Consider the following 288,358-nt stretch of genomic DNA (forward strand, 5'->3'; position numbering starts at 1 on the left):
ATAGATATTTCTCCAAAGAAGATATACAATCAACAAGTATATGAATAGACAGATGCTCAACATCATTAGTCATTAGAGAAATTCAAATCAAAACCACAATGAAATAGTATTACATATCCACTAGGATGGCTATATATAATTTTTAAAAATGCAAAATAACAAGTGTGGGAGAGACTGTAAAGAAACTGGAACCCTCATACCTGGCTGAGTGGGAATGTAAAATGTGGCAGCTGCTGTGGAAAACAGTTTGGTGTTTCCTTAGAAAGTTAAACACAGAATCACCGGCAATTCTACTCCTATGTATATACCCAAAATAATTGAAGACAGGTACTCATAAAAATAATTGTACACGAACGTCCAAAGAAGCACTATTCACAATAGTGAAAAAGTGAAAACAACCCAAACGTCTATCAACAAAAGAATAACAAGCCAGTTGTGGTATATACATGCTATGGAATGTTATTCAGCCATAAAAAAGGAATGAAGTACTGATACATGCTACAACGTGGAGGAACCTCAAAAACATGCTAAGTGAAAGAAAACAGGCATAAAAGGTCACATGTTATTCAATTCCATTTATATGAAATGTCCAGAAAAGGTAAATCCATAGAGACAGAAAGCAGGTTGGTGGTTACTAGGGGTAGGGTGGGAGGTTGGGAAGTAACTGTTTAATGTACTAAATGCTACTAAACTGTCCACTTTATTTTATTTTTTTATATTTTGGCCATGCCCCAAGGCCTGCAGGATCTTAGTTCCCTGACTAGGGATCGAACCCAGGCCCACAGCAGTGAAAGTGCTGCATCCTAACCACTGGACCACCAGGGAATTCCCACTGTCCACTTAAAAATGGTTAATTTTGGGAATTCCTTGGCAGTCCAGTGGTTAGAACGCCACGCTCTCACTGCTGAGGGCCTGGGTTCAAACCCTGGTTGGGGCACTAAGATCCCACAAGCCGCATGTCGCAGCCAAAAATTAAAAATAAACTTTAAAAAACTAAAATAAAATGGTTAATTTTATGTTATGTGGATTTCACTTAATTAAAAAAAAAACCTAAATCCAGCAAAAACTATACAACCAACAAACCAGTTAAGAATAAAAAAGCCTCTCTCTCCAGTCTTGATAACAGACTGACTGTTCTACAGCCAGTAACAAGTAAATTAGAACCAATTCAAAATCTATGTAATCAACAATAACTTGATTCAGTAACCTTGCCTCTGCAAGCCAATCATTCAGCGACAGTCTCACACTTTTGAAGGTCAACCAGTCAACAATAAACTTATCACTAAATCTTCTGCAAGCCAGCTGGCCAACAGGTCTTGCCAGAATAACCATGACTGTAAGAGTGATGTCAACCCACTCCACCTCTGTAACCAACACAACACCAGAACAATACCCGAGTCAAAAACCTTACGTAAAATTAGCAAATTGGATTTACTCAAAATGACAGGCCAAACCAGCATAACTCTCCCTTTCTTAAGTAATACAGGCTTTGTTTCAGATATCAAGTGGTAATCTTGATCTCTTCCTTGGACAATTCTCACATCAAGATTATTTATAATACCTCACTTGACAGTATCCCAATGGACCCCTGGACCAGCAGGAAAGATAAGCGGCCTCTTGAGTCCCAAACTCCAATAGTCCTCACATCTGTTGCCAGGTGAGTTTCTCAAAAACAATCTGAACTTTGACTAGGGCTCATTGAGCTCTACTTGCTGAATTTATTTTATCTAAGAGTTCTAAACAAATAGATCTTCATATAAGGTTACTTAGTTCTGTCTTTATGATAATCAGACCCACTGCTTGGTTTGCTTTCACTTTCTTGTTCATCTATTTATACAAATTCTTGTCTTATGTTTTCATATTTTGTCCCTTACTGTCTTGCGCCTGTTGAACATATAAGGAAGTGCTTCATAGGGAACAGATGGAGGCATAAGCTAAGCCTCCAAATCAACACAAGTTGGCCCTGAAGACTAATGATTCATTAGACTGATGAAAACTGGCTGTTAAAATGATGGGTTAAACTTTGCTTTGGGTCCCCTATGAGATCCTCTTAAGAGTTCTCCCCAAGATCTGGCAATTTGTGAAAGAAGTTCACTTTGTTTAGTCCATATTTCAGGATCAGTTGTTGGGGTCACTGATCACTTTGGCTTCTTCCTATCCTCTGCTTCGTTGAAGAACCTCATCTATCGTTAACAAACACACTCGACTAACGTAGTGCCTTTTTCTTGTTTGTCACTGATTTGTCTGTGTCAAAGGCACAACCTCCTGCTGGCACAATTTTCAATATAATCCTAACTCTTGTGCTTAACTTGATAAAGGCAAATTTTTTGCTAAAAATGTCTTAGAATTACAATAGCCATTACAGGGAACTTCTGATATATCAAAATTAATACATTTCAAAGGAGCTCTAGAAAAATTAGGGGGAAAAAAGCCTAAAGCATTCAACAGTCAACTTTTGACTGGTATGCTGTGGCCTCAAAATGAAACAATGACTCTTAGAAAGCCTCAGTGACAGAAATACCAGTTCGTTCCCATTCAAACCTACTAAACCCACCCTGCTTGCACCTTTCTCTCTACCCAGCTGTAGCTTTACCATCCACTAAAACCCCTTCTATCCTCCTGCACCTTCTTTTACCTCCAAAACAAGTAATCGTTTCCTCAAAGTTTTTCTTAACACAGATCATTTACATTATATATATTCCTTCAAAACTATTAGACCAGAATGCAGATCTAAACAAACTGATATTTGAACCTTGATCTGGAGTCAAGTTGAGAGCTTTCATCAAGAATTTTCTTAACCTTAGGAAGACAAATTTATGCAGAATTCAGAATTTAGTTTGATATTTATTGTCCTGGACTACCAGGTTTGTAACAACCGGTTCACTTAATTGTCAGCCCCTCAGATGAGGGCAAAAAGCTTAAAAGCAGCAAAAACAATGACAACAAAAAACCACAGAAAATTAGGAGATGGTTTAAATAACTCAGCTCTTCATAATTCAAGAAATGACCTTGAAAGGGTAAGCAAACAGGAAATGCACTACCAAGGCCATTTCAGATGCCTTTCCCTTAGGGAAAGTCTTAACAACTCAACAGCAACAACAAAAATTCAAAACTATGAACAAACAAAAAAGATGAATAAGTAGCAGTCTCCAAAAACAAACCCAGAAAAAATTTCAAACAATATTCTGGAGTATCCTCAAGAGCTAATGTAAAGGCAGACAGGCTTGTCCTTTTTTTTTCTTTTTTTTCATTTTCAAAAAAAAAAAAAAAAGACAAGCCTATTTGTTCATAGTTTTGAATTTTTGTTATTTCGTTACTACCTCTCTAGTAATGTTACTCCAGGAAACACTAGCACTTAACAATTTCCCGAACTTCTTCTAGACCCCTAGGGAGGAAGATCTATAAATACAGACGGACAACAATATACTGATATTGGTAACTTACCTACTACTAACTTTACCTACTAATAATTCTATTACCATAGTACATCAGACCCCTCAGAGTACGAAAACCACTCAAATAATGGAAATGTCCAACAATCTATAACTATTATTTCAGGACCATTATCAGAATATAGTACTTTCCTCATGGTACAACCATTGAATAAACGGAACTGTCAGTTAAAATTTACTGCAGAATTATTTTTTAAAATTCTGGAAAACGCTACATGTGACCAAAGTATAGCTGATTTTGACATATGACTACACTATATTGTGATTCAAAAATTAACCAAAGGATAAGCTATGATCCCAGAATTTTACAGGCAAAAGACTCTCAAGACATAGGTAAAAGTGTGTGTAGCTGAGTTTGAGTCCAGAGTGATTCTTCCTAGATTATCAAGAACCTTTATTTTTGTATGTACATGTAAGGTTAGGCCTGCACTGTCCAATACAATAGCCACTAGCCACATGTGGCTAATGATCACTTGAAATGTGGCAACTGTGACTAAGGAACTAAATTTCTAATTTTTATTTTTTATTAATTAAAATTTCAAAATAGATCCAGTTATTGGAAAACTGTTAAGTGTGTTTGGAAAAAACTTGGGTATATGAATTTACTTTTTTAACAGTAAATTTCCTGACATCTAAATACAGATAACGTATTCCTGATGAAAATTTCCTATCTAAATTGAAATGCTAAAAATTTAAAATACACTGGATTTCAAAAACTTAATATGAAAAAAGAATGTAAAATATCTAAATTTTTTAATTGATTATATGTTGAAATAGTATTTTGGATACCAAGTTAAACAAATTGTGTTATTAAAATTTCACCTATTCTTACATTTTTGGCTACTAGCAAAACTTAAGATACCATATGTGGCTCACACTATATTTCTACTGAATGGTGCCTGATTAGTCCATGCTCTAAGGTAACTGTTGTCAACTGGGGACAATTTTATCACCTAGGTGACACTTAGCAATGTTCGGACATTTTTGGTTCTCATAACTGGGATACTGCACTGGCATCTAGTAAGCAGAGGCCAGGGATGCTGCTAAACTTCCTACAATGCACAGGACAGGCCCCAAAACAAAGAATTTTGCAGCTCAAAATGCCAACAGTAGTGAGGCTGAGAAACTCTGCTCTAATGGTTTTTCAACAGCATCACACACATCAACAATTCGTTGCCTCTTACAGCCTATCCTTTGATCCAACAGCTTATTTTCTCTTGCATTGAGAAACTGCAGCCTAGACTAATTAGTTGAAGTACCTTCAGAATTTGTACTTAGTTCACCTTTAAATCTGACTGTATCAACAACAGCTAACATCACAATGCTGAAAGACTGAAAGCTTACCCCCTAAGATCAGGAACAAAAAAAAGATATCTGGGCTTCCCTGGTGGCGCAGTGGTTGAGAATCTGCCTGCCAATGCAGAGGATACGGGTTCGAGCCCTGGTCTGGGAAGATCCCACATGCCGCGGAGCAACTGGGCCCGTGAGCCACAATTACTGAGCCTGCGCGTCTGGAGCCTGTGCTCTGCAACAAGAGAGGCCACGATAATGAGAGGCCCGCGCACTGCGATGAAGAATGGCCTCCACTTGCTGCAACTAGAGAAAGCCCTCACACAGAAACGAAGACCCAACACAGCCATAAAAATAAATAAATAAATAAACCCAAAGTTTAAAAAAAAAAAAAAGATATCTGCTCTCACCACTTCTATTCAACACTGGAGTTCCTAGCCAGATGCCTCATAAAAGGCATCCAGAATGGAAAAGAAATAAAACTGTCTCTATGGCCAACGACAAGATCTTATATATAGAAAATTCTAAGGAATACACACACACTATTAGAACTAGTAAACAAATTCAGAAAAGTTGCAGGGTAAAAGATCAATATGCAAAAGTAAATCTGATGATACTATATAATGTATATTTTCACTTTCTCCTTCTCATTTTATCAACTGTACACCAGAACTGTATGCCCTCTCAAATCCAGAAACTCTCTTAACTTTAGCTGATAAAAGAGATTCCCATGATTATGATTCTGCAGTTCAAGAAGTCCATGCCCAGAACAGACATTTTGAATACTCTACAACTAAGTTCCTACAGATGTCGATTGTTAATGGGTCTTATCTTAAAGAATGAATGTTATCTGGCTATACAATAGTATCCAGGACTTAACCAGATAGGCTCAAGTGGTCCAACTTATGGTCTTCTATAGGGTACATCACATTACTAAAAATAAAAGAGTAAATTGATATACTGTAGCCAGTATTTTTGAAATAGCACATCAATTTGGAATGCCATGGAAACTGAAGTTTCTTAACCTCCTCAGGCACCCCTATAAAATCTGGACAACAAATATACAAATTATTTGATGCCTTGGTGCTACACAAAGAAGTTGCTGTCCTTAAAAAGAAAACCACAGGTTAAAAAAAAAAAAAAAAAAAGACTTTAATTGGAAATAGCTGACCCGCACGCCAAACACTCTGCTTAGCCCAAAGTCCTTTTGCAAGGAACTTTTACAAAACAGAAAGAAAAATTCATGGAGAGGTTCAAGGATTCCACCATAAATACACAAAATTTTTGCCTCTAATTTTGAAAACCAAACAGAATAACTGGACTGTAAAACCTAAAGTATAAAATCTGGCAAAGCCCAAAGAGCCTTCTGGTCCCACCAGATAAAACCTAGGATGGACACCTGCCAAATTCTTCCATAAGACAACTCATTATAGTAAGGACAAATTGGCCATGATAGTAAACAAGCAGAGGGAAAGGGAGTTCTTGGATGCAGAGGATATGACTATCCAAGAAAAGTCTTAAAGGAGAGCAAGAGTAGAAGACTACTCGCCTACTCTTCAAGATTAATTATAAAGATGTTTTTTAAAGAAAAAAAAATGTGTGTAGAATTAACACAGATAAATAGACCAATGCAATAGAATACAGAGGCCAGAAACCAATATACATACAAGATTCAGTAATATAAGAGAGGAGGCACTACAGAGTCAATGGGCAATGGGTGGACTATTTAATAAATAATATTATGAAAACTGGCTATCAATATGGGGCAGGACTTCTACCTTACAACAGTCACAAAATTTAGTTTCAGGTGAATTCGGTATATTTTGAAATTCATAACTTTTAGAACAAAATATATATAAAAGAATTTTTTTTTAAGCCTCAGGGAAGGAACCAATTTTTTAAACCTAACACAGAAAAGGCTCAAACATAAAGGAAAAGAATGATCAATTTAACCGAAAAATTCTGTATAATTAAAGACAGCTACAGACCATGTTACAGTCAAGCCACCTACTCGAAGTATCCCTGTAAGAGATACAGCATTAGGATCAAAATAATAATATATAAAATCCATGAGAAAAATAGGCACATAGATAATATATTCACAAAATAATGACCAATAAATATATGGAATAAAGCTAAGATTCATGGTAGCCAGGGAAATACAAATTAAAACAAACAGCTACTATCTCACAGCTCTAACTGGAAAACTTCATAAGTGGTGAGACTAAGCGTTTTAGTGATGACTTAGGAAAACCAGAATTCTCTTACACTACCACTGGGAGTGCAAACTTGCACATCACTTTGGACAGCAACTTGACAACATCTAAAGTCACAGAGCATACATCTAAAATCAGAGTATCTACCACCTGAAATACCATGTGGGTGCATATGTCCAGAATATCTAGCACATTTCATTTGCATGAGAAAATATTATCAAGAATGTACACTTGCAGCACGGTTCAAAATGGCAAAAAATAACAATTGACATGACCATTAGTGAGGGAAATGGTAAGCAAACTGATATAATGATACTAAACAGCAGTTATGTTGAATGAGAAAGCAAATTACAAAAGAGCACTTGTGATAGGCTATCATAAACTTTTAAAAAGCTGCTATATATTATTTATGGATGCAAACACATGGTAAAATATAAAATCTTAAGTAGAAAGGAGTCACACCAACTTCAGAATAGTGGGTTAGCTCTATGGAGGGAAGGAGGAGATGGCCTCAGGGAAGAGTACAAAAGAGTAACATTTTATTTCTTTAAAAATCAGAAGCATATATGGCAAAATAGTTTATGAAGAGTACAAGGGCATTTATATTATTATTATTATGTATATTTGAAATATTTTGCAATTAAAAAGAATTTTAATGGGCACATATGGTATAACAATCAAATAATAACATGAAGTATTCACACCACAAAAACTTGTCAAGTAATAACATTAATTATTTTAAGCCACAGAACTTATGTACATACATTACAGCATGTGATAAATATGAGTTAAAAATAAATTCTAAAATTTGCAATTTACATTAGGGTTTTAAATTAATAATTTTCCTAATGGGCTTTGAATCTCATGCAATTTTAAAATGTCCTTATGCTAGAATTTTAAGGGATGCTCTCGAGTTATCAAAGCTATATAAATAAACTTTAATTAATGTGATATTCTGAATTTCAGTTTTATTTTGGAAAGCTTTTTCTTTAGCATATAAACAATAACAAGCTTTACATTTATATTTACAAGTCTCTAAGAAATGTGCTAAGAGTCCTAAGTATGAAGAGTAGGTATCCCACTTAATTATAGTGTTTCACCAAGAACCTGATGCCCTAAACAATAATGTGGAAAAACAATGCTCCAGTATTCCCTTTTCTTTTCTACTTGGGGTTTGGGTCAGAAATCAAGATGTACCAATACTGGAAAAGTTATAAACAAAGTCTTATTATAAAACAATTTTTAAAGGAAAAGTGTGTAATTTTCACAGAGGAGTAACACAATCCTTTGGTTCTACTATGTCAGAGAGAGACACAGAAAAGAGAGAATATTTTAAGAAAGGGGTTAAGAAGAGGTAGTAGCATTTTGCTATCTGTACTTCACTTACTGACTCCTTGAGCCTCAAGACTATAAGATAATAAATACTACAGAGAAAAATTTAGGAGACAGACAAAACTGGGCCGGACACTGCATCTACAAATACAACTCGAGATCTTTAACTCACACGTAATAAATACTTCACTCTCCACTACAATACTCTGACCACATTCATACTATTTCAATAATAACCATTTTACCCAGTTGATGGTAAGCAGTAATTTTATTTAACATGAGTTGCTTTTTGCCAATTAAACATTTGCAACAGAGATGATCAGCTGATCCTTCAAGTAACCTTGCTATTAAAGATGCTAATATTTCCCATGTGATGGAAGACTGCAATAAAATTATTCCAAGTTCCAAACTTCCACAGTTTTATATTTTGGGCACGATTTTTAAGGGCAATAGTGCTGTGGCAAAAGGCAGGTTTGCACCTACCCCATTTCAGCCTGTTAAACTGAATTTTACTTAGTATTAAAATTCTTAACTTGTACTTCTGAAGGCTAGAAAAAATTACCTCCCTGCAACTCTCTAATTTACTGTAACTTTGACCAGTAAGAATAGCAAAATTTGCTTACAAAATTGAAAGCCTCCTACTACATTTTTATATTTTTTGTTTTTTCCACCACTTAAAGTTTCAGAAATAACTCATTTATTTCTTCGCTCTTGATAGAGGAATAACTACCACTCTGCTTCACGAATAAAATAATCTAACTCCTGTTTCTCTCAAATTCTCACCCTCTGGAGACTCATTCCAACTGAGTAATAAATTCACTGACAAGTCTGCAATTCAAATTTCACTAGTACAAGGAAATTCTTCTTCTACAGTAAAAGGTCAGTGTTGTGAATTTAATTTTCTGAATTTCATAACCCTTTATAAATGGAGGCACCTTAAAGTTCAGTTTATACTCTTTTATATAGGATTTCAGAGCATGCTTTAAATAGCTTAAGATAAGCTATATTAACAGCTTAATGTCATTTTATCATTAAAATAATCTACAAATATCAGAATACTAACTTTGTTGTCGTAACTAATAAATAAGTCTTAAAATATCTGTAAATGTAAATCAACCCTCTCAATTCATTTACCTCACTCAGACTGTTCTAGAACATAGATCAACAAACTGAATGGGTTTATCAGTATAATACAGTTGTACAGCGCTTTCACAAATTCCAGTTCTGTAATTTAGGGTTTTTCCTTATTTATTTTTAAATGTACAAAGAGATTAAACTATTAATATAAATATTTTCTCTCCAGTATGTAATATTCTTATGTAAAAGAAAAGGTTTCCGAACATTTACAAAGCAATCTAAAGGTAAGTAAACCTGATTTTAGGATCATTACATTAACCAAAATAATTTTCCAGAAAAGGTCCTATTTGAAAGAATGCTCACTGGCCTTCTCACATCAACACTTCAAGATGAATCCAAATCCACTGCCTTTGCTTGATTTACTTCAGGGATCAATTCCAATGGGGAAAAGAAAAAAATCTCAGAAAAAGGTCTCACGACAGAGCGGACAAGTGGATTTGTTGCTAGACGTAAACCATTTGTACTGAAAAAGAAAAGTGTATTTAAATGTTAAAAACTTTTAAAATTGCCATTTTACATACACATCTCAAGTTACCTTAAAATAATAAAGTAAGACAAGGGAGAATACTGAAATGTTTGCTCCCCTCCGCTCATCTCCAAAATCAACACAACTCAGTATTCCTTCCAAAGGCCACACTGTGACGCTTTCCACCTAGGCTCATGCACGCAACCACGAAGATGTGTAAGGAAGACCTCCTGTGAAGGAACTGAACATAGGGTGGCTTTCTTTCCAATATGCTGTTTAAAAAGAGCAAAATCTCTCATGCCAGATGGCTCTCAGTTCCAATTTCTTCAGTCTCCTTTACGGTGTAGATCTTACAAGACCATCTATTTTTTGAGTGCCGAGAGCTATTTTAGAAACATCCACTTATTAAATGGCTTTGATGCCACCACTCTCAGTAAATTACTAATTATCTTTCACAAATTTTGAAAAAACATTTGTAATATGTCTCCCATTAACCACAATTAAGAGTTTAACAACCACTGTTTTCCAAGGTTAGATATCATACATATAGAATATATATAAGATATAAATAAGTTAATTTCTCTTTAGCTTACCAAGCAGGCTGAATGGAACTTTTTCTTGCATGTTCTACAGGCTTTTTTGGGAAGAGAATAGTTGAAACCGTGAATGACTGAGAAACAAATCATACAATCTTCAACACCCTCAAAACGTTTGTCTACATTATTTTTCCATAATGCTAAGCCTTCCATAATACTGCCATTCTGTTAAAAAGAAAAATAGATAAGTAAAGTCAATATACACTGAAGACCACCAGTATTATTTTTATTCAATTTCACAAATTTTAAAGTTGTATTATAATTTGGAGAGAAGAGAATCTGCTTGGCTATATTCACGATTCTAAGTTTTAAGAATACTGGTTTTTAAAATGACCTCCCAGGTTTTAGGAACCAGATATAATTTTTCTACATTAAAGGCAGACTTGAAAGAAAGGCTCCTGCCCCAATTTTCAAGTTTTATAGTCTTAGCTTATTGATGAAACTTTTTAAATAATTAAATCATTTGGATCAGCTCTCCTAACTTTTAACTAAAAATGATGAAATTAACTATCTCACCTACTCAAATGCTGATTTGTTCCAGCTCTACAATATTGGTGAATATACTTGTTTTAAAATAATTTTTCTTTACTGTAGAATGTCTGAGATACATCACAATGTGCAAACAAAACTAGAGACTTACAATTTGTTTAAAAGGCAAAGGTCTTTGAAAGTACTGGGATTTCTCTAACCACAAAAGGAAAGTTGAAATGTTAAAGTAAAGTAGCTCAGAAGACATTCATCTGTCCCATGTCTCACAAAAAGATTCCCTCTCAAACTTTAATACCATGTATTGTTCTGTATCATCTACAATGTCAATGAAGTAGAGTCAATTCTTCTCAAACACCAGAAAAAAAAGCTGTAAAGCCTGAAAAATTAAAACAGCTTGGCAGGGGACTTCCCTGGTGGTGCAGTGGTTAAGAATCCGCCTGCCAATGCAGGGGACATGGGTTCGATCCCTGGTCTGGGAAGATCCCGCATGCCGCGGAGCAGCTAAGCCCATGTGCCACAACTACTGAGCCCGTGCACCACAAATACTGAGCCCATGTGCTACAAACTAGGGAAGCCTGCACACTCTAGGGCTCACGTGCTGCAACTACTGAAGCCCGTGCGCCTAGAGCCCGTGCTCCGCAACAAGAAGCCCATGCACCACAACAAAGAATAGCGCCCGCTCACCGCAACTAGAGAAAGCTCGTATGCAGCAAGGAAGACCCAAAGCAGCAAAAAAAAAAAAATCAAACCACGAGCTTGGCAGGTTCAAATCATTTAGGCATGTATCTGTTTATCCAACAAAATACAGTATCTATTTCTACTTAAGCAGAAGAGATATTTTGTTTTATTGCCCTTTCAAATAGTAAATCAGCAATCTTTCTCTAGTTTAGAAAGCCAAATGTGTACACAGACACTTACTTGATGGGTGAGGTAAGTGCTTAGCTGCAGCATCCAGTTTCGCCACTGCTGAACGGCTACTCCAACTCTTTTCCCACTTTCTACTGTTATTGAACCCAATGGATAATTTGAAGGCAGCTGTATTATAAGTTCAATAACTATATCTTCAATAGTATAAGTGGCCATGACTTCTCGAGTAGCAGCTCGAGCTTTAACCTGCAACACATGGAAGGTAATTTTTTTTGCCAAATTTCTTTTCTTCCCTTTCATTCAAAAACCATCTTGACAGGTTGACTGCTAGCAGCCAGTCCTCATTCAAACAAAACACGGGTAAACATGTTCACTTATCTGACATGAGATATTTAATAAATAGGTTCAAATACCTGAAATGTTTTATAGTGATGTTACGACATTCAAAGATGTTTCAAAAAGAAATGCACTACTCATTAAAAAGTATGTTTTAGTATATTAGGCTTGTCACATCATAGTTTTTGCATAGACCAATAACAGAATGGGTTATTATTAATTATTCCTTCTTTTCCAAAGCTAACGTATCAAATATCACTTCTATTTAGATGTTTTTCAAGTCTTTCTCTACCACAGAATTCTCCTGAGCTTTAGAGCCAACCAGCAACTGCCAGAATATTTATACCTGATCTTGATTTTCTTACTAGCATTGCAAACTCAACATAAAACACAAATTATCATCCTTTAAAGATTTATTCCTCTGGCTTTCCTATTTCCACACTAAAAACCGTAGCATCATCTTAAAATTCTCCTTCTACCACATTCCAGATATTAACTGGTTGCAAGTTTGGATAAATCACCACAAAATTTCTCACATCCCTCCCCCTTTAAGGACTATTCTCACCGATACTGCCTTCCCTGGGCCCTCCTCATAATGTCCACACATTACAAGTCTCCCTAACTATTCACTTGAACCCAAGCTCCATGCCAATAGTCCATGTTATAAGATTTCAGTCAGAGAAATTTCACAGATTATAACTCTGACAGTGTCACTGCCCCCAAAGAAAAATTTCAGAGAATTCCCTGGTGGTCCAGTGGTTAGGACTCCACACTTTCACTGTTGAGGGCACGGGTTCAATCCCTGGTTAGGGAACTAAGGTCCCGTAAGCCACGCGACACAGCCAAAAAAAAAAAAAAAGGAAACAAAACAAAAGAAAAATTTCAGTGGCTACATAGGCCCAAATATTTTAGACTGTTACTTGAGGCCTTTCCCAATATGGCCCCAATTCATCATAGAAGCAGTTTGTTCTCTATTTACCTTCATGAATCCTACTCCATATGAATACTGGGCTATTCATCATTTCTTAGGCCATCACAGAAATTACATTCCCATCTTCAAGCTTTTTGCTTTTACTATACTGTTTTCTCTATATTAAATGCTATTCCCCATAAAAAAATCCTGCCTACCTCAAAGTAAAATTCCTCCATAAAGTCTCACCTAATCCCCTCAGCCAGATGAACTTTTCCCACTCTGTTCGCAGAGCACTGTTCCTCTTAATGTGCCACTTTCCAGTTTCCAATGCAAAAAAACATTATCAGTATCACTCTTTTCCCTTTATTAGATTGTATGTTATTACAGGACAGGAATCTGACCCTTCTAAACTGTTCATTTTGCAGGTGACTGGCACACAGTGCCTGGCATCTGTAAGTATCCCAATATATATTTTGAATTAACTAATGAATGTTCAAAAACTATTTGGTGGGGGTAAATGAAATTATAACATCACTTTAACCTATGCATTAATTTGAGATTTGATATCCAATAATCTGAAAATAAAGTGGACAATTTCTGTAAATTCTGAACCAAGAGTTACAATTGTGACGATACTCACTACAACCGACAGACATAACCAATACTGAAACAACTTTTCTAGAAAAAATCCAAGACAATACTAACCGTCATGCCATTAAATAGCTGTGTACTTGTTTGCACAGAAGATATTTCTTGAAAAGAAAGAACACTGCTAACATACTTGCTTGTAAATCTATCTACAATACTGAAAACACGCTTCTCACTACTATTCCACCACAGCCTAACCATGGCGGGCAAGTCTTTTAATGTCATGTGATAGACTGAACAAGCCAAGTGTGGAATATGGTATGGAAGAGTTGAGGTATCTGAGGAAAAAACAAATTCTTAGTTAGTAACATATATTTCTTACATAGAATAACAGACTAATATTAGTATTTTCTTAGAAAATCATTTTCAATTCCTTAACACTAGTGCTAGAGCTCATAAAACAAACATACCAAAGAAACCAGAACTCTAGAGTATTAGCTTTTTCTCACACATTCAAAATGAACAATTAGAATTGTAAAAAGAATGAAAATCCTGAATGACACTGAAAAATCTGCCTAGAAATAGCCCTCTTTATTTCACATGAAAGATCACAAATACAGTGAAACACACACACTTCAAAGAGGAGGAAGAATTAAAGATTCTTTTTTCTTATAAATTATGAAAAAGAGTCTGGCCTCCTTTACTTTCCCCAGAGCTCACTGATGTGTTATGCAAAAGTTCTAGAATCCCACCTCAGTACTCACAAGACAAAGTCCCATCCTCAGATCTCCAAGGCATTTAAAAAATTCCTATTCTCAGGAAATCACTTATAACACTGCGGCACAGCTAGATGCATGCATGTCTATCCCTTCAGCTAAAATGTGAGCTCCTGGAGTGAAAAATAAATTTTACTTATCTTTGTTTCCCCAGCTGAAGACTATTTATTTACAGGCCTACAAAACATTATTGTGTAACAAATACTCGTTTACTGAGTAAAAGATAATAGTCTCAACAAAGTAAGCTTCAAAAATTAATTAAATTCTTAACAACCTTATCCACAAAATCTAATTATATGTCCTATTTAGAGAAATATGGAAAATCTGGCACTTCAACATTCTCATAGCCAGGACGCATGTCTGGGGTTATTCTCCATGCCCTCAGGGTAACCTGATCTGAACCTATTCTCTAAGAAAGAACACAAACACACATCATACTGACCTCTAATACCCAACTGGAGCTCTTCTGTAAAGAATGTTTTAGGGTCCTTATTGGAGAGCTCAACAGCTGTCTCTGCAAAGGTCGGATTTTCTGGCATAAGCCTGAACAGGTGATAGAGCAATTTATTCAAGCTTTTTGTTTTTCGAAGGTACATTGAATACAGAGCTCGAAGCTGGTGGAGAGTAAACAATTTTTGTTAGGAAACCCAATTAAACCAATACAATCAGTAGATATGAACAAACTAAAGTGTAACAGACTGTACAAGAACACAATACAAAAATGAATTCATGTGAACACTGAGAATGACATGGAAGAGTGCTATAAAATACATGCCACAGTCTTACTTTCCAGTTGTGTCATTTGAAGGCACTGCTCCCCCTTCTCATAAACCAGCAGAAGTTTTCACTATCCCCTCATCAGACATATGCCTCTAACATCTTTCTCAAACTGTCTCCCTGTTGATAAGTTCACCCCCACTTGGAGTCTCTGAGCTGAGAAAAACCTATTCGCCATTCCCCACAGACGATTTGCTCACTCTCCTCCCAAATCTTCCACACGTTCCTTCCGCACCATAATCTCTAATCTTTCAAAATTCTGCTTAAAACTAATCCCATTTTTATGGCTGACCTCATGCTATATCAAACATTTCAGCATCCCTTTATGACAGCACAAACTAGTATTTCAAAATGTCTTGGGGTCTTCTCATTAGTTGTTTTATACATCAGGAAATTTCACAAAAAATATGGATTTTTTTTCTGGTTTCTTTTTTAAAAACAGGAAAATTTGGCACCACTGGGTGTACTATAGGTATCTATGTGAGACATGTGCTTTAGACTTGTTCCTCAATAATGTAGTTTTCATTTGTTCACATTTACCTTGTAGCTCTTTGCTATTTGTACCTGTTTTAAAATTATTTCTTACACTATGTTTCTTCATAGTACAAATATACCATTTTCTGAACACTATGAACGGTCAAATACAAAGATCAAGCCATAGTATTTGGAATTGATTCTTAAAAAATTGATCAAAGAACCTTTACAATGAAGAAATCTGGAGAACACTACCTTTACCAAGTAACCAAACTTAACATCACCAATAAAAGGACACATGACATTCTGTGCTCCTGAGGTGAGGCACTGAGAATACATCACCACTGTGCAGTAAATACTCTTGCTGAAAAGCAACCAGAATCTAATTTTGAGGAAACTACCAGACAAATCCAAATTGGAAGACAGTCTACAAAATAACTGATCCGGTGAATGACACCAAAGAAAAGTAGAGGAATTATAAGCTAAAGAAATATGACAGACAAATGCAAACATGACCCTTGACTGAAACCTCAATATAGAAGGAAATAAAACTATAAAGGACATCTGACAACTGGGAAAATTTAAATACAAATTAGATAATATTACTGCATCGAAATTAAATTTGAGTGTAATATTTATATTACATTTATGTTGAAACATGTCCTTGTTCTTAGGAGACATATGTTTAAATACATTTGGTAAAGCATCATGATGTCTGCTGTCCACCTTCTCTGTAAATCCGAATATTTTTCAAAATAAAAAGTTGGAAGCAAAGTAGAATTTTTAAAAAAACTTAATACATATGTCAGTGGGCTTTTATAAACACATGTCTATTACCCAGCAATCCCACTCTTAGGTATACAACGCAAGAGAAATGAGAAATATTTGTACACACAAAAAATTTATGCACAAATGTTCACAGCAGCTTTATTCACAATAGGCAAAAAGCGGAAACAACCTAAATGCCCACTGGATGACTGGATAAACAAAATGTGGTATAGTCATACAACGCAATATTATTTAGGCATAAAAAGTAATGCCATACTCATACATGCTATACTATGAATGAATTTTGAAAACATTATGCCATATGAAATAAGCCAGACACAAAAGGCCACATATGTGAAAGGTCCACAGTAGGCAAATCCATAGAGACAGAAAATAGATTAGTGGTTGCCAGTGGCTGGGGGGTTTGAAAGGAAATGGGAAGTGACTGCAGATAGGTAAGGGTTTTTTTGGGGGGGGTGTGTGGAAAGATGTTGAAAATATTCTAAATTTAGATAGGTGCACAATTCTGTGAATATACTAGAAACACCAAGCTGTACACTTTAAATAAATTTGATGATATGTGAAATATATCTCAGCAAAACTATAAAAAACACACATACAGGTGCGTGCACACACACACACCTTTGCTTCTAATGCAATCTGATTCACTAGTTTTTTTAAGAAGAAAGTTAAAAACAACTCAGATTAAGGACCAAAGTTTTTAAAAATTTTTCAGTTTGTTTTAAGGATTCCTCTAATTAGTGTTATTTACTGGGTTATGCTGGTTTATCTGTTGACAGCTCAGTTCAATTTCTAGGCTCAGTAAATGTTGCTGTAATGCTTTGTGCCCCCTTCCCCTCCTCCACTCTGGCCTAATGGGAAAGATGAGGCGTGGCAAGATTCTTAATTTCTGAATATAAGATAACGAGAACGAAATTCTTACACATAAAAACTTCAATTTGCTGCAATTTTTTAGAGACCAATAATATTTTAAGAAACAAATTTAAAAGCTTAACAAGGAGCTCTTGAAATACATCATACAGCAAATTAAAATTAGCTCAAATCACAAACATAAGTGGTAGGACTGAAAAGAAAATAATTTGAACATCTAGATCAGTGTTGCCTCTGTGATTTTTGATTTTCCCCTTAAACAAATGCAAAAGTGCTTATGTTTATATATTTATACCAAGGTATGGGTTATTGGTAACGTAAATTATAACTTAAGGATTCTAAAAAATCACATTGGAAATGAATGCCAAGATGTTTAGTCACACTTTAAATATGTAATAATTAAGTCTTTTTGTATTAACCTGTCAAAGAAGCCACCTACTTTATTAAACTGATTCAATCAATGTGTTAATCTTTTTAAAAGTGGGAATCTGTCTAAAAGAATTTTTAAAAATGGAGTAGATTTCTCCAGCTTCCTTCTTAAACATGAGACAACAGAGACATCTAGTGCCTGCTAAAATAATTTGGTCAAAATAATTACAATAGGATATTTTCTTTATTTAGCGATAATGGTTTGAATTATATAAGGTAGTATTTCACAGATCTTTCTCTAAACACTGATTTTCAAGTAAGGTAAATTTCCAATGATGTAGTAATTGACATCTCCACAAGAGTCAGAAATTGACCAAAGGAAAAAGAATAGCAATATCCGATTCTTTTGAAACTCTTACTGTGGTAGCACAAAATTAAATTATAGAAATCTGGTTTCCTGCAATAAAAGGACTTGGTGGCTACATTCAGTTAGAAAAAAAAATTGATCCAAGCACATTCCAGAGATTAATTACTTTTGCAAAAAAACTGAGTGTGTATGTGCGTGTGTCTGTGTAAAAACCTGCGGGAGGATGAGGAAGCAGAGACAGAAATAAATTTAGCAAAATGTCTGAAATTAGCCAGATAAGATTAGATTAAAATGTGAGGCATTTCCCCTTTTTTTCCAAAAGTAGGGGAAGGAAAGGGTTTAGGACAGTAACAGAGAAATACATATAGGACAGAACTGTCAAAAGTCGTCTCATTTTATTTACCTGAGATGAAGCAGCTTTGAAGAAAGTAAGTATTAATTTCCAAGTGAGGAGGTATCCCAGAACATAGCAGAAGTCTTCACTCAGTGGCTTAATAGTAACTATCTGTCCAACAGGAATACACCCCAAAACATTTTCTAGTAAGTCTTCTTGAGTGCTAAGAAGAGACATCAGTGCTGCTGGTGGTGACCTAAGAATCAATGATTAAACACCACAATTTTCTTCATAACTCGTCCCTTAACAAATTGACAGCACGTATAAATGTCAAGCATTTAAAAAAAATCTTTATTTTCCAAAAACCATTTTAAAAGTCTCCCTTTATAGATTCAATTTTGACCCCTAATTCACAGAGGCAGTTACAGAATTTGAAAGACATAAAGTATTATATAAATATATACCTACATTTCCATATTTATAAATATAAAAAATATAAAAATATAAATATACTTTTTATATTTATAAATATATAAAATATGCTATAAAATATGAACTCTAGAGGTTAGCACTTAAAGGAAAGACCCTTTTACAAAACATATATTTCAACCTTCTGTTTTATAGATGAAAAAAAAAATCAGATACCCAGAGAAGCTAAATTATTAGTCTGAAGTCCCTTGGCTAGTCAGGGGAATGATTAGGGCTAATAAATCCTATCGGGTCCTTTATCATCCTATAAAGGGTAAAAAGACTCTGTTTCTTCGATGAAGTAAATTTTAACATTCACATTAATTCATGACAATGTGAAGTAATTTTCTTCTTTACCGAAGTACTGCACTCATTAACACTTACAGATGAGCTTATAAGATTCTCAAAAAGTGAAATACTTGCGTGTATCTCCTGTCAAACTCCCTTCTCTCTGACATTCTAGCTTGGTTCTCTCCTTTCACCTCTGTGATCTTTCTTCCCTTGTGGTTTCCTACTACCAGTCCATAAACAAGTCTTCTTTAAGCTTCTGCCCTTAAGTTTTTACCTTCAACACCACCATCTCCTGTACCAACCCTTTTCCATTCCATACCAACCGTCACTAGATTTTACAAACAACAGCTCTCCACTTTCTACACTAACCTCCATGCACTGCTATGACTTCTGGCATGGCCTCCCCCTCCGCTTGCTTCCTCGTACAGTTTAGGCTTTATACTATTGCCAGAATCAGCTGGTGGTATCCCATCTTCTACCAAACAATGCCCCGATTCCTAGAAAATGTCATTTTGAAGGTCCTTCATTACCCTTCCAGCTTCATCTTCCACTCTACCCTCCTTGCCTACTCCACACATATTCATTTATACTTTTATTCAACAAATGAGCACTATTCATGACTGTTTTATGCCAAAAAACCTGGGTCTGTGAATATAGTCAGGAACAAGAGACAAAAATGTCTGCCTTCACAGAGCTTATATTCCAGTGGAAGAAGATCTAGACAATTAAAAGATACGTTAAATGGCAACTATTCAATATTCCCCAAGCATTTCCTGAACACTCATGCCTCAATGCCTTTGCACATGGTGTTCGCACAACTTTTCCCTGCCCTACTAAAATGCTCCCTAATCTGAAAGGTCCAGCATAAATGTCTCTTCTTCACGAGAATGTCTTCTCTTCCTGGCACAGCAGCTGTGTCCCTCTAACATCATCCTTTTTCTTAGCACTTGTCATACACTGTCTTCTATTATAGGGTAAAGTCATCTATATTAGATTATAAACTCTTTAAGAAAAATACTGTTTACCTAACACTGTATTCTCCCCTCAACGTTTAATTAATACTTTGCACAAAGGGGTGCACAATAGATTTCTGAATTGATATACTCTTTCCACAGCTCCCATGTGGCCAAAGACAGTTTTACTAAACGGTAGCAAACTGAAAATGATTTACGAACAATTAAGAAGAGAGAGTAACTATCTCTTTGGGTGAACTCCAAATTTCATTTGTATCTTACAGATAAACTTACAAGACCTGAAGGAACATATACTCTAAATTTAGAGCTTTTGTATTGCCTCCGTCTTCTAAAGTCATTATGATGGATTATGAGCATTTAATAAAGCAAACTACAGATGGTCCCCAACTTATGACGGTTTGACTTACAATTTTTCAACTTTGCAATAGTGTGAAAGCAATAAGCATTCAATAGAAACCACACTAAGAATTCTGGTCATTTCCCAGGCTGGCGATGTGGAGTACACTACTCTCTTATGATGCTGGGCAGTGGTGGTGAACTGCAGCTCCCAGTCAGCCACGTGATCACGCGGGTTAACAACCAATACTCTCACAACCATTCTTACCCAGACAACCATTCCACTTTTCACTTTCTGTATTCAATAAATTACATGAGATATTCAACACTTTATAAGATGGCTCTGTGTTAGATGATTTTTTTTTTTTTTTTTGGCTGCCTTGGGTCTTCGTTGCTGCGTGTGGGCTCTCTCTAGTTGCGGTGAGCGGGGGCCACTCTTCGTTGTGGTGCGCGGGCTTCTCACCACGGTGGCTTCTCTTGTGGAGGACAGGCTCTAGGCGCGCGGGCTTCAGCAGTTGTGGCGCACGGGCTCTAGAGCGCAGGCTCAGTAGTTGTGGTGCACGGGCTCAGTTGCTCCGCGGAATGTGGGATCTTCCCAGACCAGGGCTCGAACCTGTGTCCCCTGCATTGGCAGGCGGGTTCTTAACCACTACGCCACCAGGGAAGTTCCCGTGTTAGATGATTGTGCCCAACTGTGGGCTCATGTAAGTGTTCTGAGGCTGAGTAGGTGAGGTTAAGCTGATGTTCAGTAGGTTAGGAGTATCAAATGCATTTTTAAAATTAATTAATCAATTTATTTTTGGCTGTGTTGGGTCTTCATTGCTGCGCGTGGGCTTCCTCTAGTTGCGGCAAGTGGGGGCTACTCTTTGCTGCGGTATGTGGGCTTCTCATTGTGGTGGTTTCTCTTGTTGGGGAGCACAGGCTCCAGGCACGTGGGCTCAGTAGTTGTGGCTCACGGGCTCTAGAGCATAGCCTCAGTAATTGTGGCGCACGGGCTTAGTTGCTCCGTGGCACGTGGGATCTTCCTGGACCAGGGCTTGAACCCGTGTCCCCTGCATTGGCAGGCAGATCCTTAACCACTGTGCCACCAGGGAAGCCCTCAAATGCATTTTTGACTCAACACAATTTTCAACTTACAATGAGTTTATTGGGATGTAATCCCGTAAATCAAAGAAGCTCTGTATTAAAAAAAACTTACAAGGCTGGTTCTTCTTCTTCATCTCCATATGACTTTAGATTATCCTGATCATATTGTGGGAATTCAGGCATCAATCTGGAAGTTAGGATATTTAAATATATTAAACGGTTCATTGTTAAATCATGCTTAAAAGCAGAAAGACCAATACTTATTTTGTAATGAGTATATTTTTTTTACTGAGTTTTTTCTGAAATAACCCATTATGGCCAGGACTATCTAAATGTAAACTGTGCGTGGAGAACAGTGACCTAAAAGATCAAAAACTTGGCATCCCTGTTATTGAAATGCATAGTCAAGCTTACTTTGTTGTTGTTCTTACTGTGACTTTTTTTAATGACTAAAAGTTAAAGCTAAATATATATTCCATTTTTTTAGAACACCACGACATTGATTCAATTGAAAGAATTCTTACTTGTATAGCATATGATAAACAGCAATTTGCACAGGTCGAGCTCTGTAAAGGAGTAATGGGGCTAATGTATTTAACAAAGTCTGGAGATATTCTGGCAAGTTTGTTTTTTGGCCAGCAACCAATCTTGCAGGGAGTTTTTGACTCAATAGCTGATCCTTTGGGATATAAGTTAATGTTTCACACATGGGCTTCAGCATTGCATTCTGAAATGATGTTTCAGATGTATCTTTGCTTTCTCCTGATGACAAAAAGGAAAGAAATATTCATACCCCAAAACAAAGTGAGTAATACAGCTTGACCCATTCACAGACAACCAAATGTTACTTAAGAAAATGAAATAAAAACTTGACAAACATTAAAGCAGTCCTAACTAGAAACATGAACTGAATATATATTTCAGATAATCTCAACTATTTAATGACTTCTATTATCTCATCCTTAAAAAAAAAAGACATGTGAGTTAAAAAAATCTATTCTTGTTATCTGAATTAGTATTATTTTAATTTTCAATGGTCTTCAGATGTCTTGCCATTTTTCAATTCTTGTCTGTAAAGCAGAAGCATATATGATGCTTCTGAGATGCCAAGCTTTCTCTCTGGCTCTTTTACTATTTTGCACTGTGTGACTTAAACATCCAGAGTTTTTTTTTTTTTTTAACTTTTCAACAAGTCATTTTCAATGAATCTCACTATTATTCCCTTTTTCACTTGCCTGTAACAGTTACCAAAAGAGGTAAAAGCAAACTGTGGATGCCTGGAGAAAAAAATTCTTTCCATTCACTGATTAGATTTACAGGAAGACCGCCAGTGGTATCCAGAGTTGTGGAATCAAAAAAAGCACTGAGTTCACAGGTCAAATCACAGCTGACACAGGCAAACAGTTGTACAAGTGGAACAGAATACAATGTCTGATTCTCATTCGTTGTCTGAAGAAACAAAAATTAAATAAGTAAGCAGACTTCTAGAATACTACAAAGCAAGGCAATAAAGAAAAGTCCCTTTCATTTCTCTAAATTTAAAAAGAAGCAGTTGAAATGCATAGTCTCAGAAGACATTTATATATTTTACATCAAAATAACTTCGTTTCAAAATTAAATACTAGGAATTATCAATAGAATCAATCCATTTATTCTGAAATGTTCTATTTTATTTCTAAAACTATGAAAGAAAATATTATCAATTACCATTTACCAAGTTGAGTACATTAAAAGCACATTTATAATCTTCTCAGGAGCCCTACAGGAGCCCTAGTAATTGGGCATTGTTAAACTATTTTAAAATAAGGAAACTGAGGCTCAACTAGGTAAACTTTAATACTCTAAGCCACACAGCTAACAGCAGGCAAAGCAGAGATTCAGACAAATTCAACCCTGACTGACTTGCTATGTGACAGCCCATGAGTATTACACATCTGGTTGCTTTGGGTCATAAAAAGAACACTAATTCCCTCTGAATTTGCGTAATCTTTAATGCATTACTCTGGCAATACTGAAACAGTACATTTTATGAATAATTTAATTAGAACCAAAAGACCTAAAAACTTGTCATGAAAAGATAAAACCTTAATGGGCTGTATTGCAAATATTATGCCAGAATGAGCTAATGGAGAGAACATTTTAAAAGCAATTAGCAGATTTGTTACTGAATGATTTTGACAGACATTAAACCTCCATCATTTTACTGATCTGTCAAGTAGTAGCTGGTGTGGAACATATCTATAAAGTGTTTAAACGTTTGCAAAGGAGCTAACTACAATCGTTACTTGAAGAAGATTAGCGAATAGTTCTGGTACACAGATATGCACGAAGACCCGGTAGCCGTGATGACCCAGCAGGTTAATTTACCTCCAGCCAAGCCAACATGGAGCACATGATGAAGTCCCATTCACTCTCTGCCAAAGGAGATGAGCAGTATTTCAGAAATAGGGAAAGGAACCGGATTATTTCTATATTTACACCCAGTATCTCTGGACTTACTTCTGACAGATTACTGTGATAAAGACAAAAACAAAACATTGAAGAATTACATAGACATTCAATTGGAAACATTTAAATCTCATATATTTACAACAGACTGACTGAAATGTCTACCATCTTATTGCTCTACAAAACTGTGACTATAAGATACATAATCTCAGTCCACATCATAAATAGAGGGAAAAAAACTGTATAAAGTATTACCTACCAACTGAAAAGAAAAATATCTTCATGATCTTTCTTCCAGGTTATCAGAATTTTTAATATACCATGTAATAGCTCTCCATCATCTATGCTTTTGGTTTGCAGACAAGAATTGAAAATGGCGAGATGTCCAAAACCTCCTAAAGCAAAATAAAAAATTTAAAATGTTTTTAATTGTATTGCTACTATAAAAAAGAAAGTCTACTTTGAGATAGGTTAAAAACTTTCTTCACAAGTGTCCAGGTTAAGAACTCTGAAAATTAGGGCTTACATGAAAGAGTCAATGAATGAGCTTATAAACTCCACAGGGCAGGGACCCTGTCTCCACACCCAGCACAGAAAAGAAAGTGTGGAAGGGAAGCTGGGAAGCAAGTAAATGATACTGTGCATTAAACTAACCTATGCTACTTTTTTGTTTTCTTAAGTATAGGACTTATTCAGCATACCTACCTCTCAAAAAACAAACAAACCTTAGCTAGAGTGCAAAGTTAAATAAAGTTGGAAGATAGAACATACTGTTTCCTAATTCATACATTCACTCAGTAAGCATCTACTATGTCTGGAAAGTTCTTAAGGGTTCCCTACTCTTTAGTATCCCTGGCTCCTCCTTATCCTTCAACTCTCAGCTTAAATACTGCCTCCACATTGAAATTCCCAAGTATACAAAGTATGCACCTCCTCATTTCTCTAATATCACTTATTTGTTGCCTTTATAGCACTAATGTTTGTTTATTTACTTATTTTGGGGGGAGGAGCTCTACTTTTTTATTAAAACATACAATGTTATATTAGTTTCAGGTGTACAACATAGCTTTTCTGATATTTTTATACATTACAAAATGATCACCATTGCAGTAAGACCAGTTACCATCCATCACCATAGAAGGTTGTTAAAATATTATTGACCTTATTCCCTAGGTGTACATGTTTACTTATTATCTTAATTAGAAAGTAAGCTCCGTGAGAGCAGGAACCTTGTCTGTTTTACTTACCACTAGCATATGTCCCCCTAGCATGATGCCTGAGATCCAGAGACGTTTATTTTGACTGACTAAATGAAGAACAAATAAATGAGTGAATACAAGGTACAATGTTAGATGCTGGGGAGAGAAAGCTGAACAAAATCCAGTCTCTGAAGGGACTCATCTAGCAGTATTGGCAGACTTAACAAATTAGAATATAATATGGCCAAAAACTGAGAGCCCAGAACAGGAAATCAGATTGAGTCAGAAGAGGCTTCCTAAAGTTGGTGTGTGAACTGGGATTTATCAAAAGATCAAAGTCTGCAAGCCTAGAAAAGGGACACTCCAAGGAATGCTAAGGCACAAAGTTGTAAGAAAGTACAGTGTTCAAAATTCATGAGAATTTAGCATGGTCAGGGTCCAGGATGGAAGCAAAAGAGGTAAAACCGGAGAAATAGTTGCAGTAAGATTGTAAAATGTCTTATAGGCCAAACTAAGGATTTAGGTTTTTATCCTGTAGGCAAATGGGAACCAAGGGAAAAAGCAAAAATTAATTAATTAATTAATTAATAACAATGTAATCTTCCTTTAAAGGCTGAGGAAGAATTTTTAAAAAAATCTTCCTGACAAAATAGAAGAGGCTCAAGTTTAATCAGAAACAACTGATTTTCTAATAACTGAAAAGTATTTCTTAGCTAATTCTGTTTTGTCACTTTGGCTGGAAAAGCAAAATTGACTGTCAAATCTTAAAAACATTCCCGTTCCTGCTGGCCTCTGCACAGCTGGGCACCTCTGGTCTGTGTGAACAGCACACAGCTGTGTGGCACCGTGTTCCTCTCTCCTGCCCCTTCCCCCTCTCTGCCATCCTTCAGTTATAACCCGTGCTGGAGAAATCACCTACACTTCCATTAGGTAATCCTCTCTTCCGTGCACAATAAGTTCAACTGTATCCCTGTTCCAGAACCGCAAATCCCAACCTAATCCCACAGTTTAACTATATAAGTGAGCTCAACGGTAAAGCTTAATGCCACAAAAGTTTATTTTTGACACCGGCTGGCCCTTTGTGCTATCAAGGCAATTCTGTTTCATTATGTTCTTTGATGGACATATTCTTCTTCCACTATTTCAAACTTTCCCTACCCTTCTTAAAATCTACAATCCAGTTTTTACTTATTAAATGACCTAAAGAGACATGAAGCCATGAAGTTCCCAACCCCCTCTATACCTACATGTGCGTCCATCCTACACCGTTCCTTATCTTGTCTCCACCTATACGTGGCTGGTATCTTCTAACTGCTCTAGATCCAACCCTACATGCCCTCCCCTCTCACCTTCTCAGTGGGAGCTATTGTCAGTTATCCCGTCTCTATTTTCTATTCCCCCTCCGTCCCCACAACATATATTTCCCCTTTGACCTTGTGTTCATCTCTGGCTTTCACCTCTTTCAACATCCCTTTCTGCCAAACACGCAGAACAGACTATCTGCTCCCATTTTCTCACCACTATTCATTCCAACAATGCCAAAGCCAATGGCTGGACTGTGGCATTTAACAGGTGATGAATATTACCTAAAACTCTGCTTTTGCTTATTTTTTATCTGTAGTCCTTATTCTCAAATGTGCCTCCATCCACATACTCATTAAATCTATGTACTGGTGTTCCCTTGATATTCTTTTCACTCTTCACTCTCCCTAAACAAGCTCATACTTATTTACGGTTTTACTACCACCTACGTGACATGGACTTTGAAAGCAGTTATTTCCATCCAGCCAATAGTCTATTGCTTACTGACAATCTCCATTTTAGTATTTATTCCAAAGACACCTTAACCTAATGTGTCTAAAACTCAACATTAGCTCCCTGTATACTACTTCCCCAACCTCCTTCCAATCCTCAAGTCTCCTATAGGGTTTCCTATAAGGCCTAATGGTACTTCCATATACCCAGTCCAGAAATATAATCACAGAACCCCATCAATTCTACTTCCTACGTCTTTCATTTCCATCTCCTCTCTTCCATCTGTGCCTTGATTCAAGCTCTCTTATCTCTCATCATGATTATTCCCATAGCTCTCTACCTAGTCTTCTACCCCTAATCTCTCTTCTCTCACATTCACCCTTCACACAGTTGTCAAAATAACCTTTCTAACGTCAATGTGATAGTCTTACTACCTTCCTACCTAACTAGGGCCAATAGCTCCTTACCTCCTACCGCTTAAAGTCCAAACTCCATAACTGACAAAACTAGGACTTTATGATGTTTTTCAAAAATCCATATTCTTGTGCACCTTAACAGCTTTGTCCCCAACTTTCTACCTTAAATGTCAACCAAAATGAACTATCTGCATTCTCCTATGTTTTTGTGTACCTGGAATACCTTTCCCAACTGTGTCCATATGGAAAACTATCTTTCATCACTCCATTGAAATATTTCTCTTTGTGAAATAGCCAGAACATCTCAAAGCCATGTAGAAAACTCCTTTTCTGCACTTTCACACATATGACATCTTTTTGCTACGTCAGTTATCATACAACTTTATGTCTACCTTCTCTACAAAAGGAATTGCCACATAGCCAGGGTCAGTAAGTGCTTGTTAAACTAATAAGCAAATGAACTAATAGAGTACAGAATGTCCGAAAAGTTTAAAACATAACAAAAGCTGTTCCCTCTTTTGCCTTTGTAAGTTCAATCACTGGTTGACTAGGGAGAGATGACGCGTAGCTAAAAAAAGCTGTACATGGAAAAGAAATGATTAGAGGGTATCTGTGTTTGTGAATCTTCCCGAAAGGCTGCAGCATTTCTGACCTGCAAAATGGTAACAGCCACTCTCCAATGACACTCGTCCTACTGAGTCAACTTGTTATATAGAATAATTATAAACTAGGAAAAAAATTAACTATAATTCATCTCTGCTAGATTTGGATTTGGATATTAAGAAACATTTCTTTCATCTCAAGCAATAATTAGTGAAATATTTATTACCAAGCAACTAACCATTAATACTGCAAACATCTTCCTTGGTCCAGGCCAAAAGGGCAGGTATACACTGAGCAATGAATTCTTTCCTGTCTTCTTTTGACAAAAATGGACAGAGACTTTGAATGGTATGCATGTTACCTTCTGTTAGTGGAAAAAAACTGTTTAAAGAAAAAAAAAAGGTATGAATTATATTTATCCTAAATATTTAGTTATTTCAGAAAATTCTTCTTATTCAGACTATTCAGAAAGACTAATATTTCCACTATATAAAATAATTGTAGAGAAAAAAAAAGAAACTAGGAAAGAGATTGACACTTGCTGATGCTGGATGACGAAACTGTGGATAATTATTTTTTGCTGCTTCTTTCTCTTTTTCACGTTTCTAATTTTTAAAGTAACTTTCCCCGTGTATAATTTTTAAAAATTATACATGATTATGCTCTCTTTAAGAGTCTACTGATTCAATTTAAAGAGTACTAGCTGCATGTTGTTTGTATGAACTGATATTCATATATGTGCACATATATAGTTGGGTTTTATTTACCTAAGTTTTGTATTATTTGCCACTTATATACTTTGTAGACTGTCTTTTTTTTTATATCTTTATTGGAGTATAATTGCTTTACAATGTTGTGTTAGTTTCTGTTGAACAACTAAATGAATCAGTTATATGTATACATATATCCCTATATCCCCTCCCTGTTGAGCCTCCCTCCCATCCTCCCTATCCCACCCCTCTAGGTCGTCACAAGGCATGGAGCTGATCTCCTTGTGCTATGCAGCAGCTTATATACTTTGTATATAAGTATATACACTTCTGTACTTTGTAGATTGTTTTACATCAGAACATATAGGTATAAAGTATTCTTTCTACTTTATTTATTTATTAAAATTTAATTAATTATGTATTTATTTATTTTCAGCTGCATTGGGTTTTCATTGCTATGCGCGGGCTTTCTCTAGTTGTGGCGAGCGGGGACTACTCTTCGTTGCGGTGTGCGAGCTTCTCATTGCGGTGGCTTCTCTTGTTGCGGAGCACCAGCTCTAGGCGTGCGGGCTTCAGTAGTTGTGGTGTGCAGGCTCAGTAGCTGTGGTGCACCGGCTTAGTTGCTCCGCGGCATGTGGGATCTTCCCAGACCCGGGCTCGAACCCATGTCCCCTGCATTGGCAGGCGGATTCTTAACCACTGCGCCACCAGGGAAGTCCATTCTTTCCACTTTAAAGCTACATAACTAGATTAAAAACAAAACCAGGGATCCCACATGCCGCGGAGCAACTAAGCCGGTGCACCATAGCTACTGAGCCTGCGCTCTAGAGCCTGTGAGCCACAACTACAGAGCCCGCGTGCCACAACTACTGAAGCCTGAGCGCCTAGATCCCGTGTTCCGCAACAAGAGAAGCCACTGCAATGAGAAGCCCCGTGCACCGCAAGGAAGAGTAGCCCCCACTCGCCGCAACTAGAGAAAGCCCGTGCGCAGCAACGAAGACCCAACGCGGCCAAAAATAAATCTAAAAAAAAACCCCAAATATTCCACACTATCATAATTTAACTATTTCCCTATTAGTGGACATTTAGGTTTTTCCCCCCAAATTTTCGCTCTTACAAATAATGCTGTAATAACTGTCCTTGAGCAGATACTATTCTGCATATGTGCAAATACCTCTTTAGGCTAGTCTCCTGGAAGTAGAACTGCAAAATCAAAGGATTTGAGTGTATTATATTTTGATAATTTCAAGTTGCTTTTCAAAAAAGCATAATCAATTTACATTTTCACTAAAACTGTACAAGTTTGGTTAGCTGCACACTTAATGACTCTTTTTAATTCCTGGCAATATGGTAGATAAAATGTACTACTTTTAATTTGTATTTCTTTTGTATTTCACATTTCATAAATGAACTACCTTTGACTATTTCACCTATGAATTACCTGTTCAAGTCCTAGATACATTCTTCAATTTGAATAGTTTTATTAATAGAAGCTATTTATATATTATGAATATTAATTCTTTATTAATTTGCAAGTGTTTTCTTCCATTTTGCCACCTGCCCTTTAACCTTTGCTTACTGTACTTTTATCATACAGAAGTTCTCTTTTTAAATTGTGGTAAAATACACATTATGTAAAATTTACCATATTAAAGTGTACAGTTCAGTAGTGTTATGTTCATTCACATGGTTGTGCAACCAATCCCCAGAACTTTTTCATTCACAAAATTGAAACTCTATCCATTAATTAAGAACTCTCCACCTCCCTTCCCCTCAGCCCCTAACAACCATCATTCTACTTTCTGTCTCTATGAATTTGACTATGCTAGGTACCTCATATAAGTGGAATCATACAGCATTTGCCTTTTTGTGACTGTTTTATTGCACTGAGCATATGTCCTCAAGGTTCATCCACATTTTGTTTTAACATCTTTATTCGAGTATAACTGCTCTACAATGGTGTGTTAGTTTCTTCTGTATAACAAAGTGAATCAGCCATACATATACAAATATCCCCATATCTCCTCCCTGTGGCGTCTCCCACCCTCCCTCCCCATCCACATTTTAACATGTCAGAATTTCCTTCCTTTTTAAAGCAGAATAATATTCCATTATATCCACTATATGTATATGCCACATTTTTGTTTATCCATTTATCTGTTGATGGGCACAAAGGTTTTTGTTTTTACAAAATCAGGTATCTATTGCTTCTTTTATGGATTCTGGGTTTGTGCTTTGCTTAAGATCTTCCCCATGCCAAGATTATAGTCTCATTTTCCCCTAATACTTTTATAGGTCTGTTCTTTACATTTAGTTTTCATCTGGGCTTTACTTTTATGTATAATGTAAGGGAGTGGGTCTCACAGTTTTTTTCAAACACATGTCCTATTTTCCTAATGTCATTTATTATTGACTCATCTCACTGATTTGAAAGACCACCTGTATCAAAAACTAAATTTTCATATATGTGTGGACTGGTTTCTGGACTCTATATTTTGATCCAGTGATCTGTGTGTTCACCAATTTCATACTGCTTAATTATTATTTTGGTAGGGCAAGTCCTTTTCACTTTTCTCTTTCATAAATGTCCCAGCTATTCTTAAGCATTTTTTTCCTTCAAATGCATACTATGTTTAGAACAGTTTGTCAAGTTTTTCAAAAAATTCTGCTGAAATTTTGATTGACATTACACTGAAATTATAGATACAACAATTTTTTAATTTTTTAATTTTTATTTATTTTTTTATTTATGGCTGTGTTGGGTCTTCGTTTCTGTGCGAGGGCTTTCTCTAGTTGCGGCAAGCGGGGGCCACTCTTCATCACGGTGCGCGGGCCTCTCACTATCGCGGCCTCTCTTGCTGCGAAGCACAGGCTGAGACGCGCAGGCTCCGTAATTGTGGCTCATGGGCCTAGTTGCTCCGCGGCATGTGGGATCCTCCCAGACCAGGGCTCGAACCCGTGTCCCCTGCATCGGCAGGCAGACTCTCAACCACTGCGCCACCAGGGAAGCCCGATACAATTTTTATAATTTATTGTCCCACCTTCTTTTGTGATCTTAAGTTTTATAATTTTAAATTTTTGTTAAATTTATTTCTGGGTATTTACAGTTTTGTTGTCATTGTGAACAGAATTTCTTTTTTCCTATGCCATTTTTAAATTGATTATTACTGGTAAATAAGAAAGATACTGATTTCTGTATGTCAAGTATATGTCCATCTCATTTGTAATTAGTTTTAATACTTCTTTAGTTAATTCCCTATGACTTTTATAATCAGAAAAAAATTAAAAATTATGCTGAATAAAAAAAGCTAACATCAGGACTTCCCTGGTGGTGCAGTGGTTAAGAATCTGCCTGTCAATGCAGGGCACATGGGTTTGATCCCTGGTCCAGGAAGATCCCACATGCTGCGGAGCAACTAAGCCCGTGCGCCACAACTACTGAGCCTACGCTCTAGAGCCCGCAAGCCACACCTACTGAAGCCCACGCGCCTAGAGCCCGTGCTCCACAACGAGAAGCCACCGCAATGAGAAGCCCACGCACCGCAACGGAGAGTAGCCCCTGCTCGCTGCAACTAGAGAAAAGCCCATGCGCAGCAACGAAGACCCAACGCAGCCAAAAATAAATAAATTAATTAATTAAATTACTTTAAAAAAAAAAGCTAACATCAAAAGATCATATGCTATATGACTCCGTTTATATAACATTCCTAAATGATAAAATTATATAGAGAACAGATTATTGTTTGTCAGAGGTGAGGAGAATGGCAAGAGGGGAGGTGGCTTTGGCAAGAAAGGGTAACATAGGGGATCCTTATGATAAAACTATTCTGTAGCTTGTAATATGGTGGTGGTAACCCACACAGAACACACACACAAACACGTGAGTGCAAGTAAACTTGGTCAGTGAATTGTATCAATGCCATTCTCTTGGTTGGGAAATTGTACTAAAATTATGCAAACTGGTACCACTGGAAGAAACTGAATGAAAGGTACACAGAATTTCTTTGTATTTTTTTTTTTTTTTTTGAGTCTTTATTTCTGTGCGAGGGCTTTCTCTAGTTGTGGCAAGCAGGGGCCACTCTTCATCGCGGTGCGCGGGCCTCTCACCATCGCGGCCTCTGTTGTTGCGGAGCACAGGCTCCAGACGCGCAGGCTCAGCGGTTGTGGCTCACGGGCCCAGTTGCTCCGCGGCATGTGGGATCTTCCCAGACCAGGGCTCGAACCCATGTCCCCTGCATTGGCAGGCAGATTCTCAACCACTGCGCCACCAGGGAAGCCCCTGTATTTTTTATAATTACATGTGAACCTATAATCCACATTAATAACTGAACTCAAAATAATACATTTAGGACTTCCCCGGTGGCACAGTGGTTAAGAACCCACCTGCCAATGCAGGGGACACAGGTTCGAGCCCTGGTCCGGCAACATTCCCACATGCCGCGAAGCAACTAAGCCCATGTGCCACAACTACTGAGCTTGTGCTCTAGAGCCCGTGAGCCACACCTACTGAGCCCACGTGCCACAACTACTGAAGCCTGTGCACCTAGAGCCCGTGCTCTGCAACAAGAGAAGTCACCACAATGAGAAGCCCGTGCACCACAATGAAGAGTAGCCTACGCTCATCGCCAACTAGAGAAAGCCTGCGTGCAGCAACGAAGACCCAATGCAGCCAAATAAATAAATTTATATATATATATAAATTCTTCTAAAAAAATAGTAATAATAAATTTTTTAAATTTTTAAATAAGATTAAAAACATCAAAATTTAGCTTACAACTCTACTGTACCAGAATACACACACACACATATAACTTCTGAATTCTTCTTGGTAAATCAGTAAATTCAAAATGCCTCTTGGTAAATTTCAGCTAGGTGTTTAATTTGAATGCTCAGCTTCTCTAGTATGATCAACTCTAGTAAATCTCTAGTATGTCCAACCTCACTATTTGTCTTAAGAACACATTTATTTCATTTTTAGAATATATGTCAATAGGATGATCCTTATTTAAAAGTAACCTTTTTTTAATTTAATTTTTTAAATTTATTTTTTATTGAAGTACAGTTGAATTACAATGTTGTGTTTATTACTGCTGTACAGCAAAGTGACTCAGTTATACGTATATATACATTCTTTTCATATTCTTTTCCTATCACAGGATATCGAATAGAGTTAAGAGTAAGTAACTTTCCTTATCATTTCCATTTAGCAAATAAAGTGATGGAAGGATAGGGAGATAGATTCTACCAGAGAGATTTCTGGGGAAAAGAGAACAAGTTTATGAAATGCTAATTATTTATAGCACATATAAAATTCCTCAACAAAATGTTATAAGGTTAAAAATGCTTATTAAAAAAAAGACGTGTCCACAACCTAAAGCAATTTAAATTGTTAAGTCTCATTTTCTTTAATTTCCTCATTTCCTAAGTCTTGTTTTCCTGATTCATTAGACTGTTTGTTAGTTTGGGGTTGCCAAAGTGACCACTCATAATAAATTTCAAAGTAAAAGTATTTTCAAGAAGAATACCCTTCTTTTCTCCTATAATGCCGTTTTACTTCATCAGATGAAACACTTCGGGAAAGGATCAACTTAGCAATAATAAGAGACCAAAGGGTGCCATTTTCCCTGGATCTAAAAGAGGAAAAAAAATTCTGTTTTTAAAGTGTAGTTAAGATTTTTAAACAATGCTTACCTGGATTCCTTTTACAGAACTAAATAAATCACCTTGTAAGGGTATCAATTCACACAGCACTTCTGCACCCAAACAACTGCTGTTACCAAAAGGATTGGGAACTTAACTTCTGAAACTCCTTTACAGCTGATATTGAGCTCTCATCCAAGGCAATCCCAAAGCCCCTCAAGTTCCAATAGGGGAGATGACCTTAAAGATTAAGCTTGAGGACCAGAGGTTGCAGCTGGAAAGAGGACATATCCCAGAGGACACCGAGGATTGTTGAAGTTGAGAAAGCAAGGAGGTATTGATATCCACTGAGGAAAGTTCTGAGTGTCAAGTATGTAGAGTGGGACTGGAAAGGAAGACCTGTTCAGCCTGGGGCCTCTGATACTGCAAAGCATACGAAAAATACTACAGGCAAGTGAAAAACTCTTCAAGAGAAAGCAGTTCAACACAGTAATTTCAACGAGCTAACCATCAAACTGCTATAACCTCTACAACAACTCTGTTTTCATACCTACTTCCTCGTCTAAAGGAGAGGGTTTTGTGGTTATGATATTAAGACACACCTGCAACAACATGCAAGGTAAAAGGTTAAATTTAGAGTAGTGGAAGGATGGGTTACATATGACAAATTAAAACAACTTCTACAGGATTCTATTTCTTTCATTGTCATCTGGCCCTTGAATGTATTTATGGATTTAATAACCCAGGCAAAGTCCAAATATCTCACCAGAAGAGTAAATCAAGTACTTAGTATCCACAAAGTATTTATCATTAAGAATTGGGATTAATTTAGATAAACCCTCTGATTCAAAGATTAGCATGAAGTGGGCTTACATTTTAAAGACACAAGCCATAAACTAGCAAAACAGTCATAAAAAAATGGAAATTGAAAGAGATTCTTACCTGTTAAATAACAGCTGCAAAAGGCCAGAAGTATTACCAAGTCCACGTAAGTTATCGTATGTAATGTTCATTTTTTGAAGCATTTCACAAAATCCAGTTAGAAAAATAGGTGGATTGTCTAATTCTTCATACCACTGCAATGAATAGAGCAGTTCTGCAACTAACAGAATGGACAACACATTACTGAGTATATTTTGTGAACAGACCTTTGAACTGCTTTCACTTGTCCCCCCCATTCCCTAACATTGTTGTGCTCGCTAATTTCAAAATATCTATGAACTGGGACTTCCCTGGTGGTCCAGTGGTTAAGACTCTGCACTTCCAACGCAGGGGGCGCTGGTTCGATCCCTGGTTGGGGAACTAAGATCCCACATGCTACGTAGCGCAATCAATCAATCAATCAATAATCTATGAACTGATTTTCAACTATTTGATGTTCAAGTATAATGAAATGAAATACCTGATACGGGGAACTAAGATCCCACGTGCCGCATAGCACAGTAAGTAAGTAAGTTAGTTAGTAAGTAAGTAAATAAATAAATAAAATATCTATGAACTGATTTTCAACTATTTGATGTTCAACTATAATGAAAGCTGAGAATACCTGATATAATATATCACTCCTCTCCCAAACATTACTTGGTCCGTTTTCTGATTAGTTAAGAATGTGACAGTAACCTGAGTTATCAGAGACAGATACTGGAAGAATCTTCCTACTATTTTTGCCACAAATGATAAGAAGTTGCATCCAGGATAAGCAACTATGGGACCCAAGACCTGAGAAGTTCAAGTCAATGTGTTAAGAAATGGGAGAGAGCATGATCTAGTACACAGGGCATGGGCCTTGGTGACAGACTAGTCTGGATTCAAATGAGCTGCACACATCGTCATCAGCTAGGATAATACAAATCTACCTCATGGGACTACTGTGAGAATTAAATGACCAAGTATCACAAAACCTGGCATGTCACAGGTTTTCAATACATAATTAGTCACAACTCTCTTTTATAAAGCCAGGTATGGATTTTGGAGTTAGAAGACTTGAAACCTAGTTCAAAAATCAAATCCCATCCCTTGCAAGTTCCAGATAAGAAAAACAAAAATTATTACTCTAATTTCCATTGTTGTTTTTGGACAGATTCACTCTGTGAGTAAAGTAAACAGCAGGCTAATCTCCTTGACCTCAACTGCATGTGGAGTTCGCTCACCACGAGAGGTGTTCCAGCTTTCTTCCACAGGGCACAATATTCTCCTACGCTAGTAACTGTACTCAGCTGAGGGCTCACAATCAAGACTGATACAGGAATTATGCAAGTCCTCCACCTTTCAGGCCATTTTGTACAGGTCACACTGCTACCTACAATTCTACACCATTTCCTGGAATGGGGGAATTTTTAAATCCTTTTGAAATTCAAGATTTGAAGCTCCACTTGCTGGGAAAAAAATTATAGCCCTATACAAAGGTAGATTGATTCAAAAATTAATTGAAAATTCAGAATCCTTGATGAAACACAAGACTCACTTAACCATTTTCTTTAGGGTTATGTGCCATAGGATATGCTTATACTGATGTCATGCCAGCTAGAGTAACATCTTATACCAAATTCTGCTCTATTGCTAACAAGACTACAGCAAGATATTCAGTATGATTCCATTTGATTTGCAATTTAATATTCATCTCTTAAGTGTCCTCAAGTTTCTCATTGCTAAAATAATTAAAAGGAGCTGAGGATTTTTGATTCTTTAAAGATTTAGATTGAAGTATAATCAAAATTATTTCAAAATTACATTTTAATTACTTCAAGATTTATGTTTATATGTATTTATCTGAATACTCATATATACTTACTTATGTTTATATGTATTTACCTGAATGCTCATATATACTTACTTATTTTCTCAAGCTCATTATTTTCTACGACTATTTCCTTTTTCAGTGCAACTAATATCATTTTGCTCAATAATGCTGAAGTACACAAATGGCTGGGAAGTTTCTTTGTATCTTGTTCTTTAAAATCTGTTTTGAAACACTCATAATTCAAACTCAGTCTTCCTTCTAAAAGAGGTCTATGCAACCACTGTAAAAAAAAATACATTAAATTATACACAAAAGCGTTCAATTAATTACTACCTCTGCAATTAAGAAGGGAACAAAAATAAAGTTATTAAAATATCTTCAAAATGTTATTAGAATAACTTCAAAAATGAAGCTATTGCTAGTTTACTAGTAAAACCACAGAAGCCTAGAAGTTTGGTTTCTACGAACAGAAATGATCAATGTGTGTGTTTCTTTAGGATTCCTTCAGGACCGAACAAGGTCTTATTTACCTTGTACCATGGCAACTGCCAAGTGTCAACTGGTACCTTGCAGAGAGCAAACACCCAACACAGGAGCATTCAAAGGCAGAAACACAAAGTAAGATACTCATTTCATTTACTTTTTTTCTTCCCCAGAATAAAATTAAAATATTTAAGCTTGCATGAAATCCAAACTTCAGAATAAAATAAGTACTCTCCAATCTCAAACGTACCTGCATAGGAAGAGACTGTCTCATCTTTTCCCATTCGCTGTTGTCTGGCATTACACTTCCAATATAAACTCCCAGAAGATAAGTATCTTCACTCTCTAGAAGCGCATTTAGCAAATCATCAACAGCAGACAATAGGACCTGAAGACTGCAAATAATGCAAATAACTCAACCACTGCAGTTATGTTATAACCAATTTGAACACCCTGGTATACATTAAATACCCTACGGCAGGTAACAGTTTACCTGAACAAAAAAGACAATTCAAAATAAAAGTAAATGGCCCTTCCACCCTCCCCTCGTGACTAACACACAATCAAACAGGGGACTTTATCCAACATTTTATAATTGAAATCAAGTGCTGCTTCTATTTCAGAATGAAGGGGAATGACCTATTTCAGATCAGATATTTCTGAAATATAGCTACTTTATTCCATGAAAAGAGCATGATAATCAGAAAAAGATTTAACCCAACCCCAGTAGCTCTGGATGCATTCTCTTAGTTTTCATTTTTATATATGGATTTAGGCATGAGATGTGAAATACATCTGCAATCCAACCCCTTACAACAGTGGCTACCAGACTCCCCCAAAAAATAAACAATGAAGGACAATCACTGTCCGTGGTGGCCGTAAGAGTTTACGGTTACAATCCATACCAGCCTAAGACACAGGGCAGCACCCCTATCACATCACTGACCATCAATTATTATGGTCAGAACAAATCACTCTCCAATTAATTGAGCTTAAATGGATGATCATTAAAACAAAATCCTTTTGAAAAAATCTGTTTGGATCTTCCCTTAGAATCCTGTAGATTTCTTACATAACAAACACGTCATTTTTCATAGGCACTCACACTAATCATGGAATCTTATTAAGGACAATGATCAATTATTAAAGAGATAACTCTGCAACTGAGCACAAAAAAAGGTTACCTTGTGATATCCAATGATGAAGACTGAACTTGGTTTTTCAGCCACAGAGCAGATAAACGTAGGAAGGTGCTCTGTTTATGTGTGTCGCCAGTTTGATGGACCAATAAATTCACACCAGAGAGCCACGTATTATTCAGTTTACTGATAAGAAAGTCTAAAATCAAGATGTCAACAGTGATTCATAATCCCTATGAAGTAACTATCATCGGTACAAAAGGTCTGAAAGAACTCATTGCAGATCTGAGATTTTTAAGGTACCATTAAGAAAACATAAAATTACTGTTCAACGGCTAAAACAAAATAACTATGTCATAAATATGCAATAATATAAGCTAACTCATGCCATATAAATGTAAAAATGCTAAGATTTTTAAAGTCAGCTTTTTTCCGCTCTGAACTTATTTATAAGAGAGTTGCCCTTCTGGAGATATGAAAAATATTATACCTTTTCCAAATAGAAAAGTTAGTATTAAAGAAAGGGTTGGGGAGGAGGGCTCTCCATTAACAGCATTTTTTTTTTTCAAGAGTATTTTTTACATTCCTTTCACAAATAACTCTGAATTAACACATAAGACAGGAATATAGTCCTTAAAAAGGCAATCTCAATTTCATTTTACTATACACCAAGATTGAATGTCTTTAACTATAAGAGAAGAAGGTATTCATGTCCCCCTTTATGAATAATATGGAAACTGAGGCATCAAGAAATTAAGCAACTTGCGAGAGTTACTGAGTGAAGGAGCTAAGATTCTAACTCATCTATCATGGCCCCTTCCAAAACCATTTCCTTCATATCAAGTAAAAACTTTAGATATAATGTCTACATACATCTTTAACTTGGTTTCTAAAGCTGAAAGTGTTTAAGATTTGTAGTCCTTTACTCAAAACGCTTTCAAAGTTCAAACACATTATGATTCAATTAATAAAGCCTGGGCACTTACACTATGAAGGTCAGAGCCGGAGATTCCCAACAAAACATTTGAGCAGTAGGCTATTACCTGGCAAATGTGTTTTTTCTTTGCTCTCAGCACACAACTGAAAGAGAGTTAACAATAAATCTTCAGATGATGGCATTAGCAAGCATCCTTTCGCTGAGCTGAAATAGTTATAGGCCACATCACAGATAAAAGACACTGATGAGTCATTATTTTCAGCTTCTGACAATTTCTTTGCTTTGGATAAAGTTTCATGAAGTTTAACAATAATTCTTTCAACATATACTTCTCCAATCAAGTAATCTACAGAAAAAAAATTCAAACAGACAAAATACAAGAAATATTAACAGTGTGATTTCCTTTTTTTAATCTTTGTTTTTAATTTTTTAACCAGTGTATTTTAATACTTTACTTTGGGTTAACATTCCACCTTGGTCTCTCCATGTGTTTTTTTCTTAAAGAAAAAAAGGTGTTTATGTTTTAGATAAAAGAAAATCACATCAACAAATCAATCTGTTCCCCACGCATAAAAGCCCTCACATTAAAAAAAAGCTGTTTTAAATTAAGTAAAAAATCAATGCTAGACAAAATTAGAGTGAATGACTAAATTCAAAACCCTTTAAAATATAAAACTAAAAGTATTAAATATCTTCCAAGTCATGTTACAGAGATTTATAAACATTTAGGGTGCTTACAAAATTCAGATATTTGAGTGAACTAAATCTTGTTATTCTCAACTAATATTATGCAAACTGAGCAGCACGGAATCCTCCCAAAAGGTGAAAAAACTACTCCCTCCCTACTAAAAAACAAAAGCCATATTTTTACCTACCATTTTTAACATGTTGGGATAATACCAAGCTTAAAAGAGACCATCTTTCTGAGAAGTAAGATTCAGAAGATACTGTGGATTCCAAGTCCTTATTACAAAGATGATCTGCCAAGGTTACCAATTTCTCGCCAAGGATATCTCCTTTTAGCCAAGGAGTTACTAAAGCATGTTTATCTGAACTAGAACATGCCTAAAACCATAAAATTAAAGCAAAGATTAGAAGCAAGATCAAAAAGTAGACTTGCCAAAATATTACTTGTACCATATTACCTCCTTTCATCATCATGGCCTCAACATCATCCCCCATGCCTCCTCCTCAAGTTCTAAGAAGGCTGGTATCTTCCCTATTCCCCACTAAGCCTTGCTTATGTACGCTTCCATGCTTTGTTCATGCTATCTTCCCAACCATAAATATTCCCCCTCTTCTCTATTTATCAAAATCACATTCATTACTTGAGATTCAGTATAAATCCCCCCTGCTTTGTGAAGTCTCCCCCATCCATGCCAGCCCATACTCATCACTGCTTTTCTCTGAATCTCTAGAGCACTTACTGGGTTGTATTATTATTTATAATGTTTCATCTGTGTATGTCTTGTTTCCAATGAGACTGTAAGTTCCTTGAGAGCAGAGACTGTCTTAAACTTCTTTGATACCTGCTATCAACACTGCAGATATGTTCAATGAATAATGAATGAACTTCAAAAACGGATTTTAAAATCCTCTACAAATATTAAATTTTTTTCATTAATTTTGCTAAAATTAAAGAACAATTAACATACAATAGTGGTAAATTACTTCAATATGAACAATGGGACTTATCATTTGCCCAAATTTTCTGAAATAGTTACTGGGGCAGATAGCTGACAGCAACTGGTTTATTTTCATGGGGTGGGGAAGCAAGGAAAAAAACTGTAAATCCACCCCCAAAAGCATGGTGATCCATGTTCCCAGAGCTTCTTTTGGTTTAAGGGCTGAGAAGAAAGGAATTTGCAACTTGGCTCATTTCAAAGCAATCTGGAAAAAAAAAAAATCCACGTGCAGATTGGGTAGTGCCCCCAAAACTGTTTCATCTCCTTATTTAAAAAACTGTAATGAGAGCTTCTATTTTAACCCAACCTTTACCACTATTCTGGCTTTATGACCTTAGACAAAGCTCTTAACCAACCTGGGCCTATTTCCTAATTTGAAAAATGAAGATTAACTTAGAAAATCTCTAAGGTTCTTTCTGGTTACAAAAGTCAGGTTTGTTTTTAAGGAAGCTGACTTTAGGACTCTACTCATGAAGTATGAGGTTGCCTAAAAACAAGAAAAACTAGAATTTAGATAGCTATAATATTGGCTTTCCTAAGACAGCTTACCAAATAAAACCAATCTATTTTATAGAATCCTACAGAATCCAAAAAGCAAACTTCTGAATAAAATGTCTCTCAGGTTATTAAGACATGAAGTCCAACTTCTCAATGTTTTAACATATCCACAGAAAGAACCTAACAGGGGTTAGGGAGACTAGTTAGTCACAGAAGTACAGGAAGCAAACACTGGCTATGAACTGCCAAACACTGCCCAGGAAAAGGAGTCTTCTAAACAGATGTACCTGAACTACTGGCAGGTACATTCCTAAGTTGGAAATGGATATATCAATCTTTATCTTATCAAATTATTAACTATATACTTTTGCTCTGATTCTAGACTTATCAAGCAGCTTTCTCATAATTTGGCTTTTCCTGTAGCCTGCCTATAGGGAGAGGAGGTACTGAATAAAATAATTCAAATGGTGTGTCTAGTAAGTTATATTTCCCATTGAAAAAGAGTAAATTAATACTCTGTATTTATTTTGTAAAAATAAACTACTGGGGGAAATAGGGAGTTATTGTTTAATGGGTATAGTTTCCATTTTACAAGGTGAAAAAGTTCTGGAGATTGGTTGCACAATAATGTGAATAAACTTAACACTACTGAACTGTACACTTAGAAATGGTTACTATGGCAAATTATATGTTTTTTCAACATAATTTAAAAAGACAGAAAAAAAGAAACTTGTAAATTAGAGTTATGTATGTAAAATTTTAAAATAATGAAAAAGTTCTTTAAGAGAAGGAAGACTTTTAGGCAGCTAGTCATAACATTTCTATGGTTGGAAAAGTGTTATGTTATATCATTTACATCTTCATTAGGAAAGAATACTTAAGCCATTTAAACATTTTTCTGAATTATGTTCCTTGACTTCTTTTTATTATTCTCATCACTAATTTTCTTACTTAGTCAAATGGCAATTAAATAAAGGTGGGAAGACTTTAGTTTGCCTGTATAGTATTCCAGGGTAAAACAAACTTAATATCCTGATGCGTTCTACTCAAAGCTAGAACCATTCAATCCATTTCTACAGAAGAAAAAATAACTAGGATAACAGCAGAAACCTTAGTTTAAAAGATAAACTAAGATAAATGCTTAACTCTTCCTTTGTTACCCACTAGGGAAGAGACACTGGATCTTCCAGAACCTGTTCATTCTTCCCTGATATTCCTAACCAGAAAAATAATACTATAGAAAGCTGAACACCATGTCTTCTCAAATTATGAGAAGAAAGTGACAATAATAAGGAAATTCTCTAACAGAGACTCCTGATCACATACCATTATGTGAATATAGCTGTGGTTTCATTTTTCTATACTTATAAATACAAAAAAAAGAGAAAAATCTCTAAGATACCTTTTCAATGACCTGAAGCATAGAATTCCATTTCAGATCCACCTAAAAGAAGAAAAAGAGAAACAATCTGCTAGAAAAAACAGTAACTGGTAAAACTTTTTATTAGTAAATGAAGTGACCATGGAACCACTACAAAACTAAAACATTTTTTTAGCGAGTCCAGCTTTCAAAAGTATGGACTGAAAGAACTTACCCTTTTATTACCAAGCTTTTGTCATCTTAACATATTTACTCTTACTGAACAGCTACCCAGAAGTCTCACATACTTCCCAATCCCAATCAAGAATATATTGTCTTTAAATTGACATTCATAGTTAAGAAACAATCCCAAAATAACCCCCACAGAGGTCTCGTTCTACTCATCCATAATCAGTGTGCCAGTGTAAACCATTATAGTTTAAAAAGATACAGGGAACTCCCTGGTGATCCAGTGGTTAGGGCTCCATGCTTCCACTGTAGGGGGCACAGGTTTGATCCCTGCCTGGGGAACAAAGATCCTGCATGCAGGCATGCATGAATGAATGAATAAATAAATAAATGAAAATAAAAAGATACAGAACAGTAATACCTCAATTAGATCATCCAAGACAGCTTTTCGTTCCATATGATTATCACAGCAACAAAGGGCACTGTACAAAATGTCCACCAAGAAACCAGCATCCTTCCTTTGATATTCATTTAGCCAACTTATTACTTTCTGGTACAAAAACTGTATCGCGGGATTTTTTTGTGCAAGTTTGGCTATTTCAAGAGGCTTGGCTTTGACAATACTCTGTTTTTCATCACCTAATAGCACTTTAAATACTTGGCTTGAAGAGAAGGAGTTGAGCAGAGTGGAAAGAAACCTTAGATGTTGCTCCGACTTTTGTTCATTGACATAATTAACACTCATTTCTGCTAGTTTACAGACTAAGTCTTCCAAAGGTTTTTTCCTTAGGGGTGATATAAGGTCTGAGCAACTGTGAGTGAGAGAAGGTTCAGCCATTAATTCAGAGCCTTCACTATTCTCTCCTTCTGAGGAGACATATTTCTCATTCTCTTTATTACTTTCGGGCATCTCATCAGCAAATCTAACCTTACCAAAGTTTTTTTTATTTAACTTCAAGGAGCTCTTTGGCTTCTGAAGGACCTGTAATAGGTTAGAAACACCCAAAACTGACTTAACATCGGCTTCTGGCTCACTGATTTTCTCAATACAGATCTCTGACAGTCTTTCCCAGAAATTCAGTAGCACTTTCTCCAAATTGTAAGCTGTTTTATCATCTTTATCCAAATCTGCTTTGGCTTCCCATGAACTTAAAGTTTCTGCCAAATGGTTAAACAGCTGCCCATCTTGCAATCTTGGGTCTTTGAGAACTGCATCAATAAAAGGAATCAACTGAAAGAGAAGGTAGAAATATTAAAGTTCAGTTTTCAGGGAAAATAAAATTTAAACAAGGTATTTGTAAAACATTATAAATTTTCATATTTAATAACTGAAAAACATGAATTTTTTCCCCAGAACTATGAAAAGAGTTAATTTGAACCTGAAAATCATCTTCATATCATTCAAAGAGCCTAACGATTTCACTGTATCCCCCCGAATTACTTATTTTTTATGATATAATTGACCAAGATCATTGGTCATCAACTCTTTGCATCTTCTGAACTTATTCAAAGTTTTTTCCTTTTTTCTAAACCAATATGAAAGACATACAGGACCCACAGAATTCAGTGCTTTCTCTTAAATTACAAAGATAAGAGAAATTAACTATCTGAGACATCAACTAGGATCTGGGCTTATATAATCATATTAATTAATTTCCTACCATAAGGAACCATATTCCAGGACCTGCTCTCATCACTAGTTCTAAAAGCCAAGCACAATTGCTCACAAAAGGATAAATGTACTACATATTTTAGAAGGAAGAAGATGATTATAATATAAACTAAAATACAAAATGTTGAAAATTGCATCTTCTAAATTGTTTTGCATTGCAACTCTCTAAAACAGAGTTTGTACAACCAGAGAGTGACTAGTACTTAGGCATTATGGTATTATGCTAACAACTAACAATACAGAAATTTTCATTTATTGGTCAGCAATACACATTACCTAATTTGTAAATCATAAAAATGAAATCTTTACAAGGAAGGCTAATTAATAAAAATGGCAACAAGACACAATGAGCTTGATTCTTTATAGTTAGTGTGCAAAGGTACTGATGATTTTTTACATTATAAATACCTGATCATTGACGAGCATCTCTTCTATCTCTTCCTCACCTAAGTTTTGCTGCATTATAAAACGTAAGCATTCAAAAAAAGCAGATACTACTGCTGAGCACTCTGAAAAGCTGGTTTTGGTTCTTTCTGTTGATAGCCTAAGAAATAATAAATACCTGTGGCTTACTCCTTCATGAAAAAGAAAATAAGCAATACAAAAACACCAAAATAAAGGCATGAAAAAGAATTTCTAAAAATAAAATTCTTCAATGAAAAACTAAGAACAACCAAAATACAGCCCAATTAGATTATAAACTTGAAGAACTATGAAAAATAGCATATCTTCAAAAATGTATCAACAGAAGATAACATATTTATTTTCTATTCATGAACCAATCCACCTGCAAATTTCAAAGAGAGGACTTAACCAAATAAAGATAATACTGTAGTGGAAAAAAAATTTTTAATCATTAATAAAACCGGGTATCTTTTACTAAGTTCAACAAATACACTGAAATGACGTTTTAAGTGTGACTTTAAACAGCTATTATATTTAAGTTAATGGAAAAGTTCACTGGTTCATTTTCTGTACTCGGGCATTTGTATTTATCAACATACCAAAAAATGGGTCATTGAAAAAGAGCCTATTTCCACCTAAGGGCCTTGCCATAATTTATCTCACTTTCTGCTGCATACTACCACTGAAGTCTTGAAAGTACCCAAAAAAAGAATTCCAATTGTAATTCTCTAAAACTTCAAAAGTGTTTAATGAACAGCAAAACAATTTGGGGAAATTTACATATGATAATAACAAGTATGTCGTTCTGCCCATTTATGAAAATAAGAAAAAATCTATTTTGCTTTAAAGGTCAAGAATTTAAATTCCTTACCCTGCAACTAGGGAGGTGAGAAAATTTTTGAAGAAATCCAACTTTGGATCTGTAATAGACTGAGGGAGTTTGCTGATAAATGGCAGAAGATAAGGATATATGACAGCAGCCAGACCCCGACCTCCTTCACGAACCATAGCTGACAGCTTGGGAAACACACTTTTTTTTGCATTTACATGAAGCCAACAGTCCTTACCAAAAAAAAAAAAAAAAAAAAGATTATGATAATAATTAGAGATCATAAACATACATTTCCCAATTAAGAGAGAAGACACATAGACTCTCAAAAATAAAAATCAAGTATTCTACCTAAAGAGGGTCAAAATCTCTCACCACCATTAAAAACTAAAAGTCTGAAATTATAAGAAATTTATTACATTTAGTAATTATGTATACAACATGCTTCCAGGACAATATTGATCAGAAATAACTATTTAGGGACTTCCCTGGTGGTCCAGTGGTAAAGAAACCACCTTACAATGCAGGGGACGTGGGTTCGATCCCTGCTCAGGGAACTAAGATCCCACATGCTACGGGGCAACTAAGCCCGCATGCCACAACTACTGAGCTCGTGCACCTCAACTAGAGAGCCTGTGTGCGGCAAACTACAGAGCTTGCCCACACTGGAACCCATGTGCCACAACTACAGAGCCCACATGCCCTGGAGCCTGCGCGCCACAACTAGAGAGGAGAACACAACCCGCACGCCACAACTAGAGAGAAGCCCGTGCACCGCAACGAAAGATCCTGCATGCCTCAATGAAGATCCCGTGTGCTGCAACTAAGGCCTGAGGCAGCCAAAAAAGAAGTAATATTTAACTGAAAAGATTTCTATAAAAGCTGCTTTCTAAACAAGTTAAAAAGAAAAGAAAAGAAAAAAAAAGCTGCTTTCTAAAAGGGACAGCAATATTTAATCTTAAATATAAGATTCAGATATGTTGATTTCATTGGGCCATATAAGTTTAAAGGATAATTGATATTGACTAACCTGAAAGTAAAATAAAAATGCTATATCATTTTATAGTCAGTTTAAGATTTATACAAAGTTTTGGATTAAATATTTTATTCCCAAGAAAGCATTTTTCTAGCAAGTTTTAAATATAATCTGATAGGCTCTCTCACATGGTATCTAAGGCTTCTAAAATACAACTAAGAAGACAAATATTCCCAGATGTACTAAATGTACCTCTTTAACTTACCTCAATAGTTGTAAGTGTGTAAAGCACAGCTTCCCAGAGAGCAGGGCATACAATGGGGTCACTGTCATCAATGCTAAGAAGGACAGATGGGCTCACTTTGGATGCTTCATCTTTCATCAACTGTGGAGTACGCTGGCACAAAGCAGAAACTAACTCAAAATAGGCTGAGCGGATCTGAAAGAAAAAAATGGAAAGCTGAATTAAACTAAAGCCTAGTCAAGGTATGATAAAATTTTATTTATGGTAATGGCAAGTAGGTTATTCATACTAACCCTTCCATTAATAAAACTAAAAGGGCTAGAAAAAATACTTTTTAAAAATCTTAAGAACACCACAGGGCTGAAGAGACATTAGGAATTACCAAGCCAAAAGTGAAGGCAGAAAGAATTCAACTTTCTATTTCTTTGGCTCAAGCAAATACAAATCCTCGGTAGCGTAAGAAGACTTCATTTGGGGGCTCAAATTATCCCTATGAATATACTAGTCAGCACAAAATTAAATACAGCCAAACAAAAAATAAGACACCATGAGCCACGATGCAGAACCAAAAGATAACACAGAGACCTGAGACTTTAAATCTTATAATTATCTATCAGTAACAAACTCCATATCAACAATGTTTATTATATTTAAAGAAACAAAAGTTTAAAGAAATTTAAAGGGAAAAGGATCTTAGAAAAAGCACAGATCTGAAAAAGAACCAAGCACAATTCCTAAAGTAAAAATAAATACACAAATAAATAAATAAGAGCACAATTCATAGTTTAAGAGCATCATACTCAACATTAAGAGTCTACAACTATTTCTATTAAAGTAAGAAACAAGAAAAGGATGCCCGCTATCACCACTTCTATTCACCATGGTACTGAGAACCTAATTAATACAGAGAAAAAGGGAAAAAAAGAAACTAGAAAGTAACCCAAATTACTGTTTATAATCATAGCAAAATAAAAGGCTATAAAAAATATTCCAAAAACTCTAAAGACAGGACTTCCCTGGTGGCACAGTGGTTAAGAATCTGTCTGCCAATGAAGGGGAAATGGGTTCGAGCCCTGGTCTGGGAAGATCCCACATGCCATGGAGCAACCAAGCCCATGCGCCACAACTACTGAGCCCGCATGCCACAGTGAAGCCCGCGTGCCTAGAGCCCATGCTCTGCAAAAAGAGAAGCCACCGTAATGAGAAGCCCACGCACTGCAATGAAGAATAGCCCCCACTCGCAGCAACTACAGAAAGCCCACGTGTAGCAATGAAGACCCAAAGCAGCCAAAAAATAAATTAAATTAATCAATTTTTTAAAAATTTAGGAAAAGAAAATCTAAAGACAAATAATAAGAACAGGAGGAGGAGGAGCTTCAAGATGGCAGAAGAGTAAGATGTGGAGATCACCTTCCTCCTTACAAATACATCAGAAATACATCTACATGTGGAACAACTCCTACAGAACACCTACTGAACGCTGGCAGAAGACCTCAGACTTCCCAAAAGGCAAGAAACTCTCCACGTACCTGGGAAGGGCAAAAGAAAAAAGAAAAAACAGAGACAAAAGAATAGGGACAGGACCTGCGCCAGTGGAAGGGAGCTGTGAAGGAGGAAAGATTTCCACACACTAGGAAGCCCCTTCGTGGGCGGAGACTGCCGGTGGCGGAGGTGGGGAGCTTTGGAGCTGCGGAGGATAGCGCAGCAACGGGGGTGCGGAGGGCAAAGCAGAGAGATTCCCGCACAGAGGATCGGTGCCAACCAGCACTCAGCAGCCTGAGAGGCTTGTCTGCTCACCCACCGAGGCGGGTGTGGGCTGGGAACTGAGGCTCGGGTTTCGGTCAGATCCCAGGGAGAGGACTGGGATTGGCTGCGTGAACACAGCCTGAAGGGGGCTAGTGCACCATAGTTAGCCGGGAGGGAGTTCGGGAAAAAGTCTGGAGCTGCCGAAGAGACAAGAGACTTTTTCTTGCTTCTGTGTTTCGTGGTGCGCGAGGAGAGGGGATTCAGAGCGCCGCTTAAAGGAGCTCCAGAGACGGGTGCGAGCGGCGGCTATCAGCGCCGATCCCAGAGACGGGCATGAGACGCTAAGGCTGCTGCTGCTGCCACCAAGAAGCCTGTGTGCGAGCACAGGTCACTATCCACACCGCCCCTCCCGGGAGCCTGTGCAGCCCACCACCGCCAGGGTCCCGTGATCCAGGGACAACTTCCCCGGGAGAATGCACGGCGCGCCTCAGGCTGGTGCAACGTCACGCTGGCCTCTGCCACCACAGGCTCGCCCCACATCCGTACCCCTCCCTCCCCCCGGCCTGAGTGACCCAGAGCCTCCGAATCAGCTGCTACTTTAAGCCCGTCCTGTCTGAGCGAAGAACAGATGCCCTCAGGCGACCTAACGCAGAGGCGGGGCCAAATCCAAAGCTGAACCCCAGGAGCTGTGCGAACAAAGAAGAGAAAGGGAAATTTCTCCCAGCAGCCTCAGGAGCAGCGGATTAAATCTCCACAATCAACTTGATGTACCCTGCATCTGTGGAATACCTGAATAGACAACGAATCATCCCAAATTGAGGAGGTGGACTTTGGGAGCAACGATATATATATATTTTTCCCTTTTTCTCTTTTTGTGAGTGTGTATGTGTATGCTTCTGTGTGTGATCTTGTCTGTATAGCTTTGCTTTTACCATTTGTCCTAGGGTTCTGTCTGTCCGTTTTTTTTTTTTTTTTTTTTTTTAGTATAATTTTTAGCAATTGTTATCATTGGTGGATTTGTTTTTTGGTTTGGTTGCTCTCTTCTTTCTTTCTTTCCTTTTTTTTTTTTAAATTACTTAAAATAATTTTTTTTAATAATTATTTTTTATTTTAATAACTTTATTTTATTTTATCTTCTTCTTTATTTCTTTCTTTTATTTTCTCCCTTTCATTCTGAGCTGTGTGGATGACAGGCTCTTGGTGCTCCAGCCAGACATCAGGGCTGTGCCTCTGAGGTGGGAGAGCGAAGTTCAGGACACTGGTCCACAAGAGACCTCCCAGCTCCACATAATATCAAACGGTGAAAATCTCCCAGACATCTCCATCTCAACACCAAGACCCAGCTCCACTTAACGACCAGCAAGCTACAGTGCTGGACACCCTATGCCAAACAACTAGCAAGAAAGGAACATAACCACATTCATTAGCAGACAGGCTTCCTAAAATCATATTAAGGCCACAGACACCCCAAAACACACCACCAGACGTGGACCTGCCCACCATAAAGATGAGATCCAGCCTCATCCACCAGAACACAGGCACTACTCCCCTCCACCAGGAAGCCTACACAACCCACTGAACCAACCTTAGCCACTGGGGACAGACACCAAAAACAACAGAAACTACGAACCTTCAGCCTGCAAAAAGGAGAACCCAAACACAGTAAGTTAAGTAAAGTGAGAAGACAGAGAAATACACAGCAGATGAAGGAGCAAGGCAAAAACCCACCAGACCTAACAAATAAAGAGGAAATAGGCAGTGAACCTGAAAAAGAATTCAGAATAATGATAGTAAAGATGATCCAAAATCTTGGAAGAGAACGGAGAAAATACAAGAAACGTTTAACAAGCACCTAGAAGGACTAAAGAGCAAACAAACAGTGATGAACAACACGATAAATGAAATTAAAAATTCTCTAGAAGGGATCAATAGCAGAATAACTGAGGCAGAAGAACAGATAAGTGACCTGGAAAACAGAATGGTGGAATTCACTGCTTTGGAACAGACTAAAGAAAAAAGAATGAAAAGAAATGAAGACAGCCTAAGAGACTTCTGGGACAACATTAAACGCAACAACATTCACATTATAGGGGTCCCAGAAGGAGAAGAGAGAGAGAAAGGACCAGAGAAAATATTTGAAGAGATTATAGTCGAAAACTTCCCTAACATGGGAAAGGAAATAGCCACTCAAGTCCAGGAAGCGCAGAGAGTCCCATACAGGATAAACCCAAGGAGAAACACGCCGAGACACATAGTAATCAAAGTGGCAAAAATTAAAGACAAAGAAAAATTATTGAAAGCAGCAAGGGAAAAACGACAAATAACATACAAGGGAACTCCCATAAGGTTAACAGCTGATTTCTCAGCAGAAACTCTACAAGCCAGAAGGGAGTGGCATGATATACTTAAAGTGATGAAAGGGAAGAACCTACAACCAAGATTACTCTACCCGGCAAGGATCTCATTTACATTTGATGGAGAAATCAAAAGCTTTACAGACAAGCCAAAGCTAAGAGAATTCAGCACCAACAAACCAGCTCTACAACAAATGCTAAAGGAACTTCTCTAAGTGGGAAACACAAGAGAAGAAAAGGACCTACAAAAACAAACCCAAAACAATTAAGAAAATGGTCATAGGAACATACATATCGATAATTACCTTAAACGTGAATGGATTAAATGCTCCAACCAAAAGACACAGGCTTGCTGAATGGATACAAAAACAAGACCCATATATATGCTGTCTACAAGAGACTCACTTTAGACCTAGGGACACATACAGACTGAAAGTGAGGGGATGGAAAAAGATATTCCATGCAAATGGAAATCAAAAGAAAGCTGGAGTAGCTATACTCATATCAGATAAAATAGACTTTAAAATAAAGAATGTTACAAGAGACAAGGAAGGACACTACATAATGATCAAGGGATCAATCCAAGAAGAAGATATAAAAATTATAAATATATATGCACCCAACATAGGAGCACCTCAATACATAAGGCAACTGCTAACAGCTATAAAAGAGGAAATCGACAGTAACACAATAATAGTGGGGGACTTTAACACCTCACTTACACCAATGGACAGATCATCCAAAATGAAAATAAATAAGGAAACAGAAGCTTTAAAAGACACAATAGACCAGCTAGATTTAATTGATATTGATAGGACATTCCACCCAAAAACAGCAGATTACACGTTCTTCTCAAGTGCGCACGGAACATTCTCTAGGACAGACCACATCTTGGGTCACAAATTAAGCCTCGGTAAATTTAAGAAAATTGAAATCATATCAAGTATCTTTTCTGACCACAATGCTATGAGATTAGAAATGAATTGCAGGGAAAAAAACGTAAAAAACACAAACACATGGAGGCTAAACAATACATTACTAAATAACCAGGAGATCACTGAAGAAATCAAAAAGGAAATCAAAAAATACCTAGAGACAAATGACAATGAAAACACGACGACCCAAATCCTATGGGATGCAGCAAAAGCAGTTCTAAGAGGGAAGTTTATAGCTATACAAGCCTACCTAAAGAAACAAGAAAAATCTCAAGTAAACAATCTAACCTTACACCTAAAGGAACTAGAGAAAGACGAACAAACAAAACCCAAAGTTAGCAGAAGGAAAGAAATCATAAAGATCAGAGAGGAAATAAATGAAATAGAAACAAAGAAAACAATAGCAAAGATCAATAAAACTAAAACCTGGTTCTTTGAGAAGATAAACAAAATTGATAAGCCATTACCCAGACTCATCAAGAAAAAGAGGAAGAGGACTCAAATCAATAAAATCAGAAATGAAAAAGGAGAAGTTACAACAGACACTGCAGAAATACAAAGCATCCTAAGAGACTACTACAAGCAACTCTATGCCAATAAAATGGACAACCTGGAAGAAATGGACAAATTCTTAGAAAGGTATAACCTTCCAAGACTGAACCAGGAAGAAACAGAAAATATGAACAGACCAATCACAAGTAATGAAATTGAAACTGTGATTAAAAATCTTCCAACAAACAAAAGTCCAGGACCAGATGGCTTCACAGGTGAATTCTATCAAACATTTAGAGAAGAGCTAACACCCATCCTTCTCAAACTCTACCAAAAAATTGCAGAGGAAGGAACACTCCCAAACTCATTCTATGAGGCCACCATCACCCTGATACCAAAACCAGACAAAGACACTACAAAAAAAGAAAATTACAGACCAATATCACTGATGACTATAGATGCAAAGATCCTCAACAAAATACTAGCAAACAGAATCCAACAACACATTAAAAGGATCATACACCACGATCAAGTGGGATTTATCCCAGGGATGCAAGGATTCTTCAATATACGCCAATCAATCGATGTGATACACCATATTAACAAATTGAAGAATAAAAACCATATGATCATCTCAATAGACGCAGAAAAAGCTTTTGACAAAATTCAACATCCATATATGATAAAAACTCTCCAGAAAGTGGGCATAGAGGGAACCTACCTCAACATAATAAAGGCCATATATGACAAACCCACAGCAAACATCATTCTCAACGGTGAAAAACTGAAAGCATTTCCTCTAAGATCAGGAACGAGACAAGGATGTCCACTCTCACCACTATTATTCAACATAGTTTTGGAAGTCCTAGCCACGGCAATCAGAGAAGAAAAAGAAATAAAAGAATACAATCTGGAAAAGAAGAAGTAAAACTGTCACTGTTTGCAGATGACATGATACTATACATAGAGAATCCTAAAACTGCCACCAGAAAACTGCTAGAGCTAATTAATGAATTTGGTAAAGTTGCAGGATACAAAATTAATGCACAGAAATCTCTTGCATTCCTATACACTAATGATGAAAAATCTGAAAGAGAAATTATGGAAACACTCCCATTTACCACTGCAACAAAAAGAAAAAAAAAAAAAAGAATAAAATACCTAGGAATAAACCTACCTAGGGAGACAAAAGACCTGTATGCAGAAAAATATAAGACACTGATGAAAGAAATTAAAGATGATACCAACAGATGGAGAGATATACCATGTTCTTGGATTGGAAGAATCAACATTGTGAAAATGACTATACTACCCAAAGCAATCTACAGATTCAATGCAATCCCTATCAAATTACCAATGGCATTTTTTACAGAACTAGAACAAATCATCTTAAAATTTGTATGGAGACAAAAAAGACCCCGAATAGCCAAAGCAATCTTGAGGGAAAAAAACGGAGCTGGAGGAATCAGACTCCCTGACTTCAGACTATACTACAAAGCTACAGTAATCAAGACAATATGGTACTGGCACAAAAACAGAAACATAGATCAATGGAACAAGATAGAAAGCCCAGAGATAAACCCACACACCTACGGTCAACTAATCTATGACAAAGGAGGCAAAGATATACAATGGGAGAAAAGACAGTCTCTTCAATAAGTGGTGCTGGGAAAACTGGACAGCTACATGTAAAAGAATGAAATTAGAACACTCCCTAACACCATACACAAAAATAAACTCAAAATGGATTAGAGACCTAAATGTAAGACCGGACACTATAAAACTCTTCGAGGAAAACATAGGAAGAACACTCTTTGACATAAATCACAGCAAGATCTTTATTGATCCACCTCCTAGAGTAATGGAAATAAAAACAAAAATAAACAAATGGGACCTAATGAAACTTCAAAGCTTTTGCACAGCAAAGGAAACCATAAACAAGACTAAAAGACAACCCTCAGAATGGGAGAAAATATTTGCAAACCAATCAACGGAGAAAGGATTAATCTCCAAAATATATAAACAGCTCATTCAGCTCAATATTAAAGAAACAGACACCCCAATCCAAAAATGGGCAGAAGACCTAAATAGACATTTCTCCAAAGCAGACATACAGACGGCCACGAAGCACATGAAAAGATGCTCAACATCACTAATTATTAGAGAAATGCAAATCAAATCTACAATGAGGTATCACCTCACACCAGTCAGAATGGCCATCATCAGAAAATCTACAAACAACAAATGCTGGAGAGGGTGTGGAGAAAAGGGAACCCTCTTGCACTGTTGGTGGGAATGTAAATTGATACAGCCACTATGGAGAACAATATGGAGGTACCTTAAAAAACTAAAAGTAGAATTACCATATGACCCAGCAATCCCACTACTGGGCATATACCCAGAGAAAACCGTAATTCAAAAAGACACATGCACCCCAATGTTCACTGCAGCACTATTTACAATAGCCAGGTCATGGAAGCAACCTAAATGCCCATCGACAGACAAATGGATAAAGAAGATGTGGTACATATATACAATGGAATATTACTCAGCCATAAAAAGGAACGAAATTGAGTCATTTGTTGAGACGTGGATGGATGTAGAGACTGTCATACAGAGTGAAGTAAGTCAGAAAGAGAAAAACAAATATCGTATATTAACGCATGTATGTGGAACCTAGAAAAATGGTACAGATGAACCGGGTTGCAGGGCAGAAGTTGAGACACAGATGCAGAGAACAAACGTATGGACACCAAGGGGGGGAAAACTGTGGTGGGGGGGGATGGTGGTGTGCTGAATTGGGCGATTGGGATTGATATGTATAAAGTGATGTGTAAAAAACTGATGAATGATTAAAAAAGAGTCATGTACCACAGTGTTCATTGCAGCTCTATTACAACAGCCAGGACATGGAAGCAACCTAAGTGTCCACCAACAGATGAATGGATAAAGAAGATGTGGCACATACATACAATGGAATATTACTCAGCCATAAAAAGAAATGAAATTGAGTTATTTGTAGTGAGGTGGATGGACCTAGAGTGTGTAATACAGAGTGATGTAAGTCAGAAAGAGAAAAACAAATACCATATGCTAACACACATATATAGAATAAAAAAAAAAAAAACGTTCTGAAGAACCTAGGGGCAAGACAGGAATAAACACAGACCTAGTAGAGAATGGACTTGAGGATATGGGGAGGGGGAAGGGTAAGCTGTGACAAAGTGAGAGAGTGGCATGGACATATATACAGTACCAAAGGTAAAAGAGATAGCTAGTGAGAAGCAGCCGCACAGCATAGGGAGATCAGCTCAGAGCTTTGTGACCACCTAGAGGGGTGAGATAGGGAGGGTGGGAGGGAGGGAGATGCAAGAGGGAGGAAATATGGGGATATATGCATAGGTATAGCTGATTCACTTTGTTACAAAGCAGAAAGTAACATAACATTGTAAAGCAATTATACTGCAATAAAGATGTTAAAAAAAAAAGAATATATCAGAACAAATTTGGCAGAAATTATCAAAAGATTGTTGTAAATAATAAAAGAATTGATTAAAAAAAAAAGAACTAACAGTTCAGAAGAGTTGCTGGATACAAAATTAACGCACAAAAGCATATAGCATTCCTATACAACAGTAGAGACAAAATAGAAAATGGAATCAAAAGAGAAAACCCATTTCACAATAGTAACAAAAACCATGAAGTCATGTTCAGTATTATAAAATACAATTCCAGGATGGCAAGGGCCTGATATAGGCTAAATAATTTTGAAAAAGAAGAACAAAGTTGGAGGGTTTCAGGACTTACCGTAAAACAATAATAATCAAGAAAGAGTGGTACTGGTGTAAAGATAGACATAAAATGTAACGGAGTAAGAGTCCAAAATTAAAATCTCATATGTTCAACTGAATTTTGACAAAGGTGCCAGGGTGGTGGGGTGAGGAGCTGGTAGTCTTTCAAGAAATGGATACCTATATGAAAAGAAATCTGACTCTCACCTTTATGCCATACACAAAAATTAAGTCTAAATAAACCTAAACTATAAAATTTCTAGAATAAAATATAAAAAAATCTTTGCAACCTTCAAGTAGGCAAAGACTCCTTATATAAGAAATCAAAAGTATGAAGTGTAAAAAAAAAAAAAAATTGATAAATGGGACTTTAAAACACCTACTCTCCAAAAACCATGGAAAAAAAGTGAAAAGTCAAGCCACAAACTATAATAAAACATTCATGATACTTTACCTGACAAAATACTTGTACCCAGAATAACTAAAGCATATTCATAACTCACAATAAAAACCAAAAACCCAACTTAAAAATAGGCAAAAGAATATCAAGTAGTGACAGGCTGATACACTGATCTTCCTGCAAAGAACAACTATAGACTCTGTGAACCTGACACAAAAAAACTATCCAAGGGCTCTGAAGACTGAAATACACATTTTGGAGGGGGTATCATAACTTGGAGTAAGCAATCACACATACTGAGTTCCCATTTTGTGCAGTTTTGCCCTGAAGGTGGATGCAGTCACCACCACAGAGGCACTGGGGCAGCTACAACTGCAACAGAAAGCCTGACATCCTTCTGGTTGGAAGAACTGAAAGAACCAGGAAAAGGAGGTAACCAGGGTAACCAAGATGGCTAGAGAGTAATAGGGAACTCCAGAAAGAAGAGAACCAACGAAGAGAACCCCCACGTTCTGTGTTTATTAAACAGTCTAAATCTACAGCTGACACTTGAACCATGCCCACTGCAGGCATGAGAGTTTGTTGAGTCTAACCAAGTTGATTGCCCACTAACACAAAGACATCAACACCCTTTGGAGCAATATAAAATAATCCTGTCTCCAAAATATAACATTCCAGGATACAATCTAAATATTTACGTCTAGGATGCAATCTAAATATTTATGTGTAGGATACAATCTAAAATCCCTCAGCATGTGAAAGCCAAGAAAATGTGATCCCAGATGTTATTATCAGACACGTACTTTACAGCAGCTATTATAACTATACTCAGTGAGGTAAAGAAAAATATGCCAACAATGAATGAAAATATAGGAAACAGATACATGTCATTATACATTTGTCCAAACCTACAGAATATAAAACATCAACAGTGAACCCTAATGTAAATTACGGATTCTGGATGATAATGATGTATCAACGTAGGTTCATCAATTGTTTAAAAAAAAAAAAAACAGGTACCACTCTGGTGAGAGGATGTAGATAATGGGGGAAGCTACGTATGTGAAGGGCAGGAGATATATGGGAAATCTTGGTACTTTTTCCTCAATTTTGCTGTGAACCTAAAACTGCTCTTAAAAAAAGTCTTAAAAAAGTAGAAAATTTCATCAAAGAAATAGAAAATACAAAAACCAAGTTGAAATTTTAGATATAAAAACTACAACATATTAAATTAAAAATGAGCAAAAGGGTTAAACAGACACCTCAAAAAAGCAGAAGATAGGGAATTCCTTGACAGTCCAGAGATTAGGACTCAGCATTTTCACTGCTGGTACCCTGGTTCAATCCCTGGTTGGGGAACTACGGTCCCGCAAGCCAAGTGGTGCGGCCAAATTAAAAAAAAAAAAAAAAAAAAAAGAAGAAGAAAAACAAAAGGCCAATAAACACATTAAAAGATGTTCAGGGCTTCCCTGGTGGCACAGTGGTGAAGAATCCGCCTGCCAATGCAGGGGACACGGGTTCAAGCCCTGGTCCGGGAAGATCCCACATGCTGCAGAGCAACTAAGCTTGTGCGCCACAACTACTGAGCCTGTGCTCTAGAGCCCGCGAGCCACAACTACTGAGCCTGCGTGCCGCAAGTACTGAAGCCCGCGCACCTAGAGCCTGTGCTCCGCAACAAGAGAAGCCACCGCAATGAGAAGCCCACGCACCACAATGAAGAGTAGCCCCCACTCGCCGCAACTAGAGAAAGCCCATGCACAGCAATGAAGACCCAACACAGCCAAAAATAAATAAATAAAAATAAATAAATCTTAAAAAAAAAAAAAAAGATGTTCAATACCATTAGCCATCAGGGAAGTGCAAATTAAAACCACAATGTAAAGTCTCTACCCCAAAGGTCAGCAAACATTTTCTTTAAAGAGCCAGAAAAATATTTTAAGCTTTGCAAGCCATATGGACTGTGTTGCAACTACTTTGTCTGCTATGTTAGCACAAAGCAGTCACATACAATACAAAAACGATTTACAAAAACAGGTCAGGTGTGCCAGATTTTGACCCATGAGCTGTAATTTGCCAATCCCCGATCCCACACCCAAGAGAATGACTTAAAACAACGGACAGGGCTTCCCTGGTGGCACAGTGGTTGAGAATCTGCCTACCAATGCAGGGGACATGGGTTTGAGCCCTGGTCTGGGAAGATCCCACATGCTGCGGAGCAACTAGGCCCGTGAACCACAACTACTGAGCCTGCGTGTCTGGAGCCTGTGCTCCGCAACAAGAGAGGCCGCGATAGTGAGAGGCCCGCGCATCGCGATGAAGAGTGGCCTCCGCTTGCCGCAACTAGAGAAAGCCCTCGCACAGAAACGAAGACCCAACACAGCCAAAAATAAATAATAAATAAATAATAAATAAATTAAAAAAAACAAAACAACGGACAATATTGAAGTAATGATATGGAACCAAAAATCTCATACACTGCTGATTAAGAGTGTAAAATAGTATAACCACTGTGAAATACTGATACAAGCAACAACAAAGAATCTTAAAAACATTATGCTGAGCAAAAGAAGCCAGATACAGGGAATTCCCTGGTAGTCCAGTGGTTAGGACTCCGCGCTCTCACTGGCGAGGGCCCAGGTTCAATCCCTGGTTGGGAAACTAAAATCCCACAAGCTGTGTGGCAAGGCAAAAAAAGAAAAGAAAAAAGAAAAGAGAAGGAAAGAAAAGAAGCCAGATACAGAGTAATATATGGCTACATTTATATGAAAACCTAAAAAAGACAAATCGAATCTGTAGTGACAGAAAAGTAGATAAATAGTTGCCTAGGTTAAGGGAGAGGATGACTAGCAGGGACACAAGGAACCAATTTCTGGGTGATAAAAACGTTTTACTTCTTGATTGTAGTGGTTATGTGGGTATGTACATGAAGATGAGTGTATACATCTGTCAAATCTTAAACTGTAAGCTTAAAATGACTGCATTTTATTGTATGTAAGTCATATCTTAATAAAATTTGTTTAAAAAGTTATTCTAGGATATTTTTTAAATACCTGAATAAATTGAGAGGTAATTATAACATCAGGTTCAATAACCTAAAAACAGCAAGTCTCCCCAAATCATTCAGTGAAACCCCAATCAAAATTCCAGTTAGATTTTTTTTGAGGAATTCAATAAATTTATTTAAATTTATACAGAAGAATAAAGTTCTAAAACAACTTAGTTTTGAAGATGAAAAAAAGAGTGACTCACCTGAGCAATTATTAGGACATATCATAATGTCATTTTAACAGTGGTACTGGCATAAGAAGAAACAAAGACTAATAGATCAGAAGATAGAGTTTTGAGAAAAACTCATGAACATATGGGAACTTAATATACCATAATGGCAGGACCATAAATCAATAGGGAGAGAATGAACAGTTTAACTAGGTGATGTTAGGAAAAGTGGCTCACTGTACATGAAGAGAAATGTAACTAGATCTCCACTTCACACCACATAAAAAGGTGGGTTATTGATGGATTAAAAACTTCATATGAAAGATAAAACTAAAGAGATTAAAAGATATCTGTTAAGAAAAATATAACTTAAAAAAGGATATAGCTGTTTAAAAAGATATAACTTAAATATAACAATATTTTTATGGCTTAAAAGTGAGAAAGGCCTTCATAAGGCAATATCAGTGGTTTTGATTACATCAAAATTAAGATTTCTTTATAGAAGAGGACACATGAAAGGTGACAGAATGGGAGATTATTTACAATGCCTAAAAATGACAAAAGGACTAATATTTAAAATATACAAGGAACTCCAGTAAAATAAGAAAAAGAGATCTCCAATAGAAAAAAAGGGGTGAAAGATATGAATAAGTAGTTTACAGAGGAAACATAAAAATCTGAAAAGCTTATGAAGAGATGTTAAAAGTCACTAGTAAGCAGAGTAATTAAAATTAAAGAGAGGTATCATTTGAACTCCTAATTAGACTACTGAAAAATAGGAAGTTGACTGATGCCCAGTCCTGGCTACAGTATAAGGATATATAGTAGTCATCATGTATTGACAGTTGAGCCTAGACTAATGCAGCCAATCAGGTAAGCAATCTGGCATTACTTCAGAAAATTAAGTATGCCTATATTCTTTGACTCAGCAATTCAGAAATCAAGAGAATTTCAGAAAAAGAAATTCTCACAGATCTGGGGATACATGAAAGATGCTCACTGCTGCTTTATTTGTGAGAGCAGGGAGTCAAAGGCAATCAGGGTGTCTATCACTGGGGGAATGAACAGGTAAAATGGAATGAATGCAAACTTCTGAGTACTACACATCAGTTAGAAGCCATGGGCCAGATACACATACAGGAATGTGATAAATTTAAATATCTTTGTACTTTTTAAAAAACTACTGGGACTTCCCTGGTGGTCCAGTGGGTAAGACTCCGTGCTCCCAATGCAGGGGGCCTGGGTTTGATCCCTGGTCGGGGAACTAGATCCTGCATGCATGCCGCAACTAAGAGCTCGCATGCCGCAACTAAAAGATCCTGTGAGCTTGGGACTTCCCTGGTAGTGCAGTGGTTAAGAAACCGCCTGCCAATGCAGGCGACACGGGTTCAAGCCCTCGCCCAGGAAGATCCCACATGCTGCAGAGCAACGAAGCCCGTGCGCCAGAACTACTGAGCCTGTGCTCTAGAGCCCGCGAGCCACAACTACTGAGCCCGCGTGCCGCAACTACTGAAGCCCTCGCACCTACAGCACAAGGAAGAGTAGCCCCCACTCACCACAACTAGAGAAAGCCAACGCGCAGCAAAGAAAACCCAACACAGCCCAAAAAATAATTAATTAATTAATTAATTAATTTAAAAAAAGAAAAAAAAGATCCCGCATGCCGCAACTAAGACCCGGTGCAGCCTAAATAAATAAATAAGTAAATATTTTTTTAAACAAACAAACAAAAAGTACATGTATAAAAAAAAACCTACTAAGTAAAAAGCAATAAATGGGACGAAATATATCACAGTATCATTTATGTGAATTAAAAACACATGCAAAAAGGCTGTGACATGCCTAACAGAAAATTAGATAAACTTCATTCAGGCATGATGTCTAGTGCTGTTGTGTGGGAATTCAAAGTTAGTGAATCAACAATATACATTAAATAAGGTGTCTTTAAACAGACACACATAAAACAAGGTTATGTGCTGACCAACTGTCAAAAATGTCATGACAAGAGACTAACAGGAGCCTGATCCTGCATTTCCCCTAAGAGCAATGCTTCAGTATTCACTAATTCAGTGTTCGTGGACTTCACAGAATAAAATCACAGTAAATAATGAGAATCGACTGCACAGACGAAAGCACATACATTAATCACACTTAGGATGGGCAGCTGGTGGAGGTGGAAAACGGAGACAGACAGACAAAAGGGACAAAATAAATACATTAAAAGGAAGAGACTTGTACACACCTAGCAGTTTTAAGGTGCCATGAACAGAGAAAGATGATGATTCAACTCTGAATCTGAGGTCCAAACAACTAAATAAAAAAATGAAAATACAAGGACATTCTAGTAAGAGGTAATTCAGTCCCACCACAAAAATGTGTTTGCAGAATTTTAAACATAAACAATAAACATGAAGCCTAAATAAAAAATAACAAGATCAGGGGAGAAAATGGAATCAGAGAAATGTCTTAAAATAAAAAAGATTAAGATACCTGAGGTATACTGTGTTTTCCATACTTCCAAAACTTATTCTGTGATAAAAGAGACTTAAATTTCTCCTCCAGAGAATCAAGCTCATTATCAGGTAGGAGGCTAAGCAATTTTTTCAATGCCAATAAGGAACAAGTTACAACCCGATAGAATTTAGCTTCTCTCTCTTCCTCTGGAACAGTTCTTCATGTAAAAAGAAAATAAATACATATAAGGATTGAGAATAAGACAAAATACATATTCAGCACTTCTATTTTAAATGTTTTATCATTGAATATCTACCAAAGTTGCTTTATCTCTATATTCATTCTCCCTGTGCCAAACCCCCGCAAAATGCCAATATAGAATTTTAATCACATATTATTCGAATAATACAAGGTGAACGTAAATGAAGAGTTGTGGCTTCATTCATAAGTGTGCATGTACACTGCTCTCAGTAGCAGTTAATTGGATGATTAGAGAATAAATAACACTGCATCTAAGAGTATTTTCCCTTACAGACTCTTAATAGTTTGATTAGAACACAAGAGTAAAAAGTAAATGGAACATCTTACTATTCTTTCAATAGAACTATTCATAGTTCAACTATTTTCATCCAGACCTTAAAATGGTTCCTGCTATGACTGTCAAAAGGCAAATCTTGAAAAAACCTAAAAACATCTCTTTGTAAAAGAACCAAATCGTGGGCTCCCAGATAATTCAAGTTAAATAGCGGGACAACTTGCAGGTAAAAGCACTTAAAACAGCACCTGGCAAATAGCACTATATTAAGTATTTTCACCTCTATATTTAGCATCCCTTTTTAAAAAAAGGTCACATTGAAATTACCATCTTATTACCTATGAGTGAAACATAGTTTCACTTAATCTGAGTTACACAGAAACAATACAACTTACTGTGGGTCACTGAGTGTATCAGGTGTTTCTTTTATAAGATGATCCTGCAGCACCTATAGAGGGGAGAAAAATGCCACAGTCTTGAGATTTTATTGAATTGTCAGTGGTGAAGAGACAGAACATAAACTTCATCTTATCTAAAAGTTTTTATCCCCTTTCTCACAAAAGCAGCAAAATTAAGTAGCAAAGCTAAAAGGTTTGAATTTTACCAATTTTTTCCCCCTATCAATCCCCAAGGTTGGCACCTGCTGGGGTAAAGAAGGATTAGGTACTTCTTCCAAACACCTCCAGTTTCCACTGAGAGGAATTTTCCCTTAAATACTCCTGGCCCCTTGCTTCTCCATTCCTCTTGTACACAGCAGTGAAGTGAATGGGATGTCCGATTAGTAAGTCTGGGAGTGAATTAGGCTCTGCTTTCCTCGCCCCTCTTTTTTGAGCACCTCCCTGCTCACATAGAACACACATTATGCTCTGCTCCATCATGGAGGAAGGTTTAAGGTTCCACTTGAAATACTGAGTAAGTCTGCTTACTTCTGGGGTAGAGTACTAGCAAGTCCACTGTTCCAGTATCAATTTTATCAGCAATAATAATAACCAACATTTACTGAGTTTTTCCACTTACCATGTATTGCTTTGAGCACATTCCGTGCATTAACTAAATCCTCAAAACAACTCGATGAAGTACAAGTTAATTCCTACTTTAACAGCTGAGGAAATGGAAGCACAGAAACGTGCCCATGGTCAAACACCCCAACTAATGGCAGAGTGGACTGGAACCCAGTGGTATGACCCAGAGCCCATGTTCTCTTACAGACACTGTGACATTTGGATCTCATTTGCCTAACTCCTCTCTAATAAATGTGTTTTGAACTTAGGAAAGTTCAAACCCAGTATCTGTATATCTGTGACACAGCCAACTAAAGGTAAAATAATGGAGGAAATAATCCACATATCCAATGATCAGTTACCCATCCATAATAAAACCAAGAACAAAAAACCAACCAAATAAACAAAACTATGAATAGCCGAATTAATTATCTCAAAATCCATTTTCTAAAACTCTTAAGTGTCCAAACTCATGATACTTCACTCATAACATTCATCACTTGATATTTTAAAGAAACCAATGATATTTAAATTACAGTTGGGATAGAGAACTCCCTTTGAGAGTATGATTAAACCTACAAACCCTAGGGAATTCCCTGGCAGTCCAGTGGTTCGGACTCAGCGCTTTCAAGGCTGGGGCCCCGGTTCAATCCCTGGTCCGGGAACTAAGATCCTACAAGCCGCGCGGTGCGGCCAAAAAAAACCACACAACTACAAACCATCACCCTAGAAAAACAACTCTGGTACAACAGAAAATAAAGAATGTAAGAACCAAGAACTTAAAGGGGGAACTAGAATGCGTGTGTGCGTGTGTGCGTGTGCGTGTGTGTGTAGAGATGCTGGGTGAAGAGATCAGATAGGTAAGAAGGGACCACATCATGCAGAGCTTTGTAGGCCAAGATAAGAAATCTGGACTTGTAAGTATAATGGGAAGCCACAGAAAGGTCGACTAACTGAAAGGAGGGAAGCAGGGAGAAAACGAGGGAGGAGGAGGGAAGGTGTTTAAGTAGGATTATACATCGGGTGCTATGGAAATGTAAGAGTACTAAATGAGGAAATAAATGCAAGCATTATCTTTTTTTAAAAATCTTTACTTCTCCTCAATGGACTCACAGCCCACCTATTTTTATCTCTTGGTATAATGCTAACAAATTGGCGTCTAGTTTTTTCCAGTCCATATATCAGGAATAGCAAATAAGGAGAGAAAAAGTGAGGAAGGACAGTACTGTGTACAAACTAAAAGCCACAAAAGTTATGGCTGGTATCAGTCTGGCAAAACTGTTGGCCAAGTGTTGGAGAAATGTATATCTGTTAATGGGAGTACAAATTTGTATGGCCCTTTGAAGGGCAGTTTATCCACATCTATAAAAAATTTAAACCCTGTGACCCAACATATAGTTACTAGAAGTTCTGGTAACTCCCACTCCTACAGGGTATGAAGAAATCTATTCAAGAATGTTCACTGAGGCACATTGTTTGTTATCATAAAAAACCGGGTAAATATTTTTAAAAATAATAAATAAATAAACCTAGTCTTAAAAAAAAACTAGGGAAAAATCCCAAATGTATATTAAAATGAAAGAAGTTAAATAAACTGTTGTATATCTATATATACAAAGGAATACCAGGATGAAACAGATTTGTATACATGTATTGATTTGGAAATATGGGGGGAAAAAGTTTAGATTTGATTTTTAGATGTATTCTTTTTTTAGATTATATATTACAAAGCACATATCTAAATTTTTTTAGATACGGTAAATGAAGACATTAAAATAAACAGGGAAAACTTAAATCATTTAGAAAGATCCAATCCAAAAAGTTAATTATGTTTAAAAAGCCAAAATGGTCAACTTTGATAAACACCGTTTAAAAAACACAATCTTCCATTGAAAATATTTCACGTCTCATATCCTCACAATGCTAGGTAAAAGAGCTGCCTTTGTAATATGCCTTATATCCCTTAAATACTTCAAAAAAATAGATACAGAATGGTTCCAAGGACTTACACTTGTAATTTCATCCTTACAAAATGCTATGGCTTCAGGTTGCTTGCTTGGAGGGAAAGCTGCTTCAAAGGCATCTTTTGCTGCAGATGCAGCTGGTGTGTAAGTATCACACTGAGCCATTAGCCAATAGCCCATTAAACTTTTTAAGTAAGGAGCCAAGTGTTTCTTAACTTTAAGGATAAGCTTTTCAAAAGCTTGCTGTGTGGCTTCTCGAACCCGGCGGTCATGATCCTATTGAAAATATAATATGGTTTAAAACAGCTCTAACCCATAAAAATAAATACTGACATTTCTGGGTATGCGATGAGGACCCATTAATAAGAATTCACCTATGCACAAACCTAAACTAAAATCAGTAATTATATTAAAAAACTGATTAATTTTTCCTTTTCCCAACGAGTTAAAAATGACTGTATTCAAGATAGAGTCAAGGCTAAGCCTGGAATAAATAAGCAATTCATTCTCATTCTTCTGCAGCAAGTATACAAAGAAATTACATTGTCAAAATGTGCTATGACTTAAAAGTATCTAGGTAATTCTATAGTAAGGACCTAACAGACTCCTTTTTACAACCCAACATGATCCAATCTGCATAATAATATTGACATAACATTCCACAACCCTCACCAAAAATGAATCATATAAATTTGATAGTCCCCACAACTTCAACCAGAAACAAAAACAAAAAACACAAAAAACAAAACAAAAAAACCACAACAGAAATAAACTAGCCAAGTCTTAATACTTACAAGTGAAATTTTGCAGAAAATTCTTGGCCAGTATGGAAGAACTCCTTTCACAATTTCCGTGTCTCTCTCTGTACACATGGTTCCAAATTCCTGCATAGCCTAAAATAAATTATTAAAATTGTTAAGGATCAACAGCCATAATACTGGCTGTTGATTATATTTATGCTGTTCTAGAAGCTTAGTCTATTTTACGTAACGTGAGAATACACCATCCCTGTTTGTGCCATATGGGACTAATCTGAAGAGTTCCTTTATAGGTTACTATGGTAGAAACTTTTCAGTTGTTTTAAAAAATATATAAAACGTACCCAAACAAAAAACAAAAACCATTTAAAATTAGAGAGTCAAAATTACATTACTTAATAGGAAAAAATGTAAAGCCAGAATTCCAAAGTGATTCTAAGAAGTGCAGAAAAACAAACTAACTTATAACCTAGAAGATAAGTATAACCTAAAGTCTGTGTCAGAAAAAAGTACAATTGTAAAAGTACTTATTAGTGATGATTCTTCATTTAAAAGTACTTATTAGTGATGATTCTTCATTCTTCTTTACATAAAATATGCCAATGACATTTTAACAAAAAGATTTTCTTGACCATTTTAATGAAAACGATAAAACTTGCTTTTAGTTTTGTTGTGACATCTTTCTTTGAAAGTTTCCGCAGCACCATTCGGAAATCAGAATCCACAAGACTGTCTATTTCTTCAGCTCCCTGAATAGCAGGAACATAGCCTAGGTCATTGTGAAATGTTCCAAAACCAATAAATCCAGGCACTGTTCCCTGTTCCTTGGCAAGGAGTTCTGCAGCTCGGCCACTGTTTGAAGGCTGGTAAGAAAGTAGGTAGAAAAAAAGTCAGAGTCAAGGAAGAGTTCAAAATTTAACTTTGAGTTCTTTGGAGTAATTACTTGACAATTCCCACAATGAAGCAAACTTCTATTTGAGGACTTTTTCCCCCTAGCTTATGCATCTATTGCAATGTTCCCCAAAGATAAATATTTTTGTCACCAAGAACTTAACAATAATGTTCCTAGGAGCTATTTCCTGGTTTCCTAAACATCAGAACCATGTTTTTAAAGTTGTGATAACAAGCCATTAGAGACTCATGATATCAACTTAATGGGCCATGACAACATTTTAAAGAAATAGAACAAAATTTTAAAAATCAGAACGCATCACATATGGTAAGAATAAGTACTGTTGTATGAAATTTTTTATTTCCAACTTTTGTATAAATAGTATGTACACACACATATGTATACTCTGTAGTGATGCAAAATTAACTCATAAATGGATATCTTTTCATTCACCCACTCATTCAACAAATATTTATTAAGCAACTACCCTAGGACAAGTCTAATGATAGCAACTTCTAGACCAGGAGTTCCTTGTGGGCAGACACACTCATTTCCACATACCCACAGCCTAACCAAATCTCTTTAGGCTAAAATGGTTACAAATTACATTAGTATGTACATAAAAATCAATACAATGATCAGGATATAAGATACACTCCTTTGTTTTGAAACACAGTCAGTGGCTTGTTTGATACACAATATAGTGGCTTCCAGTACTAAAAATTAAAGGATTCTTTGTGACAAAGAAAGAAAATATTTGAATTGTTGAAAGAAATTAATGTATTCATTGTCATCTAATAGGAAAATGCCTCAGTTCAATGTCCAGGATGACATCACAACCCATCTAAACTCATCTATTTCTTATTCCTCCGTAAGAATGTCTGAAAATCCAAATCCAAATGTGTGATTCAGTTTGTTCATACCTAGCAAAACTGTGTCTGGGAAAATCATTTATCAAGGAATAATAATCTGTACTACTTCCTAAACTGAAATGAGTGACCAGAAATGAAAATGATGGACTAGATATTTTTTCAAAACAGTAGCACTTGGCCTAATTTCAAAAAAGGTTCTCTATTTTAAAACTTTATTAAAATGAACTAAAATTATTCAGTTCACCTTTCTCAATATTGATACATGAATAAAGAGCTACAAAGGAAGTTAGTGAATTATAATTCTGAAAACTATGATGATATTAAGACATTGGAATTTTACCTATAATCTCATGTGTAAACAGTTTTATTATGAAACAGAATAATGAAATAGTATAAAAAGCTAAAAGCTAAAGGAGTCAAGGCTGAGTTCCAAACTGACCTGAAGACCAGAGCTGACAGTGACAACCAGGTGCAGAAAAGGTATCAGATGTCCAGTTTCACAGAAACAAATTATTTTCAACTAATTGTATCTTTTTTCAATGTCTACTTTGAACTTAAAATGTAGTTACTGTTTCTTGTTACTTTCTCCACTGTACATTAGATGCTCATACCCACAGTTCAAAAATTAAGAACCTCGATACTATTTCTGGCAGCTAATTTTCTTATACTACACCTACTTCATTCTTTTGTGCCTGGCTTCTAGAGGTATAATATTTGAGGTGGCAATCCTGAGTCTACAGTTTAAAGACCAAATTCAGGAAGCTTTCGGGATCTTTCACCATCTGGCCTCGACCTCTCCAGTCATCTTTCTAACACTTTTTTCTTCTCTTGTCCCACTTCCTCCTCCCTGCTCCCTTTTGTTCCCACCATTTATGTTCTAGTTCCAAACTCAATACAAAGTTCCCCGAAAATGTCATGCCTTTTCACAATCTGGTCTTTTTATTCATTTTTTTCAAACAGCAAACATGCTTCTTTTTTTAAAAATTTTTATTGGAGTACAGTTGATTTACAATGTTGTGTTAGTTTCAGGAGTACAGCGAAGTGAATCAATTATACATATACATATATCCACTTTTTTTTTTTTTTTTTAGATTCTTTCCCCATACAGGCCATTACAGAGTATTTGAGCAGAGTTCCTTGTGCTATACAGCAGGTTCTTATTAGTTACCCACAATTTGGTCTTTGTGTAATCTCTTCTCTCCCTGACAAACTCCCACTTATCCCTGAAAACACATTCATGTTTTCAACATTTGCCTCTCAGGTCAATCACCGTTCTTTGCTGTTCTCCCACTTTGCTTCTACTGATACCTGTTCCATAATTCTTTAATATATTACAATTATTTGCTTACTTATCTGTCTATCATCAAACTAATAGTTCAAGAACAGAAAATTTCTCTATCGTCTCTGAATACATGGCATTCAGTATTCAAAGTCTTCTGTTGAATAAATGACTGCCACTCTGAAGTCCAAATCCCAACTCCACAACTTCCTGACTACATGAATTTAGGCAACTTAATTCTCAAAGCCTCAGAATCATCACCTTTAAAATGAGACAACAGTCACTAAATCATGACTTAGGTGTAGTCAAGATTAAACAAGTTTTCAAACCACCATAATAATAATTGATTCCAGCAAGAATTATCAAAGGATGCTAAAAACCATTAAGTGAAAGTCTATGAGAGAACAGGTTATTCCGAAATTACTACTCCACATATTATTTGTTAATAGCCAATAAAAAGAGACACTTATACAATGGACAACACCTTAATCAAGTGATTAAACATATACCACCAGTAACAGGAAAAACAGGCATTATGTGTCCCTGTGGTGTGAGAGGCACTGAGAAATACACATCATCTATGAAGCATTTCTGTCAAAAACTGTTTAACCTGAATGTAATTATAAGGAACAATTAGACAAATCTAAGTTAAGCAAATCAACTGCCTAGACTCTTCCAAATGGTCCACATCATAAAAGAATCTTCCTCCAAAAAAAGGCACTAGGAAACTGCCTAGATCTAAATGATAGCTAAATGGAATGAGTGATCCTTTCATGGATCTTGGATGTTTTTAAAAATGCTATATCTAGGGCTTCCCTGGTGGCGCAGTGGTTGAGAATCTGCCTGCCAATGCAGGGGATACGGGTTCGAGCCCTGGTCTGGGAAGATCCCACATGCCGCGGAGCAACTAAGCCCGTGAGCCACAATTGCTGAGCCTGCGCATCTGGAGCCTGTGCTCCGCAACAAGAGAGGCCGCGATAGTGAGAGGCCCGCGCATCGCGATGAAGAGTGGCCCCCACTTGCCGCAACTGGAGAAAGCCCCTGCACAGAAACGAAGACCCAGCACAGCCATAAATAAATACATAAATAAAAATAAAAAAAAAAAAAAAAAAAAAAATGCTATATCTAGGGACTTCCCTGGTGGCTCAGAGGTTAAGAATCCGCCTGCCAATGCAGGGGACATGGGTTCGATCCCTGGTCCGGGAAGATCCCACATACCGCAGAGCAACTAAGCCCATACGCCACAACTACTGAGCCTGCGCTCTAGAACCCACAAGCCACAACTACTGAGCCCACGTGCCTCAACTCCTGAAGCCCGCGCGCCTAGAGCCCGTGCTCTGCAACAAAAGCCACTGCAATGAGAAGCCTGTGCACCGCAACGAAGTGTAGCCCCTGCTCACTGCAACTAGAGAAAGCCCACGTGCACCAAGAGCCAAAAATAAATTTAAAAATTTTTTTAAATGCTATATCTAAATAAAACTCATAGAGAACAATATTGAGATGACTATAGAAATCTGAATATGATAATGTATATTATTAGATAATAGTATTATACTGAAGTTAAATTTTCTGCATGTTATAATTGCTCATGGTTGTGTAGAATAATGGCGCTGTTTTTAGAATATACATGCTGAAGTATTTAGGAGCTAAGGGTCATGATTTCTGCAACTAATTCTCACACGGTTCAGCAAAATACATATATTTTAGAAAGAGAAAGCAAAAGTGACCAAAGATTAACAATTGGTAATCCTAGGTAAAGAATTTATGAGTTGTTGCTCTAGTATTCTTGCAACTTTTCCTAATATTTGGAATATTTCAAAAGTAAACATTGAGAAAATTTTTTAAATAAAATTAAATGAGGATGCAAGTAAAGCATTTAGGAGAGTACTAACACAAGGTAAGTTACTATTATCACTGTTACTATTATTAACCTCCAAAACAGATTAAGTGACAGATCTAAGAAAATGTGGTACTGGAATCACGAGAATTGTTTCAGAAACAGGAAAAAAGCATCCTCATAAAATTAGACTGTGCCATAATAAACCTAGTACTATAAAAAATATCATTATGGCATCCCCAATCCTGTAGTTTAGTCCACTCTGGGGTTTAAACAAGTATTTAGTGAACTTCTACTATATGCTAATCTTTGTTCTAGGCTCCAAGGTTAACAGCAGCAGATAGAAACGCCTGCCTTCATGATACTTATATCCTATACTAATATCCTAGTGAAGCAAGACAGTAAATGAAGCGGGACAGTCAACTAATATGTTAAAAGTCATAAATGCAATGGAATAAAATAAAGCAGGAAAGGAGAAAAGGGAGAGGGGGGGAGGAGGGCTACAACTTAAAATAGGGTGATCACCGGAGACCTCACTGAGATATCTCGGGCAAAATTTGGAGGCACCTAACAAAAGAGCGTCGGGGAGCCTGCCAGGCAAGGTCAAGATTCGGTGAAGAGATAAGCGTGGCCAGATGGAGTGAGCGAGGCGGAGGGAGTTGAAGATGGGGTCGGAGATGGAAAGGGGCCGCAGCAGACCATGCACCGTGTATGTATCGTTGTCACGGCTTTAGCCTTTACCCCGAGGGATGTGGGGAGCCACAGCAGGTTTCTGAGCGAAGGAGCGACATGATGCGAGATACCGTGCACACCAGGCTCACCTTAACTGCTTCCCCCCCAATTCCCTTGTTCACCCCTGCCACCCTGGCCAGGTAACCTTCCTCTTGAAGCTGACACGGAACCAATTCTTAATGAAAATGTTGGGGGGGGGAATATGCTCGGGTGGGGACAGCTCTGGCACGGAACATCTTTTCTCTCACGACTCCCCAGTCTGCTCAGAGATAACCCACCCCGCCCGCGGGGACGCACACACAACAGAGAGGTCACACTCGACACGCAAACACACGCCTCCCCACAGCCGCGCTCCACACATCCTCCGGCCCTGCGCCGGGCGGAGCCAGCCACTGCGAGGCGAGGACTCCTAGGTTGGCTGGGCCACCCCACACTCACCCTCAGGTTCCCCTTAGTCCTCTGCTTGTTCTTCCCGCCCATGCTCGAGGTCACAGCGGCACTCTCACCCCGCAGCCCCCGAGTTAACACGACCGAGCCACAACTTCCGGCCCCTTGCACCGGAAAAGGGCCCACAGGAACGCCTTCCCCTGGCCCTCCCCTTCCGTCACCCACCCCGCCCACATGCCGCCCCACTTCCCCTCCCGCCTCCTGCCGCGTCCCTGGCCATCCGTGGCGGGAAATGTCACACTTGTGGCCACGCCCATCTGAGTGACGTAACCCCTGCCCAATAGGAAGCCAAGCATTGGACCAATAGCGCCAAACCCTGCTTCTTCGCTTTCCTGCAGCGAAGGTTTGTTCCCTGCTTAGCGGGTAGGAGATCGGCATGGGCCATAAGGGAGGTATTTTCATACAAGGGTAGCAATGCAATGACACAGTAGTGGCTGAAGGAAGATGGGACAATGTTAGACCTTTTAAAATGCAATTATCGGGACTTCCCTGCAATTATCGGGACTTCCCTGGTGGTCCAATGGTAAAGAATCCGCCTTCCAGTGCACCGGGCGAGGGTTCCATCCCTGATCGGGGAACTAAGATTCCCACATGCCAGAGGGGCAGCCAAGCCCTCGTGCCACACTACTGAGCTCGCTCAGCTCAACGAGAGAGCCAGCGTGCCACAAAGCACAGAGCCCACGCGCCCTGGAGCTGGCGAGCCACAACTAGAGAGAGAAAACCCGCAGGCCACAACTGAAGAGGAGCCCGCGTGCCACAACGAAAAGATCCCGCACGCCTCAAGGAAGATCCTGCATGCCGCAACTAAAACCCAACGCAGCCCACCCCCCCACGCAAAAAAGCAATTATCAGTATCACCCGGCTGCTTCTTAGAAATGCAGACTGTCAGGCCCACTTTGGGACTATTAAATTAGATTTTGCATTTTTAACAATTTCCCCAGGTTTTGTTAAAATTTGCAAAGTAGTGCTCTAGGCAACTCTAAATCCGCCCCCCTCCGCGTTTTTTTCCCCCCCATATCAAAAGTGTTATGTGCAGCTTTTAGAAAAGAGGGTAGTGTGGTAGTCTCTCTTAAAATTTGAAATTTACAGGTTTTGTAGTTAGTGATTTTGCTCCTCAGAATCAGAGTAGAGAAACATAAGCACATGTTGCTGGTTATTATCTCTCATGCCCACACACTCACCCTATTATAATCAACTCCATGATACGGAGGCTCTGCAGACTATTTCTCCTTTAGTCAACTGGCTTCCTGTTAGGTTCCTTCAACGTGGGGGGGGGGGGGGCGGGGGACGATGGACTAGAAGGAGACGGAAAGAGAAGAGGAAGAAGGGACTTGCTCCATACTGTTAACATCATCTCAGCAGCAGCGCTTTGCCCTGGTAGCAGCAATTGGTTTAGGCAGCAGTTGTTTTCCGTCTCCATCTTTTTTTTCGACAATCAGAGTCAACCTCATTGCACGTACCATTGCTGCATTGTACCAGCAGCAGCCAGCCAGGACCTTTCACCTCCTCGGTATGAGTCCTAGCTCCATGGGCCCCCTCCTTTGAGCTCTTAAGACGGCCTGTGGTGCCCCCTTCTCAGAAGTCAGAGCCCCAGCATCACGCAGTACCTTCTTTGAGCTCCAGAGAGCAGCTCCAGCCAGGAACCACCCTCTCTTCATAGGCTTGAACTGAGCCCCAGCTTTTCCAGGCCCTCCTCCAAACTTCTAAATTCGGATTACCCCAACCTCTTCTTTCCTTCCTTCCTTTTCTAGCCCTAGTGATAGTAGCTGCTGTGCAGTAATCACCTCCGTGTTACCTCAGGATTCTCTTTTTGCTTTTATACTTGTTTTTAACCAATCTGCCATGTTACATTTTTTTCTCTTTAAATAAGTAGTGAAGTTTCTGTTTTCCTGACTGGACCCTGATTAAAAAATGCATCCAGAGACATGCTGCAGGATGTTCACTAAAACACTATAATAGCAAGATAATTGAAAACAACGTAGTGTCTATCCATTGGGGGAATGGCTAAGTAAATTATATCTGTTCTATGGACTATTAGGCAGCAGTTAAGAGAGGTTTATCTGTACATACATGGGAAGAATTCTAAGACATTCTTAAATTAAAAGCAAATAGAGTAATATGTACAGCATAATACCATTTGTGTCTAAAAAATTTATAAAACAATATTATATGGATACATATATATTATGTAAATACACAGAAAAAAAGGCTGCAATTGGTATGCAATTATCATACCAATCTGATAATTGAAGTTAATCCTTAGGGGAAAGAGGTGGCAAGAAAAGAGATTAGGGTTAAGAGTTATAGTCAAAGGAAATTAAGCCTTCCCTGTAAGATTTTATTTTATACAAGGAGAATATATTCATGTATTAATTATGTAACTTTAAATAAAAATAAATATTTAATCAAGTTGTTTGTATAAAATACCTTACATTATCAGTTGCACAAATCACAGTGTCCTCTTAAGAGTTAGACAGTATAGCTGGAAAACAGCTTACCATAAGAAATAGTACTAGATATCAGGCAATTCACTGATAATTTGGGTGTCACATATCAAAAATGCTACAGGAGGGGGAGAGTAATGTGCTGGAATAGTCAGAAAGACTTCCTGGATGACAACTTCAGCCCAAAGCTTGGACAAAATTAGGAAGAGCAGACCTAGGGAAGAACACTCTAAACAGCACTAGAGAGGGGCAGAGTCAGTGAACTAAGGAATTAGCATGGCCTTTGGAAAGGCCAGTCAAGAAACTGGACTGACTTCTGTGCAGGGACTGTTATCAGGGAAAAACAACTTGAGGGAAAGGACCAGGGTGATTATCCATGCCCTTGTTTACTATTCTTACTTCGAAATATCTCATGATTTCATTTCTTTCTATTTCCTTGACACTGCCCACATTTCATAACAAGGATCCATATCGCTTGATGTAAACCCTCAAACTATTCCAAACCACGCAGGTCTCTGTTTGATTTTCCTAGAACGCCATTTTATAATTGGTTTGGGCATTCGAAAATAGTCTCCGTTACGTAACAGTTCCCAGTGGTTGTCTCTTTTGAAGATGAGACCCTCTTACACCAGAGTACTCTAAACAGTGCCTGCCAAAGTGGTAATATTATGTCAATTCTAATCAAAATATCCATAACTCTAATGTAAACCAAGTCTTAATGAACTTTGGACACATGATTTAAAAGTTTATCTGGAAGAATAAAAGGAGAATCAAAAGGATATTTTTGGTAAACAATGAAGAGAGAAATCTGTCCTATCAGATTGTAACATCAATTTTGATGTTATAAAATAATAAACAAGTTCTAAAATAAAAGACCTAATTAAAGATAATTATAAAATCCAAAATACATAAAAATTAATATATAGGTGCAGTACGTAGAGGAAAAAAGCTACAAAAACTTAAAGAGTTATAACTAGAGAGAGGATGGGAAATTACAATAGCTGAGATGTCAAATCTTGAAAGTTAAGTCTGTAACCTATGTGCTCCCAAAAGAATTCTCAGTAAGATTTTGTTTTCAGATATCACAAAACTATCTCAAAAGCTCACCTGAAAGAATAACATGAAAGAATAGCTAAAGATATTTTGAAAAGCAGGCATAACAATGATTTGTCCTTCTAAACTTCAAAACTCAAGATATTGCCGTAGCAATCCTAATAGTGTTGTTAGGAATAAGCTAAAATAGAATGGCAAATCCAGAACCCACATTCAGGCTCTGATAAAAGTGGCATCTCAAATGTCTGAAGAATATGGATTATCCAGCAAATATCATTGGAACAACTGCTTGCCTTCTGAGAAAATAACTTTAGTACCTACTTCATGCAGCACTCTAAAATGAATTGCTGATGACTGAATGTTAAAAATGAAGCCATAAAATGTGGCACGGGGATACACACACACGTCATTAAAGTACAAAGAAATATATGGGGGGACTTCCCTGGTGGCGTAGTGGTTAAGAATCCGCCTGCCAATGCAGGGGACATGGGTTCGAGCCCTGGTCCAGGAAGATCCCATATGCCGCAGAGCAGCTAAGCCTGTGTGCCACAACTACTGAGCCTGCGATCTAGAGCCCGCAAGCCACAATTACTGAGTCTGTGTGCCACAACTACTGAAGCCCACGTGCCTAGAGCCTGTGCTCTGCAACAAAAGAAGCCACCACAATGAGAAGCCCGTGCACTGCAACGAAGACCCAACGCAGCCAAAAATTAAATAAATTAATTAATTAAAAAAAAAAGAAATATATGGGAATGATAAATACTTTAGGGTGGAGTTAATACTGCCAAGGAACAGAATTGTAATCAGCAGAAGTACACAAGAGGATTTCAACCACACTCGTGTAGTAGAGTGGTAAAGTTTTACTTGTCGGTAAAGTTTTCTTAAACTAGTTGGTAAGATTATGACTATTCATTTTTTACTTCTTTTTACCTTTTTGTATAAGGTAAATATTCATAATAAGATAAATAGTATGAATGTTACATATCTACTTCACAATAAGATTTTTTAAAACAAAAAAAAGTTATAAGGTTATATAGACATACTTTTAAATTATCCTGGAGTAGGGAAAGCATTCCCAGTCAATGCTCCAAAGACAGAAAACCATAAAGAAAATGACTGATACATTTAAGTAACATTAATTTGAAAGTGTTTTTTTTTTTTTTTTCTATGTCAGAAAAAACAAATAGACAAGCTTGGGAAACATCTGCAACATTAACTAGGTGTTAATATGCTTACTGTTAAAAAAAAGTTCTTACAAATAACTATTTTAAGGCTTCTTATTTAGGTATAAATAAGGCATAAACAGGCAATTCACCACGGAAGAAATAAAATTGACCAGTACTCGTGTAAAAAGTATTAGCCCACACTAAAAGTCAATTGAAAATAACATAAACCAATGTAGAGTTTTCCATCTATTAAACTGGCAAAATAATAATCAGTGTTGGTAAAAATCTAAGGCAAAGGAAATTCTAGAGGTCTTGTAATTTTCATTTCTCAACCTTTCACAAGTGCAATTGGCAAAACAAATCCAGAGTTTGAGTGAATTTCCACTTCTAGAAATCTACCTTGAAGAGATAATAATGGATGCTCAGAGCAGCTTCGTTTTTGAAACTAAACTAAACCAAACCAAACCAAACCAAAAATGTTATGATCTCACGACCAAAACAGTGAACTGCTGAAATCAATTATGGTACACTCAGACAACCGAATACAACACAGTCTTGAAAATATTTAATGTCATGGAAATGTTTACAACCTATTGTTTAATTAAAGAAGGCAGATACAAAGCAGCATGTACAGTATGACTTGTTTAAAAAAGGAAGACAACATATACACATATGCAAAAGTAATATACTAAAAAATAAAACATAAAACAAAAATTTGTCTTCTTGGGCAGGAGATTATGGGTGAGTTTTATATCCAGTTATGTGTACATTTTCTCAATGGTCATCTTTTCTAGTAAAAATATATTGCTTACACTTATTTACATATATTTGGGGGGCGGGGGAAAGCAAGAGAACAAGTTTACAAAATCCAAAATGCCAAACACCCCGGTGGGGGGGTGGGGTGGGGAATTAAGCCTCCATACAGTATGAGCAAAATTCCTATATTCAGTCATCCAAAGCAAATTATTATTTAGGAACTATTTGAAAATAGTTAATTTGAAAATATTTTAAGAACAAAAGTGATGGTGTATCAAAAATTACTTTTTCCAAGAATGTATGTATACGTATAACTGAATCACTTTGCTGTAAAGTAGAAGTTAACACAACATTGTAAATCAACTATACTTCAACAAAATCAATTTTTAAAAAAGAACTCAGGTAAAATAAGAACTTTAGGCCAATAAACTTAAGAATTTCCTTTCTGAAAAAAATCACTTTTTCCTAGCATATTGCATTTTGGGTTAAATTTAGTGTTACTTAAAGAATCATAAATTAGAACTTCAAACTATCTCAGGAAGACAATATTGTTGAGAACACATGTCATTTAAACTTCTCTGAAACTACTTAAGTTTCTTTCAAAAAATGTATCCGTTTAAAACCAAATAAAAAAAATTTTAATATTAAAAAAATTAAGCCTCCATTTCAGTAATTCCCTGGTTAAAATCGGGAGACACCCTGAACCTCGAAGGTGCCACCCAGGCCCCAGAGAGCATCATTCCTCCAATCATCCCAGCTGTTAGCAACATCCGGGAAATCCCAAGAGAGTAAAACATAAGTATTAAAAAACAACAACAACAACAACCACCACACAACAAAAACCGTTATCTCAGCACCAGAGCTGCAACTGGCACGGCTGCAGGAAGCCTGTCCGAAAGACAAGCGCAGGACTCAGCCAGGGTCAGAATCCTTTCACCAGATCCGAATCCAGCTGTCCCAACTGCGGTTACGCTACCTGCCCAACTGCCCAGCGCTCACCACGTCTCCGACCCTCACGGGCTAGTGCTTCTGGGGCGCACCGACGAAGGCGGGGCGCATGCGTGAAGCGTCCTAGGGCCCCTCCCAGCTGCGTTCTGTAGCTGCACGTGCGGCGGTCCTGCACGGGGGAGGTGCGGGGTTGTAGAAGACGGCCGTGATGTCTGTTAAGGCCCAGCGCTCTTGGGAGCCGCTCGGGACCCCGGTTTCCATAGGTAGCCGGGCACCTGCCTTTCATTATGAGCCGGAATCCTCCCTCGCCAGGCCCTGTTCCTCGAAGCAGTCCGCAAAGGGCATTAAGGCCTCCATCCTTACTCCACGCGGTGGGATCAGATTGCCAGATTGTGCTTAAGTGGAAGCACATGCTCCTTGTACCCCCTTTTGCAGAATTTTTGTGGGCCCAGTTTGTACTATGTAGTTGTAATCAGTGTTTCGGTGGGCAGCGGACTGGCAAGTTATGTACGTGCACCTGTCCTTGTATGCCTTTAACTCTTGGCTGCCTTGTAGCTTTAATGGAATTTCACGAATGATACATTATGTTGGGCTTCCCTGATACACAGCTTTCTAAAACCAAAACCAAAAACAAAACGGTGCCACAGTTATTTTTATACAAGTGCCGAAAGTAATCATCAGTTGTTCACCGCAGCAGATGCAGTTTTTTGTTTGTTTGTTTTAATGCAGTTTATCAAATTAATGTGCAGATGGTAGGACTGGCTTTGACTTTGTTACTCCAATCTGAACATTTGGGCTTGTGGGATTAATTTTAGAATGTTTAAATTTTGTTTTGTTTTACTTGACTCAATAATACTATTGTTTGTACAGGAATTACTTTTACAAATAAAAATGGACATGTAGTCAATGTTTCCTGCCCCCACTCTTGCGTTCTATAGATCTTTTAATTTTTAAACATGATTTGATTTGGGACTAAAAGTTTCTTTTAAGGGTTTATCATTATTTCTTTATAGATGATTCCAGTTCAAGATATTTTTCAGATTAATACATGACAAACTGTCACTGTGGAATAAAGATACATACTGAACAATTTTACATTTAAGGATGTCTATATATGAAGTACATAATCATTGGTAAAAGTCTAAGAAAGCTATATTGCCTCTAACATTTAATTATAGTTTCTTACAGCTTTTATTGTGTCTCTTACATTATATAATGTAGGCAGGACCACCTAATTTGCTGTTTTCTAATACTTCCATCCACTCTCCAAAAAAATTTATTAATCATGAGGTTGGAAAATCTGTACTTCTCTTGGTCACTGTGTTAATAGTCCAATGTCTAAATTTGACAGGTCTGTCTGGGAAGAAAACTTATAATGCTACATTATTGTAGTCTATGTTTTTATATTACACTTGAGATCTATATATTTACACATAACAATGTGTTTTTTATTAAAATAACGTACAAAGACTAAAAAAATTATAGCAATTTAGTCCTGCTGAAAGTAACATGTGCATCACCTGGCCCCTTTGGTGGCCTCTAGGGATGTCAGTCTCATGCTCTGTGGGGTATTTCACCCAAATCTGGAAGTGGCCGGAGTGAGTCAGAAACTAAACGACCAGCTGGTTCAGCTGGCTGTGTGGTGGCAGCGGAGGAAGGACTGGCATTTCCAGGGCAACTGACAGGGCACTGGGGAGGTGGGCAGCATGGAGGGAATCTGAGGAAGCACATAAGATTTGCAGCCAGTATAGGCACTGTGCTATGAATACCATTTGGATTCTTATTTGTGTTTATATTTAAGATCTATCCACATTGCCTTGTTAGTTCTACTTTATTACTTTTGATTTTTACTTGGATAGTATGTAGCATAATGTATTTACTGATTCACTTAGTGATGGGCACCTACATTGCCTCCAACTTTTTACTAAGATAAACAATGCATTATGTCCCCCCACGCCCACCCCTCTACCCAAGTCTGACTTTTCAAGGAATACCCAACACACAGTACCAAGCTGAGTGCTAGCAATTAGTAAATATTTAATAAACACTTTGGAAACTGATTTATGGAGGGCCTCAAAATCCAGGTAGTGTGTTTACTTGACTCTAGGTCAATTTGCTGAAAATAAATTTACAGAAAGCCACTTCCAGAGAGAAAAATTTGTCAAAATCCAATTTTCCAAAAACGAATGCTCTAAATTACCAGTTTGATGAATAGTTGAGGCCTATTAAAAAGTTTGAGCTCTGCTCGTGCTTCAAAGCCTTCTGTGAGGTGAGCCAAGGAGCAGGGGCAGAGCATAAGTATACAAAAATAGAGATGAACTGAAAACTCCGTTTAAGAAAAATTTCACTTACCTTTGTATCAAATGCCTGGGGCAGATGCAAAACTTATGCTTTGAAAAAAATCTATTTGGCAAACTTGCTTTTAACTGCTAGTAACAGGCAGAGAAATATACATAAAACTGGTTTTATTTCGTAATAAGCTGTCTAGAGATAGGCAGCGGCTAGTGTTCGATCAGTAGTTTAACAGCTTGAGGACTGGCATCTCTGTGGCTCTCTTGGCCCTTCCTTCCCTCGTGGTTGAAAGGACTACTGCAGCTCCAGCCATCACTTTGGTATTTCAGACTGAAAGAGAGGGAAGATGTGCCCTAGCTGCATCTATCATTTTAATCAGGGAAGCAAAAGTTTTCCCAAAGGTTCCCTGCCCACCCCCCCAGCTGCAAGAGAGCCTGGAGAGAGTGAGCATTAAACTTTCCCAGGTTCTTAGTGGAGGCAGATAAAGGGGAAGGGGATTGGGAATAAGTGGCAAGTTATCACCAACACTATCGTCCTCAAATATAATTAACTTCTCTCTCAAAATAGGTAGTTTATATGTCAAGACATGTCTATCAACAATTTTAAGATTATAAAACTCAGTTCTGCATTCAATCATGAATATTTTTAACAGATGCATTTCAGCTATACTACTTTTCCTCTTTTTCCCCCTTAACATTTTAGAATGGGACTAAAGTGAAATTACTTAATCTTTCAAGAAAGAGTCGGGGAGAAAGTCAAAAGACCAACAGCAGCAAAACACTTTCAACTACTCCTCTGCTCATTGTCCTTCCACACCAAAGAACATCTGGAAAACATCCCCACATCCTTTGCCATTTAAAAACTGATACAGTTGACCAAAGTCCATGTGGTTTCCTCTGGCTCCATTAACACTGAATACTTTTTCTTCAAAAGCTGAAAATTTTCTTTGTCTTTCCATTTCCTCAGTTGTACCATCAAAAGCAATGTCTTCTCGATGGCGAATTAAAATTCTCTTCCAGTTTAATTTTCTGAGTCTGAAAGAAATTTTCAGAGTAGAAATTTTGAAAATGTGTTGTGTATTCTAAAGCACTGAAAATAGAAGTTATAAAACAGATTTCTCAGTGCCTTTTCCTAGAAGTAAAGAAATCTACTTTTATCTCCCATGGATTTTATTTTAATCAAATATGATTCTGGTTATAAACCCACCCCCAAACTCACTTACTGCCATTATCACTGCCTCATATTAGCATTTTAGAAATGTGGAAATTGCTGAATCTCGACTTCCCAAAGGGACTTCTCAGAAATGAGAAGATTAGAAACCCCCTTGTTTCACAGGGTTCACACAACTTACAGCATCACTAAGATGAGGGAAGAATCAGATCCATAGACATGGAGGGGACGGTAGACACCATCTTGGGCAGGGGCTCGATTTAACATCTATCTACAGAACATCTTCTCTGCGCCCTGTATTAGGCGAAGGGAGTGATGCTGATCATATGTGAGTGCTGTTTTAGACTGAGTGCCCATACATACTGATTTCCACATCTCTAGTGTCGTGTTTAGTACTAAAATTATTGACAAGGCATACAAAAGTCGTGAAAGCCAACCTTGACCAGAATTCTTCACAGGCACTTTGTGGGCCTTCCACACAAACAACACCAGGTTTCCCAGGCATGCTAAACCCAGATAGGGAAAGCTCCTTTGCCCACTCTAGAATGTTCTTTCTTTTGCATTTGTTGTAGATGTGATGGCTGTAGATCCAGAGTCTTGTGAGAATGAGGTCAACTGGCTGGACTGTACTTCCTGGAGCAGGGGAAGGTGTGGTGTCTTTGCTGACATAGCCAGAAGCGTGTTCTCTAACCCACTCTGTGGCATTCAATATACAGACATCTCCGAGACAATTCTTTTGTAGGTATGTGGTCAGATCTGTATTCAGCTGAGCCTGCTGGGATCTACTTAATAATACTGATCTGATGGAAAAGATACGGGATTAAAAAATTAAATCAATTTTCTTGGAACAGAGAACAAACTTGAGAATTGCTTTTATTCTCAGATTAGTTTTGACCTCTAGAGTTGGCCAGTTTCTGTACCATACCTGACAGTAATTTCAGGCAGAACTGCAGGGTATTTAAAGGGAAGAACACAGGCCAGAGAAAACATCACCTGATTAAAAAAAAAAAAAAAAAAAAAAAAAAAAGGGGAAAAAAGTGCCGTAAGTGCTGTTTTAAGTTGAGACATGTTTCAAAAGTAAACATGAAACACGCTTCCAAAAGTAAAATTGAATTACCATTGCTTCCTCAGATATGTCCAGGTTCATAGTGATAGTAAAGTAAACTTTTGAAGATCGTCCTTCCATTGTCCTCTTTTCAATACAATCTTTTAGTTCTGCTAAAGCCAGCTGGTCATTCACTATGAGCTCATTCACACCGGGGAACATACTGGCTAGCAGGTCCAACTCAGAGAGCTGGGCCTCTGCCTGTTCAATCTCAATCATTTTTGGATATCTGTAGGTTTCTAGGAAGATAGGATAATAGAGACATTTACAAGTATTATACAATCTTGGGAGAACTCAATATGGGTACTTACTGAATATGGATACTTATTGAAAATTTGATTTCTTCATAAAATATGAAATTTAATCAGAGTACCTTCTGGTTATTCTACTTTCAGATGTAATATGCTAAGGACCCAAAGAAAGGGACAATCTAATGTGAGCCATAAAACTCTAATAATAAGCAGGCACCAAATTCCTCTGTTTCTAGATAGTTGATGTGGCGTCTTGAGCTGCCACAATGAGCAATTACATTGAAGTAAACTAATTATGTAGTCAAACGCCATATCAATGATATAACAAGGACAGAGGCTCTGATTGGTTACCTTGGAAAGTTAGAATGAAAAGAATAAGAGAGTTAGTTATGTGGATGGTTAATTTTTCCCTCTTAACTTAATATTTGTTAGTTTTTAAAAAAAGTAGAAGAATGTGAAAAAGAGAAAACAAAGGCTAATTATCCCACAGCTCAAGTAACCCATGTTAACATTTAAAAAAAAAGTACAAGATTATAAAATTCAAATGGCAGAGAAAGGTTAAAAAATGAAGATACTGTTTGCTGCTGGTGATTGCTTCCCCTATCTGTCCAAGTCCCTGATCCGAGGCAGAGTTTTTGGTGTTTCAGAAACAGAAAACATTTTAGGCATTATACATATATGGAAAACACATGTTGGTATAATGTGTAAATAAACATAGAGAATGAAATATATAATTAAAATGTATCTACAGGGGATCATACATACATATCTTTTTTCCTTACTTCCTATCCCTCTTCCCCCCGAATATATTTTGGAGATCTATTCACTGTCAGCACATATTGCTCTATCTCATTCTTTCTAGTGGTTGACTGTCATACTGACTCATGTAGATATGTCATAATTTATTGCATTTGTTATCTACTGATGGGCACTTGGGTTGCTTCCAGATTTTTTCTATTATGAACACTTCTATAATGGTAGTTTATATATATATATATATATATATATATACATATATGTGCATATATATATGTGCATGTATATATATACATATATATACATATATATATATATATACATACACATAAGCATGTTGAACTGTGAATACTGTATATTCAAGAATCAGTTTGTAGAGGTGGCTGGTTGGTACAGCATTTAAAAATTTTGGTAGATATTGCCAAGCTGCCTTCCAGAAAGTTGCTACATGGAAGTTTAAAATTTTTACACAGTCCCCTCTTTTAAAAAAAATTCTTAATAGTCTTTTTATGGTGTTCTGTGTCTGTGTGAGCCATTCATGAGTTTTTATTTGTAAGGTGGCAAACTCACCAGCCTTTTCTTTTACACATTCTGGACTTTGAATCTTTGTTAGAAAAGTCTTCCCCACTCCAAGGTTATAAAGGTTACCAAGCTGCTAATCAAAATATGATTTAAAAAAATTTTTAGAATTTGATAAATTGATTTTAATTTCATTTGCAAGAAAAAGTGTGGGGCTTTCTAATAAAACACGAAGGTTGAGCACATGTATTTATTTCTCTTTCTCTCTTTTTCCCCCATTAAAACTATAGTAAAGGAACAGATTCTTAAATACAAAGGGAGAGGAAATAATAGATAAAAGCTGTCAACAAAATTCTGGAAGATGGAAAGGGGTGAATGAATTATAACTAACAAATTTCAGCTTTCTTCCCTCTGTTAACTGCTTGGTCAGGTGGGGAAGGGAGCTGCAGAACTTCAGAAAGGCTCAGTACTGTCAACACCAGCTACCTTGGAAAGCAGCAGTGTGTATGCAGTAGAAAACATGAATTTGTTGAAAGTCTAGAGTCTAGACTTTAATTAGACTCTAGTTCAGCGTCTCTTAATATTGGTACCACTGACATTTTGGATGAGATAACTCTGTGTGTGTGTGTGTGTGTGTGTGTGTGTGTGTGGCAATCTCTATCTTTTAATTATAGTATTTAGACATTTACATTTAATGCAATATTCATGTTAGGTCTTAAGTCAACCATTTTGTTTTCTATCTGTTTTCCATTTCTTTGGGTTTTTTTCCCTGCCTTTTTGAAAACATTTTGTAATTCCATTTTGGTTAATCTGTAATGTTTTTGCATGTATTTCTTTTTTTTTTAATAAATTTATTTATTTATTTTTGGCTATGCTGGGTCTTCGTTTCTGTGCGAGGGCTTACTCTAGTTGCGGCGAGCAGGGGCCACTCTTCATCGCAGTGCGCGGGCCCCTCACTATCGCGGCCTCTCTTGTTGCGGAGCACAGGCTCCAGATGCACAGGCTCAGCAGTTGTGGCTCACGGGCCCAGTTGCTCCACGGCATGTGGGATCCTCCCAGACCAGGGCTCGAACCCGTGTCCCCTGAACTGGCAGGCAGACTCTCAACCACTGCGCCACCAGGGAAGCCCCACGTATTTCCTTTTATAGCCTTTTTAGTGGTTACTCTAAATTATATATACATAACATTATATATATATAATTACACACATATGTATATACAAATTATAACAGTCTACTGGTATCATATTTTACCAGTGTCAGTAAAATACAGAAATCTTATGTCACTTTTACTTTAACCTCCCTCCATTAATATAGTGATCTTAAATTTTTCTTCTACATATATTTAGAACAACAGTGTAATAATTTTTGATTCAGCCATCAAATATGATGTAGAAAGCTCAAGGAAAATCCATTTTATTCATTCATATTTTTGCTCAGTCATGATATTTCCTCCATAATTCCTTTATTGTTTCTTTTCTGTTTAGAAAACTTACTTTAGCCATTCTTTTAGGGTAAGTCTTCTAGTTACAAATTCTCTTAGTTTTCCTTTATCATAGAATGTCTTGATTTCTCCTTCATTCCTGAAGCATATTTTCACTGGATATAAGTATTCTGGGATGATAGTTCTTTACTTTCAGCATTTGAACAGTATTATACGTCTTCCTTCTGGTCTCCATAGTTTCTGATGAAAAATGCTCTCTTATTTGAATTGTTTACCCTTATAGCTAAGGTTCATTTTGCTCTTGCTGCTTTCAAGACTTTTTTCTTTTAGTTTTCAGAAGTTTGACTATGATGTGTCTTGATGTGGATTTCTTTGGGTTCATCTTGCTTGACATTAATCTGGTCTCTTGAATCTGTTTATACCTTTTGACAAATTTGGGGAATTTTCAGCCATTATTTCTTCAAGTACATTTTCAGTTCTGTCCTCTTTCTCCTCTCCTTCTGGGATGACATGAATGTCAGATCTTTTGTTATAGTCTCACATGTCCCTAAAACTCTATTTATTTTTGGTCTATTTTCTCTGTTATTCAGATTGGGTAATTTTTGTTGTAACTTCCAGTTTGCTGATTCTTTCCTTTGCTCCTTTCCTTCTGGTGTTGATTCTATCTACTGCGTTTTTAACTTTGGTTGTTGTATTTTTCATTTCTAACATTTCTTTTTAGTTCTTCTTTATATCTTCTGTTTCTCTACTGAGACTCTATTTTTTTCATTTGCTTCAAGTGTGTTTGTAATTGCTTGTTGAAAACTTTTATGATAGGGGTTTTAAAATCTTTGTCAGATAAGTCTCCCATCTCTGTCATTCTGGTATTGGCATCTATTGATTTTCTTTTTTCATTTAGTTTGAGATTGTCATTGTCCTTGGTATGATGAGCGATTCTGATTGAAACTTGGACACTTGGGGTATTAGGAGACTCTGGATATTATTTAAATCGTCCATTTTAGCATGCTTTTTCTGATAATGCTTCAGGAGGGGAAGAGGTGGGTGCTGCTTCATTACTACCAAGTGTGAAAGAAATCCAGGTTCCCTACTCAGCTTTTATTGACATCTAAGGTGAGTGGGGGAGTGGAGAGAGTTCTTCATTACTGCTGGGTGAGGATGGGAGTTCTAGTGCCACTGTAGGCCTCTAAGGATACCTCCCTGGCTGGGAGTGATAGGAGTGCCTCATTATTGCTCCCCAGGTGGCCTCCACTAACACCAGGGTTAGGGGTGGCTTTGTAAATGGTAAGTGGTGTTGAGAGCTCTGACTTTCCACTAGACCTCTCTGACAACACCCCAGAAGGATAAAAGAGGGTCCCTTGTTATTGCTGCATCACGTGGACGTACAAACTCTTCATGTGGTCTGACATGGACCTGACATGGGGCTGACACTGACACTACAGTGCAGTCCTTGTTACTGCCTAGCAGGGAAGAAAGTCCTGGGTCCCAACTCAGACATTTCGGCACCTTTCTGACAAGGGGTGGGCATTAGGTGCTTATTACAGCTCAGTGAAGATGGAATCTAGGCTCCCTTTGCTGGTGTTAGTAGGGGAGAGGCCACAGTGTTTTCATGGGATTTGCCTGGTATACAGTATTTATTATTTAAATGTTTTCTGTCTTGCTAGACTGTACTTTTCTTGATACCTTATTAGATAGAGCAGGCTTTTGTTAGGGCTTAAATTTTTCTTTTTTTTTTTCTGGTTGGTACCCTTGGATTTCTGGATACCAATCCAAATATGACAGAGAGACACAAAGTGAGCAAATGCTGTTGGAAAAATGGCACCAATAGACGTGCTCAACGGTTGCCACAAACCTTCCATTTGTAAAAAACACAGTATCTGCAAAGTGCAATAAAATGAGGTATGCCTGTATACCCAAACAGTAGAATATTATAATTTAAAAAATGGATATTAACATTGATGTTCATTTTATATGGTTACCTAAAATAGTAGATTGTAGAGCAATATAAATAATCTTAATCAATAGATAATGATATTACTATTCATTCTTATACCATCACACATATTTGAAAAAAAATCACAAAGAGAAGTCACCGAACTATTAACAGTTGGCTAAATGTGGGTAGAGGGAAGAAGAGAAGGATTTTCACTTTTTAATTTGTGTGCTTCTATATTGTTTGATGTTTTATGATTAGCATGTAGTACTTCTAAATTCACCAGAAAAAAAATAAGGGTTACTCTTCCGAATGGAGAAGAAGAGCTCAATCCCACTGTTGCAGAGGCAAACATGGCTTACCTTCTCAATAAGAATTTACTCCGTGAAATCAAACACCATTATTTCAGCTAGTGGTGCCTTCATGGAATTCCTTTTAATCGTTGGTAAAGGTTTATTGAGCAGCTACTATATGTAGAGTTTCATCCTTCATTCCTTCTTGGAACTTTCTATTTAGTTCGAAGATCAGGACTTATATCTAATAAAATATAGAACAATGAAGGTAAAAAGGCCAAGTGTTAAATGACCAGTAAGGTATTATCATGAGGATTAAGATGAGAGCATAATCAATGAAATAGGTCATCAGGAAAGATTTGAGGAAGGCAGCAGGATATGAGTTGAGCCTTGAAGGAAGGGTAAGACTTAGACAAGGGAGGAGGGGGCATAGTGGGGAGAGAGAACAGGTGTGCAAGGCAGGAAAGCACAAGAAAAACAGCATAGGCCTGAACCTGTCCCTTCTTCACAAGCCCAACTACCAAGGTCTAATTCAGGGACTCATCATTTAGAATATTTCTTCTTGTGCTGGTTACTTTCTGATTATCCTCTAAATTCATTCTTGGTCCTTCTTTTCCCTGCCCTGGACTCTGGACAGCTGACCTCTATAGCCTATAGCACCCAAGTCTTCTGCCTTTCTTGTGGTTAGGTTCAGCCAATGCTCTGGCAGGAAGTGGGAGGATGGGAGGAGAAAGAGGCTAGGGTATTTCCTCACTACTCCTTCCCTGCTTTGGTGGTATTCTGACAATGGCTGTGACCCTCTATGACCAAGCTTCTGCAGGCAGCCCTTCTTCTTTAGCTCCAGCAGAACTTACAGCCTAGGGATAGTCATGGTTCCTTTAAACCTGGCCACACCTCTGTAAATAGCCCCTGTATTAAACAGCCTATTCAAAGTTTCAAAGTTGAGTATGTATCTATTTCCTTCCAGAACCATGACTCCCCTTACCTGGCCTCCGCCTCTAATATCTCTCCATCAACCATCAATTCACACTCCACATTGTCATTATACTGATTGTATGCAGTGTCTAACAGAAGTATACTGAGACAAGCAAGAGGGCGCCAACTATCAGGGAAAAGTTCACATAATCGGTGATTGGGCAACAGTGTTGTGGTCTGGGAGAATGGGGTGGAGGTGTGTTAGGTTCCCGGGGGGAAAGGCATACTGGCTGATGACCCTGACAGCTACCCAATAGAGTTGAGACAGGCTGGGACCTGGGACCTTTTGCTGCAGTGCTTGCACGCGGACAAATGTCTCCTCGAGCAAAAAAATACAAAGAAACTATAAAGGACTAAAAATGACTACATGCAGGCGCAACTGGGGCAAATTATGAACAACATACAAAAAGACCAAAAACCCACACAGCACTACCAATGGGGTGGGCAGACCACCCCGACCCCTGGACCCACCGCTATCCTCACCCCATATAAGGAAACAGCTCCACCTGCCCCCGGAGTGAGCAAGGGAACTTGTTACTTGTTTTCGCTCCCTCCTGCTGCAGCAGGGGTTCCAATAAAGCTCTGCCTGAATTTCTTGTCTGGCCTCTTATCAATTTCTGTTGATTAAGGAGGCCAAGATCCCTGGTCAGTAACAGAGAGAATTTATCCCAGTTCACCATCTGGTTGTTAGTTTCAAAGACACAGTATCACAAAATGCCAGCGTATTGAGAGCGGATCTACTTCGCAAAGGGTGCCTTGCATCATTCATTATAAGCCCTCTAAGAACATGTCTCTCTATTTATTCAAGTCTTCTTTATTTCATCCAATATAGTTGGGTCATTTCTTTAACATCAGAAAATGGTATTTGGCCAACAATTTAGCTAGTTCACTCTATGGTACTTTTAAAGAGCAAAAAAAGTTCTTCCACTTAAAAAGAAATGCAAACTACTCAGAGGTGTCAGGTCAGTAGCTGCAATGGGTCCTGTCAAAAACACACCAAAGATTATGGGAATGATTAATGTGGTGGGGTGTTAACTTCACTAGGATTAACTGGACACGAATCAGGAAAATATGAAAATAACGTCATGTATACGATAGGCAGTCTCCACAGATCAGAGTATAAACCAATGCCAACACCACCTAATCATTCCCAATCCCAGTGGTTCTCAACTCATGTCCTTAAAACGCCTTACCAGGGTGTCAATGCCATGCTGGGAAAAAAAAAATACATAAAGCATTGTGTGCTTAAATAAGTTCTTGAAATGCTGAATGACACAAAGCTCAATAGGTTTCTTTAGGGTGACCATGGGTCATCTTCTTGTCCTGACTGGTTTAGTATTTATCCTAGACAAAAGTGACCCCATTTGTACAATAAACTTTTTTTTTTTTTTTTTGGCCATACCTCGCTGCATGTGGAACTTCCCCAACCAGGGATTGAACCCGTGCCCCCTGCATTGGAAGCATGGAGTCTTAACCACTGGATCACCAGAGAAGTCTAGGACAATAAATTGTATGGCACACTTTTTGTGTGTGATTTCTCAGAGTCTTTATTGTTAGATGCCAATATGCACCATGAATTTCTAACAAGAGGGTTTAGTATGCATAGTATCCCAAACCTTTCTGACCCTCAAACATTTTTTCCAGACCTAATGATATTTGCTCTTCTCTACACAGTTAGAACTGCACATGCCTCCCTCCTTTAAATATAATGTTTGCTTTACTCTCTAGTGACTTTGTATATTTTTATATCCTACTATTTTCACTTGACATCCTAACTTAATTAAGCATTTGCTCAGTTATTAAAAATATCTTCATAAATATTTAAAATTCTTGGATTATTGGAATTCCGTATCTTTTCTAGTCGTGTTGGAGTTGAGGAAACTAGGAAACAACTTGTTACATGGTTATTAGAGAAGGTGAATTTACTTTGGTTTTTTTATCATAGTGGTTTAAGTATGTACTCTGTTACCAGACTGCCAAGGTGCAACTCCTGGCTCTGCCAATTACCAACTGTGTGACCTTAGGCAGGTGGCTTAATTTTCTGTGCCTCAGTCTCCCCATCTCCAGAATGGGAATGACAGGGTGGCTGCGAGGATTAAATGAGGATGTGTGGAAAGTGCTTAAAGTAGTGCCTGGTAACAGATTAAGTGCCATAAAGTACTTGCTATTATTATTATATTCATTCAACAAATGTTTCTTGAGCACCTATTGTGTTGTCAAACACTAAGACTCTAATGGACAAACGTAACAAAAAAACTCCGCTCTCAGAGATTTAATCTAGTGGGAGAAGACCATGACAACAAAACCCACACATATATGTATGTCCAGTGAATAACGGTTATGAAGAAGATAAAGAAGGTAAGGCTCAAGTTGCAGGGTGGGTGGTTGAATTTTACACGGGGTGGCCAGGGACAGCCTCTCTGCTAAGGTGACTGCAGGGGAGAGACCTGAAGGCACTGAAGAAGAAAGCCATGTGTTTAACTGGGCAAAAAGTTTTCCAGGCAAAAGGAACAGCATGTCCAAAGTCCATGAAGCAGGATGGTGCTACACCAGGTGGCTGGAGCCGAATGAGCCAGGGGAAGGGTTTTAGGACACAAGGTTAGAAAGGAAATATGGGGCAGTTCATGTTGGAACTCATAGGGATGGCTAGGATTTGGGATTTTATCCTGACTGATATGGAAGGCCACTGGAGGGCTTTGGCTTATGAAGAGGCCGGCACTCACTGCTGGGAAGAGGGTAGGGGAACAAGGATGGAAGCAGGGTGACCAGGTTAGGCACCACAATGATAGGAGGAGAGGTGATGGTGGCTTGGATTAAGGTATGGCGATGGAAGTGGTAAGCAACTGTTCACGTTCTGGACATAGATTTAGTATAGAACCAATAGGATTATTGATGAATTATATGTGATATGTAAGAATAACTCCAAGGCTTTAAGAAACTGGAAGAATGGATCTGCCATTTACTTAGATGGGGAAGATGATGGAAATGTGAAGTTTGGTTTTAGACATACTAGGTAATGAAGTGCCTATCAGGACACCTATTAAGCAGAGATGTCCAGCTATGAGATCCGGCTGAAGATATAATTTGGGGAGTAATCGACATTTATTTAAAGGCACGTTTGTTTACTCAGTCAGGGAGTGAGTGAATTTGGGAGGAGGCCTCATTGAGTTTGGAGGTCTGGAAGATGAAATGGAACCAGCAAAGTGTGGGACTAATAGACCTACGGGTGGACAACTACAGTAATGTCACAAGTAAGTGATTTGTCAAATTATTTTCGTAGATGAGATTTCAGTCCCAGAAACACCCTTATGAGAATTTTCTGACTCGAGATTTTAATGAATGCTGTAAGAACGCAGAATGAATCTTGAGTTTCCCGAGCGGAATCCTTTTTCCCCAAGTTTTTTTTTTTTTAAGGGCGGAGCGCGTCTCGCTGCCCGACTCCTAACCGTCTCAGAAGGTTGCCAGGGCCACTACCGAAGCCAGACTCGCAGCGGCCCTCGCCCCTAACGACTGACCAGGCCGGGGGTGGGGGTGGGGGTGAGGGTGAGGGTTGGGGTGGGGGTGCGGGGAGGGTAAAGGGATGGGCGGGGCCAGGAAACCCCGAAGCCAGCTCTAACCAATGAGCGGTGAGAAGGTCGTGGGAAGGCGGTGCCACCAGGTCGCCAAGCTCCCGGGACGTGGAAGGGGCCGCTGCAGCGACGGACCCCCCTAATCCCGCTGAGCACCAGTGGACAAGGACTCACCTCGAGCCATGGACCCCCTCGGTGCTGTAACCCCGAGTTTCCCGGCAGTACGGACAGCTCAATTCTCATCCGGAGGGAGCCTCAGAATTCTAGGGCTAGGCAACCGGAAGTCTACAAACCGCTCTGGCCCGGCAGCCTGGGAAAGTGAGACCGAGTCCTCCAGGCTGGCGCATGCGCACTCGCAGGCCCGCTCATCCCGGAAGCCCGAGCAGAGACCAGTGGGATTCCTGGGCACAGCTTCCTTCTTCTCGGTCGCGCAGTTTTTGTTCTACCGGATTGGCGTTTCCCAGCTGCTGCCACTGTCAGTGAGACGCATAGCCGGCAAGTTTCCTGAGTCAGGAAATGGTCCATTAAAATAACACTCCTCAAATTTGAACTCGCAGCGGAATCTTTCGAGGATCTTGATATAATGCAGATCGGGATTCGGTAGGTAGTGGTGGGGTCCCACTTTCTGCATTCCTAAGATCTTCCCAATCAGTAACGATCATCCTGGTCCCTGAAGGACGCTGAGTAGCAAGGCAATAGGAACAGGTGAGCGTGGATGCTGGCCTTGGCGACCTTAGGAAGGACCCTGTGCATGCACAGAAATTTGTCCCGGTTAATAAAAGGACAGTTTGAACGCGACTCCAACACGAGAGTAATTAAAAATGTTTTTCTTCACGAACTAAATATACACAATGCACTTTTTCCTTTACGTTACATATTCATTGTAGAAATCTCATAAATTTATAAGATTTGTAAACTGATATCCATTGATGTCAGGTACTATTGAAACTGCTAGGTGGCGTTTTTTTTGGGGGGGGGCGCTCCCAGGAGCTCTGCTCCTTTATGTCTCAGAGCAGAAAGAATTCAGCCAGAGGCAAAGTGATGGATAAGAAGTGATTTATTAGAATAGGACGTTTGTGAGGCTTACAGGCGGGCAGGCGAGCGTTGTGCTGCCCCGAGTACTTCGTGGGTTACATTTTTATAATCAAACGAAAAGTGGGGAGGGGGAAAAGACCAGCTTCTTCCTCATTCTTGAGTAGATGTCATGTTTCCATCATCAGCTCCTCCTCCAGGTTGGGCAGGGGAGTTTTTCTTGTCCCTACATGGTCAAGCTGGGACTGTCATGGCACTGTGGAAAAATTATTTCAGGTCTCAGTACAATGAGGGTCTTTCACTTTGAAGTGTCACCTTTCCATAAATTATTGTTTTTTATGTGTGCAGAGAGCATATCCTAGGGGTCATTAACTTACTGAGCTCACTGGGCAGGATGTGGGTCTCATGCTACCATTGTTTTATTGTTTTGAGGCATGCCTCATTCTTCTGTTGCATGGTTTTGTGGTTAGGCAAACCTGCATTCTTGAGTGATCATTAACTTACTGTGGTCTCCCAAAGCCCCCTAAAGTTCCCTCTTTATCTACAATCCCCTAATGGGGTTTCTGAGCTATTTGATTATCCTACTCTATCCCTATCAGTTTTTTTTTTGAAGTAAAAATGAAATGAACATCTTAAATGTATATTTGCTGAGTTTAGACAAATGCAAACACCTTTGTAACTCAAATCCTGTTAAGATATAGAACATTACCAGCACCCCAGAAAGTTCCTAAATGCTCCTCCCGGTCAGTCCCCACCCAACCCAAGAGGCAACCACTACTCTGATTTTTTTTCCCACCACAATTAGTTTTGCCTGTTCCAAAATTTCATATGGATGGAATTACACAGTAGGTACATTTGTGTAAGGCTTCTTTCAGTATAGTTTAAAGAGTCATCCATGTTTTTGTGTGTATCAGTAACTTCTTTTTTTTTTGCTTAGTTGTATTCCACTGTGACTATACCACAGTTCTTCCATTCCTCTTTTGATGGAGATGTGGGCTGTTTGCAGTTTGACTATTATGAATAAGGCTGCTATGAACATTCTTGTACAAGCATTTCTCATGACTATATTTCTTCAATAAGTATTTATTAAGCACTGTGTTCCAAACACTTCCAGGTACTAGAGATACAGCCATGAACAAGACAAAGATGTCCCATTTCTCAAAGAGCTTATATTTGCTTGTTTCTGTGTATCTATGGAGGCAAGGGGATAGGCTGGGGGAGGAGGTAAATGTAGGTAACTATGAAAGAAAAATACCAGATAGTGATAATTGCTGGGTGGAGAAGTAAAATAAGGTGATGTGAGTGATCGGGTAGCTATGTTTCCTAGATTGCTCAGCCAATTTCTTTGTGAGGAAGTGACTTTTAAAGTGTGAATAAAATTAGAATAAGATCAAAAGGGAACAGCATTCTAGGAAGAGGAAGCAGGTGGTACAATGGCCCTAAGGCTGTTTTAGAATAGAAAAAAAAAAAAGCCTATGTGCTGAATGAAGAAAACTTAAATTATATCAGCAGTAAAGAGCAGGAGAGCCAGTTTCCCCCCAGATTTAACCATCGTTACTCTGGCCGATTGGACAGATTAGGATGCCACTTTCTTTTTATTTATTTACTTATTTATTTTTGGTTGTGTTGGGTCTTCTTGATGCGCGCGGGCTTTCTCTAGTTGCAACAAGCTGGGGCTACTCTTCGTTTCAGTGCGTGGGCTTCTCATTGCGGTGGCTTCTCTTGTGGAGCACGGGCTCTAGGTACGTGTGGCTCACAGGTTCTAGAGCGCAGGCTCAGTAGTTGTGGCTCGCAGGTTCTAGAGCGCAGGCTCAGTAGTTGTGGCGCACGGGCTTAGTTGCTCCGCGGCATGTAGGATCCTCCCAGACCAGGGCTCGAACCCGTGTCCCCTGCATTGGCAGGCGGATTCTTAACCACTGTGCCACCAAGGAAGTCCCTAGGATGCCACTTTCTTAACCTAGTTTTATCAGATTACTAATAAGGATGAATATTTCTTCACATAATGCTCTTTTATTGTGAATTACCTGTTTATATCCCTTGCCTGCTTTTCTGTTGGCACCTGCGTCTTTTTTTCCTAGCAATTATTGTGTCTTCTGCATAAGACAATAGTCCAGGGCGATGAGGCCCATGTTTCTTTCACTTTACAGAGGGCTTGGCACTTACCTATTTCTAACGAGTAAACAGTAAATATTTGTAAATTTTACCCTGTGTCGGCAAGGTTAGTTCAAGACTATTTACATACTCAACTTTAGAAATCGACTGGACAGAATTAGGGGAAAATGCGTGAACTTTAAATGTCCCCCTCTTAGCCAGCCTTCAGATGCGATGTGTTTGAGTAAGGTAACTATCCTGGAGACTCCAAATGTCTGACCACCACCAGGTACCCACACTTTAGAAGTATTTCAATAACCCCATAGCCACACGCGAGCGGGAAATACTCATTGACAGCCAAACTTCCAGGGACTGCCGCGTTCAGACTTCCGGTGTGAGCCCCGCGCAGGCGCTGATTAACTGGCGTCCGTGCCGCCGGACCCTGGGGCCAAAGCCACTTCCCATAATGCTGCATAGCGGAAGTTGTTGCTTTCTAGGGGTCGCGCTGGCTTCCGCTCTGTCGCTTTCAATTCGTCACCGGGAGGAAGACGGAGCAGGCTGACCAGCCCGAGGGCCCATTAGGGGATGCAGTTATGGGCGCTGTCGCCGTGGGTGAGTTCTGCTCCCACTGCCTCGCAGTCATCACTCGCACGACTTCCTGCGCGCCGGGAGTCCGAATTTCCTGCCCGACTTCGTTCTCCTCTCGAAGGCCCTCGTCCTTAAGCACGTTCCCTGGCCTCGGCCCGGTACCGCGTTCTCATTGGCGTCATGTCCTGTCAGTTCCAGGAGCTGACCAATGAGTTGTTGGTGCTGGCGCCCTCCTCGACCCGGTGGACCCCGAGGTCCCCCCCCCCGTGGGTGCGGAGCAGTTTGGAAGGGAAGGGGAGGTGTGGCGGGCCCACGCGGCTAGGGGCACCCTGTGGGTTGGGGCTGAGTTCGCTGCCGCGTCCGTGTGGTGGTTAGTAGGATAGGCAGCATCTGTCACCTAACCAAATCAGTGCTCCCAGGGTAGGATAAATCTACTCAAAACTTGAAAGCCGTGTTCTAGTCTTGCAAAGTTTTCCAAACGCTTGCATTTTTAACGGAACCGAGCAGGCATGGGAAGACTGGGAGGGCGGAGAGGGAAGGGAACTGGATAATATGAGAGCCGGCAAAACCGGCTATGATTTCAATTTTGTGTGGAGTCCTGCAAAAAGTAACGCTCATCTGAAGACTTGTCTGAAAAATTTTGTAGATTTATTGATGTTTTATAGCTGATGGTACTCACAGTACTCTCTTCTCAACGACTCATTAGATGCCCTTTATAGTTGTCAAAAATTTATTGGAGGGTCTTCCCTGGTGGCGCAGTGGTTAAGAATCCGCCTGCCAATGCAGGGGACGTGGGTTCGAGCCCTGGTCTGGGAAGATCCCACATGCCGCGGAGCAACTAAGCCGGTGCACCACAGCTACTGAGCCTGCGCTCTAGAGCCCGCGAGCCACAACTACTGAGCCCACGTGCCACAACTACTGAAGCCCGCGCACCTAGAGGCCGTGCTCCGCAACAAGAGAAGCCACTGCAATGAGAAGCCCGCGCACCACAACGAAAAGTAGTCCCCGCTCGCCACAACTAGAGAAAGCCCGCACACAGCAACGAATACCCAACACAGCCAAAAAATAAAAATAAAATAAATTAAAAAAAATTTATTGGAGCTCTTTCCACATCATTGAAGCAACCCCCTTACTGTCCTCTGCCTGCAGCAATTACAGTTCATCTTTCAAGTTTTACTTTGGAGTCTGGGCTACTGCAGTCCTCAGACCAGATTTGCTAGTGCTGTCTTCACTACTGAAGATTTCTTCATTCTTTACCTTTCTCTTTTTCACCGGAACTTGTGTGCTTCATTCTTATGTACCTACCTTTGCACCTAATCATCCTTAATGCCTCAGGTACTATTCTCTTTTTCTATTTCAATGCAAGAAGTATTTCTTGACCTACTATGTACTAACACTATGCTAAATGCTATAGGCGGTTCAGAAGTAATGCCGAAAACCATTTCTTGCTCCTAGAACTTCAGATTCCAGATAGAGAAATAACACATGTTAAGGTTAAAGATTTAAGAAGCAGCCCACTTATGTATCTGATTAGGGTACAAGATGAATAGTGCACACTAGCTGGGGAAGTAGAGTTGAGTGGTTCATTTAGAGTAGAATGGTTGCCTAAGGCTCCATTGAAATGGAAATCTTGGAGAAATTGGGAAGATTTGGATAGATGGAGAGAACTCCTATCTGGAGATCAAAGGCTTAGAGGTAGGGGCAGGGTGTTTTGGAGTGGAGGATACCGAAGAGACTGGCTTGATTCTGTCTTGGAACCAAAATATCGGCGTTTTAGTTCCATCTCTGCCACCCTGTGATCTTTCATCGTTTTGCTTGAGTTGCCTTCTTTAGCGAAATGCTCCATTTAAAGGGTTTTGTGAAAATCAAATGAGATAATACTTATGAAAAGGCTTTGAAGATCAGAAGCACTATATGATCAAACGTTAGTGGTTCTTTGTTGAGAAGTAATGAGAGTCAGGATTACCACAGCGGTGGGGACAATTTATAAGGGACCATGAGTGCCCAGCATAGGAGGGTGGTTTGAAAAACTGTTAAATACTTTGAATCGAGAGTGATACGACAAAAATGGCGTTATTGGAAGATATGTCTGGTACTGGAATGCAGCACAGATTAGAGGGAGTTGGATTGGAGGCAAGAACTTGGATGCTGTTTTTTTCCCCTAAAATCTGCAATTCTAGATAAGATAAATTATGTTAAATATTATTTTGGGGTGAGAAAATTACATAAAATATACCCTCATTTTATATATACCCATATAGTTGTGTTCTTTTGTTAGTAGCTAATTCATTTATTTTGTAAACATGAAACTGTTACGTTTTATATTATCTTTGAAAAGGTTAACAGTTATTTAATTTGCCACTCATTCTTCATACAAACCTTTTGGAATTACCTTTAGTTACCCTAACCCATTAAGAGCTAAAGGAGGAATACTTCTAATACTCCAAGCCAGAGCAAGATGACAGCTAAGTATCAGAATTAATTGGGAAGTGTTTTAAAAACGTATGTCCCAGGTCCTACTTTCCATTTATGCAATCAGAATTTTAATAAGCATCCCAGGTAAAATAATTATTTTAGTCATTTAAGTGATTTTGACACTAAGTTATTCTAATGTATGTAAAATATACTTTTCATAATCGCTATTAGGTAGACCTGTATGTACTTTCAGTATTTTTCATGTTTTCTAATTTTTAATTGTTGACTAAGGAGGTGATTTGATATGAACTAGATTTATCATAGTAGTCCAAACTGATTTTGTCAAGAATATAATGTAAATGGTTGAGAATGCATATGTAATCAATTTTCAGCTAACATCCATAGGAAATCCTGGTGTGGAAAAATGCAGAACCGTGTGTCACTTTTTATATTTGGCTTTGAATTATTTTGTGAATTTTCTAACTCCCTCTAGGAGATTGTTTTCAGAATTATTTTTAATTTTCTTTGAGAAATATCAATCAAATTGCATTCCCTGCAGGAGCTAAGAAAGATGGCTTTGAAGGACGAGAAATTATCTTGTTTCAAAGTGCCACCACCATTCCACATTTATCTAGTGAGACGTTGAATTCCTAATAATATAAGGGGCTGAGACTTTTCAAGATCTGTGTAAGAAGGTGTAGGTTCTCTCCTGACCTTTACATTTATTGAAAACCTTTTAACCTTACTAAGAATCAGTTTCCTAGGCTATGAAAAACAGAGGTAATACTCTACTTCAGGGTTCTCACTGAAAACTGGATGATACATGTGAATGGTTTTTGTAACTTAATAGACACACAAGATTATGTGGTTTAGCTATGTAACTGTCTCCGAGAGAACTGTAAAACATACTTTTTTTTTGTCAAGCTAACTTTATCTTGTTTTCTAGATTGTTATTTTGTGTCAGTAAGTAATCCATAAAGTGCCAACATGGGAAAGAAACGGACAAAGGGAAAAACTGTTCCAATTGATGATTCTTCTGAATCTTTAGGTATATTTCACCAACTAAATCTTTAAAGTACTGTTTGTATCCCTAAATGGACATCTATTTTAATATGTAAAAATGGGATCAAAGTGTACATTATTCTGTAATTTGCATTTTAACTTAATCTTTGTATAGACATGTCATTTAATAGTCTGCACAACATTTTTAATGGCGTGATGTTTATTCCATTGATGTAAAAGACCATGGTTGCACATTTCATAATTTATTTAGGTAATCCCCTACTGTTACAAATGTAGATAAATCTTTAACTTTTCAGTGTTATGAATAGAGTCATAGTAAGCATTTTTATAGCTAAAACTGTGCACATCTGGTTATCTTCTTGGTACAGATCCTAGAATTAGAATTGCTGAATAAAATGGTATAAATATGTTCAAGGCTCTTTTGGATCTATTGCCAAATTGCCCTTCAGAAATGTTTTACTAATTTACAGGCCCCCTTGCAGCGTAACAAAGTGCCCATTTCTCTGAACCTTTATTGACACAGGTTAGTATCATTTGTAAAAATCTTTCCTGATTTGCTAGTTGAAAAAGAGTATTTTCTTTTTTCAGTCTGTGTTTTTTTGACGACTTACTGGGATTTAGTAGTTTTTCACATGATCTCACTTGCATTTATATTCTCTTGGTGCACACTCAGTGGACATAAAGCTAATTGTGTCACTTGATGAGTTTCTAAACCTCCAGGGGCCCTGAAAGAACTGAAGCCCTTTAGAGTGGCTTGCGAAGCCTGTTAGTGATCTAGCCCCAGCGGGGGTTTTCAGTTTCAGGTCCAGCTGCTCGTTTTTAAACGTGTGTGACTGCCATTCTCAGGAGACAGCATGCACTTTTACATTTCACACCACCATCCCTTTGTTCATGAGATGTGGCCTTTTCAGATTGTTCTTCACTCCATGAGGTCATAGTTTAAACTATGAGCGTGAAATAAGAAAGACTTGAATCCAAATTCTGGCATAGCTGCTCAGTAGTTATGTGACCTTGGGCACTAACTTTGAGGTTTCTCATGTGTCATTGGGCATAGTAGAGTCTTCCTTCTGGGGTGGTTGTGTGGATTAAATGAGATAATGTAGCACAGTGTCACACTCATAGTTAAGTGCTTAATTAATATGAGTTTTTGTTACTGTAAATATCTTCCAAAATTGTACAGACATTACCTCCACTGTGAAACTTTCGTTGACTTCAACCTTCTTGTGCTACTATAACATGTTTCAGAGATTCTTGTACATTTATTTATTTATTTGCTTCTCCTGCTAGAATGTGTGCTGCTTAAAGAAAGAGCTGTGAGTTGGTCACTTTTTAGGTTCCCTGGCATCTATCACAGTGCCGGGTGTGCAGTAGTTGTATTGTTGACTGAATGAGGGACCTCCTCTACAAACCTTTTAAAATAAAGAGAATAATAGATGTGATAAATAAATTGAAGTGATTTGGGGTGGTGGTAGTTATACCTAGGACTTCAAAATTTGTATAAAATCTCTTTCTTGCATAATCATCTTACAATCAAATATCAAACAAAAATTTAACTTTTCAGGTTATCTAAAAATTTGTTTATAAATTCATTTTTGAAGTTCAAATCAAGTGTAAGTTTTGAGATTAACTGAAGAAAGTCATATTTTACCTCACGTACTCCTTTATTATTTGTTTTAATAGAACCTATGTGCAGACACATTAGAAAAGGATTGGAACAAGGTAATTTGAAAAAGGCTTTAGTGAATGTGGAATGGAACATTTGCCAAGATTGTAAGACAGACAATAAAGTAAAAGATAAATCTGAAGAAGAAACAGAAGAAAATCCTTCAGTTTGGCTGTGTCTTAAATGTGGCCATCAGGTATGCTTAGATTTTGATTGATATGGGATTTTATTATTTAAGTATGAACTTATAAATTTATATAAGTATGAACTTATTTTAGAAGATATTGCCTAAAAGTACAGTATGGGTGACCGTAATGTTAGCTGGCATAGGTCATGTTCCCTGGGGAACAGATTCTGACAGTGAGATTTGTGTGTAGGTGGTTTATTGGGGGGTGTTCTCAGGTACCACCCAAGGAAAACAGTGAGGGAAGCAAGTTTAGGCAGAGGGAGAGCAAAGAGGCAGTGCTACAGGGCCTCAGCTGATCCCACAGTGAACTCTGGCCTTCAGAGAGGTCCTGAGTTGAGGCAAGAGGCCAGGCCTTTGTACTTGTGCAAAGACCAGCCATTGGATATGGGCTGACTCTGGGGAAGGGGACTAACCTTGGGCAAGGCAGCTTCCTTCCACTGAGGATAATTCTTGGGGATGGACAGACTGAGCTGTGAGCTGTCACCAGGCCACATTTCTGGCTGCTGGGGGAATGAATACCTTGGGGTTGGGTGGTATGTGGGTTGCAGAACAGCTCACAGGTATTACCTTGGTACTAGAGGTCAGGAGAACCTCTTAGTCAACCTTAGTGGTGGTAAGTTTATATGTTAGGAAACTGGACTACAGGGCAGTGGTAACATTTTATAAAACTATAGTATAATATCACAACCAAGATACTAACATTGATACAATCCATCAGTCTTAATCAGATCTCCCCAGTTTTACTTCATTTGTGTGTGGGTATACGTGTGTTGTGCATGTGAGTATGTGTGTATTAAGTTCTGTACAGTTTGTCACCTATGTAGTTTTGTGTATCCACCACCACAGTCAAGGTATTGAATAGTTCCAACATTACATGGACCTCTTGTGTTGCCTTTTTAAAGTCATACTTCTCTACTGCCATCCCTCCCCCCAGCCCCTCGCAGCCACTAGTCTGTTCTCTCTTTCTAAAATTTTGTCATTTTAAAAATGTTATATAAATGGAATCATGTAATATACAACATTTTGGGATTGGCTTTTTTCATTTAGCCTAATCACCTGAGGGTTTACCCAAGTCGTGTGTATCAGTAGTTCTTTTTTATTGCTGAGTGGTATTACATGGTATGGGCGTACCACACTTTAACTGTTCACCTGTTGAAGGATATCGGGGCTTATCTCACTTTTTTGGTGATTATGAATAAAGCTGCTGTGAACATTTGTGTACCCGTTTTTGCGTGAACTTAAGATTGCATTTCTCTGGGGACAATGTCCAAGAGTGCAATTGCTGGGTAATATGATAATTAAATGTTTAGTTTTTTGGTTTTTTTTGGCTGCCCCACATGGCATGTGATCCTAGTTCCCGGACCAGGGACTGAACCTGTGCCCCCCGCAGTGGAAGTGCAGAGTCCCAACCACTGGACCACCAGGGAAATCCCCTTAAATGTTTAGTTTTTAAGAAACTCCCAAACTTTTCCAGAACGGTTGTACCATTTTATATCCCTACCAGTAGCATGTGTGATCCACTTTCTCCACATCCTTGCCAGCATTTAGTATTGTCACAGTTTTTTATTTTAAACATTCTGATAGGTGATACCTTATTGTGGTCAGACAGTTAAAAAAATTTTATATGCTAGTAAAGAACATATTTATTGTTTATTTATATTTGAAAAGTTTTCATTTAACCTGTTAGATACCTGTGATGAGGATGAATATATTTTACTACTTCAAATTTTCCACAATACATTTCCTGCTATAAATTTTATCTATTTTGCTATGTTTTTAATTCCTAAGGGTAAGACAATGTCAGTATTAACTGTTAACTTTTATCCTAGTAGAGTTATCTTTTGCAGTGTTAGCAAGGGATTCTCAACTGTTGTCTTACGATAACTCATGTCATGTTTAAGTTTCAAATAATCTCAAATGGTGTTATAATTTTCAAAATTAATATCAAATGTTAATTAGTTTATTTTAGATTTAAATGTTGAGCGGGATAAATTAAATCAGTAGGTTTGATATCATAGTTAAAGGATTAGAAGCCATTGATAAATATTTCCCCTCTGAAGTATATTTTTATTAGCTACAATAGAAACAGGACCACTTATTGTAGTGCTATCCAAAGAGTTGGAAGCCTGGTTCAGATAGATACACAGTGAAGATGTATTTCTTAGCTGTGATTTAATCACCTGGAGACACACAATATGGTCATGTTCTTTTATGAATATGCCTATGCAGATGTAGGTGAAATCTCCCATTTACTTGTTCAATTAATGCTTATTGACCTTCACTTTGCTAGGTTTTTGGTAATAGGTTAATTCTGTTTTTCATGCCTTCAGGATTTACACTCCAGGGGAGGAAGGATATCAACATTAACAACTTTAATATCAGGTAGAAAATAAGGAATGCCACCAGGAATTTATACCATGTTTTGTAGGAGTTTGTTTAGAGGAAGAATATAGTGTTTTCTCATCTTGAAGGATAAGCACAGGCTTCTGAGAGGAAGTGGCCTTTGAGCAAGATCCTGAAGACTGGGTGGGATTTGATCAGTGGCAGTAACGGTAAAGAATTTCAAGGCAAATGGAATAATGTGAACAAAATTGTATTGTGGAAGGGCTGTGGTTTTAGCTGGTAGATGATATTCAAATAGGAGATTATGGGAGATAATCCTGAAAGGGTGGATTGGAATCGGAGGGTATCAGGTTTGGTGAGTAGGAGTTTAAGAGCAGTTCATCCCTTTTGAATTGAGTATATGAACAGAGCTTTGTTTTAGGAATATTAAACTGAAAAAATATGTATGTGAAGAAAGGTTGAAGTTAGGAAAATACTTAGGAAGATGTTAAGGAGTCTGAACTAGAACTAGTGAATGACTACATTAGCATGGTTTAGTTGGGACTGGAAAGGACAAGTTGGAGTGCAAGAGTCCTAATGCTTGGGTTTATACACACCTTCTTCCTGAAATGTCCTCAGCTGCCTATTCATATTTAAGTTTTAACAAAATCTGGACTCTCTAGAGTCTAAAGCTTTATTTTCAAAATTATAAGAATGGCAGAATTTCTTGACCCACTTGCTTGTTCATTGTAGATTATGAATTCTCTCCTGGTGAATTTTTGTGGCTTTGAGGTTTATGATTGTGATTCTCTAGGGCTGCGGCAGAAATTCTCAGGAGCAGCATGCCTTGAAGCACTATATGACGCCGAGATCTGAACCTCATTGTCTGGTTCTTAGTTTGGACAACTGGAGTGTATGGTGAGTTTCAACTCCTGTGCCCATTTGCTGGAAATCATTTGAAATGTTGGAGAACGGAGGTGTTTGAAATGTTTAAAGAGCAAGAAAGTTAAAATTTTTGTAGTATTTGTTTAAATACCGTCACTTTCAGAAGGCTAGAGAATGTGATGTTATGAGAAGCTTTTGCTTAGTATTGTACAAACACAAAAAGTACAGCATGGAGAAGACACAGGAATTTTCACACTTGTTTTTCTTTCTTGTGATATTACAAAGTGAATGGTAGATTGTTTTTAGTTTAAAAATTGGGACACTCAGAGAGAGTGGCATGGACATATATACACTCCCAAACGTAAAATAATAGATAGCTAGTGGGAAGCAACCGCATAGCACAGGGAGATCAGCTCTGTGCTTTGTGACCCCCTAGAGGGGTGGGATAGGGAGGGCGGGAGGGAGGGAGATGCAAGAGGGAAGAGATATGGGAACATACATGTATGTATAACTGATTCACTTTGTTATAAAGCAGAAACTAACACACCATTGTAAAGCAATTATACTCCAATAAAGAGGTTAAAAAAAAAAAAAGAAATACTTAGAAAAAAGCATCAAAAAAAAAAAATTGGGACACTAAGAACAAATTCCAGATAAACTGAGGATATAGTAAATTTTGGCAATGAATTTGCATGAAAATGTCAGGCTGGCATTTCTTTTAACCTCATTAAAATAAAATTTTACATCTTTAAAAACCATTTACACAGCAGTGTTCACTGAACATTTGTCAGTTGTAAAATTTGTTAATTTTGATGATGTAGGTCTGTAATTTGAAATATTAGAAAAAACTTTCACTTTAATGTTATAAATAGCCATTTCAGTAAAATGTTTGGAGTATTTTCACAGTATTTATATGTAGCTATAATTCAGGCTAACCTTATTTAACAGTAAACCAGAGTTAATATGTATAGTCTCCTTCAACACATAGAATTTTCATTTTCAGTTTCTTTAGTAGAATAATTTGAGGGTTACACACTTTGGGTTCCATGAATTAAAATTAGTGCCCTTTTGTGGTTGTCAGTTTGTTACTTTTCTTCTCTGGGATCTTTTGGGACACAGGTGTTACCTATGTGATGATGAGGTCCAGTATTGTAATTCAAACCGATTGGGTCAGGTGGTTGATTATGTTAGAAAACAAGCCGGTATTACAGCTCCAAAATCAGGTAAAATCATTTGTTTCTTAATATATACTGTAATGTTGATTTATATAATCTGCTGATATTTAGTTTAACATACCGTAGCATTACATATAGCTGAATAACATTATGATTGATTTCAAACTATTTTTGGTTAAGAATGTAAAACAGTGAGAATATAGATAATTATAAGGAGTTAGAATTAGAAGGGAATCTGAGAAATAATATAGTCAAATGTGATGCAGAGTCTGGACTAAGTAATGGGCAGTAACACCCTATTCCCATACCCTGGCACAGGGGCTTAAGGGAGACCTGCCTTATAATGAATTTATTTTGTTACATTTGTTTGGATGATGTGAAAGTAAAGTGCCTGTAACTCCTTCAAAAGGCCAGATACTTCTCAGGTTTTTTTCATACATAATTAAATTAACTGGGTTGGCTTTCATCATTTACTTTAAAAGCTTGTTTAGATTTTTACAGTCACAGTGGTATCTTTTGCCAAGCCAGAATTGTTTGTTCCTAACTTCAGGATTGGTTTTTGACCCTCAGACTTCATTTAAAAATTTATTTCATGTCCACATTCTTTATTTGATTGCTTTATACTCTGATTTCACAGGGTAAGATATGCTCATTTGTAGAAAACATTTGTGCATTAAAAAGGGATTTATATTGAAGCATATACTGTTTGGTTTCATTTGTCAAAGTAATGCTTACATCGGTTCTGAATATTTTTTGTTTATTGGTTTTTCTCTCTTGATGGTAATTTACTTATATTTGTAAGAAAACATTTAAAATCAAACAGGTGGCAAATCACGTTTTTAGGTAAAATTCACAAATTCTGGTCCCCAGTATAACTTTGCATTTGGTATGGCTGTTATACGTTTTGCTAATAAGTCTTTTCTTCTTCTTTTTTTTTTTTTTAAAGCAGCAAAAGATAGTGGTAATATTGAACTTGAAAATAAAAAACTAGAAAAGGAGAGTAAAAATGAGCAAGAGAGAGAAAAAAAGGAAAACGTGGCTAAAGAAAATCCTTCCATGAATTCTACTTCCCAAATAACTGTGAAAGGACTCAGTAATTTGGGAAATACATGTTTCTTCAATGCAGTTATGCAGGTGCCAATATTAATTTTTCCCCCTTTAAGGAAATCTAGTGTTTTCCTCGTAGGGTGTTTTTGCATATTTGCTACTTGTAGTCTTGAGCTTTTCCCTTGTAAGTAGTTTATTTCTGTGTTTTCAAAAAAGAACTCAAGGGAATGTTTACTTTGCATGACAGTAAAACACTGTGCTAAGCACTGGGGTGCAATAGGGCTCAAAACAAACATGGCCCTTGCCCTCAAAGAACTTTCACTTGGGTGGGGGAAACAGGAGAACCAAGTACAGAAACAAACACCTAGTTACACGTAGTGGTAAGTAGTGGTGGTGGTAGGGTAGCTACTTCATATTGGGTGGTTGGGAGAATGACCTTCTGAGGTGATGAATCAGCTCAGAACTGAAGTATTTATGAACCAATTAGAGTGGGGGGAAGAGCATGATACTACTTTTTGTTTGACAGTCCCAGTAAAAGTTGCAGTGTTGATAGTGATTTTCTGTTTTGGTAGAATAGGCACTTAAAAAACATTTGAATGAATTGGTTTGCCTTTAAATAATTTTCCCTTTCTTTTCCATCCTACATTCCAGAATTTGTCACAAACACCCGTGCTTAGAGAACTACTAAAAGAAGTAAAAATGTCTGGAACAATTGTAAAAATTGAACCACCTGATTTGGCATTAACAGTACGTACTTTAAAATTTTCTTTTATTCAGTACTTTTCCTCTCTGAATAGCAGCATTTTAAATTATTTTTAAGAATTGATGCTCATTTTCACCTCTTTTGTTTATTTTGATTTAAGCTACCAAGTTAAGGATTTTCAGGCTAATGGAAATTTATAAGGGGCCTTTGCATTTATTTGCTCTGTGTATGCCACGTACTGCTGTGCTGAGTGTTTGGCTTTCTTCTTGGGAATGCTGTTGATGTTTGTGAAGCCCTAGGCATGCATTCTTATTTTTAACATCTTTTCAGGTGACTTAAATGCTATAGAGCCAAATGAATTTTACCTTATCCATTTTTATTATTTACATTTTGCTTTGGCTCTTTCCGTTCCTAGGTAGTAAGTTCCTGATAATCTAAAACAGTAGAACTGAATTCTTTATCAACGTCTGTGACCAGAAGCCTTCTCCATCTTTTGATGTACATTTTGAGAATTTAATTGGGACAGCTCTGTCAGGAACCTAGGAATATAGGTTGACTAGTTACATTTTGATAAAATAAATGATTCCAAAATTTGACTGAAGAAAGTAATTTTTATTCCCATATTCAGGAACCCTTAGAAATAAACCTTGAGCCTCCAGGCCCTCTTACTTTAGCCATGAGCCAGTTTCTTAATGAGATGCAAGAGACCAAAAAGGGAATCGTGACACCTAGAGAACTCTTTTCTCAGGTCTGTAAAAAGTGAGTATCTGTTTTGATTGTGCTTTCAGTGCATCAGTAGGATGCTGGGAAATAATATGAAAAAATTATTAGCTTTAGAGTTAATTCGGTAGATATATGAAAGCATGGTTTATTTCATTTGGATTAAAAAATATGTACTTTGTATGAAAATTAAATCTACTAAGGGTGTTGTTGGGCTAAACAAATTTTTGAGAAACTAGAACACGCCAAGATTTGGGATATGATCCTGAGATTTTATAAAAAATAGTTTCATTTTAGTAGACTCACCATTGGTTTTCTTTTTTCTTTCTTTTTCTTTTTCTCTTTTCTGTAGAGCAGTGCGATTTAAAGGCTATCAGCAGCAAGACAGCCAGGAGCTGCTTCGCTATTTATTGGATGGAATGAGAGCAGAAGAACATCAAGTTAGCATATTTTGACGAGTGTATTTTATAATCTGATCTTCATTAACTTCTTTGTCATTTGATGTCTTAAGAGTTATTAGAGCAGTCGAGGCCATTATATTAAAAAATTTTTTTTCTTCACCAGCCTTTTCTAATATACTTTAATTATTAGAATGAATGAAGGGAATTAGAAATGAGTCTCCTTTTCATAATGCTCTACTTTGCTTGATGTTTACAGCGTTATTGTTCTTTAAGGGTTCTATTGTACTAGCCTATACCAGGAGAGCTATAAGGTACTGGAAAATGTGTCTCCCCCAAACGACTCCCAGTTGCAGCGCACCCTTAACTCTTAATTCTGAGTGTGATTTAACACTGCTTTTTGAATCTAGGAAGTATTTTTATTTTGTAAGAGTCAGGGAACATTTGTTGTATTTTAAATTTTTTGTTAATTACCAGGATGTAAAGTAATTTGGGGGAATGTGGATATAATTAGTAATAACACAGTGATAACAACTAATATTTATGTTGTTCTTATTTTTTGTCAAGCACTGTTCTCAGTATTTTGTAAGCATTACCTTACTCAGTCCTCACAACCATGCCGTGCGTCATTTTCTCACTTCATAGATTATGAAACTAGGGTATAGAGAAGTTCAGTGCCTGGTTCAAGGTCATCCAGTAGTGATGAAGCTGGGCTTTGAGCACTGGAGTTTTTCCCTGTAGCTCTCATTATCCACTCTGCTTCTAGGACATGGTATTTCAGTGGTCTTTTCAAAGGAGGTGGGCATGTTCTGAAAAGCTTTGGTTTGAGTAGGTTAAAATCTTGAAATGATAAGATGGTGCCTTTGCTCAGGGGTTAGTGATTGTTTTTTTAAGTATAATTCTTTTTAGCTCCTGGAATTAATTTTGAAAATGTGATTTTAGAAATATTAATTTTTATTCAGTAAGTTTGGGGAGCTAATTAATTCTTGATCATTTTCTTGACTTGATTACATACTTTTTAAGGAAAATAACTATAAAATTTAATGGTATATATATATCTATTTTATTACTTTTAGAGAGTGAGTAAAGGAATTCTTAAAGCATTTGGTAATTCTACTGAAAAACTGGATGAAGAACTAAAAAATAAAGTTAAAGGTAATGTCTGAATTTTTGAACTAAAGCACTATAGTTGAATTCCTCTGTACTTTAGGACAAGATTGCTAGCACATGTATTTCAAATCCACAGTTATTAATAATTTATATTATTTATATTATTATCCACAGTTATTATAATTTCTTTTTATCTTCGTTGATTTAAAACAATTATTCAATACTCCAAAGGTAAAATTTTATTTTTCAAAAAGTTAGACTTTATTTATTTATTTATTTGGCCACGCCACACGGCTTGTGGGATCTTAGTCGGAAGGGCTAGTTCTCCGACTAGGGACTGAACCCGGGCCCCGGCAGTGAAAGCGCCTCGTCCTAACCACTGGACCACCAGGGAATTCCCTCAAAAGCTTAGACTTTAATTAGCAGTGATTGTCTTTGAGAGTTGTCAGCTGGTTTATTAATCATGGAGACAACTTTATTCTTATTATGTGACATTTAAAGATTTAGAGAAGGTCTGTCCAGTAGAACTTTCTGTGATGACGGAGCGCTTCCGTCTGCTGTCCGATACAGTAGCCACATGTGGCTACTGAACCCTTGAAATGTGACTGGTGCAACTAAGGAGCTAAATTTTATTTTCATTTAATTTTAACTAATTTAAATTTAAGTGGCCCCAGTGACTAGCAACTACTGTATTGTAAAGCACAGTTCAGAATCAACACATAGCAACTGTTTACCTCCTTGGTGCCCTTGGTGCTGGCCTGGCCAGCAACAGAGAGACAAAATCAAGCCTGTTCGCACTGTCTGTCATAAAATGTGTTTCTGTATAAATGACACCTGTCATTTGAATAAGGCCTACACATTTCATGTAATTAGAAAGTTGGACTAGTAGGTAGTAAAATTATGTCACCTTATGCTAAACTTAGCAAGGTTATTTCTGGGAACATAGAAAAATAAAAGGAGGATTTTGTCTGAAATACTCTCCTGAGGGCTTTTTGTTTTTGTTTTAAGTGGAGTTCACAAAGCAAGTGACTCCCAAACTTGCTGCCAGTGTTAGAATGTTAGAGCTAGAAGCGAGCTAAAATAGCATTCTGTCTATAGCTCGATCTGCTTGTTTTACTAGGTAAGATACTGATATACAGAAAGTCTCACTGAGTCGCAAAATTTATTTTCCACTGACTAGATCTTGGATAAGAACTTTTTTTTTCTTTTTCACAAGATGTGGTTATGTTCAAATGTGTTATGCTTAGAAGTGGAGTATACGCTGCTGACTGTAGCATAAAAATAAAATTGTGGTAATTATGAATAGAGAAAAACAAGTCAATAGGATAGGAAATTAAAATTAAATTTTAGGGTTAGATAGGTAAGTAAGTAGTTTCGATTTATTTCATTAATTATATAAGGATAATTGATAGACTTTTTCCCCTTATAGATTATGAAAAGAAAAAATCAGTACCAAGTTTTGTGGACCGAGTATTTGGTGGTGAACTAACTAGTACAATCATGTGTGATGAGTGCAGAACTGTAAGTAGATGTAGTGCAGACTGGATTTATGCGTTAATATTAATAGTGTACAGTTTATCAATTGCTTCTTTCAAAAACAGAAATGTCTAGTTAGTTTCATAAGATACTCTTTTTGAACTGTCCAAGTATGCATAGTTTTTTGCTGGAACTATGAGCACTCCTTATATCAGGAAGAAGTTATTTAATATTTTAATTGATTTCCCCTAACCCAGAGTCCTCAACACTGTGTCATTTTTCATTTCATTTTCCTAAGCCTTTATTTTAAAATTTAGCACCCCCACCCCCATGATTTTACTATATAATGTTTAAAGTGAATCTTTTCCTCCTTTTTACGTTTTCTTTTTTGGTTGGTTAAGGTCTCCTTGGTTCATGAATCGTTCCTTGATTTGTCTCTACCGGTTTTAGATGATCAGGTAAGACTAGTGCGTTTATTTTATTTAAGTAGATTTTTTTCTTTCCTGTGCTAGATTTATGGGTGAGGGCTTGCTACCTTTTCCAAGCTGTACATTACTAGGCCAAGCATGGAGAAATATTTCTTAGTGTGTATGAGACAGAAGAATTTTAAAGATTTGAAAAGAGAATGGGATAAATATATATATATTTTTAAAGAGTGTGTCTAGAATTATTTATAGATAATTAACTTGATTAGTTTACATATCGGGAAGTATTTACTTCATATAAATTACTATTTATTTTCATTATTTAAGATTAACCACAAATCCCTTACAGACTTAAGTTTATAAATGTTAAGAGAGTATCTCAGTTTTAAGCCATATTAATTTAGTTCCTATCAAGTAGCCATAGGAAAAAGAGAACATATTATGAGTATTGGATAAATCATTATTCAACTTAATATGAATTGGGGGTCCCTTTAAATCACTGTTACTTAGTGATTAAAGTCTTACTAAACTTACTCTGTTTTTTCTTTCTTTAAAACTGTCATTTGCATGCAAAGAAAGAAAAGAATAAAAAGGAATACCTGTAGTGGGACATGTAAATCACTTAACAACAGAAAGTGCATTTAGAAATAGACGTAATTACAGCTTGATACAGCATGTGTCTAATACAACTCATTAAATTCCTTTCTATTACACTCATATGTTAAGTTCCCTTTTTTACTGTTCTATTTGTTTGTTTGCTTGTTTTCTCAGTATGTGAAGATTGCTTTCTGGTGTTTGAGATGAATGAATTTTGTCCTAGACATGTTTCCAAACATTGTGAAAAATAAATCTTGTGTAAAATAGGAGTAGAAAACTATTTAGGTAACATGAAGTCTCTTCACCAACAATAGTAAAGTTTTATTTTTGGCCCATATTCTCTCCATATTTTAAGAGTGGTAAGAAAAGTATAAATGATAAAAATCTGAAAAAGACCATGGATGATGAAGATAAAGAAAGTGAGGAAGAAAAAGATAATGACAGTTATATAAAGGAGAGAAATGATATTCCTTCAGGAACAAGTAAGCACTTACAGAAAAAAGCAAAGAAGCAAGCCAAAAAGCAAGCCAAGGTGGGTAATTAGGAGGAAAACCATACTTTTCTCATTTTAATTTTTTGAACTATTGAGTTTAAAGTCTGAGTGACATTGGTAGACATGTCTGTTATTTTATATACAGCACTTTCATTGGGCAATTACAGAATTAGCTCATTTAGTATTCTCTGCAGTGAAGTTTCTGAGTATATGTGAAGAAAATGTGCTTTTTAAAAAAAATTCTGCATTACTTGTGACAACTTTAAAAAAACTTTAGTTCATTTTCAGTAATTTTTTGAGTTGCTAATACATTGACATTCAAAAAATTTTAAATATATAAATGTGTACGATAAAAGTCTCCCTCCTTGTATGACCTAGATACTACTTTCATTAGTTTCTTATGTATCCTCTAGGTTTTTTTGGAAAATATGATCAAGTACAATACAAATATGTAGTCTTGTTTTTCACTCCTTTTAAAAATTATGCACAGTGTTCTGGACCTTGCTTTTTGTCTGTTTCTACTTAGATTGTTGGAGATCTTTACATTTCAGGACACAAAGATTCCTTTTTTAACAGCTGTATGGTATTCTATTTTAGTAGTAAACATACTACTAAATATAGTATAATAGATGCACTATAGTTCATCTAACCATTTCTCTTTTGATTTAGGTGTACGAACACCTATAGTCTTTTGCTATGATGGCCAGTGCTGCTGTGAATCACCCTATACATATGTCATCGATAGGGCACGTTTTGAGAAGAGGGATTGTATTTGTGGTTTGATAAGCTAATTGCCCTCCACAAAAGTTGTACCAATTTATATTCCCACCAGCAACACATGAGACGTGCTTTTTCTCCTTATCCTTGACAGCAGAGTATTATCAAACTTTTAGATTTCTGCCAGTCTGATAGATGGAAAATAGTATCTCAGTGCAGTTTTATTTTCCATTTATTTTAATGTAAGTGAAGTTAAGTATGTTTTTATGTTTAAGGGCTGTTTGTATTTCCTTTCCTTTGAAGTATTTGCTTATATCCTTTCCCCATTTTTCTTTCATGTGTACTATTTTTAACTGAAGCATATCAGAAAATTTTTGTGTCCAGAGCCCTGTGTGCTGCCCTTCAGCTTTCTGGTATTACGAATTAGCCTCACAGGGACTATCCTTTTAGTGACAACTCAAAATGCTAACCCCTTGAGTCTTTAGGAATTACAGTAACAGAAATCTGCATAAAATGCAACCCCCCCGCCCCGCACTTGGACATGGGCAGCAAATGGCAAAGAAGGTGATTTAAGTGGGTAGAGTATTTTATTGTCGTCTGTATATGTGGCTTGCTTGCTTCTCTAGTTTTGGGCCATTTGTTTCCTGGAATGTTTTCCTCCATCCCTCTGCCCATCCTTGAATTTTTGGTTTGTTTTTATACATCCTTGAGTTTTCAGTTTATTTTTATCTTTTAAGTGAAACCTTGATCTGGTAATTATAACTCACATGGATATATCCCTTCCTGGTGTGTGTGTAGACACTTGCCCCCTGCTTTAATACATGGCTACTTGGGTTCAACAGCCTTACTGCTCTGTCTGGATCAGAGACCATGTCTTGCACATTTTTATTTGGCCCTGTGTGACAATTTTTTGATGATTGGTGATGTTTTATCCCTGCTTTCAATCAAAGAACTTTTCTTTTAAATTTATTTATTTAATTTATTTATTTTTGGCTACGTTGGGTCTTCCTTGCTGTACGTGGGCTTTCTCTAGTTGCAGCGAGCGGGGGCTAGGCTAATCTTTGTTGTGGTGCACGGGCTTTTCATTGTGGTGACTTCTCTTGTTGCAGAGCGCAGGCTCTAGGCGTGTAGGCTTCAGTAGTTGTGGCATGTGGGCTCAGTAATTGTGGCTCGCAGGCTCTAGAGCACAGGCTCCGTAGTTGTGGCGCATGGGCTTAGTTGCTCCGCGGCATGTGGGATCTTCCCGGACCAAGGCTCGAACCTGTGTCCCCTGCATTGGCAGGTGGATTCTTAACCGCCGCGCCACCAGGGAAGCCTCAGAGAACTTTCCTCTATAATTTATTTGATCCCTGATAGTAAAGGAACTTTTAGGGTCGGAATTCTGGGAGTGAACTCTTCCTTATTAACTTATTTATTTTTGATTGATAAACAGGAAAACCTGATGTGATACGTGTACGCTTTTTCTCTTCCTCTCTCTCGTTGTTGTTTCTTTTTAATGTTTTGTACTTTTTACACAGAACCAACGAAGGCAACAAAAAATTCAAGGAAAAGTTCTTCATTTAAATGATGTCTGTGCCATTGACCATCCTGAAGATAATGAATGTGAAGTTGAAATGTCACTTCAGCGAGAAGTGGATATTAAATCCAACCATATTTCACAAGAGGAAGTTATACATAAAGAATATTGTGTTAATCAGAAAGATTTGAATGGCCATGAAAAAATGATAGAAAGTATAACTGACAATCAAAAATCCACAGAGGAAGTAGATATGAAAAATGTCAACATGGATAATGATCTGAACGTTTTGGCCTCTCCTGCTGAATGTACTAGGAACTTAAATGGTGCCTACATGAAGGAAGGGAGCAGTGGAGAAGTGGACATTTCCAGTGGATTTAAGAACCTTAACTTGAATGCTGCTCTTCAACCTGACGAAATAAATTTAGAGATTCTGAATGACGCTCATACTCCCGGGACGAAGGTATATGAGGTTGTAAATGAAGATCCAGAAACTGCTTTCTGTACTCTTGCAAACAGGGAAGCTTTCAGTACTGATGAATGTTCAATCCAACATTGTTTGTATCAGTTCACCCGAAATGAGAAACTTCGAGATGCTAATAAACTGCTTTGTGAAGTGTGCACACGGAGACAGTATAGTGGACCAAAAGCAAATATAAAAGGTATTCAGATTCTTTCACAGAAAGTAAAATTAATGTTTAGGGGTACATTTTGCACTGTATCAGTAGAGTACTACTGTTTTAATTGTATCAGGGTTTGCATGGTGTCAATAAGTTCCCTTCTCCCAAAATCCTGTGTAAATATTTTAATAGAAGGACGGATAAGCAGAACTTTGTTGATGTGGCTAGTACTCTGTGGCATCCCAGCAGCAGTTAAAGTGGGGCAGTTTGCGCTCTGATACCACTCCCTGTAGGGAAATCATCCCACTGAGATGTTATCACAGCAGGCTGCTTAACAGATAGGGGCTCTTTCTTTGTATCCTCAGTTTCCTGTCACTTGTGATGACCCTCATCTCCCTTGCACCCAGAAAACCACACTTTAATTCTTCAGCGGGCTGAAGTGACGTGCCCAGTGCAAGGTACTGGGAGGACAGTGCTTTCTTACCATCTTCTTCAAATACAGAACAGAAAGATATTGATAATTCCCCTCCTACCCCTGCCCCCACCTTGTGTTTTATTTGATCTTGGGTAAGTGGGATAGGGAGGCATCATAGATTCCTAAGGATTCTTACTAGAACTGTTGAAACATTTAAAAAGTCTAGCTTTTTATTTATTTACTTGTTGATACAAAAAGTAAATTGTGTTGATTTTATAGCATTTCTGTCTGCTTGAGAGCCGGTGTAAGTGAACTATGGTTTGCAGGCTAAATTTGGCCTGCTTCTTGTTTTTGTGTGATCTCTGAGCTAAAAATATTTTTTACAGATGAACATTTGAAAATGATTTTATAGTAGAAAACATGAACTTTGAACCCTAATTGTTACCTCTCCAAAAATGATTGCATTCTTCTTTTCAGTAGACTGCAATCATACTCAATTATTTTATTATAGTTTGAATTCTATAAAATTTGTGGAAATTTTCTCTTGTGTATTATTACCTACAAAATATCCTTGATTTTGCCTCTTGGTCCAAAAAGCCCAAAATATTTATTATTTGGTTCTTTCCCGAAAGCTTACTGATCCTTGCTTTAGATGTTGGAAATGGTTTTATAGCAGATGTGAATGCTATATGGAGGTCTGAAATGGTCCTCACACTGCTAAAGTTACTTTCCTGCTGTAGGTGAAAAGCAGCATGTTTACACCAATGCCAAGAAGCAGATGCTCATTTCCCTTGCTCCTCCTGTTCTCACTCTTCACTTAAAGAGATTTCAGCAGGTACCCCTTGTTTGTTACCTAAAATTTGTTCTAAATATGTGACACCTGCTTTATTTGTTATTGTCCCAACATATTACTGTGTTTTTTTTGGCTTTCTGTTATTTCTTAATTCTAACTTCAAAGAAGTAGGAAAGTAAAATAATACATATGTTTATGTTACCACACAAAAGGGGTTTGATGAAGATGCATGTCAAGGTGGAAGAGAAATTTAGGCACAATCACGCCTCAGTTTTACTAGAACTCAATGTTGCTCTTTTTAGATATATTAGCATTTTACTCTAATCGTATTTTCAGGTTTAAAGAAAAAAGACCAGTTTACTAGTTATTTCTCACACTTGGGAAATTTAGTGATCTGTGTGGTATCTTATTTTTACTGACCCTTGATAAAAAGGCATTGATTGGTACCTTGGCTTTTCATCATTTTGGTGACTCCATCTTTTCTGGAAGACTTTTTCCTATGAGCAGTACAAGTTGTAAATTCAGTTCGAGTCCCAAAGTACCTTCATAGTGTTTTCTGTTCTGTGATTGGTATGAGTTTGACTAATTGGGCGGGTCTCTCTGAACAGTTCACCAAGCTTGGTTAGAAGGTGAGGCTGAAAGTGTGTGCTTCACAGAACAGTATTCTGCTGTTGCTGAGTTTTTTTTTTTTTTTATGTTTATTTTTTACTTAATTTGTTTTATTTTTGGCTGCGTCGGGTCTTAGTTATGGCACATGGGCCCTGTAGTTGTGGCACACAGGCTCAGTAGTTGTGGCGTGCGGACTTAGTTGCCCCATGGCTTATGGGATCTTAGTTCCCTGACCAGGAATGGAACCTGCGTACCCTGCATTAGAAGGCAGATTCTTAACCACTGGACCACCAGGGAAGTCCCTGCTATTGCTGAGTTTTAAGCACTCGAAACCTCTTGTCTAATCTGGCTTTTCCAGATGCCTAAAGCAGAAACATTGAGAGTTTTCTTATAGGAGCAGCTATCTCAGTGTGTTGGACTGTGTGTGTGTGTGTGTGTGTGTGTGTGTGTGTGTTGCTCTTAGCAAAAACAAATCAACTGGAAATCAATTAGTAGTCAGGGAGATAGTCTTCTAAGCAGATTGAACAAGGCTAGATGTTAGTGTTCTTCTGGGCATTGGGGTGGGACTACAGTTTACTTAACATGTACAGCTTTTCCAGGAAGAGAACTTAATCTATTATCCTTCTTTTATAGGCTGGTTTTAACCTACGCAAAGTTAACAGACACATAAAATTTCCAGAAATCTTAGATTTGGCTCCTTTTTGTACCCTTAAATGTAAGGTAGGTGGAACTTGCCTTTTTGGGAAAATCCTTTAAAGGGAAATCATAGCTTATTACCAAATACTCCAACAGCAACTCACATATCTATGAAGTTGATAGGAACTACTGAGTAGACTGGGTCTTTGATCTTTGTACCTTTATAATGTCAAGATCTGTGATGAATCATGTTGAACATTAGGTTGTTATTGCAGTTCAACATTTTTTTGAACCCCCATTATTGTGGCAGACGTCTTGGGAGCTGAGGGCATATAACTAAAGATGAGCAGATATATTAATGGATAATCTCAGTTTAATATGGTTGAGTGCTAAGATTGGTATACACAGAGCAGGGGTGATATGCACTTAACCCAGCATGTTGGTGGTTCAGGGAAGGCTCTGGAGGTAGAACATGCCTCAACTGCGACTTCAAGGAGTAAGACTTAGTATGATGAATCAAGAGGAAACAAGTTTTCCAGGCAGAGGCAAGAGCAGGAGCAAAGGCAGAGCAGTGTAAAGTGGCATGGTGGGTGCCGGGGACTGTCTGTATAAGCAGGTCTAGAGCTCACAGTACAAGGTCTTGGGAACGTTAGGAGATGAAGCCAGAGAAGTGAGAGAGGAATGCGGCTTTGGAAGATGATTGTGATGAGAAACTTGGGCTTTATTAGGTATGCGGTGGGGAGCCACTGAAGAACTTAAAGCAACAGGGTGACACAGCCAGGTCTGTATATTACATAGGTTACTTGCTGAAGCAATGGAGGCTGGATTTTAGGAGGACAAGACTAGAGGCAGAGAAGTTAGGAGGCTGTTGAGTTAATTCAGTCAGTAGATGATGACAGCTTAAACTAGGGCTGGAGATGGGGAGATTGAAGGAATATTTCAGGAGGTAAAATTAACAAGACTTTTTTTTTTTTTTTTAAACATTGCTTCCATTCCTAAATGTATCCACTTTAAGTATTTATTATTATTATTTTTTTTTAAACCCCACATTTGTTTATTTATTTATTTTTGGCTGTGTTGGGTCTTCATTTCTGTGCGAGGGCTTTCTCTAGTTGTGGCAAGTGGGGGCCACTCTTCATCGCGGTGCGCGGGCCTCTCTTGTTGCGGAGCACAGGCTCCAGACGCGCAGGCTCAGTAGTTGTGGCTCACGGGCCTAGTTGCTCCGCGGCATGTGGGATCTTCCCAGACCAGGGCTCGAACCCGTGTCCCCTGCATTAGCAGGCAGATTCTCAACCACTGTGCCACCAGGGAAGCCCCTAACAAGACTTTTGATCTCTTGCCTCTGGAAGATGAGGCAGAGAGGCCTTTAAATGGATGCTGACGGTGCCACAGAAGGAGTTGAGTATGATTCCCAGGGCCTGATTTGAGTGTCTGGGCAGTTGGGAGTGCCATAAATTGAGGTAAGAAATACAGGAAGAAGAGCAGGTTGGGAGGTGGAGAAAGGAATAATAATTTCAGTTTTGGAAACACTGAGTTTCAGATCGTTTTGAGATATTCATGTGGCTATGTTTAGAAAACATTTGGATGTACATGTCTGAGGGCCAGAATAGAGGGGTTAGGGCTGGAGATAAGGATTCGGAAATCAATACATAGGTGGTGGTTAAAACTATGAGAGGATAGGATCTCTTGTGTAAACAAGGAGAGAGAAAGGAGAGATACTTAATGACAGAACTCTGGCGAGCATCGGAGTGTAAGAGGCGTAGGTGGAGAAGACACCACCGAGGATATCAGCGAATCTCCATGTTGAAGAATTTGGAGAAGAAAAGAAGCTAAACTGTTGTTCTTTATTCAGATTTTAAATACTTCAGTGTAAACATATTAAGTCTTTATGTGCAAAACTTGAAATGATGGAAATTCCCCCTTCCTCTCTCCCAATTTAAAATTCTCCAAGAAAGGTATTTCAGACGTGGTGGGTAGAGTGAATTGTCATTATTTTTATGTTACTACCATAGGCTAGGGCCACTTTTGCTGGTATATGCATACTTCAGATATTTTGGGTTCCGTTCCAGACCACAATAAAGCAAATATTGCAATAAAGCAAGTCACACGAATTTCTTGGTTTCACAGTGCATATAAAAGCTATGCTTACACTATATTGCAACCTGTTAACTGTGTAATAGCATTGTGTCTAAAAAAACAATGTGCATATCTTAGTTAAAAATACCTTATTGCTAAAAAATGCTAACCATCATCTCAGCCTTCACTGAGTTGTAATCTTTTTGCTGGTGGAGGGTTTTAGATATTTTGAGAATTACCTAACGGTGACACTGAGACACCAGGTGAGCAAATGCTATTAAAAAAATTGGCACCGATAGACTTGCTCAGTGCAGGATTGCCGCAAACCTTCAATTTATAAAAAAATGCAGTCTCTGTGAAGCACAATAAAGCAAAGTACAATAAAATGAGATATGCCTGTAAATAGAAATAGCTTTGGTTGGATTCGTTTTGAATACAGGGTCATCAGGAATCCATCTTTTGCCTAAAATGCCATTGTCCTGTGTTCAGGTTTCAAGGAAAGGATTAAGTGGCCTCAGTGTCAGAATATCAGAGAAAAAACCTAGAAAGTGTTAGACAGTATAGAGGTCATGGTAAGTTTTTTAAGAAGTGTTGGTAACTTCAGTAGGTTGAGAAATTAATGAGAATATTGGAGATAGAGCATATAGATACATTAGAGCTTTTGCTGAAAAGGAAATGTGCATCGATGAAGATTTTTTTTTTAATACTAGGAGACTTAATTAGGTTTGTAGGCAAAGAGGAAAATCTAGAAGTAAAAGACACAGAAAAGAGAGATAACTGAGGAAAGATCCTGGAGGAGGCCAGGAAGGCTGGGATAAGGACACTAAGTGGAGAATCTCTGAACCAAAGGGAAGGAGACTTCATGTTCCTGAGAGTGGGCAACATGCAGCTGGGTAGGTCATGTCTCAATTTTCCTGAAGTGGGAGGTGAGGTCAACTATAAGGAGAGGCTACAAGAGAGTGGTGACAGTTTGGTCTAGTTGCTGTGAAGGACATCCATGGAAGAGGCAGCTAACTGAGGACACATTATAAAATTACACGGTCACATTGAGGACCTGGTGAGGTAGAAAATCATGAATTTTCCAGGCTGCATGGTTACAGAATTTTGTTTCCTAGCAATAGCAGCTGTGTATGGGGTCGGGGAAGGTACGCTGTGGAATTCGGAGCTGGGTTATGTGATGAGCTGGATGTGGTGGCTGGGGCTGGTGGTGGGCGTTGAGAGGTTGTCTGTAAGAATGGTATGTGGGGCTTCACTTTATCGTGCATGTGAATCACACGGGAATCAGTAGGTGTGAGGTGGGGTCTGAGACTCTGCCTTTCTAATAAGCTCTCAGGTAATGTTGCTGTTGCTGTTCCATTACATTTTGACAAGTGAAGAGACTTTTTTTGGGAATGAGGCCAAAAGAGGCCTCATAGGCCAGGAGAAAACGAGGGTTGGAGGATCCTGTTAGGTTGACTAGTATAGGTGAGGTGACAGTTGGAAGAATGGAATTGTAGACTGAGACTAGAAAATTAGTAAGATTTTTGAAGTTAAAGGGTTCTGAGTGATGACCGATTCCAGAACGTAGTCCTGGCTGTGGTTGGTTAAAATGGAATGTCAGGGAAAATCCCGTGAGGTTCATTGGACACTGAAATCCCTGAGGAAGCTGACAGGATTTGGGATGACGTAATAGAGTTCTTTAGCACATAGGGAGGCAAAGATTAGAGAGTCTAGTGACAGTACTGTTGAAGGGCAGTGATGCTTGTTCAGGAAGACTTTTTACAAGAGAACGTAAGTGGAGTAGTTGTCTGCAAGTGGCCCCCAGCTGGAACACCTGTCCCTGTTGCTGACTAGCCCTACGGCACATGTGATCTTAAAATAAGCAGCCTCCATGTTCGATGGGGAAAGTGAGCTCCTGAGAGGTTGCATGTCCTTCTCACCAGATCTGCAGGGGGTATTTGAAAACGTTAAGGGGTGGTCTTGGGTGTGACCTAAATGCTCTCCTCTTGCTGTTAAAGGCTTCCATTTTGGGCTGGAAATAGGATGCGTTGTTGAGGTATTCTGGAATGATCTGATCCCAGATCCCTAAAGAAACTTTGCCAAGTTCAGTTATCTAAGTATCTGGGCCAGGAAACTGTGATTCTAGCAGGTGGACCCTGGTTTATGGTTCTTCCAGCGGGGCAAGAGCAATGGCAACTTTCTAGTAAAAACATAAGCGTGATACCACTCAGTAGGCTGAGAAAAGGTGGGGAGAAAATAATAGTCCATTTCAGACTCAGGACTTCTGCATTCTCGAAGGTTAGAGACCCTCTGCATAGTTTAAAATTGTCTTGCCGATGGCATCTGTATAAATGGGACTAGAACTAACTTTTGATTTTCTGTTCATTTTTAAAGAATGTTGCTGAAGAAAATACAAGGGTACTATATTCCTTATATGGAGTCGTTGAACACAGTGGTACCATGAGGTCGGGGCATTACACTGCCTATGCCAAGGCAAGATCTGCAAACAGTCATCTTTCTAATCTTGTTCTCCACGGTGATATTCTACAGGGTAAGAAAGGTCTTACAGAATTCTGGTATTCAGCAGATATTTATGGCAAAACCAAAAAAGGATGAACTTGAATCTTTCCATTTACATATTTAATTTTACATTTCCTCCTGACAGATTCTGAAATGGAATCAACCAAAGGACAGTGGTTTCACATCAGCGACACACATGTGCAAGCTGTGCCTACAACTAAAGTACTAAATTCACAGGCTTACCTCCTATTTTATGAGAGAATACTGTAACAATTTCAAGAAGTGCTTTCTCTGGAAACATGTTTATGGCTTTTATAATGGCTGTAATAATAAAAAAGTAAAGACTAACTGTAAGTCATGTTCACTTAAAATTAAATACATGCCAGAAGAAATCATGTTTATTGAAATACTGAAGGGAAAATACCTAAAAATTTACAGTGGTTTTGTATTGTCACAGTGGTTTTTATTCCTGCTTCCAGTTTCTGGAAAGGATTCTGAATTACTTAAGTCCTCTGTGCTTATTAATACGTCTGGGTGGTGGTTTGCAACACGTCAATAAAATGAATTACCCCTAAAACTTGTTTTATTACTTAGAAGATTTTAAGTTGTACTGACATACACTACTAGAAAACATTTAAAAAAAAAAGTTTCAGACTAAAACTTCAAGTGTGTTAGTTAAAGCAAAAAAGTGTTAATTTTATAAGCATAGGTATTTGACCTTGGTAGTAACATATATAATTGTTCTGATGCCACGCAGTGTGCATAAGCTGGGGTGTAGGCTGAACTCTGCACTTGTTCTGTGCAATTGTTAATCGACCCAAGGAAGACATTCATTGGAATCCCCTTAATGCCAGCCTCTGGCCAGAAAGTCTGTGAACTATCCTAATAAATTCCTTTTCTTTACCCAAGCCAGCCACTGTTTCCAAGTTGCAAACAACCCTAAGAGCCTTAAGAATACCAAACCTGTCTAAACTTCCTGTAAGGTTCTCTATTAGAATTTCCTTGATGAGTTTACCTAAGACCCAGTCAGCCATACTGCATCCAAATTCCTTTGAAATACCAAAAACAGTATAAAATTTCAAAGTGCTATTCAAAGACCTTATATAACCAAAACATATAGTAGTACATGTTCTGTAAAGTAAGTTAAATTAACTTTTTACTATGGTCTTTGCTTTTTTCAAAACTCCACTGTATAAAAACTGACTTGCTTCATTTATATGTCAGGAGGCATGTTTTCAGCTGCATCACAAGTATCTTTGTTCTTTGCTACCAGAATATATGTGTTTTAAGTCAGCCATTTAACACATCATTTAATGTTACTGAAACAAGCCACCTCAGGCTTAGGGATTTTCAGAGCTGTGAAAAAATACATTTGTCCAGGGACTGACAGACTTCCTATAGGTAGTAAATGTCTTAGGCCTAAGTAAATGTCAAGGCCTAAATGTCTTAGGCCTTGAAGGCCACTTGGTCTCTGTCATAGCTACCCAACTCTGCCATTCCCTTGTAGAAAGCAGCCATAGGCAATATATAAATACCTGATCATGGCTGTGTTCCAATAAAACTTACTGTATAAAAACAGGCAGCAGGCCAGATTTATATTGCAAACAGGCCCCTAATAACTTAGGTGACTTGCCTTAAGTGCCACAGCTCATTTCATTAACAAGGTTGAGACAAAACAGGTCATCCAGATCCAAGAACAGTGGTCCTCAAAGAGGCTTTGATAGTAACAACATGTTTATTGTATCATCCAGCCGAGAATACAAGATACACAAAACACTTCTTAATTTAGGAGAATATGAAAACATCGGGCAATTCCTAGAGTACTACTACAAACACAGCCTTCACCTACAGTAAAAATCTAGCCATTCAGTCATTTTGGTCATCATCCCAGTCTTTCTTCCCACTTGGAGGCTTGGGCCCACCGGCTGGTTTTGCCATGATGATCTGCAAAACAAAATCCACAAGAGTATACTCACAAACTCAAGCTTCAGAGTGAAGAGAAAGAATATTTCTCTATTACCCTGCTTCATTACTGAGCAATCATCACCAATAAGCAATCTGTTATTACACTGCATATGAAACACTAGCATAATGTTTGTTATCGTCCAGCAGGTGAGTTTTCCGCTTCTGTGGACATTAACAGCAACAAAATTCACACACGTTAGCGAGGGGCACGCTAAGACATGCACTTCAACAACCCAGTGCTCGGAATGTGAAAAATATCTGCATGCATCACTGGCATAAATCAGTCAGTTTGGCACCTGATTTTGCTATTTATATATGAGATTCGTCTTGCCAACCATCTTTATCCCAATTTCCTTGTGGTTTAGAAGCTTTAGGTCCACCTGCCAGTTTTGCCATTATAATCTAAAGTGGTCAATACGTAAAATATATATATTAAGTTCAACAATGACATTTTCTAGTATCTATAAATGAGAGCCATTCAAATACAGGAAATGTGTGTTCATAAAAAAATCCAAGCACCTAGTTGCCTGGAAACTTACATGCCAGAAGCCTCATTTATCTAGAATGCACTAATCCAGCATTTTCCAAGTATAATCATATAGCATTTTTAAAGGATTTATGTTTGGGCAAAAAAAAAAAAAAAAAAAAGGGGGGTGTGTGGTAGCTTTGGGCTCAAATAAATTTGGGAGAAGTTAAAGTCAGTTGGCTTTCCCCACAGTAGAATTCTAAAACTCTGATATACATTCTAAATCTCAAAATTGGATACAGTATTCATTGCTTCCCAAATTTATAATTAAGAGATCTCTCTGTATAACATCAAGGGGTTTGGCTTGAGTCTCATGCAACACAAACCGTAAAATATCTTCACTACCACCTTCAATAGATTTCCCACCCCTTTTCAGAAGTTGCTTTCATAAAGAAACCTACCCTGAAATTCCTGGAGAAACATATTACCAACTGAGGATAAATTCAGATTGAATTAGAGGCAATAAGTATAATTTTAGAACCCAAGTATAGTTTAAGAAAAAAGTACCTAAAAACAGTTCTCAAACTTTAGTGGGCATCATTATCACCTGAAGGGCTTATTTAAAACAGACTGGGGCTTCCCTGGTGGCGCAGTGGTTGGGAGTCTGCCTGCCAGTGCAGGGGACACGGGTTCGGGCCCTGGTCTGGGAGGATCCCACGTGCCGCGGAGCGGCTGGGCCCGTGAGCCGCAGTTGCTGAGCCTGCGCGTCTGGAGCCTGTGCTCCGCAACAGGAGAGGCCGCGATGGTGGAGGGCCCGCGCACCGCGATGAAGAGTGGCCCCTGCTTGCCGCGGCTGGAGAGGGCCCTCGCACAGAAACGAGGACCCAACACAGCCATAAACAAATAAATAAATAAATAAATAATTTAAAACAGACGAATGGGCCTCTTTCCAGAGTTTGACTCAGTGGGTCTGGGAATTTGTATTTTTAGTAAGTTCTTCAGTGATGTTGATGCTATTGACTAGCAGACAATTTGAGAACTAGTGAAATAAACACTTGAACAAACATTAATCCAGCCCTACTACATTTTCCAATGCTTAAAACTTGATTTACAAGTCCTTTTCCAGAATACATACTATGCAAAATAGGTAAAACTATATTGAAGAGTGTTCGTTAGACAGCTGGATGGGTTCTTCAGATACATATTTCATGTACAGAGTGCTAAGGGCACATAACAATGAACATCCTCCCCTAGGGTAAAACAAAACACAGCCTTCCCAGTTTAAAACCGAAATTCAGAAGTACCTGTGTGAGCAAGGCACTTGTGTTATTAACATTACTGTCTTGCTTGGACACTGACATTCAAGAAGTTCCTTAGGAACTTCTACTATTAGAATTTCTGCTTACCTCATGCTTCAGTCTACTTAGCTCCTCCTGTCCCCTTCTACTTTTGGTCCTCCTTTTTATTCTTAGCCACATGTTAACTTATAGAACAAACATTTCCTTGAGGCATTTAAACATTATCTTTGTTTAAAAACTCCAAAAACATATTCTTCCACTGAAAACTATTTGAGGCACTGATATAAAAATACACTATTAATAAATCCAGTACATAGATATCCAGTCTCTGATTATTTTCAATGTGTTGCAACTGGATCTCCAGGTTCCATTTTTCGTCATCTTACCTAAGAAAAAGTTCTTCCTTTACTGAAGTGAAATTTGTTTTGCTATAATTACAACCAACTGATCTGAGAATAAGTCTAATTTCCTTTCCATTTCTACCTAAAACTTGCTTCTCCCACGATTAATTTGGCATGATTTTCATTTAATGGATTTATACTGTGCCCCTAGCAATTAAAATTTTCTACTATTTAAAAATTATTCATTGGTTAATAATCACTCCTAGAATTTTGTAGGAAAATACATTTCATTAAGTTTAGAAAACACCTTTTTGAAAAACTATGAATTCTGGTTTATCTGTGAATCCAAAATAGTCTTCACCACTTTTCTTCTCTGCCATAATTCCTCAAAAATATTGGCAGAAATACTGATTTTTTATACCTTAAGATCTTAGTACCCCAAGACATAATCTGTCACAGAAGAAAAAAAATTTAAATGCCAGGTCCTATCATCTCCACACTTCCTTGAAGGTGGTACAGTAGTTCCCCCTTAGATGCCTTCCAAGAGTCCCAGTGGATGCCTGAAACTGAGCATAGTAATGAACCCTATATCTGTGCTTTTTCCCATACATACATACCTATGATAAAATATATAAATTAGGCACAATAAGAGAATACCTGATTGGTAGCATCACTACTCTTGCACTTTGGGACAAGTAAAATATGTTGACCTGATAATTGAAATGGCTAACAGACAGTGCACACAGCGTGGATATGCTGGACAAAGAGATGATTCATGTCCTGGAGCAGGACAGCATGAGATTTCATCATGCAGTATACTTGTAATGGCACACAATTTAAAATTTATGAATTACTTATTTCTAGGATTTTCTTACTTATATTCTGGGATTGCAGGTGACTTGTGGGTAAACTGAAACCACAGAAAGTAAAACTGCAAATAAGGGAGGAAATACTGTAGTCTGCAATATCTGCCTCCACGCTTTATGGCCCTTCCATGTTCCATATTAAACTTCCTCTCTAGATTATGTGTACAAAGGGGTTCTTAGTCTAAAAAGTCTTGAAAACTATGAATCTATATCAGATTTATTTTACCCATTCCAGTTCCCAAATGGCAAAGGATTCTTTCACTGGCAAAATCTTCATTTTAAATTAGCTGAAATACATTCAAAACAATTTAAAACTGTAATAGAAGAAAATTAAAACAATTTTTTTTGGGGGGGGCGGGTATTTTGAATAGAATGAGAACTGTGCTATGTTCTAGTTCCATGAAAATATACTTTGAACTATATAAAAATAAGTATTTTTAAAGATCAAAATTTCACTTCTCACTCACCTGATCCACTCTAAGTACAGTGACAGCAGCATTAGTAGCCAGTTTGATAGCCCAGTATTTTCCCAGGTAAGTATCTAGAACACCAGCTTCCAACATGTCCTTTACAGCAGGAACTTCAGCCTGTCAACATAAAACTATTTTTATTCTTTCACTTTAAATGTTTATGTGAAAGTATTTTACTCAATAGAAACATGGCTACTTAAATAAAACTAGAATAAGTAGCTAGGAAAAAGTACTACCCCATCTACACTACAAAACAAATTTTAATAAAACAAAGAATACTAAATTCTCTATCAGACAAACTATGAAAAAGCGAACTGTTATGAAAATCATTTGCTCACAAATCAGAACATTTTCTGATTTTCCTTTTAAACTTAATACGTCTATTTTTAGGTTGTGCATTCACAAAATAAAACAAGTTCATAGTGTTTTTTTCAAATACCTCAATATCTAATCCAACATTTTTATTTCCTTCTTGATGTACTGCATAAAGTTTAGAGATTACTTCATTGGCCTTAACTCCAGAGTTTTCCGCCAGTGCCCGGGGAATAGCTTCAAATGCCTCAGCAAACTTCTTAATGGCATACTGTTCAAGTCCAGGACATGTCTACAACAAAAATGTGCTTATTACTCAATTTTATTCAAACAATGACAAGCAAGTCAGTTTGTACACAGAAAGCCATATACCTCTCCATACGATGTGATCTGTTTGGCTAACTCAATTTCTGTTGCTCCACCTCCGGGCACAAGACGTTTATCCTATAATACATAGTTTAAAAAAAAAAAACAAAACAGAAGTCACCAAGAGGCAATTTCCAGTTTTCTAAATCTTTTCAGATTCCAGTACTCCACCAGACTAGAGGTTTTAATCAGAATCAATTACAAATTTTATAAAATTCAAATTCCAATTATGAATGTCATAAAAATGGCGTGATTTGAACAAATTACCTTACTGCACCAGTGTCTGGTATACGAAAAAGAAGGACCAAAGTTAAGAATGGGAACATCACTATGCAGTTATCTGTATTTCCAGATATAGCACTAAGAAGAGACCTGAAGCAACTGAAGGTATATTATAATTGAAAACCACCATAAACCATCTCTTTAAAAGTTATAAAAAAATAAAGCCTTGATTTGCTATTTACTCCTTTTCATATTTCATTTTAGAAAATTCATCAGCAACAAATACTTAAGTGGAGTCTTAAGGGAAAAGGTGCTTTGCTTTACACAAGCCATTCATTTTCCATTTTCAAGTTCTCAAAATGTCTGCCAACTGTGTTTTTGAGGACTTACAAATAATAAATTAAGATGAATACTGATACTGACCCTTGTGAGAACTTTGAAAGTATTAACACCATCATCTACTGCCCTCTCTATATCATCCATCAGATTGTCTGTAGAGCCTCGAAGCACTATGGTAGAAATGGCACCATCTTCCTTTTCTGTCAATAAATTAAATATATTTGGGGATTAGTAAAAGAAAATGAATTCCCCACACTTCATACACATATAGTTTACCACTACTACTTACCATGTTTAAAAACAACCACCTGCGTATCTCCAACCTCTGAGAGGTAAACACTGTCACAATGTCCCATTTCTTCAAGGACAGGAGGTGTCTGCGAGAAAATGACTCTTGTAATAAAAATAATTCAAATAGGTTCAACTCTTTTAATATTGTCCAAAATACATACCAATCTAGGAAGAGCTGTAGCACCAACTGTTTTACATAATCTTCTGAGATCCCATTTTGAGTTCAGCCTTTAAAAAACAAAACAAAGACCTTAACAGAAGTTTTAATTCCATGAGATACCATAGTAAAACACAAGAGATTAAACAGGAAACTGTACATTGGGCCTCAGGTCACCTTCTTTTGACCCTGAAGGTTCAAGCTCAGAATGGGTCTGGACTGCACTGTGCAATCCAGTCACAGGTGTTTAGGGCATTATTCTAGAACTGGGAGAGTTCCAGTCTCCTTAGGATGTCAAGGGTTCATAGTTCACAGTTCTGAAACACTAAGGAAGCCCTGGTATACAGAAAACTTTTGCTGTTACTTTGGGCAACAGCGTGTTCTGTGAGGAGGAGAAGAGTGATTTACTCTGCACGTTATCTTAGGTGCTTGGAGAGGTGGGAACGGGTAGGTGAACTGTCTAGTGTAACCCACAAACGTGTTCATGAATTTAAAGCTATGCTCCGGACCCCACACTCCAGCTGACAGTGTGTACCAGGTTTGTGTCTGGTCTCTTAAGCTCTTCCTCTTGCCGGGAACGCTCTTCCCTCTCCCTCTTCAATTACATCTGTTAACTGATCCTTCAGCTCTCAGCCTAAAGGTAAGTTTTCCCAGAGGTGTTTCCTGTTCCCCTAGATCAAGTTAAGTCCTCTTGCCATGTGATCTAACACCTCATACTTTCCCCCTTTTAACAGTCTTCATGGTGTGTTGAATTTATTTGCTCAGTGTTTCACCACCCAAAGCCATTTACAATCCAGGTTAACAGAATGCAGTCCCCTCTTACCTCACCAACATGATATCGTATTTGTTTGCATAATGAAGAGCCATGTCTGCCACTTTGCCACCTGTTACTACGACGTTTGCACCAGTACCAGCAATAGCTCTGATTTGCGTATCCATGAGATTTTCTTCTCCCTTACTAAAATTCATCAATTCTTCAGCAGTCTTTATCAATACCGTTCCCTAGCAAATTAAGTGAGGATTTTCTTTAAAACCATTTCGCCACGTTGGGTTCAAAGTCACAGAATAACATTTTATTGAAGAAATAATTTAAAGATTTGGGAGAAAAATATGAAGATAAACATGCACGTTATGAAGCAGAATACAAAATTTGTATGAAATTAACAGAAATTCAGCTTGTTCCTAGACCAACGCCCCCACCCCCAACACTGACGCATTTGCTCTTTGACAGGCACTTTGATGGAAAAATTGGAGAAATACACTGTACTTTTACATACGTTAGGCAGGTACCCTGACATCTGTCTTCTGATGAATGTCAACCAAAACAACGTTGTGGTTCTCAAACTTTTTCTAAAACGTGGACTAAGTGACCAGCCCCACCCCACCCCATACCTGCGAAACTTCAAAACCCGTCCACAACTCAGATTTCAAGAATTCTAGGGATGCAATCAACAGTGACCTGTAAACATATACTTCAAACTTCTTAACATGTATTTTTAAAAACAAACTTCAGGGACTTCCCTGGTGGCACAGTGGTTAAGAATCCGCCTGCCAACGCAGGGGACACGGGTTCGAGCCCTGGTCCGGGAAGATCCCACATGCCGCGGAGCAACTAAACCCGTATGCCACAACTACTGAGCCTGTGCTCTAGAGCCCGCGAGCCACAACTACTGAAGCCCACGCTCCGCAACAAGGGAAGCCACCGCAATGAGAAGCCTGCACACCACAACGAAGAGTAGCCCCCGCTCGCCACAACTAGGGAAAGCTTGCGCACAGCAACAAAGACCCAATGCAACCAAAAATAAAAATAAATTTATTAAAAAAATTTTAATGAACAGCACACAAATACTCATTTTCTTCACTGAACATTTAACCTGCTGAAATGTGTAAGTTCTACTAGAAGTCAAGAGCTGTTTATTAGAATACAAACAATACTGTCACCATCTTAATGTTTCAAGGTTTGTATTTAGTATTTGAATTAGATGTTCAAATATGTCTGATTAAAAAATAAACATGACCTGGCAATTTTCAATAATTATGCAGTATTCACTGGATTAAGAGGAAACTCTACTTCAAAATTTTAGAATCATTAAAACTGTCTGAAAGGAAAACCGCAAATTTTTACCTTTAAGGTTCTGAAATCTACATACCTTAGTTTCTGTTATCATTCCATCAAAAGGACAAGAGTACACTGCTATTTTTGCATCTTTGACAGATGTTACATCACCTTCAGTTTCCTTCTTAAAAACCATGCCATGCAATACTGAAGAGGAATGGATACCAGAGCCCTAAGGAGTTGGATACCAAAATCACCAGTGATTGCATGAAAATAACATCAGGGCTAATTTGTTGATTCTGCATGCACCAAAAATATTCATTTCTAAATAATGTAATATACAAAGGCAGTGACTTCTGGGGATGAGTACGGTGGTGGACATAAAGCATACCAGTCTGCTCAATGCAGGAATCACTGTGGCAATGAGCCACTGTTATGGACGGGGGTCCTTCAGTGTACTGGGAAGAATCAAAGAACAACTGCTCTAAGCCATTCACTCACTCCGTACCAATGTACCAGGCAGAATAGGGATCAAAGCCAAGTTTCTGATCTCACAAGCTTACCATGTAATGGCGAAGGGGAAGGCAGTGCATGGATAAAGTCAGAAAACACCCAGCATGTATGTTAACACATACACACTTATAGCTAACACATGTACTTATGTAAGCTAAACTCAGCTACATTAACAATCACATGTGTAAAATCACCAGTTATACGTTTTACTGTATCAAGCACAATATTTTTATCAAATACTCTTTAAATATTAAAAGTATGAATTTTATTATTATAGAGCAACAGAAAAACTTGAACCTCATTCAAAATTGCCTTCTAAGCTCCTTTTTATAAGTCAGCATATATCAAAATTGCAAATAATTAATATTTTGTTTATGCAGTATTCTCAATCTTCCAGCTGTCATGGAAAAATGATGACTTAAGAAGATAATATGTTGATATCCTTTTAAATTTAACAAGTGGTAGTATTACAATCTAGCAATATCCAAATGTTACAACAAAAGCAGGAAGTCCTAAGTGCCTAAAACCCACAAGGTAAAATTTAGATTAACAGAAATTTTTTTTTTTTTGCAAAAAAAAATCTGATCTATCTAGATAACATTAATGCATTTTCTAAACTTACCAGAATCTTACAAACTCTGATGTTATCAACATTGAAGTGGCCAGAGTCAGGAAAAATAGATACTGTTAAGAAAACGAGACATATCAAAAGATATATTGGGACAACAGAGAAAATATCGTAATCACATTAAGACATTTTAATTTTGGATCTTTTCATTTACTGATATTTACTCACCACATGCCTGAGCAATAAGTTTGGCCAGAAATGCTTCATTACCATATTGTTTACTCATTATGGAGGTATGAAGTAGAGATGACACTTCATCAACATCCCGAAGATTTTTTGCAGAACAACATACCAAGTCAGGAAGAATCTCATGGGCTTTTTTGCAGGCTATTTCATAACCTTCTATGACCTTAAACGTAAAGAGCAAAACTGTTTCTTCAAAAGACGTAATTTTGACATGACTTAAGGTAGCTTTATTTTGGTAACCCAATGAATACAAATCTTTATTTTCAATAGAAAAAGACAAAGCACACTTCCAGAATAACATTCACAGCGGAGCCTACTATTTAAGGGTACAGGCTTTGGTGAGAGCCCAAATTTGAATCCTAACTGCCATTACTAGCTACTTGCGCAAGGTTTTTCTAACTTAAGGCTCACTTTCTTTATCTGAAACAAAACAGGATTACTTCTAATAGGCCCCACTCATAGGGTTCTTGTAAGGATAGAATGAGATACTGCATGTGAAGTATATGTACTACAATGCCTGGCACAGAGAAAACTGCTCAAAATCAGCTATTTCTAATGACTTTATTTAGTAGGTATATATACATAAGCAAATATGAAACAGGAGTAGATTATAAAATGAACACTCACCTCTGAAACTGACAGGCCGAGTCTCAGAAGCTCTTCAGCTAATTCTAGAAGAGCTCCAGCAAAAACCAGAACAAAGTTTGTGCCATCTCCAACCTCTTGCTCTTGCATGTGAGAGGCCATTACAATCATTTTTGCAGCAGGATGCTGTACCTGGCAGACGGGGTTTGAATTTGAATATCAAGCTAAAACATTTGATCCTTAAAGCAAAATAAAATTGTTCATTTCCATTTCTTCTTAAATTAATAGACTCCAATCTCCCTATGGGCCAGGTAACTCATTTGATCACATTGCTACACACTACTTATACTGTGGTCACAAGAAGACAATCCAAGTCCGCCTAGGCCTATGAGCACGAATGCATCACCATAAATGGAAATAACTTCACAGGGCACTTTCTTTTAATGGTCAGTCACCCAGTATGTACACCTGCATACATAAGGTTCATAACTATTATATATTCACTAAATTAAAAAACAAAGTAATTCCAACCACTAAACCTAAGGCACTTTTAAAAAAGCCTTCAGAAGTGCTAAAATAGATGTCATTTAACTTCGTCACAAGTCTCAATTTTTATGTACATTCTTTTTGTAAGGGGTTATCAATTATAGTTTAAAAGAAGGGGAATATAAAATATTTCTTTAAAAAAGCGTATCAAAATTTTAAGTGATCGCTCCTTAGGATTTAGATGCTTTTTAAGAAATAATCAGAGTTAACAACTGATAGCACTGAGAAAACTAAAAAGCTGACACTATAGTTTGTTAGGAAGACAGTATCCCCATCACACTTGAACAACTCCTGAGAACATCAGAGTACAACATTCACATTCACAATGACAAGCCCCTCCACAAATATCTTGTGGAATTAAATTTGTTTTGTTCAGTATTATTACTTCAAGACTATACTGTTATTTAAGAAATTGGAGAAATGTTAACTTATCTATGGAGTTCTGTCTAAAAGCATTAAGCTCTGGTGCTTTAAGAGCTAAGTTCAGGAAAATTCCGAGATTGAACATATGCTTCAATTAGCAGCTGGCTGAGGAATGGTTCTGTATGTGTTCAGGTGCCAGACTGTCCTCATACCTTGGCTGGCAGTATCTATTCTACAGATTCTATAACATCAAAACTGCAGGTGAACAAAGCAAAATTCCACAAACTGATGTTTTATCTTCACAAACACAATTAAAAAAAAACCACTACTATTTTCAAGTATCAGCTGTTTCTACATTATGGAATAATTCACTTAAGTGTCACACTCTATAGAACAAGAAGACATATTCAATTTGATATGATTATGAGCAAATATATTTTTTTATCACAACCAATCATTCCATAAATTAATAATTTAGGAGATTTAAAATTTGAGTTGCTAAGATGTTAAAACATAAAGAGGACTCTTTATAGTTAGGAAAACCTGTATAATGAATTTTCAAGTTGGGAATAAAAAAAATCCCTTATTATCCAATTTGAAATAAAGGTTCTTTTATGTTAAAACATACTGATTTTTTGATGTCACCAAAACATTTCTTGGCTTTTTTTTTTTTTTTTAATGTTATGACACTGTGTGGTATTTCTTGGCTTTTTTAAAGAAATAACTTACTTCTAGCTCTCTTAAAACAGTTGCTGCATCATTTGTCACAAACAACTTCTCCAGGTGGTTGATAATCATTTTGTTCATTCCTCAAAAGTAACAGTTAGAAAAAGAAATCCATTATTACTCAAACCCTTCTCCAAATACCGGGAAAATCTAGTCAAGAAATATAAATTTATATCCATTCCTAAAAATAACTTTGTAAGAACTCAAAACATAGTATCTATTCTTTAAGGTTATCTCATAGCCCTATGGCTTTGCCTAACTGCACACCTGTACTCTTTCCTTTTTAATCTCCTATGATGTTTATTAGCGAGGATGCCAATTTTGTCATATTTTTGTTCAATCAACACAACATATTAACATGTACAAAGACTAAAATAATCTACTTAAAAGTACACTTACTTTTTTGCTTATTCCATAAATCTGTATCAATTAATTCAGTCGATGGTAGGAGACAAGAAAGAATTTTTCTCCCTTAAATTATAATGTCACTCTATGTAAAAGATCTGTTCCACATCTGCAACCGTGAACACTAGGTACTGCCTCAATGGTGAAAGCATCATAACTTTTCTATCCTCTTAACAGGACAAAACATAACATTTGGATTCCAACTTTTCTAAAAAGATCTGAAGTGCTGATTAAAGATTAGAAACACTGTACTGGTGTCACTGAGCTATGAAATAATTTTCAATGCCATACTATATTATGGCTAAAACTCTCAATTTACATATAATATCTTCAGAAAAAGTTTGAAAGAGCTAGTACACAAAATTCTATTACAGTATTGTATCTTTTAAAACATGAATTTAGAAATTACCATTTGGTCCATATGCTGTACGAGTTGTCTGGGCAAGCTCCTTGCAAGCCTGTATGTTCCTGTACACAGCCTCTTCTAACCCTGAAAAATGCTGTCAAAGAAAACTTCTGATTAGGCAGGACAGTGAATCTCAATAATTTCTTCATCTGTAAAATGGAGTAATATAATAGTACCTGTTTTCAGAGGATTGTTGAAGAAACTATCAAGCAAGATTTATATATGTAAAGTATGGTGCTTGGTATTCACAAATGATCCACAGATTTGTCCACTAGTCGAATGAATAAAACGTGACATTTTTAGGGCCCACGGGTACCTTCTTACACATCAAAACATAAAGCCTATACTTTTTAAAAAATATAGTGAAAAGTGCAAGGAAGAGTGCTAAGATTGATTACAGAAAGCAAATGAGATCTTGCAGATAAAAATACCGTTTCAGAGTTAATCAGTACTTTCTAAAAGTTGAAATGTGGTCATATTTATTGTGTTAAAACCTGAGCATTGTAAAACCAGCAGTTCTATGTTCACTGGGAATTAACATATCTGCCTCACAAATTTTTAGGAACTAAAACATACAGATTTTGAATGCTCATTTGAACTGCAATATAATTCCAACGTGTACACATTGAAAACTGCTGAATTGGTCACAGTACTAAAATTCTCAAGTTTTACACTGGACTTCTTTTAGACTTGGCATTTACCTGTGGTCTCAGATAAATTTCAAGAGCCTACTGTTCATGTGAACATTTTTCTAGAGCTGCTCTGCCCAAGAGAGTAGCCACTTGCCACAAGTAGCTATTTAAATTTTAAGTAACTAATTAAAAATTCAGTTCCTCAATTGCACTAGGCACAATTCAAGTGCCCAGTAGCTACTTGTGACTAGTGGATACCATACTGGACAGTCCTGATATAGAACACTTCCATCGCGGCAGACAGACAATACGGTTCTAAAGATCTCCTGCTTTACACTCTTGTTTTTCCCCCATCCCCATTCTCTGAGGGACAGTCATATCTGATCATAAATCAGATCCTGTCAAACCCTTTAATGACTTCCCATCACTTAGGATAAAATGTAAAGCCCCTGTCAGGGCTAAAAGGCCCTACACATTCTAACCCTTGCCTACAACTCTTCTCAATTCATCTCTTACCGTTCCTTCCCTTGGTAAGCTTCAGCCCTATCACCTTTCTTGTTTTCTTTTAGCAGGTCACACTCATTCCATCCTCAGGGTCTTTGTACTCACTGGTCCCTCAGCCTGGAACACTTCTGCCTTTAATCTTGGCCACTAAGCACCGAGCTGAGAGTTCTTTCCTGAACATCTTAATTGTTCTATCTACCCCAACCCTTCCTTTTTAATTTTTTTTTTTTTGGAGGCAGACTTTCTTATTTCCTTTATCATTATTTGAAATTATCCTTTTTGTTTATTTGGCCATTTATTATTTCTGTCTCAGAAAAATAAAAACCATGGATGTTCTTCAGCCTTTTAAAAAAGTGAGCAGTCAATGTCATTTTCAGCGAAGCTCTTTCACCAATATTTTCATTAAACCTTGATATTTACTATATTCACAACATCCCAAAAGTGCATCATGCCAACAAGAACCTAGTTCCCTAAACCTGTTACCATAAATGGAACCACACTATCTATAGCCCTTTAACTAAGCACAAAAAATATGGGGGACAAATAAAGGAACACTACCATTTGAATACAAGAGACACATTTATCAGTAGTGCTTTAAGATATTTTTAAAAAACTAAGCTTCTGAAATTACGTCCAAGATCTCGCCATAAAACAAAGCAGTTTTAATTAGGCCAGGGTGTCACTTATCTTGTGGGTTACAACTGTGCTCGTTACAACCCTTTTCGTCCAATCTGCTCAATTTAAAAATGGGGAAAGCAAGACCCAGAGGGATAAGTTTTACATCAAGCTAGCTAACCTAAGTTGGGACCAGAATCCATTCGCATTGTAACCATTGTTTATCCTACTATAACGCACTGCTTCTGCGAACTAAGTGGGGAGCCCGCTGTTTCTCATTTAGATAAAAGTTGCCAAGACAGGCCCTCGTCCCTCTCTTAACCGCACCGCCCACTCCCTGAACCGTGGCAATCGGCTTCGCAGTTCCCAAAGCAACTTCACCTACGTTGTTTCATCTATGTCGCCTTCTAAAGGAGAGACTCATCACCCCCGTTTTACGGATGGAGGAAAAATGCAGGAGCGGCCTTACATCTATCTGTCCGACAACCAAGTACAGAACGCGGTGTCTGCGGCCTCTTCCCCCACTCGCCGTCTCTGCCCGCTCGACCCTCCCCGGGGTCCGTAAAGAACCAAAATGCCCGCGGGCCTCCGCGGCAGAGCCCTCCCGAGATCACCTCCCTTTCTGGAATCTTCTCTCCCTCCGACCGCTGTGTCAGGGGAGCACGCCCGGCCCGTTAGTACGCCCTTCTCCTTCGCTGCGGCCGCCACTGCCCTACGCCGACTCTCCCTCACTCCTCCTTCCTCCTTTGCTTACCTTCGCTCCCTCTTTGAGCATCTGGGCAAAGCCCGGGGCCTTGGGGACGTGGAGAGCCATGGTCACTACGCAGGGATCAGTTCACGCGCCCGCTCAGAATATTCCGGAGGAAGCGAGGGGCGCGCACAGCCTCCTGGGAACGTAGCGTGCGGCGGCTTCACGCTCCTCCTCTCTCTCCAGCTGGGTCCGCCCCTTCCCCCAGCCTCCTGGTCTGAAGCCTCGCGAGAAGGAGCACTTCGCGCAGTCAGAACTGACTTGACGATCCTCGATCTGGTCGATCGATCGGGCGGGTCGCGGAGCGCGCCATCTGTCTTCCGGCCGACGCACGCGCAGCCAGCCAGGGCGTTGTGGCACGCTGCCGATTTTTCCCTTTGAGTAGACTCGGTGCTCGGGACGTTTGAATTTTGCCGGTTCTGACCTGGAAGCCGCACCTTCCAAGATTAGCTTCCTTGTAATCTTCCAGACCCTCGCATAACATCAGGGCAGGTGTGCGTCGCCCCCGCCTCTTTTTTTTTTTTCTAAGGCAGGGCACCTGCCTTCATCCCCCAAATCTGTCGTTGAGCGTGTGCTCTGACTTGGGTGCTGTAGCAGCTCTGGGGACTTGAAGGTGATAATTAAAATCTGTAAGGATAACTGTATACTGAGTACTCCTATGTGCCAGGCTCTGTTATTTGCTTTATGTGCAGTATCTTAACTAATGGTCAATCTTACGAGTTAATTCTTATTATTTCCATTTGGTAGAAGGGGAATTTGCAATTTACAAACGGTAATTTGTACAAGATCACAACGCTAGTAATGTTAAAGCTAGGATTCCTACGCAGATCAGACTGACTGCAAAATGCACGTTGTTAACCAACTACATTCCTCTTTCCTGCTTTTTCTTGGAAGTATAACTCCCTTTTACTCTCCCAGAATCCTTTGAAACCTGACCTCTGTGTCATCCCACATCAGCACATGACTGATTTCAAAAGAACTGAATGGTAATAGAATACTTTAAAGAATAATTTCACACGGTGAAAGTAATCCACTTTCCTTGTAGAAAATATGGAAAACTTGAGCAGAACGTTTGACTTGTCTTTTGTTCTTTGATTGGACACTTGCAAATGACTTATTTTCCTTAACTTGGGACAGATTTAATGTGTCTTAAGGAATAATCACGTATCAAGTGTATTATAACTTTTTCTAATGAGCACTTAAAATACATAATTATTAAAAAATACTCTTGCCACCTCAAAGCAAATGGTATGTGCACCACCTGTTGGGAAACATTACAAGAGATCAGTGATTCTCAAAGTGTGGTCCAGGGACAACACAAGATTTTCTCATGGATTAGCTAAGAAATAAATAAAAACTCATTCATCTAACTCAAAGAGAGCATTGCTTATAAACATAACCAACAACAACAACAAAAAAAAACTGAAAGGGATTAAAGATGACACTTGATGAAATTTTAATAAAAATGATTAAGGTATCAAGTCTTGATAAGGACCATGGAAGATAACTTGAGGATAAAACTATTGATGAATCAAGTTTCCATGGAAAATTTATAATAAAAAATGGATCTTAATTTTAGTAAATTAAAAAGGAAATGGAAATCTGTATGGTAATTTATCAAGAATTAAATTGATTTAATTGCTAAGAAGACTGCCTTTCAGGTAAAAATTCATTTATTTTGTATTATTTGGGTTAGATGGTGTATTCATAATTACAGAATCAAAACATCAAGGGCAAAATTTCCACTGGCTCCAAATAGTAGGTCAAATATTCCTCACCCAGAATAGAAAATAAACACAAATCCTCAATGTGGCTTCAAGGACTAGGTTCTGGTCCCTGCTTTCAGCACATGTATCTTTGCCCTCTTGGCCTTCCTCTCTGTGTTCTGGCTGCAATAGCCTGAATAGTTCATCCTGTCTGCTTTACCTCTTCTGCTTTAGGGTCTTAGCCTCTGCTGTTCTCTACCTAGAAAGCTCTTCTGGTCCCTTTTGGCTGAGTTAGTTCTACTTCAGTAAACAAACACTTAGGTTAGAAAGCCTTTGATGACTCCCAAGACATTCCCTGTTAGTCATTCTCACAGCTTCTGTGCTTCTCCTTCAGAGCACTTACCATAGTTATAATGACAAGATTAGTTGCAATCTTTCGCAGCTGGTAGGTAGGTGCTGTGTTGCCAGCATCTATCACTGGGCATTGCATGAAGTGGAGACTTAACGGGTGACTAAATGGGTGTCCGAACAGAAGACCAAAGGACTGGGAGATGAGGTCTCTATTCATCCCTTCCGGATGTACTTGCTATAAAATCAGTGAACAACACAAAGCAATCAAGAGGGCTTGCCCAGGAGTTTGCAAAAGGCCAAGGAGACACAGTTCATCCCTAGTATTCTCCATGCTCATAGTAGCGTTTTTGTCCTGATTAATTTATCTGATAAATCGATGAGATCTGCCTTGATGAATGTATTGCCCTTATCAGATAACCCACTGTCTGCTTAGGTGTTGGACCACATTTCTGTCATTTGGGGAATTTATTCTGTGAATCCCATAGCAGGAAGAACCATTTAAACACGTGGTCTGTTAAAGAACAGATGAAGACTTTCCTTAAACCTTAAGCACCAAATGACAGATTTACCTTCCCATGAGTCACTTCTATGGGGATTTGTTGAATGGTAAATTCCTCACCAACTTCATTTGCATACAGAGACTGCTCATTCGAATGGGATAAACCTGGAGAGGTCACTTCCCTCTACTCTGGGAATAGTGGTATATGAGTTCCTCGAGGTTGCAAGGAAAAGAAATGCTGAGATCACTTTAGAGGGTTTGGTTTATTAAGGATCACAAAAAAGTACAAAATTGCACAATCCTAGAGCCAGATGACTTTTCATGTATATGGCCATAGGTTGGGTGTCTCTAAGTTACCATTTTCATATCTTAGTTTATCTCTTTCTATGGCTTCCACCAAGGTGGCACCTGATTCTCTTTACCTCTTTCAACTGCTTTTTCTTCTTTCTACATCTTAGCTTTGGCTGGCATCCTTTTCTCTGTGTCCCTTAGTTTCCTGACCCCCTTCAGGTGGGCCTCTGTGTGTTTCATACTTAAACATCCCAAGAAAAAAGATCTGGTTCATTCAATTTATTGCTATCTAACAAAAAGACCCCAGGTCCTGTCAGATTCTCATCAAGGATACTACAAATCTCTATGGCGGCCTTGGCTGAAGCAGGAATTCCTGGTGCACTTAATGGTGACCAGGGGGCCAGGATCATCTGTGACTTTGGTGTAAGGAATGCTTTGTGGTTGTTTTGTGTGAAAATGAGCTGTAAACGTGGCCGACATTCAGAGTTTCATCAGTAGTCTAGTCAATCTGTCCAAGGCTATGCTGTAGTCAGTAGCTCTCTTAAAGCTTTCTGGATCAAGGCAAAGTAAAAAGAAATGAAATGTATAGTTAGTTAATTACTCCCTGGTTATTACCATTCTGAGAATGGAGATCTTGGACAGGATGAAAGTGATCATTTCCCACTCACTTTAAATGTTGGCTTAGTTGTCCCAGTGACTATTGGTGCCTGGCCATGATTGAGCTGGTTAGGTTATGGGGATGAGAAAGGTGAAATGGAGTGAGATAGTGCATTTAAATTCTATTAGTGATGCCTTAGATCTCTGAAGATTGATGAAATCTCTTAGAGGACTTCAGAGAGAAGTTTCCCTTCAGCTGTTATGAATGGATTGTCGATAAACTAAAACTATGTTTATCAGTCCCTCTTTTAGTAAAATTAGAAGTTACTGCCTTAGTTCCTCTGTTGGATGTGCTAGATTGGCACACTTGTGCAGTCCTGTATTGCAGAGGCCAGAGAGCTGAAACTATTTCCCAGGTTCCCTTGCTGTTATGGTTCAGGATAGAAATAAGTCTCCACCAGTTAGATACCTTCATGTGAGGGTTGGAAGGTGGTAGGGAGAGAAAGTCTATTTTCAAGCTGCTTTGATAGTTCTTCCAGCAAGCAGAATTATGAGAGGATGCTGTTTTGGCCTTACTATTCCAGTAGTTACTCTGTGTGGAGGGACAGCTGTGGCGATAGCGAAGGCTTCTTATCCTGTCTGCCTGCTCTCTGCATCACAGCTGTGGTGGTGTGTTCTTGATCACAGGCTGTCCAGTGGTGATTCCTGATTCCCACCTTTCCGATCATACAGAAAGTATGGCTCCCAAGGTGGGTCAGTTCTGTGACATTTGTGGTTTATTCCTGGAGGCCCACCTGAGAACTTGTTTCTCCATCCATCCATGGTAGATTTTTGAAGCATCTGATTCCTTGTATGAAAACCCTTTCTGCTTCTAAAACCTAGAGTGGTTTCTGTTTCCTACATGGGATGCTGATTGAGACAATTCCTGTGTTTATGATTGTTAGGAAGCTAAAAACAGTCACGGCCAGGCTTGTGAGCTAACATGTGAGATGAAATTCAGAAGTCATTCAGGATCTTGCCAAATCTAATTTTTACTCTTGATTTTGTTTTTAAAAAAAAGTTTTTTAAAAATCAATTCTTTTTGGCTGGCCCAGAACTGAGAGTCAGAAAAGATTTTGAGATGAACCTGATGAGGAAGATTGAGGAAGGCCCAATATCGAGGAAGACTGAAGAAGGCTCAATATCAAGTGATATGAGAGACCACCCCTTTTCTTATGTTTATAATTTGAAATAAATTGCTTCTCTCTAGTACACGCAGAAAACATTTCTTTTCATAGTCTTACTGATTAAAAAGGTTAAATTAAATATGCTACCCAGTGAAGATTTTCCTGTTATTAAAATTGTTTATGGTCTGCTGGTAACTAGCCTTTCTAACTTTGTTCTAATGGATCAAAGTATAGCATATCACTCCCCACCTTCCCCCCTTTTCAAAAAAATAGATTATTTATTATTTTTGAATTATGGCTTTATCAGATCACTTTTTTTTTTTTTACATTTTAGCCAGTTTCCCATGACAAATTGCAAACCGGATTTCTCAAGCCAATATTTTAAGCAAGGAGCAAGATTTTGACAAGGCTATTCCACAGTAAACTACTTTTTCCCTTCTGTATGTTTTATGCAGAAATTTTCAAGAACAAGATAAGATTGTTTATAACTTTTATTGCTCTTTACTCAGTATTTGACTCTGTGGTTAGGAACCAGCTGTAGCCTAAACTGTATAATATTGAGCTTAGTCCTGATTCTTATGTAGAATTTACATCTTTAACACCAGTGCAAAGATCTGGGTTTGGAAGAACAGTCTCCTGAAAAGTAATTATTTCAAGATGAGTAAAATAGAGATTTTTGACTACCCCCTTTCCTTGTACTTGTTTCTTAAGATTCAGTATTACTTTTAGATAAGCCAATTGAATCCCTCCCTACTCCCACTGAGAGTAAAAGTAATACATATTATCTGCTAATATTATCAAGCTCTAGAAATGACTTTACCAGCTCTTGATTCTCTTTTCCATTACCTAAAGGATTAGCTTAAATTCAAGCACTGTAGCTGTTAGCAACTGCTGTATCAGTTAACAAAAACAAACCACTCCACAACTTAGTGGCTTAAAGCAACAGCCACTAATTATTCCTCACAAACCTAGGACTGGTTGGACACTTTGGCTGATCTGGACCAGATATTGTTGTATTAGGTGGGGATTGCTTATGTATCTGCAGTCAGCTGGCGGGTGGGCTGAGAATTGGTAGGTTAGGAGGCCTCAACTGGGACAATCCTCATCCTTCAGCAGCCTACCTGGACTGGTGCTGATGGAAATGAGGGTTCCAAGAAAGCCAGCAGAAATGTGCAAGTACCTTGTCAAATTTGCTACTATCCTGTTGGCCAAAGTAGGTCACAAGGCCAAGCCCAGAGTCAGTGTAGGAGGGCAGTATCAAAGAGTGTAGGCACAAGGAGCATGAAAATTGAGGACAATAGTGCAGTCAAACTACCATAGCTATTCAACCCCAACTATCCTTTTTGTAAGAGTTTTCCAATATTGATTTTCTTTGTATTCAACAATTCCACTCAGAAAGTTATCTTAGGAAAATATCAGAACCAATTTACCTTGTAGGATTCACTAGAAAGCAACATTACTTAAATTAAAATTTTCTTTTGGTGTGCTACTGAGATTTTTTTTTTTTAATCCTTGAGCCACAGTGAATGGTTGGTAATATCTATATTGAAAAGATTCAGGCTAAAAATCAGTGTGGTCATTCTTTGCGTTGTAGAGCTTTGGTGTCTTACTTTTCCTTTTATTTGTAATTTGAAATAAATGAAGAACTTTTGGGAAGGCAGAAATTGGTACTTTCTAAAGATATTTAGGTGTTTGCCTCAGTTAGTTCCTCAACTTTCTCGACTTTACTGCACAGAATATCTGCACCCTGTATTCTAGTTTGAGAATATAACTTTTAACCATCTTTTATCAAGTTTTTATCAAAAGCCTAATTGCAAAAATTAACATTTGAGGGAAATTCCCTAACTTCCATGCACTCTCATTTAGATAATAAATTTTGCCCTTGGATCAAGCCAGAGCATCAACATTCTAGTTCTTTGGAGAACTGAGTTTGACAAAATGCATTTTCATATCTTACCATTGTCTTATAACAAGGAATAGTAAAGGAATGGCCAAAGGTAAGGGACTCTTATCTTTACTCTAGGCCTGTTTTTGTGGATGTCAAACATTTCGTTACACAGTATCCTTTTTATATGACCTGTGGGGAAAACTTACCATCCAACCATTGTTTTTATTTTGTGATCTCTATGAATCCTACAACTTCTTTGTTTCTCTTTTAAATTACTAGAAACTTTGAGGCAATATGTAGCCCAGCTCTACCACCTATATGACTATGGTGTGACATATCTGTGTACTACTCACTAGTTGGTTTTATTTTCTTGCTTCTTCTTTCTTATTTTGCCCAGACCGTCTCAACTTAAAAAAAATTTTTTTATCAATTTTATTTGTTTTATAAGTCACATCAAATCCTTTATGGAATGAGATGGGGTATAAATATATTTTAAAGTGCTAATTTATGGATTTACAGACGGTTTGGGGATAATTAAAGGGGTTAGAAGCTTTACTGTAGAGTGACCTTTCCCCTCCCTCCCTCCCTTCCATCCTCCTTCCCTCCCTCCCTCTCTTTTCCTTCCTTCCTTCCTTCCTTTCTCTCTCTCTCCCTTTCTTTCTCTCCCTCTTTCATTCTTTCTTTCTTTTCTTACTAATTTAAACAGAGGAGTTTACATTTTTGCTAGAAACACAACCACACGGCAAGTAACACAAAACTAAAGTATAAAACAAGTCTGAGACCTTCTTACATTACTATACATTGATTCCATTAAAAACAGTAAGGGGAATCAAGGATTGTTGTAGAAATGTTTTCCTTAAGGTACACACATTAATTGATTCATGTAAGATGGTCCCCGATTTCTTTTAGTTATTTAGCCCATGAGCTAGTACTTATTTTTGTGGTTGGATTAACAAGGATGCTTGATGGTTCAGATGTTTATCAGCCATTGTCATTCTCACGTGTCCTATTCTTAATGTTTTGGCTATTTTTGTTACAATGATTTCTACTAGGATTTTCAATAGGGTCAGTCATTAGTCTCAGGGGAATAAAATTAAGAAGGATCTTCATGTCTATTTATGTAATGGTTGGCTAGAGCAATTATGTTTTCTCATTGCTATCTGACTGAGCTGTTTTTTGTTCCTTAACAGATATTCACTTTTCTGACTCTGTTCCAAACTGCACCGCTGAGGTGAAAGTTAAGCCACATCAGGAATCCTGATGAAGAAGGAGGGGAATGGCTACCAAAGATTCCTTCCAAGAGATCTTTTTATACCCCTACATCATCATAACAGGGCTTTTGACAACTTAGGAGAACAGTCGAACAACAGTTAGAAATTAACTTCCTGAGATGAATGAGAAAATTTATTTAGAAAGAAGAGATACAAGGCAATATGTATTAGAAAATACAAGGCAAAATTTAGAAAATGTGAAAATACGCAATCACTTATCTCAAGATGACTCTCAAACTTTGCAAAAAATTACAAAGGAAAAAGGAAAAAAAATTAGCAAGGAAAATACCTGTCTCCAAGCCCATGCACTTTCTCCTTATTTGAAATATGGAATGACTCTTAGGCCCTTACCTGGGGCCTTTGGACTGAGAATTGCAAAATAATGCAGCTCATTCCCATAAGCTTTATCATCTGGTTTCTCAGATAGAGCAAATGGGAACAGGTGTGAGAAAGCACAACCTAAGAACAGTCAGACCGACAGATAATAGCCAGACAGACAAGGGCCTGAAATACTTAAAGGAGACTTGAAGAACTAGAGCAACATAATTGGTGCTGTTAAGAGAAGCCACTGTGTATCAGTGTTTTGCATTTAAAGTGATCATTGGCTATAAGTAAACAAAATAAATAATGATGTTGCACCTTGTTTAAGTGGTCATTGAATATGTGAAATACATTTAAGTTCTATCAAAAATGATGGCAAAATTTGAACATCTTTTGGTTCTTGATGGGGGAGCTTCATTTGTCTGGAAAATTCATTTATAAAAACAACCTCATTCCTCCGATATTATTTATGACTGAAAGGCCATTATATTTAACATTAATTGAATGCTAATGACATGGTTAGTGTGTTGTTTGAAGCAATGTTGTGATGGTTTTGATGCAGAATCATAACTCTTTATCACTCTCTGTGAAAGACAACTCACGTAGTTAAATTGCTTCCGTGCAAGGTAACCGAACATTTCAGATACTTGTATTCAGTAGTTATGTGGGATGTGGTGACAGATTTTACCCCATGCCCTCCTCCAACCTCTTCCTATAAGACTGACAACTGTATTTCATCAGAAATAGGGTAAGGAAAATGTAGAAAAGTAGCAGAGGGAAATGAACCTTGGAAGTCTCTGAGTCAACTACTGCTGTTGGCAACCTCTGGGCAGTCTGGGGCAGGTCATTCGCCTATTTGTTGATGTGCTGATTGAAACTCTGGGACTGGTTCTTTCCCTTAATACAAAACCAATTTTGAGCCAAGCCATTTAAGACCTTTTGAAAACTGACTCTAGAATAGCATGTGATATCCTGAGGAAAAAATAAACCATGATTTAGTAAACAGAATGATCCACGGAGTAAGGATTGCTTTATATGGTGTTCTCACAGAAACAGAAGGCACAGATGATCAAGTGTGGCCAGGAAAAAAAATCCTTGATGCACCCATGTGAGTTCCAACTTGAAATGGATTTCTGGAAGTCCCCAGCCTAGCGTTTGCTGCCCACCTGCTTTGGGAAGTGGGTGGAAGAATTCTCACCAAGCCTGGGAAATAGAAAGTCCACTTACCCGATGAGGTGCTAGGAGAAATTAAGAAATGTTTGTGTCATTTCATAGTGACCACGGTGTTTGGGATTGTTCCTTCAAATTCCTTTTTCCATAGGCAGATGGCAAAAATCAAGAGTGGTGGAGAGTGCTGGCCTAAGATTTGACTTCAGTTTGATTGATGATAATGATGACAAGAAAGATAGTACAGTAAAACATGCCCCACAGTGATGAGAATTTGGCTTTATGGTGATTGGCAATTGAGTCCTATCCCCTGCTTGAGCCCTGTTCTTGCTACATTAATTTTGCTATATCTTGACTCTGAATTGTATAAGAATGAATATTTTGGACCTCCCAATATTATATGTCAGGGTTTAAGGGTGATGATGATGAGGTCACCTCTTGTTGAGTGTTTACGCTGTGCCATGCGTTCCTTGTACTGAGCCCTTCATGTTTGTTATTTCATTTAATCTTCACAGCCAGCCTGATGCAAAGCCTATAATGACTTCACATTGGACTTAAAATAAAACCACGCTTTACACCAGGGCTTCTAAGGCCCAGCATGATTGGTCCCCATCTACTGCTTGTCCTGCTTCTTTTTCACTCACTCTGCCACAGCCACATAGGCCTCTGTTTTGTTCTTGGAACATGCGAACTCCTTCCCTCCTTAGGGCTTTTCTACCAGCTGTTCCCTCCGCCTGGGCGTCTCTTCTCCTAGACCTAGGCATGGATGACTCCACTTGTCATTCAGGTCCCAGATTAAATCTCACCTCCCAGAAAGGGTTTCCTTGACAACTCCAATCTAAAGCATCTCCTCTATACCTCCTTCACATCACTCTGTTTTATTTTCATCATAACACCTAACGGTCCCTGAAAATTTTCATGTTGCTTAATTAAAACTATTTCCACCAATGTAATGTAAGAATTACATTCTCAGGCATGTAATCTTTCTGAGAATTTGGACCAAACATGTTCTTTGTTTTTATGTTTCCAGCTCTTAGAACAGTGCTCGGCACACAGAAGGTATTCAATCAATAAATCAATGAACCCCAATGTTTGGATCAGGAAGCTGAAGCACAGAGAGGTTGTCTATTTTAGGCCACCCAGCTTCTAAAGGCTTATGCAGTATTTATTCAGGCTTAATCCCGAAGCTCATTTTCTTAACCACCATGCTTTAAGACACTGATTAAGAGATCTCTTTACATCAAACCTGGACTCATGTAGAGGTAATAGCTGAAAACTAAACTTCGATGCCCAGGAGAGGGATTCTGGTTGTGTTGTAATCTACTAACTAAGTTAATTAGTTAACTTATTGAACCACTTTATTGAACCACTATGCATTAAATAGTGCCCATATTTCTCAAAAGTGCTGAATTTCAAGACTATGCACTCAGGAGAGAGCAGAGCTGGAAAAATATTTCAATTTTGTTCTAATACTTTTGATCAATATAGATGCTTTTATCTTCTTCAGCAGTTTAACTATGAAAAGTGAAGCTTAAATAGACACACAATTTAGTCTGTTCTAAATATGATTAAGGAGTTTAAGCATAAGCATAAACAGCAAGTAACAAATACTGTCACTTTTTGTTATGTTCTCCTGCAAGTGTTTATTTTAAAATACGTAATCCATTTTTGACAAAAAGCACACAAGTTTGCAGGCTTGCATTACATTTGCATCATTGCAAATAATTTGTTTTGAATTATGTGTAAGGAATAAATGTAATTTCTGGGTTCCTGTAAGTGCCCTGTCATAAGCTCTCCTTAAGTTATTTCACACCCTGCAAAGTTTAATTTAAGCATGCTAGTTTTATTTGATAGGTTAAAAGGAATTAAATTAGTTTTAAAATAAATTATGCTGCAAATAATATAAATGCTAATAGGAAATGTATTCCATAACACTAACGCTATATTTCTTGAGGCTGCTGAAGCCCAGTTATTACAGGCAATCTTAGCCTACAATTGATCAACTTAGGAAATGAGTTTTGCTGACACAGGGGAAAGCATGTGTGTGTGTGTGTGTGTGTGTGTGTGTGTGTGTGTGTGTATTGAGGAAGGTAGGGACAGTCCACCTTTTGTGGTCCTGCTTTCTCTGACCTCATGATGACGTGAACTTTCCTTTGTTTCCTTGTTCTTTAGTTTGGAATCTTGGGGTGTGACTGTCCCAGTGAGTTAGCTACCTTTCTTTGCAACAGAGAGAACCAACAAGATACTGGTGCTGGTGCAGAGGGAACTAACAAGATATTGGAGTATGGGGCGTGGGTCTCCCAGAGATACCTCTCCTCCCTAAATGAAGAAGCTGTGGACGGCTGCTCATACTGCTTGGGGAAAGTCGGATGGGCTCCTCAGATCCCAAGTTGGAACTTTTATGGGTTTTTTGCCATAAAAATACTGTTGTATATTATTTTGAGAGAGTAGAAATAATGGTGTTGTTAGTAGTCTGTCTCAGATACATTCTAGGTTAACGTGTATTTGTATATTTGCAAACTGGCCCAGGAACAAATGAGAGAAAGATGTCTAATTCTAAACAACCAGCATATAAACTGCCTCTGGGAAGATAACCCTTTCCTAAGTTGATGGCTGCTTGTTATTCTGTACTTGACACCATTAAGTTAGTAGCTGGTGAATGTTTGTGGTCTTATAATTTCTTTTTTTTTTTTTAATTATATATTTGGTTGCGCCGGGTCTTAGTTGTGGCACTCAGGATCTAGTTCCCTGACCAGGGATTGAACCCGGGTCCCCTGCATTGGGAGCGTGGAGTCTTAACCACTGGACCACCAGGGAAGTCCTAAGTGGTCTTATAATTTCTTGACCTTGTCTGCCAGGTTGGTCTTAGACACAGGAACGAAGTATTAACCTCATAAAGAAATCGTATTGAAATAAGCAGCATAGATCTCTAAGGTGAAACCTCGTACTTTCTGTCTTTACATAGGATTTACAAAAAGGGACTTACAAAAAGGGTCTGAGCTATTCAAAGGGTGAAAGGAAAAAAAATGATGGAAGGGAGGAGGGAGGGAAAGACCCAAGGAAGGAAGGAAGGAAGAAAAAGATAGTAGGAGGGAAGGAAAAAAAAAAGAGTTGGACATGGCCTAATAATAGTTTTTACATTATTAAACCTGTTTCCTTGCCCTAATTTCCATCATCACTGAATCCATAGTGAAAGATGTAAGTTCAATAATGTGAAATGTAACTCATTCATTCGTTTGTTTATTCTGTATTATTTTTACAGACTCCTCCGTGCCTATTTTTCTCTTAAAATGTTACTAAGTAGCCAGCAGAGGGTGCCCTTTCCTTAATTTAAGTCTTTCCAACCACTTCCCAAAAAGGGAACAAGCTGTTTTATAAGATCAAAAACTGTTATCCAGTGAAAAGGGCTGAAGGACCTGTAGCCTCTCTTTTCTTTCCTCTTCCAAATGTTACAAAATGGAATATGTAAAAGGCATAGGGGATGCAGTCTCTTTCAGCTTTTTCTGCTAATAGTAAAATCTAATCTTGATGCCTTCCTTTCTTTAGTGGAGCTAGGATTATCAAGCCTGTGTCCTCCTTCATGAACCGATGTTTTTTTCAGTTTGCTACATTCTTGGAGATTCCTTTTTTCCTCAATCTGTGTGTGTGTGTGTTTGTATTCTTCCTTTCTTTCTATACCAACGTTGTCCAATAGAGATATAATGCAATCTGCACGTGTAATTTAAGTTTTTCGTAGTCACATTAGAAAAGTAAAATGAAACAGGTGAAATTAATTTTAAATATATTTTATTTACTCTAGTGTACCTAGTTTTCATCATTTTAATGTATAGCCAAAATAAAAATATTAATAAGAAATTTTATATATATATTTTTTGGTACTGAGTCTTTGAAATCCGGTGTGTATTTTATGGCACAACTTACGGCACAACTCAACTTGGCCTGTCACTTTCAACTGCTCAATAATTACACGTGACCAATGGCTACAGTATTGGACAGTCCAGCTCTACACCTTCCCCCTTTCTTTCATCATTTCCCCATCTCTACCTAAACTGGCAGAAATCAGTGTATTACAAAATGATGCTATGTGTGCAGGGACCCTTTAGGTCTAATTATCTACTAATTTGGATCATGTAGGAAACATGGCAAATGACCTGCATTGCTTTGAGAGACTGTCATCTACCAGTTTTGAGATCTTTTAATAGAATGTAAATAATATTTCTTAGCCTGTTGATTTTTAAGTGGCTCTAATTCTCTCTAGCACAATAGGAGGTGTAGATTTGACTCAAAACCTTCAATTTTATTTTTCTGAGTTTGTTTTCAAATATATGATAATAATTACAATCTACTGTGTATTTCCTATATGCCAAGGACTGTGTGCTAATTATTTACCCAGATGATTCCATTTAATTGTCACAATAGCCCTTTGGGTTAGTTACTATTATTATCACTTCTATTTTAAAGATGAGGAAACTGAGGATGGGAAGGGCTAGGGAGTTGTCCAATGTGACCCAGCTAGAACACAGCAGAGGAAGGCTTTCATGCTGGGTCTGCAGGGCTCCAAATCCAAGCTTCTTTAACTTTATGCATGGTATTTTCCCAAGTTGTGAGTATATTAACTGCAAGTTTAGGATGTCGGTAAAGAGTAGAATTCTGCAAATGGAAGTAATCCTAGAGTTCCTGTAATCACACCTTTCTGTTTTATAGGAAACACACATACACACACAAAACCAAACCTGAGGCTGAAGGAGGCTGAGTAGTTTCTCCTTTGAATATTCAGGTCTAGAACTCAGGCCTTCTGATTCCAAGCCCAGCACTCTTTCCTCTGATTAGAAATGTTTCCATATTTGGACTCCAGTTTATAGGACCATTAACAGTCCTCTCTAAAAATGAGGCAAGAGGTTTCAAATTCTTCTCAGGGCAAAACAGAACTGACATCAAAAGGTTTGTTTGGGGTCATTTGTTTCATCGTGACTTTGATTTGGCCTTGGTCTTTATTTAGCATTTCAGTTTTATGCTCTGTGACAAGTTTGGCCATGTTGGAGGACCGTCCAAAGGTCAGCGAGCTGGCTGCTGACGATTGGATGCTCCCTCAGAAGCCAAAGTCTATTACTGTGCAGTGGAAATCCCCAGCTCACCTCTGCAGGAGTATTGTGTCCACTCTCTGGAAGTTGTGGGCATTGCAGGCTTTTCGCACCCTGCTCCCTGGGAGCCTGATGCTGGTCGTCAGCACTTCATCCTGCTGGGACCTGGGTCACGGCAGGTCGATGGCTCTCTGGTGTTCTGGGCATCCTCTTTCTCTCTCGTTCAGTCAATGATTCTGATTCTCTTTCACTTTCTCATCAGAGGCTGTGGTCTAGAGGAGAAAGACTATTCCTGAATTTGTTAATTGTGCTGTTTTTTTTTTCTTCTCTGATTTGAGTACAGATCTCCCCAACATGTTGCCTAAGGCTCATGATAACTGTCATAAAGCTTTTGTTTCCAAGTAATAGCTCATGCCAACATCTATAAATAGGCTTCCTCTAATCTTGGATATACAACACATTTTTCATATTAAACAGTATATTTAAGTATTCCTACAACTATTACTTCTCAGCTAATATTGAATTTGTTCCAAGAGAGACTATATTTTTCAAGGCTGGAAATATCCCATCCATAACGTGTTTAATAAGATAATTCTCTTTGTCTTTATGAAAAAGGATGATCTGGGTTTAAGTTCCAGCTCTGCCACTTAGCAGGCAATGACCTTGGGCACATCGAGTAACGTCTGTGAGTTTCAGTTTCCTTACCAGTAATATGAGACTGATGATAATTACCTTCCTCACAGGATTAATGTGAAGAACAAATGACACATATGAAAGTGCTTTGTAAAGTGTAAACTATTCAAACCTTAGTTTATGTCACATTTTCACATATCTGTGAACACATGAATACATATATGTTATGGACATGATTGTTTATATGTCATGATGTAGACTTGGACCAGTCTAGGTCATAGTTATCACTCTAGGGCAGTGGTTCTCAACTGGGGGCAATTTTGTATCCCAGGGGATACCTAGTAATGTCTGGAGATATTTTAGAGTGTCACTTTAGGGAGATGGTGTAGAAATTTAGGAGGTAGAGGCCTGAGACTCATCTAAACATCCTACAATGCACAGGTTAGCTCCCACAACAAAGAATTATCTGTTTGAGAAACCCTCCTTTAGGGCATTGCTTCTCAAACTTTAGCATCTATCAGTGTCACCTGGGAAGCTTGTTACAACACAAATTGCTGGACTCTATCCCTACATTTTCTGATTCAGAAGGTCCAGTGTGGGGTCCAAGAATTTGCATTTCTAAGATGTTCCCAGGTGATGATGATGTCGCTGGTCCAGGAACCACACTCTGAGAACCACTGCTGGAGATGATTCTATCAATATGCGCTGGTTGATTTCAGAGGCTGCTTTGCTTAGCCTACCAAGTAAGCTAGTGTTTTTACTTGTTAAATGGTACAAAATTTGTACCAGCTAGTGGAAGAGTCTGGCTTCAGGTCCAAATCCCTTGTGTGATCTCTGTGTGATTAGAAGCAATTACAAAGCTTTGTTTGGCAGGCCTCATGGAGGGAAGCTGCCTTCCCCACTCCAGACTTGGTGCATTACAGTTTTCTGGAGGGAGTTGCATGCAAGGACTCAGGTTCCCCCACCTCTCCATGATCATAGACATAGCTGCCTTCCTAGCCCAGGTGCCTCCATTCTAATGCCTCTTTACTGAGGGTCTTGGCTAAGACACTTCTCCCTTCGACTCACCTTTCCATTTCTAGTCTTTCCCCTTCCCCGTTTCTCCAGCTTATGGAGTCCATAAAGAGGGAGGAGCCTTTGGTTTAGGGCTCCTTTTGCTTGTGAGTTGATTTCTCTGACTGTCCTGCATGTCATATGAGCCTCACCTGTGTTGTTTCGTGGTGGAAAATGGAACAGAGGGGAGCTGAAGCCTTTCTCTTTTGCCTCTTACTTGCACTGTCATAGTAAGTGAATAAAGCCTTGATTGTTACTCTCAGTTTGACTCATTGTCCTAATTGACCCCCTTGAGACCTGATTGTTCAACAGTAAGTATTAAGTATTTTCCTTTACCTATAGTCTCCCCTCAACCCGTGTGCTGTCAATACAAATGTTATAATAAAAATATGTGGTGTCACTGCCTACTCCAGAGGAGCAATTCTCAACCTTGGCTGTACATTGACATTACCTGGGGATCTTATTAAAGTGCAGTTTCTAATTCAGTAGGTCTGAGGTGGGGCTTGAGATTCTGCATTTCTGCAAAGCTCCAAGATGATGTCAATTCTGCTGGTCCAGGGACCACACTTTGAGTGGCAAGATTAAAGTTTCAAGGAAGTAATGATTTCATTAAGAGAATTACAGTAAATACACAGCGACATACAAAACAACTACAGTGATACCACTCAGTGGTATCAGCTGTTTCTAATATTAAAAAATGAGGTGATTTTAGAACAGAGGTGCTCAACCCAGGTGCATTTGAGGAGCTTATAATTTTTAGCACGGAAACTCAAACAATGTTTGAGTATGGCTGGAGCCTGGAGAGTGGAGGAGAGTGTGAATTCTTATGAATCTAGACAGGTACTATATTCAGGACTCATTTGGTTACAGGCAGTAGAAGCCCAGCTTAGGGAGTTGAAGTAAAAAAGGGAAATTGTTGGCTGGTTGAGGTCCATGAGTGGAGCTGGCCTCAAGGGCAGTGAAATGAGATCATCAGGTCTGTTTCTTTGCTCTCTTACTCTCCTCTACTTTCCTCTGTGTGTTGGTCTTCCTCTCCTCCGTTTCGGAGGCATGTCCTTCATATGGATGGGGAATGGCAGGGCATGATTAGAGGCAGCTCAAGGTTTACAGCAACCCAGTTTAGCTACCAAAAAGGAAAGCGAGGTCTTCTTTCTTCCAGAATATGTATAAAATCCCAGATAAGAACTCTATTTGCAACATATACCATTCTAGCCAATGACTGTGGCTGGGGATGGAAGGCTTACTGTGATTGGCTGTCCACCAAAATCACAGGTAGTGGGGAAGGGAAATTACCTTAGGGAGAAAAGAGTGGCTTTTATCCAGAAAAAAAGGACAAGGGGAGGCTGAGCCGACAGAACCAAAAGATATTCACTAGAAATATCTAGTAGGAATATGGAGGGAGTATACATACCACAATAAGACCTTGAACTTTTCCCTAAAGGTAGCTTAGATGAAAAGTTTAGTTTTGAATACATTGTTGAGCTGTATGTGAACTGTATGGTAGCCAGAAGATATTTGGAGCTCACCTAAGGAGAATGGGAAAAGAAGAGAAAGGAAGAAAAGAAAAAGAAAAGATTTTTAAATAAATTGAAAATATTACTATCTCACAAAAAATATGAGATAGAACAAAATTAAAATTTGTTTTCAATTTTAATAACACCACTGCAATTCCCATTACGTTGACCTTGAGATGTTTGCTATGTAACTGTGGTTTGATGACAACTCCAGTTCTTAGGCTAGAAAACAGTCAGATTTATTACCAGTTAGTTTAGGTCATAGCCTTCCTTCTGAATCCTTTTGAAATTAATCATTTCTCCTATAGGCATATGGTCAAGCACATGATATGTAGTTACCACAGCAATTGAGTTCACATGAATTAGGCAGGAGAGCAATATTCCAACTTAATTAAAACATGCAAGGATATAATTTATATGATGTGTACAGTTGGTCAAAATGGATTACCCATTAATGTTATAATATTGGGATTAATAGAAGCAGAATTGTCTTTTTTACAAAATTTATTTATTTTATTTATTTATTTTTGGCTGTGGTGAGTCTTCGTTGCTGCGTGTGGGCTTTCTCTAGTTGCAGCAAGCGGGGGCTACTCTTCATTGCGGTGCGCGGGCTTCTCATTGCGGTGACTTCTCTTGTTGTGGAGCACGGGCTCTAGGCCCGTGTGCTTCAGTAGTTGTGGTGCACGGGCTCAGTAGCTGTGGCGCACTGGCTTAGTTGCTCTACGGCACATGGGATCCTCCCAGACCAGGGATCGAACCCATGTACCCTGCATTTGCAGGCGGATTCTTAACCACTGCACCACCAGGGAAGTCCCATAAGTAGAAGAGTCTTGCTAATTTTTTTCAGGTTTTAGCTTAGTCAACAGAAACTCGTCAAGTAGTTAAGATTAGATAAGATCATAAAAATGTATGCGAAAGCAAATTGTAGGTTCTGTAAATTGTGTCTGTGTAACTTGAAGGGATTATGCAGGAAAACATAATCTAGTGGGTCTATTACCTAGAATTGCGCTGTCCAATATGGTAACTATATAAATTTAAATTAAGTACTATTAAATAATATAAAAAATTCAGTTCCTTAGTCACATTAGACACACTTCAAGTGCTTAATAGGCATATGTGGCTACTGTCTAACATATTGGGCAACACCTGTAAAGAACATTCCTATCTTCATGGAAAGTTCTACTGGACAACACTAATCTAGGCACCATCAATGGGTCAAGTTCCCTTTCTTTGGGATGAAATAAGCCAAATACAAATTTTAAAAGGGATTTTTCTCTCTCTTTGTGCCCCAAAGTAAGTTCTGTCAACTCCACCTTAAAACACACTCCCAGATCTAACCTCTTCTCTCCTTTTTTTCCAAAAAATTTTTTTTTGGCTGCACTGGGTCTTCGTTGTGGCATGTGGGCTCCAGAGCACATGCGCTCAGTAGTTGCAGCGTGCGGACTTAGTTGCCCCGCGGCATGTGGGATCGTAGTTCCCTGACCAGGGATTGAACCCACGTCCCCTGCACTGGAAGGCAGATTATTAACCACTGGACCACCAGGGAAGTCCCTTCTCTCCTCTTCTGCTGCTGTCCTCTGAGTCCAAATCATTATTACCTCCCATTTGCACAACTGCAGTTGCCTCCTGAACTCACCTTGTTTCCATTCATTCCATTTATATGTCGTCTCCATAGACCAGCGGAGTGATTTTTAAAAAATAGATCAAATGTAATTTTTTTTTAAAAAAAGAATGCAAAAGAAGGAAATTGAACATTTATTGAATTCCCATTATTTGCACCACCGTGCGCTGTTCTTTTAAGTAAACTATCTTCTTTAATCTTTGCAATCATACATGAGGGAGATATTTCTTTCTTCTTGCGAAGGTGGAAATTAAGGTTCAGAGAAGGCAAATACCTTGTGTGTGTTTACCTAGCTGGTAAGTGGCAGAGCTGTTGAAGAAATGAGTGAATGATCAGACAGCAAAGTCCACAAGCTTCCAATGAGACTGACTTGCCAAACGTTGTTAAACCCTAAAGGAGATTTGTTACTGAGCTTCTTTCTTTTGAGGAAGAGAGGGACTCTTTGTATCTTTATCTACTGTATCTCTTTATTTATCTGGACTTTGCATCTTTAGTTGAGAACACCAGTCTCTTGATCAGATTAGAGTTGAAGGTCTCCATTCCTTTAACTTCCAAATATGCCAAAGTGACAGGCAGAGTTGGTTTTTTTTTTTTTTTTTTTACAGGCAGAGTTTTGACATGACTTATACTGAAAGGGTTCTCTCCCTGACATCATCCTAGGGTTTAAAGCAGTGGCTCTCCACTTTTCTGGGTTTGAGGTATACTAGAATTTTTGAAAGCATACAAAAAGAAGTTAAGAGATTAAAAACAGCATACACACAGAAAGCCAGTAAAAATGATAATGAAGCATAATAAAGTAAAACATCTCAATATATGTAAGTACAACCACAATTATCACACTGTCAGTCATGGCGTCCCTCTTTGACACTATGCCACCTCTTTCTCTGCATTGGACTACGTGTTCCATCTGTCACATCACTGTGTTCAGAGTATGCATACTGCAGCAAAAGTAAGTCTTATTACTGTTATTATCTCTGTTGTTGCTGGGGGATCTTTGTTGTTGCTATGAAGAGACTGCAACATAGCAGTTGGTCAGAGTAGGAGGCTCTTCGTTTTCTCCTAAGAAATAGACCTCACCCCCATTTTACCCTCTGAGTGGCAACACTGGGATGTATAGGAAGCTGTCTGCATCAGCTTCTCAAACAATGGAGATTCCCAAGCCTCAGTGGTCTTGGACTCATGTCTTGGGCTGAATTTTAACTCAAAACAGCTCTGTGGCTCTTTCTCTTACAAAAGACATCTCTTGCTTGTTTTCCCAGTAAGAGACCCTGAGTTCCAGGGGTCATATGATAAAATCAAGGTAAAGAGGATATTTCTGTATGTCTCTCTTAGGTCCCTTTGCCAAATTCCTCTGTATTACATAGGTTCTCATCCTCCCCAGGTTTCCAACCCTCTGGCCATGCAGCGGCTCTAATTTATGTGGAGAGTTCCCATCAGCACAAACTCTTGCCATGATGCTGTTTACATTTTTCTTCCTTCTTGATACACATTTTCCTGCAAAGCAGTCTCAGACCTTGTATCCCCCAAGGCCATGCTACTCAGAGGGTGAGTGTCAACATCAAGTCAAATGATCCTGTATAAACAACAGGTAATTCCACCTGGGTATTTATTAGAAGGACATGAAAACACTAATTCAAAAAGATATCTGTACCCCCAAGTTCATTGCAGCATTATTTACAATAGTCAAGACATGGAAACAACCTAAGTGTTCACTGATGGGTGAATGGATAAAGAAAATATGATATATATTATGGAACATTATTCAGCCATAGAAAAAAAAGAAATCTTGTCATTTGTGACAACCTGGATGGACCTTAAGGGCATTATGCTAAATGAAATAAATCAGACAGAGAAAGACAAATACTGTATGATCTCACTTATATGTGGAATCTAAAACAAAAAACAAAATACAAAAAAACAATTGAGTTCATAGATACAGGGAACAGATTGGTGGTTGCCAGAGGCAGAAGGAGATGGGTGGGTGAAATGGGTGAAGGTGGTCAAAGGTACAAACTTCCAGTTACAAAAGAAATAAGTCCTGGGGGGCTTCCCTGGTGGCACAGTGGTTAAGAATCCGCCTGCCGATGCAGGGGACATGGGTTTGAGCTCTGGTCCGGGAAGATCCCACATGCCGTGGAGCAACTAAGCCTGTGCGCCACAACTACTGAGCCCATGCTCCACAACAAGAGAAGCCACCGCAATGAGAAGCCCACGCACCACAAGGAAGAGTAGTCCCTGCTCACCGCAACTAGAGAAAGCCCACGCACAGCAACGAAGACCCAATGCAGCCAAAAATAATAAATAAAATAAATAAATTAAAAAAAAAAAGAAATAAGTCCTGGGGATGTAATGTACAGCATAGTGACTGTAGTTAATAATACTGTGTTGTATATTTGAAAGTTGGTAAGCGAGTGGATTTTAAAAGTTCTCCTCATACACACAAAATTGTAACTGTGTGTGCTGATGGATGTTAATTAGACTTACTGTGGTAACCATTCCAAAACATATACTAATATCGAATCATGTTGTCTACCTGAAACTAATATCATGTTATATGTCAATTACATCTCAATTAAAAAAAAAAAACACTTTTTTTCCCCTCAAGTTTCCTTCTGTTCTACTTTCAGAAACATTCTCCAGGTCTCCTCTCAACCAGAGCTATGGTTTACATTTAAACTCTTGCTGTCCCAGTAAAAAAACCCCTTTGCACCCCTTTAAATGCGTTCACTTTTCCCCACCCCATCATAAGAAGTGTGAGTTGGGAAGCTCACAGCAGTCATTGCATTTCCAACGGCACCGCAGACTGACCCATAAGCAAATCCTCCACATGGAGGCGAGCTTTGCTGTTTTCCACTCTGCGCTGACCAGACTTAGCCGCATACGCTAATTTGAGAAACTCCTTTGCTCAAAGGGAAAGCTTGTCTGGATTAGAAAAGTCCTGTGTAGAAACTTGACACTGTCCCGGGCCGGCAGTATTTGGAATCACACACAGGAAAGGGCTGTGTATTTCTTGACCTGCCTACATGACGGAATGTGTGTGTGGCCGTCTCTAATTACAGCCCTCCAGGAAGCTTCACCCCCAAAGTACGACTGCTATGAACTCCGGCTAATCCTCATTCACAGGGGTGGAGATTCTCTTTCTGCCTGTATTGTCTTCTAAACTGTATCCTTCCTGCAGTCATTTCATGCCTTGGAGACTCACTGGCCATCCTCTGGGGGCACACGGGCCTAGATTTGCCCCGATCAGATACATTCAATAGTTATTCAATAGCTTTTGTGAATAACCAGCTCTCCTTAGTCAAACACTGGGTCCCATTGAAGTACCACGCACAGGGCCCTAGAGAGCCCCAGGTATGATTTCTCACACTGAGAAAAATGTTTTCTGAGGGGAAGGGAAGAAGCTAACCTGTAACCATTTGATTTCCACTTAGATATCCAGGTCCAGTAGGATCCCATTGCTGATTAGCCTCTGGGCCAATCCTGATCTTCTGCTTTGTCTCTAGGACCCCAACACTGGAAGTAGAGCTTGCCCTGGGGGATTTTAGGTTTAAGAGAGGCCTTTCTCTCTGATGCTTCTCAATCCTCCTGTAGGCGGTCTGTCCCTTCTCTTCCACCCCTCCCCCTTGCGCCATGCTAATTTATTAACCTTCAACAGGTCAGGTGCTGCCCTTCGTTCTGATCCTGGCTCAATCCATGGACCTTCCTGTGCTCTGAGCTGAAAGCTGAAATGATAAGGATGAGGTCTTTGGCCCGGAGGAGGGCCTGCTTAGTTGTTGAGTCATACCTGTAAACTCATAATCCCAGTGAGATCTGATTAATGATCTAAAGGACATTCAAGTTGCATCCTTAAGGGAGGAGCAAGTAATTGTTTACCTGGAGAAGTGGGGTAGGGGGAGAAGATTCCAGGCCATGGGGATAAACATCACATGTAGAGGGACAGGGGCACAAAAACACATGGTACACTCAGGAAAGAGCTATAAGAAGTTCACTGACAGGGGCATTCTTTTCATAGATCTTATTCTGGAAGTTCAGTGTAGATGGGCCAGTGGAGGAACAGGGGTGGTGACATTCAAGAGTGCTTTAAGTCACCTACCCATGCTGCCTAGGACTGAGGGTGTGTCCTGTCCAGAGTTACCCCTTGGCTGGACAGCCTATGGCCCTGCACTCTAGCTTTGTTGGAGGAAGGCTACATGGAGGGAGATTCCGTTTTACGGTAGCACAGAAAGAAATTGTTTTCCTTAAAATATTGCTCAAGGTAGCTCTGTGAAAGTAGGCTCTAGACAGTCCTGGCCTGGCTCCTGGCCTTTTCTTCCCACAACTGGGGTCCCTTGAATCTCCCTGTCTTCCCATCGGTAGGCTCAATCCGGTCCCCAGTCTCTAGGATCAAGCCAGACAGGGCTCCACGTAGCCCATATGGAATCTCCACTAGTATTAGAAAGAAGCACTTTCCTATGGGTGGTCCAGGGCTTAGCAAGCCTAAGCCTCCTTTGTGAGTACCAAAAGGTGGCCCTTCTGAAGAAGAAGATGCTCCTTTCTTCAGGTAGAAGGAGCTCAGCAATGGGGTCATGGCTTAGAGAGCAGAGCTGAGCTGGGTTTTGGTCCCTACCCACTTCTTTTGGTCTAGGGCCCTTGTACTGATCACAGTCTGCACAGCTACATGAGGCAGCCCTGAAGCATGACCTCTGGTGGAGAGTCCAGAATCGTAAGACTTGTAATCAAATCACCCCTGCCACTAGTTCCCCTCTAGTCTGATGATCCAGCTTTGAGCAGGATTTTGCACTAGGATTTAGGGTAGGTGTGTGATTCAGTTCTGGGGAAATCTGCTGAGGGCTTCTGGGGAGGATTTTCCTCCCTCAGCACTTAACTTTGGAAGTTGTCATGTGGGGATGTGGGCTATAGAGCTGCAGCAGCCATCTTGAGACCATGAGGAAATAAAGTTATTAAAAACAGCAGCAAAGCTAATAAAAAGCCCTGACTTTACTGAGATGCTAAACTAACTAATCCTGTTTCTGGACTTCTTGTTATTTGAGAGAATAAATGTCCATTGATTAAACCATTTTTGTTGAGTGTTCTGTTAATGGCTAATGAAAATATCTGATAAGGAAACTATGACTTGCCAGGTACTGTACTAGAGCTTCATAATATTCATAACAACTCTAAGCAGTATGTACTGCTATTATCTCTCCTTTTGGATATGAAGTTCAGAAATATAGTGTGTTTCGCCCAACAACCCTGAATTTCTGTTGTTTAAGCCCCTCAGTCTATGGTATTTTTTTTTTTTTTTTAACATAGTCTATGGTATTTTGTTATGGCAGCTCTAGCTAAGACACCTATTTTTTTTTTTTTTTTTTTTTGGCCGTACTGCATGACTTGCAGGATCTTAGTTCCCTGACCAGGGCTGGAACCCAGGCCCCCGCAGTGAAAGCTCAGAGTCCTAACCACTGGACCACCAGGGAATTCCCTAGACACCTATTTTAAGGATGTTGATACCTATTGCCAAATTGTCCTCCAGAAACATTGTAGCAATTGGCACCCACATCAGTAGCATATAAAAATACACATTCCCTGTACTTATACCAATACTGCATGTAATCTTAGAAGACCTGAATTTGAATGGCAGTCAACCTTCCAGCACCTGGGTATGCTTGGGCAAGCCACTCTCCCCTCTGAGTCCCAGTATTCCCATTTGTCAAATTAACATAACAATAATTATCCCAGCTTTATTAGTGCCATCTCACAGGCCCATTGAGAGTGCCAACAAGAGAAAGAATGAGAAGACATTTTGTAAACTGTAAAGTAGAACACCTGTGATAGTGGTTGTATTAATTCATCTTACTGCCTCAGTAAACAAAGCATAGAATGTTTTGGAGGTCAAACAAAATAGTCTGAAATAATATTGCAGTGTTTAATTGACTCAAATTGTGTGAAAATTAGTCCAAATGAAACATGAAAAAATACTTAGGTAAGTCCCAAAGTTCAAGTTGAATCTGAATTCAATGTAGGCTGGCCCAAACCATTTTCTGATTCCAGAAGAGTAGCACAAGAGTCCAAGAACTTCCCTTTCTTCATTGAAGAATTATATTCCTGTGCTGCTATTTTGTATCTTCCTTCGAGGCTGACATTCTTACCCTCCATGGACCCCATCCGAGAAGCTTCATCTGTCATCCCATCTCCAAATTACAACCACCACTGGGCCTAGGAGAGGATGCTTATTCCCTCCTCTTTTCTAACCCCTTTTGCTCTAGACCTTTCCTGGAAAAAGCTCTGTGGACCTAGGAAGGGGTCTGGATGAGTATTAAGTGCTGTGAGTGCCAAGAAAGAAGAAATCCCATTACACACAATGACAATGCATATTTGAGTAATGCTTATTTTACATCCATTTAATTAATGTCATTATTACTATTTCCTCTAGTAATTAATTTAATTTTGATTAGTAATAGAAAGGTAGGCTAAGTCTATTTTCCCTTGAAATTAGAGAACTCTTACAAATTAAAAAAAATGCTTGGCCAGGAGGTGTAAAGTCTTTCATATGTGTGAGACTTTGGGCAAAACCCCATCTTAACAATTGTTCTCTCTTGGTCAATGGGTGTAGACATAAATTTAGGAATGGATTTTGATTGGTGATTCCATAAGACTCTCACTTTACTGAAATGCATTTGTTGATTTACAAATTGCATATCTAACTTAAATAACGCACTTTTCCTTTACACACAGAATTGGTATAGTAATGATGTGTGTTTATAAGTGATAGTACCCTGAATTTGAGGATAAACTGCAATTTATACAGTTGGCCCTTGAACAATGCTGGGGTTAGGGCGGTCAATCCTCTGCACAGTTGAAAGTTCGCTGTTGGCCCTCTGTATCTGAGATTTCTCTGTATCTGAGGTTCTGCATCTGCGAATTCAACAAACCACGGATCATGTATACTAATGTAGTATTTACTATTGAGAAAAATCTGCGTATAAGTGGACCTGCACAGTGGACCCTCAACAGCTCCTGTTGTTCAAAAGCCAACTTTATAAACAGTTGTGCCTCAAGCTGGTCCTATGCAAAATGGTAAACTCCTTCAGCTTTAGTTTTCTCCTTGTCTTTTCTACACCTCTTCTGTTATTCATAATTCCTCTTCTGCACAATGCCCAGGGAATCCTCTAGATCCCAATATTAAAATAAGTCATCTGAGACATGACACTTAAACCAAATCCTCAACCTTTACCCTCACAATCGAAACTTACCAAGTCAGGATGTCAAATCATGAGATGCTCTGTGCTTCACAAAGTGACAATGAATTCATCTTATCGAATCAGTCTCTCCCTTTTTTGAAAATAAAGCAATTTTTTTTCCTATAAATTAAAAAAATGTATACACCTGTGCATAAATGTATAAATGTGATCAAATGTTGCTTCTGCTTTTAAGTGAATTTCTTTTCTGTTTTGCTTGGTTTCCCCTCTCCCCCTCCCTAGTATCCCCACATTACCCACTTCTCCCAATCCATGTTAACAAAAGTGTCCTTTCACATTTTCCTCCAACCTCACACGGTCCTACTCAAATATATGCATGCAGAAGCCCACATATCTCTATGCATATATTTTATACAAAGAAATCATACTATACATGCTTTTCTGCATTTGCTGCTTTTCACTCAACAGCTCCAGGGACTGATCCCTCCAAGCCAGTTTCCATGGCTTGGATCCATTCTTTCGAATGGCTATAGACCATTCCCTCATATAAAAATAATATGAATGAATCCACCGTTCCGTTACTGATGGGCATTCACTTTGTTTCTATTTTTGCCATCATGTACTGTGCTCCAATAAGCTATCTTTCACATAAATCCTTTGTACTGCAGCTTTCTGATTTTATAATGCAAACTCCCAGGAGTGAGGTTTCTGGGCCAAAGGGTATGTAGAATTAAATTTTAATTGATGTTGTCAGACTGCTCTCCAAGAAGACATTAATCTATCAATGCATAACTGTGTGTTTTCCTTGTAACCCTGTTAAAAAGAGATGTTATCTGTTTTCAAAGGTTATTAGTCCAGTGATGTATAGAGTGATATTGTGCATTTAATTTGCATTTCCTTGACTCAGTAAATTTGAGCATATTTTTACTTTACTTCAAACCTTCTACAACTTGTATCCATTCAAGTTTTTTTTTTTTTTCTTTTGCTGTCTTCCATTAAATGCTGGGATGAGACATTTCACCTTAAATACAAAATTAATCTAGTTTTTCCTTCATAAAAAACCACATCCATTATGTGAACATATATTTATATTTCTCTGCAATTATATATTTCAATCACCCATATTAATTACAAATTTTAACTAAAGTCATTAATTTTGAGGTACATTTTCTACTTTTTCACCTTCTGAAACTCCTTTATTCAAAGTTGGTGGCACTAGTTCTCAGATTTTCTTATGTCCCCCACCTCTGCTTTTCATTTTTCATCTCTGTCTTTTTGCTCTATTTGCTGGTAGGCCTTAAACTTTCTGTTCCACCCTTTCTACTTAGTTTTTTCATTTCTACTTTCATGTTCTTAATTTCAAAGAACTTCTTTTCCTTCTCTGAATGTTTCTTTTTTTATGCTATCCATTTTGTTTCATGGATGGATTATCTTCTTTTAAATCTGAATATATATATATATGTATAGAATATTCTCTCTATATAAATATAACCTAAATGTGTGTGTATATATATATGTATATTTTAAAGTATTTTTTCCTCTGTCATCACTCATCAATCTCTGTTTCTTCCAAGATGCCTCCTTTGTGTGTTTTTTTTTTTAAGAGTATAGCTGATTTACAATGTTGCATTAGTTTCTGCTGTACAGCAAAGTGTATCAGTTATACATATCCAACTTTGGTCTTTATCTTCCACATTAGAGATGTTCCTCAGGTATCTGGTAATCCTCCGTGGTCTGCCCTTGTTTATAAATTTATTTATTTATTTATTTTTGGCTGTGTTGGGTCTTCGTTTCTGTGCGAGGGCTTTCTCCAGTTGCGGCGAGCAGGGGCCACTCTTCATCGCGGTGCGCGGTTCTCTCACTGTCGCGGCCTCTCTTGTTGCGGAGCACAGGCTCCAGACGCGCAGGCTCAGTAGTTGTGGCTCACGGGCCCAGTTGCTCCGCGGCATGTGGGATCCTCCCAGACCAGGGCTCGAACCCGTGTCCCCTGCATTGGCAGGCAGATTCTCAACCACTGCGCCACCAGGGAAGCCCTGCCCTTGTTTAAAAGGGAGGAGCTGAAATCCTGGAGGGAAACTCCGAGTGCCCTTTCAGGCTGGCAGACTGCAGGTGATCTGGCTGTGGAATTTGTTGGGAACTCCTTCTCCTCCTGATATCACAATCTTTAGATCTGTCTTCTTGGGCCCGTCAGGGTCCCCTGAGAAGACTCTTCCAGTCTCCTGCCTGTCTGGAGAGCAAGGGCTCATCAGCATTGTGGAAGTGGAGAAGGGCAGGAACCCTGTGTACTTTGACTTAATCCCTCCGTTGCCAGTTCGTGCACCCACACAGCCTCTCTTCCCCCTTCTCCAGAGAACAAAGCCCCACTCTTCCACTAGGTGGGGGACAGGAGTGTGGAGTAGAAAAGGGACTTCAGGGCCTGCCTGTGTCTCAAGCAGATTTCAACACATCCTCTTATTTTAGTTTCTTGCTTTGTCCCCACTTCCAGAGGTACCTGCTGCCACCAATTCCTGAGCCTTTGGAGGATTCTGCACTGTATCAAGTTGGTTCTTCTTTTTTTTCTATTTTTAATATATTTATTTATTTATTTATTTATTTATTTTTGGCTGCGTTGGGTCTTCGTTGCTGCGCGCGGGCTTTCTCTGGTTGCGGCGAGCGGGGGCTACTCTTTGTTGCGGTGCACGGGCTTCTCACTGCGGTGGCTTCTCTTGTGCTTGTTGCAGAGCACCGGCTCTAGGCACGTGGGCTTCAGTAGTTGTGGCGCACACGCTTAGTTGTTCCGTGGCATGTGGGATCTTCCTGGACCAGGGCTCGAACCCATGTCCCATGCATTGGCAACCGGATTCTTAACCACTGTGCCACCAGCGAAGTCCTCAAGTTGGTTCCTGACCTTCTCTGCTGATGGCTTACCACTTCCGGTGAGCCAAGCCATCTTTTTCTCACATCTGGATACTTCCAAACCCAAACTTTGTGTTGCCGCCTCTCCAATTCTCCATCTCCTTAAGGTTCTGTGCTCATTCATTACAGAACCTTTTGCTGTAGTTTTGTAAGAATTGAAATTAGATGTAATCCTCTATCCTTATAGAGGCAAACCTTTCTTAATCACTTTGCTTTGTGTGTCTTTCTTGTAATTAGTATACAGCTAGGGTTTCTTTTTTAACCAAATTTGACAATCTCTGCTTTGTAGTTTAATGATCGAGGCATTCTATTTATTCCACACCTGATTTTACATTTTTTATTTATTTTAGGTTTCTATTTTTTTCTTTTTTGTTTCTTTGTTAGATCCGATCATATTGCAATTCATTCCTTTTCCTTTGATAATGACTATACTTTTTCATTGTATCTTCTGTATGTGGTCCTCATAATTATATATGTACTTCTTTACCATTGTTGGAAACAAGATATCACTTATCTCTCTTATCAAGATGCTCCTTATACTTTACCATACATCCCTCCCATCTTGATTAGCTGACTCCTCCAGAATATTTTACTCTTCCTTCCACTTTCCCTCCCAGCAAATGAGACCTTTGGAAGTTTTACTCTAAATCCTCCCTACCTCCCAGCTTTAATTCTCAACTCCACTACTTTGGGGTGAAATAGTTGAGAACTTTTGATTTTACACTCCTCTTAGAATTTCTCCTTGCCGTATATTTCTTCTTCAAGTGTCCCTTTTTGAGAATGATGCAGGGTTGTTGTGTTTAAAAACATGGGAATCCTGGTTCTGCCCCTTCCTTGTTTTGTGACTATGGTAAAAGTCACAAGTTAAGTAAACTTAATCATTCTGTGCCTCAGTTTCTCCCTTGGTGAAGTGGGGGTAATACTAGTGCTGTCGTCATAAGGGATTTTGCAAATGTTTAGTTACTGCATGACAAGAACTTAAAACAGCACCTCTTTCATAGGTAAGTAAATGTTAACTTATTTTTTTTAATAAATTTTATTTATTTATTTATTTATTTATTTTTGGCTGCGCTGGGTCTTCGTTGCTGTGCACGGGCTTTTCTCTGGTTTCAGCAAGCGGGGACTACTCTTTGTTGAGGTGCGCGGGCTTCTCACTGTGGTGGCTTCTCTTGTTGCGGAGCACGGGCTCTAGGCGCACAGGCTTCAGTAGTTGCAGCACGCAGGCTCAGTTGCTCCGTGGCATGTGAGATCTTCCCAGACCTGGGCTCGAACCCATGTCCCCTGCATTGGCAGGTGGATTCTTAACCACTGTGCCACCAGGGAAGCCCAATGTTAACTTATTAATACTTTTAACTCATTCTTAGATATTAAATCATTGTTCATTTACATATATATTATCAAGATATATATGTATGTAACTACGTGTGTGTGTGTGTATATATATATATATATATATATACACACACACATACATATATATAATGTTTTAGTGCTTATATTGACCTATCTATATTATGTATGTATGTATGTATATATTCATAGTTTATTACTCATTTGTTTTTCCTCTTTTTATCTCCCTCTCTGCCTTGGAACCTCTGTTATTACTGGCAGGATATTTGGTTATAGAATTCTTGGATTGTAGCCGTTTTCTCTCCAAATTCTTTATTTTTCTTTCATGATTTCCACCTATTTATGTTTTTGCTTTGTGCTTTAAGATATTTATTCCATTAGATATTTTACACCACTGTTTTGAATCTCAACATGGCCTTCTTTTCCTGCAACTCATCTCATGAAATGTCAGCTGTAAATGATCATTTTTAGCTTCAGATTGTTTTTGAACCTGATTTGGGACTTTTTTCATTTTTTTCCCCTAGGCATTCTCCTCCACCTCTGTTTCTCTTGGCCTGTGCTAAATCGGAACAATCCAATTGATTGCTCTCTCTCTCTCTCTGACCGCTAAGCCTCTTATGTGTGTCAGTTTTTCTTCATTACCCCCTGTGGCATAGTTCTGCTTGTGGAGGTCTCCAAATGGCAGCAACCAAGCCTCCTAGGAAAGCAGAATAAATGCAGGCAGACCAATGGCCCACTGCTGAGACATGCAGAAGGACAATCCCTTCTCCTTCTGTCTCATGCTTTCCCAGCTTTGTGATCTGTGAGTGCTTAGCTCACCTCTCGAGGGCCAGGGAGATGGTCTCCCTGGGGTCCATAGATCCCTGCAGGCCAAGCTGGGTTCTCTAGCTCTGATTGCCAAGTCCTCTTCCAACCCACAGGAAGAAAGCCCTGCACCACTTCTCTCCTCTGCAACCCCCCACAGAGCCCAAGGCTTTCCTTGTTTCCAGTTGCTTATTACTCAGCATCCTGTGAGCAGGGGAGAAAAATGGGTTGGAGTTGGTAGTGGAAGGGAAGGGAATATTGATTACTGACTCCCTGAAAGGAGCCTCCAAAAATGTGGATAAAGCAAAGCAGAGTCTAAGAAGCTTCCTAGGGGTAAGATGGTAAAGGTGGGATATTTAGGGGGTCTGGGGTAAGGCGGGTCTTTCAACGCGGCAGGGCTTGACTGGGCTTGGGCAAAGTTTGTAATATAGTAACGGAGAATTGGGAGACATAAAGAGAGTTGTGAAACCAGTCAGGAAGCATAGACATTCATCTGATAAACCTGGTTAAGGGAGCTGTTGTTCTGAGAAGGGGATATTTGCTCTGACGAGGACCAGTGAATGGTCTAGTGCTTGGATAAATGAATTTTTTGAGGAGGTTCCTGAAATGCTCAAGTTATTTGCAACTTCATCTTCCAAGTTTCCTGGAATAGTAGAGTGATGTTAATGTAGATAGTGAGCTGTGTGGTTGCAGTTGGTTCCTGGGCTCAGGGGTCAGGATCAGACAACCATTCTCCCATGCTTGTCTGCTACCAGTCACAGCCTTCATAGGTGTGTCTTCAGCTCTGCTCTTTGAGGGTCAGTGTTTCTGACTTTTGGTTGCACACAGAGCAATGATGCCACTAAAAGGAATTCTGGGCCAGATTGGAGGGACAGGTTGTCTCACAAAAGACAAATGCAGAATGGATTTGAGGATGGGGAAGACACTTACGGAATCCTTACCTGGTCCCTGGTAGTTCTAAGCAGGGAGACAGGCTGGGAGACCTCCTAAAGGACACTGCTATTGGTTAATTGACTAAATATTAAAAGTCATAGAGGCTCTGTGCTCTAGAGCCCACGAGCCACAACTACTGAGCCCGTGTGCCACAACTACTGAAGCCCGCACACCTAGAGCCCAAGCTCTGCAGCAAGAGAAGCTGCCGCAGCAAGAAGCCCACACACAGCAACGAAGAGTAGCTCCCACTCGCCGCAGCTAGAGAAAGCCTGTGCACAGCAATGAAGACCCAACGCAGCCAAAAATAAATAAATAAATAAATAAATTTATTAAAAAAAAAAAAAGTCATAGAGGCTCATATCAACTAAGCAGAAAATCATAAAAGAGTCTAAGAACTATGGGATCCCATTGCCTTTACTGAATCCAATCAGAAGATAACATGATTGGATTTATTTATTTAATATGGTTTATCAGAGAACACTAAGATTCTTTAAAACCATTCGTTTCGTGTAAGACTACACCATCAATTTCTGGGTCTGTTCAGTGTTGCTCACACGGTCTAGTCTACACTGGGCAAGGGCACTTGGCAATGAGGAGTATACTTGGTTTAGGATAGCAGCTTCCATGGTTCTCCTTGGAGATATCATTCTTGCCCAAATCTGGGTGGCTTTTTTTTTTTTACACTAAATTATTTTTTACTTAAAAACTTGGGTGGCTTTTTTTTAGTGGACTATATTTGGAAGTTAGTTTTACAATTAATAAAACAAAAGATTTTTATTCTGATTTTAAAAAAACAGAAGCAGAATGCAGATAGAAAACTAAACATTAGCAAATGCTGCTGCTGCTGCTGGTGCTGATAATAACTTTCAGAGCTTACATGATGTGGATCAGGCCCTGGACCCGTGAGGAATGTCCGCAGTCCATCCCCTTGAGCTCATAGATTTTAGTCAAGGCAAAACACCCACAGTTTCCTTAGATAGAAGATGAAGATGGAAAGGGTCAGGCAGGAAACTCTGAAAGCCAAAGGATGCAAATGCTTCTCTCAATGGGTTACTTGACCTTTGACTCGGAGCCCTCAGGCAGTCTTGACTCTTTTCTTTAGTAGTTGATCCTTAGCTGACGCAAGCCTTTTATTTATGTTTGTCCATTGGACCACAGGGCAGTTAGGCTGTTTTCACCTCTATAAAAGGAAGCGCAGAGTGTTTCCTTTGATCTGACCCGCCCCTGCTGTGGCATCGCCATTCTCAGCTAACTTGGTCTTCCCCATGTAGGGCTCTGGATCCCACTCCTAAGAGCTCTAATTTAGGGATCAGAGCTTGAAACAGCCAAAAAGTATCCTGTTTAGCTGGTCATTTAAATAGCTAAGCCCCTGCCATGGCCATTTAAAACCCTCTCACCTTTCATTTAGCTAAGCAGTTCTTTTTTCAAATTAGGCTTTTTTGTGAAATGCAGCATCTCTTTTTCTTTATCCACTGCAATTCTGCATCTATAAAAAGCATTGATTGAAGGAGGAGAGAGTGAAATCAACATTCCTTTTAGTAAATCACCTTAGTTGGAATTGTAGAACTAGCAGGGAACTGAGCATAATGGCTTCCAATGTCTCCCCCGTGAGTTTAGAGACATGTAGGGTGTGAATCCTGGCTCCAGTAATGACTAGCTTTTTGACCTTGGGCAAGTTACTTAACCTCTCTTTGCCTCAGTTTCTGCATCTATAGAATGGGAGTGAGAATAGCGTTAATCCTCTAGACAGGACTGGTTACATAACTGGCAGAGCCCCTTGTTCAAATTCCAGTGTTATGAAAATGCTGTGCTCATTGATCCAATTTCAAGATGGCGGGAACAGAGCATTAAACCAAGTGTGGGGTCCTTTGGAGCATGAGGCCTGGTGTTGCTGCCCAGGGAGCTGGCCCTGCTCTTAGGACTGTTGTGAGGATTAAATGAATTATTGTATTTAAAGCCCTTAGAGTAGTGTCTGGCACATATGCAATCTATGTAAATATTAGTTAAATCTAAAAAATGGCAGTGGGTTGATCTGGGAACTGAAGAGCTTGTTACCAGCTCAGGGAAACAGTGAGTTGGTGGTAAAGTGAGGCTTAGCAGGGTCTGTTCTATGGCTCCCTGCCTAGTTTATTTACATATACTCCATGCTATCTTCAGTGAAGTTCAGTCATTCAATCAGTATTTTTGAATGCTTTTAATGTTCCATGCACAGTGGTAGAAAGTGACAATATGTAGCTCATGAATTTTTAAAAATTTATTTGGCATTTGTCCTTTATTGACAGTGCTGTAGAACTCTAGAATAGACCTCAAGCTATTCTAACTCTGTCATTGGACAAGCCATGAGATTCTTACCTTATTAAGCCATAAGAATTTAGAAGAGTCAAGGAAATGACATTGGGACCTTGTCATTAAAATATGAACAAAAGTTGTGAGTATAAATTATTTTAAAAATAAAAATATAAATTATGGATGCGTTTTCTCATAGGTTAAACCGGGGATAATTTAGGCGATCTAAAAGAAATCTTCCAATTGCACCGCCTCTTAAAGTCTTGGCGCTCCTGGGCGCGCGTTTCGCCCTTACCCGCCCAGTTGTTGCCGCCTCGCCCCCTCCCTCTTCCGGGTACCTGGAAACCTCAGGCTCGGGAACCAATTCTTGCCGGGGACATGGGCCTGGGAGGCTGCGGGAAGCCAAGGATACAGCATTACATTTAGTTTTCATGTCTCAATAGGCTCCTCTTGGCTGTGACAATTTCTCATACTTTCCTCATTTTTGATGACCTCGACAATGTTGAGGAGTACTGCTCTGTTCTAAAGCCTCAGAGTTTTCTGCTTCAGTTGGCAGAAAGGGAAAGAGACAGTGGAGGAACCACTTCAGATTCATAAAAACCCAAGCTTGGAGGTAAAGATCAAGATTCTCCATATGAATAGCCAATTATTTCTCCGCTATTTGTTGAAAAGACTGTCCTTCCTCCCATTGAATTGATTTTTGCCTTTGTCTGAAATCTTTAGAACATATAAGGGAGCTGTCCTTCCTTTTTTATTTCTGGTATGGAACGATGGAGATCTCCTCTAGCACCCAGTGCTAAGGCAACATTTTCAATTTGAATATTCCATTGGTCAGGCTGCTGCAGGTGGCCTCACTTTAGAAGACCAGCTGGGTGGCTGACAGAGTCATGGTGCTCCAGCTGGGTGTCAGGCCTGAGCCTCTGAGGTGGGAGAGCCAAGTTTAGGACATTGGTCCACCAGAGACCTCTCAGCCCCACGTAATATCAAATGGCAAAAGCTGTCTCAGAGTTCTCCATCTCAAGGCTAAGACACAGCTCCAATCAATGACCAGCAAGCTACAGTGCTGGACACCCTATGCCAAACAACTAGTAAGACAGGAACACAACCCCACCCATTAGCAGACAGGATGCCTAAAATCATAATAAGTTCACAGACACCCCAAAACACACCACCAAATGCAGATCTGCCCAACAGAAAGACAAGATCCAGCCTCATCCGCCAGAACACAGGCACCAGTCCTCGCCACTAGGAAGCCTACACAACCCACTGAACCAACCTTACCCACTGGGGGAAGACACCAAAAACAATGGGAACTATGAACTTGCAGCCTGTGAAAAGGAGACCCCAAACACAGTAGGTTAAGCAAAATGAGAAGACAGAGAAATACACAGCAGATGAAGGAGCAAGGTAAAAACTCACCAGACCAAACAAATGAAGAGGAAATAGTCAGTCTACCTGAAAAAGAATTCAGAGGAATGATAATAAAGATGATACAAAATCTTGGAAATAGAATGGAGAAAATACAAGAAACATTTAACAAGGACCTAGAAAGAATGAAAGAGCAAACAAAAAATGATGAACAAGACAATAAATGAAATTAAAAATTCTCTAGAAGGAATCAATAGCAGAATAACTGAGGCAGAAGAACAGATGAGTGATCTGGAAGATAAAATAGTGGAACTAATTACCACAGAGCAGAATAAAGGAAAAAGAATGAAAAGAATTGAGGACAGTCTCAGAGACCTCTGGGACAACATTAAACGCACCAACATTCGAATTATAAGGGTCCCAGAAGAAGAAGAGAAAAAGAAAGGGACTGAGAAAATATTTGAAGAGATTATAGTTGAAAACTTCCCTAATATGGGAAAGAAAATAGTCAATTAAGTCCAGGAAGCACAGAGAGTCCCATACAGGATAAATCCAAGGAAAATCACTCCAAGACACATATAAATCAAGCTATCAAAAATTAAATACAAAGAACAAATATTAAAAGCAGCAAGGGAAAAGCAACAAATAACATGCAAGGGAATCCCCATAAGGTTAACAGCTTATCTTTCAGCAGAAACTCTGCAAGCCAGAAAGGAGGGGCAGGACATATTTAAAGTGATGAAAGAGAAAAACCCTACAACCAAGATTGGTCTACCCAGCGAGGATCTCATTCAGATATGATGGAGAAATTAAAACCTTTACAGACAAGCAGAAGTTAAGAGAATTCAGCACCACCAAACCAGCTTTACAGCAAATCCTAAAGGAACTTCTCTAGGCAGGAAACACAAGAGAAGGAAAAAAACCGACACAAACAAACCCAAAACAATTAAGAAAATGGTAATAGGAACACACATATTTATAATTACGTTAAATGTAAATGGATTAAATGCTCCAACCAAAAGACATAGACTGGCTGAATGGATACAAAAACAGGACCCATATACATGCTGTCTACAAGAGACCCACTTCAGACCTAGGGACACATACAGACTGAAAGTGAAGAGATGGAAAATGATATTCCATGCAAATGGAAATCAAAAAAAGCTGGAGTAGCAATTCTCACATCAGACAAAATAGACTTTAAAATAAAGACTATTACAAGAGGCAAAGAAGGGCACTACATAATGATCAAGGGATCAATCCAAGAAGAAGATATAACCATTGTAAATATTTATGCACCCAACATAGGGGCACCTCAATACTTAAGGCAAAGGCTAACAGCCATAAAAGGGGAAATCAACAGTAACACAGTCATAAGAGGGGACTTTAAAACCCCACTTTCACCAATGGACAGATCATCCAAAATGAAAATAAATAACGAAACACAAGCTTTAAATGATACATTAAACAAGATGGACTTAATTGATATTTATAGGACATTCTATCCAAAAACAACAGAATACACATTCTTCTCAAGTGCTCATGGAACATTCTCCAGGATAGATCATATCTTGAATCACAAATCAAGCCTCAGTAAATTTAAGAAAATTGAAATCATATCAAGTATCTTTTCTGGCCACAATGCTATAAGACTAGACATCAGTTACAGGAAAAAATCTTTAAAAAATACAAACACATGGACGCCAAACAGTACACTACTAAATAACCAAGAGATCAGTGAAGAAATCAAAGAGGAAATCAAAAAAATACCTGGAAACAAATGACAATGAAAACACAATGACCCAAAACCTATGGGATGCAGCAAAAGCAGTTCTAAGAGAGAAGTTTAGAGCAATACAATCCTACCTCAAGAAACAAGAAATATCTAAAATAAACAACCTAATCTTACACCTAAAGCAATTAGAGAAAGAAGAACAAAAAACCCCCCAAAGTTAGCAGAAGGAAAGAAATCATAAAGATCAGATCAGAAATAAATGAAAAAGAAATGAAGGAAACGATACCAAAGATCAATAAAACTAAAAGCTGGTTCTTTGAGAAGATAAACAAAATTGATAAACCAGTAGTCAGACTCATCAAGAAAAGAAGGGAGAAGACTCAAATCAATAGAATTAGAAATGAAAATGGAGAAGTAACAAATGACACTGCAGAAAAAAAAAGGATCATGAGAGATCACTACAAGTAACTATATGCCAATAAAATGGACAACCCGGAAGAAACGACAAATTCTTAGAAAAGCACAACCTTCTGAGACTGAACCAGGAAGAAATAGAAAATATAAACAGACCAATCACCAGCACTGAAATTGAAACTGTGATTAAAAATCTTCCAACAGGGGCTTCCCTGGTGGCGCAGTGGTTGAGAGTCTGCCTGCCAATGCGGGGGACATGGGTTCAAGCCCTGGTCTGGGAGGATCCCGCATGCCGCGGAGCGGCTGGGCCCGTGGGCCACAGCTGCTGGGCCTGCGTGTCTGGAGCCTGTGCTCTGCAACGGGAGAGGCCGTGATGGTGAGAGGCCCGCGCACCGCGATGTAGAGTGGCCCCCGCTTGCCACGGCTGGAGAAAGCCCTCGCACAGAGGCGAAGACCCAACACAGCCAAAAATACAAAAAAAAAAAAAAAAAAAAAATCCTCCAACAAACAAAAGCCCAGGACCAGACGGCTTCACAGGTGAATTCTATCAAACATGTAGAGAAGAGCTAACACCTATCCTTCTCAAACTCTTCCAAAAAATAGCAGAGGGAGGAACACTACCCACCTAATTCTACGAGGCCACCATCACCCTGATACCAAAACCAGACAAAGATGTCACAAAAAAAGAAAACTACAGACCAATATCACTAATGAACATAGATGCAAAAATCCTCAACAAAATACTAGCAAACAGAATCCAACAGCACATTAAAAGGATCATACACCACGATCAAGTGGGGTTTATCCCAGGAATGCAAGCATTCTTCAATATATGCAAATCAATCAACGTGATACACCATACTAACAAATTGAAGGAGAAAAACCATATGATCATCTCAATTGATGCAGAAAAAGCTTTTGACAAAATTCCACACCCATTTATGATAAAAACCCTTCAGAAAGTAGGCATAGAGGGAACTTACCTCAAAATAATACAGGCCATATATGACACACCCACAGCCAACATTGTTGTCAATGGTGAAACACTGAAACCATTTCCACTAAGATCAGGAACAAGACAAGGTTGCCCACTCTCATCACTATTATTCAACATAGTTTTGGAAGTTTTAGCCACAACAATCAGAAAAGAAAAAGAAATAAAAGGAATCCAAATCGGAAAAGAAGAAGTAAAATTGTCACCATTTGCAGATGACATGATACTCTACATAGAGAATCCCAAAGATGTTACCAGAAAACTACTAGAGCTAATCAATGAATTTGGTAAAGTAGCAGGATATAAAATTAACGCACAGAAATCTCTTGCATTCCTATGCACTAACAACGAAAAATCTGAAAGAGAAATTCAGGAAACACTCCCATTTACCATTACAACAAAAAGAATAAAATACCTAGGAATAAACCTACCTAAGGAGATAAAAGACCTGTATGCAGAAAACTATAAGACACTGATGAAAGAAATTAAAGGTGATACAAACAGATGGACAGATATACCATGGTCTTGGATTGGAAGACTCAACATTGTGAAAATGACTATACTACCCAAAGCAATCTACAGATTCAATACAATCCCTGTCAAACTACCCATGGCATTTTTCACAGAACTAGAACAAAAAATTTCACAATTTGTATGGAAACACAAAAGACCCCAAATAGCCAAAGCAATCTTGAGAAAGAAAAATGGAGCTGGAGGAATCAGGATCCCAGACTTCAGACTATACTACAAAGCTACAGTAATCAAGACAGTATGGTACTTGGACAAAAAATATATATATAGATCAATGGAACAGGATAGAAAGCCCAGAGATTAACCCACACACACATGGTCACCTTATCTTTAATAAAGGAAGCAAGAATATACAATGGAGAAAGGACAGCCTCTTCAATAAGTGATGCTGAGAAAACTGGACAGCTACATGTTAAAGAACGAAATTAGAACACTCCCTAACACCATACACAGAAATAAACTCAAAATGGATAAAAGACCTAAATGTAAGGCTAGACAGTATAAAACTCTTAGAGGAAAACATAGGCAGAAAACTCTATGACATAAATCACAGCAAGATCCTTTTTGACCCACCTCCTAGAGAAATGGAAATAAACACAAAAGTAAACAAATGGTACCTAATGAAAGTTAAAAGCTTTTGCACGGTAAAGGAAACCATAAACAAGATGAAAAGACAACCCTCAGAACGGGAGAAAATATTTGCAAATGAAGCAACGGACAAAGGATTAATCTTGAAAATATACAGGCAGCTCAAGCCGCTCAATATTAAAAAAACAAACAATCCAATCCAAAAATGGGCAGAAGATCTAAACAGACATTTCTCCAAAGAAGATACACAGATTGCCAACAAACACATGAAAGAATGCTCAACATCACTAATCATTAGAGAAATGCAAATCAAATCTACAATGTGGTATCACCTCACACCAGTCAGAAGGGCCATCATCAAAAAATCTACAAACAATAAATTCTGGAGAGGGTGTGGAGAAAAGGGAACACTCTTGCACTGTTGGTGGGAATGTAAATTGATACAGGCACTATGGAGAACAGTATGGAAATTCCTTAGAAAACTAAAAATAGAACTACCATACGACCCAGCAATCCCACTCCTGGGCATATATCCTGAGAAAACCATAATTCAAAAAGAATCATGTACCACAATGTTCATTGCAGCTCTATTTATAATAGCCAGGACATGGAAGCAACCTAAGTGTCCACTGAGAGATGAATAGATAAAGAAGATGTGGCACATATATACAATGGAATATTACTTAGCCATAAAAAGAAACGAAATAGAGTTATTTGTAGTGAGGTGGATGGACCTAGAGTCTGTCATACAGAGTGAAGTAAGTCAGAAAGAGAAAAACAAATGCTGTATGCTAACACATATATATGGGATCTAAAAAAAAAAAATGGTTCTGAAGATCCTAGGGGTAGGACAGGAATAAAGACGCAGACGTAGAGAATGGACTTGAGGACACAGGGAGGGGGAAGGGTAAGCTGGGACGAAGTGAGAGAGTGGCATGGACAAATATACACTACCAAATGTATAATGGATAGCTTGTGGGAAGCAGCCGCATAGCACAGGGAGATCAGCTCAGCACTTTGTGACCACCTAGAGGGGTGGGATAGGGAGGGTGGGAGGGAGACACAAGAGGGAGGGGATATGGGGATATATGTTTATGTTTAGCTGATTCACTTTGTCATACAGCAGAAACTAACACACCATTGTGAAGCAATTATACTCCAATAAAGATGTTAAAAAAATTTAAAAAAATAAAAGAAATCTTCTAGTTCTAACATTAGTAATATACTAACATGAGCCCTAATTCTTCTTTCTTACTGCCCATGTAGACACAAATGGAAAGGCCTAGTTAAAATTACTCTACTTTTTGTTCTTAATGTGCCCTTAAAGAAAATTATTAAAAACATCTCAGATCAATGACAGATAAAATTTTCTTAAAATCTTAGTTTAAAAACTTAAACAGAGTGAAAAATACTATTCTGTCGACATTCTTATTAATCTTCATTTACTTTTTCTTGGTAAAAAGGGAATGTCATTCTTCTTCATTGTGAATTTGAGAATCTAAATTTGGAAATAGAATTCTAAAGGCATGCTAATTGGACTCTGAAGAGAGTTCTTTAAGATTTTGAATATATAAATAATTTTACCATTCAAAGTGTGAATTAGCTACAGTTAGTCCAGAGGGCTTTTTAACGTAATACACTTTTTTTCATGTTCAGGAGTGTTTTTCTGCCATTTTTGTGGAACTCAGACCATAAACAGCCCTGTAGTACAGACTTGTCTAATTTGAATTGTTTGGATTAATTTGGCAGTCTGTGAAGTATCACTTTGATTCTTATCTTGGTCATGCTCACCTTAAGGAAGGCTATTTGTTGGTTAATAATGCAAGCTCTGGGCTTCCCTGGTGGCGCAGTGGTTGAGAATCTGCCTGCCAATGCAGGGGACACGGGTTCGAGCCCTGGTCTGGGAAGATCCCACATGCCGCGGAGCAACTAGGCCGGTGAGCCACAACTACTGAGCCTGCGCGTCTGGAGCCTGTGCTCCCAAACAAGAGAGGCCGTGATAGTGAAAGGCCCGTGCACCGCGATGAAGAATGGCCCCCACTGGCCGCAACTACAGAGAGCCCTCGCACAGAAACGAAGACCCAACACAGCCAAAAATAAATTAAAAAAAAAAATAATGCAAGCTCTCATTTTATCACAAAAGCATTTGTGAACTCTGTCCTAACTATTGATAGATATCTTATATTTAATGTATTCTTAAATCTCAAAAGGAGGTGATCTCCTGTCCTTCACTGGGATATGTCTGTTCCAAGAAAATGTCAGTTTCTATTTGTAGACTCTTATAGGAAATCTTCATTCTCCTTTAGCTGGAGCAATGATGGGAAACTGCCCCTTCTCTGCTGGACTTAACAATGCTATTTCTGCAACTCATTTGAGAGGCTGGCCAGCCATTCATTTGTGGTTAATACTGTAATTCTTAAAATGTATTTTTAAGAAGGGGATGGAAATAACTGAAACTCCATTTTAATTTGAATGCTATCACTGCTCAAGCACATACAGAACTGTCAGCAAAATGTTGTTTGTGTTGAGCAACTCCTATGAATTGAAAGTAGCTAAGCTAAAAAAAGGGAAATTGACAGGTGTCTTATTAGGCCTTAGCTATTAGTCATTTTTGTATCTGCACAAGTAATTGACACTCCACTTCTAAACTAGGAGTGTGCATTTGCATGCTTTCAGGAAGAAGTCCTGCTGGGTGATTCTAATCCACTATTTTAGGATGTGATGGCTTAATTTGAAAAATGTTTTGATGAACAAAACATGATCTCTTCCGTGTCACTTTTCTGGACGTCCTCGGGGTTCACAATATAATCAGGGACTGAATGGATTTTGGTCGGGTATGAAATATCTGATGACTAAGGGAGTTTAGCAGTAAAATTGGGGGTGGTGTTGGTAACCGGCTTCAACAGGAAAAAGAAGAAGGATTATCTTCATTCTGTTCTTTTCTGGACGATTGCTGTAAATGTATTTTTGGTTTATTACAAACCATTTGACTCTTTACTAAATCAAAACTAGGGAAAGAATTCTGAGGATAATTCCTTTTTCAATTAGAGGCTGTTCCACCTCCTAAAATGAAAGAGTTTAGAATTGTAAAGAATTTCAGAGCATCCGTTTTAAATCTTTCCCTTCCAGATGAGAAACTGTTGTCCAGAGACATGAAGTGACAAACTCGATGGGGCTAAATGAGTTAGAGACAGAACCAAGATGAAAAGATTAGTAAACCAGTTTGATGCCATTTATGGAACTAGACTCCTCTTCCTTCTGTCTTTGTGTTTTGTGAATTTTCCCACAAATAGATGAATTGCTAAACCACACCCCACTCTCCACCCACTGCACTTCTGTGTTGTTTTGCTTTTGACCCTACCTCTGAAAACATGGAGTATATCTAAACTGATAATCAAATGGAAAAGTTTGAGTTGGTGATTTGATGAATTAAATACCACTGCCTCAACGATAAAATGTTTCCCTACCAGCAGCGTCTCATTTAGTTGATTGTTGCAACTCGCCATGCTATTGGTCTTTGTGACACTATTCAGGAATCGTGTCATACCCCAAAGTGACTGTGCCCTTTGGGTAACCTCTGTTGTCTCCCCACAACAAACCTATAAGGGGGGTGTGAGGAGACAACAGAGGTTACTCAAAGCGGGGGAAAGGGTTCAAACTATAACGAAATCACCAATGCCCTCTAGGACACATTAATACTGATGAGCTGACTGATGGCCCTGAACCTCTGTGCTGTCATGTTGTATGAGTTGGCACAGTGGGCAGTGGGGTAATTGTGGTAGGGATTTCTACACTGGCTTGAGCAGCAACACCCTCTATACTGACATAGAGAACCACATAAATATATGGACAGTAAATGTATCCCCATCTCAACTTCCATTTAGCCAAATTCTCACACCTTCTCCATTTTCACCCAGTGCAAGTGTGGAAGTGTGACAGAGGAGAAGCTGGAATGGTAAGAGACAAAAGTCTTAACCCATGCAATGAAAATATCTTACTTTTGCAAAGTTTACAAAGACATATGACCATGTGAACCCATTGTAAGGGTCCCACCCAGGGCTTTGGAAGGGGTCTGTGTGAGTGAGGGTCCCTGAAAGCTGCCTCTGCTCAATAGATGCTTTCCACAGGGTATGATAGTGACCCAGTCCTCTCTTTTTGAAGAAAGGTAAACAATGGTGGCTGTGGGGAGAATGATCTAGAAGAGAGTCAAGGTACGAGTTTAGTGATGAAGTCATCACCTGGATGTTGTGAAGATCTCTGAGGAAGAATTCACCCCATTTGGTTGCCAATTCTGCACGCAGAGACGGTGGAGAGGAAGTCCTGTGTGAGAAGGATTGGTGAGATTAGGAATTTTTCCTACCTCACTTCTACCTTCCTTTCAAAATCTAAATGTTATAAATCCCTGCCTTCTCAGAGTCTCATTCTGCTTTCAAAGGTATTATTTGGATAGTATTACTGTACTTCTGTATAAATTAAGCTAAAAAACGGAGAATGATGCCGCTGCAACAGGCATAAACTTTTAGCACTGATCTCTTTCCTTTTTGTTCTCCAGTTCACAGGCGTAACAGTTTTGCTGGGCCTGTTTCCTCAAGAAGGAGTTGGATTAAGATCCTATTCTATTCTAATATTCCGTGTTTTTCTGATTGCTAATTATATGGACTTCATATTAATTCCTTGCACAAGGAATAACTCAAGGTCTTATTCATTGGATGAGGTGATCAGATTTGTACCTACCGGTATTAAACTACAAAAATAAACAAATCTCTTTGTATTTCCTGAGACTTTAGAAATCGCTTTTTGAGACTCCCAGTCTGGCAATAGGAAAAGGTATCTCTTACAAAGGCAATTTTAGCTGTATGCTTTAAACAGATTTTGGTTTGTAGATGAAGAGATTTATTTTGGCAAACAAATTGGCTCCAATGCTTTATTAGCTCTGGAACTCTGGAGAAATTACTAAACCTTTCTGAATCTCAGTTCGTTCTTCTATAAAACAGGAATGACAGTAGCTATTTTAAAGGGGTGTTTTCAGAATTAAATGGTGTCATATGTATGAAAAGAGCTTAGCTGAGTGTCTGGCCCCATCAAGGTCATTTTTTATCATCATCTTGGAGCTAGAATATTTTCATGGGACACTGACACATCCTACTTATGAGGATATTAGCATAGGATTTTTTTTTAATAGATCTTTATCGGAGTATAATTGCTTCACAATACTGTGTTAGTTTCTGTTGCACAACAGAGCAAATCAGCCATATGCATACACATGTCCCCATATCCCCTCTCTCTTGAGCCTCCCTCCCATCCTCCCTATCCCACCCCTCTAGGTCGTCACAAAGCACCGAGCTGATCTCCCTGTGCTATGCTGCTGCTTCCCACCAGCCGACTATTTTACATTCGGTAGTGTATATATGTCGATGCTACTCTCACTTTGCCCCAGCTTCACCCTCCCAGCCCACGTCCTCAAGTCCATTTTCTATGTCTACCTCTTTATTCCTGCCCTGCAACTAGGTTCATCAGTACCATTTTTTTTTTTTTTTTAGATTCCATATATATGCGTTAGCATACGGTATTTGTTTTTCTCTTTCTGACTTACTTTACTCTGTATGACAGACTCTAGGTCCATTCACCTCACTACAAATAACTCAATTTTGTTTCTTTTTATGGCTGAGTAATATTCCCTTGTATATATGTGCCACATCTTGTTTATCCATTCATCTGTTGATGGACATTTAGGTTGGTTCCATGCCCTGGGGCATAGGATTTTTAAGTGGCCTTTTCTTTTCTTCCCTCCCTCCTTCTTTTCCTCTTTTCTTCCCTCCTCCCTCCCTCCCTCCCTCTCTCTCTCTCTCTCTCTCTTTTTCGTACACCCAACATTAATTTATCAATTTGGAGAATTATTCTCTCTCTACTCATGACACTGTCCAAGTGCTCTACTCCTTTTCCACAGCAATGGACATGGCACTCAAGCTTGACCAGTGACTATTCTAACCAAGTGTTCTGAGGAAAAGGATATTCTCTTTCTATTGGGCTTTTGAGCTGGGAGGATGTAAGTTTAGGCAGCTGGTAGCTACCTCATGGGGACACTCCATCTGAGAACAAAGTTAACATAGGAGACGGCTGACCCAGGAGGTGGAGAAAGACAGATTCCTGATGTCTTTGTGCCTTTGAAGAAATCCATTTCTGAAACAAGAAGCCTTCTGGATTTCCTAGTGATGTGAGCCTGTAAATACTCTTTGTTATTCAAGCCAGTGTTGAATTGGCTTTTGACTCTTGCAACTAAAAGAATCCTAAATCAGATCTAAAACTTTTTTCTTACCTCTCATTCACATGGGAGGTTTGCCTGGCATTTGGTCCTCTCTTGCACAGAAGGCTTTCGAAGTAAAGACATACACTAAAAGGGCAGAAAGCCACCATATTTAATGGATCATGCAGCTCAGTATTTGGGATTTTTAGAAATAATTCAATGAGTTTCCTTAATAATTTTAGTAAAATTGTGACCTTAAAATTGAAGCTCATTTGAGAAATGTCAGAAAGGCATTTGGGATACATCGCTTTAGGCCTTTTGATTTTAACAGGCTTGTGTTCATGTGTTAATATGGTACAAATGAAGCAGTTGTGGTTAGAAAAATAAAGGAGGCCAACGTTTACAGACCCCAGGTGTTCAGTGCTTTCCTTAAATGTGTGCTTGTTGTATGAAGGCCAAGAATGTCATGGGTACCACTCAAACATGGGTTTCAAAGCAGGTCACAGAAGAAAAGTCCCACAAGGAACCAGTCATCATGCCCGTGGCAGTGTGGAGAGGAGGAACCCTAATGTATCAGCACTCCAGAAGGAGTCCTATGTTCAAGCCATGTGTACTTGCTTATTTTCAGGAAAGCATTCTGTCATGTTAAATTAATGTGGTCAAATTCTATTTTAGCTTTGGTGCTTATTTGTATTCAATTTGTAAACTTGGTTTTATAAGAGCCTTATAAATTTGGTTTTATTAAAGTTTTGTAAGAAGCTTACACATAGTTTTATGCTGTTCTTACTTAAATAACATTATTATCAAAATCATCTAAGGTCTTCATTGCTGCGTGCGGGCTTTCTCTAGCTGCAGCAAGCAGGGGCTACTCTTCGTTGTGGTGCGTGGTTTTCTCATTGCGGTGGCTTCTCTTGTTGCGGAGCATGGGTCTAGGCATGCGGGCTTCAGTAATTGCGGCTCACTGGTTCTAGAGCGCAGGCTCAGTAGTTGTGGCACACGGGCTTAGTTGCTCCGCGGCCTGTGGGATCTTCCCGGACCAGGGATCGAACCCGTGTTCCCTGCATTGGTAAGCAGATTCTCAACGACTGTGCCACCAGGGAAGTCCCCTGTTTTCTTTTAAGAATATTATTCACTGCCTATGAAGTAGTCCTGCAAAAAAAAAAAAAAAATCAAGCTTGAACCTGATCAAGTTTCTGGATCTCATTGTCAATTTACAGGTTATCTAGAGGACAGGGAAGAATGTTAAATGACATGATGGGGGTGCAATTGTGGGAAACTCTACGGTTTTTAAAACAAATAAATTGCCAAAAACTTAGTTGGAGGTGGTGCCTATAGATTTTTAAAAATATAAGAGGAGTAGCAATCAATTATATATTTGAAACTTGTTTGGGCCTTGATTGACCTAAATGGGAAGGAAATCCAAAAAAGAGGGGATACATGTATACATATAGCTGATTCATTTTGCTGTACAGTAGAAACTAAGACAACATTGTAAAGCAACTATACTCCAATAAAAATTAATTAAAAGCAAAAAAAAAAAAAAAAATCCTAAAAACAAACAAAAACGGTAACCCCCCAAAATAATTTAAGACATTTGTAAGAAAACTGGAGGTTTGAATGTTGTCTTGGTGTTTGATGATGTTGGGGAGTTATTGCTGTGCTGGTTGTTGTTTGGTATGACAGTGTTTTTGGTTGTGTTAAAGACAGGAGTGGTCTCACCTGTTGGGGTGCACGATGGGAATTTTACAGATAATAAATTTATGTTTTCCTTAGGATAACATGAAAACAATAAAATAAATCTATCTGTACTATAGTGACAAGTTTTAAAACTTGGGTTTAGTAATCCTTCCAGATTGTATTCTTGGGAAAGATGCAAATGTTGATATATAAGATAAATATGATTTCTCATAGTCAAGAATATTAAAGGAAATTTCATTCTCTCTCCAAGAGCCTGAGGTCTAAGTTATTTTAGAAATAGGAACATGTAGGTCAAATCTAATCAACTATATATGATAGGCTTATAATATAAAACCATTTCAAATTCTACATAAGGTTGAAAGGCAAAACAATGGCTACACGCACACACACTATATTATTCCAATTTGGGAAACCTTAACTTTTCCTTTGCTTGCTTGTTGGTGAATTCTATAGGTTAAGGGTCTTAAAACTATGGACCTTGGTTCAGATCTGGCCCACTACCTGTTTTGGTGTTGTCCATGAGCTAAGAATGCTTTTTTAATTTTTAAACCATTGACAAATATTAATAAGAATAATATTTGGTGACATTTGGAAATTGTGTGAAATTCTAATTTCAGTGTCTATAAATACAATTTTACTGGAATACAGATGTGCCCATTTATTTACTATTTTTGTAAATGAAGTTTTATTGGCATCCATCCATCCATTTATATATTGTCTATTGCTGCTTTCCACAATAGAAATGGCAGAGATGAGTATAGTCTTATCCCTCAGCAGTGGATTTGTTCTAGGACCGCCCCCCCCCCCATACCCAAATCCATGGATGCTTTAGTCCCTTATACAGAATAGTGTGGCACAGCATCTGTATCCACGGGTTCTGTATCTCCTTGTTCTGCATCTGAATCCACGTATGTGGAACCCAGAGATACGGAGGGTCCACTGGAAATGCCACAGAGATTGTACAGCTTCCTAAGTCTAAAATATTTACCCTCTGGCCCTTTACAGCAAAAGTTTGCAGACCACTGGTATAGATGAAAAAACAGGTCCCAGAGATGTAAAGTGTCTGTTCTAAACTCACACAGCTTTGAAGGCAGAATCATAATTCAAACCTAGATCTTCTAACTCTTCTAATACTGTTGGGTGTGGTTTTCCCTATGTTTTTTGCCCCCATGAATTCATAATTTCTACTTACATAGTGCTTATTGTCTTTCTGGCATTGTTGTAAGTACTTTACTTATACTGCCTTTTTTAAAAATTTAATTTAATTTAATTTAATTTAAAAAATTTATTTATTTAATATTTATTTATTTTTGGCTGTGTTGGGTCCTCATTTCTGTGTGAGGGCTTTCCCTAGTTGCGGCAAGCAGGGGCCACTCTTCATCGCGGTGCGCGGGCCTCTCACTATGGCGGCCTCTCTTGTTGTGGAGCACAGGCTCCAGACGCGCAGGCTCAGTAGTTGTGGCTCACGGGCCTAGTTGCTCCGCGGCATGTGGGATCTTCCCAGACCAGGGCTCGAACCCGTGTCCCCTGCATTGGCAGGCAGATTCTCAACCACTGCGCCACCAGGGAAGCCCTATACTGTCTTTTAATCATCAAAACCACCTGTAAGAGATACTAAAATTATTCCCCATACTTGTGGAAATTGAGACACATTAGTTGAGTAACTTTATGAAAGTCCCATACCAGCAAGAGACAGAGCCAGTACCTCACAGTGTTCTGTCTCTTTCAACAAGAAAAACACCAAGCCCAGGAAATAGAACTCTTCGAGTGGTTTAAAGCTTCTAATCCTACTCACACCTCTCTTGAGCTTTAGGGCAAAACTGATAGAAAGTTGGTCACTCTGCTATCTTAAGGCTGAAGTGAACTTGGACTACGAAAGTGGCTCCCGGTCACCTTTAAAATGAAAGGCTGTGGCAGTGTATGATCAGAAGTCCTCGGAGGAGGGCTACCTTGTTTTTGCTTTGGAGCTTCAATCCTCGCTTTGTGATCTTTCACTGTATTACCCTGACAAGGAGGTTTGGGAAGGAATGGCAACATCACTGGAAGTAAGGATTGCAAAGAGACTTCTTTGGGACCGTGGGAAATCTTAGCTGAGGCCTGACTGGGGTCAGGAGGAGAGGAAGAGACCACCCAAAAGAACAGTAGCATGAGACCATCTCACAGCACACAACAGGTCCTCACAACGCTTTCCCGCCCTTCCACTCTCAGTCCCGTGAACCAAGGGAAGAATCTCATCGCCTGAATCTATACAGCTTTATTGTGGTGCATCTCATAAAAGTTTGCCTTCCCCTCATTAGACCAAGGAAACATGCTAAATCCTTGTACTTACTTGCTTATTGAAGTATTTATTCCCCTGTGTTTGTTTCAAACAGATGTATCAGTGCTTTATAGAACAGCAGGGTTAAGGAAGAACTTTGGGAAAACCATAAATCAAAAAGAGACATGTACCATAATGTTCATTGCAGCTCTATTTACAATAGCCAGGACCTGGAAGCAACCTAAGTGTCCATCGACAGATGAATGGATAAAGAAGATGTGGCACATATATACAATGGAATATTACTCAGCCATAAAAAGAAACGAATTTGAGTTATTTGTAATGAGGTGGATGGACCTAGAGACTGTCATACAGAGTGAAGTAAGTCAGAAAGAGAAAAACAAGTACCGGATGCCAACGCACATATATGGAATCTAAAAAAACGGTACTGATGAACCTAGTGGCAGGGCGAGAATAAAGACACAGACGTAGAGAATGGACTTGAGGACACAGTGGGGGAATGGGAAGCTGGGATGAAGTGAGAGAGTGGCGTGGGCATATATACACTACCAAATGTAAAATAGATAGCTAGTGGGAAGCAGCCGCATAGCACAGGGAGATCAGCTCGGTGCTTTGTGACCACCTAGAGGGGTGGGATAGGGAGGGTGGGAGGGAGATGCAAGAGGGAGGAGATATGGGGATGTATGTATATGTATAGCTGATTCACTTTGTTATAAAGCAGAAACTAACACACCATTGTAAAGCAATTATACTCCAATAAAGATGTTAAAAGAAAGAAAGGAAGAACTTTGGGGCTGTTATGAAGAAAATTCTGACATACAAGAGTTTTTCTGTGGGGATGGAGTTGGGAGGGATGAATAGAAGAGAGGCAACTGAGAGTGGCAAGAAATGAAAAGTTAATTTTCTCCAAGGAGACTCTGCCCTGCCCCTCTGGGAGAGCTATGTCCACTGGAGCTTCAGACTGTGGTGAGGTGAGATAGGAGCTGGTAGACTATGGCTGTGGACCAAATCCAGGCTGCTGTCTGTTTTTGTAAATAAAGTTTTATTGGAACACAGACATGTCCATTTGTTTCCTGTTTTTGTAAATAAAGTTGGAGCCCCTCCATTCAAATACATCTCGTCTGTGGCTGTTTTTGTGCTACAATGGCAGAGATGAGTAGTTCTGACAGAGATTGTAAGAACCCATTCAGTGTAAAATATTTAGTATCTGATCCTTTACAGAAAAAAACTGCTGACTGACGGTTATAAGGGAAGACTAATTACTTCACCATCGTGAAACATTTCTTTTGGAGATTATAGGCTACATATGTCACACAGCAGTGGAGAGCTAACTTTAAAGTATTGATGAAAATGTCTTTCAAACCATTCTCTAAATGCTGTACACAAATATTAGCACTTCTTGCTTAAATTTATAAAACCCTGGACCTACCCCAGCCCTACTGAGTCACCCCCATGGCAGAGCCCGGGAATAGGTATTTTTAAAAGGCATGAACCCACAATGAGGCAAATTTGGGAAATGCTAGACTGGCACATACCAAGTCTTCCCAAGATGCTTATTGAATTGTATCAAGAAATTGAGATCACATTAATTGTGATGACAGTCTGTACCATGAGCTGCTGTGTGCATTATAGACCATAATTCAGAAACAAGTCAAGTGTTCATCATTTGAAAAGCTCCTTGAATTCCATTAAAAATAACTTTCCATGTAACAGTAAAAATCCATTTACTGTTGAAAAGGAGAAAATAAAAATTTTACATATTGCTTCTATCCAGAGACATACTGTTAATCTGTTAATATTTTGATGTACACACACTATCCTTTCTGGATTGAATTAGTATAATTCTACTGAATTCTTAAAATACCATGTAGTTATTTTGGGTTACAGTTGTGGGAAGGGATTTCACTTGAGTTTCAGATTTGTTACCCTCTTGGAAGTGTTTAGATAAAGAGCCAAGAAATACATCACTGCTCCCATGGGAACAGAAGAACTGGTGAATATTATTATTAAAGCCTTGAATTTACGTGATCAGGCTTGGACAGAGCACATTTAGACTATTTAGATGTATTCTTTTTGTTCCTTTCTTGTTGTTGTTGTCATATTATCCTTTAATGACATCTTTTCCTTTGTATCTCTTTACCAACTGGCATCACCACACCACTGTTGATGTCATGAGGATGCAGCCACTGACATTGCAGCCCACACAATGGGTGGTCCCCAGGATTGCTGTAAAGGTGCTGGAGAATTCTCTGGATAAAGATCTATGCTGCATCTGTCAGGTGCTTTTGACAATATCATAAGAGGTGATATTTCCATTGTATTTAATGTATAACTGCCGTGTTCTATCTCTGGTTGGTTCGCCAAGGGCTTTGATGATCAGGGCAGAAGAGGAAGGTGCTACCTCATTCTGGGCCTTTCCATTCTGAAGGGTCAGTTTCACTGGAATCCAGATGCTTCCACTTACTGATTTCCTTGGCAATGTCCTTGTCACCACCAGCTTTTCTGAAGACACACCCGTGGGCTGATTTGGGAGCCAGTGCAGAATTGGTATCCACTTCCCCATCAACACACACAAGATCCACAACTTCGGTTTCCTTGAGGTTGAATTTAGGTGTCATGGTAAAGATGGCTGGTGTCGGATGAACCTGGATGCTAATAGATGATGAAGAAAGTTATACCTTTGTCTCCTTCACTCCAAAAGTTGAGTGTCAGACATCGATAATGAAACAACTCAATTTGATATTTCATACACAGTGCATCCTGGTATAGTGGAAATAGCACGAACTAAAATTTGGAAAACCTGGATCTTATCTGGGTCATTATTCCATAATGATCATTTATCCTTGAACTGTTTACTTAAATTGTTTGAGTCTCAGTTTGCTCATCTGTTAAATAGGGATGACAGTATTGGCCATGTTTATTTCATAGGATTATTGGGAAGATGAAGACAAACTCTTTTGAATAAGACTCTTTCTGGGGCTTCCCTGGTGGCGCAGTGGTTAAGAATTCTCCTGCCAATGCAGCAGACACAGGTTTGAGCTCTGGTCCGGGAAGGTTCCACATGCCGCGGAGCAACTGAGCCCACAAGCCACAGATACTGAAGCCCGCGCACCTACAGCCTGTGCTCCACAACAAAAGAAGCCACCACAATGAGAAGCCCGCGCACCCCAACGAAGAGTAGCCCCCGCTCGCCGCACCTACAGAAAGCCTGTGCTCAGCAACGAAGACCCAAAGCAGCCAAAAATAAATAAATAAAAATAAATAAATTTATTTAAAAAAAGAGTCTTTTTGATCAATTTTAATGCAATACGTAAGATGATATTATTATCCATAAAATAACGTCAAACAGTAATAATAATTCCTGGAAAGATTTGCAGTCAGAAATGCAAATAGGTTTATATGTGAATGTTTTTAATCATCTGAATCTATGCCCCTTATTACTGTGGATAGCATGACAAATTAGCCTTTTATTCATTAGACCAAGGAAACCTGCTAAATCCTTTTACTTATTTAACATTTTTTGAGCAGTTTAAGGTTTACAGAAAAAAAAAAAAAATGAATGAAAAGCACAGAGTTCCCTTCTATCCCCTCCCCCCCACTTCTCCTCCCCGATTTCCCCAATTATTAACATCTTGCATTAGCGTGGTACATTTGTTACAATTTATGAGTCAATATAGACACAGTCTTATTAACTAAAGTCTGTAGTTTATAACTCTTGGTGTTGTACATTTTATGGGTTTTGACAAACATATGACATATATTCACCATTATAGTGTCACACAGAATAGTTTCACTGCCCTAAAAATCCTGTGCTCCCTATTCATCTCTCTCGCCCTCTCCACCCCTCTCTCCCTCTCTTTAAACCCCTGGCAACTACTGATCTTTTTCCTGTCTCCATAATTGTGCCTTTTCCAGAATGTTGTATAGTTGGAATCATACAATATGTAGCCTTTCAGATGGGCTTCTTTCACTTCATAATATACATGTAAGTTTCCTCCATGTATTTTGTGGCTTGATAGCTCATTTCTTTTTATTATCGAATAATATTTCATTGTCTGGATGTACCACAGTTTGTTTATCCGTTCACCTATGAAAGGACCTCTTGTTGGCCTCCAAGTTTTGGCAATCATGAATAAAGCTGCTATAAACACTTGTGTGTAAGTCTTTGTGTGGGCATAAGTTTTTAGTTCCTTTGGGTAAATACCAAGGAGTATGATGGCTGGATCCTAATGGTAAGTACATGTTTAGTTTTGTAGGAAGCTGCCAAACTGTCTTCCAAAGTGGCCACACCATTTTTCACTCTCACCAGGATTTGGTGTTGTTAGTGTTTTGGATTTTGGCCATTCTCAGAGGGGTGGAGTGGAATCTCAATGTTGTTTTAATTTGCAATTTCCTAATGACGTATGGTGCTCAGCATCTTTTCATATGATTATTTCCCATCTCTATATCTTCTTTTGTGACGTGTCTGTTCATATCTTTTGCCCATTTTTAAATTGGGTTGTTTTCCTACTGTTGAGTTTTTTGTTTGTTTGTCTTTTTAATCTATAAACGTAACATAATTGTTTTTTTTGGGGGGGAAGGATTATTTATTTATTTATTTTTGGCTTGTTGGGTCTTCGTTTCGTGCGAGGGCTTTCTCTAGTTGCGGCAAGTGGGGGCCACTCTTCATCGCGGTGCGCGGGCCTCTCACCGTCGTGGCCTCTCTTGTTGCGGAGCACAGGCTCCAGAAGCGCAGGCTCAGTAGTTGTGGCTCACGGGCCCAGTTGCTCCGCGGCATGTGGGATCTTCCCAGACCAGGGCTCGAACCCGTGTCCTCTGCATTGGCAGGCAGATTCTCAACCACTGCGCCACCAGGGAAACCCTGTTGAGTTTTGAGTTCTTTTTATATCTTGGATACCCATCCTTTACCTGGTATGTATTTTGCAAAGATTTTCTCCCAGTCTGTGCATTCTCTGGATACTTGTTTATCTTTAATTATTTAACCTCAACATCACCATCCAACTCTTTTTAAAGTACTACCCATCTTCAGGTTGATAGCTATTAAAAAGTTTGAACAGTTTGAGCTTTCCCTTCCTGTTTACCATTGACTCGGTTTGTGGTCGGTTGCATCGTAGATGGGATCAAGTCACCAAGCCCAACAGCAGCTCAACCTCAGACCTCACGTTCTTAAGCCGAATCATCGCTGCCATCATCCGAGAGTCGGCTTGTGGCCTGTCCAAGTTGGCTGGGTCCCGGGGAGCTGACTGGAGCGGCCGACATTTTTGCTGACTGGAGTCATGCTATCTTTGCCAGTTTGCTGGAATAGACACAGACACCGATTGGGTCACGCTGAAGACATTCCTGTCTTGTGAAGCAAGTCTGTTTGTATTTTAGGTTTGCCAGGACTAATGAATTAAAACATTTGGACTCTCCACAACTTGCTGTTTATCAATGCCTCTGACAGGAGGAGGGATTTCTTTTGCTCTTGCTTTTTCTAGAAGCATGACAACATCCTGGCTGTTGGAGAGACAAGGAAAGGAGAGAGGGGTCGTGGAGGGAAGCGGAACAGGGAGGCCCCGTGGGACGCCGGGGTCTGGGGGACAGCAGGTAGCAGCGAGCCGCCCTCCCAGCTGTCACTGCTCCTCAGATTGTCAGCGGCTGCTATGCGGCAGGTGCAGCCGGCTCTGCCACTAGGTCTGTGCTCCACAAAGGCAACGACCGGCCAAGGCAGTGGCTGGCCCTGGATTACACAAGTGCAGACACTCAACTAAGTGAGGTAAGGCGACAGGTGTGAAAACCCAACTAAACGCTCAGAGCACCAGCAACTTAACCAAAGCTCTGCTACCGCCGAGAGGAGGAATCAGTGGCCCATTTCCCCCGGCGGTGTGATGAAAAGGCAAGTTGGTTCAGGGGCTCTTGTGGCTGACACCGTGTGGAACTCAAAATCCACCCAACTTTGCCGCCGCCATCCTTTGGGAGGCAGACAGATGTTCTCTGTTGTGTGGAGGGGAGGGACTCTAATTAGCTGTGTTGATCAATTCCATTTCCCGTGGCTGGAAACCCTGCCAGAGATCTATTTACAAAATCCCCGGAGGCAAATTTCCGCCTCTTGTGGTTTATTTCCTGGTGCAGGAGAGCATTGGGAGATTTAGCCAAAAGAGGAGTGAAGCTTTTCATCCTCAGATGTTACGATAAAATGGTTTGGTGATGGTACAGGGCGTAACAATAAGATTTTTTTCTTTTGGCTACAACTTTAAGGGTTTTTTTTTATTGTCTGTTTTGTTAAATTTGAGACAGTCTGTTCTATTCCCTAGGAACAGGTGGCTAACGAGATGGTTGATTCTAAGCAGACGAGACTACACAGAAATGTATGTCAGAGCTAAGATAAAGCAAATTTTGAGTCAAGTAACAGTGATTTTATATTACCCTTTTCTTGAGTCGAATGTTTCACATTAATACTTTTTTTTCTAACTTAGAATGACATGACTTGGAGTGCTTTATGGTTCATTGCTACTTGTAGTGTTAAATGAATGGGCCAAATATGATTCTAACTGGGTGATGAACAGTTGCTGGTTTTTCTCCAAAGCTATACTAGGTGTTTAATATAAGCATGTTCTTTTTTCATATACTGGTGATAAGATGATTCCATATGTATGTATGTCTAAATATATATATATATATATGTATGCATTCGCTTTGGCTCTATAAATAATTGTAAAAACAAAATTCAGTGTTCTAGACACTATTTTTAGATAGAGAAAAGTTATGGGAAAGAATCAGAAACCTTGCTGTGAGAAAATGTCCTGCTAAAGCAGTTCCCAGAATCTCGCTAAGGATGGTTAAAGAGATGATTTATATTTTGCCATTTTTAGAGACATTTTCTTTAAAATGTCATTCAGAGTTTTTGGTTTACTGTCTCCATGAGAAGGAAAGTAGAGGGCTTAGGGGGAAGCATGACTAAAAATAGAAAAGTTAAATATATGGATTTAAATGACAAAGATATCTTGTGTTTATAATAATATCTTTTCCTAGTCCCATTGAACAAAAATTATCAAATATCTTGGTTAAATTATTATACAAAGAAATATTCATGTATTTTCACCCACCCCAACCCATATTATCTGTAGCATGCTTTTCCATTCATTCTATCTTAGTTTATTAAATGGTAATTTAGTAGGTGATGTAGATCATCAATAGGATGTTTTTAGGATGTGTCTTTTGCTCATATCACACAACCTTAGAAATGTTTGGTAGATTAACAGGTAGTTAATCAGATATTTAAAGCACATACTATTCATAATATAACTGGGGGATATTTTAAAATAGTCTTTGGTATTCTTGAAATAATTCCATGATAGTTATTTGTTACCACTCCCAGATCAATAATTCAGATCCAATTTAGGCTTTTGAGTGTGAAAAGATGTCTGATGCCTTATTAAGACTTCTTTATCCCCCTCAATTAAAAATAAAATACTATATAAGACCTCAAAGGGCCAGGGTTGGACTGGTCAGTGTAAGGGATACTAAAAAAGTGAGGTGGGTGGAGATTTTGCCCCATCTTTTATATTTCGTTCTAGATATATTTCCAAAGCACATTTTTTTATAAGCCAGAAAAAGAATTATAAATGGGGCAGGTGTAGGGAAAGAAAGCTAGGAGCTAGGAATATCTTTAAAATAAGAAAGCAGTGCTTACTAACTTTCCCCTCTAAGTTCCAAAGGCCCCTGAGTATTCGAGGGATAATGTTGGGTAAAGTGACAATGGCTCTCTCTTGTCCTTACAGCTGGAAGACCAGGAGGAAGGCCAAGGCTCAGGTGCCCACATGATCAGCACAGCCAGGGTACCTGCGGATAAGCCAGTACGCATTGCCTTCAGCCTCGATAATGCCTCAGGTATGCTCTGCTTTGAGGGAAAGGATTGCCTCCCCTGCCTGCTGCCTTCTTACCATCATTTTTTCTAGTTCCACAAAGGACATTTAAAAATGCATGCCTGGGGACTTCCCTGGCGGTCCAGTGGTCAGGACTCCGAGCTTCCACAGCAGGGGGCGCGGGTTCGATCCCTGGTCGGGGAACTAAGATCCTGCAGGTTGTGCGGCCAAAAAAAAAAAAAAATGCATGCCTGGCATGACCCAATGATGGGGAGCGTGATTCTTCATCATGCATCGTTGAAGAGTGGCTTCCAGAAATGCCTCTGGTGATGCTTCCATCTCCAAACCTTTGGTTGTTTGAGCACATTTCTTCTTCTTCTTTTTTTAAAAAGTATTTATTTATTTAGGCTGTGCCGGGTCTTAGTTGCGGCATGCGGGACCTTCCTTGCGGCATGAGGATTTTTAGTTGCAGCATGCGGACTTCTTAGTTGCAGCATGCATGCGGGATCTAGGTCCCCCACCAGGGATCAAACCCGGGCCCCCTGCATTGGGAGCACGGAGTCTTACCCATTGGACCACCAGGGAAGTCCCTCTTCTTATTTTTTTACTTTTTCCATTTTAGTTTTCTTTTATTATAAAATTCATGGAGCTATAACAATTTCTAATGAGAACAAATTATGTCATTGTCAAAACTGCATGAGGAAATGTTTATTAAGAGCTGGCAGTTGGCTAGGTAATATAAAAATATCACTGTCCCGGTTCCAGCAGCATTTCCTGAAGCCTAAGTTCCAAATGCTGGTTTCTCACTGGTGCTCCCACACTTCCGGCTAAATAAACAGACTTCAGCGGGAGTGATGAATGGGACAGGTGAGGCGGACCTTCTTGAAATAGTATGGTCTGAGGTGAGGCTGCCATACTTAGAGCCCTTTGTCATGGCTTCCTTCAATGACCTCTTAACACACATACTCAGTTCCACCGTCTTTGACAGGGGACCTCAGGTGGTGTGAGGTCACAGCAGTGAGGAAGGGAAGGCTTGGATCTCTTCCACTGGTGTCATCTTTTGCTTTCAGTCTAATGTCATCTGTTAAAATCACATAGTCATATGCTTAAACAACATTATCATTTAAACCTTGCATCTTCTGAGGATTGACTCCCTCCTTCCTTCCTTCCCTCCCTCCCTCACTCCCTCCTTCCTTCCCTTTCTTCCCTCCCTTCCTTCCTTCCGTCCTTCCCTCCTACAATGCTCCTGTACTGTAGGAAGGAATGCTTTAAAAAGTAATGATTGAAAAGGGACAGTTTCCGCCCCAAAATAATGCAAAGTAAGGATCTGGGCTCTGTGAAGCCTGACACTACACAACCCATTTAGACTTTACTATACCAAGTGATTATGGTGGTGACACCTCTGCCCTGGGGTTCCTGGACTATGCAGCCCCCAGTGGAGAATTCGTTCTAGAGTAGGAAGAGGTGAAGCCTTGACTCTTCATCATCTTTTCTTCCAACACTCTTCCCATGGCCACTGTTATATTATATTCCCAATCAAGGTTGCCCTGCAAGACAATGATGAAGGGGAAACCTCCCAAAAGGCAAACCAATCCGTCTCAACTAAGAAATGACAACTACCATTAATTGCATTTGTCTTTGCATTAGATCTTCACTTATATTATTTCTGATCTTTAAAATAACCATGCAATGTAGGCATTAGTATTTCCAATTTGCAGAGACAGAGATCAAGGTCCAGAGACCACACTGTTAGTGAGTAACAGAGTTATGATTTAAACTCAGGTTCCTAGACTGGACTGTCTGAACTCTTCATTATCCCATCATGCATCTCTAGGAAGAAAAGGAAGCTATGTTTGTAGGGAAAGAGAGTATGTAAGAACTCTCTGTACTTTCTGCTCAATTTATCTGTAAACCTAAAACTGCACTAAAAAAGAGTCTATAATTAAAAACAAAACAAAAAAGAAAAGCTCCTTCTGTTTTTACGCATTTCATAAATGCAAGATTTTGAGGAATAATCAGTGCTTGAGTGGCTAGCTCTCAAGACAGACGCATGTAAACCCAAAATCCCAAGGGAGAAAGAAGATGTACAATTTTCTTCCTTGTGCTCATGTCCCACATGAGCAGGACAAGTCCTGTCGCAATCAACAATGTTACAGAGAAAATTTAGTATATAAAGCTTGGTTATTTCAAACAATATTATTATATCATAATTTTGGGCAACACAAATAAACATATTGGTCCCTCATATTCATTTTAACAAAATTTAATTTATGTACAGAAAAGAACCATGGAGAGGTGGATCTTGCTCTCTGGGCTACATGAATAGACTCTCCCTTGAAGTACAAGATGTACAACTTGTAATTAATTTGCCACCATCCTTTGAACCCTCTTGGCCCCTGACTGGGAATTCCTGCATGTTTTTCATCAGTCATTTTAGATTGGTTTGTTCCAGTCTCTTTCAAATGTCCCAAGAATACCCACTTCTGAAATTCACAGTTTTTGATACAGTAGCTTCAAATAAGGGTTGTCATTTATTTCAAGTAATTCCTGACTTCTAGTTCTACAGAAAGATGCTCCTGAAGGCTTATGAAGAACCTTCTAAAATTAAATTTTGTAAAATGATCAATGTGTCCCCATATCTCTCGAAAGGGCACCTAACTAGAGAATCCAAGACAGGAGCTGGGGTTCTGTGTTTCTCTGTCTTTCTTAAAATAATCACCCGAGAGCACTCATCAAAAACATATGTTCCATGGCCCCACTCCTCCTGCAGTAGGCTCAGACTGAAGCCCAGCAATCTGTATTTTCCCATGCACCTGAGCTTACAAGTGCACAGAAAGATGCCTTGCAGATATCTGGGGCCACTCCCTCTGAATTCTCGAATAAGGAGTGTGTGGAGTGTCACACCAAGCAACACTTGCCCTCATACACACTGTGCATGCCTTTTGAATTCCACTGCATGTGGCCCATAGACCACACACTTAGGGGGAAAACAAAGGAAAAATCCTAGACTTTTACCATAAATGGGAAAACTAAGGTAAACTTTTAGGGAGTAATTCCTTATTATTGAATTTATTCTTGAGGAGTAAGCAGAGTCCATGAGAAAAGGAGATGTCTTTGCCTGTGAATGTTGACTTGTTCATTTCTTACGAGCCTAATATGGTGTTTATTCCTCTGGTCATGTTGGGACCGTTTCTTTTCTTTCTTTTTTTTTTTTTTGCATATTTATCTGAGACAATTTAGTGTAGAGGTTAAGGGAATATGGCTTTGGAATCAGTGAGCTGTGGTTTCTAGATCTATTTCCATCACTGTTTGTATGATCTTGGGTAAGTTACTCAACTTTGCTGAACTTCAGTTTCTCATAAGATGTGTATGGTAATAACTCACAGAGTTGTTGTGAGAATTAAATGACACTATATAAATAAAACATGTAGCATAGCACTTGACATAAATTAAGGACTCAGCTAGCCCCTGTGTTTATGATGATTGCTTCTGGAAAATGAAGGAAAGTATAAACCATGAAGCAGCTTTGTGTTTCACCTACATCTCACACTTCTACTTCTTGTCAAGGCAGGGTGTATAGTATAACTGAGCTGCAATTATTTAGGGAGTAATTATCCAGTTGGTGGATTGTGGGTACCTCTGCTTCTGCTCTTATCAGTTAGCTGAGCTTTACTTAGTTTCTATATTTCTAGCATTCTGCCAAAGGCTGGTGATATGTGCAAAGAGAAGTACAATATGATCTCTCCTATGGGTTTTATAAGGCAGAAGTACAATATGATCTCTCTTATGGGGAAAAATCTGTCACCCAGAGCAGATGGGAACAGCTTCTTGGAAGATGTGATAGTCATCCTGGGCTTGAGGGCAGGTAGTGTATAGAAAGGTAGTGTAGGAAAGGTGCCATTTCTGGATGCCAGGTATAAGAAAAGGAAGCTACACATCTTCTAACAATTCTTCTTCCTTTTCCCTTCAAACAGAAAACGTGAGCAAAACCTAAGTCAGGAAGAGCACAATTTGTTCAGGAAATACTAAAACTCTCTTCAGCTGGAACAGAGGTCTGAACTGTGGAAGAGTTCCTGCCATTTATTGGGCCCCACTCTGAGCTGGGCATTGTGCTGGAGTCTTAGGTAGAATGTCTATTTTAGATAGCAGTAGACTAGAGTTCCCAAGTCAATCTTAAAAGTTCAGTGAAAGAGTTTGGATTTGATCAGAAGCAATAGAGTTTCAAGAGTTCTTGAGCAAGGGAGTAATATGATGAAAATGGTGAGTGTTCAATTGGGATAGTCTAGAATGTGGGGAGATGAGAGAATGCAAGGGGCTTTTTATCATGGTACACAGACAAAGTGATGAAAGCCTGGATTAGAGAATGGAATGGGATGATTGAATTCAGAGTACATTTGGAAGGAAGGGTTGAAAGGACTTGGTGACAGACTGACCTGGGAGATGGGGAATTGATCATTGATCATTGACAGCAGAATGAGCCAGAAGTTTTCAAAAAGACTAGGGACCTCTAGGGGCTTAAATAAAGGAAGCAAGTTGTTAGGGGGAAAAAAAGCCTTTTAAAATACAATCAACATTTCTAGCCTACCATTAGACCCCGTCCTTAAGTAACACTTAGCTAGCCATAACTCCCAGAGGCAGCAACGCTTGTCTTTTTTTTTTTTTTTTTTAAGAATATATTTTATTTTATTTATTTATTTTTTTGGCTGCACCGAGAGGCTTGCGGTATCTTGGGATCTTAGTTCCCCAACGAGGGATCAAACCCGGGTTCTCGGCAGTGAAAGCATGGAGTCCCTAACCACTGGACCTCCAGGAAATTCCCAGCAATGCTTGTCTTTAATAAACTATGATATGACTGGTATTACCTCCAAACTGGGAATTCTGAAGAGGTGACTTTCTAAATTGGGACCGTCATGAAGTTAGTTTTCTCAATAGAAAATGTGCAGAAGAGAAATAGGAATCCCACTTCTTGGGTTATTAGAGACTCACTGGCCCTTCTCCAATTAGAGAGAATTTAGAGTTAGACAGACGTGAGGATTTGATGTTAATTACTTGAGAATTTTCTTTATCTTCAGCAGAGCCAATATCTGGCACATTCTTGTGTAAATCTAGACCTTGGCTTTTTAAAAAAATTTTTTTGGTTGTTATTTAGAATCAAGGATACTGGTATCAGCCCTAGCTGGTAGCTTTCAACAATTTGTTTAAAAAATTTTTTTTCAAGCTATTAGAATTTTTCATATCTGGGCATGAATTAATCATAAGACCTTTAGTTTAAAAAAACTAAAGACCCACTCTGCTTAAGTAATACTATTTTGTCCTCATACATCTGGTGTTTTGTGTGGCAGTGGGAATTATGTGGAGTAGCTGAAGTAGCTATCCTTGAATCTAGTTTAACTGGGTATCGTGTGAATGTCTTTCTGCATACATGTGCAAAGCTGGCTCTCAGCAAAATTGTGATGCAGGTGAAATGTCTCTTGTCATTGTCCCCTTCCTTCAACTTTTTTCTCCCTCTGGTACCTTTTGGTGTTACTTCTCTCTCCCTCTTCAGGGCCCCAACGTTTCCGTACTCTCTTCTCTTCACAGTCTCAATCCTTGCTTTTGGGAAAGACTCTGGAAAACCTCATTCACACTAAGCAATAAGTGTCGAGGTTTACCTTTTTATCTCTCTCAGGGTGTATTTTTGTGTATCAGTAGGAGGTCTAGGGATAAAGTTCCCACTGGAATTCTACCAGCCAACTTGGTAAGGATGGCATTTGGGGACATGGGCTGGGTGAGCCTCTTTGAACTCTCCCAGGTCGCATTCTGTCCCAACTCTGACCCTACCTTTAGGGCTGCCTCAGCATGTACTGATAACAATAAGTTGAAAACCACTCAAGAGTGGGGTGGGAGTGGGGGGGGGGTCTGCTATATTTACATCCTTTACAGAGCACAGAGTTGAGAACCACAGTAGAGCTTACTATAAAATCAATAATACAGTATCTATAACCCCTTTGAGTTTGTTATTCTGATATGGGGTGAAGATTCTTTGAGATACAACTGGATTTATTGGTTGGAATCTGTTGCTTAAGGCTGTAAAGAAAGGTCAAAAAGGAAATGAATCCTTATGGAGTCCTTAGGTGCTTTTACTTGTACTATCTCATCAATTTAGTATAGGTGACAACTCTGCAGGAAGATGTTATTATACCCATTTTACAGATGTGGAAACATTGCCTAAGGGAGGTTAAATAACTTGCCTCTAATCAAGCAGTTAATAAATAATGGGAAGGGATTCAAAGCCAGGCCCTTGGGGCTGTTTTTACTTTATTGCCCATTTGGAGGTAGGATCCAAGTAATAAGAGAAAAGAATGATTGTTCCTGTCAGCAGATAGCCTCCCCAATGGTCCTGGGAAATGATGGAGGAAAGTTAGTTCTGATATGTTTTCATAGAGTAGGAAAGAAGAAAGGGAGAGGTAAATTTTATTTAGTGGTGTCTGACAAATAATTATACTTCCAACGAGTTCATCTTGAAGCAGATGTTTCTGGGTGAGGGAGTATGCTTTTAAGCTAAATAAGTCAAAATATTCTTACAAAAGGATAAATCAATAAGATTCACAAAATGATAGCTACAATAATAGTGACTAGATGAGTGTTTCAAAGAAACATAAAATCTGTCTTTAAACTGAATCAGGTCTCTCCATGCAGAGAAAATCATTCAGTCTATTTGATGTATGATCTTGTTTGCCTGACTGTTTTAGGTGCTGGTTAAGGTAACATGGTGATTTTTATTAATTATAAACAATTGACAATCTGCTAGGCATCATACGAAAGCTCTACCTTTATCCATATCCATATCTATAGTTTTAATTTTATGGTCCCTGAAAATTCAATGTGTATTAGATTCGCATCTCTAATGTTTAACAAGCAGAAAGCAAAGTTTAAAAAAGCTTTTGATGTGTTTCAAAATGATATTATGCTCTAACAAGAACCAAGGTATCCAGAAAGTTTAAAATAGTTTTTTGATATATTGGTAATGTGATTTGCAAACTTATGTCACTTATTTTATTTCTAAAAATAAAACGTGAATCTTGATTTAGATTTAAAGGGAAAGTACTCAAAGACCTTTCATGTGTAAGTTAAAAAAATTTTTTTAAATAATATTTTAGATAGAAAGTGCTTTGATAAGGAAGCAAAAGAGAAACGCTTTTAAAATTCAGACTTAAATGAAGAGAGCTGAGGTTATGGCCACACCAGGGAAATCTCCCTTAACTTGGCCTGGGGAGAACTCAGTAATTAGAGTCAGTGATCTTGACCCTACCTGTTCTCTTTGGATTATTCGGATGATGAAGATACCCTTAACCCCCATCATTAAACACATACTCACATATGCGCATGCGGGCACACACACACACACACACACACACACGTGCCTTGCCTCCCCATTACCACTTTGATTGAGTTTCTGGTGAAAAGGAATTTAAACTCGATTATATTAAGCATTCATTATTACTACTGATTATTTCCTAGGTGCCAGGCTTTAGGTGAAATGGTTGACATATGCATTCCTTTACTAATAAGTTTCTGAGCCGGGGAATATGACGTCCATTTTGCAGAGGAGAAAACTGAGTCTCAAAGAGGTTATGTTGATTGTCCACATTCACCAGTTAAAAACTGGTCAACCCAGAGATTCAAAGGCAGGTTTATCCATCCTACCAAATGGCACCAACCTGCTGTGTCCTTAGGGGTTAGGAGCCTTCACAGGCAAACAGTCACCAGGAAAGGTTTTTCCTCTGAGCCTCTGCAGTCCAGCCACTGCCCCAACTCACTTGCCGCTTAAGTGTCAGCTTGCCACTGGTGCCCTGAAGGACAGTCTCCAGGAGACCAGCACTCAGGGGTTGTCCTGGAGGCAGGACCATAATGTGCCACAGTGCAAACATTCTGGGGCTCTTCAAAAATTATTAAGAATTTCAAGACAGTGTACCCGGATCATTAAACCAAGCGCGGGCCCGCCTCGGAGAAGAGCTCCTGCGACTGCGCAGGTGCATTCCCACGAAGCCGGCTTCGACTGCCGGAAGTGTAGACGGGTTGAACGGATTCTGGGCCAGCTGCCTCTCCAAGTTCCTGGTTGGGGAGTGGAGTGAGGTTTGGGGATGTTCTCTGAGCGTGACTTCTCCCTCTCCTGAGGTCTTCTTCTCTGTGTGGAAACCGACACTCATTCTACCAAGGATTTGGAGTTTCCCAGCGTAGACCCAGTTGTACAATATTTAGGATGGAGGGCACAGTGGGAGGGGGAGAGAGTTGACTCCAAAGTCCAGTCAAGATGTTGTCTAGAGCAGTTGTTCTCAAATGTTGGTTCTCAGACCTGGTCTGGTTCTGATGAAGTTTTCCTCTCTGATGTAAAACAAAAGAAATAAGGACAGCACAGTGAGGTTGTGTGTGTGTGTTTGTCTATAAAGCTAAATTTATCCATTATGATGGATACACTTGCATTCTAAGATTATATTTGTCTTATAATTTTGGTGTTAAAATGTTCTCTGTCATAAAGAGATGTTAAAGATACATGGTCGTTGTTTTGGAATCTTCACTAGCTGAATAAAAATTTGGACAGTCTAAGGGCATGATTCCCAATGTTTTGGGGAAAATTTTACTGTCTCATGAAATACAAGTGCTTGGGAACCCATGAGCCGAAGGTGAAGAAGCACAGGGCAGCATGAAAAGAGCCCTGGGCGGGGAGACACCCCTTAGTCTTACGAGACTCTTCCTTTCGTGGGGCCCTTGTCCTCAGCTCTGCTCTGAGAGTCTGGGACCAGATGACCACCAGTTCCTTCCAGCTGTAGCATTACCTGAGAGCTCTGGCTGAATAATTACTAAATAACAGTGAGGATTTGGATTACAGACCCAATGGGCCTCCCTTATCTGATTCATGGAGAAGCACAGGGCAGACAATTTAAGGAAATCTGAAACAGAATAACCACCAAAGCAACCCAACAGCTGCTAAATAGACACTGAGACAAGCCCATCATAAAATGTACTATGGTATGTCATAATGGTTGGGATACCAATCAGAAAGTTCTATATTAAGTACCATTGACTTAGTCACATTGTGTTTGCAAAACAAGCAGTGAACATCTGCTTATTAAAAAAAAAAAAAATTCCTCTTTCATTCTTTCCTTTATCTTTCGTCCTTTAACAAATTCCTGAGGATACATTTTTCTTGGTCCATCAAGCCCACAGTGCCATTTTGGAAAGGAAGCCTATGAATTATTTTCTTAATGCATTAAAAACTGTGGTAAAGTGATTTGCCAGTTTGGCATAGAACCTCAGTCTCTGCCTTGAATGTAATAGGCATTTAATAAATATTTGATTGATAAATAAATTTCAACAAAAAAGTACTTGCATTCTGATTTTTATCACATTATGAACATATCTAGCAACTACTCTCCTTTTTTCAAAAAAGCCAAAATTTTCAAGGGGGTGTCTTGCATAGCTACTGTACAATTTACTTTGTGCTTCTGGAATTGTCAAAACAAACTTAACTGCTCTTAGGAACTCCGATCTGATATCACTGTCAAAATGTTTTACAACGATTTGGCCAAATGTTTGTGCAACAGCTGTGCTACTAGTCTGCCTGAGTCATTTTCCTTCTTTCTTTTTGGCCCAATCCTGTGATTCATCATTCTGCTTTTAGAATATTTGCCTATTTTTAAAACCAGTCAAAGAAGGCAGCCACTGTTTAAAAGTAAACACACCACACATCAACTTGGAGCAGCTTTGTAAGCAGCTTTGCAAGCACTGAAATTTCTGGCTGGCAGGGATGCCAGCTAAACCAGATGGCATCAAGCAGTGAAATACAGGACTGGCTTTCAAACTCAGTCATCTCCTTACATCTGTCTTTGGTTTTCTTGTTTCCAATGCCATTTCCTGCTTGGATTAAATCAACTTTAACAAAACTCTTACTTTTATTTTGTCTTTCTAAAATATTTATTATATGTTTATTTCTATGTCAATCAATTAGACTTTTTTTTTTTTTTCCAACTCGAGGAATCTAACCTTAAGCCTTTACTTATCTGCAAAATTATCAGCTTGGTCCCATATATATGCCTTTACATGGTGTGACTATCAATAATGACAGATTTTTATAATGGGCTTTATTAATTCTGGGTCATACCAGATATTTGCTATTTACTATAGTAATGCAAATGAATATCTGTTTTCCTTTTTTTTTTTTTTTTTTTTTAATAATTAAGCAGGAAGGAGCGTGACTTCACAGAGAAGAAGGTGGATTAAGTCCCAGGAAGCCTTGAGTTCCATTCCTGGCTATCTTAGAATTCTAGAATGTACTATCTTTTCTGTACTTTGTAGAAGTGGTTTCTCCTTCTAACAAGTGGCTGCTCATCTGTGACTATTAAGGTTGGGGTGCCAAAGTATAATATGTTCCCATTTACCCGTACCAAGTTGTTCCACCCTTGAACTCAATGAGTGGAAATAATCATGATGTTTGGGTTATTGATATTTTATTGAAGTAAATTGAAATACACCTTAGACCAAAGTCCATTTTATATACAAACTATAGGTTTTATATAAAGGCTATCTCCAAAGGGTCAGTAGAAACAAATGATTATTTCTGTCTTTTTAAAAAAAAATTTCTGTTTTTTTGTCCAATTCTTTGCAAATGATGGGGTGGATTGAAAAAGCCACAGTATTTGGCAGAAGTTGTCACCTCCGAGTAGAAGAAAGCATTCCAAGGGCCAAGGGATTGACTCTCCTTGTTTCCTTGTGAGATGGCACTGAAGCCTGCAGCGAGAGTCTTGGGAAGATTTCCCTGTTTCTACTTGCTCTCTGCAGCTACATAGCGTCGGTGAACCTGGGGGCATCCATTGTCTGGCAGGTACAGGAACAAATGGATTCACAGCTGGTGCCCCATTGCCATTGTCTGAAGCCACTCAAGTGGGAGTATTATTACACTACTCGACTAAAATATAGCAGAGGCCCTTAAGGTGTTTGGAAGAGGTGAATACTGTCCTTGTTTGAATGATATTTCTGGTAATTATCTTCGGTGCCTTCGAAGAAACGTAATCTCTTAGAAGCCAGGAGCTCCTCGTGTGCTGCGTTTTGTTCCGGATAGTACTGTCAGTGAGTAGGGAGAAGATGCTTGCTTCTGCGTTGTGTATGGCCCGTATTACTTCTTCTGGTTCAAAGAGAACTTCAACAGTTTTTATACATAAATTTGTTTATGGTAGTGAGAACATAAAAAGCATGATCTTTCTTTCTTATAATTTAAAATAGATTTGGTATTGAAATTATTCGTGTAGCCTGTATTTCATCGTATTCTCGTAGTCATACCTGTGGTAGATGTTGTCAACAAGGAGAGGATTGGAAATCTATGGCCAGTGGACCCACAGAGCCAGATACAGAGGTTCTGCTGACAAGAGGGCTGTCCTCTAGTACCAGAGCTAGGTCAGCAGTATGTTCTTTTTTTTTTTTTTTTAAACTTCTAAGGACAGTCTTCATTAGTGCTAAAATTACTTAGCTAAACCCCAACTTGAACCGCTATACTTCTATCTTTATCTGTAGAAAATAATGGAATAAACACCAATAGCTACTCACTGCTCTAGATCCCATAACTCTTTAAACTTCCTAGTGAGGGTCAAAATGCTCTACTTCAAGATCATATTATTCTTGAGAAGCACTTTATTCTGACTGTATGCACAGCTTTTCTTCCTTTTTTTTTCATTGCAGCATTATTTATTATTACAAAAAATTGGAACTCAATATTCACCAATAGGAAAAGGACAAATACATTCAAATAATAAATGAATGAGTGAATACTGTATATCAGTTAAATGAACAAACTAAAACTAAGTTTATTTAGTTCAATCTCAAACACATAATGTTCATCAAAAAAAAAAGAACAAAGTTTAGAAGGATATCTACAATGTGATTCAATTTATAGTTTAAAATCATCCATGCATAGTAATACTATATTACCTATATTGTTTGTGGGTGTATACATACATAATAAAAATATAAATACATACATATGCATGATAACCTCTAAAATCAGGATAGTGGTTACTTCTGAATATGAAGGGGTAGAAAGGGAATAGAGTTGTCTCCACTCACCTTATTTCTTAAGCTAGGTTCTTACCTTTTCTTACAATATGAATTCAATTGGCATGAATTCCATTAGAAATTCTGCAGTAGAAAAACTCTCCTCCTTGCCAAATAATTGAATGGTACAATTCTCGTCATCTTTTTAGTCTAAGGAGGTCAGCCTTATGGCTATGGCAAGGAGAGCAGAAGTATGTTCTTGAAGAGATTTGGATAAACTTCTCTCAGGTTTCCTCTGATGCTTCTGTGAACCACCTCTTTTGATCCAGCAACACCTGCCTATTGCCAGTCAGCCAGATGAAGGCAGCTGAGGACAGAGTTGCGGGCTCTCCCGCATCAGGACAGTATATGGGCCTTGGGTTGGGATTGCTGCCTGGTACGTTGGGAAGAAACGCCCTGATCGGGTTACTGCCTGTCACCCACTGTAACCCAGAGGAAGCTCTGGTCAACTGCCTGTCAGTGGTGGTTTGTGGTAAGAGCCGAGGGAAAACCCATCAAAGCTTGCCACCCTTGGAGTCTTTCAGAGCAGAACTAACACTTTTTTCCACTAACACGTTCTTCTGTCCCAGTGAGGTTGTTCTGGTCACCTCATTATTACCTTGTTAAATAAAGCACTTTCCTGCATATCATATTTTTTGGTTTTGGCTAACGTAGGAGTCTTGAAAGATAAGCAGTACTTCTTAATTGGAGAACTACTAGACTGAACATTTGAGGATTCTGATACTTGTTTGCAAAATTTTGGTCAAACCAACTATGCCTTCTGTGCTTCTGTTTGTACCAAAAAATGAGCAAAATTGCCTTCTGCATTCTTTCTGTCCCTAACTGATGTATACTGACGGTGCAAGTCCAAAGATGGTAACAGCAAGAAAACTGTCCTGAGAGAAAGGGCTCTAATAGTGAAGAATCATTTTATTTTCATGTTTTAGATGATACACCTCCTGAAGATGCCATTCCTCTGGTCGTTCCAGAATTAGACCAGCAGCTACAGGTAAGGATTTTTCTGCAGTTTTTCCTCTTTCCTCCTTAGTTTCACAAAATACAGTGAGTGGAAAAGTCACTGTATTTTGCCTAATTGAGAAAGACTGACCTGGAGACAGAGTGGGGGACATTTCACGTCATCAAGGTTTGCATTTCTAGGGTTTCAAGGTCATGAAGCCCTCAGGTAATGCCCCTGTCTGTTTATGTGGCTATCGCACGAGAATAGCAAGAACTTAGGGGACTTCCCTGGTGGCACAGTGGTTAAGAATCCGCCTGCCAACGCAGGGGACACGGGTTTGAGCCCTGGTCTGGGAAGATCCCACATGCTGCAGAGCAACCAAGCCCGTGTGCCACAACTACTGAGCCCATGTGCCACAACTACTGAAGCCTGCGCACCTAGAGCCCATGCTCCGCAACAAGAGACGCCACCACAATGAGAAGCCTGCACACTGCAACGAAGAGTAGCCCCCGCTCGCCACAACTAGAGAGAAAAGCCCTCGTGCAGCAACGAAGACCCAATGCAGCCAAAATTAAATTAATTAATTAATTAATTAAAAAAAAAGAACTTAGGGTGTAAGCTCCTACTTTTAAGGAGTTTTGGAGCCTAGGGACAGGGCTGGTCCCTGCTCTCCTTGGCTGTGGATGTTTCTGGGCTGTTGCAGTTTTGGCCCGTTTTGGATTAGTGATTTAGTGATAAACTACAAGGGACATGTCATGTGTGGCGAGACTTCAGAATAATCTTCCTTTCTCTACTCCACGCTCACCCTCTCCCCAGTTCTCTGACAATTTGTAATAGAATGTAATTATTTTAAGTTAAGCCTTCTGAATACTGTCTGGTTTGACCTATGAGAAAAATATTTTGTGTGTGTAGTCTATGGATGACCTATCAAAGATATCTCATTTTAATACACCAGAATTATTTGAAAGAAGCTAATTTATGACACTTTAATTTTCTTTAGGTGATATATGGTGATTCCAGAAAGATGGCTTTAGGAAGAGGCTCTGCCTAAAATACCTGGATATTGGCCTTGGGTCAAATATTCGCCTGAGTACTTCACTTTGCTGTCACATTTAGAACAGTCTAATAGGGGTCTTGAATCCTGTGCACAGCTATTTGCTTAGTCACCACTTTTTTCTCTAAATACTGGTTCTGAAAGCCTTTAGGAGGGGTCTGCCACCTCCAGTTCCCAACTGATGTTTCCTCTTGTCTTACACTTGGTAGCATTTCCCATTTGTGGGTGCGCTTGGTGTCCTGAAGTCATTTGAGTTTGGGACCCCTGGACCAGAACAGCCCTTGACAGAGGTGGGAAGAACCAAGAATGAGCCCTTACGCAACCCAAGATAGAGTCCTTTTTTTTTTGGCTCCAGTTCTTGTCTCTGTGCCCAGTGCACTGAATTAAAACCTGGAAGCGACTAGGTTGGGTCTGAAGAGCTGGTGCGCCACTGCTTGGGTGGTCCCCTGAAAATCTGTCCAGCACAACTCAGGTGTGACCAGACCTCTTGGAGGAGCTCTTATCTCATCTCTGCGCAGTCCTGGGCATCGTCACAGCCCTCAGACAGAAAGCCTGCCAGCAGAGCAATATCAGTAATGTAGAGATTATGGAAGACTGTTCAGGAGGTTATACTAATGACCTTGCAGCTGCCAAAAGACAGCTCTGTTCTCCTCTAAAATTTCCTCTGCTGCTATCAGCCATCGTATCTCCTTCCTCTCCCGTCCCCCATGCAGGGTCTTCAACCCAGCTCTCTGGTTCCTGCTGTCTAAACATATCCCCCAATCTCTCTTCTTCTCACCATGGAGGGCGACTCAGCTGTTCCTCTGCTTTTCCGCCTGGCGTGCTTACGCGACGTACAACCTTCCTTGCTTGGGTTCTGTCCTCACTGATGGACTGTGTGTGCTGCTCATGGTGTAGTTGGGATTGCAAAATAATAACTATATTTTCTTCCTAGTCACAGTTTTTCTCCTTTATTTTACTGTCACCGCAAAGCTATTTTATTATCTTAGGAGTCAGCTGAAAATAAGGAGTTAATGCGTTTTGAAAATAGAAGAGGGAAAGCATGTTTAGATTCACATTCCCCCACCACTATTATGGATCATTAATTCTACTTTCTTGTGCTGACAGTTTTCTTCCTTTGGGAACATTAATGGTCTTCCCTGGTTCGTGGATCATTCTTCCCAGGATTCATAGCACCCCTGGCAATTATCCAGATAATTTTTCTGTTAAAGCATCGCAAGATCCCTTTAAATTTCATAGCTTTAATTCCATTTGACATATATTAGAAATTAAGTCTACTTAATTATTTTAATCTAATGCGACTATTTCATCTTCATTGATCCTTAATGAATTAGTCAGTTGAGAAGCTGATTTCAGACTCAGGGGTTATGATACCCCCAACTCCCCCACCCTAAAATATGGTATTGCTTTGCCTCTTCATGAACAGAGAGGACATTCCCAGCACTACAACTAAAAGCATTTAAGTAAGGGCTTGGTTTTTGGCTGAACGATATGATTGAGTTTGTTATAAACATTTAACAGTGGTCAAGCCATTTGGTTAGGGTTGCCTCTGTCTAGGGCTGTTGTCAGTTACGTTTACTCTACACTCCAGGGTGTGAGTAACTAAAATATAAGATGGAAGGGATTGGGAGGGGAAAGATATCACAGAAAGCTACATCTAAAAGCAGACTCTTGTTTCCATGCTTAGCATAAGCATATAAATTTAAGACATTCTGCAGCAGGAAGTCTCTATTGAAAGCAATGAAAATGCTTTATGTATGAAAGGAACAATCCATTCCACGGAGCAGGCTCTCTTTACAGTCAGTCCGGTGTGCTTTTATCACATAATAATGGCTCTTGGCATTTAACCAACCATCATAATCCTCTACAGAAAAATAAAAGTTAGGTTACAAAGGCATATGAAGTGCCTTGTGGTTGTCACTATTTGCTTGAAGATGAACTGACTCTTACTTATCTCTGCTAGAGCCTTATAAATGTGCCCAGTGAAAAATAATTGATGCCAGCTGATTATTGCCAGCCTTACTCTCTGAATACCCTCAGATTTAAATCTTACCCATGCATATTGAGTACCGCTAGGCAAGGGGGGTTTCCACACAAATGACCTCATTTGATCCCTGCAACAATTGTGTAAGCTAACTATTATGTCTCCACTTTAGGAATGAGAAATATGAGGTCAAATTTTGGTCTACATAAATTTGCTAATTCAGACTAGATCTCTGATTCTGAATCTAGGTAGCCTTCATCTCTTTACAGCTTTGGTGGAACCTATGGCCTGCTTAAATTATGTTGATAGGTGGAGAGTTTTTGGTTTCTGGCTTGCGCAGTTGCCATAATGTGGTTATAGAACAACCTAGTAAAATCTATTCTGGCTTTCTGATATCCATTACACGTTCTTTCATAGTTTATAAAATGCAGCTATAAAGTATCTGTTTGGTAGATACGCTATCACCAATTTGACCCCCAAGATTTTTCGGTTGCTTTGCCAAGAATGTGGACATGTTTAAGCATGTAATTCGTGGGGCATCTATTTTCACAGAAGCCAAAAAAAGTCTTGGGCAAGAATAGCAGTGACAAACATTTTTCTCAATGTCTCTATTAATGCAAAATGTTGGGCAAGAGACCTTGGGGTAAGGTAGGTGTTAAAATGAACATCTCTTTATAGGCCTCAGCCCAGGGGCAGGTGGTAGGTTGGTTCTATTTTGTGCAGATTCCTTTCCTGGAATTTGGTTTCTAAATTCTTCATGTCCATTAGGGGCAATGTTTGGGTAGAGCTAGTTTAGACCATACAGTCAAAAGAAAGGAGGTACAATTCTATGTCCATTTGTAAGAATGAATGAAAAATCACTACTCTTCTTTAGGCCTCAGTTTCCTTCTATTTGAAGAGGAGGTAATGATTGACCTCCCTCCCTTTTCTGAAGGATGGCACAATCCTTTAATAGTCCCAAGGTCTGGGTCAGAACCAAACTTGTCTTAAAATTTAACCACATTGTTATGTTTTGGAGATTGTGGTTTGACCTATAGATGATCCAAAGCTAAGCTTTGTTGCCCCGGAAAGAAGAATATGTTTTATTTGTAATCAGGTGGAGGACATGCTGATGACTAGATTGTAATAAACTTGGTAATGGGAGTGACAGTGACTGGGGCATAGGCACTGGCATTAGGCTGGCATGAATTTGGACCTCAGCTCCACACCTACTAGTTTTGTGATTTGGGGCATGTTATTTACTTTCTGTAAACCTCACTTTTCTGACTTGCAGATTGGACATAATATCTCACATCGTTGTGTGAACTAAATGTGATAATGAATAGATCGAGCACGGTGCTTGGCAAAATAATTGCTCAATTAATGTTAATTTCCTTCCCTAGTGAAATTGTTTATTGAGTGAAATATTTAAGCACTAGTATCTTTATATGTGTAAAATGAAATGAGAGAAGCATCTCTTTGGATTTTTGAGTTAGGAACAGAGATGCTGATGCCCTCTTCTTTAAGCTAAGGTACTTGGAAAACAATATGACTATTTTTTCAAACCAAATTGAGCAATAGCTTCAATCCCACCTAAAGTCCTCCCATCTAATCTGAGAAGGCAGTAACAGGTGTCTCTGTGGTACACATTGAACTTGCTTTTTTCTCAGACAGAGTTTGGTAAGTCCAGAAACTGATGTCACCTCCACAAATAAACAATTTCGTAGCTTTGGTTGTGTACTATAGTATCTTGTTGTCCGAGCAGTCACTCCAGAAACTTCTTTTAGGTCTTGCATCAGTGTATCACTTGCTATCTGGGAAACAAAAATGGTAGAAAATGGAGGAGTCTTAGCATTCTAGGATTCTACTGCACTAGTCTTGAACATCCAGAGAAAACACTGAAAAAATGTCTGCCATTTTCCTCTCTCACGCACACGTTGAAAAGTATCTTACAGTCGTTTTTTTGGCTGCTGGGACCACACAGTAAACATATATAGATAACTTGGAGCTTAATTTGATCCCTTTAATTTTTTTTTTTTTTTTTTTAGAAGCCCAGTTCATTAGGATACGCATTGTTAGAAGCGTTTGGGACACTCGGGTTCTTGTTCCCTTTAATATTGCCTACATCGATAGAAATGACTTAAATAGCCTTCATTCCAATCTTATATAATGTGTAAGATGTGTAGTATAATTATTACTAGTGCTGACTTTGACCATAATGTAGATACTATAGAAATGTCAATTCTTAAAATATTTAAAAAATATTTACAGTTCTTGATAACAGAGTTTTCAAATATTGCAATTAGTCCTGTCTGTGTTTTTCCATTTAGTTTTAACAAATTATGCTTGTTAATTTGGGGACATTAAAATGCAACATAAATTTAAGCCAGACACCCCCATTCTACCCCCAAAATAAAGATAACACTGAGAATCAAGGAATACATACAAATACAGTCTGCTCAGCAACTGTAGAATATTTAGCTTCCTAAATATATCTTCTGTGTGGGAAGCTGGGAGAGGAAAATTAAATTCTTACATTTTTGAAGTGGATGGGGCCAGTAGTATTTGAAGAAGCCAAGTAGAGAACGGAAACGCTTAAGCTGGCTTTGCCTCTTGCGGAGAGATGCTTGGCTGGGTCTTTTCCCACGGGGCTCCTTCCAGAGGACAGAGTCCATTTCGGGAGGAGCTTTGCTATAAACCGATGGATGGGATGGTGTGGCTCAAGCCGGCATTCTTGGAACAGGAGCCTGTGGTTTCTCTCTTACTTCATCTTGTTAAATTGGTCCAGATGACTGGGGTGGATACCAGAGATAGTAGCGGCTCTCTCACACTGCCATGTAATTTAAAGCCCTTGCAAGCTCCATCCTCAGGCAGTAGCAGGATGAGGGGGGATAGGGGAAAGGGGGTGTGGAGGAAGTGCCTCCTCCTGGGCTCTGACCTCATCCAAACCCCAATCTGTGTCTTGGGAAAATGTGTTTCAAAGTTGCCTTGAGACACTGTTAAGGAAAGGTCTTAATTTAACCTTCTTAGAACTGGCTGGGTTGTGAGTAGACCAGATACCATGGCATTGAGTGGACCGGAAAAGTTGTTTCTGTGACCCTACAGAGTTTGTCCCCTAGTGCCTGAAGAATACTTTTACCTTTTCATTTTCACATGAAATATCTTTGGCTTCCTTTTCTTTGAAATTCAATATTTCATTCTTTAAGCAAGAGCATGTGATAAATGTGTCCAAACCATGGGAGGATGTAGGGTAATTGTGGAGAAAATAACAAGGAAACTTTCTCTTCCTGAAGAGAAAAGAAATTCACTGTCAACATGGAGTTTATTTATTGCTTGCCCATTCCCAGCACAGGATTATAAGTATGAAAATCTCTTGGCTGAAATAGTCAAAATCAAGCAATGAGAACTGAAATAAAAAGTTTTATAGGTAAACAAGGATTTACTGTATAGCACAGGGAAATATATTCAATATCTTGTAATAAAATAGTATCTTAAATCCATGTACAGTTGATTAATTCATGGGTGCCAGTGTTTTAAATGTCACATGATGTAAGCCTACTAGTAGCTCCAATTTTAAATTGGAAACCTGATTCTTGTGCTTGAATTTTAGGAATCTATTTCCTCGGGTAAACACTTTATTCAGTGAACCCTGTTGTCATATATTTTCTCCTGTTTTCAGGGCTTATAAGAAGGTAAGAGAGAGTCACTCTCAGTGAGGACCTTATGATACAACACACATACACACAAACCCACATTATATCATGAAACAATGAGAGTGTGCTATGTCATGCAGGACAATACATTTCATTACTCTGTAGTTCTATTTTTTATATCAGGTAAATTCCTGTTGGGATGAGAACAATATGTGTTTAAAAAATTCTTTGATGAGTTTCCTGAACTGGAGTAAACATCCAATGATGTCAAATGGCTTTCTAGGAACAGTGGGTCCTGCTGACCAGAGGGCACTTTGATTTGTCCAGCAACGTTTGGGCTTAGTAGTACATGGCTTTGAATTATAAAGGGGTGAGAAATTTTAAGTTCCCTGGGGAGCAATTTGGGAAGGAGAGAAAGGTAGGGTGTGAATGAAGTGAGTCTCAGATAGGGAATCCTGGTAGCAATGCTTAGAAGACGGGCTGGGGGCAGCAGAAGGATCTAATGATACGTTTTTTTGCATTAAACTTTTTTTTTTTCGTGGTAAAAACACATAACACAAATGTTATCTTCTTAATTTTAAGTGTACAATTCAGTAGTGGTAAGTATATTCGTATTGTTTTTTTTTTTATTCGTATTGTTGTGCAACCAATCTCCAGAACTTTTTCATCTTGCAAAACTGAAACTCTATACCCATTAAATAATAATTCCTCATTTACTTACCTCCCCTCCACCCCCAGCCCCTGGCAAATAATGAGATAATTTTACAGTGTTGTGGTGTGTTGTGCAATATAACTTCCTTTCTTGCTTAAAAAATAATTAATTTTTTTTCTTTAATGCTTTCATACAAATTGGAAGAACATGTAGTGCTGCTGAGTTACATGTCAGGCTGGGTATAGACAGAGCTTTTAGGAGCCGGAAACTGAAGTGACACCTGGCATCCTTTTACTCCCTGAAACACTGAACACTAAGTATTTTTGGCTTTTTAAAAAATTGGCACTACTTCTTAATTGTGGGCAATCTTGAAAATATTGTGACGTATAGCATGATCTTCCTGCTGAGAACATATGAGGATACTGAATATATCCTGAAATACTCCATATCCTAATGTCCCCTTAGCATGATCATGTTACCTGTACATCAAAATATCTTCAAATTTCCCACAATTAAATAGTGCCAATAAAAAAAGAAGTCATGAAAACATTTCCCCCTTAGTAAAAAGCATTGTGGGTTGGCAAGCCAAGGGGGAAAAGAGGACTCTCTCTTCTTAAGAAAATTATTATCTGTAATTTTCAGTTTTTCTTTTAAATTATAGCAGCAAAGGGCATTTCTCCCTTTCCATGGCTGCTCTCATCTGTATCCTCTTAGGCATGCAAACACAGACTCCTAAAATCTTCTGGCTGTCACATAGGTAACTATGCTGAATTCGTGGTTCAGGTACCTCCATGTGGCAAGTTATGGGCTGAGCTGAGTGTAGTTTATGAGTGTTCATAAGGACAGGAAATAGGATGCATTGAGTCTTGGGGCTTACCAGTATGCAAATCCTTTAACAGGGCACAGATGATTTAATAGCAGTTTGGTGAGGGTGCCCAGAGTAAATTGCTTTCATTCCCCTTACTGTTATACCTGGTCATTTGCCAGTGTAACAGGTGAAAATTGATGAGGGGGTGGTGATTTCTAGGATTGGAGGAGCCAGGAGTTCTGAATGCCTTTGGCAATGGCTTTATATCCTGGGGTGAGTTGTACTGTAATACTCCTGGGCACTACTTTTTAATTTATTTCACTATAGAAAGAGATAATGGCTCCAACAGGCTGAGTTTATGCTGTGAATGTGTTCATGGGGCAGTAGGGAAAGATGCTACATAATATAATTATTAGATGAATTTCCATGGATTAGAACACAACAGATGTTCCACATAAAGGTTAATTTCATCCAAGTCTATTTCAAATTTTATTTCCTTTAGAAGATCTCTACTCAGAGGCTTCATGATAAATAAGAAGGGTCATCTTATTTATCAATCAGGTTTTATAGAATTTTGTAGAACTTTCTAGAATTTCTTTTGCATCCTGGGTGAGGTCACTAAATATGACACCCAAAGAAATCTGTGTCCTTGAAGAATATATTGTGAGAGGAGCAAGTAGTAAGAAATTCATTAGTTCTCATTTACTAATATAAAATTAGTGAGACTATGACCTAGTCAGACACATAGTTTACAAATGAAGACTATTGTGAAGAGAGGATTAGACAGAAGAACTATTTAACAATTAAGTCATATTTCTCAGATATTATATAACATTTTTCTATAAATAATTGAAAAAGGTGATTAAAGAGCTCTTTAAAAGACTATTAGCTAGTATTTCTCCAAGTAATGCTTTTAATAATGTGCCACTAATTAGAACTAAGGATTACAAACTCAGGGAAAGCTAGTTCTTTAAAAATAATTTCTGGAAAGAAGATTTTCAACATGTTTCGGTTAGAAAGGCTTGCATGCTGGCCTTTGTTTCCCTCATGGATGGGAGAGAAGCAAAGACAGGAAGCCTTGTTCTCTTTGGCCACACACTTTATAAGCATCGTTCTATTTGGAGTTTGGTCTTTCATATGCTTTGCTAATTCTTGGAAGCATTATTTCCAGGCCAGCATCATTTTTTCAGTTTGGATTCCTTTCTTTTTTCTTTTTTTTTAAAAATAATTTTTAGTGGAGTATAGTTGATTTACAATGTTGTGTTAGTTTCAGGTGTCCAGCAAAGTGAATCAGTTATACATATACAAATATATCCACGCTTTTTTGGATTCTTTTCTCATATAGGTCATTACAGAGTATTGAGTAGAGCTCCCTGTGCTATACAGTAGGTCCTTATTAGTTATCTATTTTATATATAGTAGTGTGTATATCTCAATCCCAATCTCCCAATTTACCCACCCCCCCATTCTCCCCTCGTAACCATAAGTTTGTTTTCTATATCTGTGACTATTTTTGTTTATAAATAAGTTCATTGGATTCCTTTCTTGTAGGGCTCCTCCACTCTAGAAGATGTGATAGAGCTACAGGAACAGAAAACAAGGGGGGATTGAAACAGACAACTGAACTATTTCCCCATCACTAATTCTCTAAAGCAGAGTTTAAGATTTCTGGGGAGAAGTACAGAATTATTAGGGGACTTATTTTTCCTCCAGCGCATGCCAGGTAACTGACCTGTAATGGGTCTCATGGCTCTGGCTTGGGCCTGAGAATGCCCCGGAATAACACTGGAAGATGCATGTGGGGAGGATCAGACCACTTCTCTATTTGCAGTCAAGTAGAATCAGCTGAACTCTGTCCAACGTGGATGGACAGTGCTATTCTCATGCAAAAGCCCTCCTTCTAAAGAATATCAGTAGAGCAGGATGGTTGGTAATTTATTCTGCCACAAGGAAATGGACTGATTTCTTCTTCTTGTTGTTCGTGAAGCCTCTGCCGCCTTGTCACGACTCCATGGAATCCATGCAGGTGTTCACACAGCACTGCCAGATAGCAGAAGAATACCGTGAGGTCAAAAAGGAAATCGCCCTGCTTGAGGAAAGAAAGTAAGTACTGTCCCCCTGCGCACCCTCAGCCCTGAATACTGACTGCTGGTCATGGACCAGGGGTCGTGGACTGGGAACGACAGGGGAGGAAAAGCCTGAGCATGGGAGCAAGAGGGAGGGAGACATACCGGGAGGAGAACTGACATTCTGTGGTTCAGAGGTTACATGCATGTCATGTTTGATTCTAGAAGTGATCCAAATGCAACTGCGCTAGATGAAATGCTTTACAGAGTAGTGAGAGGAGCCACAGGAGTGCTTCCGACTCAAATTTAATTTTTTAATAAGCATTCTTTAGTTCAGGAAATTAAAGATGCCAAAATACCACCTCGAGCCACATTATGTTCCATGTGAATGTGCCCAAAGACCCCAGAGTACTTTGTCTTGGGGTGAATTTTAATTAATGCTTGAATGGTGGAGTACCCACATCAAGTAAAGAAGCCACTGTGATGGCTCTTTGGAATAATGGAAATGGATTAGTTGCCTAACTACATTTTATAGCCCAATAGTCCAGTAAGTTTTTACCTTGATAGCTTCTATTACCATTACAGTTCTGCTACAGGGAATTAGGCAGTTCTATTAATTAAAGCACTATCACTTTACTTACTCATAACTTTATGCTTCAGAATTCTCCTCCTTTTGATTGCACTAAGTTCTGCTGATGTCCACCCAGTGATCCCCATTCTTTCATACTTTCAAAGCATCATAGCACTGGTCAGTTTGTACTTACACATTTATTAGGGAGATCTTTTGATGAATATTTGTATCTCCTGCTAAGTGGTAAGTGTCATAAAAGGGAGGATAGTCAGGTGTCTCTCACCATCATATTTCTGAAGCCTAGCACAGTGCATGGCACGTAGATACTGAATAAACTTTTGTTGAATGAGTGACACATAATCCAAACATACTGAGTCTGTAAGTTTCTGCTTCTTCCCTTCTTCTTACTGGAGTGATACATGGTATCACTCCATATTTATATCAATATTTATACTTTGTATTTATATTTATATAAAACTTAATTTTTAAATGAATATAAATGAAATATATTTTGTTTTGAGAGATTTATGAAATTCGTGGGACCCTTTGGAGACTCCCCAGAATGGTGGTTGCACAGTATAATATGGTAGGGAGCAGCATGGGTTTTAGGGTCAGACTTCTACATTCACTGTAAGACCACAGTTAGCATGTTATTTTCTTACTTCCTTGCTTCAAACATGAAGTCTTACCTGGACTTTTGGTTATACGGCATTGAATGATGCTTACGAGGAGATCAGAAATACAACGTTTCCTTCGTATGTCTGAGACTTTCTTTTTGGTCTAAGAGTTTTCATAAATAGGTCAGAATGCTTAGATTGTCCATTTACACACAATATGAGCCCTAAAAACAGTTTCATAAAGGAACAGAGGAAGCTTACTAATAATGTGACCAGTGATTAAGTTAAAGGAGGACTCGTATAATAGTAGCCTATAAAGGTATCTTCCAGTGGGTGTACGTGTGTGTGTGTGTGTGTGTGTCTGTGTGTGTGTCTGTGTGAGAACTGTGGTGTTGTGATAGGAAAAAAAGCCCCAGGTAATTATGTATTTATTTGTAAACACTTTAGACTGGAAGTACAGTGTTATTTAAATTAACCCCATGTGTAGCTTTTTTGGGTGGGGGCAATGCAAGACTTACCCACTAAATTATATATTTTGTAAGTTTATATTTTTGTATATTGCATTAAAAAATACAATAGGATAACAATATGAGAGTGATTCATCTGCTCTTTTATTAAAACATATTCCTGCTGTTTCTGCAAAACTAATCTTACTTCCTCCCTAAACCTCTTTGAACTTTGGAGTTTTCTTGAAACCATGATGTTGTCTTTTTTTTTTTTCTTTTCTTCCTAATAATTGACTAGATGTGAGGCAAAGACCAAATTCTTTGATTTTTTTTTTCCTTTCTTTTTTATAAAGTCTCTCAAGTTCCTTTTCTTCGTTCCCACTTCTGCCATTTGGGATCAGCACTTGTTATTTCAAATCTTAATCAATGTAATATTATAACTGCTTTCCTTGCCTATGGTTTCCTATTGCTAGAGAAGGGCACCCAGCGCTTGGCCTGGATTGAAAGATCTACCTTGGGCCTTAGTACCTCTGCAGAATGTTCCAGCTCATCCTTCATCTTCAGCTACGTTGACCTATTCACTTTTCCCACCTCGGTGCCCTTGCTCACACCAGGCTATCAGTATAGAGTCTCCCTCCTTCCTCTTCACCTGTCCAAATGCTATCCTTGAAAAGAGCTTAACCTGTATCCCTAGTCCAACCATCCCACAGTGATCAGTGCTTTTCCTGGGTGAAGGAAAATTCACTGGAATGATTCTTTGGGCACTTTTTGTGGGCTAGTGTTATCAATAATTATCCACTGAAGTTTCTGTCCTTTCAGACTATGTATAGTTCCCTGCAGACCTGGATACCCTTTAACATCTCTTTGGATCCTAATCACTGAATAGGGTGCTGCACGTAGGGTAAAATACGAATAGGGGTGATTTACAGTAGCTGATGATAGGAAACTGTTATATCCTCCATGTATGCATTTTTTAAATTTGTAATTTGTATGGTCTGTATTTAAAATATGGAGCCAATATCAGCAATAAAGAATTGCTAAGATAAATTGTTAAAATTCAAAGTAGGGTTATATTTTATATCTATAAATAAATGAACTTTGTCCTCCAAGGGTTATGGGTGATCCGTGTTTTCATTAACACTTTACTGAAGCAGAAATTCATTTTACAACAGGTATTTTCCTGAACAGTCTTTGTGTTCAAGCAAGATAAATTGGGCCAAATGGATTTGACCCAAGTAAATTCACTTTCCATTTTTTTGATGATTTGGATGAGAATTTCTTCCCCATCATTTAATAAAGTGTGGCTGATTATTTTGCTTCCAGTGATTGGCTAGCATACGCTGGACACACAGAGAGTCACTAAATCAGGTATTTTAAAAGAGAGATTTTGAATATTGGAGCCATGTGGGCACAGGTTAAGCTGAACTTCTCTCTCATCTCCAGAGGGGGTCTCCCTGGACCTAGTTTGGGAGACTTCGCAGAGGGGAGAGGAGAAGAGTTGATTATAACTATTGTTTTAAATCATGTCTGTTGGGTGGATAAAGAGAGTCAAACATTTTCTGGGATTACAAATTCAGCATGGGATGAATTTAATTTAAAGAATAGCTTCTGGCTTATTGACCAGTGGTATACAAAAAGCTTGTTCTTACTTTCATTGGAAAATTTTCTCTTCTCAATTGAAAAAAATGACAATTTTATTGAAAGCTTTAAAAATTTACCAAGAATTCTGACATCTTTACAGAACTCCTACTATCATTTTTGCCTATTTTTTCTAGGCCTTTTGGATGTGAATAGGTATTTTTATATAATTGCTTATATAGTAACATAAAATGTATACATACTTTTTTCAATAAATATTATAAGCATTTTTATAGAACACATATAGGTTTTGTGTATGTAATGGAAACTCATGGAAGTGAGGTACAGATATTTTATGGCATTTGATATTTATCACTGAATTGTTTGGCAGTTTTAAAAATATATGGTTAAACTATAATTAGTTCTACAAATAGATTTACAATTAGTAAAACTTGCTTTGTGTTTTATCTTGTTCAGAGGAGAGACTACTTTTCTGCTCTATATATGAAAGATTGTGCGAGGTGCTCTGGTGTTTAAAAGATTGACTTAGACTGTCAGAAAAAGATAAAATCTTAGAAAAGTCAGGTTGAAAAATGTTATATAACTTAAATAATTCAGTGGCTTAAAAAATAATTCAGTGGTTTTCAGTAGACTCACAGAGCTGTGAAACCACCATCACGATTTTAGAACATTTTCATCGCCCCAGAAACAAACCTTGTACCCCTGAGTGGTCACTCCCCATTCCCTCCCGCCAGCCACTGGCAACCACTAGTCTACTTTCTGTCTCTATGTATTTGCCTATTCTGGATATTTGAGATAAATGGAATCATGCAGTATGTGGTCTTTTGTGACTGGCTTCTTTCACTTAGCATAATATTTTCCAGGTTCATCCTTGCTGGGGCACGCATCAGTGCAGGCAGACCTCAGAGGTACTGCAGGTTCGGTTCCAGACCACTACAATAAAGCGAGTATTACAACAGAGAGTCAAACAAATTTTTTGGTTTCCCAGTGAATACAAAAGTTATGTTTACAAGATACTGTAATCTATTAAGTGTGCAATAGCATTATGTCTAAAAAAAAACATGCATACTTTAATTAAAAAACACTTTATTGGGCTTCCCTGGTGGCGCAGTGGTTGAGAATCTGCCTGCCAATGCAGGGGACACGGGTTCGAGCCCTGGTCTGGGAAGATCCCACATGCCGCGGAGCAACTGGGCCCGTGAGCCACAACTACTGAGCCTGCGCGTCTGGAGCCTGTGCTCCGCAACAAGAGAGGCCGCGATAGTGAGAGGCCCACGCACCGCGATGAAGAGTGACCCCCGCTCTCCGCAACTAGAGAAAGCCCTCGCACAGAAACGAAGACCCAACACAGCCAAAAATAAATAAATAAATAAATTAATTAATTAATCAAAAAAAAAAAGAAGTGAAAGGTTTAAAAAAAAAAAAAACACTTTATTGCTAATCATCATTTGAGCCTTCAGCGAATCGTGGTCTTTTTCCAATAATAACATCAAAGATCACTGATCACAGATCACCATTACAAATATAATAATAATGAAGAAGTTTGAAATATTGCAAGAATTACCAAAATGTGACACAGAGACATGAGATGAGCAAATGCTGTTGGAAAAATGGTGCCAATAGACTTGCTCGATGCAGGGTTGCCAAAAACCTTCAATTTGTAAAAAAACACAATATCTGCACAGCACAATAAAGCAAAGCACAATAAAATGAGGTATGACTGTACTTCATTCCTTTTTATTGTCAAATAATGTTCCGTTATATGGTTATACCACATTTTATTTATCCATTTGTTAGTTGATGGACATTTGGGTTGTCTGTACTTTTGGCTGTTATGAATAATGCTGCTACAAACATTTATGTACAAGTGTTTGTGTGGATGTATCTTTTCAATTCACTTGGGTGTGTACCTAAGAGTAGAATCACTGAGTCATATGATAACCCAGTGTGTAACCTTCTGAGGAACTGCCAGACTGCTCCTAAAGTGGCTGCACCGTTTTATATTCCCGTCAGAAATGTATGAAGTTTCCAATTTCTCCACATTTTGCCAACACCTATTATGCCTTTTTGATTACAGCTATGCTAGTGGGTGTACAATGATGTTTCTTTGTGGTTTTCATTTACACTTCCCTGATAGCTAAAAATGTTGAACACCTTTTCATGTGCTTTTTGGCATTTCTATGACTTCTTGGAGAAATGTCCATTCAGATCCTTTGCCCATTTTTAAATTATTTGTCTTTTTATTATTGAGTTTAAAAATGTTATATATAATTTTAGTTGCAAAACATTAGAAAGGTGTTTTCATATGGGAGTACCACAATCAGTATAAGACCTGTATTTTCATGGCTTTTTTAAGATACATAAAATGATGATTGAGGGAGCAACATCTCATTGAGGGGAACATATCAGGATGGGGGAAAAGGGAGCGTAAGTAATTTGTAAAGGCATAGTCTAGAAATAGCCCTATTCTGATTTGTTTTTAGTCATGGTATTTACTTTATCCTGAAATTTCCAACAACAAGAGGTTTTTATGATTAATCAGAAACACTTATTTCTTTATGGGCATTCCTGAAGGCAGAGGCTTTTAAACTGTGTTCTAGGGAACTTCTCAGAGATTGGGGATGGTGAGGGTGATGGGGGGCGGGGTACTGTACAAGGGCCAAACAGGGGAAGTTCAATTTTATGTGTTTTATTTGCTTCACTTCAGGGTACAATTTTCTTTGCAAAACGATACCACAGTTAGAAAACATTGAAAACCAAACTTCGCTTTTTTATTCCAGGCACATTTTTCTTAAATCTTTACACAGACCTCAGAAAGCAGGTTTCCACGGTCTTAAAGAAACAGTAAATGGAGGTATTTCTCCACAAATGTTTGCAGGGTATGTAGTAACGTGTGGGAAAGTTCTATCCTCTTTCCTAAGATGTCTAATATGGATAAGATGCCTTTTGTATAATTTATAGGTTTTGAGTTCATTTTCCAACAGTGGAGATACACTCCCCGAGACTAACTAGGCTATGGAGAATTGAGAACAGGGCTTGGTTTGCAATAGGATTTCAACAAATACTTGTCAAGTGAATGAGTAGAAGGACCAAAGAACTGTCTTGACTCTTCGCTCAGAGGCAGAGGTGTGGACAAGGGTATTCTTTTTTTTTTTTTAACATCTTTATTGGAGTATAATTGCTTTACAATGGTGTGTTAGTTTCTGCTTTATAACAAAGTGAATCAGCTATACATATGCATATATCCCCATATCTCTTCCCTCTTGCATCTCCCTCCCACCCTCCCTATCCCACCCCTCTAGGTGGTCACAAAGCTCCGAGCTGATCTCCCTGTGCTATGCGGCTGCTTCCCACTAGCTATCTATTTTACGTTTGGTAGTGTATATATGTCCATGCCACTCTCTCACTTCGTCCCAGCTTACCCTTCCCCCTCCCTGTGTGGACAAGGGGATTCTTTTGTTTCAGGATTTAGTTTTATGTGAAATCCCAATATACCAGATTTCATTAGACTCTGAGATTACACTTTCCATTTATGCCCCAATCATAATGATTTGGGCCTTTTATACATAATTACAGGCAGTCCAGTCTTTTAACTGGAATCTCATTCTCAGGTATCTCTCCACCTAATCCTCTCTGCCTGGAACCACATTAAAAGGGACAGAATATTTACCTCTCTTCAGTGAGAGTGCCTTTAACTTTGTCTCCCTTGCTAAGGAAAGAAACTCCAATCTTCGGGGAGCAGAATGAGGAAATGTTTTTCCCTCAGCCAGATTCCCCAGTCGTTAGCATGTTACATTACCATGGTACATTTGTTGAAACTGACATTGATATATTACTATTAACAAACTCTAGATTTTACTTGGAATTCATCTAATTTTTCCATTAATGTATTCTGTTGATTTTTTTTGTAGACTCCAGTCTTCTATTGAAATATATCATCTGTTCTTCTATTTCCTGAATATATTAATCATAGTTATTTAAAAGTCTATGTCTAAAAGAAAGACAAATACTGATGATATCACTTATATGTGAAATTTAAAAAATACAACAAACTAGAGAATATAACAAAAAAGAAGCAGACTAGCAGAGAATAAACTAGTGGTTACTAGTGAGGAGTGGGAAAGGGGAGGGGCAGTGTAGAGGTAGGCACATAAAACTACAAACTATTAGGTATAAAATAAGCTACAAGGATATATTGTACAACACAGGGAATATAGCCAATATTTTATAATAACTATAAAAGGAGTATAACCTTTAAAATTTGTGAATCACTGTATTGTACACCTGTAACTTATATGATATTGTACAGCAACTATACTTTAATAAAATTACTACTTAATTAATTAAAATAAGGAAACAAACAAAAAACAGAATGAGGAAACATTTTGCCTTTCCCCTTACTCCTAACCCAGAATTTAACTCTTTTTCGGGTTATTGATAGTGGAAATCTCCATTTCCTATAGAGTTGGGGTTTTTAACTAGGCTGATTCCTCAGCCTCCTACCCCCAGGACATTGGCGATGTCTAGAGACATTTTTGGTTGTGATGATGTGGGGTGAGGGGAGGTGCTACTGACATCTAGGGAGTAGAGGCCAAGGATACTGCTAAACCTTCTGTAATGCCAATGTCTGGGACAGCCACCAACAACAAAGAGTTGGCCCAAAAGATTAACTGTGCCAAGGCTGAGAAACTCTAGAGCAAATCTTACTTCTTCCTGAAAAGGTAAGGTGTTGCCCTTTGGCTCCCAGAAGATATGGTAGATTTATTTTTCCTGCATCATTCATTTGTAGGGCTTCAATACAAAAGTCTAGACTGTTTTCGAAATTCCATTTCAATATCATTTATTGTTCCTCCACCTGCATAAGATGAAGGTGGACTTTCACATCCTTTTTGCCATCTTGAAGCTCTACTCCTCTCCTGTGTATAAATGTTGGTGCTAGAACACACATCTTTCAAGAACCACTAACAGTACAGTCTAAATCACAATTTAAGCTAAAATTCTCCCTATGATGAAGATAGTATTTTATTACACTATTATTTTTTTAAATTAATTAATTTAATTTTATTTATTTTTGGCTGGATTGGGTCTTTGTTGCTGCACGCAGGTGTTCTCTAGTTGTGGCGAGCGGGGGCTACTCTTCATTGTGGTGCGCAGGCTTCGCATTGAGGTGGCTTCTCTTGTTGAGGAGCACGGGCTGTAGGTGCGTGGGCTTCAGTAGTAGTGGCTCATGGCTCTAGAGCATGGACTCAGTAGTTGTGGCTCGCGGGCTCTAGAGCATGGGCTCAGTAGTTGTGGCTCGCGGGCTCTAGAGCACAGGCTCAGCAGTTATGGCGCACAGGCTTGGTTGCTCTGCGGCATGTGGGATCTTCCTGGACCAGGGCTCGAACCCATGTCCCTTGCATTGGCAGGCGGATTTTTAACCACTGTGCCACCAGGGAAGTCCCTTTATTACAGTATTATTCAAAACGCTTTAGCTCCTGGGGGCTAAACTGCCAAGGATTTTGTCTTTTCCAAATCAAAGTCTTTAGTCAACTTAGAAAGTTCCAAGAGTTCTGGTCTTTCCAGAAACAGAGAAATACTTGTACTAATGATGAATCCATTTCCCAACCTCCTACAGCATAAAGAATCTCCTTAATTTTGAAATTAGTTTGCAGAAAGTTTTAAAGTTCCCTTTACCGACTCACTTGGATTTCCCCTTCCCCCATTTGTTTTAGCAAATAAAAACTTTTCCAGGCATGTGGCTTAGGATGGGGCCAGCAGATGATCTATGGTGGACCCAAGGTTATGACCTTTTCACTGTTGAGGTACATCATCTGGAAAACTATGGTATAAATAAGATTCCTGTAATGATGATCTTCTACACCTTTATCACATTACGCTGAAGGGAAATAATAAACAAGAAATCAAAGGCAGGACCACATTCTAGCCAATTATACATATTGACTTGCTCCTCAGATCATCTATTTGTAATATTATCTTTGTAGGTTGATGTGCCAGGGTTTAATTATGAATTGCTAATGAATGAGCATCAATTTGTCTATATAAATAGGTCTTGGACAGGAGGCAACAGACGTTTTGACAGTATTCATTAAATAGATGTGTAACTGCTTATCAAATACATGAAATTAATTTAGAAACCTATCAATTGAGTCATCTTGAGTCCAGTAAGGAAGAAATTATTATTGACTCTCCAATGCAAGAAAATTGGATTAGACAATCATGACCATTCCTTTTAGTTGTAAAATCTGTGATTTTGTGATTTATTTTCCCTACTAGTCAAAACTAATAACAGATATCCTCAGGAGTTTTAAATGAGGTCAGATATGGAACCTGGACAGTAGCCATTATTTGTGTGACACAGTTAATTTGAAAGGAAGAAAAGAACAGGAATAGATGATCTGATGGATGAGGGATTTAGAGGCATGTCTCTTTTTACTTACATAAGTTTTACTAATCGATTTCTTTAAGATAGTTACGTAAGAAACTTTACTAATATTTAATTATTGACATTTATTGCTTAAACTATGTTTAGAGGCAAAGAACCTTAAGCATTTAATCAGAAGGATAGGTTCGATTCATGGCTGTTTCTTATTAGGTGTGTGACTTTTTCCAATTATATTAAGCACTTTGAGTTTCTGTTTCCTCATCTTTAAAATACACGTTGTCTCTGAGGTACCTTACTCTTCAATTATATTTATTCAATAAATATTTATTGGGAGACTTTATATATATTTTTTTCCCCTTTGGCCGCACCAAACCCGACCAGGGATCAAACCCCTGCCCCCAGCAGTGGAAGAGCGGAGTCCTAACCACTGGACCACCAGGGAATTCCCTATATTCTTTTTTAAAACCATTTTTAAAAATTGAAGTATAGTTAATTTACAAGGTTGTGTTAGTTTCAGGTGTACAGCAAAATGATCCAGTTTTATACAAGTATATATATATATAAATTCTTTTTCAGATTCTTTTCCATTATAGGTTATTACAAGATATTGAGTATAGTTCCCTGTGCCATACAGTAGGTCCTTGTTGTTTATCTATTTTATATATGGTAGTGTGTATATGTTAATCCCAAACTTCTAATTTATCTCTGGGACCCTTTATATTCCAAATACTATGGAAGATTCAAAGATCAATAAGGGCCCAAAGGAACCTTGTGTATATGCATATGAATGTTCCAGATTATCTTCCCTTTGTCCCTGTTGGGCACTTTCTTTCCAGTGCCTGGTTTTGCTCAGTGGTCACCAAATTGGGTACACAAAGCAGTCTGTTGAATGCAGGAAGAAAATACTAGAACTTCTATTCTGATTTGCTTTTTATCCTTTTCCTGGGGCAACTGTTTGATAGTTTCAAATTTACAGAAAAGTTACAAAAATGGTAAAAAGAACCCCCATACTTCCTTTACTGCATTCATTAATTATTAAGAATTTTCCCAGTTGTGCTTTATTCTCCCTCTCCCAAAACTACATACTACTGGGGCTCTCTCTCTCTTTCTCTCTTAAGGAGATGGGATGTTTATCCATCTATCTATATCACATGCACATATACAATTATATATATGTGTGTAGATATATATATATATCATGCTCCATTGCCCTAAATACTACAGTGAGTATTTTCTAAGAACAAGGACATTCTCTCACTTGACCTCAGTACAATAATTAAAATTAAGAAATTTAGCATTGATGCAGTAGTATTATCTAATTCACAGGCCATATTTAAATTGCGTCACTTTCCCAATAATGTCCTTCACAGCTTATTTTTTTCCAATCCAGAATTGCACATTGCATTTCATTGCCATTTCTCTTTAGTTTTTCTAAATATGAAGCAGTTTTAACATTTTAAAGCATACAGGCTTCAAATGCTTTTGTAACATTTCCCTCAATTTGAGGTTGTCTGATGTGTATATTTTTTGGCAGGAATACCACAGAAAAGATGTTGTGTCTTTTGTGATGCATGGGGCATCTATTGGTCTCATTACTAATGATGTCAAGTTTAATCACTTGGTTCAAGTGGTCTTCCAGGTCTCTGCACTTTTGCATACAGAGGAGAAAGAAATATGTTGAGGCAAAGGAAAACTCAGTTAAGTCTAGTTTAGGATTAACTGACACATATAAGGGGAGTGGACCTGTCTTGGGTTGTCATGTTTATTAAATCTAAATATAGATTGCAAATCTTTAGCTCCTTATTATGTGTATTTACATCAATGAATTATTTACAAATATTTATTGTTTTAGGCGTTATCACTACAAGTTCCCTCCAATAACCTTAGCTTGCTTCCTAAATTCAGGAGTCAGGCCAGCACCAAACGTAGAGATACTGCTTTGTTAGTTAGGGCGACAAGATATATATAAAGACTAAGGAAAGACATGGAAAATAATATCTGTAGGAGGCAACTGGAATTTCTTCATAAAGATTTGTTACTTTGCCTAGTAAAGATTTGTTAAACTCAGAAATAGAAAAAAAAGAAGATAATAACTGAATTTGGAGGACAAAACTTAGGTAAGGGACAAACTATGATTCACCCACCCGTAAGACAATAGCATCTTAAATTATAAGCAAATTTTTCTGTTTTCTTCCTACAAAATAGTCATAATTTTTATAATTTGTTGTACTCTTTAAAAGATCACCCCTTTTGACTGCCAAAGGACTTATTGAGCTTTTTCTGGTATATGTTTATTTTATTTTATTTCTATTTATTTATTTATTTTTAATTGGAGTATATTTGCTTTACAATGCTGTGTTAATTTCCACTGTACAGCAAAGTGAATCAGCTTTATGTGTATTTATATCCCCTCTTTTTAAGATTTCCTCCCCATTTAGGTCACCACAGAGCACTGAGTAGAGTTCCCTGTGCTGTACAGTAGGTTCTCTTTAGTTATCTATTTTCTTCATAGTATCAATAGTGGATATATGTCAATCCCCATCTCCCTATTCATCCGATTCCCCCCCTTCCCCCTTGGTATCCATACATTTGTTCTCTATATCTGCGCTGGTATATGTTTAATATTTTGGATATATCTAGACGAGGTGCTGGAATAAAATAAAGGCATCTAACATTTGTGAAGTTGGGAAAAATAAAAGTAATTCATTGGAGGCAAGCAGAGATGGGTAAAATTGAGAAGAGTAGAATGACATGTTCGACTTCCATTATGCTGTTGCTGTATAATTTAATTTGTTGGCATTACATTTTATGCTTCTTCCTCACCTGCCCCCCTGAATCTTCAGAAAGGAGCTCATTGCCAAGCTGGATCAGGCAGAAAAGGAGAAGCTGGACGCCGCTCAGCTGGCTCGGGAATTTGAGGCACTGACGGAGGAGAATCGGACATTGAAGCTGGCCCAGTCCCAGTGTATAGAACAACTGGAGAAACTTAGAATACAGTATCAGAAGAGACAGGGCTCGTCCTAACTTGAAATTATTCAATGTGAGCGTAAGAGGTTGGTGGCTGCTATGCACTGGCCAAAAGATTTTTTATTTTAAAAGGATAGTGAGTAAAATCTATTGCTTCTCCTTATTACCCACATGGCCGACGTCTATACTAACGAGTTTAATGCTTGCCTGATATAGTTTGAGAGAAGGGTTATTTTATTTTAAATAAGGCAATTAAAACAAACCTATTACCAGATGTTTTCAGAGATCATAATTCGTTTCCAAAGATGTTTTTTTTTTCTTATTTAGCAAGATACAATCATACTGTAGATCCGGGTAGAAAATGATAGAAATAGAACATTGACTGATTCTACTAAGAACCATGAACAGAATTCAGCCATGAAACAAAGTAGTAAGATGCTCACTGCAGTTTCATATCTGTGTATTTTTAAATTTCACATCTTTAATATTTCTACGGTGCTCTAATCTGAACTGTCAGAAACTCCTCCAAATATATTTATGTTCATCAGAGTTAGGTTTAATCCCTCAATGATTGATTGTACTAAGAATAAATGGTTGCATATCATAAAAGCTTTCTCATGAAAATATTAGCGGAAAGCATGTTTGTGCCAGAAGCACATTTGCCAGTGCTAACTTGCTGTTGTAATAAAAAGCTGATAAGGCTGCATTTTCTCCATGCCACGTTACCTCCTGGTAAACATCTCTGCCTTTGCTTGTGTGTGTTCTGGGAGAAATGGAAAAGTATTGTTTGGACATTACTTTGGTGAGTTCCTATGAAAACATCCCAGTAATTTGAACAGTAAAATTCTAACTATTACTCTGTTTTGGATTTAAGGAGATGTTTTGGATCCATGATAACTAATAAGAATATCTGAGTAAATTTAAGATTAAAATGATTTTTCCCTTGTTCTATCTATCACCATATTTTGCCAAATTGATCTCTTTGTTTTATGTCCATTTCTATTCCTGTAACTTCTTTTTCATTAAACATAGATCAAAACTCTCAGTCTGTATTCTGTCTCTTTCTTAACCTCAATTTATGCTAAAAGTTGGGATGGGTTAACCCTAGTCAGAATTTGCTCTTAGTTGTATTTGGAAGTGCCAGAAAAGCGGTGAAGTCCCTTTTCTTGTAAGACTGTGGTTTCTCATATAAATAACTCAGAGCTCTATACTGACTATGATCATTAGTGTCTTAAAGTATTTGCCCAGAAAACATAAAAGAGAATAGCTGATTAAAGCAATAAGATGGCTTGGGGGTTGTTATCAACTGGGGGTGACTTTACCCTCAAGGGACATTTGGCAAAGTCTAGAGATATTTTTGTGGTCACGACTAGGATGAGGGAGTGCTTCTGGCATCTGGAGAGTCGAGGCTGGGGTTGATGCTAGACATCCTGCAATACACAGGACAGCATCACAACAGTGAAGAATTGTTTGGCCCAATGTGCCAGTGGCACAGAGGTTGATGCACCTTGGGTTAGACTAATCACTGGGCAGGTGGGCAAATGCCAAGCGGAAACATGATGCAGGGCCATGGGTTTCTTGTCCTATGGTGTGTTTCCGTGAGGTCCTTGGCATCCTCACCCTCAGTCTCCTCGTTTGTAAAATGAAGCTTTTCGATAGCTCTCAAAGCTTGAATGTTATGTGAGCCTACTCACCTTTCAGCTGCTTTAACATTTAACTAAAGGTGAAAGTCCCTATTATCCTGGTAGAGCCTTCTTTTTAAAATAACCCCAAGGCTTATATATACTGATATAAAGGAGGACTTGTTGACTAAATTTATATAAATCTAAGGTTAATGGAATGGAAGGATGAAGGGTAAGTTACCTAACTTTAAATACAATGATTAGTTGTTGATCACTGCCCATCTGAAGAGGGTTACACGTATTTACAGAATTCAAGCAGTCATGGCACCGTATAGAAAATGGGAGGGGAGGGCAGGGAAATGTAGTTCCAAAATCTCTCTGCTCTACTAGAATGAAAATAATTTTACCAGGTCAAAATATTTGAACACACTGTTATTATGTTAAGGAGACACTGAGTAAATAGTTTTCATATCTGCTCTAGTCTCAGCCTGGAATTTTACTATGTTTCCAAAAGATATCTATTTATGACTCAAAAGTAAGCATTTCTATAGGTGTGTGTGTGTTTTAATATTTTTTAATTGAAGTATAGCTGATTTACAGTATTATATTAGTTTCAGGTGTACCATATAGTGATTCCACATAGGAGTGTGAGTTTTAAGCAGACTTTTATTCATTAAAAATATAAAAACATCTACTTTTGTAGCATTGTCAGAGAAACCTAAAGGCAAAATTTCTTATATTGTCAGTTTCATCTTTTCATTCATTTGACAAATTTCCTCCAATCTTATTTACCGCTGCCTATCGTCTGTATAACACAGAATCATTTAAGAATTTTATATCTTCAAATATATTTACAATGTTCTTGCTATTAGCAATAATGAAAAATTTATAGAGCATTAAAAATGAGCACAGAGGTTCTATTAGTATTAAGATGAAGTGCTTGCTTTAGAGCTAGAATTTAAGAAAACTGTAACCCACATTATACTGTGTAATTGCTCTGCTAAAGAATTTGCTATTTGTGGGCCATTTAGTTTATATAGACATAAAAAGAATGTGGTTACAGGTGACTAAAAGTCCAGTCTCTACTCATTGGTGTTGGTATCTTGATGTCATTCTGGTACCTGGGCTTGGATGTATCATTAACTCAGTACAAACAAGGAACTAAAAGGGATCTGGAATTCAAATTCAATTCAACAGAAGTTTACTATTTACTTACCAAGTGCAAGGCAGAATAACAGCAAAAATGAATGATGCAATCCCAGTGTTCCACACTTTGGGAGGCAGTAGATAGTCTTCCCAGAGGGTATATGTAGGGGGATAGTGACAAATTAAGTTGAGAAGTTCCAATAGGCCCTGGTTCTGGGAGAGTTTGGACAAAATAAACATTTTGAAAAGAGGAGTGAATGGTCAGGGCTGGTCTTGAAGACAATGAATAGGGTTGCGGTGTACAGGATGGATGGATACCAGAAATTGTCAGGAGGCTCATAGGAAGGAGTGTGCAGCAAGGGAGAGTGGCAGCAGCTGAACTGGAGGAACAGACTAGTAGGGTCGGGAGAGACAAAATGAGAAGGAGAATTCACGTGCCTTGGGATGGATGGCAGGTGTCACTGAAGCAAAAAGATGAATAAAAGTAATGTTTAATGAGCCCTTTCTGTGCCAGAAAAATCCAGGTTCGTCATATAGGCTGTATTATTTAATTCTCAGAACAGCCTGAGAGGTAGCTATAATTATCCCCATTCCCCAAAGCCAGAAAGTAAGGTTACATAATTTGTACAGTGTTTCGCAGGGCTGGGATTCAAATGCAAATAGACTTTTTACCTTCTCTCCCTCCCTCCCTTCCTTCCTTCCCTCACTCTGCCTTTCCTTCCTTCTTTCCTTCTTCCTTCTTTCCTTCCTTCACTCCCTCCCTCCCCTTTCCTCCTTCCTTCCTTCCTCCCTCTCTCTCTCCCTTTCTTTCTTTCTCTCTCTCTCCCTTTCTTCCTTCCTTCCTTTCTTTCTTTTTCTTTCTTTCTTTCTTTCTTTCTTTCCTTCCTTCCTTCCCTCCCTCCTTCCTTCCTTTCTTTCTTTTTCTTTCTTTCTTTCTTTCTTTCCTTTCTTCCTTCCTCCCCCCCTCCTTCCTTCCTTCCTTCCTTCCTTCCTTCCTTTCTCTCTTTCTTTCTTTCTTTCTTTCTTTCTTTCTTTCTTTCTTTCTTTCTTTCTTTCTTTCTTTCTTCTTTCTTTTCTTTCTCTCAATGCTTGTATTTTGCCAAGCATTCTGGAAGGTGTCAGGGACACAACAGTGCACAACAGAAATGTGGGTCCAGTACTCAAGGAATCCTTAGGCTTGTAGGGAAGGTAAACATTTACTTAAATACCTACCTGGGGTAGTTTTAAATATATCCAAAAATCCCCTCAAAAGGTAGAGCTTATTTCTCCTCCCCTTTAGTGTGGGGTGGACTTCACTTGTTTGTGACAAACAGAATAAAGCAGAAGTGCCAGTATGTGGCTTCTACGCCCAGGTCATAAGGACACAGAGCTTCCTTCTCATCCGTTCTCTCTTGGATCACTTGCTCTGGGTGAGCTGGCTGCCGTGTTCTGAAGAGGCTCCAGCAGGCCTACGGAGAGGCCCACGTGGTAAGGACCTGAGGCCACACGAGTGAGCTGGGAAGCAAGTCCTCCAGTCCCAGGTGAGGCTGCAAATGGCTGCAGCCTCGTGAGAGACTCTGAACCAAAGCCACCCACCAAGCTGCTCCTGTTCCTGAGTCTCAGGAACTTTGAGATAATAAATGCTGTTTTAAGCCACTAAATTTTGGGTTGATTTGTTATGTGGCAATAGATAAAAAATAAAACAAATAAATGAGGTAAGTGCCAAACAGAAAAAAAATATAGTCTATGAGTTCATATACGAAAGAGAATCTAACTGAGATGAGGAGTCTGGGATGGTTTCCTCAAGGTGGTGACTACTGAGCTGAGATCTGATGGATGAGTAAGAGCTAAAGAGGCAAAGAAGGCAGGAGGAGGAAGGTGTCTAGACAGAGTGAAACATGTGCAAAGGCCCTGGGGCATGTTCAAAGACTTGGAGGGAGGCCCATGTGGCTGAGCATGAAGAGGTATGGAGAGTGTGGTACAAGATGAGGTTGCAGGATAAGGCAGGACCTTGAAGATCACACTAAGAATTTTGGCCTTAATCCTAAAAACAATAGGAAGCCACTGAAGACTTTCAAGTACAGGGACAACATGTTAACACATTATCTTCTAGGGTAACATGTTTTGGGTTTTCTTTGTTAAGTTACTTCATTTTAAGTTGCTTAGAGTGCTATACTGTATGGAGTTATTTATACTATACAGATTTAGCTAGCTATACAGTTGATAGGGTTATTTGTATAGGGTTATTATATACATTTTACTTGAGAAGTCATTTTAGTGACTATTTTTCTCCTTAGAGAGAAGGTAAACCCTTAATCGTATCATGTGGCCTGGCTTAGAATAGAAGACAGAACTTACCTCCACTGTCACCATTAACATATTTAATTGAGTGACACTAATAATCCTGCTTTTTAATGAAGATTTCTATGATCTGTTTTTTAATGTTTATTTCATGTTTCAAAGTTGCCAAACTCACAGCTCGTAAGAGAATATTCTTAAGCAGTTAGAACTTTTGAGACAATATTTTCCACCTGTCCATGTTATTTTTAAAGAATGGTAATAATCAAAGATGGATGTGCAGATCACGTCACACATGTGAAATGTCCACAAGGCAGAGATGAAATCACCCACAAAGCTGATAGCCTTAACCTTTAGCTTCATTGAACACCCTTCCAGTTCTAACCTTCTATGTTTTAATTAACGGGGAATATATTATTTCCCATGGTTAGAAACAAATGCTCCCTGAAAGAAAAGTGTCTTATATACTCAGGGGGGTTTTAAGTTCTAGTGTTAAAATCATATCGATTTCAATTTGCTCCCTGAAACTTTGAAAATGTTCCTAATCAGTCCTCCTATTTGCACATTTCTCAGACAGCTCTGGGGCAGGGAGATAAAAGAGGAGGCTTTTATGAGAGTAGATTATCGAGGCTACAATAACGGCCATGAGTTGATGGTCTGAGTCACACAAGCTGGAAAACAAAGTTTTCCCCAAGGAGTTTCTCTTTTAAAAACTTTTCGTTCTTTTGAACTAAGAAGTTTAAGACAAGAAATTCTAAGCAGAAGGACTGAGCCAGTGTGAAAAAAAGGAGGAATCAAGTTTTTTAACAGCCAAACAAGGAAGAATATGCGTCTGCCATCTGCTACACTAACATATTGTATCTGTCACTGGACGTGTCTGGGCAGTGGCAGTTCTCTCAGGTCTGAGTCTTGAAAAGGGAAAGATAAAGAAATAGTAGGACAAGGTAAAATTATATATTAAACGGCTTTCCTCTCGCCACCCTGAGCTTTTTAATTGCCTGTTCACTTCTCAAAAATGGAGTAAATGCTGAAGTGCTGACTTTCCCCCATCATTCCTGTAAATAAGGATATGACTCACAAACCCTGTAATCTCCAGAATGCTATAGAGACTATGGTGATTTGATTATTTAAAAATAGCTGGGAAAAAAAGCAAGAAATCGATTGCAGGTAAGTTGGGGTGCTTTCTTTTTTTAAGATTAAAAAATTTAAAATTTAACTTGTTACTGTGTCCAGCCCTAAGTATTCTTAGAACATCTGGCCAATCAAATTTTGAGGTCTTATGATTTCTGGAAATGAACACAGTGAACACAGCGGTCAGTTCTCAGATCCCAGGCAAGAAAGAAGACTCAAGACTTACCAGGGGGTCATTGTGGTCTGTGTGCAAATCTCTATTTGGTGGTCTGTTCTCCTTTTCTCTAAAGTAGAGAGAGATGAGTGTTGATGACGTTTGAGTACCCTGACCCCCCATCCCCAAACCGTTATACAACCATTGCGATATTGTCAATACAGATATTTAGGGTGCTAATAAGAATAATAGTTGTAGGGATAGCAATAGCTTATGTTAAGCCTACTGAGCGGCATGCATTGACCTATAGCTAGCTGGTCCAGAAATAAGAAAAAGGGAACCTCTTTACTGTTGGTGCGAAAACCCCCAAAGCAAGACTTTCTGCAAACCTAGGTTTGAGTTTGAGATTTAGGATTAAGGCTCAGGCAAGGCATCTCCATTTGCCCTAAATCTCAGTCTTACCGGATATTAACTCAGGTCCTTGTAAGGAAGAGGAGCACAAAAAGAGGCCGAAAAAAGAGAACTTCATGGAGAGACTGTTTACAAACTTGGGGGCAGAGGCTTGTGATTTGACTCCAGCGCTCCTTCCTAGTCATAAAGCCCCATTAAATGCCTGGAAATATACACCAGGTCGACCAGAAGCTCCTCCTCCCTGGCGATGGATTAAGGGTAGGGTTGCCAGACAAAATACAAGGTGCCCAGTTAAACTGAATTTCAGAAATCAGATAAACAATGAATAGATTTTCAGTATAAGTAGGTCCCAAACGTTACATGGGACATACTTATACAAAAAAAAATTCTTTTTTGCTGTTCATCTGAAGTTCAATTTTAACTGGGAATCCTGTATTTTTATTGGCTAATACTGGTAATCCTAATTAAGAAGGGTGGTATGGAGAAAACTCCGCAAGTGCAGCCATGTAATCCTCTGTCCCCTGCCCCCTCCAACCCTGTCCTACCCTGTAGTACGTTGAGTGAGAAGAAAGTGCCCTCAAAATAGAAAGTGGTATAGTGCTTCTGAAAACATGCTCTTGCAACACCAGTGTTTGAAATGTAAAGTATTTATAAAAAACAAAACCAGAAAAGAAAAAAACGAAAAAACTGATTCATGGTCACACAAGTTTGAGAAACTCTGGGCTAAATGAAAGAGTTCTTGCAGCTTTAGGATTTCTCCTAGCATTTAGTGCTAACATGCACTGTGACACAAATAATAGTGTTTCCTTGCTTTATCTACAAATGATCACAGCAAACAAACAACAGGCTCAATATCCTTTGGTTCCACAGTGACCATGGGTTTCCATTGAAATGCAGTTTAAATTTAGCAAAGTCATTTTGGTGTCCATCAGGTTAAAACAGAATTTCACCGTTATAATCTTGCTTTAAGGCTTAATTTGCATTTATAAAGAAGTTTTAAAGCTCCCCATAACTGTTTGTAAAGTGATAGAATTCTATTGAATAAGATATTGTTGCCCACTTGATACTGCATGGTTTTGCTTAGCTTAATATGAAGAATCAAAACCAAATTATCATCTAAGCAAGGACAATCCTAGGTTTTTCAGAGAGAAAAATGAGGATTAAAACATAAGGCTTCCTGCCTCACAAGGTTATTTTTGGAAAGATATAAAGTAATGTCGTGAAAGGCTGCACAAAAGCTTTACTGTGCTGTATAAAGTTTGATTGTTACCTTCACTGTAGAGTTGAGGGCTACACAGGTCTTAGGGTTTTCTCTCTTTCTAGTCATAGGTATTTTAGCTAATTTGTTGCCCAATCCATCATTCTCTCCTGTAGTGTGAAATGGGAGAGAAAGGGAGATATATCAATTAGGATTAGCATCAGCTTTCACAGATCCCCTCCTTTTCCACAAACCATCATCACCAAATAACAGCAGATTAAACGAGGTGCAAGTTTCTTTTTTCTCTGATGTAGAAGACTGGGGATATAGAGTCCTGGGCTGATATGGTGTTTCTGCTCCACAAAATCTTCAGAGCCCCAAATTTTTCTGCCATTATTTAGGTATGTCCCTTGTTGTCATGGTCGAAGATGGTGGCAGCTGGAGGAGGAAGAGACAAAGAAGGGGAGCAACTTAGGAGTGGACTGATTATCCTGGGAGCTGCCACAAGATGCTTCCAATGACCTTCCTGAGATGGTTAATTTTATGTGTCAACTTGACTGGGCCACAGGGTGCCCAGATATTTGGGCAAACATTATTCTGTGTGTGTCTATGAGGGTGCTTTTGCATGAGATTTATATTTAAATTGGAAGACTGAATAAAGCAGATTGCCCTCCCTAATGTTGGTGGGCCTCACTCAATCAGTTGAAGGCCTGAATGGAGCAAAAAGGCTGACTTTTCTATGAGAACTCTTCCTGCCTGCCTGCATTGAGCTGGGACATCGGTTCTTTCTTGCCTTTAGAGTAGAATAGAAACATTGTCTCCTTCTGAGTCTCAAGCCTTCTGACCTTCAGATGGGAACTACACCATTGGCTTTCCTAGGTCTTCAGCTTGCAGATGGCAGATTTGTGATTTATCAGTCTTCATAATCACTTGAATCATTTTCTTATAATAAATCTCTCTATATATGTATGTCTATTGGTTTTGTTTCTCTGCAAACTCTGACTAATACAATCTTATTGCCTGGAACTTAGCAGTGAAGAAGGAGAGACGTATAGGCGGTGAAACATGTAGGGTACAAGTAGGATATTCTGCCACAGGAGGGAAACTCAAACCTTCAGGACAGTTGTGAGTCAGCAGTGATGTTGGTGCAGTCTTTTATTTTGGTAGCTGGTCAGAAGTATTGCCAAATCAGCAGGCCAAGTTCTCCATTTATCAAATTGGGTGGCAGTGCCTTCCTCTGTCCCACCAGATGAGAGTTCTTGGAATATATTAATCATATTCAAATTCTTTCACTTTTAATGTCTATCCAGAGTATGTTAAATACAAATGCTTTTACAAATGGAAAGCTCTGATGCACGTTTGTGTTTATATGAATGTGTTGTCTAAAACCTGGAAATACGATATTTGGTCTCTTTTAATGCCTGAAATGGAAGTCAGGTGATCATTTTTGTATAGCAAGTAATACACGTGCAGATTGTAGGCAGTTTTTTTTTTCTTACATCAAGGGAAGCTTGTCAAGAGTGAAGGATGGCAAAAGAAGGTTTTGACAATGGTGCCAAATTATTTTACTAGTTCCTCGACTGGGCATTTTGAAGCCATTTCACTGGCGGAGGGCCAATGTCATCCCATTATTAGAGGTTCAGTCCTTGATTTTAGAAGCAGTTATCCAAGCTCTTGTAAATACTGCTAATTAACTTGCATCTCTTCTCAAGCTCTGCACGAGGACTGGTTGTTACGTAGTTCCTTATGGCTGTTGCTCAAGGTCTTTTCTTGTCTGCTGTTGTTTCCATCTGTGGGAAGAGCATGGGATGATGGGATTTCAGTTTGGTTTGCTATTATTCTTGGATCGTAACATAAAACCATTAGAATAATCAGTAGTTGGAAAGTTGAATAAACATTTACTTTTAACTTATAACTGGTTACCAAACTTGAAGATTTACTTAGCATCAGGACCAATTTTGTAATTTGCAAGGCCAAGTGCAAAATGAAAATTTGGGGCCTCTTGTTTCAAAACTTATTAAGAGTCTCAAGATGGTGACAGTAGAGCGCTAAAGTCAGTGCAGGGCCCTTCTGGGCATCTGTGCAGATGGCACATCTGTGATGTTGGCCCTGCTTAGCGCTGTACGTTTAACACTTCGATGTCCTTGAAGTCCTCACTAAACTCTCACCTCATCCCCTCATCCCATGTCCTTGCATCTTCTATTACTTCTGCAATCATTACTTTTGTATAACAGTATGGGACAAGAGAGTGTCTGATGAGAAAGCATTACTTGGTTTTAACCTAGTTTTTTACCTTTTATTCCTGAATATCAGAGCTCACAGACATTTCCCTGTCTTCTGACCACCCCTAATATGATGCGGTACCTGAGGCAGCTTTATTGTCATGGATACACAAGTGGCAAACATTGTGGGGCTGTTTGTAGGGGATTGATTCCTACCAAATAAACTAGGAATATTCTTCAAAGGACCTTGACATTTAATATGGAAAAATGGCCTATAAGAATCAAATCACCCACATGTAGTGAAGAGTGATCTAATTACCCAGGGAGAAGGGATGTACCTGGATCATGAAAAATTTATAAGGCAAATTAGAGGCGGATATTATAATCAAAGTAGCTTCTGATTATCTTATTTCCTGTGATACTGTATTAGGGCCCTCCAGAGAAACAGGGCCAATAGCATATATAGTTATATATATATATATATATATATATATATATATATATATATATATACATACTCATGCAATTATGAAGACAGGTAAGTTCCGAGATTTTCAGGGTGAGTCTGTAAGCTGGGGACTCAGGAAAGTTGATAGTGTACATCCTAGTCTGAGTCTGAAGGCCTGAGAACCAGGAGAGCCAGTGGTGTAGTTCTTGTACAAGGCCAGCACATTTGAGACCTAGGAGGAGCTGATGTCCCAACTTTATAACTTTCAGGCAGGAGGAATCTCTTACTTGGGGGAGGGTCAGCTTTTTTGCTCTATTCAGGCCTTCAACTGATTGAGCGAGGCCCACCCAATTAGGGAGGGCAATCTCCTTTACTCAGTCTATCAATTTAAATCTTACTCTCATCCTCAAACACCCCCATAGAAGCACCCAGAATAATATTTCACCAAATATCAGGGCATCCTGAGACCCAGTCAACTGGACACATAAAATTAACCATCACAAATACCGTGTCATCACAAATTCTATATTCAAATTCCTAGCTTCACACTTATACAGACAGCTAGCTACTGTTCATCATATTTGTTCAATTCTACCACTTGCCATAACTGAAGATTTAATTAGAACAAAGTAAATTAGAAAATTAGAAAAAGGTAAATTCTTATGTCAACAGTTTACTGAGTGCTTGCTTTGTGCTACAAGCTAGGGTTGTGGAAATGACTAAGGACAGCTGATTAATCCAAAATGCATTGTTAAGAAGCAGCTTTACTTCAATGGGTTTCACCTGCGAACTTCCTTTCTTCATTTTTATCCCTCTCACCAGGGATGTGATTTTCTTTTCTCTTGTGATTGCACTTTTAGTGTTGGAACCCTACAAATGTCTCACCACTATATGGAGTGTGGTCGGGTTATGTAGGAAAGAGAGAATGAGGGGTGAGTGGAATCACCTAAAGAGGATTAGAAAGTAGCTATGGTTAGAGGCGTCAGTCTCCATGGGAGAACAAGAGTTGGAAGGAGTAAACAGAGGGAAAAATAAGAAAGAACCTTGGATGGAGCAGGGAGAGTGAGACTGATGAAAGGAAGGTGAGGAAGCCAAGACAGTTGGTCACTTTTAGCTCTACGTTATTGAACAAAATGCTTAGATTACAAGGAGAAAAGAAACCAGCCTAGAGGTGATGAGGTAAGAGAGAAAGAAGAGCTCTCGTCATTGAATTCCTTGAGAAAACCTGTTAAGAGGCTTGGGTCCTCAAAAGACAGTGGCATCCATGGGTCAGAAAAAACTTGAACTAAAAGGAAGATTTAATTGATTAAACATTGATGCCATGTTCTTCTTACTTTCAGCTTTTGTTCATGCCACTCTCTCTGTCTGGAATGCCTTCTTTGCCATCCCCTGGTTAACTCTTGTTAATGATTAGGTCTCCGTCTCACTGCTGTTTCCTCTCAGACGTCTCCTTGGACCCCTGAAGGCTGGGTTTGGTGCCTTTCCCCTGTGTTCTCATCTTACCCTATTTTAGAATTTATCGTACTGATTGAAATGGCTTCCTGACATGCCTGTCTTCCTGAATGAGCTGAGAGCTCCTTGAGGACAGTAGTTGTATCTTGTTTAAAGTTGTATCTGCAGAATATACTTCAGTGCTTGGCAGCTGGTAGGTATTTAATGGATATTTGATAACTGAAGGAAGGAATGAAAGAATGAATGAGGACCCTAGTTCTGTTCTCTCAGTGTCATTTAAGACACTGGTGTGGAGCATCAGGAAGGGTGAGGTAGAAGTGGTGGTGACACAAAGGAATTGGACACTGTTCCTGGCCTTCAAGAGCCTGCAGCCTGGATAATACGTATGACTCATGGTGTGATACAAGACAAGTGACATAATACCATACTACAGCGCAAGACAGGAGAGTAGGGGCGCACAATTTACTAAACAAATATACAGGGTGCCTGATTAAAATTGAATTCAAGGTAAACAACAAATAGTATATATACATCTCACGGAATATTTGGGACATACTAATACTAAAAGTTTTTAATTGTTTATTAAAATTAAGATTTGGCTGGACTTCCTGTATCCTGTCAACCCTAGGAGAAAGGAACATGGCCTACAAGAGATTATTTTTGTTTCTTGTGGTGGGGTGGGGAGTGCAAGGGGGTTATTAGAGAAAGGGAGATAATTCAGGAAAGATTTTCTAGAAAAGATGGGAAGTAAGTTGAGCTGCAAAGGACGCAAGCCAAAATGTGAGGAGATGGAGTTCAGGTAGACGACATCTCAGGGGAAAAGACAGTGGCAGGTTCAGGACTGGCTGGAATCTGGTTTGGCCAGTGTGAGAATGTGTGAGCTGGGTGGTGAGACACCCAGCTAGATGGCTGAGTCGGGTTGGGTGACTCCTCCCGTGTCAGAGTCTCACTCCTCTGACCACCCCTGCCCCCTTCACCTAGGCCAAAGTTTGTGAACAGGCAGGATGGAGCCTGGATGAAAGTTTCATCCTTACCCAACTCAGCAAGGTTGGGCATTAGTCTATAAATAATGAAGAAGAAACACCAGGAGCATTTTGCAAGGATCATGAATTTCTCAACCATTTTCATTTTTTTCAATCACTGGTGTCAAAACACCATTTCTAGTGAAGGCGAGGAAATAATGAATACTAATGATGACTTATCAAAACAAAAGGGATGGTGTGAGAAATACTAACAATACTAACAATGTTAAAGGAACTTGTAATGTTAGGTTTTTCCAATTTTTTAGTATAATATCTATTTAGCATTTTATAGTAAATATGGTAATAGGCTCTATGGCAAATATATAATGAAACAGACAAAAATAGCTTATTTATGATGTAGGAAAGAGGTGGAAATACTTATATAATCTTATTGAGCACTCACTATGCTCCAGGTAACAACATATGTAATTTCCCTTAATCTTGATGATAATACTATAACACTATTGTATATATATATATAAGTATATACAATAATACTATAACAATTATTATGCACATCTTGCTGAGGTTCATAATGTTTATTTGCTCATCTATGATCACTCAACTAGCAATTATTTTGGAATTCATTCTGATTTGACTCCAACTTCTATATTTTTTCCATTATACCACACTTATAGATATAGACCCATGTATAAATAGCAATTACGGAGCACTTATGGCATATACACTGTGTGAGCAGAAAGGAAAGAACATTTCTGTCTTGTAGACATCAAGGATTATTTTGCAGGGGAAGTGATGCCTGAATAGTGATTGACAAAATTATTTCACCTTCTAATAAGTTTAATAACAGGCAATGCATGAAGAATACTCACAAGTAAAAGAAGTATTAATAATTTTAAAAACAGATATTGCAGTTCATTCTAAAAAGCTCTCTCTAGGTTTCTGTAATCTTTTATTAAGTGCTCCACATTGATGACACACAATTAAATTCTCATACTTTCTCCCTTTTTCTATTAAACACCCACTAATATAATTAGTCATAATCATTAAAAGGTCATTATTTATAATCTTCAGCTACTCATATGATTATAGTTTGTTACCACTTTTGTTAGAAACACTACACCTTCCCATAGAAATATGTTTTAAATGTCTTTACAATTCTATAACCTACAGGAATAGTTATATAGTTGGGTCGAGCAACTTCCTCCCACATAATTATTTCAATTATATAAAATGTTACTTACTTAATTGGAATGGTATTATAGTTGTAAAATATTCAATTCTGTAATTACATAAGATTAAAATAAGTAAAAAGAAAAGTCTGAAGTTTTAGCAACCTATTTCCTAGAGAAAGGCTGAAGAGTTCTATTCTTATATTAAAAAAATACAACTGTAATAATAAAATGTGAGTACAAAATATTTTCAATGCTTTTCTATCTCAAAAGACATTAATTAAATTTTAATTTAAAACATCAAAGAGTAGTAGCCTTGAATAAACTCTTGTGAGATGGGCAAATATTGCTGTCCTCTTTTAACTTACATCTGGCTTCCACATCTTCTCTCCAGGAAGTCCTTTAGACAGATAACTCATTTTGTTTAAACTATTTGTATGTTGCCTTAGAAACTTTACAGGTGTGTGTGTGTGTGTGTGTGTGTGTGTGTGTGTGTGTGTGTGTATAGAAGAAGCTATCCAAAAATGCCCAGAGCACTGCTCTTTACTTAGTAAGCTTAGACAACCATGTTTGACTTACTGATTTTCTAACAATGACTGTTCAGGAACCACAAGAAGATAATTCTGGCCTTGGCTAGACAGTTTGCAAGGGAGGTAACTTGTTTGAATTTCAGATGTGTTCCTCAGAGAGTCATATAAGTTTGAAGCTTATACTTATTAAAGGATAAATTTTCAATGAGGATAAAATCATGACTTTCATTCAATATAAAATGTACATGTATCAAATATTTAACTCAGGAATTAAAGAGAGACCAATAGCTTCTGCAACCAGTGCAAAAGAGAAGCACCCATTTATAGTCAGGTAAAGAATGTGAATTTATAAATAGATGCAAAATTGGTAAAACTGGTCAATATCCACAGGAACACAATTTGCATTTTTATGGACAGGCATTACTTACACTACAATTAATTTTCTCTAAGTTAACTTCTGTATCTAAAAGGTTGTGAAATAGCCTAGTTAGAGGCAAACAAAGGCCTAGATAACCCAGATGTATGAGTTGGACAGGACACTTAGTAAAGTTCAAAATCTTTCACATTTTTTTCTCATATTTTTTCTTTAAAAGGTGCTTTTGGTGCATCTTACATCTTTGTATTTATAAATAATTCAAGATTCAGAAATTAGCTAGTGAATACAGTTAATTATTGGGGGGTCAAAGATTCACATACAGGAATTTGGCACTGAAATTCATTTTGGATAATAACATGAAAATTAAGGATTCTTTTGAGGGTCTGGTATCAACTAATTATACTTTCAAATACAAACTGAAATATCATTCTATTTTCTGTACATGGTCCATGAGATACAACACAAGCATTCTGAATGATTTGGATCAGTCATCCATTTACTGCAGGCACTCTGTCACTCTCAGATCCACCTCTATAATAATAACGAGTAAGAACAATAAAAGTAAAAACTATGACAGACAAGTCTTACCGATACATGTGCCAGACACTGTTTTATCTGTAGTTTTTTACCTATAATTTTTAAAATTTAATTTTTATAACATCACATACAGTGGGTATAATTATACCTGTTTTATGGAACAACAATTCATGCCTTCCTTACTCTGTCTCTCTTTTTAATAAAGAAGAAAAAGTTTTAAGCAAACATATTTCTTTCACTGAATGATCTGAGTTACAGTATTTCAAAACCAGTATGGTTCAATGAAACAAACAGCAATCCTTTTTTGGCTCTGGTTTCTTCAACAACTTGGCTTCTTTCCCCTCAGTTTTAAGCTATGGATAGCATTATATAATTGCTATGTTTAATCTATGTGCAATACTTTGAGAAATCTCTCAAGGTATAAAAACCTCAATTATTCCTCTTTTTATGAGTGGAGAGACCTAGAAAGGACATGAGTGCTTTACTTTAACAGACAGATTTAGAGTCTGGAACTGTGGACCTCTAGCCATCCAGAGAGAAAACATCTGAAAGAGTAATGCAGTGAAATTACAAAACAAACATCGTTTGGGGAACTGAGATACTATCTAGACTACCCACGTGGGAAAGCTAATTTATGTTCACACTTATCCTCTTCTTTGCACTCCTCTCTCTTCTTTTTTCCTCTTGGTCTCTTTTCTCTTTATTGGCTTTGTATGATTCAAGAGTCATTTAGTACCTGACTACACACAAAACACAAATATGCTGAGTTTGCCTTTCTTTTTTGCATACACTAGGGAATTAATTTTAGTGTATGTTGCATTTATTTAACAGATGACTCTTCTTGTCATCTTAAACTCTATCTTGTTCTGCATTTTAATTTCCCTGCTTTGCATTGTGGCAAAAGGAAAACAAAAAGCAGTCATGATACAAAGGGCACCCTCTAAATAAAGATGGCTTCCCCCAGGCCTGACTGGGCTTTCTCCACCCCACTGATGGAAAATGTTAGAATAAGGAAGCAGCATGAGTCATTACTATTGCCACACCCTCAGGAAAACCCCTGCTCCATCTTCCTCTTGCCCTCTCTCTGGCCAAGGTCCTGGGTCACAGGAGGTAAGTTTTCAGAACATATATTCAGGAGTTTCCTGTAGAACTGCAGCATCAGTTTGCTTACAAACAGAAAGAAGGACAGACATAAAAAATCTTTGGCTGAAGAACAGAAGAATGAGTTTGATCTAAACGTTTATTTATAAACTGGTTGTTTGGAAGTGGGAATGCAGTTTCTGTTTCTTACATATCCTCTAAGATTGTTAGGAGGACTCCTGGGTTAGCCCACCAAGCATATCCTACTGCCAAGTGGCTGAAGTACGTGTAGTATTATTTCTGTGGGGAAGATACATTCAGTGTTCCAGTTTGGTTAACAGGGACAGGTTCAACAAAATAAAAAGGCAACCTATAGAATAGGAGAAAATATTTGCAAACCATATATCTGATAAGGGATTCATATAAAAATATACAAGGAATTCATACAACTCAATAGCCGAAAAAAAAAAAAAAAAAAATAGGCAGAGGAACCGAATAGACATTTTTCCAAAGAGTGTCATGAAAAGACGCTCAACATCACTAATCATCAGGGAAATACAACTCAAAACCACCATGAGGTATCACTTCACACAAGTTAGAGTGGCTATTATCAAAAGACACAAGATATTAGCAAGGATGTGGAGAAAAGGGAATCCCTCTGCACTGTTAGGGGGAATGTAAATTGGTGCAGTTACTATGCGAAATAGTATGGAGGTTCCTCAAAAAATTAAAAATAGAACTATCATATGATCCATCTATCCCACTTCTGGGCATATAGCCAAAGGAAATGAAATCAGGATCTTGAAGAGATATATGCACTTCCACGCTCGTTGCAGCATTATTCATAATAGCCAAGATATGGAAACAAGTGTTTGTCTACAGATAAATGAATAAAGAAGCTGTAATATATAGTATTATTTATCCAGAGAAGGGAGGAAATCTTGCCATTTGTGACCACATGGATGGACCTTGAAATATGTGTGATCTCACTTATATGTGGAATCTAAAAATAAAAAATCAAACTCATAGAAACAGAGAGTAGAATGGTTGTCAGGGGCAGAGGGTGGGGAATGGGGAGATTTTGGTCAAAGGGTACAAACTTTCAGTTATAAAATAAATAAGTTTTGGGGAATCTAATGTACAATACGGTGATTATAGTTAACAGTATCATATTATATGCTTGTAAGTCGTTAAGAGAGTATATCTAAGTGTTCTCATCACCAAAAAGAAATGAAAATTATATGAGGTGATGGAGGTGTTAACTAAGCCTACTGTGGTGATCATTTCACAGTACATAGTTGTATCAAATCATGACACTGTACACCCTGAATTTAAACAATCCTATATGTTAATTATATCTCAATAAACCTGGAAAAAATAAGGTGTACAATTCAGTGATTTTCAGTATATTCACAGAGTCGTGCAACTATCACCACTATTCAATTACAAAATGTTTTTACTACCCCCAAAAGAAACCTTGTACTCATTAGCTGTCACTCCCCTTTTTTCAACCCTTGGCAACCACTAATCTACTTCCTGTTTCCATGGATTTGCTCATTCTGGACATTTCATATAAAAGGAATCATATAATATGTGGCCTTTTGAATCTGTTTTTTTCACTTAGAAAAATATTGTTTCATCCATGTTGTCACATGTATCAGTACTTCATGCTGAATAATATTCCATTACATGGATATACCACATTTTATCTATTCAACAGTTGATGGACATTTGAGTTGTTTCCACTTTTAGCTATTATGAAAATGCTGTTATGGATATTAATTTATAAATTTTGGGGGGAACCTATGTTTTCAGTTCTCTTGGGTAGGAGTAGGAATTGGTATATACCTAGGAATTGCTGGGTCAACTTTATGTTTAACTTTTTGAGGAACTACCAAACTGCTTTCCAATGTGGCCGCATCATTTTACATTCCCTCCAGCAATGTCTGACAGTTTCAACTTTTCCACATCCTTCTCAATAGTTCTTACTGGTCTTTTTGATTACAGCCATCTAGTGGGTATGAAGTGGTACCGAATTGTGATTTTGATTTGCATTTTCCTAATGACTAATAGTGAGTATCTTTTCATGAGTATCATTTACAAGGAGGAAATTCTTCCTCCTTTTTTCTTTGGGTTCTTTTTATTGTTGAGTTGTAAGAGTTTTGTTTTGTTTTTATTCTAGATATAAGCCCTTTATCAGATATATAATATGATTTACAAATATTTTCTGTAATTCTGTGGGCTGTCTTTTCACTTCCTTTACTGTAAAGTAAAACCACAAAAAGGTTTTACTTTTTATGAAATTGAATTAATCTATTTTTTCTTTTGTTGCTTGTGCTTTTAGTGTCATATCTAAAAAACCACTGCCTAACCCAATGTCATGGTCAAGTTTATGTTAATTTTTATATATGGTGTTTAGGTAGGGGTTCAATTTTATTCTTTTGCATCCAGTTGTTTCAGCATCATTTGTTGAAAGGATTATTGTTTATCAATTGAATTGTCTTGCTGAAAACCAATTGACCATCAATGTAAGTGTTTATTTCTGAACTCAGTTTTGTTCCATTAATCTATATGTCTACCCTTACACGAGCACCACATTGTCTAAATTACTGTAATGTTGTAGTAAGTTTTGAAACTGGGAAGTCTAAATCTTACAACTTTCTTCATCTTTTTCAAGATTGCTTTGTGTATTTCAGTTTCCATGAATTTCCATGTAAATTTTAGAATCAGCTTGTCAATTTCTGCAAAAAAGAGAAGATGGGATTTTGATAGGGATTGAGTAGAATTTATAGATCAATTAGTGGAATATTGCCATCCTAAGGATAGAGTCTTCTGATCCATGAATATGGGATATCTTTGCATTTATTTAGATATTAATTTCTTTCAATGATGTTTTATAGATTTTCAGTACAAGTTTTATGCCTTAAAAAAACTTATTCCTAAATACTTTATATTTTATACTCTTTTAAATGGAATTGTCTTCTTAATTGTATTTTTGAATTATTATACTTTCGTTTAATTCTTTAGACATGGTTTCCTTTAGTTCACTAGATGAACTAAAAAATTCATCTTAAAGTCTTTGGTTAGTAAGTCCAAATCTGGACTTTGTCAGGGAGAATTGACTGATTATTTATTTATTTTTTTGGATGGGCTATGCATTTGTATTTCTTTGTGTATCTCATTTTTGTTGTTGTTGAAATCTGGACATTTAAAATAATGTATTGCTGTGACTCTGACAATCAGACACTGTCTTGTCCCCAGGATTTGTTGTTGTTGCTGTTTTTGTTTTTGTTGTTATTGTTGCTGTTTGTTTATTCATTTGTTTGTGACTTTCCTGGACTAATTCTATTAAGTCTGTGTTCTTTGTCATGTGTGGCCATTGAAGTCTCAGCTAATGATTAGAAGAGATTCTCATAAATGCTTTGAACCAGTAACTCTCCCAGCTTTTGTTGATTGGCTATATGTGTGTTGGGGTATATCTTCAATGATCCTGCAGGCAGTTTACAACTCTACCTTAGCCTTTACTTTCTGTTTGTGCAGAGCATCAAGGCAAGCTAACAATGAGAGTTTAGAACTTTCTTTGGTCTTTCCTGTGCAAACACATAGCCCTATGATGGTCTTCTAGATTCCTAAGAATATGCATGAGCTTTTAAAAGTCCTGCATGGACCTCTCATTCCCCAGTTGTTCTTTTTAAGTGTTTTGGTTAACTCTGCCCAGTAACATCATCCCAGGCAGCTGCAATATTAAACAATTGTCACTGATTTTTTTTTTTCCAGCAAATTCCCTAGAGATGGGGCTGTTGGCACAGAGCATGTTCTGAGTCAGGTCAAATAAAGATAAGCCCTGAGAATGGGGATTTTCAGTGAGCTGCAGCACTGGTCAAATCTTAACAACTACAGGGCTTTTGGGAAGTTCTAAATCCATTCTACCCTCTCCAGTGGTTACTAGACTGCTAGTTTGCACAACTACCATAGTTGTGATGTCTTTTGTTTTCAAGGCTACCATGGAGATGGGGAGAGGAAGATGGGATTAGGTCAAGTTAAAATGCCACAAAGCAGCTAGCTGTTCTTACCAAAATTCAACGATTTTTCTTGATAAACACTCCTTGGAACTTTGCAATCCTTTAGTTAATTTCCAGACTTCCGGAAAAAGTTGATTTGGACAATTTTTGCCACTGCCTTTATTGCTTCTATGAAGGAGCTGATTTTTGAAGATCCTTAATCTGTCATGCAAGAAGACTCCCCCTTTTTAGGATGTTAAAAGATAATTTAAAAAAAAAAATAAAATTGTGATACACAAATCATACAAACGTGAAATGAGCACATGTCAGTGATTTTACTTAACTCATTACTTAATGTGAGACCCAGTAAGGTGTTACAAAATCAAGAGAGAATTAAAAGAAACACACACACACACACACACACACATACATATACACACAGGCAACTGAGAATGCTGAAATAGTTTTACAAATAGAGGCATATCTGGTTAATAACACAATGATCAATTTTATTTCACAAGGCCCAGTTCACTTGCATTTTTACAGACAAGAATCATTTGCCTTATTATCAGTTTTCTACAACTTTTAGAGTCATAAAATAGCTGAAAGACATTAAAAGGCAGACAGACTAGAAAGGTAGATGAACAGGACACCCAGTAATTTTTTGTCCACATCAAAGTCTTTCACAGTTTTTCCTGATACAGGAATGGAGAGGAGGAGAGTGTAGAGGGGAGCTGTATGACATTCTGAGAAACTGGACATGACTGAAGCAGCGGAGATCTGGGTATACTGCAGGGATGGCACACATGACTTGTGGTCAAGGGAATGGTTTCTGGCCCCAGCTTGGGTGCTAAGTTCTTCTGTGTTCCTCAGACTCTGCATCTGTGAGGTAGAGGGGATGGCCCCGGTGATCACTAAGGCTCCTTCCATTCCAGCAGTCTTCTTCAAAGTGTGGGTCTTGGACCAGCAGAGCAGCGTCACCTGAGATCTTGTTATAAATTCAAATTCTCAGGCCCTATCACAGTCCTGCTGAATCAGAAACTCTAGGGTGGGCTGCAGTAATCTGTGTTTAACAAGTTTTCCAGGTGATTCTGATGCAGTTAAATGTTGAGAATCATCACATTCTAGTTCCATATGAGATGAGACTTTGATATCAGGGAGCCTCATTAGCTGTCATGAGAGTATATTTGCTACTTCCTCCTGAAGTTTGAAAGCATAAAATTCTACATACGCATAAAAGATAAAGCCAGTTTGGTTGAAGCCCTTTTCATTTTTTATGTTAAAAGGAAGAAGTTCATTATTCGCTTACTCAGAATTCACTGAAGGAAGTGGCCCATCAGCACCCTGTGTCCACTTGTTGTAGGCAAACCCTCGATCTACCATTTATTTCAACATGACCAGTCCAAGTAAACATCAGAGAAGTATTTCTTGAAGCTTTGGGTTTCACATATTTTATATAGTTAGAAGCTTCTTACCCAGTCATCATAGTGGGCAGGGGTGAGATCAGACTTCCCAAATCTCATGCTGCAAAGCATTTGCTCTTAGTCTTCACTTGCAAAGGCAATGATTACAAGGCACTATGCAGCACAATTGGAAAACTTCTGTTTAAACCATATGCCTGGGTTGGGCACTTCATGTCTTACTTTTCATGAGTCGGTCCATTTCTGTTTGGTACACAGAAGACTGGTCTGTTCTGTTTGCTACTATCATTTCTTAACAGGTTATAGCTATGTTGTACCGTATGAAATGGTAACATCCTAATTCTGTAACATGTCTTCTGTACATTCTCAGCATCATGCTCTTTCCAGTGTTTTCTACAGAAGTCGCTCTCTGCTCAACCTCATCTGATTGATTGCAAAGATTGCCCTGACTGGCCCAAAGGTGATCATTATTTCTAACCTGATGCTTTGGTCATCTTTGAAAACTCTCTTATCAGCGACTTTCATGTAAGTATAGGTCACCACTTGCACTGAGCAAAGTAGCATCTATGAACTTAAGAACCAATGAGACCTCCGAACTTGTATTCAAAACCTCATTATTCACAGCATAGGGAAGCTACTCCAGGAAGTATTAATAGCTTTACTATGAAGAAAGCATTATGTGTGATCAATTCTCTTTCTTGAAGATTCATAGTGTACATCTGTGTTAAAGGCTCTGAAAGGCTTGTAGTAAAGGAATTTATCTAACTGTGTTTAACTCAACATTTTTCAAGCTTCTTTGAGTGTGGAGCATTTTTATTGCCGGCATAGCTAATCACATTCAGTTTGGGAAAGGCAATGTAGAAGATTTGAGGTGATGTATAAGAGCAGATACTCACAGAATCCTGTTTCATTCATTTAGAATCAAATGAAGTAAAACATATGAAAGCCGATCTTAGACAACAAAGCATCAATATAAATGTGAGTTATTTAGTGATTGTGGTAGTTGAATCTATCACAATTTTGTTACTCAAAATGTGGTCTATGGAAGCAAAGCATTGGATTACCTGGGAGTCTGTTAGAAATGCAGAATCTCAGGCTCTAATCCAGACTTATTTTATTAAAAGCTACATTTTGGAAAGATGTGATTCCGGTGCACTCTAAAGTCTGAAATCACTGATGACAGCATTTTGCATTATTACTCTTCCTGACAGAAGTTAGCTCATTCCTGTCACCTCCTTCTCTCCCTGCCTACTCCATCTAGAATTCATTGCAATGCTTCCCTTCCTGGAAATTCAAAACCTTGACCGTTCATTTCAATCCAAATCTTTGATACTCTTTCCTTCCTCTGGATTCTAATATCATTGGTAGTTTATTTTATATAAACCCATGCTGGGTCTGGGATAACACTAAGAGGACTGCAGTAAACTTTAGAAATTAATAAACGTTTTGCAAATTGTTGAATATTGCCCGTTAGTTTTCCAAACTCAGTCTCTCTGTCTTTCTTTAACTGTAAGAAATGCGGGTCGGGGGGGTGTATGAATGATCCCTTTCCATTTAAAAAAGGTTCCTAAGAGTTAAAAAAAAATTCTGCATATGTGAAAAATAACATTCTTCATCACAATAATTTATTTTCAGAAGTCTGGCGCCAGAACTGTGCAGTGGTAGCCGCAGTAAACATCACACAAGTACGTATGTAGAATTCTCTATCCAGGTTGTTTCCCTGTGGGCTTCAGTGCTCCAGGAGAACATGGAGGTGTTACTCTGTGTTGGCGGCCATATTGCTTATAAAGAAGCTATGTCTTTTCAGTCTCCCTATAATCTGTTGACAGTTTAAAAAAAATCATAATGAGACTTTATAGGTTAAACACAGATTTTCCCACTCTAGACAGATTAAATAACATATTCTGGCTAAATAGTAGATAAAATTTCTGAGATTTGAACATGTCTTCCCTAGACAACGAATGTTGTTTTTGATGACCCAACCTTCCAAGTCTTTCCAGAGGAAGTAATTAGAGAAAAATTTAGACTCTGACAAAGATTTCTTCAGCTTGTTCTTTGGTGGAGAAGAAGAGCTGTATAATGAACTTTAAAATAGTCAAAACTCATAATTTTTCTTGTTCCAAGCAAATAAAAAGTCTCTAGTTTTATCAGACTCTAAGATGACAGAATTCCAAAAATGTTCCTGAAAGTTCTCTTTTCTGTAATATTCGCATGAATATCTATCCACATCAGCAAATAATGTAGCCTTAATACATTAAAATATGTATCATGCAAAAGGGAATTGAAAATTACAAATATGGGAAAAGAATGTAATACAAAGAAGTGCATTGTATGCTTAGTAGAGAAGCCATGAAAACGTCTGAGAAAAAGCTGAATGCATGAGGTTATTAATTCAACATTTTAAATCTCCCAGTGCTGAATTTTTATGGTTTGTAAGCAATCTGAAAGGCATTCAGGCTTCTAGGAAAAAGTTTTGCAACTTTGGATTTCTACATGTCTTTTGGCCTTAGTAAGGCTGTTTAAAAATAGAGTTATCAAGGGAACTTGGCCTGTCTCTAAAATAAGAAATAATATTCTGTTCTTACAAGCTTCTGATATCATGTACCTTCATACTTTATAAAATCTCAATTCACTGAAGATTAAGATATTAAGAATCTAGTCAGGCAGAGGAGAAAGGAGTGTTTTCTCAGTGTCAAAAATGATTGGCTCTGAAACTCTAAAATAGCATTGTCCAATAGAACCTTCTGTAATGATGAAAATGTTCCATATCTACACAGTCCAATGTGGTAGCCACTAGCCACATGTGGCTTGTGAACACTTGAAACATGACTTGTGCGACCGAAAGATTATTTAAATTTTAAAAATTTATTTCTTTAAATTGAAATATAATTGACATGTAACGCTGTGTTAGTTTTAGGTGTATAACATAATGATGTGAGATATATATATAAATGATTACCACAATAAATCGAGTTAGCATCCATCACTGCATAGTTACAATTTTTTTTTTTTTACAATAGGAACTTCAAGATCTACTCTCTTAGTAACTTTGAGATGTGCACAATACAGTATTGTTAACTATAGTCACCATGCCATACCTTACATCCCCAGGACTTATTTATCTTAAAACTAAAAGTTTGTACCTTTCGACCACCTTCACCCATTTTGCCTACCCCTCCCACATTCTGCCTCTGGTAGCTGCAAGTCTGTTCTCTGTATGTATGAGTTTTTTTTTTTTTTTTAAGATTCCACATATAAAATTTTTTTTAAGATCCTACAGTCATATAGTATTTGCCTTCCTCTGTCTTATTTCACTTAGCGTAATGCCCTCAAGGTCCATCCGTGTTGTGGTAAATGGCAGGATTTCCTCCTTTTTTATTGCTGAATAATATTTTATTGTGTATATTATATCTATATGTATATACATCTATCTATCTATCTATTTATCTCACATCTTCCTTTCCCATTTATTTACTGATCCATGTCTTGGCTATTATGAACAACACTGCAATTGAACACAAGGGTGCAGATATCTTTTTGAGACTGTTATTTCATTTCCTTTGGATAAATACCCAGAAGTGGAATTGCTAGGTCATATGGTAGTTGAATTTTATTTAATTTTTTAAACTTTAGTTAATTCAAATTTAAATAGCTACATGTAATATGTTGAACAATGCAGCCCTAGGAATATTTTCTTTCCTTTGTTAAATTAAAATTTACAGCAACATTTTAAGTTTTTAATGCTATTCTCTAGTTGATGTATTGATATGTAGGAAAAAAGCCCTTTTGTACCTCAGATGAGAACAAATTTCATAATACTTGTAGAACCATTGTTTAGAGTTATATTCTTGGAAATAGTAACATAAGTGGTCCATTAGATGATGCTATACAAATGATAGGAGTGCTTGACATAAAGTCCAAGACACCCTCACACCGGTAGTCTCTGGGGAAGGCTTTACTGGTGTCCAGAAAAAGGACGGAGGAAAATCTGAGTACATTGAAAATCACATGAGCCTGGTGCTGGGAAATCACTGCTGCTACCGTAACTCTTCCATCTTCTGCTTCTCTTTATACTACTTTTGAACGACTTTACCAAGACCTTTTGTATATTTTATCCTTTTCTGGCTGGCATTTAAAATTTGAAATTAGACTAATTAAGAGACTCCGTTTTCAGATGTGTACACTGCTTACTGGCCACCCAGTAAAGACCTCAGAAAATGAACTAGCAGCAGTGGTTGGCTCCCTGCGAGTTCTTTCCTTGCTTTAAATGGAACGCTAATGGTGTTTAAACATCATCTTCCTTGGGCCTTTCCTTCCGGATTGGTTTATACACCATGTAAGGGGACCAGTCCCATTGCTTGATAATTGTGCTTTGGATATAGAACCCGTTTTGAATGGGCTGGACTTTTCAGGAGGCAAAGTAGAAAATAATCTTCTTTCAACCCCCCTCCCCCTTCCCCCCCAACCTTAGCTCAGGTCTGTTGGGCCTGGAGGTCTGCATGTGGGGCAGGGCTGTGTGGTCTGCTTCTTTACTCCCTCCACCTCCACTTTCGCTGACTACCGGCTGTTCCTCATGCCTCCAGAGTAGGATGCAGGAGGGTGGGGAGTGCCAGAGGATAGGCAAAGCTTAGCTTGCTGCCACTGCTGCAGTTTGGTGTCTTGGGCCCTCTGGGGACAGAGGCCCAAATGCACACTCAACACTTTCTCTCCTGCAGTGGTTTGTGAGAATGCCCAAAGGGCCCTCGCGCGCTGCCTCGTTCTCTGGCTTTGAGTTCAAGACCTTCCGGTTACGAAGTAAACCCCGTGTCTGGATGACTGCTTATGAGCTGTGCTTAGCTACCTCCTCTGATGGAGCTCCTCCCACAGCCTCTTCTACAAAGGTTTCTTCGCTCTGTCAAGCAGTCTCCCTTCATAGGGTCCACTCAAGACTTCTCAAGATGGTTACCTTCCAGAATGACCATTTAACCCATAGAACACTCCTCACCTGGCTCCAGATGGAGTCTGCAGGTGTGGGCCCTCTCTTCACTTTGCTTAGGAGGGAGCCCTAGCCCAGCCTCTCATTAGATGTTGACAGGTGAGAGTCAGGCACCTGTATCCCTCCCCACAAATCCAGGAAACTCTAGTTCATTTTTCCCTGAGAAACTCCACTCAGGACCCATGCCATTGCGGGGTCCAGGAGTTTCTCCAACTTAGTTGGCATCAGCTGTCGGGGGGTGGGGTTCAGTGGGGAGAGAGTAGTGGTGGTGAGATGTCATAATCCCTCCTGCAAGACACCCCTGTCTCTATAACTGGTTCTTTTGTGTGCTATGGACTAAATGTGTCTTCCCCAAATTCATCTTGTTGAAGCTCTAATCCTCATTGTGATGGTATTAGGAGGTGGGGCCCTTGGAAGGTGATTAAGTCATTAAGGTGGGGTCCTTTGATGGGATTAATGCCTGAAAAAAAAGAGACACAAATGAGTTTGGTTCCCGTCTCTTTGTCTACCACATAACTAGGAGGAGAGCTCTCACCAGGAACTGAATTGCCTGGCACCTTAATCTAGGACTTCCAAGCCTCCAGAACTGTGAGAAATAAATATGTGCTATTTAAGCCACCCAGTCTACAGTATTTTTGTTATAGCAGCCAGAACTGACTAAGACAGCTTGAGAAAGAGAGAAAAACACTCTTCCCACTCTCCCGTGGGGAGGTAGGACAAACATGCAAAGACATCCTTATTAATCTCCTTACACCTCCTGTAGAGAAGCTGGAAGAATGTGGGGTAGATGAGTTTTGAGTCACTTCTCGGTGACTCATGCACAGATAATTTAACACTTCTCTTTAGGACTTGAGAAATGACACACTGTGATAACCCTCACGAAATGGAGAGAATTAAAGGGCATTTGGTGGAAGCAATCCCAAAATGATGGGGTACATGATTTATAAAGAGCAAGAACTATAAATGCATAAAAAAACTTTTCCTAACCCTTAGCGTATGATGTTCAAAATGGAAAAATACTAATATTCATCTCTTGTTAACCCTGAATCACCTCCAAATAGTCCATGTTGTACACTAATAAGTGGAAATACCTTCACTAGGCTTAGGATATATTTACCTGCCTTCCTTCCCTCTGTAACCTCTACCCCTGCCAAACACAGAGACACAGAAGCACAAACACACAGACACGTATTCACAGACACTCCATATGGAAAAACAAGCCCTCAGTCTTTATGCTTCCTATTTGTACTCTGGTCCTTTTCTATAATGTATAATCCATTTACATCTTCCAATGCAGTATCTCAAGCTACAGATCTTTCTAGCCTCCTAAACCCTGGCAGGATTTGTGTGTCTTTTGTCTTAGGTTTTCCTTTTCATTTGCTAATCAGAAAAAAAAAAAAATTCCCGCTAGTGTTTTTGGTGAAAGAAAAGACATTTGTGTGTGATACCTCTTGGGTACCAAATGTACACACCTGAACAGTAAACGGCCTTTGGAAATTTACTGTGTTAATCCACAGGAGTGCCTCTAATGACCAGAATTTAAGGCACTATGGTGGCTGGTGGAAGAGATACTTTTGGTGCTTAGGACCTGCTTTGTTCTCTCCAATTCATACCATGTAGACAAGTTTACAAAGAATTTCTTCTAGAGGTTTTGTGCCACCTATTGAATTGGTTTTGGGGGCTTGGGCAAAAATGAGGTAGAAGAAGTTTTATTTCGTACTCTGTTACAACAGTGGATGTTGTCCAGACTTTTGCACATTAAAAAAATATGCTGTTTATACTTTTTGCAAGTAGAATTATTTATCAATAAGTTCTAAGTGGCTTTTAAAAATAAAACTAGAGTTTTGTGGAGACAAGAGCTTCTTTTTACACAAGTTTAATATTAAAGCTTTTCATTCTTTCTTTCCTCTTCATTAGTCTTTAAGTAGTCATTATGATGTCAGCTATGCAAACTATGAAATGTACAAGACCCCTCCCACCCACTTCCAGCCTGAGGTATCTATTATCTCAGTAAAGATTGTTACAGCAGAAATGCAAAGAGACAAATTTTGGCTTTTGATGGTCACAATAGGCTCTTGTGCCATCTGTTTCCTTTTTTTTTTTTTTTTTTTGTTTCAAACTAGTTTATTTAGGGGTTCCATTTTCACTCCTCAATAGATTTTATGTATTTCTCATATGCTTCTTCACTCATTAGTTCATCTAGTTCTGAAGGGTTACTGAGTGTCATCTTGATCAGCCAACCATCTTCATAACAAGATTTGTTGACAAGTCCTGGATTTTCTGCTAGAGCTTCATTAATTTCAGTTACTTCTCCTGATAGAGGAGAATAGAGTTCACTAGCCGCTTTCACACTTTCCAAAGCACCAAATTCCTCTTGTTTGTTCAATTTTGTCCCAACTTCAGGCAGACTACAGTAAACAACATCTCCCAAAGCTTCCTGTGCAAAATTGCTGATTCCCACTGTTCCAACACCGTTTTCTGTTGTTACCCATTCATGTTTGTCTGTGAATTTACGACCGGACAGCAGAGCGGGGCCGGTGCGCAGCGCCCGGACGGCGCCCGCCCGCAGTCTCCAGGGCCGCGGCGGGCAGGGCGCGTTGGGCTCAGAGATGGCGCGCAGGCTGCAGATCGCGGCCCGCACGCTGCGCGCCACTCGCAGCGCCATGTTCGCAGGGGTGCCCATCTGTTTCCTTTTAGCCCGTTCACTGGCTAACTTCTACTCATCCTTTGTCATTTGGCTGAGGTCTGATGTCTCCAGAGTTCCTTCTCTAGTTTCTGGTAAGTTCTCCTCCTTTTTTGCCTTCATAATATCAGCACATATTTCTATCTCAGTACTTAGCACACAATTTGAAATAACTCATGTTTCTCAGCCTTTAGAGTTTTCCTGGCTGGAACCTTCTCTTTTTCATCCTTGTACCCCTCTCCCTGCAGTGTCTATTTATTTCACTGCCTATTACAGAATAGGTGCTCAATAAATGTTTATTGGGGAGAGGAAAATAGGTAGGATCGGGATGTATTCCTAATCACATATTGCAATCAACAAATCTACGACTCACCAGGAGCTGGTAAACTCTTTGGTAAAGGGCCAGGTAGTAAATATTTTATGCTTTGCAAGCCATCCAGTCTCTTTCACAACTACTGGACTCTGCGATTGTAACAGGAAAGTAGTTACAGACGATACATAAATGATTGGACATGGTTGTGTTCCAATGTAACTTTATTTACAAAAACAGGTGGCACACAGATTTGGCCTTAGGGATCTCAAGTTTGCCAGCTCCTGCACTAAACTAAGAGTGGTTTACTGACTTGACTTAATTCCACACCAAGAGTTTGTTTATGGCTGTTCTTCCCCAGAACTCAAAGTATGTTTACAGATTTAAATGATAGTATATTCTGGTGGAATATTAATTTTCTCAATAGTTTGCTAGTGGTCTAGCAGATTTGATGTTCAATCAAAGATGTGTAATTTACAACCAAGAGGTAGCTTCCCCTCGAAGAGAGAGCAGTTTAAGTCCCACTAACTCTAATGTGCTTGTGAGTAGGAGGATACAATGAATATCAGCTGTTCAAAAAAATAGTACATTCTTAAGAACAATTTGTTCCCCTAGGGTCTCCCAGGTCATTAAGAGATTGGACGCTTTAATGGACAAGAATTATGTACTTAATAAAATTTTAACACTGGCTCTGTTTATCAAAGGAAATTCTCATTATTCACAGATTTATATTTCTCTGAGTCCTCCTGTTCTCCCACCATTTCCTGACATTAATGACATCTTTTGTTAGGTTGGCCTCCTCTCAGGGCTCCATTTGGTCCAAACTGGATCTTTGCTTACGTGTCTCTTCCCACCAGGTCAAGATGCAAAGGTGACAGGAGGACAGACTCCCAAGATCTCTCAGGTCCCATCCAGTCCTCAGACTTACAAGCTTCTTTCTCCTTTCCAAATGCCTCTTTTCCATCCCAGCCCAGCTCTGGTCTTGGCACATTTCCTAAGTTTAAATTAGCGGTTCCTTTTCTGATCTCCAATTTCCTCTGTAGGCTGCAACACAAATGAAGAGGTTATTTTGAATATTAACCTGATATTTCCCTTTCCCTCTGTCTTACCTTCACTTCAACCCAGGGGCACTCCCAGACTCTAATCAAACACCCACGTAAGCAGTTTCAGATGCTTGCTTGTAAACACCATATAAGTCTGAGACTCAGACCATGAGGAGAACATAGCAAAAGGGTGATTGGTACATGAGAGGAAGGTCTGGAGGCCGCAGAATCATCAGAGTGGAACCAGGGAGTAGAAGGAAGGACCAGGACGTGGAGGGTGTCAATACCACACTCTTCTTGAGATCAACTCGCCCTCAGTAATCTGTTGTCTCTGGACAACCCACCATCCAAAAGTTCTGGATTTGTCCGCTGAACAGAGGTGGAGTACTTTCAGGGGAGGGGAATTTTTTTTTTCTGCGCTACTCTCCTGGGTTTTCTGGCTGGAGCTCTGTAAATTGGACAAACAAAAGACAGATTAACAAGAGAACAGCAAACAGATTTATTTGCATGTGTTTCACACTTACACATGGGAATACTCAGAGATGAGTAACTCAAAAGGTTGGCAGAATTTGGGCTTATATAGCACCTTAGCGAAGGAACATTAACTGCATTTTTAGAAACATGACAAGACAAAGGAGAAGGACTTTGAGCTTCTAGGGCAGTAAATTGTAGGAAGGCAAATATATGGGGAACTAATGGTAGATAAAGGCTAATTAGTAAAGTTTGTTATGTGGATCCCCCTGGTGCCTTCTCCAGGCTGATAAGAACCTAACTTATCTCTGGTGATTAATTTTTTCCTTCCTGGTAGAGAAGGGAGAGGGGATACCTTTGTAAATTTATGTCCTGCTTTTAGGCAAATAGGAGGATTACAGAGAACTTTTCTTATATCCGCTTCTTCTCAACTGCCTTCAGCTCAAAATAATCCTTATGCCAGAAGTGGCATATTTTGGGGTGGCATATTCTGCCACCCTATAGTCACCTTGTCAGAGCAGGAAGAGTGAAAGAAAAACATGGTGTTCTGGTCTAGGTTCACAACTGACCACAACAGTTGTGAATTTCTCTGTGAGCTGGAACTACTGTGGACCCATTACCATGATAACACACACTTGTTTTTAATTACTTTTCAGTTAATAAATTTCTTCATCTCAAAAATGGGTAGAATAAGACCAACCTTGCAGAGTTATTGTGGGGATAACATAAGAGAATGTGTGTAATGCTTGTAAAATGTTTATGGTTTACCAAAATAAAGAATTATAACCATATGATCCAGCAATCCCACTCCTGGGTATATATCCAGAAAATACAAAAACTCTAATTTGAAAATGTATATGCACCCCAATGTTCAGAGCAACATTATTTGCAATAGCCAAGACATGGAAGCAACCTAAATGTCCATCAACAGATGAATGGGTGAAGAAAATGTAGTATATATATATATATATATATATATATATATATATATATATATATATACAATGGATTATTACTTAACCATAAAAAGAATGAAATAATGCCACTTACAACAACCAGGATAGACCTAGGGATTATCATTCTAGTCAGACAGAGAAAGACAAATATTATATTATATCACTTATATGTGGAATCTAGAAAAAAAATGATACAAATGAACTTATTTACAAAACAGAGAGACTCACAGATATAGAAAACAAACTTATGGTTACCAAAGGGGAAAGCGGGGGGAGGGGGAGGGGGAGGGATAAATTAGGAGGTTGGGATTAACATACGCACACTACTATATATAAAATAGATAATCAACAAGGACCTACTGTATAACATAGGAAACTATACTCAATATTTTGATAAGGGAAAAGAATTGGAAAAAAAATATATGCATAACTGAATCACTATGCTGTATACCTGAAACTAACAAGATATTGTAAATTAACTATAATTAAAAATATAAAAAAGTGAAAAAAAAAGAATTATTGTTACATTAGAAGCTCCCTGAAGGTAAAGCTTTATTCTTCACGTACACAGCATGATGACTCATATGACACAATATCACCACTATATGAAGTTCATTGGAAGTCTTCCTGAAACTACATCATATTGATGAGCCTTTGCAGTTACAAAATTCCTTCTACCTTGAATGTTCTTATTCTTCTTTCAAGGTTCAACTCAAACGTCTTCTGTAATGCCTTTGTCTACAGCCCTCTGCCCCAGCCTCCAGAGTGTTCTGTTCGTACCTCTCTTATATACATCACAGTGTGTAATGATTATTTATGTTCATGTCTCATTCTCTTGTTAGTTTGTGAGAACTTGGAGGAGAGAAACACAGAGCTCATGTTTTATTTCTCTCTGTACCCCCAATATCTGGAAAGTTTGAAAGCATAAGTGCTCCACGTGCGTTAAAGCTGGGAGCAGTCCTGCAGCTTCTGGGGCTCTGCTGGTGCTTGCAGAGCAATCCAAGTTTGGAACTCTGGTTAGTGTATATGAATGTTCCTTGGGCCTGTAAATTCAGTTTGGAACTAAAGATATATGGTCTACTGTAAAAAAATCCTCTGCGTAGTCTCCATTTTTTCATTCTTATCTCCCTTCAAGCATTCTCCAATTACTGCTGAGAACATTCTAAAAGAAATCTATTCATTACTTTCTTGATTAAAACTTTTCGAAGTCTTCCCTTTGCTAAGGGGTAAAGTTAAACTTTTTAGGATGTCATCCAAGACCCTGCATAACTTGATCCTGTCCACCTCTCAGGGGTTATCTCTTGATGCATCTTCTCCATTTTCCCCCATCTGCTCCCCCACCAGTACACACAATCACCCCACATCTCTCCACTCCCCACCCACCTACCCACTTTAGAGGTGCTGAGTTCCAAGTAATTATCTAAAGGGACCATGCTGCATTAACCTCTGCTTTTCGTCTTTTTGCATCATTATCCTGTTCTCTCATTGTTTCTATCCCTTCTTTTATCTCCTTGGTTATTTAAAACATATTTATTTTAAAGTCTTGCTCAGATCTATCATATCTAGTCTTTGTAATGTGAATTTTCCATTTGTTACGTTTACTGACTCTGTCTTGTGATGATGGATTGATTCCTAGTGTGTCTCTGTGTGATATTTTATTTTTAATTAATTAATTAATTAATTAATTTGTTTTTGGCTGCGTTGGGTTTTTGTTGCTGCACGCAGGCTTTCTCTAGTTGTAGCGAGCAGGGCTGCTCTTCCTTGCAGTACACAGGCTTCTCACTGCAGTGGCTTCTCTTGTTGTGGAGCATGGGCTCTAGGTGCACGGGCTTTGGTAGTTGTGGCACGCAGGCTCAGTAGTTGTGGCTTGAGGGCTCTAGAGCGCAGACGCAGTAGTTGTGGTGCACAGGCTTCGTTGCTCTGTGGCATGTGGGATCTTCCTGGACCAGGGCTTGAACCTGTGTCCCCTGCATTGGTAGGCAGATTCTTAACCACTGCGCCACCAGGGAAGTCCCTGTATGATATGTTTTATTTTTATTTTATTTTGAGATCATCTTCATTAGGGGTTAGTTTTTCCCCCATGGGAGTAGTGCTTTAGGCAGTGGAAGTACCAATTTGACTAGTTTTCTAGTGGTTTCTTGGGTCCTACACCAGCTTTATGCTAATGTCTTAGCTTGGGATTTTGATACCATGGGGAAAATATAAATTGGACCCTCACATACATGTGTAGCTTGGGTTTGGGGTTTTCAAATTTTTCCCCACTCTGACTTTCAGGCAGATGGCAAACGTACTTGCTGCTTCTCTAGGCTTGTGGGTAGAGTGTTTCTAGTTACCTTTTCATAGATGGCCTTGGCTAAGTGCAGAGATCTCAGTTCAGCTCTCCACCTCACATGGGCTGTATCCTTTTCTTTTTCTTGCCTGGACATTAAAACGCAGCCTCCATTCCTCAGGAGGGCTGACAACCCCTTGGGAGGCTGCTAAGTCAGCTTGATTGACTTCTTTGCATTTGATTTCCCTCTCATGTCTTGAACTTACAGGTTTGTTCCCTTTTCCTTCTTTCAAGCTGGGCTATGTTTTTTTTTTTTAAGGCTACTGTATTGAGCATGTAGAAGAACCTGTTCTCAAACTGACCCAGACCCCAGGGAAACTTTGCTCATCTTTCAGTACTCAGCTCAAAGGACCCTTCTTCAATGGAGTTTTCCTAACGCTTCTCCAGGGTGGAATTCTTCTTTCCCTCACTCATACCTCCACTGTGCACTGTTCATTCTTCTATCATAAGACCTGTGACATTGATGTGCTTAGTAGCATACATGCCTTGCTCTTGTTCCCTGAAGATTATATTTTATTTGCCTTTGTGCCCTCAGGGTCCTACACTCTACAGGGTTCATGATAGATGTTCGATACACGCCAGATGAATAAATGAGTGAACACATAAAGTGAGTGAATAGATGAAGAATAATAGAATTTAATAATTCACCTCTCTTTGCCTTTATGCCAGGTTACCATAGTAGGCTACATCTATAAAGACATTAAGCAAATTAAATTTAAACAAAGTATTTTATCCTGGTGAGAAGTGAAAAGTGAGATGTGCAATAAAAATATAGCAACCATCACAGGTAATGCTCACCATGCACCAGGCACATTAAATTAACACATTTAATTTTTACAACAGTCTTTTGAAGTGGATACTTTTACAGACAAGGAAACTGAGTCACCAAAAGATTAACTTGACCAAGCTCATAAATAACTTGACCAAGCTCATAAATGGCAGAGCTTGGATTTGAGCTCAAGAAGTTTGGCTCAGAAGCCATGCTTGTAACCATAGTATTAGACAGATTGTCAGTACTAGTGAGGGAGACTTATTAAAGTTTTTGGACCCATGATTTTTTTTTTGAAAGTGATTATTTGTAAGTCCAGAGTAAGTGGTTGTTTTCTAATGACTGTTCAGGATCTTAAAACCCTGACATGTGGGAAGTTTACAAACTCATCCAGTAAATCATTTCTATATTTAACTGATGGATCTAAACATCCTTCCAGAATTGAATCTAGATCTCAGATGTTGCTGTTTAAATACCTGTGTTCCTTTTTATTTCCTTCTTTATTCATAATTGAAAAAAAAAAAAAGAACAAATACAGCAACTTCTCCTTGTCTTCCTGGAACAAAAATTTGTTGAGGCTTCATTAGAAATTATTTAGTAGTTCATCCTTTTTCTTTGGAATCCAGAAAGCACCTACCAATATTTTGGATATATTAATACAAATTCACCATAGCCCTTACTCACTCCTCTCCTCATCACTGACTAAGATGTAAAAATCAAGACATCCTGCAGCAAAGCAACGGGCTTCATTGGCCCAGCCATTCTGACTCTCATATTGCCTTTGGGTGGTTACCACAATGCTACTCTTGTGGATGCAGACACCGGTGATTCTTACATTGCTAATACAATCTCATATCTAAACTCCTTTAATGGAATTTTGTGGAGAAGTGATAAACTCCTCTGAGTCAGAGCATGGGTGAAAGAATATCAAACCAAAAGACTCATTGACTCTAAGCAAAATGGGCAAACATTTTTAGAGTGGCAGAAGTTTCTTACTTAGGATTATTAAGGAATATGCTAAAGAAAGATAAGCAACTTGAACGGTTACTAAATATACCAGGCATGCATGGGGCTGAGATAGGTGGGGTTATGTGCAGCTGAACAAACACAATGACTATTTCTGTAGGGACCCTGAGTGTTTGGCACTTTGGGTTTGATGATGTACCTTACTATTTAAGGAGTGCAGGAGAATTATCCTATCTGAAGTCCGGAATAGATTTTTCTCTTCAAGAGTCAATTGTTTTTAAGTATTTGAATGATCTTTGAGTAAATATATCTATCATAAAAATTTACAATTCACAATATACATTGCCACCAAGACGACAAAGCCTAAGAACCATGATGAGATCAGAAGAAAATAGATATAATTGGGACAGTATGGGGAACTTCATTTTTCTTCTACGATAAACTGGTTCTATCATAGTGAGGGCGATTTTCAGAAAATGGATGGTTATTGAGATGAGATTACTTGTGAGGGATTATGGGGATTAATCAGGTTAAAAAGCTTTTCTTTTTTTCTTTTTAGGCCTGAACCATTATATTTGGATTAATGTTCAAATACATGGTAGAAGTTATTAAAATCATTAACATTTAAATAGTTAGCATTTAATTAATGATTGGCAACCTTGCTCAAGTTGCTCTAGCCATGCATGGAATTGTAGTAAGATTTTTCAAGCATTAAAAAAAGAAATTATCCTGAAAGACAGTATCTGGTAAAGGGTTCAGGCAGTTTGAGTTCATGTTTGAACAAGTATCAGGCAAAAGATTTATCGTTTTGGAAATTAATCTCCCTTGTAAAAGATATCTGAGTTGTTTATGAGTTACTGGCACTTTCTTATGAAGCTCCAGTTGCTGTTTTTCTCAGAGAACTGGGAAGTCCCTTTTGATTTTAGTTGTGTTCTATGAACAGGACTCTACCTTCAGAGAATGGGCTCTTTTTTTTTTTTCCTAACTAAAGGACAAAAACTAGAGCAGAAATGGTGACTGGACACAATGGTCTTGATGAAAGGATTTTCTCCCCTCAGTGGTCTTCACGCCCTAAATTCCATTTGTTATAATTCTTTAGTTTAGGAATTGGATACCTGTCAAAATGACTTGAAGAGAAAAACACATTCTTTGACTTTGGAGGGATATATTTTTAGGGTCAGATGATATGAGAGGGGATCACAGAGTATCAGGATATTTGACCTGAGATGACCAATGAGCCTAAGCTGAAAAAACAAAAACAGTGGCTTATTTTAAAGTATAGCTAACGCTTTACAGAAAAACAGTATGGAGCTCAGAGAAAAAGCAGGGATGGTTCTGATGGGTCAAATCTGGAGAATGTTAGACCCACATGGCAGATCGTAATTGTAACACAATTGCTTATTTTATACTCTGAAGTTTTTCAGTTGCAAGTGAAATTGATGGGTAAAAATATTTTTCAATGACCATTTTAAAGAAATGTAATCATACTCATTTTTGGGGATGTGGTTATAAAAAAAGTTAAACAGCAACAGTGAAGGAATACATTAATCCTGTGACATAGAAAAGAATCTATGAGTAATTTTCTTAAATAAGAAATTTTTTCAACATTATTTGAATTGAACTGATAGATAAAATCAAACTTAGGTGAAATGGAGGAAATAAATGAATTTTAGACTGATTTCTTAATCTCCAAAGATATTATTTTCTGTGAAAAGTCCTCTTTAAAGGAAATTATATAAAATTAAAAAATGGATTTTATGTGTTTAAAAAAACAATATATTTCAATTTTAGATGATAGTTTTTAAACACTCACTATGAAGATGGGGATTTTATTGTACCACATTTCTTTTCCCTTCCCTCTGTTATAACGTTAGGAAACTACAACCACATCTGGCTTGCTGCTTGTTTTTGTAAATAAAGTTTTATTGTAACTTGCTCAACTGTTATGCTCATTTTTTTATTGTATTGTCTAGCCTCGCTTTTGGGTTACAGCAGTGAAACTGAGTAGTCTTGATGGGGACAAATGTCCCTGTTTTTGTAAGTAAAGTGTTAGTGTAACAGCCAAACCCATTTGTTTATGTATGATCCATTCCTGCTTTTGAGCTACAGCAGTGAAATTCAATAGTCTTGACAGAGACCATATGGCCCACAAAGCCTAAAATATTTACTATCTGGCCCTTTTCAGGAAGTTTGTTGACCCCTGTTATATTGTTACTTTTTATATTATCAAGATTTATAATACTTATAATCTGCTTTGTAACCGTAATTCCTGTATTTTTTGGTATTATTACATTTAAATGGATACAGTGCTCATCACTAGCCCTCTTTACCATGACTTCTTCAATTTTGAGTCCTTTATTTTGATTCTTTTCTGAATTTCATCAAGGAGTTTCTTCAGTAAAGTTTTATAAGATCTGAATTTCCTTTTTTTATATTAAAAAATGTATGCCTGCTAAAAATTACTTTAAAACACCTTGGGTGGTTATTATATTCTTTCCTAAAGAACTGTGTAGGTCAATGTTATCTGATAGACATATAATGCTAACCACATATGTAATTTAAATTTTTCTAGTAGTCACATTGAAAATAATGTGTAGTCCCAGCTTACCCTTCCATTCTCTAAGTTGGCATCTTTATTCCTGTCCTGCCCCTAGGTTCATAAGAACTATTTTTTTTTTTTTTAGATTCCATGTATATGTGTTAACATACGGTATTTGTTTTTCTCTTTCTGACTTATTTCACTCTGTATGACAGACTCTAGGTCCATCCACCTCACTACAAATAACCCAATTTCATTTCTTTTTATGGCTGAGTAATATTCCCTTGTATATATGTGCAACATCTTCCTTATCCATTCATCTGTCGATGGAGACTTAGGTTGCTTCCAGTCCTGGCTATTGTAAATTGTGCTGCAATGAACATTGTGGTACATGACTCTTTTTGACTTATAGTTTTCTATTTTTAGTTTTTAGTTTTTTAAGGAACCTCCATACTGTTCTCCATGGTGGCTGGGACAAAGTCAGATAGTAGCATGGACATATATACACTACCAAATGTAAAATAGATAGCTAGTAGGAAGCAACTGCATAGCACAGGGAGATCAGCTCGGTGCTTTGTGACAACATAGAGGGGCGGGATAGAGAGGGTGGGAGGGAGGGGATATGGGGATATATGTATACATATAGCTGATTCACTTTGTTATACAGCAGAAACTAACACAACATTGTAAAGCAATTACTCCAATAAAGATGATAAAAAAATAGAACTTTTAATGAGAATAAAATAAATTGCTATTAAAAAAATCCAACAAAACAAAACAAAACAAAAATAATGTGTAGAACAGGTAAAATTAGTTTTAATAATAAATTTTATTCAACCCAATATGTCAAAATGTCATTTTAACATGTAGTCTATATAAAACATTATTAATGAGATTTTTAAATTCTGTTTTGCATAGTAAGTCTTTAAAATCAAGCACGTATTTTACACTTACAGCACATCTCAGTTTGAACTAGCCACATTTCAGGGCTCAAAGGCCATGTGAAGCTAGTAGCTCTCATATTGGACAGCACACTGCAGACAATTCTCATTTACAGTTGAGCATGAAATGTTGACATGTCTGAGGCTTGATTTTTTTTCCCCTTGGAGGTGATTAGTTTTTTCTGATGCCTCAGTAATTATTTTTTCATTCTTGAAGTTCATTAACTTAAAGGGACATATATCAATGTAAAGAATGCTGTACCTAATTTTCATGTTCATTCATTGTGCAGATTTCATTCTCTGTTTCAGGGATACTGTCTTGCAATAATATCTTTGTAATTCTTTTCTTGTTCCACTTGTTATTATTCTTCTAGGACACCAATTATATATTTGTTGGGGGCCTATATAGAGAAACTATGTTAGCAGTTTCTCTGTTTCTTTAAGTACCCCATGTTCCTTTACATTACTGTGGTGATCATAACATTTTTCTAAAGATAAGTAAGTTGATTTTGTTTCTTGCTCTTTCAGTCTTAATTTGTTTCTTGTTCTTATCTTGCTTATATTTAATGACATCGTTTTTATCCTCATTTTATTTCCAAGAAAAGCATTTTCCCTTTTCATATTATAGTATCCTTTATATTCTAATCTTTGTGCTCTTATATTGTCAAATTCATGTTGTTGTTGTTGACTTATTCTATTACTTAAAGCTCTTCTGAAAAATTTCCCTCTGTTTCTTATTTGCTTTGTTTTCTCTAGGTTAGATTCTTTAATATTTACATATTATATTTTCTTTCTTCTTCTCCTATATGATACAGTTTCTTTTCACTGTTGTCATACCATTTCTTAATTTTTAAAAATATCATTCATTCTTCTTGTTGGCCATGAGTCTTGACTCCTCTAGCGAGAAGATGCTTTGCTTTCCTTTTTTTAAATTTTTAAAAAAATTTTAATTTTATTGGAGTTTAGTTGATTTATAATGTGTTAGTTTCAGGTGTACAGCAAAGTGATTCAATTATACATATACATAGATTCATTCATTTTTAGATTCTTTTCTCATATAGGTTATCACAGAATATTGGGTAGAGTTCCCTATGCTATACAGTAGGTCCTTGTTGGTTATCTATCTTATATATAGTAGTATGCATGTGTTTATCCCAAGCTCCTGAATTATTCCTCCCACCTCCCACATTTCCCCTTTGGTAACCATAAGCTTATTTTCAGTATCTATAAGTCTGCTTCTGTTTTGTAAATAAGTTCATTTGTATTTTTTTTTAACTTTTAATTTTATATTGGAGTATAGCCTATTGTATCTTTTTCTGCATATGAACGTCCAATGATCCCAATACCATTAACTGAAATGACTACCTTTCTATACTGAATTGTCTTTGAAACTTTGTCAAAACTAATTGGCCATATTTGTGTAGGTTTAATTTTGCATCCTCAATGGAAATTGATCCTTCAATATGTCTAAACTTTCACTAGTACCACGTTGTCTTCATTACTGTAAATTCTTAGGAAATACTAGAATAAAGTAGCATGATTCTTCCAACTTTATTCTTCTTTTTCAAAATTGTTTTAACTATTCCATACAAATGTAAAAATTGGTTTGCCTATATTTACAGAAATTTTGCTGGAATTTAGATAAAATTTCATTTAAATGTATTAAATGATTAATGATTAATCATTTAATCAATGATTAAATTTCATTGAATCTATTTATCAGTTAGGGAGAATTTATATCTTTACAGTGTTGAGTCTTCCAATCCATGGACGTAGTAAGTCTTTCAACATATTTAGGTCCTCTTTGATTACTTTCATTAATGTTTTATAGTTTTTAGCAAACAGATTCTGCACATGTTTTGTTAGATTTATACCTATTTACATTTTGGAGCTATTGTAACTGGTGTTGTGATTTTAATGTTGGATTGTGATTGTTTATTGCTAGAAGATAGAAATCCAATTGATTTTTGGGTGGTGATCTAGTATCATGTGACAATCATAAATTTACTTATTATGAGGAGTTTTACTGTTGTTGCTGTTGCTGTAATTGTTGCTGTTGTTTCTGTAAACACCTTGGGATTAGCTATGTGGACAATCATATCATCTGCAAATAAGGAGAGTTTTATGTATTTGTTCCCAATATGTAGGCTTTTTTGGTTATTACCTTATTGTACATGTTAGGCTTCTAGTATAATGTTGAATAAAAATGATAAGAGTTTATATCCTTGGCATATTTCTCATCTCAGGGGAAAAGCACTCATTCTTTTACCATTAAGTATGATGATATTTAAAGGTTTATTGAACATGCCCTTTATTAATTAATTTAATTAATTAATTAATCATCTTTATTGGAGTATAATTGCTTTACAATGTTGTGTTAGTTTCTGCTGTATAACAAAGTGAATCACCTATACGTATAAGTATATCTCCATATCTCCTCCCTTTGGGTAGCCCTCCCACTGTCCCTATCCCACCCCTCTAAGTGGTCACAAAGCATGGAGCTGATCTCCTTGTGCTATGTGGCTGCTTCCCACGAGCTATCTATTTTACATTTGGTAGTGTATATAGGTCAATGCCACTCTCTCACTTCATCCCAGCTTACCCTTTCCCTTCCCCGTGTCCTCAAGTCCATTCTCTACATCTGCATATTTATTCCTGTTCTGCCCCTAGGTTCTTCAGAACCATTCATTTTTTTTTTTTTTTTTTTTAGATTCCATGTATATGTGTTAAAATACGGTATTTGTTTTTCTCTTTCTGACTTATTTCACTCTGTATAACAGTCTCTAGGTCCATCCACCTCACTACAAATAACTCAATTTCATTTCTTTTAATGGCTGAGTAATATTCCATTGTACATATGTGCCACATCTTCTTTATCCATTCATCTGTCGATGGAGACTTAGGTTGCTTCCATGTCCTGGCTATTGTAAATAGTGCTGCAATGAATATTGTGATACATGTCTCTTTTTGAATTATGGTTTTCTCAGGGTATATGCTCAGTAGTGGGATTGCTGGGTCATATGGTAATTCTATCTTTAGTGTTTTAAGGAACCTCCATACTGTTCTGCATAGTGGCTGTATCAATTTACATTCCCACCAACAGTGCAAGAGGGTACCCTTTTCTCCATACCCTCTCCAGCATTTATTGTTTGTAGATTTTTTGATGTTGGCCATTCTGACTGGTGTGAGGTGATTGATACCTCATTGTAGATATGATTTGCATTTCTCTAATGATTAGTGATGTTGAGCATCCTTTCATGTGTTTGTTGGCAATCTGTATATCTTCTTTGGAGAAATGTCTGTTTAGGTCTTCTGCCCATTTTTGGATTGGGTTGTTTGTTTTTTTGATATTGAGCTGTATGAGCTGCTTGTAAATTTTGGAGATTAATCCTTTGTCAGTGGCTTCATTTGCAAATATTTTCTCCCATTCTGAGGATGGTCTTTCATCTTCTTTATGGTTTCCTTTGCTGTGCAAAATCTATTAAGTTTCATTAAGTCCCATTTGTTTATTTTTGTTTTTATTTCCATTTCTCTAGGAGGTGGGTCAAAAAGGATCTTGCTGTGATTTATGTCATAGAGTGTTCTGCCTATGTTTTCCTCTAAGAGTTTTCTAGTGTCTGGCCTTACATTTAGGTCTTTAATCCATTTTGAGTTTATTTTTGTATATGGTGTTAGGGAGTGTTCTAATTTCATTTTTTTACATGTACCTGTCCAGTTTTCCCAGCACCATTTATTGAAGAGGCTGTCTTTTCTCCACTGTATATTCTTGTCTCCTTTATCAAAGTTAAGGTGACCATATGTGTGTGGGTTTATCTCTGGGCTTTCTATGCTGTTCCATTGATCTATATGTCTGTTTTTGTGCCAGTACCATACTGTCTTGATTATTGTAGCTTTGTAGTATAGTCTGAAGTCAGGGAGCCTGATTCCTCCCACTCCGTTTTTCTTTCTCAAGATTGCGTTGGCTATTCAGGGTCTTTTGTGTTTCCATACAAATTGTCAATTTTTTTTCTAGCTCTGTGAGAAATGCCATTGGTAGTTTGTTAGAGATTGCACTGAGTCTGTAGATTGCTTTGGGTAGTATAGTCATTTTCACAATGTTAATTCTTCCAATTCAAGAACATTGTATATCTCTCCATCTGTTTGTATCTCCTTTAATTTCTTTCATCAGTGTCTTATAGTTTTCTGCATATAAGTCTTTTGTCTCCTTAGGTAGTTTTATTTCTAGGTATTCTATTCTTTTTGTTGCAATGGTAAATGGGAGTGTTTCCCTGATTTCTCTTTCAGATTTTTCATCATTAGTGCATAGGAATGCAAGAGATTTCTGTGCATTAATTTTGTATCTGGCTACTTTGCCAAATTCATTGATTAGCTCTGGTAGTTTTCTGGTAGCATCATTAGGATTCTCTATGTATAGTACAGTATCATGTCATCTGCAAACAGTCACGGTTTTACTTCTTCTTTTCCAATTTGGATTCCTTTTATTTCTTTTTCTTCTCTGATTGCTGTCACTAAAACTTCCAAAACTATGTTGAATAATAGTGATGAGAGTGGGCAACCTTGTCTTGTTCCTGATCTTAGTAGAAATGGTTTCAGTTTTCCACCATTGAGAATGATGTTGGCTGTGGGTTTGTCATATATAACCTTTATTATGTTGGGGTAGGTTCCCTCTATGCCTACCTTCTGGAGAGTTTTTATCATAACTGGGTGTTGAATTTTGTCAAAAGCTATTTAGGCATCTATTGATATGATCATATGGTTTTTATTCTTCAATTAGTTAATATGGTGTATCTCATTGACTGATTCGTGTATATTGAAAAATCCTTGCATTCCTGGGATAAACCCTGCTTGATCATGATGTATGATCTTTCTAATGTGCTGTTGGATTCTGTTTGCTAGTATTTTGTTGAGGATTTTTGCATCTATCTTCATCAGTGATATTGGCCTCTAGTTTTCTTTGTTTGTGATATCTTTGACTGGTTTTGGTGTCAGGGTGATGGTGGCCTCATAGAATGAGTTTGGGAGTGTTCCTCCCTCTGCTACATTTTGGAAGAGTTTGAGAAGGATAGGTGTTAACTCTTCTCTAAATGTTTGATAGAATTAGCCTGTGAAGCCATCTGGTCCTGGGCTTTTGTTTGTTGGAAGGTTTTTATTCACAGTCTCAATTTCAGTGCTGGTGATTGGTCTGTTTATATTTTCTATTTCTTCCTGGTTCAGTCTCAGAAGGTTGTGCTTCTCTTAGAATTTGTCCATTTCTTCCAGGTTGTCCATTTTATTGGTGTATAGTTTCTTTTAGTAATCTCACATGATCCTTTGTATTTCTGCAGTGTCGGTTGTTACTTCTCCTTTTTCATTTCTAATTCTGTTGATTTGAGTCTTCTCCCTTTTTTTCTTGATGAGTCTGGCTAATGGTTTATCAATTTTGTTTATCTTCTCAAAGAACCAGCTTTTAGTTTTATTGATCTTTGCTATTGTTTCCTTCATTTCTTTTTCATTTATTTCTGATCTGATTTTTATGATTTCTTTCCTTCCACTAACTTTGGGTTATTTTTTTGTTCTTACTTCTCTAATTGCTTTAAGTGTAAGGTTAGGTTGTTATTTGAGATTTTTCTTGTTTCTTGAGGTAGGATAGTATTGCCATAAACTTCCCTCTTAGAACTACTTTTGCTGCATCTCATAGGTTTTCGGTGGTCGTGTTTTCATTGTCATTTGTTTCCGGGCATTTTTTGATTTCCTCTTTGATTTCTTCAGTTATCTCTTAGTTATTTATTAACGTATTGTTTAGCCTCCATGTGTTTGTATTTTTTACAGTTTTTTCCTATAATTGATATCTAGTCTCATAGCGTTGTGGTTGCAAAAGATACTTGATAGGATTTCAATTTTCTTAAATTTACCAAGGCTTGATTTGTGACCCAAGATATGATCTATCCTGGAGAATATTCCATGAGCACTTGAGAAGAAAGTGTATTCTGTTGTTTTTTGATGGAATGTCCTATAAATAACAATTAAGTCCGTCTAGTTTAAGGTGTCATTGAAAGATTGTGTTTCCTTATTTATTTTCATTTTGGATGATCTGTCCACTGGTGAAACTGCAGTGTTAAAGTCCCCTACTGTTACTGTGTTACTGTCGATTTCCCCTTTTATGGCTGTTAGCGTTTGCCTTGTGTATTGAGGTGCTCCTATGTTGAGTGCATATTTACAATTGTTATATATTTTTCTTTGATTGATCCCTTGATCATTATGTAGTGTCCTTCTTTTTCTCTTGTAATAGTCTTTATTTTAAACTCTATTTGGTCTTATATGAGAATTGCTACTCCAGCTTTCTTTTGATTTCCATTTGCATGGAATATCTTTTTCCATCCACTCACTTTCAGTCTGTATGTGTCCCTAGGTCTGCAGTGGGTCCCTTGTAGACAGCATATATACGGGTTTTGTTTTTGTATCCATTCAGCCAATCTATGTCTTTTGGTGGGAGCATTTAATCCATTTATATTTAAGGTAATTATCAATATGTATGTTCAGCTTTGGATTTGGCCCTGCCTCTGCATGTAGGTCGCCCTCTGGTGTCTGTTCTTTGTCCAGACAGGAGGGGGTTAAAGGAGCGGCTGATTAGGGAGCTCTGGCTCACTCAGGCCCAGCGGGTGGGAGGGGTGCGGAATGCGGGGCGAGCCTGCCATTCCAGAGGCCGGTGTGATGTTGCAACAGCCGGAGGCGCGCCATGTGTTCTCCCAGGGAAGTTGTCCCTGGATCACGGGACCCTGGCAGTGGCGGGCTGCACAGGCTCCCGGGAGGGGCGGTGTGGAGAGTGACCTGTGCTCGCACACAGGCTTCTTGGTGGCAGCAGCAGCAGCCTTAGCATCTCATGTCCGTCTCTGGGGTCCTCGCTGATAGCCGCGGCTCGCGCCTGCCTCTGGGGTCCGCGCTGATAGCCGCGGCTCGCGCCTGTCTCTGGAGCTCCTTCAGGCGGTGCTCTGGTTCCCCTCTCCTTGCGCACCCCGAAACAATGGTCTCTTGCCTCTTAGGCGGTTCTAGACTTTTTCCCGGACTCCCTCCCGGCTAGCTGTGGCGCACTAGCCCCCCTTCAGGCTGTGTTCACGCTGCCAACCCCAGTCTTCTCCCTGCAATCCAACCGAAGCCTGAGTCTCAGCTCCCAGCCCCTGCCCGCCCCGGCGGGGGAGCAGACAAGCCTCTCGGGCTGGTGAGTGCTGGTCGTCACCAATCCTCTGTGCGGGAATCTCTCCGCTTTGCCCTCCGCACCCCTGTTGCTGCGCTCTCCTCTGTGGCTCCGAAGCTTCCCCCCGCCCACCCCCCACTCCCCTACCCCCCCGTCTCCACCAGTGAAGGGGCTTCCTAGTGTGTGGAAACTTTTCCTCCTTCATAGCTCGCTCCCAGAGGTGCAGGCCCTGTCCCTATTCTTTTGTCTCTGTTTTTTATTTTTTCTTTTGCCCCACCCAGGTACATGGGGAGTTTCTTGCCTTTTGGGAAGTCTGAGGTCTTCTGCCAGCGTTCAGTAGGTGTTCTGTAGGACTTGTTCCACATGCAGATGTATTTTTGATATATTTGTGGGGAGGAAGGTGATCTCTACGTCTTACTCCTCCGCCATCTTGAAGGTCCTCCAAAGACTCCCTTTATCAGGTTTAGGAAGTTTGATTCTATTCCTAGTTTGCAGAGAGGTTTTTGTTTTTGTCTTTTTAATCAAGAATGGATGTTGAATTTTGTCAAATCCTTTTCTGATCAGTTGATAAGATCATGTGGTTTTTCTTCTATAGGCTCTCTATATGATGGATTGCATTGACTGACCCACATTTGCATTTCCAGGATAAAACCGACTTAGTCATATTATATAACTCTTTTTATATATATTGCTGGATTTTATTTGATTTTTTAAAATTTATTTGGTTTGCTTGCATATTTTCATTTAATTCTTATGGTAACCCTGTGAATTATGAGGTATCTACAATTTACAGAGAAACATAATGAGGCTTGTTAGGGTTAGCAGTTTGCCCCGAATCACACAACTAACAGGTGCAGAGCCAGGAGTTTGATATTTGATCTTCTGAATCCAAAGTTGTTTTCTTTCCACTTTGTCACCAACCCTGGGATTTAGAAAGAGAGAGTAAGAGAGCCTCAAGTGATCTTAAATGTGATCATGCCTCCAGTATAGATAAATTGCCTCTCAGAGTATAAAGGTCTTCAGGATGTATTGTCAGAGACATTAGGAAATTGGAGAAGGAAGAGAAACCTGGTAATGTGCAAATGTTTAAAAAATAGAGTTGAGACGTCTAGAACCATTTATTAGATAGATGACTGATGAACTCTTGGAACAGAAGATGGTAATCAATAAAAGACTAACATATATTTGCTAAGAATAGGTCAAAGTAAACTCCCATTTTCTTTTATCCCAGATTTTATGATCATCATAAAAATAGCAGACAAAGTATATACTTATTAGCTCTGGGAACTCCAGTTGTCATCACTGGATCAAAATCCACATAGAAGAAGATAAAGTAAGAAACAACTTCAAATTAAAACTACCTTTGATAACCAAAAAGGACAAGTCTCAATACTGTCCAAAAAATGATCAGCTCTTGCCAGAGTCCATGAAGACTGTCTTCCATGACCCAGGCAGGTGTCCTCCATGTCTATAATCATTGCATCTACATCCTATAACATTTATACCGTGTGTCCCTTTTTCACACCCCAAATTATTTCACAATATTCCTGGGAGAGTGAAGAAGCATGTTTCCCAGAAAGATGGACATTTTCTAAAGGGATAAAGATTTCTGCATTCTCAGGACCATTTACACATGATTTGGTGGTGTGCCCCACTATTGGAGCCCTGTGGTTTCTTTATGGACTGTTTCTGCTGTTGTTTGTGTGGTTGGTTCCTCCTTTGGCTTTCTTATCAGTTAGCTATCTGTACAGTTCTTCTTTTTCTTCTTCCCATAGAAGTAAATATAAATAGCATAAATAAACCCTTGGCAATCTTTATTATTGTACTGCATTGGATAAAGGCTATCTGAATAATCTTAAGAACAAGATGGAGGCATGCAGGATCGTTGATGCTACAAACAGACGCCGTTTCAGGTAGTTGGACAATCACGTGGGAGGCTATAAATCAAGGGAGTTTAACCTGGCAGTAAATTTCTCCAGACATGCCACTGTTCTTTGTTCTTGGACTGTTCCTGTGAAAATTTTTATCAGTGACTTGGACATCAACATAAAAGCCTTATGTATAAAATTTACAAATGTGCAGTTTACAAAGCTGGGATGAGAGGCTTGAAATGATCTCAACAGGCTGGACAACTGGCTATAAAATGACATGAAATATGTTAGTTCCTATTGTCAGCTTCAAAAGGTCACTTTTACAATGATAAGATACACAAATCTTTGTTGACAGCAGTTTTTGAGAAAACAAAAATAAAACATGGACAAATCAGTCAACTGTGAATTTTCTGTGAGACCAAAATACCACATGGCTGCCAGAAACTTAACCCAGTCTTATACTGCAGATATTCCCCAGAAGATCTGAGTTCTAAATGCTGTGTTTTATACCCCTTTATATTCCCAGTGTCTTGCATTTAATAGATCCTCAGTTATTGTTTGTTGAATAACAACTATAATGGTCAAGACATAGCTGTAGTATTGTGTGAAAATTTGACCATCACATTTTAAGGGTCAGTGGCTAAGCTGGAATGCACACAAATAATGATGGCCCAGCAGGGAGGGTCTGAAAACTATGTTCTAGTAGATCAAATAGAAGAATTAGGAATGTGCAGAAGAGGAAATTAATGAGAAACAGGCTAATTATTTCGGTCCAGACTTGTTTTATCTTGTCTCTAGGGAAGAATTTGATCGATGTTATAGGGAGGCAGTTTTAAAGTCAATATTAAGGAGAGCTTTCTATAATTAATGGAGGCAAAGATATGGACTATTGAATGACCATTTGTTAGGAATGTAGCAGAGGGAATTCCTGCTGATATATATGTTGGGCTGATTTAGCTTAAATGACCTTTCCAACTCAGAGTTTCTATGTTAAGTAGTAAGATTTAGTATAATTTTTTGAAAAATGACAATAAATGTGTGGAATATATGTAGTTTTCTATTAACAATAATACTTCACTAAAAGATCTTTTCTTTTCATAGATTTAGCCAAGCCACAGGGTTTCTATATTTTTCTTAGTAAACTACAGCTTTAATTTCTCAATTAGGGATCACTAGATATTTCCATTACTAATATCCATTCTCTTGTCAAAATGTAACTATCTTTCTGTTGGATATTTTACCCCTTAAATATTTTTCTGAACTTAAAAAGTGATTTTACAGCATTCTTTCATATTCAGATCATTGTGATTACTTGCAAGGCCAATAGTATGTTTCTCTTTCTATGTATTTTACATTTTTTCATACTTAAGAGAACACTGACAACTGTTTTAAAATATGCTAGTTTTTTTTTTATCATATAGCAACCCAAATAACTCAGTATTAGAAAGTTGAGTCCAATCTATTGCCTGCCGTCATAATAGTTTAATGTAGCACATTTCAATTTGCTAACGACACAAATCATTGGTTTGCTATTTAATGTATTTACCACCGTATTCTTAACATTATTTTACCCTTGATCCCTGGTTCTGCTCTCCCTCTCTGGCTTCTTCCCAGATGCCTCTTTTTCATTCTCACCTTAACTGTGGCCCTACTCAGATGAAGTCCTTGTCATTCTCCTGTCTCTTCATGATCTTCTTCGAGGTCTTATCTACTTCCACGGCTTCTGTGAAGGAACCCCATTATTATTTTTTTATTGAAGTATAGTTGATTTACAATTTCAAGTGTACAGCAAAGTGATTCAGTTTTATATATATATGTATATATATTTTTCTGATTCTTTTCCATTATGTTATTAAAATGTATTGAATATTGGTCCCTGTGCTATACAGTAAATCCTTGTCATTTATCTATTTTATATATAGTGGTGTGTATCTGTTAATCCCATACTCCTAATTTATCCCTGTCCCCTTTTTCTCCTTTGATAACCACAAATTTGTTTTCTGTGTCTGTGAGTCTGTTTCTGTTTTGTATACAGATTCATTTGTATTACTTTTTAGATTCCACATATAAATGACATCATATAATATTTGTCTTTCTCTGTATGGCTTATTTCAATCAATATGATAACCTCTAGGTCCATCCATGCTGCTGCAAATGACATTATTTTGTTCTTTTTTATGGCTGAATAATATTCCATTGTATATATGTACCACATCTTCCTTATCCATTCATCTGTTGATAGACATTTAGGTTGCTTCCATGTCTTGGCTATTGTAAATAGTGTTGCTATGAACATTGGGGTGCATATACATTTTCAAATTAGAGTTTTTATCTTTTCTGGATATATACCAAAGAGTGGGATTGCTGGATCATATGGTAGCTCTATTTTTAGTTTATTAAGGAACCTCCATACTGTTCTCCATAGTGGTTACACCAATTTACATTCCCACCAACAGTGTAGGAGGGTTCCCTTTTCTCCACTTGGGAGAGTGGAGAAATAATGGGAGCCCCATTATTTTCCTCCCAGCTCTTTGTTCGGGGTCCCTGTGGGAGTTAGCAGAGCTAACATTCAACTCATTAGCTTTTTCCTCAAAACAAAACTTTGGGATATTCTCTGTTTCTGCCAGTGATACAGCCTTTCTGTCAGCCATTAAAGCTCAGAATTTATCACAGTCTCTTTTCTCCCTGCTTGGGGAGGTAGTGTCCCACAGTGGTTTAGAGCACAACTTCCTTTTTTTTTTTTTTTTTTTTTTAATTAATTAACTTTTGGCTGCATTGGGTCTTTTTTGTTGCGTGTGGGCTTTTTCTAGTTGTGGCGAGCGGGGCTACACTTCGTTTCCGTGTGCAGGCTTCTCATTGTGGTGGCTTCTCTTGTTGCAGAACACAGGCCCTAGGCACGTGGGCTTCAGTAGTTGTGGCACGCAGGCTCAGTAGTTGTGGCTCGTGGGCTCTAGGCGTGCAGGCTCAGTAGTTGTGGCGCACGGGCTTAGTTGCTCCGCGGCATGTGGGATCATCCTGGACCAGAGCTTGAACCCGTGTCCCCTGCATTGGCAGGCTGATTCTTAACCACTGTGCCACCAGGGAAGTCCCAAAAACACAACTTCTGACTCTGGCTACCTAGGTTCAAATACCAGCCCTTCCCTTTTCCAGTTGCACAACATGAACAGGTTGATTAGCCTTTTAAGGCTTCATTTTTCACATCTTTAAAATGGAGATGATAGTAACCTAGTTGGATAAAGTGTTAAGGATTTATAGCCTAAATTTCCAGGCTGACCTTGTCATAATTTCAGTTATTCAGACACGGTTCCAGTGAATTGTGCACATTAACAAAACATTAAATGTGAGAGATTGTATTTAGTTTTTAAGTGACTTCTTTTTTTTTTTTTTTTTAATTTTTTTTTTATAGCTACTTTTATTTTTATTTATTTTTGGCTGTGCTGGGTCTTCGGTTCGTGCGAGGGCTTTCTCCAGTTGCGGCAAGTGGGGGCCACTCTTCATCGCGGTGCGGGGACCGCTCTTCATCGCGATGCGCGGGCCTTTCACTATCGCGGCCCCTCCCGTTGCGGGGCACAGGCTCCAGACGCGCAGGCTCAGTAGTTGTGGCTCACGGGCCCAGCCGCTCCACGGCATGTGGGATCTTCCCAGACCAGGGCTCGAACCCGTGTCCCCTGCATTAGCAGGCAGATTCTCAACCACTGTGCCACCAGGGAAGCCCTTAAGTGACTTCTTAATGTTGAATTTTGGACTTACTAATGTATGCATTGGGGTATGTATGTAAACTGTGAAAGAGTTAATATACTGTATTAGTTTGCTAGGGCTGCCCTAACAAAGTGCAAAGACTAGCTAGCTTTTTTTTTTTGTCCATGCCTCACAGCTTGGGGGATCTTAATTCCCCGACCAGGAACTGAACCCAGGCCCTTGACAGTGAAAACGCTGAGTCCTAACCACTGAACTGCCAGGGAATTCCCAAGACTAGCTAGCTTAAACAATAGAAATTTATTTCCTCACAGTTCTGGAGGCTAAAAGTCTGAGATCAAGGTGTTGGCAGTGTGGGTATTTCCTAGGGCCTTTCTTCTTGGCTTGTAGTAGGCTGTCTTCTTCCTGCGTCTTCATGTGGTCTTTCCTCTGTGTGGGTTTGTGTCCTAATCTCCTCTTGTTATAAGGACATCAGTCATATTGGATTAGGACTTACACTAACAAACTCATTTTACCTTAATCATCTCTTTACAGACTTTTTCTTCAAAAACAGTCACATTCTGAGGCACTAGTGGAGAGGATTCCCACATACGGATTTTGAGGAGGACCCAATTCAGCTCACATTGTATACCCTACCTGAGGTCTTAACTAGTGGGAAGAAAACGAACCTAGGATTAGTTTGGAGGTTATTTCTTAAAGCCCAGGTAATTAAGATATTTTCGATCACCTTTTTATTATTTACTTATAATTTTATTAATTAGGATCAGATAATGTAGCCTATAAAAATCTGTACTTTAACGTTTGTTAAAGTTTTTTGTGTGTGTATGAACAAGCACACATATATTTTGCTCTTTCCCATGAGGTAATCTAAAATAACCTGGGGAATCTAGGTGGTTTTTAAAGCAGTTACTTTTGTGGCATTTCATCATGACTTCTTGAATGGAGGGAAATGAAACTCCAACTGACCAATTTGGTTTCTCTCACACCAGCCTTGCTCACCCTTCTTGGGGAGGGTGATTTTGAAACTAGAAAAGGCTTCTGGATTGAGTGTGAGCCATGCTATCTCTGTGACCCCATCATGCCTTGTGATCAAGAGTTGGCTATAAAGTTACTACTCTGGACAAAGACTAAATTTCTGTTTTAATATCAATCCTAGCATCAGTATTGCTCTAAGATGTGATGCATTGTTGTGTGGAGCTTAAAATCAATCCACTGAATATTTTCCCTTTTGTAGGTGGGTTTT

At 38.3% G+C, this 288,358-nt stretch overlaps 6 protein-coding genes, 1 non-coding gene and 1 pseudogene across 20 annotated transcripts in view; 2 read left to right on the forward strand and 6 right to left on the reverse strand.

Moving 5' to 3' along the window:
- Positions 1-752: 752 nt before the first annotated feature.
- TRNAE-UUC (transfer RNA glutamic acid (anticodon UUC)) lies at positions 753-825 on the reverse strand. The gene has a single exon. It is a non-coding gene; the product is annotated as a tRNA-Glu (tRNA).
- Positions 826-7,475: 6,650 nt separating this feature from the next.
- On the reverse strand, positions 7,476-73,346 carry LTN1 (listerin E3 ubiquitin protein ligase 1). Of its 2 annotated transcripts, XM_059921413.1 has the most exons (31): positions 73,218-73,326; positions 67,827-68,030; positions 67,204-67,302; positions 66,455-66,685; positions 63,840-63,892; positions 62,946-63,126; positions 47,543-47,716; positions 46,344-46,534; positions 45,476-45,611; positions 43,817-44,626; positions 43,249-43,290; positions 40,539-40,728; positions 40,119-40,160; positions 39,770-40,009; positions 38,772-38,925; positions 37,838-37,982; positions 37,198-37,384; positions 35,307-35,466; positions 34,250-34,354; positions 28,253-28,395; positions 24,301-24,436; positions 23,961-24,105; positions 22,829-23,042; positions 22,118-22,355; positions 21,706-21,780; positions 18,508-18,694; positions 14,901-15,072; positions 13,800-14,020; positions 11,897-12,091; positions 10,487-10,654; positions 7,476-9,890 (listed from the first exon to the last, which is right to left on the reverse strand). In XM_059921413.1, the coding sequence occupies exons 1-31, from the start codon at positions 73,257-73,259 to the stop codon at positions 9,828-9,830; spliced, it is 5,343 nt and encodes a 1,780-aa protein (XP_059777396.1). In that variant the 5' UTR covers positions 73,260-73,326; the 3' UTR covers positions 7,476-9,827. The 2 variants fall into 2 exon arrangements, with proteins under 2 accessions (XP_059777396.1, XP_059777398.1); XM_059921415.1 differs by lacking the exon at positions 40,119-40,160 and having other exon boundaries at positions 73,218-73,346.
- Positions 73,347-82,041: 8,695 nt separating this feature from the next.
- RWDD2B (RWD domain containing 2B) lies at positions 82,042-94,229 on the reverse strand. 2 transcript variants are annotated; one of them, XR_009503119.1, is made up of 7 exons: positions 94,071-94,229; positions 89,422-89,596; positions 84,173-84,399; positions 83,981-84,048; positions 83,493-83,855; positions 82,610-82,919; positions 82,042-82,215 (listed from the first exon to the last, which is right to left on the reverse strand). XR_009503119.1 is itself a non-coding variant. In XM_059922236.1 (6 exons), the coding sequence occupies exons 3-6, from the start codon at positions 84,377-84,379 to the stop codon at positions 82,685-82,687; spliced, it is 873 nt and encodes a 290-aa protein (XP_059778219.1). In that variant the 5' UTR covers positions 84,380-84,399; positions 89,422-89,596; positions 94,071-94,229; the 3' UTR covers positions 82,042-82,684. The 2 variants fall into 2 exon arrangements, 1 of the variants encoding a protein (XP_059778219.1); XM_059922236.1 differs by having other exon boundaries at positions 82,042-82,919.
- Positions 94,230-97,524: 3,295 nt separating this feature from the next.
- On the forward strand, positions 97,525-124,704 carry USP16 (ubiquitin specific peptidase 16). 7 transcript variants are annotated; one of them, XM_059921417.1, is made up of 19 exons: positions 97,527-97,631; positions 98,757-98,942; positions 100,969-101,070; positions 102,726-102,904; positions 106,032-106,135; positions 107,222-107,325; positions 108,224-108,411; positions 108,976-109,071; positions 109,656-109,786; positions 110,100-110,187; positions 111,222-111,300; positions 112,685-112,776; positions 113,133-113,189; positions 114,109-114,285; positions 116,481-117,141; positions 118,255-118,349; positions 119,550-119,636; positions 124,002-124,158; positions 124,273-124,704. In XM_059921417.1, exons 3-19 carry the CDS (start codon positions 101,010-101,012, stop codon positions 124,395-124,397), a joined length of 2,481 nt encoding a protein of 826 aa, XP_059777400.1. In that variant the 5' UTR covers positions 97,527-97,631; positions 98,757-98,942; positions 100,969-101,009; the 3' UTR covers positions 124,398-124,704. The 7 variants fall into 7 exon arrangements, with proteins under 7 accessions (XP_059777403.1, XP_059777404.1, XP_059777402.1 ...); XM_059921419.1 differs by lacking the exon at positions 100,969-101,070 and having other exon boundaries at positions 97,526-97,631; XM_059921416.1 differs by lacking the exon at positions 98,757-98,942 and having other exon boundaries at positions 97,528-97,631.
- CCT8 (chaperonin containing TCP1 subunit 8) lies at positions 124,179-140,290 on the reverse strand. Of its 2 annotated transcripts, XM_059921423.1 has the most exons (16): positions 140,140-140,290; positions 137,638-137,728; positions 136,827-136,906; positions 135,231-135,380; positions 134,586-134,766; positions 134,412-134,473; positions 133,371-133,508; positions 132,044-132,222; positions 131,225-131,291; positions 131,062-131,149; positions 130,857-130,972; positions 130,218-130,289; positions 129,973-130,137; positions 129,531-129,650; positions 126,389-126,494; positions 125,985-126,071 (listed from the first exon to the last, which is right to left on the reverse strand). In XM_059921423.1, exons 1-15 carry the CDS (start codon positions 140,197-140,199, stop codon positions 126,402-126,404), a joined length of 1,662 nt encoding a protein of 553 aa, XP_059777406.1. In that variant the 5' UTR covers positions 140,200-140,290; the 3' UTR covers positions 125,985-126,071; positions 126,389-126,401. The 2 variants fall into 2 exon arrangements, with proteins under 2 accessions (XP_059777407.1, XP_059777406.1); XM_059921424.1 differs by lacking the exon at positions 126,389-126,494 and having other exon boundaries at positions 124,179-126,071; positions 140,140-140,287.
- Positions 140,291-192,696: 52,406 nt separating this feature from the next.
- On the reverse strand, positions 192,697-195,777 carry LOC132364442 (large ribosomal subunit protein uL11-like; annotated as a pseudogene).
- Positions 195,778-196,186: 409 nt separating this feature from the next.
- The window catches only part of MAP3K7CL (MAP3K7 C-terminal like), a 96,251-nt gene continuing 4,079 nt past the window's right edge, over positions 196,187-288,358 (forward strand). For 2 of the 5 annotated variants that reach the window (XR_009503120.1, XR_009503121.1), the window contains exons 1-6: positions 196,267-196,343; positions 196,882-196,935; positions 198,349-198,457; positions 211,443-211,504; positions 221,571-221,686; positions 234,111-235,036. Coding sequence is in view for 3 of the 5 variants with exons in the window: in XM_059922240.1 (XP_059778223.1) it covers positions 196,900-196,935; positions 198,349-198,457; positions 211,443-211,504; positions 221,571-221,686; positions 234,111-234,291 (504 nt within the window). In the remaining 2 variants the exon portion in view is untranslated. Of the gene's footprint in view, positions 196,344-196,382; positions 196,464-196,881; positions 196,936-198,348; positions 198,458-211,442; positions 211,505-221,570; positions 221,687-234,110; positions 235,177-288,358 lie in introns of those variants that run through there. The other 3 variants (XM_059922240.1, XM_059922241.1, XM_059922239.1) reach the window with 3 other exon arrangements.
- On the reverse strand, positions 263,473-264,043 carry LOC132365527 (glycine cleavage system H protein, mitochondrial). Its single transcript, XM_059922238.1, has one exon. It carries the CDS (start codon positions 264,033-264,035, stop codon positions 263,514-263,516), a length of 522 nt encoding a protein of 173 aa, XP_059778221.1. The 5' UTR covers positions 264,036-264,043; the 3' UTR covers positions 263,473-263,513.

Source organism: Balaenoptera ricei, chromosome 4 (genome assembly GCF_028023285.1).
Source record: "Balaenoptera ricei isolate mBalRic1 chromosome 4, mBalRic1.hap2, whole genome shotgun sequence".
NCBI classification, from domain to species: Eukaryota; Metazoa; Chordata; class Mammalia; order Artiodactyla; family Balaenopteridae; genus Balaenoptera; species Balaenoptera ricei.

Bases quoted from the DNA above. Each gene is read 5' to 3' on its own strand.
- LOC132365527 (XM_059922238.1), bottom strand. From the start codon at position 264,035: ATGGCGCTGCGAGTGGCGCGCAGCGTGCGGGCCGCGATCTGCAGCCTG.
- CCT8 (XM_059921423.1), bottom strand. From the start codon at position 140,199: ATGGCTCTCCACGTCCCCAAGGCCCCGGGCTTTGCCCAGATGCTCAAA. The intron at 130,290-130,856 runs GTCAGTATCAGT...TATGTATTATAG, and splicing joins CTTTCAAAGTTCTCACAAGG to GATAAACGTCTTGTGCCCGG. The intron at 126,495-129,530 runs GTGAGTGAGAAG...TGACCACTTTAG, and splicing joins CTGTACTTAGAGTGGATCAG to ATTATAATGGCAAAACTGGC.
- LTN1 (XM_059921413.1), bottom strand. From the start codon at position 73,259: ATGGGCGGGAAGAACAAGCAGAGGACTAAGGGGAACCTGAGG. The intron at 22,356-22,828 runs GCAAGTGAAAAA...TTTTGTCATCAG, and splicing joins TCTTTTGGTAACTGTTACAG to GAGAAAGCAAAGATACATCT. The intron at 21,781-22,117 runs GTAAGAATTCTT...CCTAACTTCCAG, and splicing joins GTTTATCATATGCTATACAA to ATTGATGCCTGAATTCCCAC.
- RWDD2B (XM_059922236.1), bottom strand. From the start codon at position 84,379: ATGATTGAGATTGAACAGGCAGAGGCCCAGCTCTCTGAGTTGGACCTG. The intron at 83,856-83,980 runs GTATGGTACAGA...CTTTTCCATCAG, and splicing joins CTGCCTGAAATTACTGTCAG to ATCAGTATTATTAAGTAGAT. The intron at 82,920-83,492 runs GTTGGCTTTCAC...AATTTCTTTCAG, and splicing joins TGTGAAGAATTCTGGTCAAG to ACTCAGAAAATTAAACTGGA.
- USP16 (XM_059921417.1), top strand. From the start codon at position 101,010: ATGGGAAAGAAACGGACAAAGGGAAAAACTGTTCCAATTGATGATTCT. The intron at 112,777-113,132 runs GTAAGTAGATGT...TGGTTGGTTAAG, and splicing joins TGTGTGATGAGTGCAGAACT to GTCTCCTTGGTTCATGAATC. The intron at 114,286-116,480 runs GTGGGTAATTAG...CTTTTTACACAG, and splicing joins AAGCCAAAAAGCAAGCCAAG to AACCAACGAAGGCAACAAAA.